The sequence below is a fragment of the Struthio camelus genome, chromosome 3 (genome assembly GCF_040807025.1).
Source record: "Struthio camelus isolate bStrCam1 chromosome 3, bStrCam1.hap1, whole genome shotgun sequence".
NCBI classification, from domain to species: Eukaryota; Metazoa; Chordata; class Aves; order Struthioniformes; family Struthionidae; genus Struthio; species Struthio camelus.
Window position 1 is genome coordinate 124,789,327 of NC_090944.1, and position 246,366 is coordinate 125,035,692.

Consider the following 246,366-nt stretch of genomic DNA (forward strand, 5'->3'; position numbering starts at 1 on the left):
CACTAATGGAAAAGAAAAGGCAACACCACCCTAACAGCTCGCTGGAACGAATCAGGGACCTTCACTCAGCCACAGCCAGCAGTCACAGGTTTGTTCTCTGCCTCCGAGGAGGCGTTTTGTGATTTAGGAACAATCTATGCTGGGAGCACTCTGCATTGCCACGTTATGCTCGCTAGTGTGCCATGTGACCACGGCACAATACTGAATCAAGCTCCTTGTTTACTGCATCTGAGACAAAACTGTATGGGCAGGTACGTGTGCGTGTGACGTACTGAAATGAAGACTAAGCTATTCCTCTCCCACAGCCTGAATTTCAATTGCTGTGCTTGCTTCCTGCATACCGAAACCAAGCCTCAGTAGCCATTAACTGAAAAATCAAACCATAACATGTTTTGACCCAATACATGTTCTGGGGAGTGAGAGGGAACGGTATTGAAGAGGAAACTCTGTGGTGCGTGATGGATCAGATTCCTGGAAGGAAGAATTACCTTCCTCTTCTCCGCTCCCTTTATAACCTCCGACCACAGCACCAGGCATGTTCCTATTAACTGAGGGCTACAGAAAACATTGCGGCATAATACAAGGCAGGCATGAAGATGGGCTTCATGCTGAGTAACTGGACTCTCGGTTGGGGGGGGGGGGGGGAAGAGAGGAAGAGACCGCCTTGCTAGAAGGTGGAACCTGGAAATGGTAGAGCACGGGTATCTCGCCCTTCAGCTTCTTTGGGGCCGCAGGCTGCTGTTTGTTAAGCCTATACTGTGCCTGGTACAATAAGACTTTGATCCCTGACTGGAGCTTCTAGGAGCTATGTAATCCAAATAGTATTAACGAACAATTACTCCACGTCAAAATGATGACAGATTGAAAACATTTTACTGCATTTTAACATCTGGGCGTATAAAAAGCACAGGGTAGTTGCAGAGCAGTGAATCTTTAATTGTTTTTTATTAACCAAACTGGCTTAATAAATCTCTAGGCGTTTCGTTAATGAGCGCAGTTATTATGCGCTGTGGAAAAGCCAAGTGATTATCTTTAAAAAAAGAAAGTATGTTTCGTAAAGATTTCTATGCTTTTGTTTTCCTCGGGATGCTATCATCAGGCCTGCAACACAGGCCACAGAGCTACGATTCAGATAACCAGCAGCTTTTCTACTTCCCCTCCCTGCAAATACACACGCTTTGCCCTTTTTGCCACCACCGGCAGCGGCAGTTTACAGGTGAGGTTAGACCCCGCTATCTCGTCCAGCCTGGGGCAATAAAGGAAGAGTAGAAAGCGGTAGCTGCTTGTCGCTGCTCAGACCGGCCAATGCGCAAGTCCGTGGCCAGGGCTGTCCCCCACCACGCATCCCCTCGGCTCAGCCTTGGCGTTTTCAAGCTGTGGTTTTTATGTCCCTTTGTGTTCGCTTCCCACAAAACTTAAGGGGGAGGGGGGGAATTTTATGGGTGAAACACTCACGGAAAGACAATCTGAAGCAAAATTGCAAAGCATTTAGTTGGAAAATTAATTCCAATTTCCAACTCAGATAGCCACCTCCAGCCAGCCCGGCGGGACCTGCCCTGCCCCACGGCCTGCAGAGCCACACCAGCGCCGCTGACCACATGGAAAATCACTCCGACTCTGAGTCCTGCCCTTGCACACAGCCAGGCGTTGCCCGCCGATTTCCCTATCTTTCCCCCAGTGACGAACAGCGCACGTTGCCAGGAGGTGCCCGGGTTTGCAGCAGTCCCAGAGCACGTTTCCCAATGTCGGTAGCCGGGACCGTGGCCGTGCAGCTTGAACAGGTAGGTCAAAGGGCTGGCATTCAGTGAAAGCCGCTTATGATCCCTGCGACTTTTTTTTTTTTTTTGGTTGAATTACCTTTCCTCTTTTTCAAAGATTTCATTTTTCCCCCAATTCATGCTACTTTTCTATGAATGTATTTTTAAACAATTTTACCTGCAAGAAGAAATTCAGGAACAGTAACGTGAGCAAACCTCTCAGGATAGTCACTGAAAGCAAAACTCTGCGGTGTTTGCATGGGTTTCCACCGTTTTGGTGACGAGACCAAAACCACAGGAATTTCTATATCAACAAATTGTGTTTCATCTAGTGCAATGTCCAGTCTAACTAACCAGACAGAGATAGCTTTGCTGAGAACAGTATTTTTGGAGAAGGCATCTGTACCAAAGCAAATCCTCCCATCTCACTCAATTCTTTTTCTGTGAAAAGGAAAGAAATAACATGCGACAGATGCTGATCACTTTGCATAGGGCACTTCTGCAAGATACTCAGATACAGTGATGAAATGCATGGAATAAAAAGCTTTCCTTGTCAAAAGAAGCTAGAGGAAAGTCCTTTGCTATCATTTGACAGCAAGCAGCCCACAGCGGTTTCTTCCTAACTCTGGATTGTATTCTTAAGGCACAGGCCAACGGCTAAGGATTTTAATGGCTTATTGTTTTTAGTAGTACACAATTTTTAAAGGGCACACTCATTTTAATCAGAAAATAGAAACATATCAAGTATCTTAATGCATTCAGACTGGCTAATCAACACATCGACACAGCTAGGTTTTTGAATATCAAATACTTGACTTTGAGCTGCTCACGGACTGAAAAATTCATAAATCAAATATGCCTAATGATAGTAAACAGCAAATAATTTCAGGCAGCAAATGTATTTGAGAAACCCTCAATCTGTCCATAGGAAGATTGCAAACGATAAGAGACAACTTTGCATCTCCTTCTCTGGGAAATGATTTACCCCTGGGAAACCCCTGTTTGTCTCTGAGCAGTTGAGTAAAGCTCTCAAGAACCTGGGTCTGCTTCAGAGCATTCTCTTATCAGTAGTAGTAGTTGCCCTACAGCAACCTTTAGCAAAAAGTTTGCAGAAGCTATCATATTTGTTTTTAAAAAACCTTTATCACTATCTTCAATGTTGACGCAACCCATCAGGAAAAGAAACATCTGCTCCTGCAGTGGCTGGCTGATCTCTCAGACGAGCCACATGTATAGCAATAATAAAGCATTGCAAGGTTTTAAAATTAAATTTGCTATGAGATTGAAATTGGACAAATTTGAAGCAGTTGCTATAAAGCCATATACACCCAATTAACAGTTAGTCATCAGGCAGTGCAGCACAGTGATTTCAAAGCTTCAGGCCAGTTCCCTGGTTGCAAAAGAGCTGCAGGTGCCTGCCACCAGTCTCGTCCCACTCCCTAGCAGACCAGGACATGCTGCTCCAAGGGCCCGATTCAGGGGCTGCTGCAACAGCTCTCTTGGCTGTAGCGGTACCAGAGCACATGGACTTGTTGGGGGGAACAGCTGGAGGAGAATATCTGGGAGCACAGCTCTGATTAAATGCAAATAAAGTGGAGGCACAATAACACAGTTTTAAATGCCTGAGCTTATCTTCCCACTTCTTTGTGAGGCTTGTAGTCCCAAGGCTAGCCAAGACATGAGTTACAGCTGTCAGCCTCCTGTAATCTGGGGGAGATTTTGCATCCTCTCTGCTGTCTCTGCCTTTTCTACCAGCAGCCCCTTGGCTCCACGGTATGGGCGCCTCAGCCTCAGCCCCAGCCCCAGCCGCAGCCCTTCGGCATCTCAGTGGCCTTTGGCACAGGGCTGACTTACAAACACAGGGGTTATGCAGAGGCTGCTGCTTCTTGATAGGTGCCGTGTGAGTTCCCATCCTTTCCCCGGCTCCTACGCTCCCCCTCCTGCTGCTCTCCCATTTCAACCAACAGGGGAAAAGTCTTTTATCAGCCAAAACGCTGCTCCCCCAAACTTTGCCAGCTCTTTCCACTACTCCACAGAGGGATCGTCTGGGAGGAGGGGAGGCCAGGGCACCTTTTCCATAGGGCAGCTCAGCACCTGGGAATCCTTCTGGTGGCGTCCCCCGTCCATTAAGGACGGAGTTGTTAAAGCCAGTGCAGGCCACCGTGCCCCATATCCCTTTCTAATGGCAGAAAGTGGCTTTTGGTTTATCTGCCAGTGTCGCAGTGCTGCATGTGTTTAAGAGAATTCCCACGAGCTAGAGCACAAGCGACTACACCTTGCATGTGCGGGGACCAAAGATGTCCATATACACACTTACCAGGAAAATTGCATCTTTGCATGACGGTCAGTGCCAAGGGAGACGCATGTGCAAGAACACGTGAGCGCCAACACAAGTGAGCACACGTGGACACAACACACCCACCCGCTGCCAGCTCTGAACACCTTATTCCCTCTCAAAGCAAGCCTGACAGCTCTGTCTCCCAAGTACATGCCAAATCCACTCACTTTTTCCCCCACATAGAGCTAATTAAAATGAAAAGAACCTGTCACTCACTACTAGTGGATCAGCCCATGCCAGCAGAGCAGCTCAATGCCAGGTAAAGGATTTGCTGTCACATAGCATCTGATCAGCAGAGCCCTGTCTTGCTGGTGTTGTTTGTTTGTTTGCTTCGTTCACAGCTTTACCGCGCGAACAGAGTTGTGCTGGGCTCCTGGGCAAGTAACTCACATTGCATCGGTACATGTCACAGACAGAGTGTTTTCACTGGAGTTCAATGTAATTGCTAGCATTTATCACTTTAATAGCCTAATGAAGGTGAGATGTAATTAGAAAGGGTGTCAACTGGAATATGGAGTTTGTTTTACAATTATCTATACAGTGGGTAACTGCTGGTGCAGAACAGTGCCTTTTAAAAATCTGGTAATACGTGGCATAAATGTTCATCATTGAGTGACTCAAAGTGACCCTAAGCCATGTTCTGTAATTGCTTCCTTTCCTCCTAAGCACTTGAAAGCAAACATGAAAAGACTGAACCCCTCCCAAGGCAGCTACTCCAGCCAATAAAGCTAGTTTATATCCATGCAACTAAATCCATATAACTGTCACCCTAACATCGTTCCCTGTGCATTCACTTGCACAGGGATCAGCACTGATTTTGCTTGAGTGATTTTTGTCTGTGTAAGCAAACTCAAATGAATGTAACAATAACAAGAAGAACTCCCAGTAGAGCAACATCTGTGCAAAAGAGTCCCCACAACTACACACACAGCCTCATCATTACACACTTAAAAAAAAAAAAAGTCACTGAGAATTAAAAGCAGTTTGGGAAATTTCTTTTTATTTATTTATTTATTTCTTCCCCCACAGCCCCAAAAAGAACACACAGGAAAAAACTAGTGTTGGTACTCAGGGTAAACCACTTTTTTAAGCAGTCAGCTGGATGGCTGACCCTTATTTAAGGCAGACTATCTAAAGGCATGAAAAACACTTCTGCTGCATAATGATCTCCTGCTGCTAAATAAATGCCAAGGTTTGCTGCTTGACGGATGTTGTGCAGTAAAGTAATGATAACTGAGGGTGTTGTTAGCAGATAGCTTACTGCTGATTGGGAGAGAGGAGACTCAGATGGTGGGTTGCAGCCAGTCAGAAACTTCCTGATCCCAACAACCGTAGTACAAAGCATGACTCTTAGTAAAGAAGGTTGATTCCTAAGTACTAGAGTGTAGTTTTAAATTATGAGATCTCTCAGAGCTTGTCAGATTCCTGGAAGGGTGATTTTCTCTGCAGAAGGGAAGCATGGACTGGTACTTGGGCAGTATCAAGAGTGTACTCTAATTTGGGTAGTTTTCGCCAGCTGTTCTAGCTGTAGGATTAGTAGTCTGTTGTGCTAGCGTCCTTGTGACATCTAAAAAGGGAGTTGAATTTAGTGCAGAATATCGACAAGAGTCAAAAAGAGCGAAGATGTAGTCTGCAGCCATAGCAGTTAGGGCTTCACTCAACTCTGCCGTGAGAAAATGAAAGCAAAGGATCTCGCGTCTGCTTATGAGGTGCCTCCATTCAGTTCACTGTGTTAGACGATCACCTCAGATCTTACAAAGCTGAGGCCAGCACCCATAACCAGGTGTGCACAGAGCCTCCCCACAGCAAATGCAGCCACAAGTCAGAAGAGAGTAAATTTATAACACACCTATTGACAGCACCAGAAGCACAACCAGTTACTCATTGGGTGAACTCCTGTCACTAGCCCACCGTTTAACACCTCCACAAGACAATAGGAAGCATTTTGTTTTCCAGAAGCATCGTCCTAATGGCTATGATCTGATCCACATCCTGTATCATTAAAAATGTAGCTGAGGCTTCAGAAGCGTTAATCAAGTAAGTGTCAGTCTACCTCCTGATACATACTCCCAGCCTGATCTTCACTTCCTGGCCTAAATGACCAGGCTATCAGTTGCTGGTGGGCATTACTGATATTTCAAGAGTGGACATGGTGACATTCAGGTTGATTTCATGAAAAATCCTTAAAATTCAGGTTTGGAGAGCCAATTCCAACTTCCCTGCACTTTGCATAACTACCTGAAACCACATGAAGAGGACATTATCTATGAACACTTTAGAGAGGTGTCGTTTTACGCCCACCTTGTAGGGTGCTAGGTGCCCTCACTAAGAAGGGGTGGAAGCTCAGGCTCTCTTTCGGTTTGGTCAATTGAATACAGTTCTTTGATATCCTCAGAAGAAAAATCTTCCTGCTTATAGTTACATTGCAGTAGAAAGTGGGACTTGTCATTTGGGAATTATGAGTCTATTTTCTAAGTGGACATCTCATATACGATAAAAAGCCTAGATGGCCCCTACCTAGTTGCAGAAGCGGGAGGGTCTGCTAGAACGTGGAGGCCATCCGATGACAGTGATAGCTCAGAGAAAGTGATGGTGCTAATTGCAGCAATTAAACAGTAATGAAATAATTAATGTAAAAATTATGCATGGCTCAAATCCAAGCTATCAGAGTGCAAGAGGTATTCATCACGCCTAGATGAAAATCGTTCCTGTTGAGACGTTATCAGATCTGCTTTTATGACTTGATTGTGGATAATGGTTATGGGGAATTCAGGGAACAGTGGCAGACTATGTTCAGTGGTGGAACTGGCTGATAGAAACTAGAAGAAAACACAGAAGACATTTAATTTGACTGGACAAATAGAGCACTGAAAACTACGGGGACTGAAAAAGTGCAGGCATAGCAAGACCTATGACCTTCAGATCTATGCCCCAGACCAACAGCAGGCCCCACATAGCCAGGTACAGAGACTGGCTCCAACTCTCCAGCTTCCAGCACCTTCAGATCGAGTTCTGGCACGTCACCTTTCAAATCAAGTGTGTGATGGGAAACAGGACCAGAAAAAGTTAACTTTTTCTTTTTTTTTTTTTGTTGGTTGATTTAGATATACAAGGCAAGCTTTAGTGAAGAGCAAGTATGATGATTATCACTCTGCATCATCCACATCCCACATTTCCAATTATTTGGTGTGTTTACAGCAGTAAAAAAAAAAAAAAAAAAAATCTTTGTCACCCTCCCTAATTTGTGAGATGAAGAAAATAGATTGAAAGAAAGTGACTTTATAAAATGTTGAGAAATCTGTACGGTATTGCTTTAACTTAAAAAAATGAGGCATTCCTAGATAGCTGGCAAAAAAAGGGTGAATGTTAAAGGCAGTCTGTCATGTTTACTCCATGCCTGCTCCACCCTCTGCTCATTCTCAAGTTTGGCTTCTCAGTTTTCAATATCTATCTTGTCATATTTCAAGATATCCCTCATCAGGGCACTTTTGAGGACACGTTAAAAATATGGCTGGGAAGACCTCATAAATTGTAAGGAAAAGTAATTTGTTTGTGTTTAAAGCAAGCTGTGACAGCCCATGAGTGATGGTCTCATCAGGCAGCTGCACCCAATAACTCTTTCCCCCTCAGTTACACCAAAATGTTATTCCTATGGTTATCATTTTGAATGAGCAGCAATAGCAGAATATCAGAGCGCTTACGGGTATTTGGCTAGGCTACAGGTAGAAAGGGTCGTATGTTTGTTGGGCCAGCAGTAGCAGTTTGGAACTGCAAAACTAGGCTGGAACTGTGGCCACCCCCAAGTCTTTCCCACAAATCCAGCTTGAAATATTGCTACAGCAGAGTATTCACCTGGAATTCAATTATTTCTGTTTCCACATCAGGACCTTAGTGTGGTAATTGAATAAAAACAAAACGTTTGCCGTGTCCTCCCCTCTGTTTTACCAGTTGGTCTTCCCAGGGACAAGGAAAGTAGTCTCAAGTAAAACAGAAGGGCTCCGATGAATCTCTAAGCTAAAAATACAGGAGGCATATTAGAAAAGATAGAGCGAAGACTGTCTGTGAGTTTCCTCATACGTTTTTCATACCATGGCCCATAGGCGATTGTGCTTAAGCAATCCCTCTATGATGTACCCAGAGTCCTCTGTGGTTTCTCGCAGAGGTACCATGGGACAATGTTACAGCAGGGAGCCTGTGGGTTCAAAATTAACACGTGGCATACAGCTTCGTCCTCCAATAGCTTAAAACTTGCTGGTCTATTTGTCTCTGGCTAAACATAGAAAGCCCTGAGGTCCAGTAAAATGGACCCGCTATTTGTGCTCATGTAAGCATACAATATATTGGCCATTTGACTTTATAAAAGTACCTTGTTTGGCGTCTACAGAGGAGTAATGGTTTTCCATTTAGACTGTGGAGTCTGCTGCTTAATAATAAATACACTCCTGACATTGCTAAATGATAGCCTACTTCTAATAAACCCCATGCTGATCCGCGTGTTGGTTAGAGTGGGTAATTCATCTTCCTGGACTGCTAAAACTTTAGCTGAGATTATAAAGACAACATGAATCAGACACGATCAGCATGTCCCCTGCTGACTTGCTCATTTTCTCCCTGTAACAAAATATTGGCTAGTTTTCTCTCCGTGTTGTGGATCCCATTATTAGTTAATTTCATTATTAATTGCTCCTATAGCTCGGGAAGCCATTTCAAGGCATGTACATAAGGGATCCATGCAGCCAACAGCCAGAGACCCCGATATTTTCGCATACACCATCCTCCCAGGCTACCTAGTACCAGCTTGTAATCCGTTTAGGTTACCGAGTAAAGAGCCTGCAGCCACACTCTGACTCGACCAGAATGAACAGAGTGCTCCAATTTTTGGCTTGATATGCTGTTGAGTGCTGGAGAAAGAAAGAAAAAAAGAATCATATTATCCTCAAATCTAACTATGGCCTTGATAGCTCCCAAGGATTTGGCTTTATGAAGTGGCTCATAAGAGTCTTCCTTGTCATCATGCCCACTAACACCCTTTGGTCTCATGCGCCCGTAAGGGCTTGTTTGAGTCGTTTTAAATTAGGTGATAATATGCTTACAAGTAGGCTGCGGGATGCACAAGACAGGGAACGGCCCTAGAAAGGGCAGCCTCCAAGGACTGGCTCACTTGTGCAGCTGCCTGAAAAAGCCTAGCTTCTCACGCCATTGAGGCCGCAGTGAAGTGAAACAGGCACCCATTGGCCCCACTGAGGTTCATGTCTGTCCCCCAAGAGCAGTTTCTTTCCCCAGCTGTCGCAGGAGCAGGGGATGTTGTACCAAGAAGGGCAAACTCACCGGACTGAAAATAAAGAACATATTTCTACTGCCCCTTCACTGCTAAAACAGACTGAGGCAGCGATGAGTACAGCCAACAGCCATTCTCTCCTTACGGCAGAGTTCCCCTACTTCACAGGGAGCAGACCAGTGCAGACAACACAGAACAGCTCCCCAAGTTGCCACCGCTGTTGGCGGTTTGAGCAGAGAGTCCAAGAGCTGGACAGGATGCAGAGCCCGCAGGGGAAGTGAAGTCTGTGCTATTCATCAGAGCCCAAGAGGCTCCGATGCCAACAGAGAAGTTGAGATCACTGGAATTCTCCTATGATACTTGAACTACGGTCAGAGAAGGAAGTTTTCATGTACAACACACCTTGAAAGCCATGGAGCACATCTCAAAGTCCCTAAGCAAAGAAGTCCACCAACTGAGCGAAAGCTGCCTCACAGCAGGCACAGCACCACCGTCTTTACCCTCCACAAGTCTTTACTGTGGCCCTGAGGTCCCGTGAGCACCCTAGGCATCTGCCCAGGCCCTGGCAGACCACTGGATGGACTAGTACCGCTCTTTGAAACACAAGGCACAACATTTGGGAAACTGAGCTTTTAACTCCCCATTGCCTCATATTAAATGAATTTAGGGGTGACCTTTTAAATCGTAGACTAGATAGAAATGAAAGTTTCATGAGCTCTTCCCCCTCCCTTCACAGTCACCTACCCACCTACTGCTGTGATTATTATTTGCTGCAAAGTTGAAGTAAGCTTAAGGATACTTCCCCCCCCCCCCCCCCTCCAATCCAGCTACTTCTTATTAAATACAATTGAGGTATCATACATTTTTCCTCCCCCTTCTGGAGGCTTACATTTTCAGGCACCTTTTGACAACTACCATTAATTATCATGAAATATGAACGTGGGGCCATTCATTTCCACAGCTGCATATAGGCAAACCAACGCAAGACATGCTCTCTGCCACCAAAGGAAATCAGCTTGACAGCGAATATCACCCTGTCCCCTGAAGGGGGATCAGTGCCTGCCCCAGGCCAGGACAGCTGGGGTGTTTTCCCCAGTTGTCTCAGGGACAGCCTGGGGTAACTATTCAGATGACATCTATTGCCAGAAGTCCCTCTGCTCCTGTTTGAGCATTCATGAGTCAACCACTTCAGCCCAGCCCTGGCACTCTTTGCAAGAGCAAAAAGCATGCAGGATCCCACAAAACATATCTAGTCTTGCCACAGCTAGGGCTGACAGTGCTGTGCAGAGGAAAGAAAGGGAATGACTCCATGCGGGAGTTGCACTGCAAATACACCTATACCTCTGTTATACAAGTAGCATACCAAGCCCTGATACCTCTTAGATATCGTCAAAATTAGATATTGGCAGACTCCAGGAACACCATCTATAGAAGACCAAGAAGGCTGGGAGAGGGGGTGGATGTAGTGGTGCTCTTTGCCATTGCTTTTCTCTTTAAAGCATGCTTTCAGTTCTGTCATTCTCTGTAATTTGGCTGCCAGAGCACCTAAATAGCCAGTCACCTACCTTGATTTAAGGGCCAGACTGGAAGGACAGAATAGGCTTTAAAGATGGAAGTAGGGACTGACTACAGCAGTACAGGAGAAGACAGAAGAAATTGAACTTATTCAGAGAAAAAAAGCAGGTGCACATGTGACCCTCCAGAGCCACCACTTACCATCTAGCAGCCTCAGTGGACCAGCTGGTCTCCCCTGAAGGTAACAGAAACATCCTGGCATCTTACTAGCAAGTCAAGGCCCCAAAAGTAGATTGAGCTGACTTGCTTATCCTGGTACCATGCTCTGGGTTACAACGCCAGGCTTTATGAGTCTCTGTAACGTGATTAGGAAATACGATACACCAGTTCTGAATCAGAGTAAATAGGCTCATCTCATTTCAGAGCCGACTCACGGATGGATAGAGATCAGACCAGCTGTAAGAAATTCTTTTTATTGTGCAACTTGTTATTCACGGTAGGGTGAAAATGGCTTCAAAGGTGATCCCATGCAGTCTGAGGGATATCTTCTTACATCTGATGTACTTTATACAAACCAAATTGGTTTTTCGCTTCAAACATCTCTCCGCAGAGGAAAATCAATTTCAGGTTGCAATGGCTGTGATCTTTCAAGCCAGGATCCATTGCAAATTTATTAAGTGCTTGGCGATGAAAAAGTGCAGAGACAGGACAAGTAATGCACTTGTCCACATACACGTCATATCCAAATCAAGGTTTCACTTCCAATACACTTAATAATCCACTCCCCCCCCCCCCCAACAAGAGTTTCACTCAGAGACACCAAAATGTGTTGTGACCAGATAAGCAAATTTGTTCTAATCCTTACAGCATTCTGGGGCAGCCATTTCTAGCCACTAAATCAGTTATCAGTCAAAATAAATAGCCCTCAAAATGCAGGGTGCTGACCCAACACCTACCCAGGCTCTACCCACACCATGGAGCAGACAGTCCCATACTCAAGTGATTTGTAACACACCCACTTTCTCACCAGCCTCACCTGACCTGCTGTAGCAACTTCTTCACAGCTCCACAGCTTCTTCTACATCTTGTAAACTCACCCTGCTTGCACTCTGCCAGCTCTTGGGTCACTTAAGACTAGCTGCTAGTGCTTCCCACTAATGCTGATCAGCCAGCAAAGCTCCCCTCTGCATCCACTATTGCATAACCCTCCCCAGCTGCACTTTTCAAGGATTAAGAAGGTGGGAGGACAGCCCCAGGGTGAGGTTTCAGAGGGCCTCCTCCCAACGCTGTACAGTCTTTGGCTTTGCATGAAGTGATCATGGCTGTGCATCCTCCACCAGCTGATCAGAGCTGTGCCCTCATCTTCAATGGACAGCTAAAGTCCAATAAAGCTTGTAATAGCTCTCTAATTTGTGCTGGCTTAGCTCAAAAGTCAGAACTAATGTTAGTAATACCCTTAGATCAAGTCATGACTGCACTCAATCTTTGGGTCTGACTCTGCACTTTTAAAAAAAAAAAAAGAAAGAAAACTTCTGCTAGAGGAAATAGGCTGGATGTCCAAAGGCTTGGACAACTTCTACAAAGCTAAGAGGAGGAGGAAGAAGGGCCTTAGACATCTCTCCTGCAGAGATTCACAAACAGACTTGTGGATTGTTATGTGCCTCCATGGCCAGAGCCAGTTTGAAGCATGTAGTGCATGTTCAATATCCAATAAAAGCACAGCAGCTCTGAAAGACCACAGAGGCATTGCAAAGTCGCTTGTTTTTTTCAGTAAGAAAAGCAACGATCAAGAGGACTTTACTCTGGTGCCCAGGAGGGGTAGAGCAGACCTGGGTCACGGGGGTGGATGTGCAGCTCACTCAAACGGAGCATAGCAACTCTAGCCCCAGCCAGGAGGTTACACTGCCTGTTTGCAGAGGGTCCTGCTGCAACATTAGGCTGCCTCTTATGCTCTGAATGTCCGGCTGGAGGAGTCCCTGCCGTAACAGAGAGAAAATTGCTACCTACAGGAAAAGCAACCATCTGCCTTTCACAGAGTGAAACTAGGAAGAGTTTAAAACTAGGAAGCCTTGTCTCACATTGACCTTTAGATGGGAGCTTGCCTCTTCCCACTTCTCTCAGTTCTAGCAGTGGGAACAGGTTAGCCTAGATTTAACCCTGATCGGCAGCAATGTTTTCGCTGGAACCTTCTTTCAGATAAACCACAGGAAACTGAGATACGTCAGTCATTGCCGGAAGGGTGCTTATGCAAAACCCAACCTTGAAACTCAAGTCATGTTTTCTTCTGTACATCACAGACCCAACCAACCTGGATTTCCTTAGCGCTTGAGTAATACAAAAGAAAACAAAGCACCCCCATTCCATAAAACTAGCATTCTTACCTGCACATTTACAAGCTGCTCATAATCAACTCTAAGCTAAGATGCAGCTGAACTCGAACCTTAATTAGACTCAATTACAGAGGAGGGGCAAATAAATGTTGGTAACATGTTTTTTATTCTTACAGGGTTCTTAGGCACTTCCAGTGAGTAACAGAATAGTGGACGTAGGGGAGACATCCTTAAATCTAGAATAACTCCACTGGATTTCATCCCTTGAATCTCAGTGGAAGCTAGACACACATACCAGGCTTCAGCTCTTCAGCCGCGTAAACTAATCAGGTCTTATTAAAACTAGAGCTGAACCAATCATTCAAAAATAATTAATTTAGCCAAAAAAGTAATGAGCTACAGTTTCTTCTGCTGCTTGTGCACTGATCATTAGCAGCTTATGATCTGCTTGATTTTGCTTCCTTTACCACTTCTACAAACAATTCTAGCCCATAGGTTTTCAAAAAAACATTTAAGATCTGAAATTTGAGCAGTGCAGGCCCTATTGCACTGTTGTGATCAGTGTCCGAGCCATGAAGAATACCAGCCTGCTACACTACAGCCCCTGGTTTGTTTAGGGTAGGTAATAAAGATCGATGTCACTGACTCTGGAGACTGCCTGTCCATCTTTTGCTGTATGGACTGCTGGTACTGCATACCAACTAAGTACTAACAAGTACTACTACAGCCAGTACGTAACTAAGTACTGATACTTAGATTTCTCTCTGTTCACAACATTCAGTTATTGCTAATTCAGTCTCATGGCACCTCTGTGATAAAAGTCTAAGATTACTATTGTCATCCTCAGTCTTCATTAAAAGTCTGGGAAACTGAGAGGGGGAAATGAACTAAGCTATCCCAGATCACTCTTACAAGCAGTGGAAGGGATCAGCACTCGCCCCCTCCAGGTGCCTGTCCTGAACCACAGTCCCCAAGTCCTCATCCATCAGCTTCCTTTTTCCTATTGGCTGACTGGATGATCAAAGATCCTTGAATTCACTTTCCTTCTCTTCACTACTAAATTACTACGACAGTATATTATAAGCTGAGGTTCCAAGCATTAATGCTTTTTATTGTGCACAGACAGGAGATGAACACAAAATACCTGGAAATTGGCTGAGCAACAAGATAGGGACTGTAAGATCGCCCCCGGCCCAGCCAAAACCTTCTATATATTTTCTCACTAGAACATGGACCTCCTTCAGGTTTTTTTTTGTTGGGGTGAGGGGTTTTCCATTGTTTTTGCACAGCCCAGATTGAATACTTTCAAAGGCAGTACAGGCTCCTGCCTAGAGTTTCCTGCTCTGGACCTAATTTTGACATGGGTTGTCAGCAAGCCACAAGAAGAAACTTATCTGAAGGTCATAAAGCCCATCACAAAGCTCAACAGCCAGGATTAGAACCGTAGTTGCTACTTTATCTTCTATTCCTTCGAGTCAATGCAAAATGTTACCAAAAGGCTTAACTACCAAATCACGTTAGGGATTCAGATGTATAGACATAGGAGCCCATCTAGATATGCCTATCAAAGGGCACATGGATTAGTTCACAGCGTGATTATAAGTGGTTAGGGAAGTAACAAATATAAAGAAAAAATAGTTCATCTGTATCCAGTGTATTTTAATAAGTGAAATAAATCCAAAGGAGTGACTTGAATTTCAGCAGCAGCCCCCTTTCCACTGACACAATGCAAGGTCTTTTTGCAGGGACATTGAGTGAAGATTCACTAAATGCCATATTGTTGCACGCCTGCTTATATTAAGCTTCCCAGGAGTCACACTCGTACTCTCAGGCTTCTCTGAAAAGCTTGCTGATCCATAGGGCTAATCTCATTTCCTGGACCATGAAGCATGCTGTAGTCTAAGAGTTATGGCTAATGGACGCATGAAACAAACATCAGTTTGCTGAGCGGCTGCTGCTTCCCAGGACTTTCAGGTACTTAGCAGCTTTGGGGCTTGCAAGAGATTTAACTGAGTGACGTAAGCTCCCTTGTAGGGGATGCTGTTCCTGATGTCATGTTCCCCACCTCCTGCGTCCAACTACCCCCAAACAGGTTCACAGTGATCACTTCAGTGTGCATCTTGGGACAGGAAGGGTTGTGTACAGCACTCAGATTCAGTCCTTCGCAAAAGGCAAGAGAGATGAAGAGCTGTTCAAACAACTTATTCCCAGAATACATCTATGCAGGTCCCATACATACAAGTTTCTCAAGCACACATATGTGCAATGAGGTAGCTGTTTCTACTAAGGCAAAGAGCGTTACCTGTTTAGAGAGCTTTGGCTGTTAGCAGAACGGATGTTTTAGGCTCAGGTGGAAAATAGTAAGCTACATGTGTCTGACTTCTGGTTCAGAGCATACCTGGCAGATGCTGGACTTCAAACTGAAGCCAGGTTGTTCAGCTAATGGGTTCAAGGCAGCAGCATTTTCTCTCTTTAAGCACCTCTGCCGTCCCAGGCTGCAAGCACGGCACAGATGTGAACACATTAAGTTGCGAGCTCTTGCAAGCTGCTTTCCCTTGTGAGCACTGAATAGGGAATTACTACAACTTGCCTGTCATCAGGGAGAAAATCAGGTGTGATATTTCCTGGTTCAATTAAATACAACGACCACAAGGTCACAAACCTTCTTTGTGAAATGGGTCCGTTACATTTTGAATATTTCCCTTTGTTTCCTTTGGAAAGTGGTGACATGAAAATAATGCAATCTCCCACCATGAATCTACCAGCCCTTCTGTAATAGAAGTCCTTGAGGTTTGCACTCGGGAGCTTCATTAGATTAGCCATCACTACAGCACACAGGAAAGCATTTATATCCTGTGACCTTTTATAGATAAAGAGAGTTATACTGGTTTTGCCTCTAAAGCCAAGGAGATTTACACATACCGCTTTCTGCCATCACTGAGGGAGGAGAAACTGAGGCAGTAAAATCCTGACAGCCAGCACGTTATTCAAGAAGGGATACCGAGAGAGCTTCAAGCCTCAAAGCTTACGGTATTCTATCTGTAGTTTGAGGACAGGGACCAAAGGATGGGATTTTCATTAGAGCCTAGGGCTTTTAGAGGTACAAACTGTATTTGCTTTCAAGTCACATTTAGAGTCTTATGAAAACTCTCCGCAAGAGTTGTTATTACACAAGAGCTGTACATACAGCTCTTGGTGATTCACTGTCTGTTACCTGTTGCCATAGTGGCATCTGCTCTGAAGGGTAGGTTAGAAAGGGCCCTTCATTTTTCTCTGTAACTTCCTCTTCTGAGTTCTTCTGTCCTTTTCTCCTTTGGCAGGAGAAGTATAACTCCCCAATAGCTTTAGCACCTTGACATGACCTCTGGTTAATGCCATATCTCCAAAGCCTGAGGAAATCGGCCTACACTAAAAGATGTCAGGAGAGAGGTACTTCGTGACCCAGGGTTCAGGGCTCAGAGGTATAACTAGGGCAGTCCCAAACCATTTCTTCATCACTTCACATCTTGGGCTACAAGATACTTGGGAAGCAAAACCAGGCAACTCCTTTACCTATCCCTTTTCCTTTTCAACAGTCTCTAGTTTTAATTACCTCCTTTGTTCCTTTTGTAGTCAGGAAATTAGGAGACACAAATATGACACAATTACCTTCAATTACCAAAAATATTACTTTTATGGAATACTACTGTTATGAAAAATTGACTTATTCCAAATCTGAAGCAGTGAGAGACAAATATTGAGATTACAAGGGAATTTTCAGTGGCTGAGGCTCACCCATGGCCTTCAGAGAGGTGAAATAATCATGTTACTGCTTCTCCTTCCAGTGTCACAGCGGTTTGTATCCTTTAACCTCACACAATGAATCCTCTGTTTGCTTGGCCTTTAGAGATTCAATACCCTCCCACGGGCAGTTTGCACAGAGCAGGACTTCTCCATTACCTGCTGGTTTGATCCTGGCTGCACTCCTAAATGACAGCACTGCCTCTCTGTATACACAACACACACATGGATCACACACAAACTAAAATGTGCAACACAGCTCCACCCACGCTGTCTTCAGAAGACAAACTCAGCCACTGCAACAAAAAGTGCAAAGACTACTCAGTGTTTTCCACCTGACCCCAGGTTATGTTTCTTAGCATCCTTGGCAAGTCCTCTCCTTGTGCAGCATCACTTTAAGACATTTCAAGATTGGTTTCTTGCCATCCCTTCTGTTTGAATGTATGACTGCCAACAAGCCAATAATGGCTACACGTCCTGCAGTCAACATTTGTTGTTCAGCCTGGAGGGCCACGTTCTTATTTTTATTTGAATGATTCTTCTCCTGCCCCACAAGGACCCCCAATGGTTTTGCATTTGAGCTCCATTTGGTTTATCTTGGCTGCTTGTAGCAAAGTCTTGGTGCCTGGCCCAGCGAGGTAAGTCCTCAAGCAGGTCAAGACATCACCATGTCCCAGCGCTGACTCATGGCTGTGCTCTCACAAGGGTTGATGACAAGCTCTTTGGTACTCTCGTTTGTGTCCCCAATGGTCTCAGTGTCCAAACAGAAGCGCGAAGCTATGTGCTCAATATGCGACCCGACCTTACCCCATCGCTGTGGAGAGACATAGACGGGATAAGACACACGGGTAAAAAAAACCTCCTCCTCATCAGGCTTTTAGTATACTCTCCCAGCATCAAAAATACTAAGTTTTCCTGGCTTGATGCTGGCCATCACAGAGCACCCCCCAGCCCATGCTGAGCAGGGCGCACGCTGAGTGCTTCTGCTGTCAGACATACACTAGATTCATCAGAACTCAGCCTCTGCCCAGCTTGCAGCCTTCAGATAGATAATATATCACTAACGGCTTTTCCCCAGGTCAATGGTTCAAATGCCAGCTAGATGATTAACTTCTGAGAAATGCTAGCATCTGCGGGCTGACTGGCAGCCTGTGCAAACTAAATTGCCAGTTTCAGTTTGACTTCTGTGGATAAGTATCCAGATCACCACCCGCACTAACAGACATCCTTATCGACCCACTTATTTGAGAGGCAAAGGGCTGAATAGGCCAGAGTCTGTGCTCCCACACAGACTGTGCTTTCCAGATGAAGTCAGAACACCCAGGCGATCTGCTGTTCAGTAATATCTTGTTGCCCTTGCTGGAAAGAAAGGAAACTTGAAAAAATGATCCAAGGAAAATAGGAGATCAATAAAAGGGCTTACCTGCTTGTTGTCACCTTCCTTGCAAGGTGACAGCAGCACCTGGGAACCTGGGAAGAGGGTGTACACTGACAAGCACAGCTGTTGCTGGCGGACTTGATGGTTGTACGTGTATGTCCATTCCTGCAAAGAGAAAAAATTTCTTTTTTAAGAAAAGAAAGGAGGTTAGGGTTCATTCCTGGCATTTCTCTGACGAATAAGCAAACACTTCGGCTTGGCTCCTGCCTCCCCTGAAACCAAGGCAAACCTCACTGACATCAAAAGGCACAAGGACGAGTCACTAGGATGTTTCAAACCTCCCCAAATCTGCCGCTGTCACTGGAGGACTGTATGAACCACAGGAAAAAGTCTGCAAAAGCTGCTGGGAGAAAAGGGGTCACAACGAAACAATTTAATGACCAGAACTGGACTGTGGTTCAGAAACGGTAGAGGTGTGGAAAGGCAGCAAAAATGAGGCAGAAGCAATACTAACCACACAACGCACCACCCTCTCTTTCTGAGGAAGTGCAGCAGAAATGCTTTATGGCTGGCAGCAGAAGAGAGGAGGTGATCTGCAGCAGATAGCTGCAATTCCCTGGAATTCTGTTCCCACTTCCACAAAACTCAGGGGTAAAGTTCTCCTCAACGTCAAAGGAGCAGGACTCCAAATGCATTCTGTACTGGTTTGGTATGACCACTGCTATTCCTTTTCACCTGTGCTGTCTTGGAGTTTTCTTAGGCTGCTTTTTCTGTGTTTTTTCTTTTTTTTTTTTTTTTTGTTTTTTTTGCTCTTTATCATCTCAGCCCAAGAAATCTGTGGAACAGCACAGACCCTTACCATAAGCTTACCATACATCAGGGTCTCTCCAGGATTATCCTTGGGAGAAAAAGAGGAGCGGCTGACAATTTGACCAAGATTTTCAAATGTGCTGGATAAAGGATCATGTATGTACACGTACACCCCTAAGCCCAGGAATACTTCACAGAGGTTTCCTCCAGTGCTTATTCCAGCTGAACACTTTCCATCATTATCTGTGTACATATTACCCAAGAGCACCTCCTGTGGATCTCAGATTCTCCAGGTAGGGATGCCTCAGCGCTATTTTTCTGTGTATCTAAGTAGGTAAGAGCTTTTTTGGCTTAAGGGAAACTGCAAATCATACTGTTACGTAAACCTGGAGAGTAACTTCTTGAATGGGTTTTTTTTTTTTTTTTTTTTTTTTGCTTATAACTTTGTGCAGGCACTAACTTTGAAATCAGAAAGAAGAAGGGTTTCCAAGGCCCTCTAGCCTGCGTGCAAAGCAGGATCAAATCCTGATGTTAAACCCCTCCAAGATGGATGTAAAGCAAGCAGCAGCGGGAGCAACTGGAAAGTAGCTTGCCAAACCGTGGCAGGAGCGGGTGAGCGGGACTGGAGGCTGAACGGCAGGCTGGCATCACCAGCAAGGGCTGAAATAACCAGGCTGGTGAGAGCAGGCCAGAGAGCCAGGGAAGGAGAGGGTCATTGCAGTGGGCCACAGTTGTCAAGGCAGGTGCCAGGGTACAGGCTGTGAGAAGTGGGAGAACCACTGGGAACGAAGGTGCAGAGGAAAAGCAAAACAACCACAAGCTCAGATACGGAGGAACCAGAGCTGTGAGGTGCCCCCAGTGGGAGTGAAGGGAGCAAGGATATTTGCAAGGGAGGGGAAGGCAGGACTCGACGTCCAGTGCTTCTAGGCTGAGTCTGGGAAAATCAAAGAGTAGAAAACGCTTCCGAGAGACTGCAATATTTTCTTAGTGCCAAAAGGACAAGCAAAGAACGACTGGCCCGATTTCAGAGCTCTAGGACACCTGCGGCTCCCAGTGACTTTGAATTGTGGAGGTTTTGGGTTACATTAGCCTGAGTTATTAGAGCAGGGAAGCATTTCCACCCCTTCGGTATTTGTCACAGTCAGCAGTTCTAACCCCTCTCCCCAACTTCAAAACAGACAGCTATAGGCATTTAGTCCCTGGGAATATAAATTCCACTTCATTCAGGTTCTTAGCCACCTGGAAGGGAAAATACACTTTTGTACAGCAGACCCAGACCCACAGGGACTTCACACTGTGCCTCTCACATCCCCTGACTCTTAGCCCAGTAACTCCCCACCATCTCATGGAAATCAAACCTGGCTGAACAGCCCGCTTACAGGCTCCTCAGCGAGAGCTGCTCAGGATCTCCGCATACAACAAGCATGCATTTTCAGAGCCATAGTCTGCACCCAGATGGCCGTCTGGCAACTATGTCTTCTTTATCAGACGGTGCAGAGTTCACCTGATCCTACAGTGAACAAGTTCCAGACATCCCAACCACGCATGCTGTCAGCTGCTGTGTAAACTACCAGCCTGGGAAATCATGTGCCAAATTAGTCCTGCATCTGTGAAGAATCAAGCCCTAAGGGGCAAGCTCCAACACCTGTTCTTGGCACCAGCACTGCCTACAAGCTGCTTTGAAAACCTCCTTTACGTTTTTAACCAGTTCTTCTTCGTTTTAACTCCAAACAGAGCTTGAGCTGCGCCGATGGCTACAAGGCTCCTAAACAACAAGTTAATTCTGCAGCTAAGTCACAGAGAGTGGGACTTCTTGACCTATATAATCTCTTTGCTTCCCTGAGGCATTTCATGGAGTACTGCTCTTCCCAGAGTTTCCCCATATTTTTTTCCAGGCCAGGCTCTGTTCAAGCCTTCCTGATACTCACATCCTCTCGAGGCAGGATCATCCTCTCATTTAGCAAAGCGCTATGGGACAGAAGGGTTATGGTAACCTTGCCTCCTAAGCTGCTATTCTCGTAAGAAGTGAGGCCTATATGGCTCAGATATATGTGTCAGTTTGATTACCGACATCAGATCTTCCTCCTCTTGCCCCCAGGCTGTCCTGCTACAGTCTTTATCTAAACTGACAGATTTTCACAAGGCTCCTCTATTTTGACAGAATGGCTTTTTCTGGAAGCCAGCCTTGTTGGAAATGTTTTGTCCAGTTCTAATCATGTCTCTTTCCTCTTCAGCCCTAGATGAAACCCAGAGAAAATGATGTAGCAAATGAAGGCTGGGAAAATAAAGTCACTTGAACACTGCCGAATCCATGAAAGGCTTTGAGTTAAAATACAGGCAAACGGCCATGTGAATTTTTAAATTTATCCTAACTCTTCTGTTATTTGTATCAGTCCAGATGAAAATTCCAGCTTCCTTCCCGTGAGAAACTACTTTATCTTCCTTCAACCCCTGGCACACTCAGCCCTCATGTGACCAGCACAGCAGTAACAACAGCAGTGATTTGCGCTGCAGGGTTTGTGGCGAAAAGGGCACAGGGTGCACCTACGCAGAGAGACCTTCAAAGAGCTAACACAACCCAAGGGCTGCAGACTGGCCGGAAGACATGACAACCGGGGCCGAGACCTGACACCTGACATGAAGTGAAAACAAACACACAAGATGGAACAGAGACCAAGGTTTCCTGGCTTTTCAAAGACAAGGCAGCTCCTCGTTAAGCACTGGTGCAGCTACAGAGAGCAAAGAGGAAGGGAGCAGACTGGAAGAGCAGAGGCACCAGCCACGCACAGCAGCTGGCAATCGCCCGTGCACTAGCTGCTCTCCTCTGAAGCCCTGGATAACACTCACTCCCATCTGAGGCTTGAGACTATTTTTTAAGGCTTTAGCATCATTTGAGGAGGCACCTGTCACCGCTACTCAGCATTGCTCTGAACTGAAGAAATTATTTTAAAATGTGACCTTTGGCTTGGCATAGCTTTGCTGGCAGAGGGAAAAAGGAGCCCCTCAGCCTGTCACGCAACAGCCCGACAGGAGCCCAGCGTTACATGGCAGAGCTGTATGAGCTCCGCTACCGAGCTCGAAGAGGTCAGCAGCACCCTAAAGCCAGGATAGCAGCCAGGGAAAAATGCTTACGACGAAGCCTAGGCTAACCTCAGCCCTCATTTATTATCTTCTTACCATCATAAGAAAGAACTTTCCAATACTAACTGTTAGTACTCAATTGCATAGGTTATCTAAGGATAACAAAGTGCTTCACTCATCAAAAGGCCCCGTGATGTAACTGGCACTAAATTACTTCTTGGGAAGAGGAAGCAAAGTGCAGAGGGTGCCCATGTCAGTGCCAGGTGCAGAGCTGATGCAACTCCTGCAGCCTGCTCTCCACTCCCTCTGCACCAAACAGCCTGCTGGTGCCAAAGGGCTTGGCCAGCCACCTCGGAGAGCGCTCTGTGGGATCCTAAACCTTCTCTCTTTTCAGCCACAGCAACAGTCCTGGAAGCATTGTCTTTCATCCCCAGTGGCCCCAGAAGAGAGCAGGTATAAAAATGCCAACAGGCTCACTAAAGCCAGACTAGAGGCAGAATGCCAAAGTCAAGGAGGGAAAACTGTTCCCAATACAATCCCCAGAGAATGAGCTATTTTCTTGCTAGCCCTCTGCCATCCCTTCAGTATTTGTTCTGCCACACAAGCCACCATGGATGGCCACTGGTTTATTAATACGCCCCACCGTTTGGCTGTCCTGCTGGGCCACAAAGAAACCTCTTTTAGGCAACTACTCTGCCACTTACAGGGAAGTAGCCAAGTTGGCCTCCCTGGTCTTCAGGCAAATGTGTTTTCCCAGGGAGCGTATGATGTGATAGCCCCCTTGTTCCTGTGTCAGGTCACACAAAGCAGAACAAAAAAGGGACAAGTTGGGAGACCTGTGACCTCCTAGCAATATATCTGAGCATCCTCACAATTCTTCAACCTAGCTGGCATCCCACTAGCATCTCTGCTCACCATCAAAGGCACAGATCAGAGCCAGCGTCTTTGCTCTTCACAGGGGCATTCAAATACTTGTCTGAGAAAGTCTGTGATGATAGAGCTTCTGAGGCAAAAGTGATTCTGGAGACCAAAAAATGGAAAATGAAAGGATCTTATCAAGGACTGTGGTGAGTGAGGAGGTGGAGAATTGCTGAAGAGATAGGGAGAAGAAGAACAAAGTCTTTGGAGGTGGGAAAGGTCAAAGGAGTGAATTATTATGACTGAGATGTACTGGGAGGGAAAGTCCAGTTAGCTTGGATAGATGCTAGTCACTAACTCTGGAGCAGGTCTCTTGGAGAGCCACCTCACAGGACAGAGTCTGTCCTGGCTACTCCAAGACCTTACAGAGACGGAAGGGCCAGGTTGTAACCTGGTTGAGAGAAGACAGAGCTCTCCTACAGAGGGTCAAAGATGATGGGCCTCCTTGTGCCTCAGTGTCCATTTTTGTAATTCAGGATGGATACCGAACACCATCAGGGAGGGTTCACAAGACCTGCTCAGGGTGTAAATCTGCATAATTTCACTGCAGTCAGAGTATTATTCTCAGTTTGCCCAAACTATAGACCTGGCCAGAGGGCTCACAATATCCTTCCCAAGTACTAGAGACAGAAAAAGTCAAAATAACAAAGAATTGATTGCCATCTGATTGTTCATGTTCCTCTCCCCTCAAAGTACGGTGATGTTTGGCAGCTCAGGTCTCCTCACACACTGACCCAAGACTTCATGCATTTAACGCTGGAAAAGAACTTGGGAACCCCAGCAGGGAAAGCGCTACAGGAGGGGAATCAAGTAATCAAATTAATGCTACTCGCCTTAACAATAAAGGATCTAGACAGTCAGGATTTTTCCACTGTACTGGCTGAATGTCAGGAAAGCACAGTTTTGTTTTAGCTAAACGTATTTTTGCAATAATCAAGCTTAGGGCAAGCCAGATGTGACTTCAATTTTTTAAAAGTGAGGATCACTATTCAATTTTTTTACACCTGTACATGTAACTGAGTAACATTTGAAACTGCTGCGTAATCTATGCTACACAATCTGGTGACTAAAACCCCCACCTCACGGATCAGTTCTGGTGGTCTTGTAGCAGTTGGGTGATTAAAATATACACTTCTATCCACAATGACAATCTAAAAATCTAAAAATCCTAGTTCTATGTGAAGTGTTCTCTGTGGGTTGCAAGTAACAGATCACTACTCAAGAGAGAGAAAGAAGAATAAAAGGGAAAAGATCTTTCTCTCTTCCCGTCTGTTTATTGAATGTAGCCATTCAGTGATTTCTTTGTAGTACATTCTCCTGTTCCCTTACAGAGTTAGTCCTAGACATGCACAAGAAATTGAGTTGCCATCCAGTGGGAAACATTTGACCTACTGCAAACAGCTGCAGAAACAGAATGGGAAGATGAAAAGTTTGTGCCATGAAAAATTCTGAAAATCTCCTCAGAAACGTCAAAACAAAATGTGTTTGATAGGAATGAAACAATCCAACTTGCTGATATGCCATTTCTCATTTTAAAATATCACATCAAATTGATATTTCAGAAAGGCCATTGCATTTTGAAACATTGGCTTGAAGCAACACTTTCCCCTTTGATTTTCACAACTAGATTTTTTTTAAAAACATCCAGCTCATTGAAAGTTGCAATTTTCACTAAAACGCTTCTTTTTCTTCAGAAAAGTTGTTCCTGTAAAACATGACAACCTGCTCGCATTAGCTCACTTCTCTTACTGTTCATGTAAAAAAGTCAATAAAAAAGTAGAAGAAACCAAAAGAATTTTAAAATCCGGAAACCAGTTAAACTATAAAAACTGTAACTGTGCAGTACGTGCAGTTACATTCACTGTATTTTCTGAACTGACTAAAATTCAAGTAGTCGTTGTTAATTTTACTAGACTGTGAAGCAGATATTATTTTACTGACTAAAAGCAGGCATGCAATTGCATGCATAATAGATGCACATAAGGACATGCTTCATTTGCACCAAGAAATTAGGGAAGTTTTCAGCAGCATCCGCACGCTAGGCCTTTTATATGCATAGCTACCTGTTTTGAATGTGTAACCACAAGAGTTAAGGACGTACAGTCAAGTGGAAGCAAGTACACTACTGCCTATTAATTTATTTCATGGCATCCCCAAAGAAACAAGTGACTGTTATCCTCCCTGTTTTATAGATGGGAACACTGAGAGAACTTACCGACGTGCCCAAAATCACAAAGGGAGCCTGAAGCAAAGGCAAGTATCGAACCCACCATGTCTTTAGAGTCCTGCTCCAGTGAATCCGCTGCAAGGTGCACGTGCCTGCTCTTTGCTCTAATATTTCCAGGACTGTGCTTCAGAGAACACACACTCATTGATATAAATTTCTTTCATCTCAGGGAGATTAAAAAAATGAGATCCTCCCCATTAAATTCTCACTAGTTTAATGGGCAGTTTAATATTGAAAGAATGCAGACTATGAAGTTATAAATACCAGTGCAATTCAGTGCATTTTGAAAGAAATAAGGCTGAAAAATGAGAGGAAATTATAGTTCTCTTTGTCTTCCTCTGATCTCTGCACATGAACGACACAGGGCGTTCCAGGCCAGCAACAGGGAGCGCTCAGTGTCGGCTAGCAAGGAGAAAAGTAGTCCATCCTGTTCTGGAGCTGCCTGGCTACTGCACCAATTCCTGCTGCTTGTGAGGGACCCCGCTGAGGCAAGTAGGACTTAACAGGCTTTAATAACATCTCAGTCTGGCAGCAGAGCTTTAGTATACTTAGAAAATCATCTTGAAGCTGCACCAGAGCCTTCTCTTCAGCTTGCATTATGGGGACAGGCAATACACCTTACCTGTGCCGTAGCTGCCGTGCCTTTGCTGCTGATGCAAGGACTTAAGCTCAAGACTGGGAACTCTTGACCTTCGGACTTGTATGATTCCAGGCAGCTCTGCCTTTGCCTGATCATCCCAGACTGGTACAGCGATTCCTCGGGAATCCTGCAGGAACAGCAGAAAATAACATCTCCTCTCCCCAAGACACATGGGCTGTTCAGAAGGAGGCTCTGTGGGGGTAAGGAGGGTGCCATCAGCACCTCAGAGTTCACCTTCAGAAAATGAGAATGACAAAATCTGTCTCAGCGCTGAACCTCTGTGAGCACTACAGGGAGACAGACACTGCAGAAGCAGCATCCATAGCTGAATGGTTGGCTTCTATAAGAGGGGAAAAATAAATAACACTGCACAAGGCAAACAGAGGAGCAAGAAATACACCGTGAGCAGGTGGCAGGTCAGTCTTCAACTTGCAGGGGTGGGAAAACTTTATCAGAAACTGCACACAGCCCTTTCCTTCTCGGTGAACGCTGCTGCAGTGAAAGAGCAAAGCTATAAATCATTTTCACATCCTGATTCTATACCCAGCGAATGCACCAGGAGGTCCCTGAGGGTCCCTCCAAAACTTTTGTGCCGTTCCTAAGGATAGCTCCTGGTAGTGACTGAGGGAATGGATGCAACGGATTCTGGAGTATTTTTGGTGCGAGAAAGGGATCTGTGCAAACGCAACTGAGAAAGTTCATATTAAACAATGAATTAGGCTACGAGTAACACAGTCTCCTGAATAAACGTTATAAACTCTTACAGTGGAGTTGGATAACAGAAAAGTATAACAGAAAAGCACCACAAATTTAAAGGACTGGAGTGTGAGAGGATTGGAAATAAGGTGCTTTTTTTTGTAAACAGAGTCACTACGTACCAAAACAACTCACCAAAGGCGATGGTGGATTTTCCAACCTGTGATACTTCCCTGTAACATCTGTCATGTAGCATAGGCAGGGAGATACCCGTGGAAGCCCTAAGAGCTGTCTTACCCAAACCTGGAGCAGCGCATGCCCTTGGGCACTGCAGGCAGGGCCTGGGCTGCACTCAGCTGTCCTTGTTGCTGCTCTGCTGCCTGTGGTGGGCCGTGAACAACCACCTCCAAACCAGATGGGACCTGCGACCGCTAGACCAGATGGTCTCTGCTAGAGAAAATAACCAGCGTTGTGTACCTCGCCAGCGCTGGAAACCCTGTGGCAAAGAGCCACGGAGGAACGTGGCTATTACTGCTTACTGAAAGCAGGATCACAAATGAACTATGTCACACTGTGAGTGAGCTATGTTTAAAAACAGCAAACAATTCATCGTGCCTTTCTGTGAGGCCTGAGCAAGGGGGTCTTTGTGCCTCTTCCTCCCTCTCAGCTCTCTGGGGCAGGAGAAAGCTGGAGGGAAGGACCATAGGTCTGGGAAGAAGTGAGGAATGAGGGTCCGAGGTTGAACCGGAAGAATAAGAGGTCCACAAACACTGCTGCTGGGAAGCAGTGGGACAGAGATGTAATAGGGAGAAGAGGACCCATTGGTGATGCCATCGGGCACTGAGTGACTTCTGGATGGCCTGACTCTGGGTGGTGCTGAGGTGAAGGGGCTGGGATGCTGAGGGGGCCTGGAGTGACAGTCAGGGGGAGGTGTGGGTGGCTGGAGGAGCAGAGGAAAGATCACTGGGGGTGGGAGGGACTAGCAGTCCCACTGGAGTGCTAGAAACCAGACTGAGATCATTGATCCGTACCTAAGTTCAGGATAAACGTTTTCCAGGTACCACTTAAAGCTGTGGCATTTCAACCTCTTCCGTAGCTCCACTCTGCTCTGGACACTGTGGGGAGAAAATATTGTGGAGATGGAACAGAAATCACGAGGGCTAGACTCAGGCATCAAAAGGGAGGATGAGAGAAAGCAAACAATGCACAGAAAGCAAATATCAGAGCATCAGGGAGATTAGAGATCATGTCACCTGCTGCATGACCTTGGTCAGTCATTTCTTAATCTCTATCTCTATGGGAGTCTCAGTGGGTAAAACAGGGTGATGACATTGCCACTTTACCAAGGAGCTTGGAGTTTGATGGATGAAAAGGCACATAGAAAAGTACAGTCATTTAAAAATGATTAGTAACAAACATACTCTATCTACAGTAAGCATTAATGTAATATAATAATGTACTAGGAAATGAATATATACTATTAGAAGTTACTATTAGTTTATAGGACTACAGACCGCCTTGATTCACAGGAGCACTGAAACACACAGTTAAGTCTTAATGAACTCAGCAGAACTTAAATCACATGGTCAAATCCTTCCTTCTTTCATTAATCAGGGCCACATTTCTGCTGAGGGATCAATCATGTTGTATGGGACATTCTCCGGGCTCCATTCCTCGTTAGGTCAGCCTCTACTCATGGAGCTGTTGTGAGCTGGCACTTACGCAGCAGTAGGAAACCTACAGTACTTTCCTTTTCCATAGTCTGTCTTCTCTACATCCACATTTATTCAGTCAGGCAGAGCTATTACTTCATCCCATGCTAACAGATGGGAAGAGGATGTGAATTCTGTTGAAATAAGTTGTTCTCCAGGATTTTAATATACTTTCCCTGGAAACTGAAAAGTAGCCAGAAGGAATTTGTTTCTGGATTTGGAAACTTTCTAAGGAAATAAAGAGCATGTGAAAATGAGAAATTAATAAAAATATGTAAACTCTTCTTGAAAAGGAGAGGTTTCTGACTAATCCAAAGAAAGAGTGGCAAATATTCTGAAGGTAAAACATTTGCTTCGCAAAGCAAATGCATTGCATTTGTAAAACATTTATTTCCAATAAAGCCTTTCTGCATTCAGAATTTGCCAATTTTCCTGCTGCTCGGCTGCCAGCAAGACCTCTAAACTCTCACCCCAAACTCTCCCCAGTGCCTAGAACCAGTTGAACATAACGTCAAGGACATGAAATGGGTTGAGGGAAGTCTTCCCTCACCAAGGTTTGGTTCACTCATTGAGATGAACTAGCACGGCATATAAACTGGCTGTTTATATGTTTTGTTGCCGTGCTTGTAGCATCTGCCCACCATTAGCACTCAGTTCAGTGTTACTACAGAAACAATGCAGGCGGGTTTCCACAGCAAGGCAACGACACTGCGAACGCCCACTGCAGCAGGCAGATGGGCTGGGTGCAGGCAGGGGCCCGCTTGCCACCAGAGAAAGACACTTACTTTCCATAAGGCCTTCCTTGCGCTGCAGGACGAGCCGCGTAGTAGTACTGTTTGAACTCGTCCATCCACACCTCCGCTGTGCGCTTGGTGTTTCTAAGGGAGGCAATGAAAGACAAGTGAAACTAAGGAAGCCTGAGGTGAGACCCACATTTCCTAAAGGGAGGCCCCTTATAGACTGCCTATTCCACCCCACTCTGCTCCCATCTTTGACTTGGTCTTTGGCTTGACCCAAACTGCGTTTGAGCCAACTCACTCCTCGCTACCAGAGGAGATATTCCTCCTCCCTGTCACTCCAGGCACTAAGCACAAAACAGACCACAGCTCAGGCAAGGAATTCACATCTCGGGCTCAGCTAGATGCTTTGTATCCATCAGACTCACAAGCGCGGCTTCTCTTCCTTAAGCGTCATCTCCCAGGCAGACCTATTTGGGCTTTTCTTTAGCAGCTGCAATGCAGCTCTGAAAAGTAGTGCAAAGTTTGCCAAACACTGAGGCCAAATATTTTGTGTTAATCCTGTATGGACTTTCCTACTCTTTGCACCCTTGGATCTCACTGCGGCACAGAAGAAGTGACAACCTTCACGTGAACCCAGCATGAGGCTGGAGCCTGAGCTGCCTCTCACACAGCTGCACAAGAAGAGGCTGTGTGGAAAAGAAAAAAAATCAATATCTGGCAGAAACACAGAGATATTTTTTGTTACTATCTCTCTTTAAACATAGGTGCCTGAAGGTACACAGAGCATCAGGTTGCCAGACTCTGCTCCTCCTCTCAGTCAGTAGTATATATACTACTCAGTAGTGTATATACTTCCACGTTAAGCTTAAGGCAGATAGATACCATAGGGCGAATCAAAACCCAGCTCCTAATGCCTAAGGACACGTATCTCCAGTTTACTTTCCAATCCCTTGCTGATTCATGGTGCTTTTTTTTCCTCTCTCTCTAACGTCACTGCATTAGTCTAAGCACTCTTTTTGAAGTATCTAAATACAACATCTACATGTGTATCTAACCTTCCTCAAAGTTCAAGGTATTTATGTCTGGCTTCCTGATCTCATTTTGGGTTATAGGAAACGTGGGAACAAATGCCAAGGCTTACATCTAGGTGTTGATTCAAATCTCCCCCAAAGTCCAAAGGTGCCTGGGGTATCAGCCAGAAAGAGCCAGCCCATTAAAGTTCCCCTTACTACTCCTGCAGGCAGCGTAAGGTTAGACACTGTGTCCACACTGGTTTTCAGTGACTTGAAAAGTGGAGCTTTGGCCACCCCCCAGCCTTTAACGCAGGGGTCTTACTTCCTTACCGAAAACAAGAGCCCCCACGGTGTTTTCAAATTTGTGCCCTCCCTCTTCAGGTTAGTGACACCCTTCTCTGCTCACTGCCATCTTTTTGAAGCAAGGTGATACAGAGCCACCTCTGGTTACCCATTTGAAAAGTGCCTTTCCTGCCTCACATGCTGTGGTATAACTGAGATTATTAGGTATATATATTTTATATATATATATATATATATGTATGTATGTATGTATATTAGGTGTATTAGGTATAACTGAGATGTGTAATTTGCATTCATTATCACATGCAAAACCTAGAGAAGATGTAGAGAGAACAAACAGGTTACTGGTGCAGGCAGCTGGGTGTTCACAAACGTTACCAACGCTTTTTATGATACTAGGAAACCCACACAAAAAGGAACCCACGGTGTGTAAACACATACAAACGCAGCTTATCTGAGAAACAATCCTGTATTAAGCATAAGTGCTGCCAGTGTTTTTCTCTGTTACCTACTTAATAGATAACCTTCAGCCTAGAGCTCTGAGAAGAGGAGGAAATCCATTCCCGACTTCACTGGTTGTTCCCATCATCTCTCTCCAACTTCTTTCCACTTCTGGACTGCCTCCTTCCTTGGCCAGCTGTCTCTAGGGACTTGGCCCATCTTAGCTGGCCAGGTTCTGCCTCTGTTCTTGTGTGTGAAAAGCTTCTGCTGGGACTCCCCAGCTGCTCCCTCAGGATCCCAGGGTCTGGGCTCATCCTCCACAGGCCGGGTATCCAGCAGCCAGCGAGCATGCAGCTGATCACTCCCCGTCCCACAGTGCTGAGCAGCTTGGGCTCCGCTCAAGAGGCGGTACCAGCTCAGAGACAAAGCTGCTTCCCTGGCAGCTCAGTCCAACACGCTGCTCTGCTTCTCTTTCCAGAGCTTCTGCTTCCTGAGGGGCATCTGGAATCACATTTTCTCGTTCAGCTGAGCCATGGTCAGCCCTAAGCTAAGGTCTCTCGAGACCGACAGACATTGCTGATAGTCTGATTTCAGGTCATTATTAAGTGACTTCTAATAACCTTAGACCTCTGAGCCATTTGCTGTTCTGATAACTCGGGCTCAGGGAGCTGCTGGGGCTGCCCCGCCATTTCAGTAGTCATGAAAGGTAACGTTAGAGCATCCCATTTCTGTCACGCTCTCGACTCGGTGGAAACGCTAAGGGAGACGGTCACAGTGGCTTTCATTTGCTTTGGCTCAGGAGAGTCCTGCTCATGGATATTTCCAAATGTTTCACCCAAATCTTCTCCCCATTTTCTCTGCTCACCTTCTAACACACAACCCCTTCTCACAAGTCAGCACTTTATTCCATTTCACAAAAGCAAGGCAAGTGCAAAATACCTACTTAATGTATGTATTGGCATTTCCCTCCGGAAAGACGTACGGATGTTTCTTCCGGAAGACATGTCCAACGCGGCTGCAGGGGATAATTTCAAGGCTCCCTCCACACATCCACACACGGAAAGAGATTTCTACAAGAAAAGCAGCTTCAGCATTTTATCTTTCTATCCTAAAGCAGGGTGGATCCTGGTGTTATCTCTCATTTCATCCTCTGCTACATTAAACTGGGGTAAATCAATTACCAGAGGGGCTCTGCTAGGCACAACTCTCTTAAAAGTGCATTTCAAAGCTTCTTACAATCTGTTTGAAGTTAGCGGACTTGAAATCTGCCTATTGCACAGCAGGTGCTATCACAATGGGAAGAGCTAGATGGTAAGTAGGTCCCTTTATATGCAGCACAGCTTACATCTCAGAATCATCTTGCTATTTTGTGCTCCTGTAATTACTTCTGCACTGCATATTTCAGAAGCACTTTCCTCTGAGGGGCTGTCAAGGCCACCAGGAGAGGCCATGAATTCAATTTATTAATGACTACAATGATCATTATCTTTATGAATCCAGGCCTGATTCTGCAAAGTGAAAAGAGCTGTGCATCCATCAGCTGTCCCAAAATAGATAGGAGCTTACCCCGGGCAGGACGTACTCAGGTGAGCTCAGCCTGGGCCCTGACTGCCAGCACTGCACAGGAACAAGACACACACATTTGCACTAGCAAAGGTCGGTGCTGGGTGGGACTATTCCAAAAATCTGGATAACTTGCCACTATAGGACATGTCTCCTTATTGCCCTCAAGCCGTTTCCTGACTGTTCCACTGGGCCCTTCTGGAGGAAGAAGTCTGTGGCACAATTGGCATCATGAGTTATTGGACTCTTGGTAGGTAACTGTCAAGGTAATATGGGTAAGCAGAATAGCTGATCTAATGGGTCCATCTGGTCTTAATGTCTATGAAACTATGAATCTGCAGCTATATTGCCAGACAGTCATGCTTAGACAGAACCAGCACAGTAAAGAAATGAAATAAAAAAAAAATACTTTTGCAGTTGTTCGCATCCTGCTTTATGAGCTGCTGACAGCATGGACCTACATTTAGCATATACCTCCTCCAAAAATCAAAAATTACTTTTCACTTCCCCCCCCCCCATATTTAATTACAGAAGTCAGACAGGAGGATACCCATCCGCTTTGCCAGCTCATGCTCCCTGCAGTCCCTTTACATATGCTAGCACTACGGTGACTCTTCCCCAGGTTGGATCCAATGGCAAGACCAGCCCCAGGCATGGGGAAGGCTTTTCAGGCACTGCTGGCAGGCAGGCTAACTCCTAGTCCTCTGACAGCAGGCAACGTCTACCTGCCAACCACCCTGGCACAAAGCCGCCGGCCCTCAGAAAATGATTCACAGCTTTTAGCACCTCACTTGAGGTGTTTGCCCTGAAACTTGGTGTTTTTAACACCAGCGCCAGGCAAAGGCGCCTGACTCTCACAGGCCTTCTGCTCCTAGCACGCCCTGCTGCTCCTGAAGCGATGCAAACTGGAGGCCGACATGGCCACAGAGCCTTCTCACCTTAATTTTTGGGTCCAAAATTCAAGGCATGAGACCACTGCTAATAGCTGGCACTGGCAGAAGGTGCCAGCAAAGGCTAGGGTGGGAAAGCATTGCAGGGAGGAGAAGGGATTTTCTTCACAGAAATCCCTTCCTCTTCCTTTCAGTGCTGTGTTTACAGACAAGAGCTGCAACGACAGCTGGAGCCTCACAACTTTCCCAAGCACGAGGCATTAACAAGCCAATAAAATATGCCCTTGTGTCATGTCCTAGTGCTATGTTGGGAGCAACCCTAATCACAGCTGCAGGGAAATGAGATTATAGCAGGATTTGGCCACTCTAAGCTGTTGCACGCAGTTCTCCTCACACGTGACTGTTGCTCCTTATTTGCCTGCATGTCACAGTGCTGTCCACACCATAAGTATTTCTGAGCAAATTAGAAGGGGGCACTGATAAAAGAGTACAATTAGCCGAGCAGCTGTGAACTGCTGTGCAGATACTGCATTATGCTTTCTTCTCTTCTGGTCCTTCTGTTCAACCTGTGGCTCTCTAAAGCGCTCCAACATAAAGGCTTACACAGTTCAGTCCTTGCCTGCTCATAATTTAAGGCATAACAAAGATGTGGGCTGAGGTGGTCTCTGTGCACTACGGCTTGGAATGAAAACACAGTGCTTGGGAGGCTGGAGATGGTGAGGAGTCAAAGCTCTCTGCTTCAGAGAGTTTGTACTCTGCAGACCTTGCTCTAATCCCAGCAGAGGCAATTAAAGCACAGTTTTCTGTAAGTAGAAATAACCCACAGACCCATCCCTGGCAACTAACAAACAAGGTTCCCAGAAAACCAAGAGCTAAATGCCTTGGGAGGAGGTAAAACCAAGGCATCAGCAAAGTTACGGCAAGAGGCCAATTCATACAAGTCAGGAGACCAGGAACCAGGAATGCACTTCATCTGACCAGGTCTCTCCGAGACAGCTCTTCTAGGATGTGTTGCGCTCTTGAAATTTTAAATCCAGTTCTCATTGCACTTTCAGTTTTGCCAGTGCCACTGCGAGACTCATCTGTGTCCTGTCAAAGGCCTTTCAGGGAGTTGCTACAAAGCAAGGAGCTCTGCAGCATCTCTCTGTGCTAACTTGGCCAAGCAAGATCTCCTGCCCTGAAAGAGCAGTCCCGGGTGAGGAACCACCTCTGTTCATCCCAATGACGTGCAGCTGCAAGTATCACTAACTTCATCCCGCAGGACACCAAGCTGCACAGTGTGTGAGGTAGGTGAAGAGGGAAGGACAAATGGAGATATCCAGTAGCAACAGCTACCTGGTAGCAATGGTAATAAACCCATGAGACTTCACCCCCATCTGCTTTTCTGACATTGCTGTTAGCCAAAGATTACTCATAGGCTGCCCAAGCGTGAGGTGGTGACTCTTTCTTGAAGATCTACATACGCCACAGCTGGCATCCACAGCAAGGAATATGGTTGGGCTAAAAGATCTAACCCAGCCCTTCACCTGTGCACAGCAGGGTATGCTGGGCTTGGCCTTAGTGTGGCAAAATAGTTTCCACGCTTCTGGCTGACCTGCGAGTCCTTCTACCAGCAGTAATCAATTCCCCTAATGGGGATTAAATAACTTTAAGTAAAACACCTAAAATGTCCTTCTTCTATTTCCAAACACATTTGCTTCTGCTTTGCCTAAAGTCTCTAGCCCTTCCAGCTGTCAAGTTAATAACACTAAACAGAGAAGTGATGCTCCCCTATGGGCCCTATGGCCCCTGCATCCACCCTAAAGGACTAACCTACAGGAGAAATGCATGTTTCACTGCAAATACCCCAAATGAGCAGCTGCTCGGTCAGCTCCTGTTCTGCCACCTGCCCAGAACTGACAGGCTACAGCAGGGTGAGGGTAGGGCCTTCCTCATTTGTGGAGGAGAGCCAGACACTATGGGAGCAGTGTCGTGGACTGTTACATCTGTGGGAGATGCAGCTTTGAGACGGACGTGCTTCTGCTTGCCAGCAGATGGTGAAGAGGGAGCTGAGGGCAGGATCTGATCTCAAGGATATGCTGCCATGCAGGCTAAGACTACTTTGTTCCTGTATTAACCTACCTTGTCTTTTCCCTTTCTCACATGGGAGCTGAGGCCGGTTTGTGAGCAGGTCGGAGCTCCGAGGCAGCGCTACGCTGCGCAGCACAGACGGTGCCTGTTCCATCAGGACCAGTCTCGAGGGGAATAGTGCCGGTAATGAAACAGCATGCTACATAAGATAGGCAATAGCCACGTATGAGGAGTGCAATGCCTCCCAGGGCAGGGCATCAGACAAGGCCTGACAGCTGCCAGGAACGAACTTCCCTGGAGGGTTGGATGTTCTGTAACTGTTCATTTCAGGTCCTTTCCTGGAAGCAGCTCGTGCTGGTTGCTGTCAGAGACAAGCAACAAGGAGAGACGGACAGTGGGTCAGATGCAGTGTGGCAGTCCCTGTTTTTCTGTCTAATTCCCTTCCTGAATGCATTGCTTGGGCCATTGATCCACTGGGGGAGGTGGGAGGACTGCTGTTCTCTGCTAGATTTCCTTAGATCCACACTGTTCAGAAGAGCAGATGCTTCAGGTCAGACCAGTGGCAAGACACCCACCCACAGAGAGAGAGCATGAGGGAGAGAGAGCCTACTGTGCAGTGAGATATAAATAAATAAAATATGTTAGAAGAAAAAGGCATATGAAGAAAACAACAGTGCCAGGCAGTAGATGGGTTACTGCAAGGCAGCAGCATCTGTTCCTCTGAATGACTGACAGTGTTGCTGTACGTGTTAAGACACAAGACTCTTTTCTTCCTTGCTAACCACGCTCCCCAGAGGTGCTAGCTATTAAAGCCAGATTCTGATCTGTCTCCCTGACATCAGGTGCCTCCTTCTTCTTTCATAGATGCAGTCTATTGCTCTGATCCACAGCATCATCACAGCTTCAAAGAGAGAACAGCCCAGCCTGATCCATCTCTGTTTGACATGGGGGAAAAGGGACAGGACTCTCTGATCAGCCCTCTCAAGTTTACAGGGGATTGCTTAAAGCCTACCTGCCCCCATGATAATGGGCAAAGGTGGATTTAGGTGACTTAATTTAGGCAGGATCTTAACCTTTTTCCTCTAGGGAAAATCATGTTGTCATGAAGAGCCTGGCAGCCTTCACCCATCTAGCAGTACAGGAATGGATAGGCAGCCATGTCACCTTGCCACCAGTTTGCAACTTGCCAGTGGAGCTACTGTTTCAGGCACTCTGCAAGTTCAGGGAGGCGCTGATGCCTGAGTTCATAGCTTTGAAATGCTATCTTCAAATATCAGAATAAGGCACATCTGTGTTGTATTAATGAGAAAATAAGACCAGGAAGGAAAGGCAGGCACGTGTGGTGCTCTCTAATATGCTGATATTACTAAAGCTGAAAACTCTGGAGTATTTCCCTATAGAAAATTAAAACAATGTGGAAGGCAGAGAGCACTAAGAACAAGTAATTGCTCACTTCCCATCATTCATGGTCAAGGATCGCTCACTCACCTGAGACTATCTCCTATGAACGTAAGTGAGAGAAGCCACACAGAGCATTAAGAGACTGACCTTGTATCCAAGTCACACGACTCGAAACAGAATCAACACTGCAAGTGTGTACGAGGAAGAAGAGCGGCTCACCAAAGTTCTCTCCGCCCCAGATGTCCATGGCACTGTCATACTTCCCCAGGTGGTTGAACCAGGCTTTGTCAATCACAAACAGCCCCCCGGCAATGATAGGAGTCCTGCAGAATTGGGAAGGAAAGAGGGGACAAGCTCTCACTCAAACACTGCTGCAGCATCAGCATGCACAGAAGCCCTTCCCTTTGCCTCCTGTTCCATCCTCAGGACATTACCTATCTATCTCCCTCTTACCAAACATACTTCAAAAAGCATCAGTGCCTGCCTTTCAGCTGCCTTGGTATTTTGCTGTCAATCATAAATTGCCTGGTACTTAATGACTGGCTAATGCACCCATCAGCACGGCTCCTACAAGCCCAAAGTTCACAGCCCTGATTGTAGGCTTTAGCATCAGAAATGCACTTAGCGCTTGGGGGGTTATTCACATGACATTACTCAGATGGGCTTTTTGCCTGGAGCTAGCCTATTAAAGAGCACCATTCCACTGGGGAGGGGGAAGGCAAAGCCAATTCAGAAGGGCTTTTTAAAAGCCATCACTAACTGCTTGATCTTTATTTCAAAACAGAGTTATTTTTCATTCTTTGGATTAGCTGAGAAAAGCAGCATAGAGAAGGTATGTGGAGGAGGGGAGGGCAGATCCAGAAGACAGCTTTAGGAGAGTCGCCGTTTGCTCCGACAAGTCCTCTTTCCATGAGCCCATCTCATGTATTGCAATTGCAAATAACAAGGATGCCTTAGCATAGTCTCAGGAGGAGCTGGCATGGACTTCCTGCACCCTGATGAGTCTCCACAGTGCTCTACACGGCAGGATGATCAGGAACACGAGATGAGCCTTTGGGAGGTGAACAAGAGCTCTTGTTAACAACAGCATCGTAAGAAGAAACAATGCTTATTCCTCGGCAAAGAGGATCTCCTGCGAGCTTTCCGGCAATCTGAGCTCCCCGCAACACCTCGTCTCTTCTGTGCTGCACACCTCAGCAACCTCACGGCTGGTCAGAAGGATCACTGGGATACCAGTCACTAGCACTGAGCTGACCACGTGGAATGATTTTCAGCAGGAGGCGAAACTCCTTCCATCCCAAGGGATGCAGACTGAGGTTATCTTTCCTTTTCAGTTTTGCTGTCCCTCCTGCACATCCTGACTTTCTGAACAGCCTTCAGCCAGGTCCTGAAGAGCAGTGTTCACCTGCAAAGGCTGGGACTAGACCCAAGTTTTATCAAGTTGGCTGAGAACACTGCCTTATTTTTAAGTGGTAGCTGAGTAGCGAGAAGTAGGAGTAAAAATCATTGTGCTTTTCCCCTAATCATATTCAGCCCCCTTAGCGATACCAAAACACAAGTAACCATAAATATATCCTTTGCATCACAACACTGTAACACCCTCAGGCTTCACTGTCAGGAGGTGAAGCTGTACTGCAAAATCCAAGCTGTTCGGGAATTTGCAATACATACAGAAAGTTCAGAACTGTCCTGGAAGGAGTGTCAGTCTGTTATGCTACAAGGTGACACGTACAAAGTCAAACAAGATGCCTGTCCTACCCCATGTCCCACAGTTCCCTCCCTCCCCCTCGCAACTTACTTAATGGGTTCAGTGGGATCAAGTCGTTTGGCTTTCTGCTCTGGGGAAAGCTGCTCCCATTTAAAATGTAGACTCCAGTCAAAACCTAAAAACAAAGCAGAGAAGAACCATTGGGCACGGATTAGGAAGCCATTCTATCTCTCAGGCTGCAGAAGATGTGTTTCATGAAGTTATATTCTCCACTTTTAAATGACTCAAGCCATAGAGATGCAGCTCTTGGGAGATGAGTCCAATGACTAACTTTTTTCTACTGCATATGAAAGAAAAATAACATATTGCATTACAACTGCAAAGTCAAGCACTCCAAAAGCTGGAAACATCAAAATTAAAGCTGCTGATGAAACCTTACTTTGTCCCCTTGTGCATATAGATACATGCTCTGATGGATATTGCATGCTACAAATAGCACAGGCATACTAATAAGTGCTACAATTGCATCCCTCATTTGCTGCCTAGACATCCCCTATCTCTTCTCTTCAGCAACCTGGCTTTCACTGCTGCAACGGGTTGCTTTGACATGACACTTCTGCCCTGCTTGACTGCCTCATCCACTGTAGCAAACACCACTCCTCATGTCACGTTCACCTATCCCTAAGCTAGCCTGAAAACTGCCGGAGGGGAGCACTGAACAGGGCTAACACACTTTTCGCAAGATACCCACATGCAGTGGTGCAGTCAAAGAGCAGCAAGATCATGCTCGGCAACCCCAGCCTCCTCTGGCTGAGGGCTGCTGCATGCTGTGCGCTGCAGGACGGGCGCCCAGCAGGGCATGAGCGCTGCTCGTGGACTCACCTCCTCTGAGGTCTGAGGAAGCTGCCACATAGGCAAAAGTGTCCAAGTTGATGATGTCAATAACGGGACTGACCACCCTGGTGGGATCCTGAAAAGCAGAGACAAAATAACCCGTGATTTCAGCTCATACCTTGCGACAAAATATGCACAGCAACTAGACAGGGGATGGGCTCTGGCTGCGTTAGGCAGCTGGAAATCTCAGTGACCGATTTCTTGCAGAGAAGTGTCCATCACAGTCTCACCCTTCTCAGCAATCACATCCATTCATCCAAGGAATTAACGGCAGCATCCGCTAAATGGCACTAAATTCCTGGGAGCCCAAGGGGAGGGCACGCCACCAAGGTGCATATGGGAAGGTGCATACTTTCTCTTCCAGGAAAGGAAGACCGCTGAGCTAGCATCTTTCATTAGCTGTCATTTCACCCACAGACTCTCCCCCCACAGGCTGTGCGCCTGTATTCAGCACTGAACTTGGCTGATAAATCCTCAGCTGAATGCAAAGCGCTGCCTTTCTTTTAGAGATTCATCAATGTGTTCCCCTTTCACCTCCCTTAAATTCTTTTTATTGAATTTCAAAAGTCAAGCAACAAACAAGCAATTAAAATGACAAGGGAAAAACACAGCCAGTCAGACCTTTAAACACAGGCATTCTTTTAAACGTGCAATTACAGGAATACAGTTATAGCTTTGCTGAAGGTATGAAGAGGTTAAAAAAAAAAAGACTAAAGTTATTTTAAGCAGTTGGTGGTGATTGAATTAGCATCTTGTTATGGGCAAAGAGATTATACAAACAGTTATGAACAAAAATATCTATAGGAGGAAGAGACTTTGACAGCTTTGACTGGTCTCTTAGCTCCCTTTTTCTTTTCAAAAATCCTAAACGCCAATTATAGCTCAAACTTCAAGCTTTTACCCTAGCCAGATCAAATCGCTTTTCACAGGCATGCAAGGGAAGCATCCTAGCACACACGGGCTTGCTCTCTTGCTCAGAAAAGACTTTGTTTTAGAAATTAGTCCTAACAAAAAAGTATTCTAATGCCATTGTAGGATTGTTGTAAAGCAACTGAATGCCAAAAGCCATGCTGGGGAGTTTGACTAGAGCTCAAGTTTTACAAATGAGCATGGCAAATACCCGGTATTTCCAAAACAACTTCTAGTCAGGGATGTTATAAGGACTATGTGTGAATTAACCTACTGAAATCAGCAAGGTCTGTTACTCCGTGGTACCTCCTGGGAAAGCTCAAGCACAGAGGGGAACCAGCTCGGCTGTGCGGCCACCGGGAGCATGGTGGAGACTGCACCCATGAACCCCAGTCCTGGGCAGCTTCCCCGAGCTTCGCAAATCGCCTGTCCCTCAAACTGCTCTCCATCTGAGGGATGGCTTTTCTATTTTCCTCTCTTCCAAGCACGATGAGCCTTTAAAAAGCATTTTGAAGCCCTCCAAATAGGATTCCATCAACAGATACATGGTCCAAAGGGGGCGTTCACTGCTATGAGATAAGAACGACCTGCCCATCTTGCTGTGTCTAACAACAAGCAACTCAGCAGAAAGCCCATCCGAGCTGCCTTTTAGTGACACAGGAACTGTCACTGCTCGGTATACACAAGCATCCTTTTAGTTGGCTGAGCGCGGCGGAGGAGGGAAGGTTTTAAGCAAAGAGGGCGCTAGGAAAACAGTAACTGCTGTGGGCTGAACACAGTGCAGGGAAAGGATCATATCTGGTCAATTAATAACTGGGCCTGAAGGAGCTCCCTAGTGAGCACTTCTAACAGCCCAAACCCATCCCCAGCCTAGAGTCTACTCCAGTGCATTACACAGCACAACTTCTTACAGGAAAATCCCTTTTACTTGGCTGACTGAAACACAGCAGAGGGGTTAACTTTCAGCCGTACGAGCTTCTTTGTGCCTTAGTTTCCCTGCCGTATAATGAGGGCATTTATATTTACTCAGTTTGCATGAAGATCTGTCTGACCCTCAAGAGAAAAGCACTGCATGTTCAAGAATGTTGCACGTTCTCAAGAACTGCGTGTTCTGTTGCCGTTACTTATGTTGGGTTGAACATCAGGTTTTATTATGAGCAGCTTCACCTTTCTGATTTTCCACACACTGTATAATTTGGGATGCACTCGTGCCTGGGCATGTTTGTCTTTCCTACACCCAAATCTTCAATCATTTTTCACACAAAATTTTCAAAAACCTTAGAATGTATTTCTCCAATATACTTCTCAAACGAACTAGGTTATGAAACTAAATCAAGAGGATAAAACTCTAAAACCAAACAATATGTTTCAGTGGAAAAGGAACCTGACTCCAGCTTGCTACAGGCTCCCAGTCTCTACATCAACTGCCTGTCCACAAAAAACGCAATGGTTGCACCTCTGTCTCCAGGTGATTCAGGCAAGGTGAGAGCAAAGGTTGCCTCTCACCAGCCTCTCCTCACTGAGCAGAGAGCACCAAACTGCTGGGAGCTTGACCTGTAAGTGGAAGGTTACCATCCACTGGTTTGGCATAGTGGCATTAGCCAAAGCCAGTTTGGGGGTGAGCTGATTGATTCATACTGCAAAAACGCCTTGGGCTTGATAATCACATTTTTAGAAACGTTATTCAGTCAAAACGCGCTGTTAATGGCTTTAGATGTATTTGTTCCATAAGTAAAAACAGAAGAGCATGTGCCCACGCATTTACAGTCATACGCTCATAAACATGTTTTTGTAAAACACCCGCAGCTGCTCACGCTCCTGCAGGTGCGTGCACTCCCGGGCACAGACCTCAGCCTCCCGACCCTCCCCAGAGCAAGAGCTCAGCTACGCGCAGCCCCACGCACAAGCACGTCTGTTTCTTCCTCAGATATCCATCACACACTCTCAGTCCCCCTCTCCAGGGCTGATTATCTCAAAAAAAAAAAAAAAAAAAAAAAAAAACATGCCAGGCAAGCGCTGCCCACATGCAAAAGGCAACGCAGCTGTGCGCCTCTCAGAGCGAGGTATAAGCAGCCATCGGGAAAGCTAGACGTGGGGTTGGAGACGCACCCTCTGTGACCGTTTGTCACTCGTGCACCTTCACACACTGGTGTTTGCCAGCCACAGAAACCTGCAGGAATAGCTGCTCTACCCTATAAAAAATGAGAAGTGACACGCAAGGTGGAAGGGCGTTGGGGAGAGCGCCAGGTTTATTGGGAGGCAGTCACTACTCATTTGCTTGAAACTTAAATCACATTAGAACAAAGCAGACTATTCCTGCTAGTAACACAGGAAGAAAATGTTCTTTTTGTAACGCTAATCCTCACTGTAATGGTATGCTGGGGAACCTGTCTTTTTAGCACAGCCTGAAGGTGGCAGCAGTAACATTTCATACAGTTCACTGATCAATATTTTAACCCTGATGGAAAGGATGGGTATAGCTGGCCTCCTAAGAAGGAAACTGCGGGATTTAGGGCAATTACCTCCTGCCCTTATCCTACAGCACCTGCAAACGATGAAAAAACAAGCAAGTGTGATTAAAAGGAAGTAAAGTGTACTTTCAGATACACTCTCTGTGCCGGTCCGCATTCCTGAGCTGGTTCTGCACATAGCTCTCGCATACATCCCTCGGTCTGTCATAAAACTCCTCACTCTTCCCTTTCCGGCAGCTAGATACTTTCCTTCAGAAGCATTTCAAAATCCTGCGAGGCTCTTCCCAGACAGCCCAGTTCCAGCCCTGACCCACAGCCCTCACTGCTCTTCCACCTCCGTTCCCCCGGGACCATCGCGCTCGTTGGCCCAGCTGGCAGTTTAACACGCTGGGAAAACTCCCACGAGGGACCACCATGAACCCCACTACGCTGCCTGTCTCCTAAACCAGCACTTTAAAGCAGAGCCCCACAAATGACCTTACAGGGGGATTAAGCCACTGAGCCTTTCTTTAACTCTTCAAAGATCCATTTTTCAGTGACCTCACTTGGTTTGAAAGACCCGCAACACACTTTCTAATAAGTCTCCCCGGTGCCTTCTAGCTGGGCTGCAAGACACTGGGCATGGTAAAAACAGCAGGAGCAACAGCGCAAGCTAAACATGGAGCTAGCCCTTACTTTCAGCTGGAGAAAAGTTTAACACAGGAGAGCAAACAAAAGGAAGGTCACAGATATGACACTTGATTTTAATGCTACACTCGGACCATGATGCCACTGCTGCTGCCACTATGCAATGAACCTCATATGACTTTGCAGCACATGGGGTCCACATTCATCCACCACACCGGTGCTGTGAGGGAAACCCAGCTTTGCCCACCTCCTCCTTGCACCTGCCACTGTCACCTTTCTCCTGCCATAGCATATCAAAAGCTTTGCCTGGGAAGGAGGCAATTGCTCTTCATATTCCCCATTGAAATGCAGCAGAGAACAAGGAGAGCTTTCAGGAGGAATGCCCAAAAGAAAAGAAAAGAAAAGAACCTCGAAAAAACAATCAATGCTATAAACTTTAGTGGTGGATCCCACCCTCGGGCAGGCCAGCTACAAGACTTGAGTGGAATTTCATAGCACATGTTCTCATATTTCCACAGGAGCTGCAATCAATAATATGAAAAGGCCATTTTCATTATATTACCATTTATCAGCAGCACTGTGGTCCCGCCTGCAAGCCAAGGTTGGGAGCTCTATAGTGCTGGATGTGCTATGAGTGCAAACAGCACTGACTCCCCTCCCCCACCGCTGAAGGACTTAATCTGGTCCTGTCTCCCTCTTCCTGCAACTGCTCTGCACAGGTGAAGGCACAGTCCACCCAGGACAGGCATCACAGTAGTGAGGTGTGGAAAGCAGGATGATTTGGAAAGGGTATTGTGGACACCAGCTAAGCAGTTTCCCCATAACCCAGGACCATACGTACCTTGTTTCACCCCCCCACCTTGCTCCTCAGCTGCCCCTATTTCCACATAATTCAATAATTTTAAAATTGCCGAGTAACAAATATTAACAGTCAATGGCTTTCACCCATCAGCCATAGAAACGAAGATGAAAGAGGTTGTCCCTGCTGGCCCATGGTGACAAGGCGAGGAAAAAAAACAAGAGACAGAGTGGAAAAGTCATCAAAGCATGGATGCCCTTGATAACAGTGAGGGTTTCTACGGCCCCAGCCCTTCTCGATATGACAGCAAAGCTGCACACACAGGCCTCAGCCCTGGACCTCTGTGAGCATTGTTTCACCCCTGCTTTACGGAGGGGGAGTGAGGCACAGTGAGGGAAAGGTTAATGAGTGTAAGCCAGAGCTGAAGGCCTTCTCACCAGGAAAGAGCTCCTTTTGCCTTGAGTGACAAGATGTCAAGTTCCTCTGTGTGCACGTGTGGCGAGAGAGTTGCTTCTAGAGAAAGGGGAATGTCATCGTCTGCTGTGAAATCAGCAGAATTTAAATCCTATTAAATCAATTTATTAACGCTTAATTTGCATGAAATTAAATTCGGCCCCTATTCAAGGAGCCGTCACTCCCCTAAATCGTCAGCACTGAGCATTTTCCATGAGCCTAATTAAAAAGTCTGCTGGAGAAATGCCCACCTATTCCCCTTTCAGCACTCAACCTGTGCTTCCTGGTTATTGCTCGACTGCCCCAGGAGGTACCTACTCTGACCTACTCACGCACACTCTCTCCGTTCGCCCAGGAGAAAACCCTGCCTGCCTCTTGAAAGCCTGGGTGCAGGAAGACCAGAAAAGCCTTCCTGGCACCCCCAACATTTCTCAGTTTTGTATTCAGATGCTTGCCTGTGGTCAGGGTGCTCATGCTTATATAGAGTGGGAAGGAGAAGAAGAGTTGGAGAGAAGACGGGACAGACCTCAGCAACACTTACCCTAAGGGGGCCTTGGTCCTGTAGGAGCACTTACCTCTTTGATTCTCTGCAGTAGAGGGAGCAACCAGTCCTTATTCACCTCACAGTGACTGTCTAGGAAGGTCAGGACTCCTGCTCGCGCTGCATCTGCCCCTCGGATCCGGGATCGGATGAGACCTGTTCAGGGACACACCATGTCAGCTCCCACCCAGACAGCTGGGGAATTTCCCCAGGCAGCATTTCAGGCAACTCCTTCAGCACTGTCTTGTTGCGCTCACACATCCTTCAGTTACTGACCCATCTAAATCACATTTGGGTAAAACATGGTTCTGGTTTATTGCCTCCTTCTCAGCACTGCAAGGCACAGCAACCATTTTTTAAGGTCACCAGAGTAAATAAATAGCTCCATCTAGATTAATGATTGATGGCATTTGTGCCAATTCTTAATTTGTGTAATTATTTCTGCTGTCATCTTCTGGGGCAAAATAGGACTTGAAATACTTCCATAACCCCCTGCAGGTAACATAATCTAATGTAAACACAAGTCAACTGGGAATGGGACAGGAACAGCAGTCACAAATTCTCCAGAAGACAAAAGGGAATCTAAACAAATCTTCTATTACTTTCCTGTCAGCACCACATGTTCTCACACACAGTGAGGCAAATTCCTTAGTAAGCCTATAGTTTTGAGTGCCCCCAAATCTCTGAGTGAAATCCCCGCTGTCAGTAGGAAGCTGATAGTGGGATGCTTAGCGCCAGAATTACCTCTTAGACTACAGACTCTCCACTGATGTGCCCACTTCTGTATCCTAGCAAAATCATCCCTCCACCATGTCTCTCCTACCCCTTGGGCGCTGCTGATCTGCAGGTCAATGGGAACACTTTCTCTGTCAAGGGAAAAGACCAGTTCTCAAGGTGCTAAAAGCCTGCTCAGTTCATCAGCATCCCTGAGAGTGAACTTAAAAGTCCTTAGGAGTCTGCAGGTGCTGGCAATGGATTTCTAGGTGAGTTTGTGAGACAGAAAAATGAACAAGGAGGGAGGTTATAGAAAATACCTGGACACATGGATTTCACACTGGATTCTTTAGCAAGTTTGCTCCCCTTACAGTTTAAAAAGAAAGCCCTTCTTCCAACCAATGCATAGCTCCCTAAATTGCTATACAGGGCAATATTTATTTATATAGGAGTCACCTGGCTTTTCATCACTCATCCCACCCGTGGCCAATTCTCCAGTGAACTTCAATCTACCTAAGGAGACAGGTTCTTAGCTAACAGGAGGAACCATGTGTTGCTGAAGGGGAGCTGAGCTTCTTATGAAGACAAAACAGTGGTAATACAAAGGGAGACAAGGGCAAATAAAGAGAGAGAGAAAAGTGTTTCAAGGAAAGCTGCACTTCTGGGCCATGAAGAAGGAGGTCACTGACTCTGATATTAAAAATCCCCAGAAGAAAGGGGCCAAGGGACAGCAGAAGGGAGAGGGAAAGACGGCACAAAACTTGGAGCTGAGGTAACCTCCTGCAACACAGGTCATCCCTGTGTTTCTCTCTGCATCCTCTACTGCAGCTCCAAGATCTTGTGAGCAGTCAGAGTCTGCTGTATCCATCCCATCCCTTCGCAAGTCCTGGGAGGCCCTGACAGAGATGGATTTAGTGATGTACTAAGTGAGGCAAGCCCTCCAAGCTGGATTCCAAAACCCTGAATGCTTTATACAATATTACTACCTCTAAGTCCCTCCAGTGCTGGGGGACAGCGCATACGCCCATTAGCACGTATCCCAGTTAGACGGGAAAGAAAAGCAGGAAGGAGGTGCAGACCTATGGAGACAGCCCCTACCCTCCTGCCAATCCAGATAACTCCTCTCTGTCAATAGAGTGACTCCATATGGACACCAGACCTGCAAAATTGAAACCCTCCGGAGAAAGAATACACAGAAAATCCTCTCCATTCCTCATAACCCCCCAACCTACGCATGCCCTGATTCTTGCCTTTGATTTTCAGTGTGAAAAAATTTCTTTGTTTTTATTTTCCTAATACTGTGAAGCAGGACTTGAAAATACCCATTCAGACTATGCGGTGGAGTGGGAAAACGTCTCAAGAGGTTGCCAGCAGTAGCCCACTAGGGCATATATTCATCCTCCATACAGATCCTCTTAATCTTTCAAATATAATTAACTACACTTTTTTAAATTCCCACAGAAGCAGCAGGAGCAGATCTCATCTGTTTCATTAGAACAAACATCTTTAAAAAGAAGACCCGGGGCTTTGTTTTGGCTGTTCTAATTTTCTGGCTAATAAGCTACAGCTGAGCCTCATTGGATAGCTTAATAGCCCTATCTTTTTAAAGGGGGCCAAGGGTGGTGATGAAATAGATTCCAGTTCCCAGCCCTTTATCAGGTCTCCTTTTACCTGTGCTCTGCCCCCTTCAGACCCCAAGGGTCCCTGTTTGCAGGAACCTCTCCATCACTCCCACACCTCAAGAATCCATGTTTCCCACCGTTCATCCAGGTCTTGGCCAGCAAAATCTTACCTTCTCGTTGTCCATTACGTAAGCATTTCACCTTGGGTAACTTGCCCAATAAGCGGCAGTCATCAGCTTTGGAAACATAAAGGGAGGCATGTAACTTAGCAGCGTTCAGATTTTAGCTTTCACAGCACAAATGGTCTTCTGAGGGAAATGAGGAGCAGGAAGAGGACCACGTTGTGGTCTGACTGAGTGTTTTTTAGGGTGCTGGCACTTCTAGTACACAATGCTTTTACTTCTCAGTTCACACAGTATAAATCAGGACTGACACAGCAGCAGCCCAGTTATAAAACTAGCGTTAACCTGACAGATTTACATAGACTGACTACAGTTGAATTATGCTATAAAGTCAGTGTGAAAGAAGAGTAGTGGCTGAGGTCAGATTCAGATCTTTTGCACGTTAAATGCAAATGACTATTTCTGGTAGCTGCAGAGCAACATTTAAGCTGTTTGACTCAGGTTTGTGTGGCAGGGCAGGGAAACCATGAGGTGGCCTGTAAGCCTTGGCCAAGGAGAAAGAGACGGTCAAAGTGAGCACCAGGTACCCCGTCTGTGGCAGGGGAGGGCAGACCCTGGAGGCTCCTGCAGCTGGGGCCATTCTCACACCCTGGGCGAGCAGCTCCGTAAGGACACCGTGCCCCCCAGGAGAGAAGCCCCACGGCCACCCGTGGCAGAGGCACAGGGGCCCTGCAGTCCTGTCCGCAGTTGCTGCCACTGCTCTTGCACCTGCTCTGGTGCTGCCTACCGCCCTGGTACCACCTGCTGGCCAGGGAGGACTCCTAGGAAGAGGTGGGGAGGAGGATGGAGCAGGAACTGAATTGGGTCACCACGCAGCTACACTGAGCGTGACTCCCTTTATCCCTGCACACCTACACCACGACCTCTGCAATCCCTTCACACATCCTACCCCTCTGCCTCTGCTTCCTCAGCCCTATAAGTACACATGCTTATGCCCTGTTCCCTCCTTCCACCCCTCTGTGTGTGTATACACCTCCAAACACTTTCATCCTGCTCCAGCAATCTTTGTTTACAGATACATCATTGCACTGGTATCCCCTATAACATATACAGAATTGAGGTTATCTGTATACACAAGAGGAGCAAAAGGGGCTGAAGTTTGCTAGTTATATAAGACTGAAGTTTCCAGCTTCACTGGGAACTTGCGTGCACATGGCTGTATGTTTGTTGTCCACATGCGGGAACAACTGCATCTGAGTGAATAAAGCGTCAATGAACTGACAGAGGTGAGAAATGAGATGTAATTGGGCACAAGATAAAAGCACCAATTGCTTGGAGGGGGTTGTAGAGAAAAACTGACCATGTGTTTATATCATATTACGTAAATACATGTATTTTATGTAAATATATGCAGAATACATGCCAGGAGGCTCAGACTACCACAGGAAAGAAGGGGACAGACGTAAGACATCTGAGAAGCGCTGATTTCGAGTAGCCAAGAGGCTGCTCTAAGTTACGTGGGAAACAGACCGCCCTCTGGTGCTGTGGGAACAAGACGAGTTGAAACCCACCTCTGCTCCTTCTCCCCAGCTCATGCCATCTGGCATGCTGGTACAGGAAAGATGTATTCCTACAAATCTTCCTCTTTCAGGAAGGCAAGTGCTTTGTACATTTAGCCAAATAACTGTCATTTTTTACTCCACCCTTTCAAAAAGCTTGTTCTGCTTGAATTCCAGGGCAACTCAAGCCTTTGCACCTGCTCCTTTTCTCCATATGAGCTGCTCTACTGGTTTGTAGGCTAGTCCAGTCTAGCCTCCAGTGCACCGGAGTCCCTCCAAAGCTCACTGGAATCACTGGAAACCTCTTCACTGGCTTCAGTGACTTCTGAGTAAGACCTCTGTGCTGGAGACAGACAGATGAGAAGCGGGTCTGCTGTGAAATCTGTCCCTAACGTTCTCTGACGCAGTGCCTATTTATAACATCCACGAGCAAAATGTGGATACAATTTTTTCCTTTTTTTTTTAATCCTCTCTGTTTTTGTTTCCCTGATTCCTAGTAAATGGCTACATTTTGCAGCTCCTTGAAATGTAAGTGCCATGGACCACTCAACTTAGCCATATTTTATCATCCCTTTTATGCCTAAGGCAATTTTTTCAGACACTTACTCTCTGCAGCCTGAATCTCCCACTTGCTTTTCTCAGAGGGCAAGGTCTTCAGCTGTGGACAGTCAGGGCAGTTCTCTAGAAGCCTCTGGGGCTTCAGCTACGGACACTTCCTGCAGATATGACCTATGGATTTCACACCGCTAACAAGGTGAAAACAGCAGGAAGACTTGGGCTGTCTGTCACATAGAGCACCATTTCTGATGCATTTCAGAAATAGGCAACTTGTACAAGAAATCCTTTTTCCGTTCCTCTACACACCAGTGAAAGCCAATCAAGAGTTGCTGGCCATTTATGTAACTTTACACAGAGTATACGTCAGGAGGCTCAGATTATCACAGGGAAGAAAAGGGGGCCAGATGCAAGACCTCCTGTGTAGTTACAAGTGGTATAAACCCAGAATTGCTCCTGGCTACAGTTGACAGCCTGACCAAACACACAAGAATTGCAGCAGGATAAACCCGAGTAAGGAATGGAATCATGTCTCCTCGTCAAAGAAATGATTTGTGATGTGCTTTTCTGGTATCTTTTTCATTAGAACAGGTTTATCATTTGGAATTTGAATCTGCCAGGCACGAAAGCAAACCTAGCTTAGCAGGGTTTTCTCTCCACACCTACAGAACTTTATTAAATTTTTTTTTTAACATACAACCATTCTCCCTGCTCTCCATGTTAATCTCAACCTTTCAGAGTCTCTTTTGGTTTGGCCCCTTGCTTTAAATGTACAAAGGATCACTTACGATCATCGCTGAAGTCATCCACTAGTATGATTTCATGGACGAGATGCACCGGGGTGCGGTTCAGCACACTAAAGAATTAAGAGAGAAAAATCCATGACAGGGCTTAACCAACACAACAACCCAGTAAACAGGGAAGAAAGACTAGGAATCAATCCTTGCCAAAGCACAGAAGATTTGTATTTGCGGTAAGAATATACTAGAGAAGACCCAGAACTGCCCCCATAATCTAGAGTTCCCAGGTATCTGCTACCTGTAGTCTGATCTAAGAGCAGAGCACCCAGTATTCCTGGGAAATAGGTGAGATCCACCCTTGTGGAAACAGAGGACCAAAACAGGCAAGGAGAAATGGGCTTCAGGTATATGCTTATTGCACAAAGTAAGTTTCATAAAGAGACTTACGCCACTGCTGCCATCACCTGTCCACCTCTTCTTGAGCTAATGATAACTTACTGATAGCAGGACCAACACAGAGCAAAATTACCCAGCTGAAACCCATCTTTACAAAGCTCACAGCCATGGCAGGACAACTCCCATTTCATTTGTGAGCTGATTGTATTTCAAAGACTGCAGAGAGGATAAGAACAGGGTTTTAGCCTGCCTATTTAATGAAAGAGACTGGAGGAAGTGGTTCAAAGGTCCCTCCAGGAGGGGAGGTATTGTGAAATGAAGCTACAATCTTCCCTTAACTATATCACCAAGTTTTTATCATTATTAAAAAGGCTGGACCTGCTCTTCCCCTTTCTCATACTGCAGAGAAGTCAGTAGAAACACAAGAGTGTAAAATCCTTCCTCAGCAAAGGGTCAAGGCTGACTTCTTGAAGGGAAAACATTTGCTGGTACAAACAAGTACAGCGGAGGCAGAGAGTGCACGGTTATTAGCGTGAAGGTCTTACACTAACGTGTGTGTGTGACCCTCTTCGGAACGTCTCGCCCCCGCGGAGGGTAAAAACCTTTAGTTACCACATTACAACAGAGTTTGCCCTGTCTTAGCTTGCGATTTCTGACATTTGAGACTTTGGCACAGAGACATCACAGGTCCCGTCCCCGCCACGCAGTACTGCTGTGCTTTAACAGTTGGCAGGAGATGGCAGAGTAAATTGCTGTACTGAGTGCCACTGCGGCAGGGTATGACGGAAGAATTTGAACTCTAAGGTTGCAATTATGTAATAGAAAGACAAAATCTCAATGCACTGCAGTTTTGTGACGTACTTGATTTTGACTTATAGAGTCAGTTTGATCCTGTGATTCATTTCAGAACTTAAACTTCTGCACCTTCATCTCAAGTACAATTCCTTTTTCAGGAAGGATTTAAAGGCCCTCTGAATTTCACAGCCACACCTTAGTTTGCCTTTTGGTCTGGGTTAGAAAATTCTCTCAAATCTACCACTGGCATAATGGGACAGATACCCTATCAGCTAACATCCTTGAAGCCACTGACACATCCAGAGCATTGTCAACAGGTTTTCCAGCCTCTCAGGCTCCCAACTCTGCGGCAAAAAAAAACAGAAGCCCTGGAGACTGTATCCCTAACTCAGATCCCAATAAAGAGGGCTCAGAAAGCCAAGATCCTCTGGAGACCTAGGTGCCCAGCAGCTATCAGCCAATCTGAAGGGGTCTCACAAAGTCATCCCAGGATGTCGCAACTCCCCCTGTGTGACTCTGCTCATGGTCTCCAAAGCACAAACTGGAGGCAGTCCACTGAAGCTTGTCGTTGTACCAACTGAGTGGAGAACAGAAGTGTACCTCGTGCATTCGCCCTTGACGAGAACTGCCGTTCCTCACTGCTTCTTCCCTTGCCAAGAACATGCCTCCATTGTTACTTTTCCAACCAACCTTTTCTGCTCTTTTCATGGGATATTTTTTCCATAAACCTTCGTCTCGCTCCTTGCTGGTCCTTCATAGAACATCTCTTACCTGATTACCTGTAAGCCCATCCCATCCGGAAGGGCTTGGAATAACTATGGCTACTGCTAGGTGCCTTGACAATGGCAGTGATGGTGTACCTTTACCCCATTCGGTTCTGGAACTATATCAGTGTAAGAACTGTCCCAGAGAGAAAAAGCATCAAGCTTGAATATTTGGAAGGAGAATAGGCCATCCCAAGACAGATGCTCTCATAGAGACAGGTTCCTTTCCATTTCTTTCAGTGGAAATCCTGACCAAAAAAATAGCTTTACCTCAGAGGAGAGTGGGTAAGGCTAGAAGGTTCTTTGTGGAGAGCCTCAAAATCACTTCCAAGACCTGAATTACTGCCCCTACAGCGACCTCGGAAATACAGAACCAGCTACAGACAAAACATGGGATCGTGAGCATTTTTAGAGGACTGGTGGTCCACCATTAGAGTATTTAGGACACCATCAAGCATGCAGCATGGAAAGCAGACAGGGAACTGTGGAGCGCTCTGTGCTCAAAACACCTTGCAATGGCCCCTGAAAAGCTGAACAGACTCAGTCGTCGTGTGAAATCTTGAGCCCAAGCAGCTGCAGTGATTGCCACAGAATGATACCAGCTGATGACCGAGTCTATCATTTCCGGACATCGGTAAGGTTGCCATCTCCAATTTCAGGATATTGGCAAAAGCCATGATTTTCCCTCACTTCAGATGTTTCACACATTAAGGTTGGTGATGGGGGAAGAAAGGGAGGAAAAAGGCTTTTGCCCCCTAAGCATTACTGCAAGAGTAACTCCGCCAGCAATTGTGACAGCAGGCGTCTTAACAGTGACAAGCTGCTGTGCCCACTAGCCTCTTAATCACAGTCAGGCATAGCCTTACTGTGAGCAGGGCTAGACAACACAGCCTTGGAAATGCCAGCAACCAACACAGAGTATTAGAAAAAGTGGCTGAATGCCCCTCCTCCCGCTGGGGCACGCAGAACAATTTAGATGTGCTGTTCCCACCTGTCAAGTGTTTTTTAATTATTATTATTAATAGGTTTGTTATTTTTAAAAAATCCCCATATGTGAGAGCTGAGTTCAGCAAATTACCGCAGCTGAGAGTCAGTACAGAGAGACAGGAGAGCAATATCATGCTCGGTGGAATATTTAACAAGCACTGATTGCCTGGAAGCCTAACTTGGTGAAACCTGCAGGAAAAAAGCAGACTTGTAAAAAAGCCAGTAAAATAAATAAATAACCCACTGAGAGCAGCGGGGGAGACAGTGGGCAACTTGAATATTCAGAGCCTGCCTCCACCCAGTCTCCTGCATAGATTCAGCTGACAGAAGTGCAATGCAGGTCTTAACTCTATAGGAAAGCACTTGCAGAGGGTCTAATTCTGATCTTGCTTGTACCGGCAGGAATAACTCCACTGAAACCACTGCACTGGGCTGTATTCTCAGATCCGGGTTGTTAGTGGTACTTGCTGCCTCAGAAAATTCCCCTCAGAGCATCTCTTATGGAAGAAAAAGCAAGGGACAGTTTTCAAGGCACTAGCCTAGGGCTAGGGAGATGTGCCAACAAGTCTCTTCAGTTACGGACTCCCACCGTCTCCCACTGACAAGCCATTTGCTACAAACTCTGTGCCTCGGTTTGCCACTCCATAAATCAGGGATAATCTCCCCTGAATGCCTGAAACGGTCATGTACCACTTCTGCATCAGTGATGGCACCACTTCTGCATCAGTGATGGCCACAGCTGTGTCCCCACTGGGCATCTCTGGACCTGGTGCGTGTTAGGGCTCCCTCTTCAAAATGGGGGCTGCACAGCACAGATGATCTTGCATCAGCAACAAAAATTAGTACGACCTGGGTGCAGCTCTGTGCCCAGCAAGACTCAGATGTGGCCCTTGGGATCCTGAAGGGAACTGGAACCAGGGGAGCTACAGTACTTAACATTTGGGCACATCAGAAGGAACTTGCACTGAGACCAGATTTACGTTGCATTGATGTCTACGGAATTTTTAATTTTTTTCCCCCTAGGGAAGAGAGAGAAAACATTTTATGAGAGAAATCAGAAAGAGCCTCCAGGGCCATGGCAGAAACCAGGACGTTGGGACCCAAAGTAGTGATTTTGATAGCCTTTCCGTGCTCCACGTGCCGTACAGTACCTGGGGTCTGCACACGCGCCCTCACCTTGTCCTCACCCCAGCCTCGTTTCAGGCCTGTCCTCTCTGCCTTCAGTTGGCTGTCCTGCCTTGTTCTCCATGCTCACTTGCTGCTCGACGTCCTCTGCCCCTTCCTCACTCCCACTGTTCCCCCCATCCCCAAATCAGTGTGGCATTTGCTACCGAAACATCACCTGCTCTGCGGCATCCCATGCCCACCGTGTTTAGGAGACTGGCAGCTCCCTGGAGCAAGGACCATCTGCTTCCCCATGTCCACCTGGTGCCTTGCACGACACCGCTCTGCTCACAGCTGGTCCCTAACATCACCACCACAAAGGCGATTCATCATCCCACGCACGCATTTCAGGTTTCATATTTAAAAGCCTTGCCTTTGACTGTGACCAGCTTTCTTCTCTTTCTGCAGCATGTAAGAGATGTCATTTCTATGAGGGATGCCAGAGCCATTACAGCGCTCAGAGGTGGGATCCATCCTGTCACCATCTAAAAGTCAAGAGTCTAGCTGAGGCAAGGTTTCCTCTTAGTTGTGGAGTACACCTCCCAACGTGGTTTATTCCAGCTTAAGCTAGTTGAATGAAAGCACCTATTTGCTTTTCCTATCTGCCTAACCCCCAGTGCTTTACTTTTAGATGGCTAGAATGAGTGACATACATCTGCCCCCTGAAGATACTCAGTCAAAGGGAAATGGAGAGAGACAAGAGGTTTGGGTGTCCCCTGATGGGTAACAGGGGAAGGAGAAACCTGCAAGAAGGTCCTTGCTGGTACAGACCGTACCAATCTCCCACAGCTGGTGGGATGGCCTGGTCTTGTCTCCTACTGAAAGATACCGAAAGGAGCGGGGCAAGGGGAGCATAAACCTACTGTCACGTCACCATGGCAGAGCCAGTTTAAGCAGCAAACAAGAAGGGCTCTCTGCGTCCACAAGACATAGAGGGTTGACTAGAGTAACAGTGAAGAACTTGGTACACAAACTGATGGTAGAGGGACCTCTCTGAGCCTTACCCCAGCTCTGCGAATCATCCTTCCATAAAGTTTCTGAAAGATAGTATTTGGAGCAACACGGCATCCCCCAAACTGAAAACAGTCTCACCCAGTACCATTGCAGCCCTCTCTGGTAATTGCACTTCTGGCACTCATCCATAGAGTGACACTCTCCTAAACCCAGAAGGAAAAAAGCCTTGGTGAAAGCAGGCCAAAAGGCTGAGTTTATCAAAGCATTAAGGAGCAGCCTGTTACTGCCGTTATGAAAATCTGCACAGATATCTGCAAATTCAAAAATTGCCCTAAGCTGGCAGTAAGGACCACTCAATACAAGCGTGAAGAGTTCTGCAGGAAAGACTTAAAGTAATATTGCTAGCGTAACTCACTTCCAAATGGATCTGAGAGTAAACGTGCTGGCTCTTCAGCAAGGCCGAATTCACATCTCCAACGCGTTTTTCTACCTGTGCTCTATTAATCGCACGGTAATACACCAAGACTCCTGGAAACACAGCAGATTATATATGCCCAGATTATATATTGCAACATTCTTCAGGAATGACTGGAAACAGACACCGAATCCTTTAGCTTTTTGGCATTATGAGGATTTTTCAGATACTCTATAAAGCATTCTTAACAATTCAAAGCCAGCTTTTCTGTTACTTGGATCTTTGCTCAGCTTTGATTTTTTTTTATTCTTTATTTTTCTTTCTTTCTTTGTGTGCATGTGTGGCTTTTTTCCTTTTGTATTTATAGGGGTAAAAACACAAGACAATTAATATTACAGTGCTTTGAAGTCCTTCTGTTATTTACAGACTTGTTTTTTTCCTGAAATCAAACATACGTAGATATACTGCAGTGATGAACCTATTTTAACAAATCAACACAACTTTTAAGTCTGTTGAGCCAGAGATCACAATACTTTCTGTCTTAAATCATGGAAAGACCTGTTGCCATCAAAATGAAAATTCGTGGGTTCTAGTCCTGAAAGCGCTTAAGTTTATTCAACTGGATATGATCAGATTCTCTGTTGAATTACCTTGAAAAGACAATGGTGAAATGTTGTTTGTTTCAATGGATTTAGCAGTCATTTTGCAGACGTAACCATGCAGAATTTCACGCTACCTTTTCATCATAAGACCAGGTCCTCCTTTTGTCCTGCTCAACATTTGCTCCTCAACATATACCCAGCAGTGTTAGATCCAATAATTCCATCTCCAACTAATTTCCAGTGCAAAATTCATCCTGACATATGTAAAATGTAGAAAATGCTTGCAGAGGGGAGTTCAGGCCTTCTGTTTGTCAGTATTTTTTGGTCATTGCCCAGAATATATGTTTCTTTTTAGAGGTGACTGGACATTGATCCATCTGTCCTTATGAACCCATAATTCTCTCCATGGCAACATACTGTGACTTGCTAGGAAAAAAAGAGAAGTCTTTGGGAGCATAATAAAGTGTTGAAGGGACCAGGGGTCACAATTATCAAAATCAGAACGAGAGCGAGGAGAGAAAATGCCCGCCAAAATGAACTGCTTCAACAACCCAAAATGGCTAATTATGTAGGAAGCGAGACATCACACCAAGAATAACCATAATGAGCTTTGATTACACTGCGGTTTTTGCATTTTATCCTTTCAAATACCCACCAGCTCTTTGAAATTCAAGAGTTCTCTTATGTTAACATCAAAAGGTAAAAGCGCATGTAGGGCTGTATACTTAGTCACTGTGAGAGATGATTAGCAAATTAAAAAAAAGTCCAGGATTTAAGAAAAAAGCGGAAAAAAAAATAGTCAGCACAAAGTGCTAATTATACAGTTTCTGAGCAACACCTGGCTTGTTTTGGCTCCTTTAATCAGACTCACTTCAGTCATGGCACAGACTCCATAAGGTGCCTACATACTGCCTAAGGAACTAGGTACGTGGCTTCATTATTTCTTTTTTTCAGAAGTGTCTGGATACACACAAGGCTGTGTCACATGGGGAAGGTGTGAGTTGCTGGCTGTTTGGGACATCATTTCTTGCACCGGAAAATGAAAGGCATGATATTCTACCCACTAATTAATGATCTAAATATTTGATGCGGTATTCACAGCATTTGCATCAGGACTTTTGCCAAAGGTTGTTTTCTGGTTTGTCAGCAAGAGCTAAATAATTAAGTCTCCTTATTCCTGTTCTGAAGTTCCCAGCTGCAAATTTGAAGAATAAACAAACAAAGACCACTCAGCAGAATAAACTGGATAGTGTCACCACTGACCTGAGGGGTCTGGGTTGAAAAGGCTTCCTGACAGCAGTTCTCAGCGACGTTAACGGCTAACAGGTGACAACTCTTAAATCCCCAGTCTGACTCGGAAAGAGAGGAAAGTATGCTGGAGACTCGGCATTTAAGTTAGAGGGGAACAACAGTATTACGCAGTGTGTGGAGACACGGAGTTAAAAGGCGATCTTAGCTGCCCTCTCTCCAATCCCACTGCCACAGGACTCAAGTGTCTAAAGCCATATTGCAACCAGCTTCCCCAGTACTTATCCACAGACGAGAAAAGAATCAGAAGCTGAATTAGTGTGGGTTTAGCGTAAAAGGGGCAAAAGGATAGACTGCAAGCCTTTCTGTGACAGTAACTCTTGTGCTGTGTGGAAAATCTGCTTTAATGCCTGCCTCCTGCAGCACAGCCTGCTGTAGGGAAAACCCTCACGTGCCTGCTGGACAGTGGGAGGGATGAAAAGCCGGTACCACTAGATTCTGTGGGCAAGCTGCCAGTTGGTCTTCGCAGGTTCACATGGAGCCTCCTCCTATACCGGCACCTTGCACTCAGGGACCCACCACGACCACTGACACAGGACGCATAAGGAGGGGACACGGCCTCAGCGTGGTCCTTCTCCTGAGCATTAACCTAGCTCTGCTGGAAATACATCTTGCCCTCTTTTGGCCCTCATAGCTCTGATGCGAGGCAGTATTCCTCCTCTTTTTTTGTCATGGTGGCCAAAATGGGTGTACTACTGCCATACCTGCACAAGGGCCAGGACCTTGTGCTTTCTACTGCTGCTAGGGCAGGACCCAAAACCATTCCCATGAACAGCAATACTGAGTAAGAACATCTGAAGAAATGACAACTAGGCAAGAGATGCTAAGCATGCTTTCCAATGCTTACTATTGGAAATTAGAAAGGCATGGTCCCATGGGCAACATGGATGAATAACATGCAGCATGTGAGCTGCAGGCAGGGCAGGGCTGAAGGGAACGTGTCCACGTAGCTCATCCAGCAGTGGGAAACATGACCCTGTACAGACTGCCTGCTCTGGGAAGCCTGGGTGGAGGGAGACAGGGAGCTGGCAGGAGTCCCAACACACCATTCCCACCATTCCTAATTTAGGGCTCTGACGCTTATTTGTGACCTTTTGAGCTTTTGGCTTTTTTCCCCCTGCTGCTTACTTGCAATCAGTCTTCCTGGAGCTCCGAGGCCAGTAACCCCCAGGGAGCTCAGGCATATGCTTGGACAACTAAACACCACCACTCCTCTCCCCCAGCAGGCTGTCAGGCACTCCTCTCCTCACACATTCCTCTCCTGTCAAGCCTTTGTAAGTGCTGACTGGCCAGAAAGCTTCAAAAACTGCCCCGACCCTTTGGAGAAAACCGCAACACAAAAGATCTGATGATCTGAGATTACAGCATTAACTCAAGTCTTTTGCAGCTCTGTCACCCTCCAACCCTGCTTCTTGCTTCAAGGGGTTTCTCTTCCCTCCTGGTTCCCTGGGATGGGTGCACACACCAAGGCTTGCTCCCTGCTGACTTCAAGAGGATGCCACACCAGATCAAGCCCTCAAAGCACAATTTCCATGCAGTGGCGGCTGCTTCTCTGCATGCGAGCATGCTGATGCCTGCAGAGGAGGGATGGCAAAAGAAAGGGGACAATATTCTCACAATCAAGTCACGTAGTGTGTGAAGCTACCGTGATCCTCCTCACTACAAACGGTTTCATGCTGGTAAGGCACTATTACTCATCATGTTGAGAACCCTAACACTGTGTCTGACCCTAGACGATAATGAGTCCATCTCCTTCCCTAGCCACACTGTCCTTTCCTCTCCAGTGACTGCTATGCCCACAGGGATGTCCTTCAGCTCCCCCTGTGGAGGAGCCAGGCAGCTAGAGCCGGGGACTGAGATGGATTCCTTTCTTAAATTCAGTCTAGCACAGGACAGAAAGATAGGGAAGAAGAAAATAAAGGTTTCAGAAAAAACAGTTTGTGCGTTCTTTACTCTCTCCCTCGCTCCTGCCTTCTCTCCTTGGGTTTATTTGTATGGTCCTGCCCCCATACTGTTGGAGCATCTTACCATCTTTAATGTACTGGCCTCAGAACACGAAACGCATGGAACTGAACCACCGTGAGATAAGAAACTTGCCCAGGGTCATTCCAAAAGCAGGCAAAAGCAGGTGACATAAACAAGAATCCAATGGCAGTCTCTTAACTGCCACTACAATGAAAATTTTCTCAAAAACCACTTTTCCATTCACCATCTCCTTCTCTCTGGCCTCTGCTTGCCTTCCCTACTTCCCTTTTTTCATGACACCCAGCCTCTACTACCTGGACACTTTTACTTATTCACGTAGTTACACAGAGATTTATAAACGCTGACTACATCATTCACAGAGATTTGGGCATTCAATTAATTTAAGCTTTTTTTTTCTTTTCTTCCAGCTGGCAAATGGTCAGAGAAAAGATCATGGAACTTTTTAATTAATTCATTATTCAACACAGTCCACTAGCTTTTCTCAATAGCTCTGACAACGCAAATTGTTCATAAATGAACTGTTACAAACATTCACAATGTGACTTGTGCAACGGGTGCTGCACAAGCCAACAGCATAGGCCACGTGTTGGCATCTCTACTTTACGGGCCACAGCACTCGCATCCACATCCGGAGCCAAAAGCAACATAACTGAGTCTGCAATACAGCCCAGCCTTAGCATTCAGTGAAAATTAAAGTACTCATGCAAAATCTTGTAAAGCTTTCAAGTGCCTATGGAAAGGTATAGGAATAGTAACGTTTCCTGCTCATCATATACACGGTTCATTCTCCAAGAGGTGATTTGCCCAGTTGGGACAATGTGACATAGACCAGCTTCATTCCTTTCCCTTCTAGAGTGTGCCTTCACCTGCATTTCCCTCTGCCCTCCCTTCATGTTTGCTACACCCACTAATCTATGTGAAGAGTACTTCAAAGGAGGCTCAAGGTTATTGCTACTGTCAGGCAACCTAAGGCTACATCACATCTGCCCTTAGCCAGGGGAAAAGGCCCAGAAACAGTAGTCCATGGAAGGTGGAAGATGAACAGTTGCATGGTGAAGCAGTTGCCATGTGAGAAGTACTCCCTTTGGGGGACTTGTGCCCCCCCAAAGCCCCATGACTTTGGACAAGCCAAGCAACTCCCCCTTTCCCTGTTTTCTGGTTCCTGTAATGGAGATTAACAGACAATCACTTTGCAGTGGGATTGGAAAACTTAATTAAGCTGGAACTCAATAAACTGGGGTTGTAACCTAAAATCTTCTGTGAGTCATGGACAAGTCACTTCACCTCTGTTTCTCAGTCTGTCCATCTGTCATCTGGGTTATACTGAAAATAAGAGCGCACTGCTCTCTGCACGCAGAGAGGTACTGATGAAAATAGGGTAGAGGAGGTGGCCATTTTCATCACTGCTATGTTCCACATGCTTTCCAAAAAGCACAAAGCAGTGTCAGAAAGATAGGGTTTACTTTGGCTGGCACATGGAAAACGATCCATGTTGTTAAAGCTACCATGGGATAGAGATTTCTAGAAGATCTAATTAAACTAAGCATTTGCTGAGCGAGGGAAAGAAAAAAATATAAGGCAGATCAGTTAGATGGCATAGCAAATTAACCTACAAAGGCTGAAGAGGCAGATGGGCCCCGAGCTGAGTCCAAAAAGAGGCAGGGAAACGGCAGTGTGTGAACAATCAGGGCCAGTGAGGGGCAAGGCAGGAACCACGTCATCAGCACTACGTGCCACCAAGGGCTGGTACCCTTAGGATCTAACCCTGAGCCAGACAGTCAGGTCAAAAGCAAAAGCTCTAAGTGCTGCATTCAGAAGGAAGAAAAAGGAGAACCGTGCTGCCAGGAGGCCTTCTCTAAACCACAGGGAACACAAAAAGGAGGGTTATTTCCTGGAAGTTAGTCCAGGAAAGCTTAGGATCTCACCCAAGTGAGAGAGAGGCAGGGGAGACAAGGACTGAAGCTTTCTTTTCAGTCTTGTATCATGTCCTCACTGCCTGGGTTTGCCCAGCTCGGTAGCCCAATCCAAGCCATGCTCTGCAATGTTGCACTGCAGGATGCTCCACAGAGCCTTGGCACCATTCTGAAATCATCCTCTGGAAAACAGGTCTCACGAGGACCCACTGTTGGGGAATACCATCCCACAGACAAAACACAAGAGCTGGAATCAACAAGGGCCTGTGAGAGGGGAGGAGTGGCATGCAGGACAGAAGCTGTGAGTGAAATCACAAGCAACAGGGTAAGAAAGTCAGTAAAGCCACCTAACCCAGTCAAACACAAGGCACAAGAAAGGAAGCCACTTTCCATGTAGAAATCAAGAACTTCAGAGGACAATATCCCAGAGGAAGAGGAAAAAATTCTAGCCATCTATATCTAGATATATAGCTAACTATCTAACTGTGCCATCATCGCAAAGGACAGATCACAGCTCTCTAATGAAGCCAGATACGGGGATCTAGGCAAAATGGGCGTGTCATGGGTCGAACATTTCTCGTGTGGCAACACCACTCGTGACCTTGTCTGCCAGGCCAATCAGGTACTCAGTTATGGGAGAAAGAAGAGATTAAAGCCCATCATTGTACCATACACGTTCTAAATGTTCTACATCTCAGGAGCACTGTGCTTGGCTTTGCCTTCAGCTCTCTGTTACAATAGATTTTGCAGGATGGTAAACTCACCCAAAGTATTGTAAAGATATCAGGATCAAGGAGATGGTAGATAACAAAGTATCAGTGCTATGCACATCTGAAATACACACACACTAAACAGAGAAAGCAGGGACAGATTGTAAAGTAAGAAGTGAAGGAGATCGGACTGGGCGTGAAACCATAAAGCAAAGCAAGAATTCAATTTCAGGACTGTCAAACTCACTTGTAGCAATGAAAAAATTCACCCGAGAGAGGATGCTGTTCTCAGAAAACTGCTCATTGAGGACGCAAAGGGAATACGGCACAGACGAAGTCTTCATCAGCAAAAATAAATCTACCTCCAGGCACCGACCCCAGGCTGATCAGGACTGATGATGGCAAGGGTCCCCTGGAGAAGCCATGGTTTAACTGACTACATTTTCAGCAGGGTGCACCTGGGCTGTAACTGGACCTACATCAACATAGCTGAGGAGTTTCCACTGAGATTGTACTGTTTTCCTCACCTAATCAGACAGCTTGAAGAAAGGTGCCTGCATGTGTTCTGCCTATAGAGGTCTGTACATACCATGCAGCCAAAATCCTACTTTGCAACAAGCACCCAGAACTGCTACAACAAGAAGCGACAGGATCGAGGGCTTCCCTGTCCGTCAGGCAAACAAAGATGGCCCCAGTGTGCTCCTGTGGCTGGACTGATTCTCCATTGCAGCTAGCTCTTTCTCCTCCTGAAGAGCAAACAGGAGCTGGCCATGGTCATATACAGGATCTTGGAGCCTATTGTGTGACTCACTGCTAGCAAAGTCTTAACTACGTGGGGCATGAAACACACCTGCAAAGCACTTAATACGGACACATAATGAAGCGGACCCTAGCTCTCTAAGCGGTATCCCACCAGCCAAGACACAGACCTCTCTGAAAGTGTGGGGATACACCTCATGAAATATGTCCACAGGAGAGCTTTACATTCAAGGCACATATTGGGATTAAATGCCGATTTAAAAAACCTGCAGTGAAAAGGAAGCATTTACTTTATCTACTATGGCAAAACATAGCCAAGAACAAACCAACAAATGAAAGAATGGCCACATGCCCAGAGCTCTCCACAGTGCATCCAGAAGACTATAGACACTGTCCTTGAAAATCTAGTTTGCATGTGCACCATTAGAGCTCTCAATTATCAAGCCTTGCTGGCATTTGTTGGGTCACTGGAGAAGCTCAAATAGCAATACTAGAGCAGACATCTGCAAAATAATAGCTGTCCCTAGACAACTGGGACAGAATACAGCTGAGCTCTGATATGCAGCTGAATTTAAAAATCGTTATCCCAGACTCCGTCTAATCTTATGTCTTTCCCCTGAGAGCATCCAGTACTAGACCCTGCACAGCGAGCACACTTACTCACTGTAAAACTTGCTAGTTTCTTGTAGACTTGTTTTCTTGCTAGTTTCACTTGGTAATCATTAGAGGCCACAGTTGTTAGGCCCAGTCATTTCACTGTGGTGAGTGTATAGAAATTCTATCTTTATTCATGAAAATCTCTAGCCCATTCACCCTTAAAAAACAAAAAAACACTTTTACAAATATATTCCAATAGACTGAGAGCTCTTACCTTCGAATTGTTCTTAACAAGGTAGACCTGGCCTCATTGTGGAAGGTAATGATGACACTGGTTGGCGGGAGATCTGGACGATAGCGCAAAGTCATACAGCTGAGGAGGGAGAAAAATGAAAAGGTCATTCAAGCACTGAAATTAAAAATGGGCTCTCATTTCATTAACAAAAGCGTTAGAAGTAGATGGTCCTCCAGCCTCTATTAAGGGTGAGTTTTTCCTGCACGAATCCTTTCTGATGGAAACCAGAAACCCAAGAATAAGTCACTGAGGAATAAAGCAGAGAAAGAGCTTAACTATCATTATTAGGAAGGGATGAGCATGTAGGTCCCTGGCTTGCAATCCTTTTCTCTAACCACTGCTTCCCAATTAGCACACTGCTGGAGTCATCAGCTTCCCACATCCCCAGAAAGTGAGAAGAGAAAGGCCTTCCTTCATCACCATCACCCACCAACGAATGGGTGTCACCAATACCATGTGGTGACATGACCCCAGCTTACAAATAAGTGGTTCCCTTCCACTCTCAGATGTTGCACACTTAGAGCTAAGGAAACGACAGCTCCTCTTTAGAGAAGCAAATGGGCTTCAATGGGCTGTGATTTTTTTTTTCTGGTCAAAGCGTCAAGAAAGCTGCTCTCTTCTCCTGACTCTGAGGCTGACCCTGGCCTGACCGTGGACAAGTCAGCTCACCTCTCTGTGCCTGCTTCTCCGCTCATGCTGTATTTCATCTGTTCAAACTAAAGTCTCTTCAAAGCAGCATCTCCTGCTCATTAATATTTACATAGCACTCGGCACAATGGGAACACGTTCTCAAAGCACCAGGGATTCTGGGTACTATCATAATATAATGAACAATTTATACCATCACGTTTCCGCTCCTTAACCTCTCAGGGTTTTATGTTAAAAACTGTGTAAAACCAGAAGGCGAGGAATTGTCCTGCCAATTTGTAAAACTGACTGACTGAACAGCCTCCTCAAGTCCACCATAGGGTAACTGCCTTCTCCTCTTCCTCCCCACACTGTGAGGTATTTATTCTGCTAGTGCCCCACAAAGCCTGCAAGAACTTTGTACTCAGATCCCCAAGATTTTGTCCTTCATTACATCAAAGGGTTTCTGGGCAAGCACAGAAAACTAATCTACCTCCTAAGAGAGGAATAATTTTTAAAAGGCTTTTTAGACATGTTACATTGCCCCTAGTGCCTTAGAAAGTAGACAGTCAGTTCTGATGTGCTTTATAACAGTTAGGAAACCATCACCTTCAGAAAAGGTACTCCACATTAACATCAGCATAAGTGAGATGAAATACGGGACCTTCATACAATAGATAATGCATAGGTAGGGTTCTTGCAGCTGTAAATAAGCGGCAAGTCTTACTTTAGGGTATAGCTTAGGGTTAGCGATGAGAGGAAGAGAAAGCATAGAGGAGTTGGTTGGAACAGGTCTCGAAAGGGGCTGCCAAAGGAAGGGGTGCTGCCAAGAGACCTCTCTTGCCAGGACTTTCTCGTCAGGAACAGAAATCAAGGGTCTCAATCCCAGCAGTGGCCTGAACAAATCTTTTCAGCTTAGGGTTAGGGTTGAGAGGAGAAAGCATAGAGGCGCTGTTGGAGTGTGTCTCGAAAGGGGCTGCCAAAGGAAGGGGTGTGCTGCCAAGAGACCTCTCCTGCGAGGACTTTCTCGCAGCTTATAAAGTTTTAGCTGCAAGTCTTATAAAGCCACTAAGATGGCATGAGTGTCATGTAGATTTCTGTACTGTCTGAGCTGAATTGGATTATCATGTGTATTTTTTTTTCTTTCTTAAATTATGCCTGCTTTTCTGTCAATATTTACTCCATGAGGATGAAAGGAATCACTCATAGGTTATTCTCGTATTGAATTTATGCCAATATGGAGTTTTGAAACTACAAATAGAAAAAAAAAAAAGGCCATAGATATCTCAAAGTCTTCCAATTTCCTCCTTTGTAAGACTGAAATTGATTGCAGTTTTGCCTCTTCACTTCCTAGCCATTCCTGAGTACATGTGCTGATGAATCCAATGGAAGAGGTCTCAAACCAGGACAGTTGATGTCCAGGTTGCATTTCCCTATATTTTAGTTTTATGTCAACTTGGAGCTTTGCATTAGGCCCATCTCAGTACAAGGAGAAGCTTTGAGTAACCCAGCACTACTGCTTGTACTAAAGCAGACGACTCTTTTGGTTTATCCGTTCGTGCGTCCTGCTTCCAGCAGTGGCCAACACCCATCGCTTCTGAAGAGAGCCTAAGACACCAGACTGCAGGTTGGCCACTGTAAGGTGTTTTCCTAGACTCCCTAGAAGCAATCAGGCTGTGTCCTGAAGCACAAGACCTGAGCGCTCATATTATCCATGGTTTACTAGCAGATGTAAAAAGAGCTACTCAGTTCCAGCTTTCTGCTCTCTTTCTCTGACTTCCTAAAGCAATGATTTCTATAGGTTGGCCTCAAGGTAAGTGATTCTGAATTGATTGTTTCCTTATTTACTCGGCTTTAATGGCATAGCCTGACTGCAGGGACAGAAGAGAAGAAAGGGATTTAACACTTTTCAGAACATCCTTCAGAAGGTGAAAACAGCAACTGTAACCTCAGCTCCCTACTGCCCTTCTTCCCAGGTTAAAACTTCATGGCTGTTTTTAATTACTTTGACTGTTACCTGACGAAATTCACGGTTTTCAAACGGCAATGCCATCATGTAGCTACTCTGGAAATCTGCATAAACCTCTTACATCTTTGCTGTTCTTTCTAGGTCCCTTTCAGCCCCTGCGATAACTTGAAGATGACACACCAGTGTCAGGAGTACACATAACGAACGCCCAGCCCAATGAGCTCTGTATCACAGCAGCTGCACTCGTTTTTGCCCACATGCCACTCGCACACTCTTCTCCGATTGCCTAAATGCTTCCAATACATTCCTCAAATGAAGAGGGAAATGGAACTGGGCAAGTACTTTTTCAACAAACCGTAAGTCAGTTCCCCCAAACTCTGGACCACAGTACCTGCACGGCTAAGTCAAAAAACCAACAAGAAAACTCAGTTGGAAAGGGAGAGGAGAAAGGAAATAAAAATAGTCAAAAATTGTGGTTTGATATTATCAACAGAGAACGTTGCACTGAGAAATGCCAAAATGTTTGAGTTTTTTTTTTTAGTGAGGTTTTTCAGCTTTTCATTTGGAAATTGCTTTTCTGTTTGTTCACAAAGTGACCTAAGCTAAAGGTAGAAAGAGCATGCAGTGGGTTAAAAAATTCCAGAAATAAGAAAAAGATGACATCTTGGGTGGAAGAGAATATTTGCAAGCTCACACTAAGTTAAATGCTGTTTTCTATCACTGCTTCACTCAAACCCTCTCCCAAATCCTGTCTCTGTTTGACCAAATCAAATTTCCCATTGCCACCCTCATCTTTTAGCATAGTCACCAACACAATAAATCCATTATTCAACCAATTCTAATTCTGGATACATCCTAAAAGGACCGCAAAGGTGTGTGGCCAGTCAGCATGCAGAGGAAAATTTGATGACATTGGCCCATGTGGTAGCACCCTCATTCATCAAAGTTACACTTCAGGGATGCTAAAAGACAGAGAGTTTCTGAATTACCAAACACCACCAGGTTATGCCCTAAGCTACCAGTCTGGGTCACTTTGGCCCCTTGCATCATTCAGTAACGCGCTTAAATTGAACTTTCCCAGTTTGATTGCATGAGAAAAACTACTGCTGTTGAGTGTGGTGTTTGCTGTGCACAGGCTCAGCTCTTGCTTGCTTTGCAAAGCTGCAGTGACGGACTACGATTGCTCTCTCTGTGCTATTTATATACAATTATATCCTAACTGTTCCCAGATGTGTGTCCTTCCACCCACTTTAAGCATGGCATCAAGAGGGATTCTGCGTAGCAAGCAAGGGAAGCTATTTCTGGCAAAAGAATAAAAAAAAGGTGGAAAATACTAAGTCATCAAGACTTCCCTTACGTTATTACAACAGCTAGTAAGTAATGCCACAATGTATGCATGATACATCACCCCCAAGTGGGAGTGTCAGGGATACTGCACACGAGCTGAGTCTGCTGGTGATATGACAAAGACTCCCTGTATTTGACAATAACTTATCTTTAAAAGTCCAGTTGTTGCAGTATCAGATGACTATGCCCTGGATTAGTCTAATTAAACAACGTGCATACAGGACACACTGAAATATCACACACAAAGACCTCCAAAGCTTGGTCACTGGCTCTGCAACTTGCCCCCAACTTCTGGGTAATGAGGCTTCTAACATCTCAAAGGTGGGGTTGATCACTGTGCTGCAGCTACTGAGCAGGGAAGGTGCGCTCGTGCTTGGATCCAACAGCGCTCACAGCCTCACCCTGCCTTTGTGTGCATCATTACACCAGAGGTGGGAATCATCTCTCCAAATCCCAGCTGTCAAAGTAACCCCAACTAAGGCTGAGTCTGCCAGATGGGACCCGCTCTCCAGAGGGGGAGAGGCATGTCCAACGGTGAGCTGCTGCACCTGAAGAGATGCTTCCAAGGCAGCTGAACAAACCATCCTTTGAAAGCACTTATCTTCCTTGAGGTGAGGTTTGTTTCAGGCACTTGGAGTGCAGGATATGTGATGCTTGATATTGCCCTTGCACAGGCTATTACACTTGGGCTGATCCATTAGGAGCCTCCCAAACTACAGCCAAGAGGAGAAGGCTGCCAAGTGCATGAGGAAGTTAGTCAGTCAAAGGAGGAGTGAAAAAACTCTGGTGAGCTTCCTACAGCTGGTTCCTTTTTTTTTTTTTTTTTTTCACCCAGTGTAACCGCAGCTAAACATCCTGGCTTCTGAGAAGGCAGATTTCAGTTTAAGTTGTTGACTACAAGTGTTTTTTTGGCACTTGCTTGGGTAATAAAAACCACAGCTTGGAAAAGCATTAAATTCAGCATGTCCAGAATTATTCTGTGTGACAATTACATCTGGGGTAATTTCAATTTAATACCTCACTGCAAGTGAAAATTGCAGCATGCAGCCCTAAAATTGCTGTAATAATGAAAATAAACCCGCTAAGAGCTGCCTGAGCTACCTCAGGCTGTCACTGGATAAATGCTTTGCGCTGCTTACGGTATTTCATAGGTCACCCAATTGCCAACAAGGAAAAAAAAAAAAAAAAAAAAAAGAAACCCACAACATTTTCAGGAAACCAATAAAAGGTTGAGGATTTTTTTAGATTATTTTTTCAAAAAAAATAAAAGAGTAAGTGCATGGCTTATACTTGCAGTATGTTGAAGCTCAAAGGCTGAAGTCATTTAAAGCGGCATGCTTTGAAATGTTGCAACAGGACTGGGGAGTAATATTGGCACAACAAGTGCTAGTCTGAACACTATGCCAAGGCTGAACTGCCTGGAAACGTGGGCTGCTCAGCCAGCTCTGAGCAGCTGGCCACCCGTGACAAGACAGAGGCTAGACTAGCCTGCCCTAAAAACCTGAGAGATAGTACTCAGACAGAGAGACAATTATTTTTCCCTCCCAGAACTCAAGAAGTCAAAATTGCGTTTAATAGGAAGCTTCACTTTTCTGCTTTAGGTTACCTACCAGTCCAACTCCAAACACTTTTAAAATCAGGAGGCTGTTTACGAAATGGACGTTCTGGCTTGCACTAAGCTAGCACATGAGAAAACCTGTGTGGTACAAACAGAATTTCAGCCTGCAAAGAAAGGCTGGAAGTGATATTTGTGCTCTTCACCCCCACCCACATACAAACTCCCACTCCCCTCACCACTGAGTAGGGGACCCCATGCAAAGCTCCGGTCTTGATATCCAAGAACCCCAGGCAAAAGTCATAGGTAACCATTTCATTCTTTGCAATTAGATCCTACTACAGATATCTGAGACCCACAGCTTGGGAATTCATGGTCCTCAGGAATTAGGGACCCTTGGTTTTCCCTAAGGATTTGGTGGGAGTTCAGCCCTTAACTCCTGTTGCAGACACCTTAGGAATTACCCCTTGAAAATCCCAGCCTGAACTGGCTGTTCACTTTACTGCCTTCAGGGTGGAATGAGCAGCATATCCCATTTCCATATTCTCAATGTGCCATTAATAGCTCAGGAATAAATTATTGTGCACCCATTTGAAGAGACAGGGAGCAGACAATCAGACTCTCGCGCTCATCATAGGATGCAGGGGATCCTCTCTGTCCTGTGCAACGATTGTGTGAGGGCTTACGTGCACATGGTAGGTCTTACAGCACTATAAAGTTCAATAATTCTCTCTCTCCTCCATGTTTTCTCCTGTCTGATGTATGGAGATAGGGCAGAACACCTTTAAATAGTACGTGAGCCTCAGTGTTTTGGAAGCCAACTGAGAACAACAGTAGGTGTACAGATAGGCCTTGAACGTTCTAATACAGACGAGAAACAGAATTATTTGGGATCCAGCCACGTTCAACTACTTTCTTCGTACAAAGAACTGCTACGTCAAGAGCAAGAATCACAAAGGCCTCTTGCAAAGTCCTAAACTTTGGACAGTCCTAGATCTGAGGGCATTCTAGTACCTTTTATACCTCAGAAGTCCTCCACCCTGAAGATATGTTCTTGGTTCATTGTGACCCTCAGGCTACTGGACAGAGACTGGGTAACATCCCCCCCCATAACCTCCTCACACAGCTTCCCCTGCATCCCCAGAGGTTCTTTCGATGGAAGCAACAAACATGGATTACCAGGCCATTTCAATTGGTTCTACATTTAAAATAGCAGATTTTACTCCTAACGCCCCTTAACACACAAAAGCCTATCTTAGAAACACCACTGAACACACAGTGGTAAAGAGACATACTCTGTTCCTCAGCCTCTTCTGGTCCATTTCTGGACTCAGAAACAGCATGTTTTTTCCTTGACGTCTGTTATCCCCATCTCCATTTGCTCGGAAAACTGTGCTGTATTTTCCATGCCTCTGTGCATTTACAGAGAAGCCCTGAAACCTACCTCTCATGCTCGCTCTCTCCCGTGTCTTGTTAACTTTCTTTAAGAGATTATTATCCTCATCCCTCTCCCCAATCCCCCCTTGCCAGGCTTCTGCTCATTATTCTTTCCTGCTTCAACAGCGATCACTTGCCAGCAGCTCTGCTTTGAATTTTTAACGTTTTCCATGAAGTCCAAACTCTCCCTCACACAGCTAGCGACTTGCAAAGCATTCTCTGCATATTTATTTCGAACAGTCAGCCTTGTCAGATGGAGCTACACCTTCTTTCAACTTCCTGCTAGTCCCTCTCTTTTCTCTTTTACTTAGAAACATGCAAGGGAAAACGCTCTAGTCACTGTGCATCTCAGCCAGAATATTTGGGTTTGTCTCCACCCTTCAGCTGCATTTGTCCCTCTCACATCACCCCAGAGGACAGATACCTGCCATCAGAAATAGTGCATGTTCATATCACAACTTTTCCATCACCAGTGGACAAACCGACAAACATTTCAGGGCTGGGCTTCAGATGACTTTCCTCAAGGCCTGGCTAATTCTCCGAGCTTGACAGCTCTCTTGAGCAGAGATGAAACAAGGGTCACACAGCAATGTAAATCCTATGAGCTGCATGTTACAGACTTGGATACTCCACCAGAAGCAGAAAAATACTTGGGGGAGAAAGGGGTAGCACATACAAACTTTTAGCTCAAAGAAAAACTGCACTAAATTACACAAAGCTCCACAGCAACTTCAAAGAAGAGTTAATACTCAAAGCTCTCAACTCACATCCATACTGTAAAAAAAAAAAAAAAAAAAACCTTGCCTGTCTGGTGTATCCCTGAAGGGATTCAGCCAGTCAACAACCACTTCACCAGGGACTTCACCATCAACCAGAGGCCTTCTTGTTCTGCATCCAACATCTAACCAGAAAGAGAGAGCAGCAGCAAAAGCAGAAGAGAAAGACCAGAGACATTGACAAACATGTCAGCACCTTCTTAAATGGATGGGAGCCGGGCTAGTTCTGGAAATCTGGAAATGTGTAGGAATCCAGGAAAGAAAGACAAGAAGAGCTTTCTTCTTTTTTTTTTTTTTTTTTTTTTTTTTAATGTCATGAAAACCAGATCAGCCCTCTCCAGACTAAGTGGCTTCACCTAACCATTGTGCCAGGGCGTCCTTAGTGTGTTCACTGTAATTCTTCTCCCCAGGGCCCTAGGGGAAATAGAAGGAGCGAGTCTTGAAAAACAACTAGGTGTGAAAAATGACTCCCTTAAAGGAAAATTACTGCCCTAGGGAAGGAAAAGGTGACCCATTGTAGCAAGGCAAACAGTCACCTGTGAGAAGCAAGGGATTAGAGCCCCAGCTTCTCTGCCATGCCTGGTACTGAACTTGCCTGACATTTGCATGCCTGCAGGGATGGTAAGACACGCAGGCAGGTTTGTAACACCTCTCGGGACAACCTGTTAGGATTGTGTTAGGATAGCTCTCAGCCAGCGGCAAACCGTTTCCCAGTGTTATGCCCAAACCTTGTCTTCTAGTTCAAGCAAAATTACAAACGACTTCGACAAAACCACTGTAAAAATTCAGAGCCCTCACCACTTTGGGATTTAGATATAGCTAGGAATACGTTTGCCAACCCATATGAAAGGTAATGCATTCCCAGAGTTTGCTGCCAGACAGAACCATGCATTATCTCCTCCGACCTCTGGGTAATGAGGCTCCCTGCCTGTCTTCCAGTGATCCGTGCATCGAGATCAGTGACTTGTGTCCAACTGAAGAGTACCTTCCAAAATATCATCACTTCGTGCCCTCAAGAGATGGCAAATTCAAGAGATGCTTTTCATGTTACAGTCAATATGTCAGATACATTAGACAGTATAAATGTGATACTACAATTCATTATTTGCACACAATACAGGTACAAAGCTTTGCATGTACAAAGCTGTCTGCATAGTCTTCATCATAACACTTTACCCCATCACCATCCTCTGTTCTTGGCTCTCCCCAAGCCTTCCCTCCTGCATGCTATCTGACAATATTTTGTCATCCAGCTTTGAGACCTTCAAAATTCTACTTTATCCTCACAAGATACGCCAGCGTCGTCTTCTCCTTCTATGCGTTCATCATGTGCACTCATCATTCAGGAAGATTAAGAGTAAGACTGCTAACGAGAAGGCTGTTCATGGCCTGACATAAAGCCTCAGAAGAAACCTGGCAATCAACATGGAAAACACAGCACCTATTCTGTGCAGGAGAATAACACTATATGCTCGTTGGATGACCAAATCTCACCCCCCAAAAAAAAAAGTCAAAGCCATGCCAAACTGTAAAATGAATCAACTAGTTTGGATCCAAGGTCTCAAAGCCATAGACAAATTCAAGCAGCTACAACCCTCTGAAATCCCTGTCTGCAGCAGTGTGAAACCGCCAAACAAAGAAGGGAGAGAACAGATACAAGGAGACAAGGGAGAAAAAACAGTGAGATGTTACGTGCAATGTAAGTGCCACGGACTTCTGCATACGTGAAACATGTCCACAGTCGCAGCATGGCCAGGGAGCCTAACTGAGAGCAAAGAGGCAGTGGCAATCATAGTATCTCTTCTCCTCATTCACAGACTGTTTGTCCGGTGTCACTGGGGGGCCAGGCACTGCCTGTCTGGAAATCTCCAGAGTCAACACACGACATATGCACTGTCTGTCATTTTGGGCTGTGCAGCAGGTTGGCTGTTGACAGTGAGCCGGCTGTTGGCAAGCCCTGTGCTCAAGGTCAGGTTTTGGGAGGGCCAGCCTTCAGCAGGCTCATCAGAGCAGGCCTGCGTAACACAAATCTGCAAGCACGTAGCACTGTGTGCCTCAGGTCAATCTCAACTCATTCTCCTCCCTCGGGGGCTATTGGATGAGGATACTAAGATCCATCTAGAAAACTCTGAGCTTTCTGCCATAATGCCAAAAGCTTTAAATGCCGACTGCTCCATCATGATGCACCAGAACGTGAGAGTGACTGTTACAGATCAGAGCACATATGTGAACTTCATGGTATAATAGGAAGAACAGTGGTTGAGGGGGATTGCCACTAGGATACAGAGCCTCTTGCTTCTATACTACTCATCCCAATCCACCTCAGACCAGTCATGACTGAAGGTAAGTTGGTGCCAACTGCCAGGAGTAATACTAGAACGGAGGAAGCTGCACGTTCAAGTGAGGATCACGAAATAGCGAAAGACCTAGAGTGCAGAGGCACTGAAAAACATCAGCTGAAACACAGACGACTTTAGAAAGCAGCCATGCTGGAAGAAAACAAGAATGGATGATGAAGCAGACATCAGCTGGCAATACCGCGTGATTGCAGGAAATGCCAGCAAAATTTTGGCTTGCCCAACTGAGAAACATCCTCGAGAAGGTTGGTAGTATTTCTCAGTGCTGGACTGGCACGCACCACTCTGAGGCTTGCGTTCCCAAAAAATGACTGCAAAATCCAAAGGCTGTCATGCACCAGCATGAGAAACTGCTGGGGCCTCAGAGAAACGGGGATGACTCAAAGAGATAAATCTCGACGGCTGGTTTTGTGGATGACTGTGGGGGTGCTGAGGGCTTGAGCAACGGTGGGAAGGCACATCATAACAAGCAACAAATATTTGAAATTCTTTAACATGTTTTTATGAGGAAAAACTTCTTTACTGCAAGAGTGACTGAGCACTGGAACAGGTTGCCCAGAGAGGCTGCGGAGTCTCCTTCCCTGGAGATATTCAAAACGCGCCTGGACGCGATCCTGAGCAAGGTGCTCTAGAGGACCCTGCTTGAGCAGGGGGGTTGGACTAGACGATCTCCAGAGGTCCCTTCCAACCTCAACCGTTTTGTGAACATCAGAGTGACAACAATTATTTAGCAAGCTTTAGCTAGACATAATTGGACAAAACTAAGAAAGAACGAAAATCGGGAAAACACTGCCAAAGTGCCAAACCGGTTCGGCTCTATAATCCACAGGATACATGTAGAAATCCCCACCCCTCCCCTCCCCAGCACAAGCTGAGATAAAGATACTACAAAATGGACCAAAAAGAACAACCCTCCTAAGGCCAGAAGACAGAGTGGATGATGAAAGAGGTCTTTTCAGTCTCAACAGTTCTCTGAAGTAGGTGTGCTACCATACGTGTACGACAGTGACAGCTAATGCCTGCTTAAAGTCTAGCAGCTGCAGGACTGGCAGGGACCTGAGCTGCCTAGCCAGCCACCCCGTTACCATGCCCAACAGGTCAGGGGCCTGGAAACGGGAACTTTGGGTTTAATTCAACTGTGGATTGACCCAGAAGGAAATTTTTCTACCCAGCTTCTGGAAATTGAAAGAGTGCTATATTTAGCCAGTGCACAATTAGTATTTCATCTAATGCACTGCCCCTTTCAGTCTATCTCTTTCTTTCTTTTTCCCTGCAAGATAGTTATCTAAAAAATTAATCAAACAGCTAAGTTTGAAGAAAGGGAGAAATGCAGGAAGGGAAAAAAATAACCTTCTGTGCACATGATGTGCTGCTGCCTGTGAACCTCAAAACTGACAAGATGATACACTTATAATTTATTAAAAAGCCACTGAATTTTGTGTCTTTGGAAGAGGGGAAGAAAAAAAAGAACCTATTAAAGAGGAAGGAGAGAACAGCATGGCTGCATTTAAAATAAGTTAAACCAGATTGTGTGTTTTGATTTTCAAAGATGATCATTAATAATTCAGACTTCTAGGGCCTTCCACACAGATTCAGGGTCCATCTTGCTTCTTGATCCCCCTACCCTTCTTTTTTTCCAGAATTGAGGCAAAAGAAAAAAGGAATCAACAAAAATGAAAGAAAACAAACAAAAACACCTGCTTTGTTTTCAGTAGAATTTTAAATAGTTTTACCATACAGTTTTACGGTAAGATCAGAACTGACATCTAGGGTTTTCATCTTGTGAAAGTAAAAGCAAAATCTGGCCACTTGTCCCTTTCTGGAAAGCCACCAATCCTTTACTAAGATTTTTAGAAGCTAGGACAACCTCAAACTCCATTTAAATAAGGTTAGAAGCATTTATGTAAAGATTCATTATGGAGAATGATTTCTACCCAGAGCTTTCTGACATCACATGGCAAACAACTAGAGAAAGTCTTCATTCCCACATCACCTCCATAGTCATAATTAAAGTAATACAAACACATCTCCGTTCCATGACAACTCAAAAACACTTACGCTAGCCGTGCTTACAGCAAAGATCTGACCAAAGGGCCCCAAAATCTTGCCTGTGATCATCCTTTTTCTACAGTTTGTTGGAGCACAGGCCCTTGAAGGTGCTTGGCAGCTGAAAAAACAAATAAGAGTTTGATGAAAGAAACTGTCTCATGGCCTTAATTGTCAATAGTAGTGAACCTTGAAGAATTAGTTTCATTGCTTACTAATACTCAAGTTCGATTTCAGTCTAGGCAAATGTATTCTGTCAATAGAAACACCGAGACAAGCACAAAACTTAAACAAACAACCTTATTCTGTCAGAATTACTTGAAGCAAGTTATCAAAGTAATCGATGGCATGTAATAACTATAAGACAAGAAATCAATACATTATAGCAGTCAAAGGCATAGGACAAGTCTCACAAAGAATGATCAGTGGCACCCCAGGAATGCTAACACATTTACTGATAAAGCAATACTCATTCTCTGAAATACCCAGAAGGCCCCAGTACAGTTTAGCTAGGTGCTGTGCTGCACTGCTCACTTGCTCTCAGTGAAGGGCACCCAGACAAACGTTTTCTCTTATCTAAAAAGAGGATCCTCTCTTCCTATTGCAGGAAAGGATGCACTTGGAATTCAAAATAGAGACCTGCTGGTTTTTGTCTCCTGGCTGTCTGGGATGGCTCAAACAGTGAAACATTACATGCTTCAGGGCAACCTCAACAGCAAACATGCTTGCTCTCCCAATGGGCTCATCCTGCTGGGATCCTCATCACAGATTTTGAGAACAGCATTGAGGGAACTACCTGGACTGACAGGTGTTAACATACCTGTCCAGAGGGCCATGGCTGAGACTCAGGTTGTTACCGGTACATCTGTTTCCAGTTGACCATATTAATGAGCAACATGAGCACAATCTGCAATTTAGCAAAGGGTTCAACGGCCCTTCCTTAGAGCCTTAAATAAAAGGCTCTTTTATCTAAATCAGGCCCTTGCCACTACAGATCTCAAATTGCTGTCTCGGGCATCTTCAGAAAACCTCAGTGCCTTTGAAACTTGCTAGCAGACTGCTTGTGCACTTTTGAGGAACCACTGCTGTTGCTCAAGAGCCGAGGCGCTTTCCTTGCACGGGCAACCAGCTTCAGAACAGTACGTTCACCACTGGTGTGGGTGCCTCTTGCTTCTGAAAGATGATCATAGATCTTAATCTCTCTTCACAGCTGTAAGCTCTTCTATTGGGGCAATAATCACTATAGCCAGACTAAATTTTCCCACCAAAACTTTCTGCAGATTCCAGTACTCTGAAACGTGTCACCAAATCACTTCCACTTCACCACATCATTTGTTCCATGAAAGTCCAAGATATATTTTTCATTTGATATTTGAAATTGCTTGCTTTTAAATACCACCTGTCATTTTTAAATGATTGGAAGTGTCAAAACCATCTGAGATCTAAATGAAAGCTTTTTCTTTTCAGGATAAAAAAAAAATGGATCACTTTGATAATTTTTTAGTATTTTTACTTTTCGATTCACTCGACGTTTGCTTTTGGTTTATCCTGAAATTGTTAACTCCTGATTTTTCTTTTTCTTAAACAGCTGAAGAAATGAGAGATAAGATATTCACCCAGCTCTACTGAGCCTGTCCACTGTCTGAATTCAGATTCCACAAGTTTGATACTGACAATATTATTGCAAACCAGGAGTTTGAAAACGCTGACAAAGCCACCCAAAGAGTACCCTCCTCCTGCTCAAAACTGAGGTCTGGTATCCATTCCTCCTTGGGGGCCTCCGAACCCTTCCTAGCTGCTCTCCTCTTTCCTCCCAAATCCCAGGTGCTGGAAGTGCCCCAGTAACTCACAGTCTGAGAGGTGACTCAGATTTGGGGTTTTTTTGGTTGGTTGGTTGGTTTTGTTTTGTTTTTTTTTTGGGGGGGGGAGGGAGATAAGTTCTGTGATTTTTCATGGGAAATCAGCAAAACTCCTGTCCTGCAATTTTGTCCCCATGGTGTGCTGAGTAAGTCTGTGGTCAAATGTGCACCCTTGGCATGGCTGCTGGTTGATAGGCCACAAGCCCGCTCAGTCTCCTTTTCAAGCTTCAGTCCTCTCTAATGAAGGCAGCAGTGACTGTGCCCAGACGCCATCACCTTGCGATGGAGCAGTCCATCCTTAGGGCACAGCAACTGGCGGGTCACTATGTTTTATTAAATTCCTGGCTCTCTTTCCCCCCTCGTGGCAGGGACATGCAGAAAGATCACCGCACCACAAACAGATTTCTGGGAAGGATCTTTTATCTTCAGGTGAATGTGTCACAGAAGGGGAGCTAATTAACTGAGGTTCTGTTTTTAAGAAAGGTTAATATTTTATCACATCTTCTGTCTTGGGGAATAGTTAGCCTTGACAGTATTAGCTCTGTTACTTTGCAAGGAACTGAGTGAGAGATTAGAGTCTAGAGAGATACACGTGGTAATTGATGGAAAGATGGCCAGTACCTGAACTTTGGCCTAACATGTAGATCTAACCAGTGGTTACTTTTCAATACAAACTAACTTGCAGTAGAAAATTAATAGAGGTAAAATCCTGCTCCAAGGGCAGTAAAGCTTATATATTCTGTTCTTATTTTATGCCCTCAATTACAGGGGACACCTTCAATTCAAGCACTGAGATTCAACCAAGAGTTTCCTTGCCGTACGTTCAGCACCTAAGCACCAGTTCGAGTCCCTTCCCTGCAGAAACCGCGGCTGCTGAAGGTAGGATAACCCACACATCTCACTTCCCTATGACGCACAGAGCCATTCAGGGTTGTATTCACTTTGCACCCGCTTCTACAATACCCTGCCTTGGCCCCTCTGGCCAGGACACTCCAGTCTGGCCTATGACCTCAACCTTCTGCAGCACTTCCAAGTATAAAACTCATCCTCCCTCCCAGGAAAAGAGGAGATTTTTTTTTTTTTTCCCTTTTCCCCCATGTTGTCCTTCAGGGATGGATTTGTACCTGACATCTGTGTCACTCAGAGGAATTACCCTGTCTCTCTCAAACTCAGGCCTACCAAGGTCCTGCAAAACCTCCCAGTACCCGGGCTGCTGAGCCACTTTCCACTACACACACGTCTCAGCTAAGCGCACACAGCTCAGGAACAGTTTTTGCTTGCTGCACGGACAGGTGCTATAACTCACACTCCTAGCACAGCTCTTTCCTGCAGTTTCAAATATAACTAGCTTTGCCCTCCAGAAAAACGAGTAATACAGCCGCTTAACTGACACTTTCTCATGCATTCAAAACATCGGTCTATATATTTCCATCAGATTCTCTCATGTTACAGCTCACTCCTAAACTTCTTCGCAAGAGTCACCCTCATCCTCTTCACTGAAGAAAAAGAAAGGAGAGAGAAAGCAGGGGGGAAACGACTCTGCAAATGCACCACAGTAGAATAAAAATCCTCATCTGCCATTTCCCTACACCATTTGTGGTCAAGACACAATCAATCCTGCTTTTGAATCAACACCAGCCACCTTTCCCCCACTGCCCCAGCACCTCTTTCCAGTATATTTTTCCTTCTCTTACTCTCCAGTGATTTAAAGCCCCTTAAGACTGCCTTTCTTTAGACAGTCCCTTAAGATATAAAAAAGCAGCATCTTGCAGTGGTTTAAATTCTGATCCCCCTTTGTGACCATGAACATCCAAAGATAGAGTCTGCTGACTCCAGTGCACAATTTGCAACATGAGATCAATCAGGCCGTGATTCAAAAATCTGAGTGGAGCAATTTCACTGCCAGGGTAAAGAAGACATAGCACCACTGAAACAAATGGAGTGGCAATCTTTTTGTTGTGATGAAGTTAGCCTGGTAATAACACTTACTCTTCATCTTTTCCTAGAAATTGCTTGTTGACTGATCTGACCAGCCAGCCAGCATCTTTAGCTCCAGAGAATAATCAGGCTGCGGCTGGAAGTCAGACTGGCTTCCCAGGCTGCCTCAGGCATCAGAATAAAAGGTGGGTTTTGGTGTGGATCTCAGCACTTCAAAGTCTCTCTCTCTTCCCTATGGAGTTCTGCACTAGTTATGCTGAGCAGTTTACATGTTGGTGGGGCCAGGGCAACACACTTCTTTCCAGGACAAACGCAGGCAGAGTCAGCAAAAACTGAGGCAGAAGCCCCATCACGTTTGAAAAGGGAAGAATGGAGTCTTAGGGACAAACAACACTTTGGGATGATGGTCCGGTCAGTAGTGTCGGCCAGGGACAGCCCCTCAGCCAGTCTCACACAGCTATCTAAGAGGAAACGTGATCTCTCTCAGTGCTCCCATGCAAGGCAAGCCCACCATAATCACAATTCATACAGCCCCTTCTCGTCACATCTTCCTCCCCTCGCCCCAACCCCCAATTAAAACAACAGAACGTTTAAAAACAAGACATCAGGTCTAGCAGGTCTGCTCCTCAAACCTTCCACCTCCCAGCCAGCTGCCCCATGGACCACCATACAACAAACTGGGGCAGCATACATCACATGCTGTCACTTGTCAGGGAGACCACAGCCATTCCCAGGATGGTGGCTCGGATATAGCAGCTGTTTCTCAGGACTGTGTGTTTCCAGTCCAATTTGCAGGCCACAAAAAAGACCTGCCATGCTTACTGCGTGAGCTTTCCAGAAGCAGTATGTGCAACTATTGGAAAGAGGCATTTTACTGACAACCTACTGGCTGTCCTCACATCTGGGGAAGACATCAGTGAAAGCCGAGTCTTTAAACATCAGGCATTTCAAAGCACTTCAGTCAAGGTTTGATCCTGAGTAGTTTTGATTTACTAATGTAAAAGCACATAGATTATTTTCAAGAAACCTGAGAGGCTGAGACCAGGTTTTGATCTCTTTTACACCAGCGTGAAAACAGATAATCCCCCCACGATGCCAGTGAGGCTAGACTAGTTTACAACAATCTAAAACGTGATTAAGCCGTACATGTTATTTAGGGATGCTGCTTAGAGAGTACTATGCTAAATAGTGTCCAAGGTCCGTGATGTCTCTTTGTAACTGCAGGTGGGGCCCGACACATGACAGGGACACCTCGTTCCACATTTAGGCTCAATTCTCAGCCCAGTCATCAGACCTTGCCCTGGTTTTACCTCAGGGTATACGTTTGGTGGAGCACCACCAGGCCAATTTGAATAAAAGCAGAACAACAAGAAATACCCATTCTTTGCAGCACTAAAGCTATCCAATGAAGGTTTTTCTCCAGCTGTGTATTTCATTCCTTGATTGTGTTAAAAATAAACATACATTTTATATATACTGTTTGTGAAGAGACTAGAAGCAATGATAACTCAGCATTGGGACCCTTGTGCATCAAGGAATAAGTTGAACATCTGGCTTGATCTTTAGGCCCACGGATCTCCTAGGAACAGAACCCCTTGGTCAGGTGTTCTGGCCAAGATGAAAGCCTTATGCAAAGCAACCTGCTTCTCAGTAAATCCACTTCCGCATCACTGAGTGGAGACAAGGGATTCGTTTCTGAGTTTCTTCAAGCCTTAGAAGACAGAAAAGTTCAGGAGTTCAATTCAAACTTAAAATGAGGAGTCAAAGTCACTTATTTTTTCCAATTGCTTTTCAACCTTCTTTGAGCAGAGGTCTAGACAGAGCAGAGCAGGATTTAGTCACAGCCTTCCTCTCTTCTATGAGGAAAAGCAAAACAGATGGTCATGATCAGTCTTCCAGGGAATTCAGGCATCCCTAGCAGGAAATACTCTAAATTATAGGTCCTGTTCTCTCAGAGAAATGCACGTAAACCTGGAACCAGTGAAGTGATTTAGGATTCGCAGAAGCATGAAAGAAAAGAATGAGGAGTTCTGTGACAGAATGTTTGGAAATACCAAGGACTCCAAGAAGTGCACAGAAAAAATACGGAGAATTTAGGGCTCCTGCTCACAACCCAGCCATTAAGGCTTTCTCATTTGATGACCCAGACTGCAAAACAGCTGTGGCCAGCTGACAACACGACACTGCATCTTTACTGCTGTCTTGGGTGGATGATGTGCTAAAGCCATCACATCTCACACTGGATGCATTGCAGAGGATGCACAGTGGAAAGGAGGACATGAAACAGCTGCAGAGCCAGAGCAGTATGAAAAGCTTATACTGAAATGTAGTAGGGACTGCATTGGAGGCTAAGCAACCTCACCTCTGGTAAAGCCTTGCCAGACCATGCCCAGTCCAAAAGAGAATCACGAATGCAGTAGTCAGGTGTGTTGCGCTTACATGATGAATCCAAAAGAGAAGAAAGAATAGCTTATAATAAACTTCCCCCTTCCCTGCTGTCCCACCAAGAAATGAACCAAAGCCACCAATCATTTGAACGTTGGCCAGGCAGCAGCATAGACGTTCACTTGTTGATCATATGGACAAAGGCCTCAAGGTGTCCTGGTCACATCTCCAGTTCTTCATTAGTGCTACTGCACAGCACAGAAACACAGATTTGATATTGACATAATGAGCAATTCTTCAGCATGGCTAGAAAAGAGATGACCGACTGCAGATGCACTTACAGAAGAGCTAGATGCAAAGTCCCAGAGGGCATGCTGACTTTCCCATCTTGAATCTCTTCTCTCCTACAGAAGAGTACACAGGAAGCAATAACACTAAGATAATCCTAGTTACATGGTGATGAGACTGAAGGGGATCAAATTCACAACCATCCTGCAGCTCAACCCCCTGCGCTTGTAGTGCCCAGCTACAAAACAATTCTTTCCCCTCTTTTCTTGCCCATCTCCCTTATTTGGATTGCAAGCACAGATAGGTTAGCACTGACTCGCACAGACCGGTTAGCACTGACTTGTTTATTCCCCACCTGCCCAGCACTGAGCACAACAGAGTCCCTTTCTTCAGTGCAGTTGGATTGTTTATTGCATTCCAATAAACACCCAGAAGGGAACACGGTATGCAGTAAGGACCGCAGGCTTTATCAAGCATATTTTACTCTAATGTGTACCTATTCCACCTCTCATTTAAATGTACTTATTACTAGTGAGTGGAGAATTAGGCCCATGGCGTCTACAAGAGGGGAAAGATATCGGTAATGTAAGTGCTGCAGAACAGCTACTCGAGAAACTCCAAAGCTTGTCACGTGAGCGCTGGCAGCTAGGAGAGAAGAATTACAAATTTCATGCACTGCAATCAAGATTTGAAAATTATGTCAATCAGCTCTTACAAAATGCTGGGCCAAGACTGACAGGCAGGACCCCTGCAGGACTCAGTGGTTTCTCCTTCAAGAAAGGAACCTCATCTGATTTCATAGCTGACCCCGTTTTGAGCAGGTGGTTCAACTAGAGAACTCCTGAGGTCCCTTCCAAACTGAATTATTCTGTGATTTTATTAAGTGTTTATTTCTGATTAATACCAAGGAAGGCCTGTCCTGCCTTGCTTGTTTAACTGCTAACGATTGCAAATCTCAGTACTTCTTGTTCTCTGCGCTACACGTAAACAATTCCTCTGGGTTTTGACCAATAACCTGTTCATCCTAAACCTGAACCTCCTTGGTGTTTCAAGTTCAAATTCAACCTGAAGACTACTGCAAAATGAAACATGCAACTATATGTGGACAGCACTCCAGATGAACCCACAAAGTGCAGAACTGAGCTCTTCTGAATGAGAAACTTGGATTTGGGCCCACCTATAGTCATAGGTGGGTCAGCTCTGTCCAAAAGGCAGGCAAGAGGTGATGTTGCCCCAGGAGCAAATGGGAAAAACCAACCGGAGACCCAATAGGATGAAAATGTAAAAAAAAAAAAAAAAAAAAAAAAAAAAAAAAAAAAAAAAAAACCTTGAACCGTCAGAATTGCAAGGTGTTGAAACGGCTCTCCAACAGGAGCTGCGGGGCCCAAGATAAATAAATAGTGGAAATCTAATGCTTGGTAATTTGGAGCATAGAGTGCACCCTCTTGCACAAACTAGCTCTCCCTAAATCTTTGTCAAGATGTGACCTCAGTTTGCACCCTCTAAATTTCGTTTTTGGCTTTATGTTTTAGTTGATTCAAAAGCCTCATCTCTCCAGCAACACATAGGCCTCAACTGTGAGCGACAACAGGTATAAACTATAGTGCAAACCTTTCAGAGAATGGAGCTCCATATCAGGTACTTTGTCAGCAGAGAGCAAATTTTCCCAGCTAGTGAAACTGGATGCATTTTGTAACCAGATTATATTAAAAAGTCTGAATTCCTGGAGGACTGAAAAGCTTTAAAATAGGATACCTATGACGAGAGGAGATAACGATGACAGTTCCTTCTAAAAAAGTAAAATAAATCCAAGCATTACACAATGATCCCATCTTACTTAGATGGTATGCTGGTTCCCAAATGGTTGATCAGTGGTTGGTGATAGTCAGTGGAGAGATAACTGGCTGCCTAAAGCTCTCTCACTGACTTTCAGCTGCTAAACGGTATAAAATAAGCTACAGAATACATTAACATACTTTCCTAACATTACCAGCCTGTGTTGGCAATTTCTACCATTACCAAATGGTCGCCAGGTAGCCATGCACAGGAGAGGGACAAAAAATTCTTTTTTCAGTTGTTACCCAGTCTGTGAAAGTTTAAGAACCCCTAGTTTAAACTTAAACCATAAAAGCCAGTTGATTAACTGCAAAAAGAGAGCCTTGGCCATTTTAGGTGGTTCCAATTTATCTTCAAAAACACACGCTAATTCCTTCTATACAGACTCATCTCTCCGCATTATTCAGCGGGGTATGGCATAAGCACAGATTTTATTGAACTAAGTCACCCAGAGAAGGCACAAGACTCCCCAGAGCCTGGGAACAACTCTTGCACCTGCCTTTTATCACTGCTTAGCTTGACAGATTTTTCTCATGTCTTCATCTCCAGAGATCTCATTCTAAGGAGGTGACAGGAAAATATATTGTTGCGCACTAACCCCTTGGGGTCTGGTGTCCAAGAGACAAAAGCGATCCTATTTCCTAATGGAGATACTTTCATCTCAGACGTGTTTTTCACTGTTCCTTTTCGTAACCGTTCCCCTGCAAGGTAATGCTTTGCTCTTGCCTGTAGTTAGGAATAAGGAGGAGATCAAGTCTGAAGGCAGGAGAAGACCAGCCCTCCTCTCTTATCCAGCTAACTCAGCCTCAGAGTATCCTCCACCAGCAAGAGATCCAGTGACAGCTCTCACACATACAGGGTTTTTCCCAAGCGTGAACAATCTTATTTTGTAATGAAATCACAAATGGCCTGGCTTTGCCCAGAGAATACTATAACAGCTGGAATGACACATCGAGGGACAGAAAAACTCTTCTGGTTATTGCTGGCAGCCATACAGCAGCTGAGAACAAAAGTACGAAAGCAAGAAGGGAGCCAAACCCCTTTGCGTTCAGTCCCCTCCACACTGCGTGACGTGCTGCCAGCTCCACTCTCCCTGGGGCAGCACGTGCTCCCACAAGCAGCTGTCATGGGAAAGCACCCGAGCAGGGACCTCCAGCCCATGCAGGGGGGAGCAGGGCTCAGCAAAGTCAACAGCACACACAGAGCTGTGTGGGGACACTTCCACCTATGCGGGGTCCCAGGTTTTGCCAACGCCAAGTCCAGAGGTGCAGCAGCATTTGAGCGCTACGTTCTTCGCCCACCGCACAGATATAGGCCTACCTTCCCCACCACAGGCCACGCACCCTCACTCAGATATATACCACTCCCTGCCATCTCCACTTTTCTCCCTCCTCTAAACAAATTAATCCAGTAACATGACTCTCAGAGGGAGTGCTACATACATACACTACTTTTTACTCAGATTTACAACAAAGTGAATCCAGAATAAGTCACCAGCAATTCACCAGACACTATGAATAAGCAAATTTTAAAAATAACAGAAACCCTCAGGACTTAGTCTACATTATGCAGGAGGACACAATTAACTCAGCTACAACATAAAAGCCACAGTGAAAAAAATGTATTGAGTCAGCAATGGGAAAGACAATAGTACAACATGAAAACTTTTAAGCTTGGTTCTGCTCTCAACTGTTCGAGCTCCGTCTAGGTAATACCCCAGCAAATCTTCCCTTGAGTCCCAAGGGTATTTTCTACTTCACGCCTCCTCACTGTACAGAGGAAGGAGATGGGCTGATTTCACATCCACCTGACGGGATTCGGACCCATGTTTCCCTCCTGCCAGGACTCACTGCCAGGTGGTGATGCAGGCAGATGATCACACACCGTGTAAAAGCTGAGCTACTCAACCCTGTCAGGACTGAGATGCTCTTTGTCATACCCAGAAACAGAACTGAAGGCACTTCAATGTTAAGAAACAGAATAAAACTCTGAATCACTCTAGGCATTAACTAGGTTTAAAAGGTAGCTGGTTAGCCATTTTAAGGCTCTGAACCATAGATTTAGAGGAGGTAAATCCTGCTTCAGCGACACTTTTCGGTGCCTAAATGCTTTTGCAAATCTAATGCTCAGTTACCAATGAGGATGGCAGAGCAGAATCCCACCTCTGTTCTGCAAAGCCATGTGTCAGGTCTGCAAGGTGGAAAGGCACAACAGAAGCCTTTATTTTGACTCTGAAGCAAGCAAAGGAAGAAACTGTGCATGCACGGCTGTCTTTGGAATGAGATGCGCATTTCCACACACATTATTTTCCAGATATGAAGTTCTTGTGAGCTGGCAGATAGTGTTAGATGGACTCTCAAGAAACCAGGCAAGAAAAATACAAGATAGAAGATTCCTATGGGAATGTACAAAATGCATTTCTAGCAACTGAGACCCAGATCTCACTTTGATTCATCTCAAAGTGTTTTTGGTCTCGCAGGCTTCAGAGAGAAATTAAGTCAGAGGAAGGCAAGGTAATATGAGAAATCCAAGGGGATCATAAAAACTTTAAGTCAAAGGTCAAAATCTACTTTTCTCCAATTTCACTCTTTGCTTCCAAGAAGATATTATAATATTCTCAATGCACTTGACTGCTTGCCAGTCCTACAATGCAATCATCAGCTCAGCCAAAAATCACACCACTTTGAAACATGCATACAATACAACTGCCCTCATGCAATCTGCATACAGACATTTATACACCTACTTTCACATGCTGTGTACCCAAACACATTCACACATGACACAAGCATACGCGGAGAACGTGCAGAGAGAGAGGGGCACGCTCAGCCCACGCATGCCTGTGTACACAGGTACCACACAAGACACAGGTAAGGACACCTGAAGGACAGCAGCATGTTCTTTTCAGTCATCCCCATGCACAGCAAAGTCTTTCAGATATTTTCAAATGTTCCAGCTACAGCTGCTTCAACACAATGCTGAATGTGTAGCCTCTGGATTTTTGGGATGTACCATGCAAGAAACGGGTCAAAAAACTGTTGCAGTGCTTAGTGTTTCTCCTCCAGGCTTGAAAAGGTAAAAATTTTTGACCTTGATAATTCAAGTTACCACCTCTCTGCCCTCTGCGGGCATCCCAGGTTTCATGTCTTCACATCTTCCCATAAATAAGATCCCCATCCCTACAAGCATAGCCACCAGTCCTGGACCACTCTCCCACCTAAGAGAGGCTCTCCTTAGTGCCACCAGCTGGCACTGCATGGGGATTTGAGGAAACAAGGAGAAAGTCACGTGGTGTGCGTTATCCTTGCAGCAAAGGGAATGAGACAGGCTACAAGCAAAGAGCTTTCTAGAGGGCAAAAGTCTACATGAACAAGCCCCAAGTCTGCCAAAATGCTCTCAACTTCAGCAGATGACGGAACACTTGATCTCAAAGTCTGCCAGTTTCCCTACCAGCTTCTCATTTCAATTTCAACTTGATTTTAGAGGCTGCTTTCTCTCTCTCAGGCATGCACACACAAAAACACACTCTCTCAAGAAGCAGTAAAATTCACGCTTAACTGGGTATGTAGGGCCTCTTGTAAAGCACTTGAGACTCAGGGAAGGAGGGAGCTTCAAAAATTCAGAGGATTGTTGCCTTATGGCAAGGTTTGAGGGGGCTCCATCTTCGACCTCCTTGATCTACCAGTTCTCAAGACAGTGCTACTAAACTCCTATCAGAGCTGCAGTGGAAAAAGTAAGATGAATACAGGAAAACAGGCAGCAGGGGATGTCTGAGGCTGGGTGACATCATTTGCACAGTTAGACATACCGCATTGCTAGAGGCTCTTACTCACATCTCCCTCTCATCTGCTATCCTCATCCCCGATCTTACCTATCTGCTTCTCCACAACCAGGAAGCGTAAATTCAAGCTCAGCCTAGCGCTGGCCAAGACTAGCAGTATCAGCCAAGACTGGCAGCCACAACAGCGTGTGTACATCTATTAAAACCAACTGAGCATTTGGGAAATGGAGGTCAGCATAAGCAGCATATGGAGCAATCACCTTACGAACGCTGGACTGTCTGCGCTGCCTGGGAGTTGTCTGCTACAGATGGAAAAAGCCCAGGAGCCATCACGCAGAATTCTTCTGGCTTTGGGCAACATATCCTCCTTGTCAGCTTTCCAACCCAGTGAGCAATACTATAAACCTCAGCTCCTCTCCCCTCACACGTACACGTGATACTGACTCACTCGCTAACCCTCGGTTGCAGTTTCATTCCTGTGTTTGCCAGTGGGAGTTGCTGAAGGTGGGATGCGACAGTGAGGTAATCCCAAATGGCTTGTGACTACAGCAGCTAAGAGGGACTAGCCACCCACTCCAGCCATTTGCCCAGAGGCAAAGAGAGGTGATGGCGGGAGCTGCTCGCTCATGACTTGTGCATGCCACCTTTTAAACAAGAAATTGTTAGTTCTGGGCCCAGCCAGAAAACAACCTTGTGCTGTGGCGAAGGGTTTTTTTTTGTTGTTTTTTTTTAGTGTTGACTCTTGGTGGTGATGGGATATATAATCATGAGGCCATACACAGTCTGCTCCCCAAGAAAGGCATTCCTTCACACGGTCTGAGGGCTTACTCAGTTTTTAACCAGGAATGCAATTAAAGGAAGGAAAACGCGGGCAGGTTACCAGGAAAGATGATCCAACAGTGAGCTCTCCTTACTGGGGAACATAGCATGGGGCCCACAGCAGCAGTGGAATTTCCCCAGTCGAAATCACTGAAAAACAGAGCATGAGCTTACAGTCCAACACTGGCCCGGGGGAGACAAGATAAGCTACTAAGATTTTTCCAACTCCGATTCCTTGGAGCACTGTGATTCCTCTTTGTCTGAAACTATTCACTGGCTACAATTTAAAAACAAAATCAATCCAACAAATATTGCTAAGCAACTGGCTGTCAGTGCCATATTCCACCTCTCCAAAAACGTTTGCCCTCTCTGTGACCTTCTGGCAGGAGTTTGCTGCTGAGACCTTGCCAGATTTTGTATATTAAGCTATTGTTGGCAATTCCAGATGCTTAGCTGGATTGGGGGGGCGGGGGGGGGGAAGGAGAAGGTGGGGAAGAGAAGCCATAAGGAGCAGCACCCCGAAGTCCTAAGCACTAGGATTAGGACTCCAAGGTCCTAGTCTCTAGGCTTGCAGTGACTGCAGGTCTGTGAGTCTTGCTGCTATCACATAACCTGGAGAGGGGCTGAAAGACAGAGAGGAAACGTTCAAAATCTGGTCAGGGACAACGTGGTCAGAGAACCGAGGCTGCTCTCACTGGCCTTGATTCTGCACCCGAGAGCCCTGGCCCAGGCACAGGAGCTGGCCCAGGGAGGAGGGCTGCAGTTGTCACTCCTCCTTCCGTGGGCCGACACGTGCAAGCTCCGTCGGGCAGCAACGCTTAGCTGCGAGGCTGAAGGAGGGCCTGCTCCCCAGCGGGCAAGATGCTGCAGAGGCAGGGGAAACCCTGTCCAAAAGCCTCTAGCCCTTCCTATGAGCTTTCTCCAGAGACGGCCAAGCCTCTCCAAGTCTCACGCTTGGCAGGGGCCTCTCGGCACTGCTCGCTGCACAGCACTGCACCAGGGCAGAACCTGGTCAGGACTTGCCTTCCCACAAGGTCATCCCAAGGGGGATCAAGGTCAGGCTCTCCGACCTGGCAATCTTGCAAGAAAGTAGAGCACTTCCAGCCTGGTTTGCACAAAGTAGCCTAAACAAGATTCTTTCTCTAAAGCAGGTCTCCAAGCACAGCCTCTGGCCGGTCACACAGTATGAGCCTTGGCTGTTTCCCATCTCTCACGCTAGCCCAGGCAGTGGTAGTCTGCTCTCCCCTTTGTCGGAAGGAGCTTTCCTAGCCGAAACTCCCAATGGGCTCTCCTTACACTTTTTCCCTGCAGAGCCATCAGCACCTGCAAAAGCAGGCACTGCTGGTTTGCCCTCATCCACCTAGCCAGGCTGGGCAATTCCCGGTGCCCCCTGCAACGGGCTGTATCCACAAGACCTGCTCCCAAAGTACGCAGCAGAGCCAGAGTCTCGCTGCAGCAGCTCCCCTAACAGCTGCACAGTGACAAAGGATTTATTTCCACAGCGGGCTTTTCAAACCACGTACCTGCCTTTCTTCCTCCGCCACCATCATGCCTGCATCCTTTCTCCCTCCACCATCCCTCCCTCCTTGGCCTTCAGTTCTGCGCCTGCCTCTCTGAGATCTCAAGGCAGCCCCATTTCCTCCGCGCCTCTCTAATGCTTGGCTAATGGTGCATCATCCGCAGCATTGTTCAGACGTATTCAATAAATCAGAATCCAATTACCGGGTTAAGGAAATTGGAAGCAAATGCAATTAGCCCCAGCCCCTCCCACGTGCTATGCCCTCGCTTCCTTCCTTAATGAGAACTTTTCTTTTGCAGCAACGCTCAGTGCTGTGTCTACGCACCCAGGAACAAGGTGGCTGCCACGCCGCATCGGGGGGGGGGGGGGGGGGAATAGAGAGGGGGCAGCTGAGTCGATCTTCCATTTTAATAGGGCAGATGGTTAATATCCCTGGTATTAGTTCTCTCCAGGAATAGCACGCTCACTCTCTGCTCAGCTATAACAGGCGTCTGTCAGGGCTGTCAACTCCTCTCTGGAAAAAGGAGCATCTGGCCCCTACTACAAGAAGCAGCTTTAAAAAAAAAAAAAAATCCACTATCAATAGCTATAGGGCTGGAGAACTGTGCCATTTCAGTATTTCTTCCTAAGCCACACATTTGGATTGGAATGGGGAAAATTCAGAGTTGGCTCAGATACCAGCTGTTGGGTTGTTCTGATATGCAAACTCCAGGTACCAGCTGTGGTCTGGATCCAGCACAAGGGTCCCACCTTTGCCCCCAACTCGAGATACACCCAGATGACCCCATCCAGAGCCACAGGCTGCGCCACGTCCTTGGGAAGCAGAAAGCCACACTGAAACTCAAACTACACGAATTGTGGTGAGAAAAGTAGAATGGGGGAACACACAAGAAAGGAGGAATTACTCTGCTGAGAGAAGAAGATTTCTCCAACCTGTGCAGACAAGCCAGGCTCCCTCCCTAGTGCCTCTGACCAGTTCCTGGCAGATAGCGCTGAACCCATGGAATGCTATCAACCCGAAAAGCGTCTGCTGCTTCCTCAGAGCAGCAGGAAATGGAGGAAAGCTTGCCCCACCTGGGGTTATCCACCTAGCTAGGAGGTGCTGCCTTCTAACCTGTCTCTAACCAGCATGGGCCATGTCCCCTCTGCCCCAGGTCAGGAGCTGGTGCTAACACACATGCAGAGCACGGGCATCCTCATGCCACATGCTGTCCTTCATGACCCTGACTATAGCTCTCAGAGGAGGCCTCAGTTTTAACCTAATTCCCAGCGCTCTTGCCCATTATACTGGTGGGCATCAGCTGCTACATCAAGGACAGCACAGGCTGTCCTTGCACCAGTACAGGCTGGGGGTTGACCTGCTGGAAAGTAGCTCTGCAGAGAAGGACCTGGGAGTGCTGGTGGACAACAAGTTAAGCATGAGCCAGCAGTGTGCCCTTGTGGCCAAGAAGGCCAATGGGATCATGGGGTGCATTAGGCAGAGTGTTGCCAGCAGGTGGAGGGAGGTGATCCTGCCCCTCTCCTCAGCCCTGGTGAGGCCCCACCTGGAGGCCTCACTGTGTCCAGTTCTGGGCTCCCCAGGACAAGAGAGACATGGCGCTACTGGACAGAGTCCAGCGGAGGGCTACAAAGAGGATGAGGGGACTGGAGCATCTCTCCTCTGAAGAAAGGCTGCAAGAGCTGGGCCTGTTCAGTCTGGAGAAGAGAAGATTGAGAGGCGATCTGATCAATGTGTATAAGTATCTGAAGGGGGAGTGTCAAGAGGATGGGGCCAGCCTCTTCTCCGTGGTGCCCAGCAACAGGACAAGAGGCAACGGGCAGAAACTGAACCACAGGAAGTTCCATCTGAACCTGAGAAAAAACTTCTTCACTGTGAGGGTGACAGAGCATTGGAACAGGTTGCCCACAGAGGTAGTGGAGTCTCCTTTGCTGGAGATATTCAAAACCCGTCTGGATGCGATCCTGGGCAATATGCTCTAGAGGACCCTGCTTGAGCAGGGAGGTTGGACTAGATGATCTCCAGAGGTCCCATCCAACCTAAACGATTCTGTGATTCTGTGACAGCCTTCCCTAACCCATACCTGAGGGCCAAGAAGATTTCACCTCCCGACTCTCCAGTCGGAAATAGGAGGATGAGGAGAAACTGCCCACACAGAAGCCTTTGAAGGGCCTCTGGGAGAAGAAGGAGGCAACCCTTCATTGACAGGAGTGGGGAGGGGAAGACCATGCTAGGCCAGCAGCCAGGCACCACTCCTTGGGAAGAGCTCACACAGGCTGCAGACCAGGGGTCTGCGGGTGGCAGTCCAGGATATGCTGTGCTCTTGGGGGACAGGGAAGAAAATGGTGCCAAGGGAACCTTAGGGGCATTTCTTACCACAGCAGAAGGGTACCCAGGCATCGCTGCATCCAGTGGACCGAAAAAGCAAAACTACAGAGCACCAACAAGCTACAGCCACAAAGGGCAGCTCTTCCTTCTACGAGTTCAGACCCTGATGCTGCTGGAGCTGGCAGAGCAGGAACCCAGTGAGTTCTTCCCTTCTTCTTCCCCTCACTGAGCCACAGTCCCTTATTCCCCACACTAACTCTCCTTTCTGCAGCGCCAAATAAATGCTGAACAGTTATTTTATTCCCCTTGCATCATCTTATTGCTTGCTCCACAGAATAAGAGTCTTCAGCACCAGCAAAGACTAGGCCCACTATGGAGATGGGCTCTCTTGCACGCACATACTAACTGCTGCTAATCACACTAATGTCTTCCTACTTTTCGGGGAAAAATGTCTCTTCCTTTTTTTCACTAGAGTCCTGTAATAATCCACACATACAGGAAGTAATGTTTTCAATTGCTAGTATAGGACTACTGCATATGACAATAAACCCACTAAGATGAAACACTCAATCCTAAAAATATAATCCAGGCAGAATCATCCCTGGGCGCATCCACTGGGCGCAGGTAAAGGGATATCCCCAAAAAATGGCCCTGAAGAGGTACACAGCATCTACCTATATAATGAAGTTTTGTGAGGAAGGTCAGGAGAATCAAAAAAGAGGGAACAATACTGCTGTTGCCACCTCGTGATTTGGTGAAATCAAGAGAGATTTTCACCATTTCGTCATGAATCACCATCACTGAATACTCCTCTTAAAGCTGTTTTTTCTGGATGCAAATGAATTGAAAAACAACTCTTTGCCTTCGCTATAAAAACATTATTTTTCATTTGCACAGCCACTGTTGAGGTGACACCAAACAAGACACTATTTGCGACAGCACAAGGACAATCTGGGAGACAAAATGGTCCTGCAGAGCAGGAAATAAAACTCCCTCATCCAATCTTTCTGCCCAAAGGAAATAAAGACAGCAACTAGGAAACAAGCTGTCTGAATTCATTAAAAGTCTAAGGTGGCATTAACAGAGCACGTAAGGAAAGTACATTCAGATCAATAGGCCCTGTATCTCATCAGTGCCCTCTTTGAAAATCGAGGCATGTTCCCAAACTCTGTACACAGCCTGCCACGACTCCGGCCAATTAATTTCCCCTAAATAAAAACCCTACAGTAGAGTTTTAGTTCCCCCAAGGATACCTGTAAGAACAGCCAACTTATGTCCCTTGGTAAGGAGCGCTCTATGGCCATGGGAGGGGATGGGGAGGAGGCAGAACCTGTAATGTCTCGTGTCGCGGACAGCACGGTCACTGGGGATCCTCTCGCTCTCCCGCTGGTTAAAGGCATGGAGCCGGTACGGGTCCTCGCCGCCCTTCCACTTCCGGGCACTCAGGTATCTTCGCTCTTCAAACTGATCCCAAAGGTCATCCCAGTCCACGTCTGAGCCCTGCACGCACAAACAGTTGATCTCATTAGAAAGGTGAGAGAGGGGAGGCTGCAACACGGGCATCCCGCTTCGAGAGCCACGATGTCCCATCAGCACACGCAGCAGCCCTGGGGATTTTTAGGGCAGGCAGGCAGGCAGCTTCTCATCGCGCTGTCGGGGAAGACCTGGTCCACCAGCCTGCCAAAAACCCCACTTCAGAAATCTTTCTGACTCCAGGAGGAGGTGTCAGTCCCATGTCACAAGCAAACATCACAAGAACACTCTCACCAGGAGCCTAATTAGGTCTTCAATATTTTCTACAGTTTTGAAATGACACATTAAAGAGAACCTGCCAATTTGAATTTAAAATGACTAATTTCAAACCCAGTTTAGTCTCTGGTGGATCCCCCTCTGAAACAGCACAGTCTTGAAAAATACAAACACATCAAGATTCGGTTATGCTTTTAATTTCTCTTCCACCAAAAATAAAGGTATTACACACCACATTCCCCTTCTCCCCCATTACCCTTTGCATGGGTCCGTCAGGAAAAGGATATAAAATTAGAGCATCTTCACCTAATACAGTCCCATGACAGGGGGATCACAAGGGGATCAGTGCACAAGAAACATCAAAACATCAGAAATTCAGATGACACAGATCAGGTATTTCTCTTTTAAAAAAATTGCTACTTCTTCCATTAGTCAGAGGATCATCTGCAACAAGACGACAGTCAAACACCATTGTGCAGAAAAGTCACTTGCAAGTCAACGATGGCCCTTTCAAAAGGGCCTTTATTGCTTATATCTTCACAGTTCAGTGATCCCAGGATCGACCACAGCATCGTGGTTAGCCCTAGTTTGGGACAGGGAGTCCCCAGCTAAACTCTTTCCCTCCTCCAGGACAGCAGGCTCTTCACAGCTATACCCTGGTCCCAGGGACTGATCCAGCGAGGGATCCCGGCAGAAGTGGGCTCCCGTACTCTCAGCATGATCTCAGTCCATCTCTAATGCACCAGATTGCCCACTGAGGACTTCAGCTCGACCACGCAGCAGGGGGTTTCCCAGGACAGAGAGGGCTAACACATACGTAATATGCTCTCGGTCCCCTCGTGCAGGCCACAGCACTGAACAAAAGGGACAGAGCCACCTTTTGGGGGTCACTCTATTGCTCAGACAGCTGTCAAGGGGGTTAATCATCTCTCAGTGGCATTGTGCCTGCTCACAGACAGCTAACACAATGCACAGCTGATAAAATCACGTCATTACAGCAGCATAACCTCTTTGATCTCAGCCTACATGTAATACAGAGAGATTCAAACATTTACAGACATCTCAGCCCCAAATAAAATTGTGATCTTATCCAATAATTGATCTTTGGGTTTTTTTTTTTTTTTTTTGTTAACACCATCTCAAAGCCGATTTTGCTTGCTAATAGCACAAAATGAAGCTTTTGAAATTTTTTATTCGAAAAATGGGCGATTTTTAATCCCATAATTGATTTTAATTCACATCTGACAGCACATTTTCTAAATTAATAAGGGGAGGAGGAGCATAGGCTTCTGCAAATGAACCACCTCCGTCCTGTACAGCAGATCCAGCAGCAGGTCCAAGACAGAAATCTCCTGGAGCACCGTGTGCAGCACCTCCCCAGTTCAATGCAGATACTGGTCTCCCCTAAGCATTTAGGGTCAGCTGCGTCCAACGGGGCCTCAAGCACTGTGTTAGACAGGCTGGCAGAGTCTGCAGGTGGGGTGACATATAACGTACGACCAAAAAGGCAGCGAGCTCAGAAGAGGCTTGAGCTGCCTCAGTAACAGAGGGGAGCTGGAGATCCCTCGTAGCTTTGTGCTTTCAGCTACTCACAGCCTTACTGACGTGACTCTCCTCCCTTATGACTTCTCCTAGTATTTCCTGCTATCACTTATCCTGTTGGGCCAAGCTCGGCTCTCACTGTTAATCAAAACTGAACTCCAGCACCTTGCTTGGCACTACTTCTGACCTGCTCTCAGGAAGCGAGGAGCCGGGCCAGGCTGCTGGCTATAGGGGCTCCCAGATACAGGGTCATTTTCATCCTCCACTGGTGTAACTTCATGGCCCTCTCAAGGAGTTACTCCCGACTTCACCGCAGCACAAGAAAGACCAGAACACACCTTTAAGCAATAGCTGTACAAATAATAATACCCTGCTGGCTGTACTTTATCTCCTCCCTGAGGGCCAGACTCATTCCTGTGGTGGGTCCGGTTGCAATCAAGTCCACTGGTGGCATTATACACAGAGCGGATGCGGCCCACGACGCTCATGGGTTCCACCTGCGCGAAGCCCTAACCAGACAAGGCCTTTCCCCTCTCACGTGGGCCAAGCCAGCGCAGCAAGGGGAGAGCGAGACAAATCCTCTCCCAGCTTGGCTCTGGCTGCACGATCTTTATTGAGAGCCATCTTGCAAAAGGCAAGAAGACTATGACTTCATTTCCATCTCCCAGGGTGCAAGTATAGTTGCTGACAGTTAGAAAAATCATTTTTTGACTTACAAAAAGAGTGCATTAGATAGAAAGAAATGAATATGAAGTCCCACTTTGTCATTTTTACAAGCTCTACCCTGCTTACACAAGGGCTCCACTGCCCTCTATGTGGGCTCTGATGCCTCTAATGACAACTGCAAACTAGTTTGTCTTTTTGGAAGTCAGTCCAACTTCCCAGCATGCAAAGGATGAAGAAAGTTATTAAAACTGTAAGGTCACTCCAGTCCATCAGGAGGTTTATGAGCAGAAGGATATACATAACCAGTCTGCAGGCTTTTGAGAGGATTGAAGTATACTGAGTGATAAATACTGTTTACGTTTTTCTAAGGCATCTTGTAAAACATGATTTACCACCACAGTAAAAGATAAGGGAAAAATGAGCCGATTGCATCTCGGAACCAGTGAAGCCCTGACGTTTATAAGATTTCATGACGACTCTGGGGGGCCCGGTTCTGTTAAAACAACTGTCAAGGAGTTTCAATTCCTAAATGTTAATATGGTAAAGAAAAATAAAAGTTGTTTTATCAAGCTTAACAGAAAGAGAAATCATTCTTAAAAGTGGCCATGTAATATTGACGCTTGTTGGATTTTTTTTTTTTTTTAAATGTCATTTAAGCCTCATATTATTGGGCAGGCTGGAAAGGAAACGGACCTACGTTGCAAGTGGAACTTCTGAAACTGCCCAGAGGTAAATTCATTTCTAAATAATAGAGGAAAAGAATGGACCTCTCTATAGTCCAGACTTAAGTCTCCGTTTCCCTGACTAGCACAGAGCCACCTGTACCACTGCAAAGTGGATCTAGGCAGAGTTTCCTGTAAATCCTTGGCACCACAATGCCCCACACTTGCATGCTCTGCACAAGACAGAAAGGCAGCTGTGGCTGTGCAGTGAAGAGGGTGTGCACTGGGCAAACGTCTGGTGGCTAGAACTGGAGGGATGTCAAATATATATGGCATAATGGCCAGGAAAATGCAATCAGCTGGCTGCTCCGAGGTCAGCCACATGTTTCACTCATCTCAGTTAGCACTTCATGTGCTACAAGGGTTCCAGTGGGGAGCTGCAGTGTTAAACCCTGAAGTCTGGCCAGATGAGCAAAACCAGGGGAGCAGCTTTCGGGGGAGTTTTTGGTAGGCTCACGAGACTGAAAAGGACTTCTGCACTTCTAGGTCTGGGACAGCATTCCCCAACATGTAGAAGCAGTGCTGCTAAGCTGGTTAACAGATTATTTCCTGTCACTGTCTACCCCTGCTACTGTCCTCTTGTTACCCACTGTAATTCACAGAATCACACAGTGGCTGAGGTTGGAAGGGACCTCTGGAGATCATCTAGTCCAACTGCCCTGCTCAAGCAGGGTCACCCAGAGCACATTGCCCAGGACCCTGTCCAGATGGCTTTTGAATATCTCCAGGGAAGGAAGCTCCACAACCTCTCCGGGCAACCTATTCCAGTGCTCAGTCACCCTCCCAGTAAAGGAAGTAATTCTTCTATCTCCCTGATTTTTTATGCCCCATAGAATTTAGAGAAAACATCCATAAGCCTTTCAGCCTTTGTTTTTCTATATTCAACAAACCAAACACTTTTCCTAGGGAGGCAGACACACTGTTACTCCTCAAATGTCCTTCTCTGCACCTGCTTCCACATGAGCACGTTTTTCTTAGACGCAGAGGATCACAGGAGTAAATGAACAAATGCACAAATACTAGTGCCTTATATAGTGACATTTTTCTCCTCGTCCTCCACTAGAAATATCTTCTCTGGGGCATCCTGGGGTTGCACTTGACTTTTTACCACGGATTACATTATTGATTCAAATCACAGAGAACAACATACACAAGTATCTTTCCCCGCCTCAAATACTTCAGCCCACTTTGATTAATATTGTCCTCAGCCCAAGTTCCACTTTTTGTGCCAAGGAAAATTATCAGTAGGATGGTTCCTAAAGACTGGGTAACCAACTACATATCTGAGATCAAAAGAAAAGGATTTCAAACAGGGACAAAAGCTTATTCTAAGCAGTATCTGGCCACAGTGCTTCTGCTACAGGACAAGCCCATGGATTGGGCTGAATTAATTTTCACAGCCAAAAGTAAATACCTGGTTTTGATCATCTGCTTTCGTTCCACATCTTCTGCCCAAATTCCTGCTCTGTTACACCAAGGAAATCTCAAGAAGTTTTCTGAGGAGTTGGCATCCTTCAACTGTCAACCCTGAACTTCCTGAATAGTTAACTGAAATTCAAGTGGGATGCCCGGAAACAAACGTGTCCCAACCTCTGCCAAAAAACACCCACCCAAAATAGCAAGAGAAATCAAGACAGTGTCCTTGGCTAAAAAGCTTTCAGCTATTTCAGTGCCAGGAGACAGAAGAATTCCTGACCTGCACACAGATGGCTCATCTGTTTCTCGGTACCTGATCCAGGAAGGGGAAAGCAAGTTAAAATGAAAGGAGAAAATCCCTTCACTCATTCAGGGACAGCACATCAGTTATGGGTTACTGGATAAGGTCTTCATTATAATGTTTCCACCATGTATTATCACCTCTTCCTCACACTAGAATTCTGTCTTGGGAGTTATTCAACTGATGTGCAGAAATCCAAATTTAATTTATTATGATCTAACTCACTTTAGAAGCCAAATTACCCTGCACTAGAAAAGGATCAAGTCAATATTCCACTTGCCTTTCTATTTATCTTCTACAGGGCTCCTCTCTCTAAGCTTCATATTCATTTTCTCTCATGTACCAGTAATAAATTTTAATTTTTTCTTGGAATTAGGTAATTTCTCTTTCAACACTGCAGTTTAATGGTTGGTATTAATTATAGGAAACACAGTCAATGCTTAAGGAGTTTGAGAGATTGAACAAGTCTGCAGGAAAAAGAGAGAGAGAAAAAAAAATCCACTCTGATAAAAGCAGGCAGCCTGCCACTCTAAGGAAACAAGCGCCCACCAGCCCTCTCCCTTCCCTGAACAGTATCAAAGTCTCTGCTAGAAATCCAGACTGCTACCTTTTCTTCTTCACACTTCTCCACGTTTCAGCCGCACGCACTCCAGAGAGTCAGATGCTGACTTCAGCTTAAAGCAGCTGTAGCCAGCAGTGCCCAGACACTCACAAGACTTTCTTCTCCAGGGCTAGTTCCCACGCTCCACCACAGGTAAGGGCAACCCCAGGCCCATGCCAGGCCCTGGACCCCCTGATCCGCATCCCAAGCCCTGGGTTTGCACCCTGCTAGCCACACCGGCCCTCTTGGCTCCCTGTCCCGCTGGGAACGGCTGGTCCTCGCGGCGCCCTGGCAAGGCTCACAGGCTGCACGCTACCCTTGACACGGCAGTAGAAATAGGACACGTTCCCTTTGTTCCTCCTCAGGCCTAAGGAGACGTTTCCAGAGACACGTACAGCCTAATGCAACCCACGCAAAATCTGATTTCAGGAGGAGGGATGGCCAATTTCTCTGTCTGGGAGGAAAACGCAGCAGGGTCCCTGGGGAGTCAATTAGAGAGAGGCCCGTGGATTGTGAGCGCTCCAAACACATCCAGCTGCATCTAACTGTAGCAGAAGCACGGAGTTACAGTAGGGATGTGTTTTGTCCAATAAGCCTAGCCACCCTTTCTCTGAACCTCAGCTGTTCCCTCCAATTAAAACCCTGAACCACCCTACTCCAGAGGATGCTTACAAGAGATTGGAAAACACCTGGACTTACTCTTAACTTTCCTCAGATAGGCTAGAGACAGAACTCAGTTCAACGACGAGCTACCGTACCACACAAGTTGGCAGAGGCTCTCCCAGCTGAGAACACACTTTGCAAAGAGCCTTCTCCTTTGCCAGCCTGCTAAAAATACACCCCCCAAACCACCTGCAGCCATACTAACAAAGGCCAAACAACAAAACCCAAGAGCAAGTACAGAGGCAGCTTTTCACTGTAACAGTGCACTAAAGATTGAAAACCTCTAAGTGCAAAGACACATTTTGTCATCTGCCTCTTAAGTCATGGCTCAGAAACAAAATAAAAACAATTAAAAAAAAAAAAAGGAAGAAAAGGGAGTGGCACTGGGGGAGGAAGCAGGTCATTAGCAGTAAAGACTACAGTTTTCTGGCAACTGTTAATGCCTTGTTTATGTGGATTTCTATGAATATGACATTTTAATGGCATAATAATTGTGTGATTACAGTACAGCAGGGATCACTGGAGCGGGAACAAAGAATGAGCAGCTCCGACTGATGCCGCTGTGGGCCTTCAGCTTCTCCAAGAAAAGCTGCGCCGAGATCCAGCTATGCCCAGCAACTCTGCCTCACCTTTGGGGTGGCCCAGTGGGGGGGGGGGTGGCCCATGCCACGGACCTGCAAACAGCTGCCGCAGCCGCTGCCCCACGAAGCAACCAGCTCCCCTCCTCGCACCACTGAAAAGCCACCAAGCCAACCAACAAGGCATTTACGGGAGCGTGCTACCCAGCACATTAACTTACGTAAGGAAACGAAGGAAACGTGGCTCGTTCGTGGCCCAGATTCTCTAGGGCTGCGGGCTGCACTGGTGTCTGTCCCTGTCCCCACGCCAGCAGCGGTGCCTGCAGCACCCAGCCTCTCTGCAGGACCCTCGCTGCATGGCTGGGTCCAGCCTTGGCAGCACAGGAGAGCGAATCGGGCTACAGGCCAGAGCCCGGGCCCCGGGAGCTGCGGCTGCACCTCGGCAGTGGCAGAGGAGAGAAGAGGCTTTAATTTCACCCATTTCTCTCACACATGGAGACTGGCCCTCGTTTTCCACACCTCTGGAGAGGCTGCCCATCACTGAGGCAGTGGATCAGTACAGGCTAAGCAGCAGGTCCGCAAGGAAAAATCACGTGTGCGGTTGAATACCTGTCCATTGCCACATGCCCTTAAACGCAAGTTATTTTAAGGGGAACAACAGTCTCCCAGATCAGGAGAGGTGGTGGTACCAAGGCTCTCTAGAGGGGCTCAGCCTCTGGACCTTCTTGATCACCAGCCTAAGGAAAGGAGGTAACGCATCAGACGAGCGCACACAAATATTGCGCCCTACTACAAAGAAGGGGCCGAACCTGGAGAGAGCACAGCAAAACAAAGGCATATGTCTCCCTATCCTCAGGCAAACCCAACCCCAGATACTGTCCAAACTCTCAGCCCTCTCCACAGCACGAATCAAGGCAAGCCTCCAGATCCCAGCTGATCCCAGTTCAGCACAGCATCAATTCCCCCTTGCCTACGTTTTCTGGCAGGACCTGCCAAGACAGTGGTGGCAGACCGTCGGGTCCCTGTTTCAGGGAAGGTTTTTAACCCTCTCCAGTCACCAAGATCAGGCTGACATTTTATCATGCATCCTCACCACTTCCCTTCCACTGCCCAAATACAGAATTTTGATCCTTGCCAAGAAGTGCATTCACCCCTTACTGCTTTTATTCCCTGCCCAAAAGAGACGTTGAACACCTTGCACAGAAAAACTGTGACAGCAAAGGTGCTGACAGGGGGCCCCTGGAATGCTTGACAGCAAAAAGACCCTTCTTCTAGCACCCCACTTAAGTGGGGATCGCAGTGCAGACCCCCACTTGCTATCATTTATGTGGCTCAGGAGATGTGCTGCCACATCCCAAATGCCTAGGCTGAGGAGGTGGTCTGAAACAGAAAATTAATGTTTCTGCGAAGCCATGCAGAATTTAAGACATAAAAGGAGCCCCCTCAGTCTGACACAGTCGGTTTTATTCACCAGCCCCAGACAAGCATCGACACACTGCCAATCACTGCGTGAATGCCAGCTGTCTGCCAAAAACAGTGCCTGTCACCTGTAGAGACTGCTGAAATTCAGCTTCTGCTAGGATTTTCCAGGAAAGCAGGCACCTCGTCTTTCTTTTGGAGAGTAAAATAATTAGCAGGTTAAATCACGTGTGTATATATATATATATATATATGGAATTGCATGACTGCCCAAGTTACCAGCAAGCCAGTTCCCTCCCACACACCCTTTCCATCCCCCTGCCTCCTGTCCTACCCTTCCCAAAGCTCGTGCAAGGATTAACTCCACACCCCATGCACTCACAGTGCTGGCAAGAGCGGCCAGGCCAACCACCTTTACTTACCAAGAGGGCTGATACAGCAAAGGTATTGATGGGGTGAGCTATCTCACTAACACTAACCTCTGGCTTTAACATGAGCCAGAGCTACGCCCCAGAGCAAAAGGGCATTTCAGGCAAAAGGCCCTGTTTAAGCACAGCCAATGGCCACAGTGAGCACAGCCGAGGTCGGGCTGTTAAAACGGGACTTAACCATGGAAGACCAAACTGCTATTACCTGGACGTTTTCAGTTACCGCAACAGGGCTGCTAGTTCTCTTTCACTGCCTCCAAGGCTATTTTTTTCCATGTTGCAAAGTTGAGCAGCTGTTTCTTCTCCAGAGCAACTGAGGGCAAATAAGGACTATGCACACTATAACCTGTCATCCTCTTGCACTGCAGTGATTTCAGATCCCCAAAAGCAGTACGTGGGGTACAAGGCAGTTTAGAAGAAGCACTGTCATGACCATGATAGCCCTCTGTATTAGCAGTACACCACATAGTACACCTACTGGAAACTCTCAACAAGTGGGAATTGTACGTCTAGTCAGATCTATGCACAGTGAATTCTTCTCATGATGCGTCACCTAGAGAACGTGGCAGCAATCCTGAATATACTGTAGCCAGCAAGAAAGCCATTCAAATTAGAAAGAATATACTAATTAAAGAAAAGAGCAGGAATTCAAATTCAAAATAAGACCTGTTAGCAATCCCTCCTCTCACAGCTTTATTTGGTCATGAGCAATTTGTTCCTGGATAAAAACAAGAGGAAAAAAACTCAGGAGAGGGAATGGAAAAAAGGACAGAGGGTTTCCTGATCAAAGGCAGCAAAAGAAAACTCCAGCTACCCCCGGGGGACTTTTCTTAGCACAGAAGTGATGAAATTTCTGGTAAAGTAAGTTAGAGTCAGATTCACAGCAACAAAAAGAAGCGGTGTTTCACACAGCAGGGCAGTGATCTACAGTACTCTTTGCCAAAAGGTGCTGTGGATGCAGACAGTCCGGAAGAGTTCACAGGGAAACTGGAGAAGCACCTGGGAAAGACATCCATTAAAGGTTACCAAACAGATTATCTCCTCAGCGGAAAGCTGGATGTTGGAAGAGTACTAGGGAAAACATTACATAGGCTTGTCTGCTCTTGCTCTTTCTTGGCATTCACTTACCCCTTTTTTGGGAACCGGATGCTGGATTAGACAGACTCTTGGTCTGAGTCAGTAGAGTTATTCTGCAATTCTTTGGTTCACAAAGTTCTCCAGACCAGCTGCCTGAGGGACAGCAACGCTACACTGCCCTCCCCACGGCCGAGCCCCAGCTAGCTGAGACACTAAGGGAGAAAATCAGTGGCATAATCTAGAAGTGGATTCCGATTCATTTTCTTCTTTAGCAGCATTGTTTACAATTTTTAAATAAAGAATTTAAGCCTTTGCTAAAATAAAAGTTCCTTTCATTTTAAGACTGTCAAGTGTTTTTCATTAGACACATGTGAATCTGACAGATATAGTGCACATTCTTCCATGAGGCAACAAATCCAAGAAAGGCAGTTTTGAAGACAAATCTTCTGCGGTTTGTCTAGAAACCTCAGAATAGGGTGAGGGGAAGTGGTTTTTCCTACGGAGGTCCCAAATTAGTTTGGGGCTAGTTCTGTTGAACATCAAGGAAAACAGAGAAGCTTCCCCAGCGGGTGTCACTCCTTGCTGTTACGGTCAGGGACACACAAAGGTGAGGAAATCCACAACAGAGCAAAATGCACTCCTTGGCATGTCCTCACAAGAAAAGCAACTGATTTTAATGGGTAGAATCACACCCACCGCCGGCTAGAGAGCCACGGACAAAAGCAATGAGAGCAGCAGAAAGGGCATCATATGAGAGGGGGAGGGATGGAGAGGGAGAGCGCGCTGCCTCAGAGGGAGAAGGACGAGAGAATGGAGAAACTCTGAGGAAACAGGAGTCCAGCCTGCCAGATTTTGCCATCACTTCTTGCCCAGTCATTTTTCCTCAGAACAAAGATGGCATTTGAGCACCGCAGCAACACATCTACTGGGTCATTCCTGCCCAAAGAAGTCATCTCACAGTTTTATCAGTAATAACCATTTAATCCGAAAGGCTGAGGCTCAAGGCTTCTGCAGTGACGCTGGAGGCAGCCCCATCCACGAAGAGCACCATGCCCTGACACTCAACGTGGTACCACCGGGAGCAGACGTCCCCAACAGCCTGTCCCACAACAAACAAGAACCAAGGTCGTGCAGTGGTACGCTGCCCCAGGAGCTATGCCTCCCCTTGGCATTTCATACCCCAGGGTTAAAGGCTGAGCAGCAGCTTCCTGAGGCAGTTTGAGGATGAGCGGGCTTTGGGAAAAAGGTTGCAAGAGAAGACTGCAGGTTCCTGGAAAGGCAATTACATGCCTGTTACCCCTCTCCAGGAACGAAGCTCTCATGACGCACAGCAGTTCCCAGGTGCTGGGCACTTGCTCTTCTCTCAGTGATGTGCTACATCATGTCAGGAGCACTGTCAGAAACCTGATGCCTGGCTCTTAATCATGCCGAGACAGGCCCAAGAGACAGCCATAAAGCTTAGTCAACCAACGCGAGCAGAGAATCTTGTTGCACAGATATTAAAAAACACCAAATCCCCTAAAATACGAAGGAAAAAAGGAAGAGCAACTCAAATACCAGGCCTGAAAGAATGGGCCAGTGACTGCATAGGCCCTGGCACAAGGCGGGCTGGAAGAAGCCAGCTTCTGTTCTGGTCCTTGCTCATATCCAGTGTTTCAATGACTCCAGGCCTTGAGATGGACAGCAAAATGTGCCTCTACCTCCCCTCAACCCTCCTCATACCCAGCTTTCCCTGGAAATGCTCATGTTTACATAATCCCTAACTGAACATTTTACTCTGAGCCTCTGTCCTGTCTTTCCTAGGACTGAGGCATTGGAAAAGGAAGGGAGGGGGGAATACAAAAATACATCAGCCTAGCAAAAGCTCCAAGCGATAATTCTTGGCCATCTGGAACACCATGTCAGATGTCCTGAGGCACTTCATTGCCCAGCCACCTTTACTCACTCTTTTGTCTCCAAATGGTTTGAGATTGTTCGTTTGTTTGCTTGCTTGCTTCAATTCAGGGACACTGGAGGCAGAGGGCAATCTTTCAGCACGAATTGCAACCAGGCATTATACAAATGAGATTTAAACATCTTGCTGAAGTGCAGGGTCCCTGCAAGCAGCAGGCTCAATTATAGAGCTGTTACTGTCCAAGGCGCTAATACCATCTCAAAGGATTATAATACTTCAAACAGAGTAGGGCTCATCCCTCCTCAACCCCTGGTGCCAGCACACGTACCAAAGAGGGAAAGCAGCCGCAGCAAGGGAAAGAAGCAGGCAGCCTGATGTCACCTTGCCTCTCTCCTCTTCCTCGTCTCCAGCAGGTCCCCAAACAGCCCAATGGGCGCTCTCTCCAACACAGAGAGGGTGCTGCAGACAACGTTTGAGCAGAAAGGTCCTGGAGTGTGAGATACTTCAGTCAAGCCTCTATATACTTTTTCCTACGTGGGATCCAGCAGCTTGGCTGACAAGGAGGCCTCTGCACTCTGCACTGCGCAGCCCATCAGCCCCCATCCCAGCGAGTCTGCAAGCCCAAGAGACAAGGGGGAGACAGACAGAGCACTAAGGCAGGTGCTCTGACTTGTCCAAAGAGTAGGGGGCCGTGCCAGAAATGGGCTGTGGATCTCCCGAGACCAGATTTAGTATCTGTACTGCAGCACCACCCTCCGATGCTACAGCTATGGCTCAGAGGCCAGGGTATCCACACAAACCCCTGAAGAGTCACATCCTACACCTCCTTTCACTTATCTTGCCTCCACAAATTATATAGTCCCTAAGCCAATCAAGCACTTAAATACAAAGTTAAACAACTTCAGGCATTTGGAGGAGCCCATGGAAATTATTGTTTAAATACTTAAAATTAAGCACTCACTTAAGTGCTTCATTGGCTCAACACCTTCTTTGCCAGCGTTGTGCTGAAACCAGTCGCGCAACCGAAACAAGTACCTCTGAGAAATTATCGTTCTCCCTTAATTAGTCTTTTGCTCCTCTGGGGATTTTAGCTCCAGTTCCTCTCTCTGAGGGCTGTGAAGCTCCTCCTTCTCCAGCACCATTATCTGGGCACAACACCCAGGTACACCTTAGTGACAGACACTCAAGGATTCAGTGGGGATGAACAGTGGACTGCTGTCTGCCAGGACCCCCCAGCCTGCCCCAAGGAGGACCAGCACCTCCCACTGTTTGGAGGTGACTTATTGTCTCTCAAGGGAGACCTGTAAATCTGAAACTGCTCTGGCCCTACCTGCTGGGTAAAGGGGGGGGGGGGGAACAAATAAAATATTAATACAGATAACTAATTGAAGCAAAGCATTTCTCCGGTAAAGTCTGTCCTGCAGCCAGGATCCCTGGAGAATCTCTGAGCATTCACTATTAAACTGCCATCGACCTTTCCCTGCTTGCACACACACACAGCTCCATTTTCAAAGGATAGAGCATTGCCTCCTTTTCTGCCAGCTCAGCAGGGATCATGGGTCCCTGAGGACCTTCCAGCAAGTCCCATTTTATCACTCTGCCCTGAGGCTAGAGCCAGTAACCATGCTATCGACACCCTCGCTGCCCCTCCTGCCCACTGTCCAGTTTCCTTCACCCTTCTCTCTCCAAAGCACCATCCTACCCTCTCGAGAACTGCTGGCTCCCTGCTGTTCCCACTCCTGCCCTCCTGAAACAGTTAGTCCCAGCAGCGCCTCCCAGCTCTCCACACCTCATTTCTGCTCTCTGTCCCTTCTCCTCCTCCCCCAGGATTATGTTCTGCCTTCACAGTCAAGGAAGGTATATACACTGAGGGCTGAGGATTGCTCCATCTTCCTAGGACGTTACTCTCCGAGGCTTGCCCAGGAGCACCCTGGAATAAAAGCACAGCTCATTCCTGCCACTAGCACTGTAGGAGCGAGGAACAAACACGTCCTGTCTGCTGCACGCTCCATGTCACCTACAATTAGTGTCCTCAGTGGGCTCATGGAGAACATCACTCCCAGACAAACTGTGTCTGACCTCTGCTCTTCTTGTCTCTCCTTCCTACAGTCAGTACACCCAACAGCCCACCCTCTAACAGCATGTTTCCCCATTCTCCTCCTACGAACCTCTGGAGGAGAGAACATTTCTTCCTGAGACATACACCCCAGAACTACCTGCTGCAGCTCTTCTGTCCTCACCGACACACCTGCAAGAGTTGTGTAGCCTCCAGGGCCTCGTCAACTTTAAACTCTGGCTAAAGTACCAGCACAGAGATGCTAGTCACACCAGTGATCAGATTCAGCCACTAGTTTAAGAAAAATCAATGTCTACCAAGTCTCACCCCAGAAATGGCTGTGTCTCAGTAGAGGGAGGTGACCCTCAAAGTGGAAGTAAGCGTGAATGAAAAGGTCTAAACACTGGCAAAAGCCCAAGCCCAAGCCAAGGGCACCATAATCTGGATCCTTGGCAGAACGACAGCATCACAACATAAGCTTCCACCTGGGACTGGCCTGATGCCGTCTGAATGTGTTAGGTTTTAAGGGAACATGTGATCATCCAAAGCTAGCAAGCACCAGTGTATGGGGTGCTAGCAAATAGAAAGCTTTTAAAAATGCATGCACACATTTATGGAATTAAACCTATGGCATCACGCAACATGACTGGCAAAGGCTGGAAACTGACCACTGAAGAAGACTTGAGCCTCAAGAATTATGGCTGTAACCCACTGCCCCAATGGAAACGTCCCCATTCAGGCTTTGGAGTAGGAGCTTGGATACTTTTGACTGCCTGCCTGCCCGTTCAACTAGAAATAGCACAGGCTGTTGGCCAGGCCCCCATCTGTAAGGTGCAAAGAGCCGTTCCAGTGCTGAGGCAGTTGGGCCATCATTAAGTCAATCACAGCTAGAACCAGGTCTTTGCATATCTTCTGTCAGGGAACGCAGTAAACAATATACAAGGTCCAAAGCAACCTCCTAAAGGTTTAAATCTGCTAAGCCCTACATTTGAAATACGAAGGCATGAAAACTCCCATAGGATTACTGATGCTTTTTCCACTAAGGGCACCAGAGCTTTAGTTTTATAATGGATGGTCAGGGCTGCCACCAAAATAGGGAATTTATTTGCAAATCAGGAGAAGGAGACTGAATTGCAAGGAAGTAAGGATGACAGATTCATTTCTTTGATGAAAGGCCAAATTGTTTCCAGAGTTTCCCTAGGGAGAAAGTAAGTCAGCTCAGAGTTCACACCAAGCTTATCTGCAAGCATTCACAGCACTGGCAGCAGTGCCAGGTTAAAAACACGTCCCTTCTGCAGAGCCTCACACATGGATTCCTATCTGTTGGCTGTCAGCCCACCTTCCACACTCCTAGCCAGTATCACTTGCTTCATCCAGACCTCAAGAAACCTCTGTAGTGATCCCCATCATCTCCGACATGCTGAGGAATTTTCTGCCCCGCCTGTGAAGACCGAGAGGAATTCACATGCCCCTTCTCCATCCATCCATCCTTTCTCCACTCCTCTCCCCCGAACCATTTAGCGAGGACAAACATCTAGCCTTGACGGAAGAAAGTCAGTCCTTTTTCTTGACCTATTCTCACCCAATTGTGAAGGGTCTATCTCCTTTACCTCCCCGTTCTCTATTAGCATGAAAGGGCATCTTTACTGGTTCACTGCCCAGAAGGAGAATTGAGCGTCTCTCACTTCTCTCCCCTCAAATAGGAGAAACCCAACAGATCCCTTGACGTCTTGTCCATTACACCCCTGCTGTGCATATGGCAAAGAGTCAAGAAGGTCACAGACGGGATTTCTACTCGCTTTGCCTCTACCGAAAGTGTGCTAGCAGGTCACCCCTTGAACAGTCTTTAGCAGCCTGCTCAGAAGCTGCAAGAACAGCACTTTAACATTTCAGACTGGGAGATTCCCCAGACGACAAGATCTATGCCAGTGGGAGGGAACAAGGCACTGAACTCTAAAAACAACATGCAGCTACAAAGTTTCCACTGTTCCCAGCTCTGAAAGACGTCCTTCCACCACATTCTTCATCTTGGACTCCTAAAATCAGATATGCGCACAGGGCCGCACAGAACCACCTAGCTGTGCAAAGAACACAGACTTTACTTCTTTAAAACAATAAATTAGCCCATAGGATAGCCTGACACATGAAGACAAATCCTGTATAATTAAAAAGGAAAGGAAGCCGATTATATTCTCCTGGAGAATATTGCTGCCTGCTTCTGTTTTATTTATACATTACACTGTATAATGAGCTGAATATTTAGGAGGTCAGCACAAACCAAGCTGCTGACTGGAGAAAAGAATACCCAGCTCTGTCAATGCCGGGAGCCGAGCAGTAAGAGAGAAAGCATTTTTGGTCATTTCTCCCTCCTCCTGCCTGGAGCTCCTTGCAGACACTGCAGGACTCTTCAATTCAGTTACTCATTCTAAACTACCTATGTTTGGGGCATGCAGGTCTTCCAAAGCCTCCATCAGAAAAGGTTTCCCAATATTCCTTTCCCTGAATTTGATTTCTGCTTCCCCATTTTATCCCTTCTCTCTTCCCATGGGGTTTACACCTTCCACGTGCCCGTGGCTGGTGTTGAGCCCACTCAGTCCTGTAATCAAGTTGTCCTGACTGCATTGCATTGCTAAACCGCTCGTAAATGCCAGCTCTGCCAGCCTCCTGCTCATTTGTTATTGCTGTGTGGGATGGAGTACCCTCTTTTTTTTCCTTTCTTTTTTTTTTTTTTTTTTTTGAAACCTCCCTAGCACTAAAACTCCCAGAACTGAGCATTTCTGAGCTACACCACAATATACAGAGAAAGGATGAGCTAGATCAGTGTTCCTCATCCTGGGTTTGTCAGACCTATGAACTCCTACCAAAGGGTGTGCAAAACTAATCTGGACAGCAAACCAAGCATGAGTTTTAAGAGTCTACAAAAGAATCTCTACCTCCACTGAGAAATCTTTAAGATTTAAAAAAAAAAAAAAAATACATAAGGTGAAAACTGCTGATTTGCAGGCCAGACATTAGTCTGCCTCAACAGAGAGCTAGATGCAACTCAACTCTTCCCTACATTCAGTTAATCACCTTCTAAGGTAGACATTCAATTCACAGCTACCAGGTTTAGCCCTTCTACAGCATCCACACAGCAAAGCCTGCAGCTGGGCTTAAATCCAGGCTGACACAGTTTGGGGTAGGGAAAACAATGTAATTTCCCCTGTGGTACGGCTATGTGCTCGTAATGATGGCAGCAGGGTGTAACCACACTGCTTTGCAGGACTTGGCAGAGGACACCTCGCTTAGATACTTCAGCGGTCATCTGGCAAAGCAGTCTGTGATGCTGTGACTAGACTGCCTCTGGTACCAAACGTGACTGCCTGAAAATTGGTTCTGCCTAACACTAGCCTGCAGTTACTTGTCTTGTTGCCCTGTAGACACAGCCTTGGCCTTGAATCCCCCCACTCTGCAGTGAACATTCAGGTTAATGTCAATATTCCTGCAGTGCCCTCACTACAGTTCCCACCAGGGGAAAGGCAGGTTCTTCCACAGCTCAATGAGGAGAGGACATCCCAATATAAATCACTCTGGGATACTGGGCCAGTCTGGAGCTGCTACTGGAAGGGGACATTTGCACCATGGCTAGCCTAATTCTACTCTTAAATCACCTCCATTACTTGTGCAGCACTGGTCTGGCTTTCATCTCTCTGCCACAGGCTCAGAGACACTGTTTCAAATACTGCAAAGCACTTAACACCTCCACTGTTCAAAGTGCTACAGGTAAACCGGCTGTTTTAAACACCACCATAGCAGCCGAGGGATGTATCTGAACGTCTGTGCCTTTCCTTGCCGTGTTGGGGGGGCTGCTGAACCACTGCGATCTTCCCTCTTCCCAGCAGCGCGCAGGAGTATTCATACCCACACTCATGCTGCTGAGGCTCCCTCCCCCGGGAGCATCTCCGGAGGGAGCATGGACCTGATCAGCATCTCTCTGGGTCTGGGAGGGGAAAGGCAGCTGCTGCTAGTGAAGCATTATGCAGAACAACACGCCCCACGCTCTCTGTGCTCAGGCTGGGAAAGGGGGTATGGTGGCAGGGCAACCAGGGGTGCAAACATCGTGAGGAAGCCACTCAGGAATTGAGTTTCGGTCACTAGTCCCGAAATTCACCATACACCCTGTAGGCAAACGAAATGCCCTTGGCACTGCTGAGTTACGCCCTGCAGACGGAGAGGTGACAAAGCTACCGTCTACCTCCCCTCTCGGCAACACCTCCAGCGCAGAAGCTGTGCCAGAAACAGGCAGCGGCAAAGAGGAGTCCTCGCAGGAGTGGGCTGCTCTCTACAAGAGACTGCCCGTATGGGACCACAGGAGTCACGGTCAGTTGCTGAACGGACACTCACAGCTCTCACCCGAACAGCTTCTCTCATCTGCAACAAATTCAGTTTTGGCAAAGAAAATCTGCCCTTTCCTATTCAAGGGCAGGAAACAGTCGTTCCAGGAGATTAGCATGGCACAGCACCCCTGCACCAAATCAGCGCTTTGGAGCAGGGAAGCAGGGCTGTAATATCTCATCCACAAGGAGTTTAGATGAAAGCAACAGAAATTGCCAGGGGAATGAGAGACTAAAAAGAATTATGAGAGCTACATTAGACGCCATATAGCCCCAGGGAGGGAGGGCAAATAGCAAAGAAAGAAAAAAAGATCTAAAATTCCCCAATGGCAAAATTTATCAGGCTCTGGATTAATTTCCCTAGGAAAGGGCGGAACGGAAGCCTGGTAACGTGAAGTTGCTAATATTAACTACACTAAGCTCTGGAAATCCTGAGGAACAATCCCGCAGGTTAGAGGATGCAGGCACTGACCCAATAAGTTTCTCCCAGCTTCAGCTTCTCTGGATGTATCTTTGCCTGTCTTTAAGGGCAGCATAGCATCCAGACACCCTCCCTCATTAGCACAGACAGCAAAAGGAGTTAACTACAGCAGTGTAGGCCAATATTCAGGTTAATTTTCATTGCTGAGAAGAATTTGAGATACTCTCCTCATAGAGTTCGGGGCAATCAGATAGTAGAGACAATGATGCCCAAGGCTGAAAAGGAAACATTGCTAATTACGCCGTGATACCCCTATGTTCTGGTGATGGGTTCAGCAGAAACGCCACCTCCCCCACAGAGCAGACAGCCCCACAGTTCCTCTGATGTCCTCAAATCATTATTAGGGCCCCGGCCTTTTGCCCCGGGCCCTCTTCCGCCCTTGCTGATCCCAACTTCCCTGAGCACCTTTGCCACTCTGCCAGAAGCAAGAGGCGTCTTTGGCATGCACCTCTTCACTGCCCTGGCTCCTCAGGAGCCTGCGGGGGACACCGCAGCCCTGCCTCTGCCCAGCTAGGCTCTCGCAGGCATCAGGAGATGGCAGAGTGCATCTTAGCGGCTATGGCATGCCTCATTAACTTAAGCACCACAGGCAACCCCTCTGCAGCCCCGTTGCAAGTGCTTAATGCCATCTTCAGATGGCTCACTGCACTCCTGCAAGGCACTGGAGCAGCAGGCAGGCGAGCCAGAGAGCTGCTCCCCTGAAGGTCGGCAGCAATTACAAGGCATGGTAATTGCGAACAAAAGGAAGACTGTGCCACCCTCTCAGTGCCAGCCAGGTTCAGCTCTTCCCCAGGATCATCTGAGGGCAAACACATTTGGAAACAGTCCAGACCCAAGGACAGCAAATAGAGTGGGGCCAAAGTGGGCTACTGTGTGGACACACGTTATTTGTTTTCCTTTTGTGTACCTTTTCAGGACATACAGGAGCTGCTTCCCAGCCATGAAGGTCAAACCAGCCTTCCCATGCTTCAGCAAGAATAGAAGATGATTTAGTATTTAGGAGCCCTTAGCTGCATTCAGTCTCCCACTGAGATTTGCTCTTTGCTCTGTGTAAAAGCCAAAGCCTCACAACAAGCAAAAAAGGTTGAACAGCTCAGAGGCTGGAACAGGTTTTACCCCTCACCACGGAGCTGCCTGTCACAGGCGCTGAGCAACAGCAGGGGATGGGCAGCTTTCTGCAGCGCATCCCCCCTCGCTCTCCAGGAGCGGCCACAGCTGGGGAGGGAAAACATCTGTGGGAGGGGAGAGAGTATTTGGGGAGCAAGTAGGGAAAAACGTGAAAAGGGTGCAGGGAGGGCAGAGTAAAGGACCTAAGCAGCAAGTGCCCTGCTCAGAGATGAGCCCTTTAAAAAACCAGGCAGCTAATCAGAAGTGCACTTCTGGAGACCCTGCTCGTGCTCAAGGAAGGGATCTTGTGGTTAATATACTTTGCATCCTCGACCTGATGTGGCCTTTTCACAGCAGCAAAGCCAGTGGTAATCCATCCGGTAATTGCTTCCATGGGGATCTTTACCCAGCTTTAGAAACTAATGCTACTATCTTTCCCTGAGCAGTTGCCCTTCCAAACCAAGCAGAAACAAGAGGCGGTTGATAACAGCAGTGTGTTAATGTGAATGTCACTGCCAGGAAAAGGACAGGTGCTTCCACGAGAGGGAAAGCTCAGCTTCCATTTTAACTTGTTATATTCTAATAGGGGAAAAAAGTGGTGATTAGAAAAAAAGATATACAAGCAAAATAAGATAATTACAAATACCCTGCATTTACAACTGCAGTGTAACAGGGCAATTATGTGAATTGCTTTAGTGGTCTGAAAGAAGTCACTGGCTTGCCTTTCCCTTCTCCTTCTATCAGCTAACAACTTTTGAGGAACACAGCTTTACTAGTTGGGCACAGGCACAACCAGCGCCACGGGCTATTGCTCAACAAGGGATAAGTAATGCTGTCGGTCAAAACTCCACGCTCCTGTGCTCAATTTCCAGCTCTGGAAAAACCCCAAATTCATGCCTCAGTTTCCCTGTTGCTGCAATTAACTCACAAGGTTCCTGCTTGGTGCAAGGCCTCCCAGAGAGCACCACCCGCCCTGAGCAGCTTCCAGCACAAAGCCTTTTTTTTTTTTTCCCCCCCTCATATCTCTCTCTCCCTTTTACAGGGTGGGAAGAGTGGAGGAAAAACATTTGTGACTGACTAGAACATCCTGAACCACTGTGGAGCTCTTTCCCTTGCGGTTGCCCATGGCACAGCCATGCCCTGCAGCGAGCCCAGCTCAGAACAACCATGGGAGCAGCTGAGAACGTCTCAGTCAGAGCACGACTGCTCCAACAGATCTGAAAGCACCACCAGAAAACGCACAGGCTGGCTACCCTGCACCAAGAGAGGGGAACCAGACAGGCAGCCCCAGGGCAGATTTTCAGAATCTGGTCTCTTCTGCTCTAAGGGGCGGTTTAGGTTGTGCAACACCTACCTACACAGCATCCTGTAAAGCCTCACGTGCGCAGCTGGCAAGCAGGGACCGGCCAGCACCAGCCTGTCAGAAGCCATCCCACCTCGTGATGACAACAAACCAACAAAAAGCACCAGGGTTCCAACCAAACCTAATTTTCTCCCCCTCCCTCTTGTGCACAAACACATACATACACATTTCGCAGAGGCAGGTGTTTCTGTGACCCACATCCCGGTACAGCGCTGGTCCTCAACACACAGGCTACAGAAGATGAAGCTCAGGTCACTGCAATGGTGTTACATAGCGCATGTACAGATCAGCCAGCAGCCCATCCTCCCATGAACTTTCCTCAGGGAGGAATTAGATATAAAACATTGTGACAGCAAGAACTGATCTAAACCTTTGATCCTTAGGTTTCAGCTACTGGAGCGTTTACTAGGTCCCAGGTCTGGGAGCAACGTGACTGACAGTACCAGAGATACAGCAGGCTTAATTTACAGAATAAGTGTCAGCCCAGCCTTCTCCTATCTCAGCTCAGTAATAGGAAAAAAAAAAAACGGCTAGTGAGAAATGTATCATAACAAGGTATCGTGACATAGAAAATAAATAGGCTTTTTCAGAAAGGATTGCACAGGCCACTGCTGGCCTCAAGTATATTTGTTGCTACAGTCCCAAGAAAGGCACTCTACCATGGGAAGATGCGGGGTTAGCTGGGACCAGGGACAGGGAGATCAGAGGCAGGGAAACGCTTCCGTAACTGGGCAGATGGGTATTGACACTAGCACCCACCCTCTCCAGGGTCTTTTTTGCTCTAGCTAGCTTCACCTAGCACAACGCTGCTTCTTATACAGGCCCTAGGCAGAGCTATGGCAAGACATTTCAGCACCCAGGGTTTCCACCTCACCCTTCCTCCTCCACTGCCATCCTCAAGCTCCTTCCTACCATGGCTGTAGCCTGTAGCCCCTCCTCCTGGACCGCAGCACCAACTAACAGCGCCACAATTGCATTTGCCAGCTCCTGGGACCCTCCTCGCACTTCTGCTATGGCTCTGCCTGAAGGCTGCACAAGGGAAGCCCCCCACGGGGGATCCCCCGAAGGCCACGGCTGGCCACTGGGGCAGGGACCCAGGACGCACCAGATCCATGCAGCAGGAAGCACCTGAGCAAAAAGATGGAGCTGGTGGTAGCAGCTAAAACCCGCATTGGGGCCCAAGCAATGTTTCGGGGCAAATGGGCCCAAAATGCTGCTGCAGGCTGGCCAAACTATCCAGTAAAAAAATCACTTCTGATGTATCGCAGTTCTAGGGGAAGAAAGGTGAAGATATACGAAGCATTGTTTTAACATTTCATTTGAAACTGTCATTTCACATGTACAAGCTGTCCTAATCTTCCTTAAAGGAGGGGGAAAAGAAAAAAAGGCAACAGAAGGTTAAAATAACCTGAGAGCAAAACGTTTCATGAAAGCATACACGAAGCACTTCACCTAACTCCTTCTTGCTACTGAGCCTCTAAAAAAAAAAAATAAGTAAGCTCAGCTACATGATTTCCAGGTGTGAACATGGCCTTCAGCCTCTCCTCTCCCCTCAAGCTGTACCTTTAGAATTTTTACTGTAGCTTGCTGAAAGGCACGACTGAATGTTGAGGTCTCTGTATTCAACAGACGTACTCTGAACGCTTCCGGACTGGGTTTCTACTACTGATCTCAATCAGCTCGTCTAGTCCATTCCCCTGTTGCTACGTAAAGATTTTTGGGATCCAGATTATCACCCATAAGAGAAGGGGACACAAGATGAGAAAGGCAGAATTTACGCTAGTTGATTAGGATACAGGCTCATTTGCTTTTATAGCCTTTGTTCTTACAGAGGAGGACCCACTGCAAAAAGCACTCCCGTTTTCCCCATTAACTTGCCCTATACATTGGCACTGCAGTCACTTGTTGCACACAGATGCACACAGGCCAATACAGAAGGAAAAGGCACTGTTTGAATAAGCAAGGATCTGGCTTACCAGTATCAGAACTGATTCTGTACAGATGGAGATCAAGTGTATGCTTAGCCATGCCACTGGGTTTTGAGCAGGGAAGCCCAACCCAGCTTTAAACCCACTTTGGGAATCTGAAACACCAGATGCAGCACTACAAGCCCTGCAGCCTGATGCTCAGCTGCTGCAGATCAGCACTACTCCACCTCCACTTGCAGAAGGACGGCAATTTACACTGCAGCGGGGGATCTTCGGGGCTTTGGCCCTGCAGATCCAAGCCTAGACTTCAGCACCTTGCAAGAGACACATCTGCGGTTCCTCCTAGGAACGTGCTCTCCTCCAGGACACCGTCGCCTCCTGCCTTCCTGTGAAGGCAGCTCCTCCTTTGCTTATATCATGCAACTCACTACAGCACCGCGAGGGAACTGACTAAGTAAAAGAATGTCACGGGGTGACCTAAAGACACTTGGCTGCGTTACAGGCTCCTCTACAACCGTAGAATCATCCCTGCAGGGAGGGAAGAGATCATGCTGGGAAAATCACAGCTTCTTCTCAAGCAAAGCCCCCCTTCTATCACCACAAAAGCCACCTGCTCTCCTAGAGGGACAGAATTAAAAAGCATTATCCTTCCTGAAAAGGGAGCCAGGCACACAAACACAAAAACGCACACCCTGCTGTCCCCTCCCACCGTGCTCATGTTAAGGAAGTCACTAACACAGCTCCCTGCATTTCTAGGAAAGTCACAGAAATGAAAAGGAAAATGGGGGTGGCGGGGAGAGCAAAGCTGTAATTGGCCTTGTAGCAAATGACAAAGGCAATCTATTTTGCTGCTCCTCAACAGGCTGATGGTTTTACTGGAGGTGGAGGAGGAGGTCAGGATCCAGCAGTCCACCATCTCTTCTCCAGTGACTCAGTCCATGAGCCCCTCAAACAAATCCCAAGGGAAAACACACACAGAGACAAGGTCCTGCAAACAGTTTTCAATGTTCATGCAGCTCTCTTACACTACCACTTCTTCTCTTCCCTCCCTTGCCTCCATAACACACGTAATGGAAAGGGGAACATACAGATCCAGGGAGAAAAGCAAAGCTCAGGTTTCCTCATCACTGCCGCCATGCCTCAGGTCCTTGGCCTGCTGTGCTTAATAAAAGCCACAGAGGACAAATAGGGACCCTGAGGCTTTCTGGCCACCACTCTGAAAAGATGCACACAAAACCAGGTATCAGTGAAACATACCGCTGTGCCAAGCCACCCTCTTGCAGTCCTTGTCTTGTTCTCCACTTTGCCCCTTCCCCAAAGCCATGCCAATCTGCTTTCTGTTGCTCCAGGTACCTCCTGCTCTGCTTAGCCTGGCCATCAGCATCCATACATCGCCCCATTTCACTGATTCCCCGGCACACACACTAATCCCAAAGTGCCTTTTCTTCCAGTGACTCTGCGTCCTGCTTCCTTTTCCTGGTCTCTCTTAGCCATCCCTGCCTAGAAAACCCAAGGCAAATAACTGTTTGGAGCCAGCTAGCTAGCCTAACCCTCCAACGCAGGACCGTTACTGTAATTTGGAGGACAGCTGTGTTACCACCAAAGGCACGTTACTGGAGGGCCTTTGAGCCTTGGAGGACGCTGGTTTAGAAAGCCCTGCTATGTCCAAAGACACAGGACCATCCTTCCCTTCCTCGACAGACTGGCAATGTCTGAACAAGATCAATATTTCAAGATCAATATGTCCAGAAGCCAAAAAATAAAAAATAAACCGATTCAAAATAAAGATAAAAAATAAACCCATTGCTAAGTCACGTGATCCAGCAAAGTCAGAACATCTCCCGAAAGCATCGGAATCTGGACGAAGACCAGCAACCACAGCTTTTGTTGTTGTTATTATTGAAAATTTTAATTTGGCTATGGTTCTCTCTCTCAAATGCATACAAGTGTCACTAGTGTAATAAGAAAATGAGGATTTTTGTAGTCAGCAACCATGAAAACGCATCCTGGAAACCTTGATGGGCAGTTACTGCTTGGGCATACACAGGAGACCCCTTGGCTGACGCAGAACAAGTTTTCATTAAAGTACCCAAATAGGGCTGTGCTGACAGAGGCAGCATGGTTAAGAGCTCCTGACACGCTCCTGCTCAGTTTCTAGTGTGACTCCACGCACAGCAACTAACATGGAGCTGTTGCTACAAGATCACCTTGAGCCGTCAAGGTAGAAAGCCTTGCCAGATACCGTAATACATTAAACCCCAAAACATCATCCTCTTTTGCGGATTTAATGAAAACAGCAAAGTGTTTCCCACAGAGTGCATTTTTTCAGTAGCATACGATGTAGGGACACATGAGGCATATGGGCAAGTAGAGCAAGTTCGGTAGAAGTCTGCAACAGGGCTCAAATCAAGGCAGAAGTAAATCTGTTGGCTCTTGATGCTTCAGCAGCACTGGCCTTGGAGAAGGCTAATAGCTGCTGCCATAATACTGATTTTGGTTTCTTACAGGACAGTTGAGTGGCACGTTAATGAGCGTCCCCCTCCTGGTCCATAGAAATACCCCCATGTTACCACCCAAGGCTTGCTCACTGTTCTACCTGAAACACATTGACAGGCACTGCTTTGCTCCCTCCAGAAGTGGTACCTGGTGGGGAATAAACAACACCCTTGGGTGCATCTCAGAAACTAGTTCAGAGACTGAATTGCACATGAAGAATCACTTCCTGCAACACAAGAGCCTCCCTTGCTAGGTGGAGTCTCCATGCGGTGAAAATTTTCACAGGCCTGAAACTCGCAACGTGAACTTTTGACATTTTTAATTGTGACTTACTGGATTTTTTTCAAAGACGTGTTGGCCTCCAGCGTGGAAAGGTTAGGATAACTGGCCCTTAGAAGCAGCAGGTAAGAGAACAAAAGGGTCCCCACTGAACACGTTCGCTGATGATATAGATGACTGTACTGTTTACCAGCACAGAGAGACAAGAGCAGCCTTCAAATGAAGCAAAGAATGGATTTTGCATAGCAGGTTTCCTTTGAGTGCCACTACTTACAGCTGACCCAAGAGGCACCGCACACACTAAACAAGGAGATGAAACTGAAAAATTATGCTGATCCTTCTGCAAGCAGTTTCAACGCAAGAAGCTTCAATAAGCAGCTGCGCAGCAGAAGCACAGAGTATCCTGTGACAGCTATGCCTGACCCTGAAGACACTCAGCTGTGGTCTGAAATCCCTGCAGTCACCGAGGTGTCTGTTCCCCATCCCTCTGCACAACAGCCCTGTCAGTCTGCAAGTCATCTGTCCCGCTGGCCCGAAAGGCTGCCTTGTGATCTCTGAAACTGCTTAAGTGGAAAGCCTCCAGGACCTCTAAACTTGAAGAGTCAGCAACAAAAGAGCCTCTTTAATGAACATATTTTCATGCAGGGTAAACACATTGGCTCCATTAGAAGCTGTAAAACATTTACCAAATACTAAGCTCTCTGCTCTGAAAAAGTCATTTTGGGGACAGGGGGAGCATCCAGCATGACACAGGGAGCAGAGAGCAAAGGCTGAACTTTACTTTCAGTCAGTCATGCTGTAAGGTTAGGTCACTGCCCTTTCTGTGCACGTTTGATTCACCTTGCTCTCAGAGGGACACATTCAACTTGCCTGCAGTGCACTGCATTACGGATTAGGTAGGATCAGACACAGGATAACACAAATGAGGTCACATTTGTTGCCGACAGTACCTGCAAAACGATGAACTTGTCTTCACAGTCAGAAGGAAAAAAAAAAATGCTGTTAGTTAAACTCTGGCCAGGCAAGAGAAGAAGAGAGGGGCAGGGAAGAGCATGGCTTAAACTGGTCTAACACAGCTTTTGGGCAGACAGGTTTGAATATACAATTATAGAGCCCAGGCGCTACACAGGGAAGGGTCTCTCCTTCCGGAGCCCCAGGAGAAGAGTCACATCTCCAGCTGGGTTTACAGAGGAAGCGGAAACCAGAAGCAGCAGAGAGGCTCTCCACAGCCGGACAAAGCCTCTTGCACCGAGCCCCTATAGGTTTGCAAAACTGGAGGAAATCAGATGAAACAAAACGTTTCGTTGTATGGATGATCCTGAACCCCCATGGAGGTGATCCCTAAATTGGCTATATTATTTCCCTTAATATTGGCCATCCACTGGTTCATTTCTCCGCTTGGATATTTTTTCTGTCCTCATCTTCTCTCATATCTCTCTTCTGCTCAGCCACAGATATGCCTTTACTGGTCATCGCTCCCCAGAGTCCTTGGCATCAGTCACAGCATGGCTTCAAAGGGAGAGGAGGGGATGGCAATACAAAGGACTCCAGGGTACACTCTGGCTTTGATACACCCACAAGAGCAAGCAAAAAGCAAAACAGCTTATGCAAGCAAGGGTTCGGAGCAGAAACTCTGTGGATGGAGAAGACCTACTGAAGAGCAGATGGGCTACTCCATGAACCCTTCTTGAAAACATAGTGCCCAGTGCAGAATTCCTACCCAGTCTGCAGGGCAGGCAGGCTTGGGCACCTAAATCAAAACTGGTCCTGATGTCTCCAAAAAACTGATTACTTTTGTATTCGATTTATTGCTTGTAAAGGCACCTTAAGGGCACAAGCTCCAGCTGAACATTTTCATATTACTTCTGCCCAAGGTGAGCCCAAACGAGAAGAAATTCTTATGAGAAATGAAGAGTTCTGGATACATTGCCAGTCTCCCAAGTCTCAGCTGTTCCCCTGAAGCTAGATTGCCTGCCACCAGCTTATGTGCTGCCTTGGGAAAAATGGGTGCACAGAGCCCTATCTGAAAAGCCCTTCACAGGCAGAGCAAGTTGTGCGCGCAGATGGTTATGGGACTGGTCCCTCTGCAGTCTGTAGCATATGTTACTGCCCACATGAACACAGATGTCTGGAGACATACACCAGAAATAACTGGTTACACAAGCCAAGACTCTCTCCGACAGAAGCAAAAAGAGTTTTATTCCAAAACTACAGGCTACAGCTGAGCATTTGAACGCATCCCTCTTTTTACAATAGGAGGAAAAAAATCTCAGCAGAAGAGAAATGGACCTAAAAAATGCTGAGATAAAGACAACCAGCAGGAGGTCTTGTGATGGTTAGGCTGAAAGCTGGTAAATCTTGATTTCAGGGGGTTGCTTTCCTTGGTCTGCTGGCAACCTTTCTATGCCTGTTCTTAAATAGGGACAATACTGCTTACTTAAGAGAGTCATGGGGAATTAATCTTTGTAAAGTGCTCTAAGATTCAGCAATGAAAGATACGAAGCAAGTGCTACGTATGGTCATAGTTGGGAACAAAACTTGGTAAGACTGATGCTCTGTGCTGTAGTACAGAGTCCAGTATACTGTCTCTAATATCACTTAATGCTTCAAAGGAGGATGCAGGTCAGGCAGCTGCATGGGCAAATCCCCTCCCGGTCACTCCCAATGGCAGGTCTAGGCCACTGTCCGCAACGGGGATCTTGGCCCTGTCCTTTTCACCCCAGGGACTGTAGAGCTCCCATACTAGATGCTGGTAACATTTGCTGAGCTTCCTGTGCTGGCAGGAGGATCTCGTTCCAGGCATGCACACACACGCACACACCCCCACTCCTGTTTTACCAGGTTAACCACCTAGCTCTACAACGCTCAGCTAGGAACATGCTGTTCAGAGGAGGAACGCCGGAGGGGGCAAAAAATCACGTAGACAAACAACAGAAAGAAAAAAAAAAATCACTACGATGCTAAAGGAAGCAGGTTATTTTACAAGGTTCCCTCCTCTCCATTAACTTCTGATCTCCTCCCTTGCTCTCCACCTGGCCGGGAACATTACTCAGCATCAGCTCTGAGCAAGGCTGTTGGGTACATACAGCAGTTGCTGGCCGCGGACTGGTATTTCCGCAGAGACCTGGAGTGACATGACGCAACCAGCCGGCAAAGGGGATCAGAGCAGAAAGGGGAGGGCAGAGGAGTTCAGGTCCCATCCAGCCCCATGGCAGACTCTTCTCCTACCGCACCCCAAACAGAAAGCATCTAAGTGCCAGCATATGTAGCACCATCTCTACTGCTAACTGCTCATTTCCAGAGCTGTCACTTTTCAGCTTTTCACAGGCTTCACTCCCTACTCACACACCCTCCCACAAAGCATCTCTGTAGGGAACGCGTTTGCTTGATGTCCTGAGTTTTCCAAAAGGATGTGGTAATTTAAATATATTGGTATATATACATGCAATGTTTTTCCTGTTCATTTACAGCTGGATCAAACCCCTGAGAAAACTGACTTGTAGCCCTCAGAGTGAGAACCACCCCTTTGTCACATACCATGGCACTGAAGAGACCATACCGGGCTGTGATTGACAGTACTGCATTAGCTCAGAGAGGGTTTAACAAAGACGAGAACCACATTCTGCTCAGCAGTGGACAGACCCAGGCAGCTCGCCCACCCCTGCAAACAACCTCCAACCTAAACAGCTAAAGCCACCTTTGAACAGGAATGTGTTAAGGGCACGGAGCCAGCCAGCTGCACAGCTGGGGTCACAGCTTGGGTGCCCACGCTGGTAACCTCGCCCCAGGGCCACAATGCCTCTGTAGAGCAGAGTTACCAGCTAAGCAAAGAAGAGCTGCTCATAAACACAGCAATGTTGGGTGAGAACATCTATTTAAATACCTGGCTCCGATGGGAGCCGAAGGCAATGGCCTAGGGAAGAGTAACTGGGTAAGTATAGCAACATGTCTTCTGAATACCCTACCTGCTTCCACCACACTAACATCTTTGTGTTTAACAGCTGTACAGACCTTTCTTTCACGAAATCTGTCCAGTCACTCACGTAAGCTTTCAGCATCCAGGACACACTGTGGCAAGGGGCTCCACAAACACATTGGGTTTCTCTGCTTTCAACCTGCTAGTTTCATTTCACAACCTCAGCTTTCGTCTGGGAAGAGACAGCAAATATTTCCTCTTCAACCTCTCTCTATGATTTAACAGATCTCTAACATACCCCCCTTTCTCTCTCCTTCTCTTTTCCAGGTTAAGGAATTCAAATCCTATTTCTTTCTTAGAAGCCACCGCAAAGCCTTGACCAGCTCGTGTCCCCTCTCTCCTCTGTTTCCAGCTTTACAGCACACTTTCTGAGATGGCAGGCACGCAGCATTCACCATGTATTTATACATGGCACTATGCTTGCCTCTCCGCTGGACTATTCATGCCTCACACAGTGAGCCCACGCAGTAACTGATCAGCTCAACCTGCTGCAACCCTAAACTCTTGCTATGGAGTCCCTAGCAGGAGCTGTGCAAAACACATACTTTGCAAAGCAGCTGCTGACAGCAGCACGAGGGTCACGGGTAGCCCATGGTAAAGACCAAGCGTGATGTGTTGCCTCTACCTTGCCACCACAGCAAAGTGCCACAACCACCACTGGCGCTCGAGGGTCCCCTCCCCAGGCACGTGCCTTTGCCTTGCTGCACTGCTAAAAACTCCAGCTACACCTCAGAGCATTGTAGGCTGGAAACAGGACGGGTTTGGATGGCTGACATCACAGCAAGCTAGCAACATCAGCCCTGTAAGCAGCGGGCCAGGCATTTAGAAACTGAGAGTCCTTGGGGACTTCAGGTCCAAAATAGCACTGCTTGCCTGAAGGAAATCAACCTTCCAGCCAGTCGTGGGGCCACGCTACAGCGTTCCTGGAGGCAGGCGAGGAGTGGAAAATAATACCAGTGGAGACACTGGCCTACCCAGTACTCCAAGCACTCCCCAGGCAGCGCTTGCATGCAGCCTGGATGAGTCACAGAGCTTTTCCATCAGCAGCATGGTAAAGTTTGAGCGCAAGTCACCTGAGAAAGGCCTTTCAGGAATCCTACCCTCTTAACTACTTAATTGACTACAAAAAAAGTAGAAGGATTGTTGAGCAAAAGCCTCATTATTCTACAACGTGAGTTCAGGCCTCTAAAACGTACTAGAGTTGCTGCAACAAGATACAGTAGAACAAGATGTTCTTCCAAGCCGAGAGGGAAAGCAAAACCACAAGGTGTTTGGCAAGGAATGTATTGCTTCCAGTATGACACCTGAGTTCAAGCAGACTTGGTTTGATTTACCCCTCAGCTCCTGCTGGAACCCCCTGGCTTGCCACTGACAACACAGTGATCTCTCAGTACATGACTTTTCCAGGCTTTAGATTTTACTGCTGTGGAAAAGGTAGAAAATTAGTAAGCAGGGCACCATACCTGCTCCAAAAATGTAACTTTGCATCCTCCAGCTGCGACTTAATACAGCACAACTCTCCTGCCCAGCACCACCACTGAAAATGGATATGAGCAGCCACAGCAAGCGCTGCTCCAGCTCCCCCAGACAGCCTCTGGCTCCTACCTCCTCAGTGCAACCCCCCTGCACCTCCCTTCTTCAGCCAAACACAGCACATGCTCCTCTGCTGCACTCCCGCTGGCACAGCCCCATCTCCAAAAGCAGGCAGCTTCCCTCCCACCTCCTCCCCAGCACCTGCAGAGCTCTTCAGTGTTTCATCATGCAAAAGGAACAGACAGCTGAGGGTGGGCAGGGCACACATTTCTCTGCCTCCTCCACCTGCAAATGTCCTGTTTAGAGCTTCGCTTCCTGCTTTCTCCCGCACCCCACCTGGGAGCGTGTGACGAGAGGCCCAGGTTAGGCTCTGCTAACAAGAACTCCTGCAGCACACAAGGGTAGCCACCAATCAAAAGATTAATTCCACTGGCTTTTCGCTTTTCAGAGATAAAAGTGGCTACAGTGAATACAGGGAACAAAAATCTTTTTAGTGTTTCAATTTAACATTTTAAAAAGCAACCTGTATCAGAAGTAGCAATGAAAGCAGGTGGGAAATCTGAAGTGAGTAACCACTCCGGCTCAATAGCAGAAGCAGCCTGAAGAAGCACTAGGATGTCTAGGGAGATATCTACAAGGCTCATTTTAAAAATGTTCCCTCTGCCTGCACGAACAAATATTTGAGCAAAAAAATATTACAGGAAAATTCAGTTGACTCATGAAGAGCAAGCACGTTAAATATAGAAAGTAAATTAAACAGTTAAAGGGCAAAATAAAGGATTTTGGTTGTGCTTTAAGTGTAATTCTCACTGCAATCTTACACAGGGAGCCATCAAGCTACTTCTAACCCCTGGAGCAAATGAAACAGAGGCAGCAAAGCGTGCGTTTCTCCTGCTCCCCAGCCGTCTTTCTCCCACTTATGAGGAAGCACGGACGAGGCTCATGCAGCTCGGTGCCCTGGCTGCCCTTGGGCCGCTGCGGTGCCAGGACACCACGGCCTCACCCTGGGCTCCTTCTCCATCTGCAGCAGGGACACATCTTCCAACCTGCTTCTCCAGAGCAAGCAGCCTCCATATGGGACTGCCCTGACAACACCACATGCTGAGCAAGGCTCTGGTTCGAGTCCTTGTACAGGCCCTCTTTATGTAATGACGGAGCAAATGGGGAAAAAAAGGGGGGGGGGGAGTAAAAAAAAAAAAGGAAAAAAGGCACAAGCACAGCATGACTTTTTTCACATGTTGCTTGCTAGCCTGGTAAACAAATCACAAAGCCATAAATTTCCCTGCATGTTTGCTTCGGTTGTTTGTTTGAACTATTCCCTTATCTCTCCGTGAAACAGCTTTTTTTTTCTTTCTAGATTATCAGGGATCGAGGAGTGGGAAGACTAATGCTCACACCTGAACATTATCTAAACAGCCCTATTGCAAAGCACCTTGGAGCCTTCTGGGAAGGAAGACGTTCAGCACCTCTGAGACAGGAGAAAACGTAGGCGCTCCACGTACTGATGGCGAAGTTGAAGCACAGAGACATTAACTAATTTGCCCACAGTCGCCCAGAAACTTTCTGTGGGACATAAACCCACATGTAACATGTTATAAGCTGTTAGCCTAACCACTGAGCTCTCCCAAAGTTGCATATACATGTGGCTTACTACAGCTCTTCAGGTACAGCTGAGCAGCCCAGTTCAAGCTAAAATAAAACCAGGTTAAATTCCTGCCTCCAAATATACTCAAAAATTATAGGACATGCTCAAATTTAGGCTACAAATGTAGCTACAGCCAGATCCTATTACTGTCATGAGCCAAACCCTGCAATTTAAAGGTGCCCAAACATTAACCCACTCCCGATCTGGAGGAGAGCTTTGCAGTCAGAGCTCGCTGCCAGCTCTTGTGCTCTTCCTCTATTCATAAATTACGCACAGCAAAAAGAGCAAGCTTGAAGCATCTGCACCACTTCTGAGAGATCAGCACACTGCTCTGGCTTAGGAAGGCTTTTACCGGTCCCCCAACAGACGAGGTTAGCAGCTAGTGACAGTCCATTGTGCTGGATGAAATGAGGCAGCTCTTTGGTCTTATGGTTACTACGTAGGGAGGTTATCAGTAGAGCTAAGCTAACATTTTTCAATGAAGCTAACATTTTCCCGTGAAACTTCAATGGAAGAAGGTAGGATTGTTCCAATACAACTTTCCTTTTTCTCCATTAAAGGCTCTGCTTTGCTTCAAACGCTCAATGTGATGAAGGAAAATGAAATATATACATATCTATAGTCTTTCAAAAAACAAAGAGCTGGAAAATTCCAGAATTTGCTGAATGTATTTTGACCAGCTCCACGTAGTAGCCTACATGGGGACAGTCAAGATTAGCTAGGCCTCATATGGCAGCTTCAGACTGGTAGCAGTAGCGAGTGCTGTCACGTGTGGGACAGGAGCCGCAAAAGAAAGAAGAAAAGAAGCCTTGATTAAAAACTGGGGTTACAGAGGAGCCCTCTTTTATCTGTGTCCTACAAGAGAGTCCATGTGCCAAAACTAAGTGGTCCTGACGTGGTCTCCCCCCGCGAACAGCACGCTCCGGACGGGCTGCACTGCTCTTCTATCTTCAGAGGTCGTCCCTCCTGGGAGAGGATTGGGTCCCACAGTGAGGGGCATTTGCCACCCGGTCTTTCTCCTGCGTGTGGTCACAGCAATTTCAGATTCATCATCTAATGACTGAGCTTTTTCTTAGTAATGGGAGGAAGAACCAATACAGAAAGCATACGATTCGTTTGCCAAAAGTAAGACAGAAAATGACGGCACAGCCTCGGTGAGGCAGAAAGCTGTGCTGACAAGCCAGTCACACTGGACAACGTCTCACAAAACAAGCCGGGGACTGATCCCCACCCACACTGGTAAGTCTAGCAGAGAAGCCCAAGACCACCTGGGAATAAGAGAGAAACATGTTCCTCAGCCCCTAGAAATTATTTCTCAGTATGAGGCAGCCATCGCAAAAAACACGGCAAGGTTGCGCTGCTGGGTCCCTGCTGCACGTTAGCACAACAGCAGCGCTGTCAGTCAGGTGTCACCTTCCACCAGGACAACACTCTCCTCTCAAAGTCTGCAAGACGCAGCAGATGAAAAAGGCAAGTAGTAATATAAAAGCCCTGAAAACGCAAAACTCAGACCCCGGCTAGTTCAGTAATGTAATTCCGCTTTCTTCTGTTCAAAACAGAAAAAAGAAGAAAACAGAAAAAGAACTTCTCTCTTTCTCTCTCTCTTACACGCATACAAATCTACCACATCTGAATGAAAAGAACAGCATGAAAGGACCAGAATCTAAGGGCACATGCACCCGTTCAAACCAGGAGATCTGCGGATCTATGCCTCTGCAAAAGTGAACTACCAAGCGAGTGACGTTCCCAGCTGCAACAAGCTCAGCGCAGGGTGTAACCTAGGTGGCCTACAGAAGTGAAAAAGAAAAAATGAATATCTCCTTCGCTGGAGATATTCAAAACCCGCCTGGTTGTGATCCTGGGCAATGTGCTCTAGATGACCCTGCTTGAGCAGGGGAGTTGGACTACATGATCTCCAGAGGTCCCTTCCAACCTTGGCCATTCTGTGATTCTGTGATTCTGTGAATTTAAGATACATTGCTGGTTCTCTGATCTGGAGGCTGAAAAACAGCAGAATCAGCTTGCTAAATAACAAACAGCATCTAAAATTACACCATTGTTCTCGGTGACAACCCTCTCCCTCCCCCAGCTACAGAAAACCTATATGTAAGCCAAGTTGCTCGATGGAAGGGGACTAGAGAGAGGCCTTACACACCCGAGTCCTGGCCCAGCACACATTTTCAGCCAAGTCCCAGTTGCTTTGCCGCCTCTGCCTTGTGCCACTACAGCAGCCCCATGGCATTTATAGAAAGCACAGCATCAAAGCAAGCATCTTCCCTAGTACCACACCGAATCATACACTGATTTATACAATATAAAAAGACCTTAACCAACCAGCTAAAGATGCAGACAGACACATACAGCATCTTTAACCTCTTTGGGTGAATAACGAGCCACTTTTGGACTCTCAGGATCAACTTTGTAATACCCTGCTGCAGCAACAAGTATCACAAGCGATGGAAAGACCCTGCCCTGGAGCTGTGCTGAGGATGGAAATTCCTATCAGCGTGGCTTTTGAGTCTGCTGCATTTATCACCCTTTCAAATAAAATGGAACTGCCTGAAAATTAGAATTCTCCACAGAGGGAAATTCCTGAAAAGAAGTAGCATGTTTCTAGAGATCAAGACATTTTATATTATTCGGCCTTTTCTAAAAAGTCTAGTAAAACATCATGGGTTCAGGTTTCCCAAGCAGAAGGCCAACACGCTTACTCCTAAGCATTATTTCCGTCTCACTCTGCCGCACCCCTCTCTTTTTTGAGCTTTATCTCAAAGAATAGAGCCCCCAGGCTCCTCCTGCTCTCTACCAGTGCTCCTGGAAGTGGTGGAGCGAAAGATAAATTGCTATGAAAATTAACTGAAACTGATCAGAAATATTCTTAATCTCCGGCATGCCATCCTCTTGCTATTTGTCCCTGCATCAGCGTTAAGGGGATGAATGCAGAATTACACGTTTGGGGCTGACAACCCATAAAAGGTGCAGCCAAAGCAGCAGGTACGAATTTCAGCTGCCGCCATTAACAATAGCTAATAGCAGGCATGGGGTTACTGGTAAGCAAACATGTTATGAACCAGCTACATCTTCCTCGGTGGCGAGCGATCCTATTTGCTCAGGACAGACTCCTGAACCCCTGCTAAAGTCCCAAGCGCGTGGTCTCTCCCCTGTCGTTACTGATGTCCTCTTACATACGTCTGTAACACATTGTGCGTGCCCCAGGACCCCGGGCGCTCACCCTCTGAAGAGCGTGATGCCACAGCGGTGGTGATGCCTTGCGCCATGGGATGCACGAAGCACCAGGACGTCTGAGGAAACACAGCCCTTCTTGGGGCCGAGCCCCGCTCGAGCATACGCTCCCAGGGCGCAACCCTCTCCCGCGGGACAGCCGTCCCCCTCGCCGCAGGCACAGACCCCCGGGCAGAGCACACCTCGCCCCACGCGGGAGCCAACAGCACAAGCCTTCGGACGCTGAACAAGGCAAAAAATCAGTGTGAATGGGAAGCTGCCAGGAAGGTCTAAGTCAGGCAATAATTCCCCTCCACATCCCACACGGGGTCCCCGGGAAGCCCCGGCAGCTCTCTACCGCTCTCCGTATCATCCCCTCAGCTCCCTCCCAGGCGAGTTGCGCTCAGTCTGGAGAGCCACGTTTGCACGCTCTTCCCCTGGCTGTAGAACGACCCTCAGAAAACCTGACGCTACCGGAAACGTTCGGCTGTTGCTTTTCTTGCTTTGTTTCAACAAACACAGCTTTGTTTTGTTTGCAAAATCCTCACGTTCTGCAGCCCAAAGGTAACAACACCTCACACAGCTGCAACTGGAATTGAAAAGTAAAAATGCCTATCAATAAAAATCGCTCCAGTTTCACTGCCCCCCCCAAAAAAAAGAGAAATGCAAAAAGCAGGAGGCTTAAATAGAGAGGGGAAAAAAGGAAATTAGATTAATAGTATACTTTCATTCATAATAATCTGAGCGAGAGCGGTAATGACACTGGAAGGTGAGCTACCCTCTGTCCAAGGAGACTTGGCTATTTATGAAACCATCTGGCTGTCAGCTGTTCAAACCCTGTACGGAGGTAAAGAGTAAAAGGCTGCTGAATCACATTACCATGTCAACTGCGGTCAGGTTAGAAAAGAGCTTGGAGTAACACTCTGGGCTGGGAGAACAAACTCCATCCTAGACCTTGTGAGGGAGGAAGGCAAAAAAAAAAACCAACTAGAATTTGTCAGTATTATTGGGAAAAATAAGTCTGCAGTTTATAGGGGCTTTTTTTTTTTAACTCCATGCAATTTTTTTATTTAATATTTTTTGCTTGTAAGAAAACACTGTGCAGAAATGATCAGATCTATTTAATGGCCTGTTAAAACATTATAATGCAAGCCTCTTATGCTATCCTAATGATTTTATTAACCAAATAGCTGGAAGGAGATACACTCAGCCTTTTTGTTCTGTGTGGTTATATTCTGCTCAGACACAAGTAGGAACTATATCTGAATATCAATAAGTAAGATATTTAATGCCCACTCTTTATCTTGACATTGGCTATTTTGAAGAGTCCTGGTGTCATTTAGCATCACTACAACTAATAGGATTCTACAAAAATCAATCCATAAATGCACAGACATCAAAACGAGTGGTTTCCTTTCTACCGAAAGGCAATTTTGAGGAACCCCTCTGATGCTGTGCCGAAGCGGATGAGGAGCGCTCCCGCTATCGGCTCGCGCAGCAGAGTCTCTGCCCAGTGCCCCTGCCTGAGACTGAACCAGGCAGAAACACAGCAGGAGGATTTGCAGAAGGGACATTCAAAAGGGGCAGCTGCAGAAAGAGACATCAGTGCTGGAGGTGGCATTTCACCTGGAAGAGGTGGGATAATTGGGGCGGAGGGTCCTGTTCCCCCATAGCACAAGGCTTTGGTTAAAGAGATCGTATCCAATTAACCAAGCATTTTTTTTCCCAAGCCAGGAGCAAAGAGCACTCAGCGTGGTGGACGGTGTTTACTCCCCAAATCTGCATTTTGATTATATCATCACCTTCAAAATGCACGGACTCAGAGATGCCAGGCAAATCCCCGCATAGCTCATTCTGCATAGAGTGCAGACTCTGGGGTCAGAATAAATCCCAGATTTGGGGTGTCCCCCTGACTCCAGGTAGTAATACTGTTACACAGCTTCTCCTGGCATCTTTCTCGTGCCAGGACACCTAAATACGGTTTCATTTGTACCACTCAGCTGCAATGACTCTGCCGACTCCAAGGGCTCAGAATAGTTTGGCAGGTTAGAGCCAGATCAGGTGTGCTCCGTGCGGAGAGATGCTAACCTGCCCTCTGTGCCTCCGCAGGGTCGGCACATCTATTACTGCCGTCCTGTACTCAGGGTTTGATTTGGTTTGGTTTTGGAGCTGAATGTGAAGGACTATTGCATCTGGCAGGCAGGAAGAACACAATTACTTAGGAACAAGGCTAGGCCACTTATTTCTGCAACAGCTCTGCGTGCTCCCAGATCAGCAACGAGCGGGAGTGCTTGGGCTTTGGGTTTTAAGCATTAGACAAAACTTTTCTTATTCTTTCCCTGCCACAGTAAAGAAATAGAAATGCAAATGTTATACTGATACCTCCCTGATGCAATGGCAGTACACCAAACAAGGTCTCCAGTCCCTCCTAATCCACAAGGGACACCCGCTCACCTCTTTTCCTCAACAGATGATAAGGAGACTTTGACCACAACGGACCTGCTTCATCACCGCATGTAAGTAATGCCAGTCCTGGCTAAATTGACACACTGTTGAGACTGACTCTGGCAAAATATGAAAGACAGAAAGTCACTAACATATAGTCAGATCGGCTCCCAGGAATAATTTTCCCTGGGGCTTACAACCATCTACAAAATAAATTAGGACAAATGGAAAGATGTGCATCGTGCCCTTTGTACATCTGCAGTCATCTGTCTTGTCTCTGGCAGCTTCAAGGCTCCAGGAAGCTGTAGCTCTGCTGTAGCAGAAAGCTGTAGCTCTGCTGTAGGAAAGATTGTTCCGAAGTGCTCGTGGTCACAAAGGATCCCAAGGCACACCGCAAAAGTTCATGGGCGTTCACCACAGCGTTCTGGCCAAAGGCCAGATTTGCAGAATTGAATTTCATCTCATTCTTTTTCACCTCCTCCTTCAGCTACAGAGGCTTTTCTTCATTTCTCCTTCCTGCAACAGACTTCACTTCCAAGGGCACAGGACTACAGTGACACTGTTTTTCTCGGCTGCTAATTTCAGCCAACAAATCATTTAGAAACTTGCAGGCCAGACAGCTCATTCAGTATCTTGTCTCTAACAGCAGCCAGTAGTAGCCGCTTCAGAAGACTCAGATATCCCCAGACTGGTCAACTATATGAAAATTTCTTACAAGTGATGTTTCTTCCCAACTGTCGTCAACAAGAGACTTAAGTTCTTAAGTATGAGGTCTTATGCCATGTTTTTCTTCTCTTATAAAAACTGTGCCTTTGAAGGGCTATGCAAATTTCAAATCTTTTCATTATCAATAATCAAGTGCTTGATCTCACAGGTGTCTGGCGGCAGCGAGTTCCTAGAGTTAATTCTTGGCTTTAAGGTCTCCTTCTGGAGATAACCTTCCATTTCCAGTATCTAGTTAATACCATCCTCGTTAGATGCCAAAAACACAACAGCATATTCAAGGTAGGGGCATGGTCTTGAATTACTGAATGGTTTTACAATTTTATCAACATTATTTACTAAATTTTTGCTTTCCCCTCTGATTTCTGTTTTTCTTTTTCCCATCAAGAATGACAATTCTCAAGCAATTTCAGCTAACTTTAGCTAATTTTTAGTTAATTTAGCTAAGATTTAGCTAAGTTTACAAAGCAGTCCCCATTAAATCTGTAAGTGGAGAATCATTATCACTGGTTTGTCTCCAGATGACAGGGGCTTTAAATCACTGCCATCTGACATCTGTTTTGCAGCCTATGGGGAGCTGCCAGTCTCTCTTCAGCTCCGAGTGGATAATCACCCACCCAGCAGAGATGCCACTGACTCAGCTCCAAAAACCCTTCTCGGTCCCCAAAGCGTGTGCCAGGTCTTAGGGACATTGTCTGGGCAGCACAGGGAAGCAGAAATTGTCACTGCCTCTTGCAGAAATCAATAGAAGACTTAAGTCTTGAGGGCTATCAGACGTTCACCAGCATGAATTTAAAGAAAAAAAAAATTTAAATCGAGCTAAGCCAGGCAGCAAATGGAGAGGTTACAACCTTAAGAGCTACAGAGACATTCAAACAATAGTATCTCAGATCAAACCTTTCCAGCAGCTGTAGGCAGCAAGACTATAAATTGGCCTACGATTTAGCTCCATTTAGTGCCCTCTATTCAATCCCTCATTTTGTCACACAGTGTGGATACAGACTTTTATCCTCACCTTTTACTAAGAGCATTAGCTTCTGCCTGGACATGGATGGTGACGGCAGCGTGCCAGCACGGTCCTGCACGTGGCTTGACCAGACGCACGCTGGCAGAGCCCCTGTGAGGGGCCACGTTCCAGCACCCACGGACACGTGCTCCGCGTGCACACGCGTGCACCGGGGCACCCCAAGGGTATGCGCGCTCCGGCACATATTAAAGTACACCTCTCCCCGGAGGGGTTGCAATTGCAGTGCTTCTCGCATTCATCAGACTCGCTCTGCTCTGCAGAGGAGCCTCGATCGAGAGAGATATTTCATTTCATAGCCCATCCATTGTTTGGTACACTATTTCTTTCTATTTTTTTTTTTTTATCTGATCCCCCTCAGTTCACATTACAGCTGTCGTTTGTCTCCACGGTGCCAGCAAGTTGATTTACAGCCTGGATCAGTGCAGCTTCAGCATGAGCTGTGTGAAAGGGGAACACGTCAAGCCCGCCACGAAACGGGGCCCTGGGCACATGAGAGCGTCAGGCTGAGGGGGAGGGAAAGGGCAAGAAACAATCCCACAAACCAAAAGCAGAAGCAGGGCAATTTTCTTTGCGCTCCTTCTCCTTCTACCCTCTCCTTTAAAAAACAAGGACTCAGAGGAACGGCTTCAAGCCAAAAAAAAGGGAAGGTAGAAGCCCATCAGTAGGCACCAGGCCTGAATGCTATGGGCAAAAAGCAGCAGCATTTGAGAGGGGATTACTTTATAGCAAGGGATTTTCTCTCTCTCTCTCATACATTGAATTAAGGCCCTACGGATGCAAGGCATCTTATTCACAGGGACAGCCTGTCAGAAGGCAACAGCAGCCAGAGGTTTTCTTCTTCGTTTGCTCGTTAGTTTTGTTTTCAGGTTTTGGTTGTTGTTCTCATTTTAGTTTTTTGGGGAAACAAAGAAGGGCGGGGGGGAAAAAAAGCAGTCTCAGCTTTTGTGCGCAGAACGCACTAAAATAAAAAGAAGCAGGCCTCTTTGAAGTGACAGCAGTAATGCCAGGACAGAAGGACAGACAACTTGTCAGGCAGTCCCCGGGAGTTGGGAGATTTCTCCTTTGCATTTGGTCAGGCTGGCCAAAATCTGTTTAAATGAGAACGGTTGAGAGGGGCACCCCCTCCCCAGCTGCTGACAGGTGTGCATATATAGTTTGCAAAAGTTATTTTTAATCCTGCGTTCCACTGATGGCCACCGGGATGAAAACACAGAGCCCTTTATACAGCACTTTCTTTCCCTAGATCCCAAACACCATACAGAAGTTGTAGATATATGTTGGACACATTTGGCACAAAGCAGGGTGACTTGTCCATGTCCCATAGCGAGCTGGTAGCACGGAGCCCGTCTCTTGCTTCTTCCGGTCTCTGCTGGTCTCCTGGGCCAGGTTGCCTCTGTCCTGAAGAAAACCTGCCTTCCCATCTGTACCGGTTGGGGCTGGGCCAAAACAAGGAGCTCTCAGTCAAACCTTTGCATTTCTGGGAGGCGTACTCAGCAGGTTTTCTGGACCCAAACTTCTTCCTTGTTTGGCTTTTTCAAAACCAGTGCCTGCAATGCAGGCAGGAGAAAACAGCTACATGAAACCTAGCAGAGACGTAGCTATGCACTCCTACTATAATCTGACCACCCCTAAAGCTAGCCAGACCTACCAGCATCCCTCTGCCAGTGTGAGCCTCCTGCGGTACTTAGGAGAAAATTGTATCCCAGCTGCACAGTTTCCTGCAATGGCTACAAGACAGTCTGGAGAAGGACATATATCAAATTCATCCCAAAGGTAATCTCTTCCACCAATCCTGTTCCCCTTCAGGTTCCATCTCTAGTCCATACCACTGGGTTCATTTGGACCCCAGTCTGCAATCTCACAAAGTATGCTTTATGTATGGCTCTCCACCACCAATAGCACCTGAACTGCCCAAAGCCAGGAGTTACTCCCAAAAATTACAACTTCAACTCTGCCAACCTGCTTGTCCCTGACAGACCTACTCTCTTCAGGCCATGCTGGTCCCACCTCTCCTGCTACCCCTGAGCATAGCTCTCTGGAACAGAGACAATGCTCTCCAGTGCTGCTAGTTTTTAGGTGTCTGACAGTCCTCTTATCCCCTCCTTTAGCCCTTTCTGAGGAGTCCCTACCAGGAGAGGTGAGTATTCATCTCTAAGAGAAGGGAGGATTGGGTGAGATGATTTTTTTTCCCCTCATCAGGCAGCAGAGAAATCAGTTCTCTTCAGATCTGCTTGGAACGTTTCTTCTCAGCACCTAATTCACACTCCCTCCCCTAATGAATAGCATGACTGTACGACTAGCTCAAGATCAATTGAAATTCGCTGAACCTTGAGCAAGGCCTTTTGCCAGCGTCTAACCAGGCTTCCCCACTGCTCCCACCGCACTGCTCCCTCTAACCGAAACCGACAGGGGAGTGATTAAATGACAGCTTTGTTAATGTTCACCTCATCAGGACTCTTCTCATCAAGATCTCTTAAAAGAAAGCCACATAAACAAGTAATTCACGGAGGTGTAAGCCTTCCATCCCAGCAGTAATCGCTAAGAAAAAAGATGCTAGGTAGAAATTGTGCAGTGTCCACAGCGGCCGCCTCCAGCCTCGCTCCTGTGGTGTCTCAGGGAATCAATCTCAAGAAAGTATCTGAACATTTTTCCCCAGGGACAAGGATTTATCACTCGGCATTTCCAGAGCCAGGAGCTCAGCACCCCCTTGTCCGACATCCAGACTCTACTGAGTGCTGGTAATACCCGCACATGCCTTTCAAAACCCCAGGCTCAGCTGTCATGCTTCAGGCCACAAGAGCTAAATTAAAGCTTTTCTTGCTGGACTGGGAAGCTGCACATTTTTGGACAGGACAACAGAAGCATCAGGGCACCTCTGCGATAAGCCACCAGCTTGCAACACCTGCAATTGCCAGAGACCACGGCAGCATGAAGGGAAGAGAGCAAATTGGCTCAGGTGGGCTGAGAGGGATGGGAAGAGGCCAAACAAGTGAAGCAGAGTACTAAGAAACTCTTTTTGCCTGTTTTCTCTAAAATATCGGGCAGGCTGAAGTCACCTCTACAAAAGCTGAGGTTGCGCATGAGGGAGGAGCTCCCCACGGTGAAGCCGGCAAGGTGGGAGCACAGCCCTGGCAGGGCCGCCGCTGCTCTGGGGTACGAGTCAGGGACCCCAGGGCAGCTACAACAACGGCGCGGGCATGGTGGGGAGCAGCTGCTCCGGCAGGACTTTCCCAAACCCTGATGCAGACCAACCTGCAGAGAAAAAAAACAAACAGGGAACAGCTTCTCTCCCAGTATCCAGACAGCCTGGGATGGATCAGGGTCCTTCTACAATAAGCAGATGCTGTCTTCAGCTCAAAAAGCTGCATCAAACCATCCCTGTAGTACCCTGTAGCACTCCCCCATTTGCAGCACTACTGTGTGTGTATAGTCCCCATCTTAGTCATAAGAGTATAACCCCACCTGACTTAGCACACTACTCTTCTCGTTCATGTCCCCTAGCTTCAGGGACAAGGCGCAACATTTACGACTTCAGTAGTTTTTTGTCCCAATGTTGTCAATTCTAGTGGAAATTTCTGCTTTAGAGAAAAACAGTGACGCCGTATGACCCATCAGAATTACCACCTCCTTCAGCAGTGGGAGTGCTAACTCCAGGTCCCCTCCTGAATATACCACACAACGGGCTGAAGTAGGGTCACCTAGCCTCTGGACATGAGCAGCAGATGCAATTCAGACCTGACCAAAAGCATCTGAATTAGTAAGGGGTTACTCAGCTTCCTTTTTCAACTTTCTTCTCTTTGGCATGTCCTCAGAGTCACCCCAAACTGTCGCTGCTGCAACTTATATCCATGACTTCTCATCCTGTCCCTGCTGACTAAAGAGAATAAAAGGAGAAGCTGCATGTACAGTAACATTGTGTTATACGTTTGTATAGAAGCCCTCCGGCTTCTTTCCTTTAGAGTGAACATGCCATGTTCTCTCAACCTCTCTGCAAGGGACTTATTGCCCTTCTCATCTCATGGCTCTGAACATTTCCCTACGTATTTTGTTTGCCTAAAAAATGCCCTCACTTAAGAGACCTAGAAAAAAGGAGATGGGCAAACAGGAGAGATTTAACTCTGCCTTTGAATCTCCTAGCTAGAGGGGCTTCACATGCTATTCAGCGTAGCATTTGTGATTTAATCATCAATATAATGCTATTGCAAACAGCAGCAGACAGCAGAGCCTGCAGGAGTAAATAGTCTCTCTAACAGCATGAATATTAAGGGCACTTAACAGCCCTTGTAATCACACTGTGGCTCCTATGCAAGAGCATAGCCAGGCAACACTGTTGAAGGCACAAAACCAAGCTGCCAGATTGTAACACTTTGCAGTACTCCTTAATATGGCATCTGAAATTAGCCCCATTTACAGAAAAGTGAACTTTGAGTTCTCAGAGCTTTCTTCTCACCCTGCCACACAGTTCAGAAAAGTTCTTAAGCAAGTAGCTGGCTTTGAGCACATGCATAAACCTCAGTCTATAAGGCAAAAGCCCTTAAGCACGCGCTTACATCTCACAGCAGCTCTGCACTGCCTGAGTTTTTAAGGGTCTTTTGGTCAATGAAGCTTAAGCTTCAATGCCTTGGCGAACTGGGTGTCTTTAAAGCCTGCTTCAGTCAAAATTGGCCCTATATGGAATCTGAGTACTGTAACACTGAGGAAACATTAAAACCTTCAACATATTCATCTCCACATCCCTATACCTTTGTCCCTATACCTTTGTATGATACACTGAAAAGGGATTACTTGGGGAAAAAAAAGAATTCCTAAGCAGCATATGAATTTAGTTGCTCCTCAGAAATAGGGAAATACCATACTTCTCAGATGAAATGCTAGCTTGTTCTCAAAGAAAAAAAGTATCCCTAACTTCTACCCTTTAAAGATTTTATTTTTTTTACTGGACAAATATTATTCTGAAAAATTTCCCACTATTTTGATACAGAAATGGCCAGTTATCTATCACAGCCTGCTGTAATAAAATGGTTGTGAAATACCATTCAAGTTTGTGAATGCCACTCAAAGCCCAGAGACTTGAAATATTGTTTCTGGAAATTAGGAAAAAAAGTGGAAATTCACATGCTTTATCGTTCTGGTAGAGTAAAGGCTGCTAGTTCTACCTGAAGATGGGGAAAACATCTTTAGACCTAATCTTGTATTCAGGAAGAGAGATATTGGCTTGCCCAAGGCCATACAGACAGCCGGCGTCAGGGACCAAACTGGTGCTAATACCAGGAGATCCGGACTCCTGGGTACATCAAAGATTAGTTTAGCCCAATTCATATTAACGTAGAGAAATTCAGGAGAACGGTTCAGCTGTGAGATTATGTACACACATTTCCACTGGACTAACATCCGCCTCGCTAGGTGCTCTGATAGTGCCCTGTTCTGATCTCAACAATTATCTCAACACAGCCCCTGCATAAGATGGAATGGAAATAACTAGCTGGCATTTCATTCATACCTTTAATTATTTAGCATATATTGATATAAAATTCATTGAAGCAGAATAATCTTTTATTCCAAATAAGGGTATCCATAAGCAGGCATCGCCGAGATACAAAGGTGCAAATTACAGTTTAATTAGTTCATTTCCAGCTAACGCGTAGACAGACCTTTGTGGGAAACCTCTATGTGCTACTACATCTAAGGTAAGCGCATTTACACAAGCTTCTGCCTCATTTTAACAAATTCAGTCTAAGTTTTGGTTAAATAACAGATGTTCCTCAGTTCTGGGCTGCGTTTCATTTACAGCATCAGGATTTGGCCACTACATTGTAAGCAGGATGGCAGACCTGTATATGAAGGGTGCAATAAAGCACTCAATGTGGAGAAATCCTGTTTCACAGAACACGAGTTGTGGCTGCTCGGGAACGTTGACCATATTTCATCTCTCAGAAGTCAGCGCCCTTGAGTGCTAATACATTTTCCTTCTGCTTTTTACAGACTAGTAGAGCTTCTGGTTGCAAAGGCCAAATTGGAACTGACTTCCTTTCTCTGAAGCTTCCACAAGAAGGAAAGAATTTCTCACCTTTCTAAGCCCCAACCTGCCCCAGGTAAAAAACATTACAGCTAGTCTGAATGACCTTCCTTGGCACTCAGATGCCTGCCAGAACTCACTTTGTCCTTACAAAGCAGAAAGAGTGCTTTTATATTTATGTTTAATTTTGGAAACATAGTATTTCTTGAGTACACTGGATGCGTCCAAGTGATCCTTGCTGAGGAAACATTCCATATCTGCGCTCATTAATACAGGCCAAGTCAATAGCAGCAGCTGGGATTGCCAGTGTCTGACTTTTCTCATTATCAGCTTCTCTTTTATGCCACTTCTAAGTTTAATTTCAAATTTCAGATATTTCATTTGAAAGTTTCCTGGCTGGTTTTCTACTGCAGGGGGATTAAGGGCTGGGCAGAGAGAACCAGCCTCTTGTTTCAAATAACAAAACTACGGAAATAAGCTGTTTTGCTCCTATTACAAAATCCTGGTGACCTTCTTTTTGAAATGTCCTTTTTTTTTCTCCAAGCTTTGGGGTAGGGACTTAAAACTCGGGGCAGCTTCTCTATTGGGCTTAGATATTTTACTTTTCCTCTGAAAAAACGTTGCCAAACTCTGCAAAGTTAGATTCCTTTAGAAAGCCTAATTTTGCATGAATGCACAAAGCTTCCTAAGAACAAAGCAGCTAAAATCTCGGCAGATTTCAAGCTGCTCATAGGCTTGATCTTCTCACAGCTTCTAGTGCTGACCAAACCCTTCATGCATCATCCCCACAGATGTTCCATCCTCAGGTTTACATGGGGATGGAACAGCTGTACATTCTCTGGGTGTCCGAGTTGAAATTTTGGGGACTAACTTGCTGGAGAGCTGACTGCCCCCAGCCACCTGCTAAACTCAGCTCTCAAACCTGTAAAAAACACCAAGTTCCAATATTCAGCTCTAGTCCTCACACTTCAAGGGACTCCAAAGTAGCAGGCATCTCAGCTTAGGCAACTTCAATTCATTCCCTCAGTTTCTCACCGCCGCAACGGGGACATACGTCCTTATTTACGCAGAAGGCTGTGCAAATACATTCATTCCTGCTTGTAAAGCACTTGGCCTTCGGAGAACTGAACATCGCAAGAAAGTTGCACGGAAGTGAATAGTGCTCTCCTCCGTGTGCAGTTAACGGGTTCCAGGGTCAGCAGACGGCAGTAAGGAATAAAACAGAATGGCTCCTTGAGAAAGGAGCAGAGGCCATCCAGCACACCGCGTGGACACTCTTGTACATGACTGCACGGGCAAAGATTCACACTACACCTGCTTAAAGGGATTAAATTAAAGCTGCGACAGATATGCTAGCCTCTCCTAGCTTTAGCATGCTTCGCTCAGAAACCTTAGTCCTACTCTTTAAACACACAGTACAGTATTTTTGTATGTGCTATTACATAATTAAATGGAAAAAATGTCAAGGTCTAAACTTAAGATAGAAAGCCAAATTGATTTTCCTTCTGAAGGCTACAGAATTTCAGCATGGATCTGCTACTGACGGCTTCCCACGACTCACACCACCTGTTTCCCACAGAAAGCCGACATCTCTTGCTCCACGCCACCCCGAGCGGGACAAGCCGCCCCCGCAAAGCACTTGGCCCAGCTGAAGCCAACTCCACCAGCACCGTGGCTACCCGGTACCACGGCAGGCTGGCGCTCGCTGCGGCCCCAGCCCCAGCTCTTAACGTTTGTAAGAGATTTAAACCAGATGATCTTCCTACAGGATCGGATGGTGCTTTACAAAGCATTTCATAATACCGCAAGGAACGGGCCATATGTAGCCTACATGCTGTACATGGTTTAACTTTTACGGTTATATGGATAGTCATTCATTTTGATTTTAGTCACAGGACCAGATGGCTAGTTAATGCATGTTTGAATCTCTCTCTCCAAACTTCCCCGTATTATGGATCCAGAAAAGGCAAAGGGCATTAAAAATGCAACGGCTCTATCCCATACCTCCCCCACTCCCCTCCCCGGTCCAACTCCACTCCTGCAGAAAAAAAGAATCACGTGCAACGTCAGCTTCCCTTTTAGCTTAGTCTCAGACTTTGGTGCCAAACCCCAATTTCAGTGGCCCTCTTGTGTCTTCATGTTGCCCGCTCCGCTGGAAAAACAGCCAGGTTTCCTTAGCCAGCAGGTGCCAGCAGGGAGCTCTCCAAAGCCCTACTCAAGAGTTTCAAATTACAGCTGGGCAAGGTCAAAGCACAAAGGGGCTACAGTGCCCTGCAGCCACCATAAATATCACCCAAGACAGTTGAAATGGCAGATCTAAACCCAAATTCTTTGCAGTTCCCTCCCTTGCCAAAAGTCTAAGTAGCATACAAATGAAGTGCGAATGGCAAATTTTTCCAAGTTTCAAAACCTGGAAGTGCTGAGGGTGATAATTCTGCGAACACACTCAGGAAGAAGCAGGCCTGGTTTTCCATCTGGGTTGTAATGTCTGCTGCTTCCTCCGAAGGGAAGGACAAGTTTGCAGCCTCGGTGCTCGCTGCTCAGGGAGCCTGCAAACAGATTGGAAGTCGCTCCAGAAAGTGAGACCAGTGGGTGGGCGGGTGGGCAGGCGAGCGGGAAAAGCTTTCTTCACTTTTTCCATAGGAAAAACTAAACTACTTTGTCTGGTACGTCATAGACCATATGAGTAGATGGTACTTTCCATCCTAAAGGACCCAGAACCTATAAGGGATACAGATTACCCCGACTCAGTGAAAAAAACGCTTCAAAAATAAATGCTTTAATTAAAAATCTATCTATCGATCTATATGTGTGTGTGTATATATATATATATATATATGTATATGTATATGTATATTTGGAAGCCATCCTTGTATGCTTAAAGGGATCCTGTGCTGGGCAGCCCTGGCCAGATTATTTAAAAGAGAATAATTAATTTTTTTAAAAAAACCCCATACATACATAGCTAGAAGGAAAGGGGCAGGAGAAAACAGTTGTGCTCAGGACAAAGAGCCCAGATCTTTTCTCACTGTCATCTGTGCAAAGCTGGAATAACTTAAATGAAGTCAGAAGACTCCCACCAGATTTGCCCTGGGGAGGGGAACTGACCCAAGCCACTGAAAATGAGCCTGCTATCACCTGCCACTCTCTTATTTCCTCTGTCACACCTAACTACAATTAACTAAAAATTGAATGCATGAAAAAGAAAAAAAAGGTAGCAGGAAGGGGCTGCAAACAACGTCTGGGCCACTGAACATACTTTTATCTTATTTGTGAGCTGTGTGCCTCCATAATGTGTTATGAGGTGTGCTTGTAATTGTCTGATGCCAACAGTGGTCCTTGAAAAGGAAATGGTGTGTGTCTAAATGCAGGCAAAGCTATTTAGAAAGCCAGGACAAAGCAGCCTTCGTCTCCCTGCTTGGGCCAAATTACATCCTTTGGACTTATTCCTTCAGTGGCTTTAAAAAATAATAATAATAATAATCCGTCTCAATTTTCTTGGCTCTGCAAACAATATTTAGAAAATAGAAGGTGATTTCAGAGCTCATTTGTTTCTGCAGTGCACAAGCCCTGTTCTCCTCCTATCACTTTCCAATCAGTTTCATTGTTGGCATTTCCAAGTAGAAAACTGAGGAGAGAAGAGTAAAACCCTCAGTTGCACTTGAAATAGAGAAGGGGGGGGGGGAAAAAAAAAATCTTTCCCTTATCGTTCAGCCTGATCTGAAAGTGAACCTATTTTGTTTCTGAATCAATTGTCTCCTGGCACTGCACTTCCCGCTATTGCTGAGGTCCTTTTTGAGATGAGAGGCAATGATCAGCTGACTCGCTCCTCCAAACAATACGACAAAGCTGGAGCTCGAGCTGGTTTGTGGTAAATCGCTACTGATTTCTGCCTCTGTGCAGCAAGGTGCAATTCGGGGCTTAGCGCGAGGGGGGCCCCAGCAGCAGGGAAGCGCCTTCATCAGGCCTCTGCCCCCAACCCAGGTCCCACCCCAGTGTGCACTCGATCCCACCCTGGTCCGCACAGAGCAGCCAGCATTAACATGTCCGTTCCCAAAGCGCTTCTCCATGAAATGCAAAGGACTGTGCGGCTCTCTTATTCTGCAAAGGCAGCTGCAAGGGTTAATTAAGGGTTATAAGGAGCTTTGAAATAGCTGGATGAAATCAAACTATTAGTATTACTAATGTAGCCTTGATAAATAAAGCAGTGAACTCCTGATGAACCTGTCACCACTGATCATTTTCTGAACGCATACGTTAACGATGATAAATTCCTCCTTCCAGCACACGTGCTCCATGGGAAGGGACACAAGAGCTTGGACGCGGAGAGCCCGGCACGCCAGCGCACCGAGCTGGTGCAGCAGCCGCACTCGTAGAGCCCACGGCCAGCTCTCTCTCTTTTTCCAGCTGCTTCCTTCCCACGCGCATGGGCTGCAGGAGCGGCAGCCGCCGGTAGTTGCTTTTGCCGCCTCACCTTGTTTGAGAGGAGCTCGGGGCTGGTCGGCCAAGCCGTGTCCCTGCCCATGCCCTGGGGGCACCTCGCGAACCCTCACGCTGGTGCACCGCCAGCCGGTGGTTCGTGACGGCTGGCCATTGCCGGGCTGGCAGCTTTTCCGGGAACGCTGTACGGCTCATCGGGACAGACCCAAGGGACCCTGGATTTCCCTACCAGACCAGCAGCGCTCCCCAGAGCACTTAACCGGGGCAGCAGAGCTGCCGGCATCAGGATTGTGGTGGGGCGACCGGGAAAGAAACGCCTATGACAGCATTGGCATCTCCTGCACAAGAGAGTTCATACACATGATTCGGTTTTGAGCTGAGTTTACCCCCAACACATATGAATATACATACAAATGATGGAGCAGTACTGATTTAGACCTGCAAAGGATTGGGCTCAAGATCTCCTTCTTAGCTAACTCTTCCCTCTAACACTGACTCCTGCTGAGATTTTGGAACCGAAAGGGGAAGGAGGGTGGGAAATCAATTTAATTGCAGCTTAGTAAGCAACTGTGCTAAGCGTTGCTGGCAAAATGTGAACATTTCACTGCGAGAGAAAGGGGTGGGGGGAATGGCTTTTTCATTGCTCCGGAAAGTGCATTAAGAGCAAATTCCCCCAACTATCATCTGTTTTTCACCCCTTCCTTCTTTAAATGGGAAGAAGCCAGCAAGAAACACACAGCTAAATGCCAGCCATCTCCTGCTCGTGCTACTCCAATTAATAGTCAACCCACTGCACCCTTTGTTGTTACACTGCACGTAATTACCATTTCACGCAAAGCGTCTTTCTTAAACAGATCCTACTTTTGCTTTCTCCACGGATACGTCCCTGTAATTGGTTTTATTGCACCAAATGCGGGGCTGTCCTAGTGGAAGGGAAATGGTTATGTTTCTCTTTCACAGCTGCAGTACCTTGCTTTTGCATTTCTATGGCTTCTCCCATACTCTTTTTCCCACTGGCAAAGAGACCTGACCTAACACGCACAGAAGTACCAAATTGGCATCCTGTGGGTTGTGGTTGCTGCCAGCTCTAATATCATCCACAGCTCTTGTACATGTAGTTGCACACGTGTTCGCAGGAAAGGGTGGGACGTTTTAGAAAAAAAAAATAGAGGAAAAAAAACAGACAAGCTCAGCCAGTCACGTGCTAAACGCACAATGAACGCACACGTAACCTGTAGCACTGCACCGACATCCTGACACCACATCAAGCACCAACTCCTCTGGACGCACAAGGCAAACGGTAACAGTCCCGAGCGAGCTGTGGGCGAGCTGTGACCCCATATTATGGAGAGGCTGCACATTTCGGAGGCTGTCCCTCAGGACTGTGCTGAAGTGGGTTTTGAGTTCAGGATCTGAAATTCAACACCCACCACAGCTGGCACCTTCTGCAAATTGCTGCAAACCCTCCGTCACATGATGTGCCCCCGCAGCTCTTTCCAAGCAGCTCTCCTATATCTGGAAAGGTGTCATTCTCTTATTTATACCCTCAGTAAACAACACGCACGCCCATTTATCGAAGTAAAACACTGGACTCAAAACTCTACTCAAAACCTGGATCTTGCTACCTGTGGCTTTGTCAGCTGAGGACAATAATGCCTTGCCTGCACTTACATAGGCATATAAGCCTATGTGTGTTTTGTGCAATTCCGATGCTTCAAGTACTGTCCTTCAAGTCTCCATGCTTGTCTGTCTTAGGTCTCCCTTTCCATGGGTGTGTGCCTGCAAAACCACAAATAGATCAACAGACCTGACCGTATGCTCTCCGCCTAGGGCTTCATTCCTACGACAAACTACTGAGCTGGAGGAGGAGAAGAAAAACTTTAGCTAAGTCCCAATACTGTAAATGCTCCACAGACCTGCCTTCCCCAGCCACGTAATCCTTATTCTGTAGGCATCCGATGTGCAAAATTCCCTGTGACTGAGGGGAGGTGCAGATCACACTGCAGAACCCAAATCAAGAAAAAGCAAGATGAAACAAACCCAGCCAAAATGTTCCCTGGGCCCTGATTACCTCAAAATATATCAGGAAGACAGTCTCTTATGGAAGAGGGAGGAGGAGAAAATAGCCTGTTCTTTGAGTAAATAGCCCACCTTTGTACATAGATGAAACAGTGAAAGGACAAATAGGAAAAAATCTCTTCCCAGATAAACAGCATCTTTCTTAAGTGTCAAGTCACTTCACAACATACATGCCATATCTAAGATACTGAATGAAGAAGCAAAACCCCAAAAGCAAACAGTCTCGTATGGACACAGACCTCGTGTCGGAGGCCCTCCAGCCCTAAAGCAATGTGAGCCCAGACTTCTCAGAGACCTCAGCTCCCATTCAGAGTCCTGCATATGTGGACAGTTTCCTAGAAGAGATTAACAGACAAGCTTTTTTGGACTTTTTTTTGCCAAGCTTGTCACCAAGAGCTCAGTGTCACCCTGCTCAGGCCCAAGAGATGAGTCCTCCTAAAAACCCTGCTGCAGCAGCAAGGACTCAGACCTCATGGACAGACCTGCTTTTAGACCGACGGACAAGGAGAGCACCCCTTCTCCTGGTCACCTAAAGAGGAGATGTCACTATGAGACGTAAGCCAGAGAGGGGAGGCTGCAGCTGAAAACAGTTCCTGCTGGCAGCGCGCAGGGCTCTCTGTTGGTATTTTACCAGGAGAAGTGGATTATAAAAGACATCATGACCCTCCTGTATCATCGGTTGCTACAGCTCACCCCAGGATCGCCACCACCCTCAGTATGCCTTCAGCAGCCAGCTCCATGGTAGTCAAACTATTTTTTCTGGAGGCTCTAAATTGCTGCCCTAAACATTAACCACTAGGAGAGAAACCTGTATTTAGGTGAGCGCCTATCCCCCAAGTTAAATCCTGAGATTTTAAACAGGAACGAGCCTCATCGCCCTGAGGAGAAGATAGTGAAAGGGCAGCACAGCACAGGGGATCACTTCCCAGGTATCCTCAGTGGCCTTGGACTTGTTGAATAACATTTGGGCTTGGGATGAACGCTCCCAACGCAGGCACCTCTCCCACTCGCTTTCTCCTCCCACTGTACCCACGAGCACAGGAGGTCTCCACATACCGAACCGCGAGGTGACAGACTGGCAAGCCGATTTTTACTTAGGAGGTGGGTGAAGACAGGGTACACATAAAAAGCAAGTCAGGACAAAAAACAAAACTGTCATACCAGTCCACCTTGGTGCTGGTGGACTCAAGTCCACCAACAAAAGTCAGCTGCCATATTCCTAATGCCAAAGTGGCCCTGACGTGCCACTTCCTTCCACAACCTCTCACCTTTGAGTAACTCTACAGCTTTGGGACTTTTCAAGCTCCTTCTGTCCTTTCAGAGCAGAAGAAAAAGCATTTTTCCCCCTTCTGATTCTCAAAATCTTTTGTCAACATGATGCACATTACCTGCACTGAAATTTATTTAGCTTCTAACTAGCAAAAAAAGCAGTTTTTGCACCTTCTCCCTCCACCCCCTTACTTTTTTTTTTAAAGCACTAAGCCATGAAAAGTACCCAGGCATCCCGATGCTCATCATTTTGTAAAGCAAACAGGTCTTGTTCAATCAATATTTATGCCCCTATCACTCACAGATGCAACACGGAGCTCTAACAGAATGTAATGGGGTGAAATTCATTCATTGTAATTACCAGTCAAAAATTAACAGGGTTCTCATTTACTGCCTATTGTTTCACAGATATCTCAGAGAGCGCGTTGATGCACAGTCAGTGGATTAATTAAACAACATGTATAATACAGGCTGCTCACCATTTGTCCGTGCCTGGTTTATTAGTTGAGGTGGCTGGGTTTTGCCTGGCTAACTTTGGGGCGACTTCTTGTCTTGCTCATATCGTACAAGGACACAGTCGCTCATAAAAAGAGGAGGCTCTGCTCAGAAAACAGCCCACCAGAAGGTTAGTGCCTGAGAAATGGCACCCGTTTGGTCACCAGCCCCACTCCGTGCCTCTGACTGACCCCCTAGACGCAAGGACAGCTTGGGCAAGCTTTTATCTATCTGTTAGGTTTTCACATCCCTCGCTAAGAACGCAGCTAGGAGAGAGCCAATGGACTCTGACCATCTCCTGCACTATTAATTTGCCAAAGCGATGGACATCCTGGAAAGCCTGTTTTTACTCCTACAAATTTTAGGCGAGGGCTTCACTGGCAAACTACGACAGAAAAGTTTCATCTTCTTTCCCACCCTAGACCTATCCAAGCCTCCAGTGAGCCTGAGCTAAAACTTGTCTGCTATTAATGGCCTGACTGTCTCTTTGTTCATGATAGATTTGGCAATTCAATCCTTTAATTGTTAAGATCTGAATTTTTGCAGGATACACAGTTATTTTAATCTGTTAAGTGGCTCCGCTGCTGTAAAGCTGACAGGAATTTAGTAAGTGGAGATTGTCAGCTGAGCTCCAGGTGCTGAAGCATTATGGATGGTGATGATGCAGAAGGAAATGTAGGCTGGCGCGAGGAATACAAGTGCAAAGCTGGCAAGCACCTTTTTGCATAGAGGTCCAATCCTGCAGGGTGCTGAGCACCTCTGACCACTTTGCGCAGGAAGGGAGGGTGCTCAGCATCACCACAGGCAGCTCTCGTCTCCTCCCCAAGATGCATCCCCCAGCTGCATCTGAACGCACTCGGAAAGGAGCTGTTGCATCTCTAATGCTCGTACGAGTCAAGTGCATCTTGTCAGGTCACTTTCTTAATAAAAGCAAGTTCTCTGGAGCCTTTCTCCTGCAATGCAGCTCATAAAGGATCCACTTTCCCTCCAGAGTCTGTCAGCTGTGCTTCAGCCATTCATCGGCGAGAGGAAGGAATAAAACAAAACAGAAAAATTTTTTAAAAAAAACAAACAACAGGAGGGGCTTCTTGCCCCTTTTGCACTCGCGACCGGCCCCAGGCCCCTGACCTCGGACCCCTCACAAACCCCTCACCGCGCTGCAGCTCCGCTACGCAACCGGCTCCCTTCGCAGACGCGCCGGCGTCAGTCAGACCCAGATGCACCACGCAAAGGGGTGCAGACGACTACGGGGGTTGAACCTACCCCTCTCCGGCTTCCTCATGAGCACCACCCGGGGCGGCCCGGCACGCGCTGCTGCCGGCGCCGCTCCAGCCGCGTTCGGAGGCGCCGGCGCCAGCGCCGGCCCGGGGAGCTGGCTCGTCGGCTAAGCAGCGCTGCAGAGCCAACTGCACGTCCTCCTCGCCAATCGGTTTGGGAATTGACTTGTAATTAATCCCGCATATCAGTTCCCCTCATTATTTCTTAATGTAATTAAGCTATTAGTTTCTACGTCTTCTTTCTCCTCCTTCCAAGCAAAAGGAAAGGAAAAGGCCTGGGTGGCAGGGAGGCAGGGGTGAGCAGAGCCCGCGCCGGGCCCTGACGCTGCCTCGCCGCGCCATTTCGGGGGAAAGTCGCCCACAGCCCGACTTTTCAAGGCGGCCGAGCAGCTCCCGTTCCTCCCCCAGCCCACGAGAGCCGGCAGGATACAAAGGCCAACCCACCTCTCCCCGCTCTCAGTTCACCCACCGGGAAAACCGCAGGGGCGGGGAGACAGCTCGGGACTACGAAGGAGGGCGCAGCCCGGCGGGCGCAGCTCACGCACGCGTCCCAGGCCGGCTCCGCGGGCCCGCACCCTCATGGCTCGCTCGCTCGCGCGCTCGGCCCTCCTTCCGCTCCGCGCCCTGGCTCTTCGCCCGCCTCCCCCACGCGTCCATGCGTAGGCGATGGACGCATCGTGGCAGCTCTCGCCGTCCCGGCGAACCTGCAGGACTCTAAAAAGGGCGAGGAAAAGGGCAAGAGAGAGTTTTGCTTTGCTGCGTGCAGTTCCTCAGGCTGGATCTGGCCTTTGGGGAAAAAAAAAAAAAAAAAAAAAAAACCCGCAAGAGTTAACACCCTGACAGCAAGGGGCAGCAGCACTGGAGAGTTTTTGTCCCGCAAACAGCTGCCCTTCACGGTCCTAAACGGCGCACCTCATTTTCTGCCGCACCCTATGCGCCCTGCTTCAAACGCGCGCCCGGCCGGGCATCCCACAGCCCGCCGAGCCAGCCTCGGCCTGCTGCGGCAGCTCCCGCGCGCGCTCTCGGCAGACCTTGTAGTCACCCCCCGCCCCGCAGCTCCCGGCTACTCAGGGCAGCAGGTCCTCCTCCGAGCGGCGGCTCTGCCACCTGCACCCGGCAAACCACCAGCTGCCTGCGGCTGGCAGCGAGCTCGGGCACCCGCGCCGTCGGGTGCCAGCAGTCGGACACGCGCCACGAGCCCTGCCAACGGGCTAAGCAAGATCGTCCTTCGGCCGGCTCGGGCACTAGGAGACACCACCAGCTGGAGCCTAACTCGAAGAGTCCAAAGGTTAAATCCACATGCGGCATGATGTATGGTGTGCATATGGCCACAGAAATAAAGCTGGACCGAGAGAGAAGATAGAAGTGGGGTGGGGAGGGGAGCAGAAAACGTTGCCAGGAAAGTTGATGTGGATCTGCTCCAAGTCTCCACCGTAATTTGCTAAGTTTGCACTGCTGTTAGCAATCTGCCCCTTCCACTTCCGTCTCTTGGAAGTTGGGAGGGCAATGGTAACTGCTTGTGCTTTCAGGGTAGGTAGCCCGTCCTCCTGGCTCAGGCCACAGGACACGCTGTCAGGCCTGTCCGTTGGCTACAGCTTCCCTGGCTCCAGGACCAAAGTCAGCTTTGAATCCTTTGAGAGGGGTTAACTGAAGCGACATCGTGTCCCCTGCTCTCACAATGAGGTTATAATTCATACTGCTCAAAAGTAGTTTCCAAAGCCAAAAATGTAATGCATTTAAAAAAATGAATCTCTACTCTACGAATCTCAAGGGGATGCAACTGTTTTGATGAAAAATTCAGAGGAAATGAAGGAGAGGCAATTTTAGCAGTCAAATTGCCGGAGTTACAGCAACTTGGCTGTCGCGACTTCAAAACTTGAGGCCTGACCGTGCGTGCATCCCAGAAGAAGTTCCCTTTGCCTGCAACAGGAGCCCAGTCAGGCCCATGACAGCAGGAGCAATCTGACAGCATGGGGAGACCGTTAAATCTGAGCAGCACCTATGGCTAGTCAAAAGGGGCTGCAAAAGGAAAAACCAATTCAGCTGCAAGTGTTGCTGAAAAAAAAAAAGAAAGGTTCGTTTGAAGGCGAATACAGTAGATCATGTCAAACACAGGAGTTTTTATATCGCCATTTTTAAGAATGCAGTTCCAATAGAAACCTATTTACACAAAAGCATAGTTATGGTTAACAAAGCACTTCATTATGCTTTCAGTGACTTATTCTCCCCCCCCCAAATAAATAAATAAATAAATATGTAGATATTTATTTATCTTTTGGCCTGAAATTGCATAGATTCATTCCCCTCTCCCAGAATTGAGATTTTTGAAAGCTTGAAAAACCTATTCAATCATTCTTATTTAAAAAACATGGAAAACCAATAATTCCTCTGCATGAAAAAATCAAAGCAAGCTTTACGAATTCAGATGTTTTTCTCCCGAAAAGGTCTTGGATTCTTTTTCAGAGGTGATATATATACATATGATAATCTGTGAAGACCTGGCTAATAGTCATATGTCATGCCATAAGTCTTGGGCCAAATGTTTAATTTTGTTTCACTGGTACAAAACCAGGCTAGTAGGGTTCGTACCCCTCCTCTCCTGCGATAACTGTTAATATCAGCAGACTTCAGTTCAGGACCTGGGCCCTCGATCAAGGGCCTAACCTTGATTCAGTTATTCAAGATTAGCAGCAGCATAATTAGGACCAGAATCTGATCTGTGTACTTTTAAAAGTTAACCCGCTGGTAGGCTCAGACAAACTATCAGCTGTTAGAGAAGAAATAACGTGGGAACTTGTTTGAATGTAAGCTGCCTGTAACTTTCCTGCTTTTCACATCATTTGGACAGCGAAACTCATTTGTTTCACTTCGTGCTCCCAGTCAGATGCTCTTTGCATTTCTCCCATGCTTTCACTCTGGTGCACGCTGGGGGTCTCGAAGATGACACAAACGTGCAATTCTACATGCAACCTTCTTCCGCCCAGGCAAACACATCTAGGAAAACACTTCTGCTCGCACTAAGCCCCTGTCTTCAAACACGAAGCAAGACGACAATAAGAACGAAAAGCCCTGTGAAGTGGCAGCTACTTAACCTAGCCTACGTGTCTGCAGCTCTGCCAGCTATTTCACTGCCACCTGGACCACCTAAACACTGCCTGCTCCTGGGTCGCTTCAAATGGGGATCGTCCTGCCCACCAGCGGTGGATGGGATGGTACCCTTGGAGATGCTCACTGGGGAGCGCGGTGGCTGCACGATGCCCCTCTGCCCAGCCCAGCGGGAAAGGAGCCAGCCACCACCCTGGGTGAGGGCACCAGCCTGCCAGCCTGAGAGCGTGGCGAGGGGGACAACGCGCTCCGTCAGACCCTCCGCTCCCTCGGCACATAAGGCCTGCAGCCGAGAAAGCTCTCGCGCGCCTCCGCCACCAGCAAAGTTTGTCAGCATGGGCTTGAACTCATCCCTCCTGCTGCACCTCAGCGGGCCGCAGGGTGTCAGCTGGGATGACTGACGGGGTCGCAGCGGCGCACAGCTCTTGCCCCTTTGGTCGTGCACCAGGCAGAAAGTTAGCCGGGGCGCTCCGCTTCCTCCCGGGGCAGCGGGGCTGCCGCCTCGGCCGCAGGAGCCCCCGAGCACCCCTGGCCGGGAAACCCCGACGGTCCCAGCGGGAGTTTTGTCCTGCTGCAGGAGCTGCCCAGAGCCGGGAAGGAAGCTGCCGCCGGGAAAGGGGTAGCAAAGGATGCGGCCAGGCACGGGGAGAAACTTTTAAGAGGTGCGCGGCGGAGAGGACGTGGGGGGGGGTCCCAAAAATCACCGGGAACTCGTCCCGGCGGCGGTGCGAGGGGGGCTGCGCCTCGGGACGGCCCCGGCCCCCGCCGCGCGCCCCCTCGGGGTCCGGCCGCCCCCTCGCCCCCGCCGTGCGCCCCCTCGGGGTCCCGCCGCCCCCTCACCTCCGCCGTGCGCCCCTCGGGTCCAGCCGCCTCCAACTTCCTGCGCGCCCCGAAGAAGAGCAGCAGGGCGGCGATCCAGAGCACCCCCAGCAGCGACAGCGCCAGCCGCCGCGTCGGCCGCCTCATCGTCGGGGGTGGAAAAAGTCCAACTGGGGAGGCGGGAGGGGGGGGTGGGAAGGGGGGAAGCGGAGGGGACCGGTACCCCTCGGCCGGGAGGCTCCTTCGCCGAGGCTGCGCGGGGACGAGGGGGCTGCTCCGCCCGCCGCGGAGCCGGAGGAGGCGGCGATGCGAGTCCCGGGCTGTGCATGCTCTGCAGGGGAGGAGGAGGAGGAGGAGGAGGAGGCACCGCCGAGGGCGGGGGGGGGGGGGGGGGGAGGGAAGGAGGGGAGGCTGGAGCTGCTGGCTAAGGGCAGCGCAGAAGGTGCAGTGCACGGACCCCCCCCCCCCCGACAGACAGACACCCCCCAGACCGACAGACACTCCCCGCCGGCTGTGGCGGAGCAGCGCCCTGCCCCGGACCGGCCCCGGCCCCGGCCGCTCTCCCGGGCCGGGCCGGGCGCGAGGGGCCACCGCAAAGTTTGCCCGTCGCCCCCCAGCCCGCTCCGGGGCGGGGGGCCACTGTTTAACAGCGCACACAGGAGGCTCAGACATGACGGGAAGATTAATTTATCCAATTGAAACAGCAGGGGGAATTCAGGTAGGTGGAATTTAATTACTGGATTTGGGAGAGAAGACGTACATCTCCAGAGCTGTCAAGAGCACTTAAAAAATAAAATCATAATCATCAACACGGCGCAGGGCTGCTGTTGGTATGCTGGCAGTAGCTCGGGACACAGCAGAAGCCACAGCTCTGGCAGCAGTCCGGCAGCGACAGCCCTCAGCTAGCATTGCAGTCCCAAAAAGGTGCTTTTCTTATCCCCCCCCCCCAGCAGCCCCATAGAATACACAGTGGGTAGGAAGGCCTGTTCACATAGGGTGGCATGACATGGGGATTGTAGATGGTGCTGGGGGGAAGGAAAAAAAAAAAGAGGCAGCAGTGTAGGACTCTAGAAAACAGCTGCATCTCCTGGCTGTCCCTGCTCACCTGCCTGACTTGCCACTCTTCCAGTCCTACCACTAGCAAGTATTGCACAGGCTGAGCTCTCCCTTGCAGAAGACATTAGAGAGTAAATTACATATTGGAGCAGATGTGAGTCATTCATGTTAGTACAAAAACTATAGCACAACACCCCATAAAAACAGGAACCCATGCATAAAGTAACATATGGAATGAATTGGAGATAAGATGTCGAAAGCTGGGAAGTCCAAGGCACATGTTGTAAACAATCTCTCCCATGCCTTTCCCACACACTCCTCCTGGTTTTATTATTTCCTGCAGTTGTTTTGTGTCACTTGTTAATTTATCATTTGTGATCTTCATCTTCTGTCCTCCTCTGATTTATTTCCAGGGCTCAGTAAGTCCTTTTCCCCTAATATAATCCATGTCTCTCAGGCCCCAACATTCACAGAAAGATGCCCAGATAAAAATTTCATTAGCATCCACAAAAAGGGACATTTCTCTCTCTTTGTTTTAGGGCAAACTGACTTTGAAATGTCTGTAACTGAATGATGAAATCCAGGTCCAACGGGCAGGCTTCGGTCGAACTTTCTTTAAAACAACACCAGCGACACTCGGTGCTGCGAGGCAGAAGGGCCCTTGCAGCTAAGCAGGAGCCAAGCTAACTCCGTGGGAAGAAATTGGAAAGCCCTCGCCCTGCGGGAAGAGGCCGCTTCCCAGGCTGCTGAGTCGGGGCTGAGCCACAATCTCAACCACCAGGAAGGAGGCCTGCATGAGCCTGAAAATGCCACCTCTTCCCAGAGCCACCACAGACAGCCTCACTTGTCGCAGCAATTAATGTGCTGCCACATGTCTTTTCTCAGACCTAGAGACCTGCAGGTGGAGGCAGGCCCCATCAAAATGTTGCTCTACTGCTTCTCCTGAAAGCTCACCTGTGCCACATGCCTACCAGACACCTGAGAAAGTTTCAGCAGCTGATGCACTTTGGTGGTGGCTTTTCATATGCCTCAGCTTTCTTCATATCTTGTGCTCACCCCAGCTGTTGCTGGGATGGGCTGGTTGCTACTTTTCAGTTACTTCATTCCAGCCCCTTTGGGACAGGAATCACCTTCCAACTGAGAAAGTCATCTTGCATCAAGTAGAAAGTATCCCCTGGTGTTTTCCTAGCTAGGACTAAGTGACCTTGGCTGCTATAATGCAGCATTCCCACTGACATGTTTATAGAGGGTGGTAAGCTTTTCCTAGCAGATCTTGCTCCACACCAAGAGGCAAGAAAGCTTTTACAGATAAAAGCACCTGGATGTTATCATTCAGAGCTGGATTAAAAACCTTGTCTTTTTTCATGGTTCAGATTGTTACTGGAAGTTATTACAAAATATAGGGAGAAATATAGAAAATATAAAGGAAATACATTACAAAATAGATTACAGGAAAGGTAATAAATAGGACATACCTGACAAAAATGCAATCTGATAATGCTATCTTATTACATTGAGAAACAACTCCCTCTACTGAGGGAAAGCATTATTGACAGGGGCTCAGCCACTGTGATAAACAGCCAGCTGTGTGAAGGAGAGATAACTAGCAAAGGCCTTATTCCTCCCTGCCTTGCACCAGCTGGCACTGCTACACCAGCAGAAATTGGGTGCCACCATACCACAGTGAGAATATACAAATCCCCATTTCATAGAGCTTTATGGCTCCTTTGTGCAAATGCTCCGTGATGAGACAGGAGATTAGAGGAGCTCTGGCAATGCATTTGATTTCAAAGAAAGTATACTCCTCCTGACCGCTGCCACTGGAGGCAGAGTGTGTATGCATGCATGCTGGGACAGATAAAAGTACTGAGCAACTAACAGTAATAGCTGCATAAACAAGAATGAGGCAAGAGTACAAATCTTTAGGTTAGGAATTATTTAAAGTCATAGACTTTCAAGTACTGTTGCATAAAGCTTTTGCTGTAATTCCATTTAAAAAATAGCAATAGTCTGTTGCATTATTGATATCCATATCTTTCCCTATTTTTTTTCATTGCCGATCTCAAAGTCTTTACAAGTGAGGTCAATAACATTAAGCAAATTTTGCTCTGAAATGGGTATGAGGGCAGCAGTAGAAACAGGGATAGCTTTAAAAAAAAAAAAAAAAGTCAGGGAAACCTCTATTGGTAACTAAGCAGGTACAGAATTAAGCAGCATGTGGGGAAGAAAGGCAGGGCTCCTGTGTTCAACAGTGGGTAGTGATAATCTGACAGGTTTTTGGCAAGGCTCCTTTTTTGATTTCAGCACTGCAAAGTTGATGGAAGGTAGTCCTCTTGTGAGAGCAAAAAATGGGACACCATTTCCAAAATGCAGCCCCAGGCAACAGCCCTTCACAGTCCTGCCTTTAAGGAAAAGGAATGGGGGAGAATAACTCCCTGCACTGTTTCAAGCAGAAAGGCTATCCCTAAAGGATGGCAAGAACATTTTCATCAGGTCTGCCAAAGAGCTCCGGATCATTTCAACGCTATTTCCAGAAGGAACACTCTTGAGGTTTCAGTTTTGAGACCCCTCCACTCCAAAAGGATTATAAGGAGTTTGACATTTTGTTTCTGGAAGGTTGAAGGTGGAGGGGGGTGAGAGCAGGTACATTTAAGAAGTGTCAAAGAAAAAAAAAAAAATCCACCACTGACAGAGAAGCCAGGGAATCCCATCCGAATACCACAGCTTATTGCAACATGGAACAACCTCATCAATGTCTGGCTGAAGAAGAGCCTTCAGGACATGGAGCCCAGCCAGCAGAGGAGGAGCTGGGGCACAGCCAGTAGTTTAAGGCAGGCCACGTCTCACTGGTGTTTATGGCAGTACATCTCTTCCATAAGAGGTGCTGCTTGAAGCAGCAATGATACCAGAAAGAATTTCTTCATTTTTGCAAAAATAAGAGATCTGCCTTTAAGAGGGTCAGCATGGTGATACAACTGCACAGGAAGACTAGATTTCATTCAGTGGACCACAGAGCCGTTACGGTCCCTGCCTCAGGCTTGGGAAAGAAGGCAAGTGTAGATTTCTCTCCCTTCTCATGGAAAAGGTATGTCACATTTTCTGAATTTAACCATGCCGAGAACAGGGTCAGGAGGAGAGGGAGAGCACATCTCAAGTGGTTCTCAAAGAGCTGCTTTGACACATACTCAGCATCGGCACGCTTCAGCTCTCCTGTGTCACCCAGGGGCCAAAGTGCCAGCCAGGGCCTCCAGAGAGCAGACAGGCACATGCTGCTGGCCCCAACCAGAGGAGCCTGTTCACAGGGCATCTGGAAAGACAGTTTCAGTGAAGGCCCCCGTCTAAGACATTGAAGACTGTCCTTTGTTTTTGTGGAAGGTAAGTTCAGCCTTTTGCTTCTGTGCTGCAACAGCAGCTTTTTTCCTTCGTTCCTGGCACTCATCCTTCTGGTCCCACCAAAAAACTAGTGCTTATGCTTTGTACAGTACTCTCCCTGTGTGCCCCATGGAGGAGATTGCAACCGCTAGACGTGTCTTCTGAGCTAATACCAAGAGAATTTCAAACTTAAAAAATAGTTCTTAAAAAATCCTTTTAACTTGGCCATCTCCTTCCCCTCACCGAGGGGACAGAATCATAGCTGGTCCTACATCTGCAGCCTAAACAGGAGAGTCAAATGTGAGGCTGTAAAGCATTCGCCTTCTCCGCTAGGGCAATCATATCACTTTCGCATATCCTCTCCCACTGTTAGAATCAGAAAGGCAAATGGAGGAATTGCTGAGGGCTTTTTACCACTGCTATTGGCTTTGCAAGCAGATCTTTTCCCCTTAACTTTAAAGGGCCTTTTTTCTCTTTTAATTAAAACACGAGCGTTCTTCTCTAGCAAACTTTCCACCATCATCTCCAGTTAATTAAAGGTTTAAGCTGTCAGGAGGTGCTACACATAAAAAAAAATAAAATAAAAAGGAGAACTGCTTTAATAGCATTTGTTAATTGAAGTTCTCATCAAGTCAGCTGCAGGAACACGAGCTGTTCCCCAGCTAGATGGGGACAAGCACACATCCAGGCCTTCATCTGCAGTTCCTACAAGCCAGACTCCCGCTTTCAGTCTAGCTTGTGTGGCATTAAAGAGGTAGTGCTGAGCTCTCACTGTGGGGATAAATGCAAGGACTTCACCATAATAAGATATATGTACATGTGTGGGGAAGACGGGTTCTCACCTACCACATCTTTGCAACACATAACTTGCACATCTTTAGCAACTGCAATCAAATGGCCACTACTTACACTGTGTCCGTTCACTGAAGGACAAGTTTTTCTGTTTAAGATACAGCCTTTCTGCTAGCTCCCTGCATTTCCAGGTATGGGGACAGTACCAATACAAGCAGGTGTGGGAGCAAGTGCCAGAGCATGGGGAGGTTCAAAGGGAGACACCTTTACTTCAGCATGTGGCCAGCAGATGTATTAAGGAGCACAGATCCAGTAGGCAGTGCATTTTGGCTGTGACCACCTTCAGGACTGTTCACCAGTTGCTTCCTTTGACCAGCCCTGCTTTTGTAGTTTATTGCCACAACGCAGCTAAGGGTCCTGCTGTCCTTTGAGAAGGCAGTTTCTCCCTAAAAAAACAGTTGGGAGAGGCGAAACAGCACAGGTGCCATTCTCCTGCTGGTACACACCTTTCAGATATCAGGGATGGCAAACTAGAGCAGTGCTGCTGGGCCTGAGCAAGGAGCTCCCCCAGCCACCCCGGCCACGGTGGGACGTGGTTGGCAAGGGACTCTAGTCTGACTTGGACACATAGGGAGGACGCTGAACCTGTCCCCACATCTCCAGTGATGGATAGTCTCTTTTGAAGCACAACCACTTTCTGGAGAGAGCCCATGGAGAGGTGATGGCCACTGACTCCCTAGATAGCTTGTCTCCTTACCAAACACTAAAAAAAGCAGTCTAGCCCTAGGCCAAGGTAACAGCCACCAGTGATGGCCATGGCAAATCTCCAGGAAAACAGCAGCATTTGAGAGGAAGAAGGAAGTTACAGCAAGTGTTCGACAGGCAAACCAGCATAGCCTAGCCAAGGGCAGGTGAAACTTTGCTGCTGGCAGCAAGCCTGTAAGGTGCTGGGCACCCTGCAGGCCTCAGCACAGCTCTGGGTGCTGCAGGGGAGGTTCCCACGCTCCTGTGGCACTATAGCACATGGGGGAAGAGTAGGGCTCAGCTGCCTCCCAAGGAGTCGGGCTCCTAGAGAGTGGTCCTCACCAGTGGTCCTGCACACTGACACTGCTGACCGCTACAGCAAAGCTGAGAGCCTGGCCAGAACTCGGATCAAACCTGTTACACTGAATATGTTAAATGAGTCCTTTTATCCAGCTGCAAGACTGTGTCCCCGAGACATTCGGGACAGCAATTGCAGTTTCAACAGGTGACGTTCACACCAGAATAAAGACCAAGTTGGGTGATCAGTTAGAGAAAACATTAGCCAAAATAACACATTGTCCCTAAATCACCTTTAATGCTTCTGTCCTTTTGCGTGCAGGTGTTAAGCAGACTTCAGAGGCAAATCTCTACTTCTGTAATATACAAGTGTGGCCCAATGCCAAGCAGAGTCTAGGCATCCATTAACACAGCTGGCAATAAGCAATGTTGCACCAGGCTTTTTGTGGGAAGGAGTGTTTTCACAGTTGGATGCCAAGTTTTACCCTCATCTTCCTCCTAGGAAATTTCACATAGAAAAATTCTTGACTATTCATCCCTCCCATCTCTCAGGGGATCCAGAACTGAAGAGAATGAGCCACAAACCATCTGACTTCTCTAAATAATATGACTAAAATCTTAAGAAGTGTCTAGAAATAGACATTTATTCCATATGCAATCAAAAGCCACAAGTACTGAGTGATTTATATTCCATCAGACCATCTCCTATTTTCAAAGGACGTGCTCCAAGGTGCTGACAACTAACTCCTTATCTGCCGGGAAAAAGTAGTTAAAAGCAAGCAGTTACTCTGTTCAGGAAATATAACCCCAAGGTCTAGGCTTGCTCCATGCAGATCTTTATACAATAGTCATGGTGTTCTCCAGCAGGAAAGCATATACTGTGCTACAGATCTGCCCATGACATGTTCAGGAGAATTAACATGTCATTTTCTATCACAAAACCATTGTATTGGTTAGAAAAGAGCAGCAGCTTGATTTTCCACCGGCAGGAAAAAAAAAAGTCAGGACTGCTGTTTAGAAAACAAAGTTATATTCAATTCCACACATTTATTTCTGCTGATATTGAGCAAGAACATGCTCGGAGCACAACAGCATTATTTTTTTACCTCCCCACATATCACTTCAATAATGTATTCAAAACTATTGGCATCTGTTAGTCCCGGACGCTCTCATTGAGCCGGAACAATCAATAGATGCAAACAAAGCAGGTAAAGAGGTGATCGGGGTTCTAGAAAGCTGAAATACTTTCTATTAGGACACCATAATAACTTCCACTGGATAAACATTTCAACATATGGTGCTATGAGCAAGGGAGGAGTCCGGGTAGATCAACCATGGCAGGCCATGTGAAGAACAAAATGCATCTTCCTTTCAGTGCAGAGCCAAGTTTGCTCAGGACGGCAGGACACGTTCCAAACAGATTGGGCTACCCCACCTAGGAGGGAGTATTGCACAGGAAACACTGTGTACGAGAGATAATTGGAGAAAGCGGTCCCAGTGTTTTGGGTTCAGATCTCCTCGCAGTAATGAGCACACAAGCAGATGATGCATATGCATGAGAACATAATTAAGAGTGGTAAAACCTGGAAGATTTTCAAACTCCATGGCAATTACCAACTTAAACACACAAAAAATTAGGGTAGCCTTACACCCAAAGGAAAGTTATTATTCCGAGTGTCTTCCCTCATTACAGTTAGCTCAGGCTCAAACAGCAGTCTGATAGTGGGGGGAGAGCTGCCTTCCATTAGCAGCAGGTGCTCTCCCCGGGACCAAGACAGGATGCTGACATCCTTCTGCTCTCACCAAGGCATCTCAAATGGTCCCGAAAACACTTTATCAGAACAAAAATAGAAAGTAGAAAGTGCACATGAGTGACAGCTTGGGCTCCCCTGTTGCTCTTTGGGCCTCTCTGGTGAGGAGCATTCACAGACAGAGAGCTACCCTGTGTAAATATATTCACTAAATAAATGTGGTAATTATACTGAATATTATTCTCAGTAGAAACAGCAGTAGGGAAATGATTTGCATAAGAAGTGTGGATTATTCATGTAAATGAATGTGTATTTGTTTATAAAAAAAGATTAAGTCTTGTCTAAAGACCTAGAACTAAGCTATATGTAGAAGTAAACACTTAGTCAGGGTCTTACACATTGAGTATGCTCAGCCCACCTTTATCAAATTATCTTCATTGGCACACGTGGCTATGTGTTTTGCACCAGCCTGTTTTGCTGGAGCTCACAGACTCCCCCCAGGCCAGGGAACAGTGAAGTTTCCCTTGGATGCCTGGCTTTGGCTGCCACTAAAACACCTCTAGAGAGAGAGTAGCATTTAATCTTTCCAGTTCAGCAAACCCAGGAGAAACAGAGGAACTGTTTCTGGTTTTAGAGGGATACATGTAAAGCCTAGCTCAGGAGGAGGGATCCCTTTCCTTCTTTTCCCCCTGGGCACAAGGACAGGGTCAGGTCCCTGCATGTCTCTGCACTGCCCCCACACAGCCTGGCACCACCCAGTCTCAGCCCAGCAGTAGCAACAACCCCCAGCCTGGAGTTATCAGGTCAGGGAGAAACAGGGACAGACACAGGGGACAAAGCTCACCCTGTGCAACCTCACCTCCTGCAGAGGAACCATCTCAGCTCCTGCAAAGGGAAGCACACACTCAGCATAGCCACCAAGAAAGCAGCCCTGCTGGAAGAAGGAAACTCTCATCTCTCACAGGGTTTAGAGAGGGAACTCTTCTTATGGGCCAAGTCATCAAGGGCAACATCCTCAGCTGATTCTCACTTTCATAAGCAATGATATGGTCCAGCTGAGGAGCTGTTGCTTCTAGCCGCTTTAAAGAGCAGCAAATAATTTGAGAAAGGATATATATCTGCTTTACAGTGTAACAGGCTTGATTTATTGCTGCAGTAGTACCTCCAGAGACAAGTTTGCAGTGCAAATTTTTGCTTTATTCAACAAGGCAACATGGGAGCTGTGGAGTCCTTCAGCTCACTTCAGCTGCTGCAGGTGGTTGGAGCGAATAGAAATTCTTTGATACTCTTCAAATGCTTTGCCACCTTTTTACATAATGTAAAAGGTAGTGTTGAGGAATGGCACCCCCACATGGCCTTTCCACTGAATTTCTCCTGTGATTTTATATTCCCAAATAACTGGTGCACCACTAAAAATCAAAGGATGGAGAAGAAATAGGGGTCCCTTCTGCTCCTCTCAGCAATTTATTCTTGCAGCATATGAATTACTTTCTTTGTTAATTCAGTCCCCAAATTCTTTACATGCCTTAGTTTGATATAGCATCCTTTTTCTTTTTGTATTTGATATAATTAAAGCCCTGCAAAACTCAGCAATTAAATTCGTTGGAAACCTCTGCAAACTGGAAAACACTGATCCAGGTGATGGAGACTGTGAAGTGCCCAAGCCTTGCATTCACATCCTGCCCTGCACAGGGAGCAGAAGAGCAATCTGTAGAGGACATATTAATTTTTCAGGAATGCCAGCCTAAGTTCAAACCAAGCTACTTTTAAGATGCTCAGGGTTATTTCTACTGCCTGAATTTTCCTCCTGACCTTTGGGAGGTTGGGCTCACAGTTTCCTGCAATCCTGGAGGATGAGCTGGGGCTCTACGAAAAGGCAATTATCATAATGCTGGTAGAAGTTAGCCAGAGCAGACATGCTCCACACGGGCATCATGTCGTCTTCAAAAGAAGGACTCTGACAGGCATGGTTGCAGGTTAAAATGAAACCCCCCAAACTTCTGCCCCACTGCTCTCATGGATGTGGTCAGACCCTGCTGCTGTGGTCAGACGCATGGTCCGACGTGAATCAGTTCCTACGTGACTTCAGGTGTCAGCCTGGAAAGCTGGAGTTAGTAAACCCTTTTGGACTGACAGGGGGTGGTAACAGCCCAGCCCTACAACTTTAATCTGTTGACACTGTGCATCAGTGTCCTAAGAGTAGGTGTTTTTAAAAATAGAGTTATGGCTCCTCTGAGATGTGTGCAAGATTAAGGAGCAGGTAGGAAGACTGTGTGATGTCAAGTTTGTTTTATTTTTCCTTCTAAAAGAAAGCACAATACGGCTACATTGCTCTGGATGCGAGATTTCGTGTTGCCTCTTCTCTGTAACTTGAGCAACTTAATCGTTGTCATATATTGTGTTTTCATATACGTGTCCAGAATGGTCCGGAGGGCCTGAATAAAAGATCTGGCCCTAACTCAGGCGTGGCCAGTGTTGCCATTCAGGTTTCCATGGCCCACGCCGCAAACCCCTTTGCTGGCTCTGGCTGTGGTCTGCTCACTGCGTGCTCAAAAGCGCTGCGGCCAGCAGGGCCTGAATTGCTAGCGCGGTATTCCTAACTAATGCTTTGGTTTTGAATGGTCAGAGGGAAGGAAGAGACTATCCCAGGCATAACTCCAGCTTTCCCCTCGAAAGCCAGCCTTTAGCATCCGCAGCAGAGGGTCCTGCTGCTGCCACCCAGAGAAAACGCAGGATCAGAGCTGCCACCAAAAAAGGACGCAAGTCGGGATTGCTTAAGACCCAATTTCTCATGCCTGGGTTTCAACTCTTCAACAACGCAGAGCTTCTTTCAAGCAATAAGTGGTTTATGTCTAGCTGCAGCAAATTTATAAGAAAGAAAGAAATCCTGCTTTTAGCTGAGGAAAAAAAAAAAAACCTACTTTAGAGCAACTACTCCTTTCATTTCGTCTCATTTAATGAGCATGAGCTATAGATATTGTTCTCTTAGTCATATTCGTAGGAAACTGAGGATCTCCACACCTGTTTCTGCAGAGTGCTCACCTCTTAACAAGAGCTGCATACCTGGCTTGTTAGAAAAAGATAGGATCCTTTTAAAATATGACTCTTCATATCAATCTACATTCTGGGCCCTTTGAATATGAGAATGTAAATCCCATATTCATATATGGTTAGCTGTACATTTTCCATTACAATGAGTTTCACTAAAAAAAAATCAATTTTTAACTGCATGCTTTCTTAATGCAGAGTCCTTGTGTTTGATGACAGCTGCACAATTTCCTAGAAAAAACTTCTTCCCCTCAACAGCAGCAACAAAGTCAGAGACAGTTCAACTGTCTCACAGATCAGTTGAAAATGTGTACAAAAAACTTTATTTTCAACCTGACTCTTACTATGAATTTGGGCTCCAAGGACCCAGCTGACTGTCCAGCTGTAATGTTGTTAATGATAAAGAGGAACTGTAATTCACCCAACAGTCTTTTTTTTAATGACACTTTTCACTACTTATTCAACGAAAAAGTAGGACAGAAACCCAACAAAGGAACATTGTTTCTCCCTGGTATCTGCAGTCACCGTAATGCCAAGTGGGTGCTTTGCAAGTGGCATCAATCTCTGGCACTGCCAGACTGGATTTTAGTCAGGATTTTGTAGGGTTTTGTCCTTTACCTGTGGAACGCCTGCTTCTGACACTGCATAGATGATCTGAGCAAAACAAAGATCTGCTTGGATTGGAGGGGAGAGCAATGGAGACATTCATTTCCCCAGAACAGGTAGTGTAACAAATCAGTCCTGACCGCACTGATAAATTGAACTTCAAGCTTGGTGATACTGCTTTTCAGGTCTAATCCAGTGTAAGAAACAGCAGGAAGGAAAGGCGAAGGCAATTGTTAACATTTAATTTTGTGAGGAGCTGCTCACGGAGCAGGGAGAGGAGAAAAGTCTTCTTTTTCCCCTCCTTTTGTAGCGCAATATTTCAACAGTTTCTGAAGAAGGAGGCATGGGGTGCGTGTGTTAGGTGGGGTGCGTACACACACACACACACAATGAGGTACAGGAAAACTCCCCAGTGGTCACTGCTCCTTGCCAACCCACATGCCTTAGGATAGGACCATAACTTGTGTTACTGTATGCCAGTGTGAAAGAAGCACTGCTTATGGGCTGGGCTTTAGGAGACTGAGGTTCAAACCAGGCCTTGACTGCAGAATCCCAGGCGAATCGCAGAGACAAATCATGCTCTTTGAACAGTGCAAAAGTACTTCTTCCTGCTTTTCTAAGTAGATGGCTCTCCAGGTCGCACAGCAGCCAGCACTGTGGGGATGTGGTCTCCATCCCCTCAGCGCTGTGGCAAAGTACAGAATAACAGAGGGGATTTTTTTCCTTAACTCTTCTGAGTCTGGATGTGAATGTCACACCTGTGGGAAATTCCTGCCTGTCACCTCTCTTCCACAAAGGAGCGTGGGATTGCACTCAGGGAGAGTTCACAGGAACCGATGCCTGGAGAAGAGTCTCCTAGCCCCTCCTTCTTTGGGCTGAAAAGCCCACAGCCTATGGAGGAAATAAAAAGGATCCAACACTTACAATTTTTGAAATCATTTGAATCCTGTCGTATGACAGAGAAGCAGGAGAGCAGAGGGTGGTGAGCAGGAACTGGTGAACACTTGGATTTGGAAGTGGGTTTGAGTCCGTGTTCCCACTTTACCTCTTCATTCACCTCAGTGGCCTTTACAAAGCAGCGTGCTGCTGAAAGACCTTGCACCTGCTCTGCTCAGGGGCCAAGAGCTGCCTCCCCCTAGGAAACAGGCTTTTCCTCCAAAGAGCCTCAAACTCCTCACTCACGTGGCTTGACTGCAATAGCAGCTTGCTATTTAGTGATTCCTTTTGTGGGTTAGGATTAAAACTACTGCTCAGTAATCAAAGCCAGAAAAAAAGTTATTTGTTCTACCCAGAGCATCTCATGATATAGTCAGGCTGTTGGCACAGCTTGGCCAGCTATGATGGTCGCTTGTGTGGTAGTTACTTGGATGAATACCATACCTCCCAGTAAAGGATCTTAACATGCATCTAAACGCTTCACCTAAGTAAAGCGGAAGCATTATTAGCCCCACTGTAAAAATGGTGAAAATGAGAGATGAGACCTCAGATGGAAAGCCACAGTGCAGCGTGTGAATGCTGCTTAGAGCTTCAAATCGTAGCTGATTGCCCAGAGACAGAAATAGAGGGACGTCAAACCTGAACCGGTCTCTCTTCAAGGGTCGTTGATGCTAGCTGTCCTAGGGTAGGAACCCAGTCATCTTGCTGTAACTTGCCATGGGGTAATTTGTCCCCAGAGGACAACTCTTCCCCTTTTGCCTGAAGCCAGCTGTCTAGGTATCAGTGAAGAGCTGTGGGAGAAACATGTTTCATGTGACAGCCCCAGACACGAGTCATTCATCTAAGTGTTAGCCCCTTTTTGAATACGGTTAGGCTTGAGAGTAGAGCCTAGCCTGTTCCAGTCCGGACAGAAGTACTGCACCAGGCAAAATATCTGTGGTGAGGCTGACGGGCTACTCTACCCTGTATGCGTGCACCAGGCACCTCCAAGGGACCTCAAATTCACACAGGATATGTAGCTAGAGCTCGCTACCACAAGATGCACATTATGTTTGCAAAGGGTCAATTAGTCCCTTTCAATTTCAGCTCAGTCTTACTCTTCGAGAATATCCGATCATCCAGCCGGTCTTATGCATTCCAGCCATTATTTGCTATTCATGTTATTCGCACCAGTCTTTTCCTGAAAGGGCCTTTATTAGCAGTTCTAAGCCTAAGCCATAGCCTCGCTTCTCTTTGATTTCTGCTAGAGCAATAGCACCCGCTGCAAAGCTCAGCATCTCTATAACTGCTGTGGTTACATATGAATGCATCTTTTGGCAGTCTTTTAGATCATTTTTCTACAATGCATATTGTAAATGAGGCGTAATATATCTTTAGAATTGCCCAGAAAATGTTACTCTGTTAGCAATATAAAAGCATTACAGTGTCCGAGTAGGGGCCCTTGCCAAAACATTTTATTGTGAACCAGCTAATTCAGCTTGAATTGTACATGGGTTGGTATAATCATTCCAGTAAAGCATTCTTTACAATTCTGTAACAGCAAGTCACATGGCTCAATAAAGTTTACTGCTACACATGTTTAGTGATTCATGACATAGATGAATTCTGTTCCTTTCCTGAATCGAATAATCAATAGCAAAATAATCTCCTCGCAATTACATTACTCTGCATTAAATAGGTATGAAGTAAATAAGTACAAAATCTGATATAAAAAAATATGTACAACATTAAAATGAACTGCCATTTGAAAATGGGTGTCCTGCACCATGATTTCCCATACAGCCTATGGCAGAGGCTATTTAAATTATGACCAGCATCCAGCAGTCCAGCATACTGTCAGCCTTCAATAATTCTTGCTCACCTGATGACACAAACTGTGTAACCAACCCTGGTGGGAATGACAGTTTGTCCATCCCATCATGCCCAGCCCAGCTGGGAACTCTCTACAACTACACAGACACCTCAGCCACCCAGGGCAATACATGTAGATGCCAGGGACCATCTGCTCAGAGTGCACTGAAAGAGCAAGACCTGCGCTCCCCTTTAACAGCCCTTTCAGTTCTTCCAGTGTGGTTCTTGCACACAGTAAACCAAGGTTTGTAACATCCCCCGCTGAACTGAGTGCAAATTAAATCAGGCTAATTTAGTTTGCACCATCACGTTCAGCTGCAAGTCACAAACGGAAGCGGAGGCATGACAGTTGGGAGAGGGCACGTGCTTTATGACAGGAATTGCTAACAGAGCCTCCTTAGGAGCTTTGCAAGACAGCCGTGCTGCAGTATCTGTACTCAAGGGCCCTGGCAGTCCCTGCTGCCCCTAACCTGCCCTGCCTCACAGACCTGAGCCCCTGTGGCCCCAGTGACACCGCAGCAGGCCACTCATGATAGACATATCATCTGCTATAATCAGAACAAGTACAAACATATCTATCTGGTTCTAACAAAAGCACTTCTCATAAAACCAGTATGAACATAATGCTGTTTAGAAACAGACTGTGCTAGGGAATAAAGAGCAGACTGTCATTTTAATTGTTTAAATGACTGGGAATGATTATACGAGGATGGGCTCTCTCTCCAAATATGCTCCTATTGTTGTACAAACTTCAATGCAGTGGAGAGCCCATATCTGAACTCAGGCTTTTACTGGTGTTTACCTATAATCCACACTCTTCCTCCTCAGTCCTCACACACACCCCAAAAGGACATTTATGAGATTAAACACTAAAATTTTTTTTAAAAAGCCACAGGGAAGGCTGCCTATGCAAACTTAATATTAATTCCTTCCTACAGAAGTGTTAGGGTATGGTCCTTTGTTACATGATTGGTCTCACAGGAGCCCTGTTTCATTCAGTGTCGACTAGACCATGCACTGGATAAGAGACAAGCGTCCTGCTCACAGGAACCCGGAAAAGTCAAAATCGCAATCTGCAGCAGGCATTTAGCGTGGAAATTTCCAGCCCAAATAGCTAAATGGTAAGAAAGTGAAAAAAGGTCCTACAGGTAGATATACCAAGCAACTCTCTAACAAGGTGTTTCATGCAAGTAGTCCCACTTCTAACGTTCTTTAACACTGTCCATAATTACGCACCCAGTTTCCACTATTTATTCAGATAGTCTCTACCCTTTCTTCCCCACAAGGGCACAGACCCTTGGCCAATATCATGGGCCTAGCAGCTGCAGAACTGGGATTTGCTCCTTTAGATAAGCCACTTAGGGCAGGGACTGTTTCTCTCCCCAAGCTCAAGAGATGTTTAACACAGTAAGGCGCCATCATCAAGTACAGCCTCTGGACGCTACCACAACGTACACCATACTATAAGAATAATGATGTAGTATGAGCATTAAGTGGTGATCCTAATGACTCAGCTGCCACACTCCATGGTGTGCTACTGTGCACCCATAGTAGTAGGCAGCCAGCAGTCTGTTCTCAGAAGGGATGTCTAACATGAAATAACACTTAAAAAAAAATAAATACACGATTAACAAAACTTCATTTCACCGAGTCCATGGTCATTAGGTCAACTCTGCTTCAGGTGCAACTTTCATATGAGGAAGGATTGCAGGGCTGAGCCCAGGAAGTCCGATACACATAAAAAGTTGATGTGACACAGCCTTCCTTATTCTGGTGCAGGTCTGATCGTCCTCTCCTCTACAGCATTGCTTCAGGAGTACAGGGTCATCATCATCCACTGCAAAACAACAGGGAAAGGGGGGTTGAACTCATCCACTGCTATGAGAGCTCTGAGATATTCACTGCTGAATTGGAATGTGGGCATTGGAGATTTCCTTTTTCCAGCCAGAGCAGAAGCCATAGCAAGGCAAAGCTCCTCGCTGTTTCAAACCTACTCTTTAAGCGATCAGGTAAAGATGCCTTCCCCCCCCCCCCCCCAAGGCTACAGAACAAAGCACATGGTGCCACTTGTAATGGAAGGAACTTGCATTTGTTACTCAGAGAATGGGCTTTACCTCAGATTCCCGGAGATATATCCCTTTGCCATCTTGCGTTAAATTGCGAAAGGCCTCTGTGTAAGAAATAAATAAGAAACATTAACTTGATAGCTAAGAGATCAACACCAACTGAGATCCACTCTCCAAGGAAAAACCTCAAAGGCAGAGTTTTAGTCTATTCACAGGTGTGGGGGTGTACACACTTGTCTTTTCTGACACTGGAAGATCCCTGAGGTTGGGAAAAAGATATGACTGAATGAACTCAGGCACGTTACTCTGGCCATCCAGCAGCCTCTTCAGATAGAGCTGTCAAATCTTCAAATGCAGGAGGCCTCAGCCTCACCCACTACAGTCTGAGACACTTAGGTGGTGTCTACAGTATGTGTGCTCACAGATTGGAGCATAAACTCTCTCATCCTCATGCCTGCAGTCCCCACCAAAGGTATATTTCAATACCCTCTGCTTCCTGGAAGACAAGCAGCCTCCATCTGTAATTTGCTCACCAATTCTACAGGGGCCAGTGCAGATCTACTCCCTGCAGGGAGCAAAGTCATTCCAATTTGCAGAAAGTGACTGGCAGAAAGTTAAAGAGCGAGAGCTTGATTTCCTCTGTATGTGTCCCTTGCTTTGAATTGATTACTCCTGATTTATTCTTGTCCACCTGAGAAGAAACCCAGACTTTCTATTTTGACCTTGGCACTGCCAGCTGGAATAGCTCTGGAAGGGCTGGGGATTTGTTGGACAGGCCAGAGGTATAGCACCAGCCTCACCTCCCATGATCTCCACTCGAAGCATGAAACAGACAAAGCTTTCAAAGCTGATCTGCAAGTCAGGGTTGCCGTATCTGATTGCCATCAGGTTACAGACTTCATTGCTGAGTGAGATGCCTTCAGGAAAAAAAAAAAAAAAAAAGGCAGAATGAGAGGGTAACTCCCAGCTGGCATAAGATCTCTGTGCAGCTGCCTGGTCTTCGCCCTTTCTCCAAAGCCTCTTTCTCTGACTTCCCCTACAATTAGCTAATAGGGACCAGCGCAAACCAGACCACCCAGTGGAGATAGATCTGGAAGAGAGGATTTCTTCTATTCACTGCCCCCGCCCCAGGACATGGAATAAAACATATATAGGCATCCTTTGCTTATGCATGAATGAGGGTAGTGACAGCAGCTGTATTTAACAGCAACAGTGGCCAAGAGTGCAGGAGAGGAAATGAAAAGGAAAATCCATAGGAAGGTGATAGACCAAGCATCAGTCCCAGTGTCAAGCAGCACTGGCAAGGCATGGAAGTACTTCGTACTCGTGGCCTGGGGTTTTAGTTTGTTTTAGCAGAGGTCCCCTGGCTTTCACTGTGCTTTCACTAACTCAGATGAACTGGGTGAACCAATCACCAAGAAAACGAGTGATAATTTAAGCTCAAAGCTTGCAAAAGGAGCTAGATGACTGAGCATCAACTCCCATTCAAAGCCCAGTGGCAGCACTAGAGCATGACCCAGGTATTTGGTCCATGTGTACAGTCTTAGTTTCTAGACCAGCTTGTATTAGTCATGTCTGGTACTGGTATTGCTTCTGTAGAAGTCCCAGACTTCCAGGTTCAGTGCCTGAGCTGGTATCTTTGGCAGAGCTAGCCATTCATACAAACCGGAACTGACCTCCCACATGCATCCACGCAACCCTACACAGCCTTTTAAAGTGAAATTAGTAACAAACAGGAAGGAATTTAAAAACTGGGCCTAAAACAAACAGATGCTTTTGTCCCTGATTACTATCGGTATGAGGCCACAATGGGACAAAGATAATGTAGCATATCACACAGCAAAATAATTTTCAGAATTTTTTTTACCCTGCTAAGAGAGAACCAAAGATAGCTAAGACCATGCAGTCTGTGATGTTTTCCACTCTTTCTGGCCTCTGCTACAATCCTCAGGATGTTTCCCAGCTCTGGGCTTTTCTGCAAATGAGAGTCCTAAGTTTAGACGTGCTGTGGGCTCACCTGTCTCCTGTACAGCTGCACGCAGTTCCACCAAGTCAAGCCTTCCAGATCTGTTAGCGTCTCTTTTCTGGAAGACTTCCTGGTGGAAGAAAAAGGAACTTTTAAGAAAAAATAAAAAAAAAAAGGAAAACAAAACCCCAAAACAAACCAAAAAACAGAATATGCTGATGAGAAACATTGTAAGGGGAAACAAATGATTCCTGTACCAAGTAGAAAAGTAGCCTCTTCCACAGGACTCTGAACTCCTGAATACTCAGCGTGCCAGAGGCATTCAGCTTCACGGGAGAATTAAGGTCGGAACATCTCAATTAAAGGTCAGAGAGAGCCCATTATATAAAACACATACAAACATAAAACTCATAGCCAGTCTAACATTCACACAATGATAACATGAGGATAGTGATTTCTTAGCCCACAGGCCCATCCAAATGCTTGATCCTGCTCCCACTAAAATCAGTGGGAGCCTGCTGCTGACATCAAAAGCAGCAGGAATTAACCCTTTTCCAAGCCAATTCTATCTCAACTGAACTGTTATTATGGAGGGCGAGTTCAATAAGCAGGGACATATCCTCATGGTAAAGAAATCAGTGACCCTCCATTTGCCCCAAGAAATAACGCTCAGATAAAGTATTAAACGAGTCAGAAGTATCACTCATGCCAAGAAGGATACATCCAGGAGTGCCAAGATACCCTGGCAGGCATCTAGACTGAACCTCAGGCGAAAGCTCTGGAAATCTGGAGAAAAAGAAGAAAGATTGTTTGGAGGAATCACTCGACATCACTCAAAAATGGAGGCTGACAAAATTCCCCCTCACTTGAGGGCTCAGGCCCCAAAGCTTCAGTGAAACTTTTAACCCACTTGAGAAAAATGCGTTATATACGATGATAAAAATATGAGGCAACAGGACGGATTCTACTGGTCTCAGAAAAGCCAGTATGAGCTCCCTGCAGGCACACAATATGTAGTGAAATACGGTGCACTATCTCCAGCTATTAGAGAAATTGAAGGAAAAGGGCATCCAAAGCTGTAATCCCAAACAGAATTTACTGCATGACCTTGAGAAAAGTCACTTGACCTGAAGAGCTCTGGGGAACAGCACTGCAGATTAACTGAAACTCTTGTGCTTAGCATCTCTGTCACAAAGTCACTGCCAGCCCTGTTAAAATAATTAAAAGTGTACAGGCAGGCATCACTGAAAATACGATGCTGTATCAAAGCTAAGCATTCCTGGTTCATATATAAGTTACATGAGGAGTAACAGAAATAGGCTCTAATCTCACTGCAAATTATGATTACAGATGGTCTGTAGACTTCCTCAGAGTAGAGGACAAAACCATAACTCACAATCGCTTCTCTGCGGAAAGTAAAGATGTTTTAATCTTGTAATAGCCCTGTTTATTAAATATGAATCAAGTACTGTGAAGTTTTTAAGGTTATGTCTTAAAATTGATTACTTAGTCTTCTCACAGATAAGACAACACCTGGTGGGTCACTTTGAAAAGACAGAATGGCTATAGTTCACCGTTACAGAAAGAGAGAGCAACAACAGACGCTCTCAGCTGAAGTGGAAAGCCGATCACATCAAGTGTTTATTCACCTTCTTTGCTGCCTGTAACTGTTGGACAGTGCATTTGTGTTGCACATAGCTTGTTACCCCTGAAGAAACCGGGAAGGAAAACTGTGCCCATCTTTAGCTCCTTAACTTCACTGTTGTTGTTCAGGGGAAACAGCTGCTGCAATACCTCACAGCTGTTTAAGAAGAGTTACTAATGTCTAGGGACCAAATAACAGGCTCATGGAGTGCTCTGGGCTGCCACTGGCATGGAGTGGATTTCACAGTCCTCACACGAGAAACATCCCCAGGGCTCACCTGGCTCTCACAAGCATGAGTTACACAGGTGCTGCAGGCTCCCTGCTTTGCCGCCTTATCTCCCAAACACAAAGAGAGCAAGAAACATTGCTATGCAGTGCATAGCAGGGAAGAGTCAGGAGAAATAGCATGAATTAGGCACATCAAGATAAAGACACGATCCCTTGCTTTGCGTAAGTCCTGCAGAGCAGGCTAACTTTTTACACCTTCTAGCAGTGGGACTGCTGAGACTGCTTGTAGTGGCAGGGGGTGAAAAGAGGTACCGTTTGAGAACTGAGGCTGCAGTCAAGCCAGGTTTGAGGTCAGATTCAGAGTCCGCCTGTACACAGCAATAGCTGCACCTGCTCTTTCCCCCACATTCTTTCAGTAGTTGAAATTCAAATCAGATCAGCTTCACTTGTAAAATTTCTACCATCTTGTTTCACAGCCTGAGCAAATCCTTTCTCTTCAGAAATCTAACAAGGCATCAGAACAGCCAGTCTGGTCAGACTGAAACCGGTTTCTCTTTTCCCAGAATTCAAGAAACAGGTGCAGAAGCTGAGGCTTTTCTCTATTAGAGTGTGTGGTTCCCCCCCCCCCCCCCCAAAACAGTAACATTTCTTAGTACTTACTTCTCCAAGATATATTATTCAGGATCCTCTGGAGCTGAACAGCATTTATTTCAGGATTCTGTGACATGGAAGAGAATTAAAATATACACACATACACACACACACATTTAGTATTAAGTCAGTTTTCTCCCTCTTTTGTTTTCCCAGCATGTCCTGTCTTCATTCTCTGCTTTTCTGGCCCCACTCCAGCCACCATGGAGATCAATGGAATGAGTCCCCTTGAATATGACAAGACACTCAGCCTGCAGGAGCTGTAGTCTGCTCTGGTGTAGGTTCTCAGGGCTCCACAGAAATCAGTGCAGTAGAACAGATTTACGCTGAGTGAGGATCCAGACCATTAACCTTTAAGTCCTGGGGGCATCTGTCCCATCAAGCACACTGTTCAGAGAGCTGCTTCAAGTATTTCCCTTTTATCATTTACAAGCAGAAGTGGAAACTTTGGAATGCTTCTTTTCCAAATTTTTCAAAGCAGAGGTTTCCCCGCCTTGTTAAACAAATGTCACAGTTCTTAGAAACTGGAAACTTGAGTATGTTTGGCAGACTTATTTAAATATCACTCCCCCTCCCTCCCACCAAAAAGCCTATTTTCAGATCATTGAGATATGTCAGGGTAATACCTTGAGAAATGACAGTACTTCCTTCCCATGCCTGTGCACATTTGTGCCTCCTGACAGCAAAGGACCAACACCTTGCAGCAGGTGACAGCCTCTACTACATCTGAAAGCCACATCATTTCCAAAATCAAAATTTAAAAAAAGTGGCAAAAAAGTACATCTGCTTGTTTATAGCAATATTTTGATGGAAGCTGTTGCTATCAAAAGTGCCAATGTGTTTTTGTGAAATTTTCCATTTGCCACATTTGCCAAATACAGGGTACTTCGCTAAATAAATGCAACCTTTTCCAAAAAAGAAAATATTTGCGTCTCTCAGAGCAGCTAATGGGATGCCGGAAGGTCAGTTCCTTCCCAAACCTGGGCCATAGAGATCACTGATAAGAATCTTTCACCCAGGCAATTTATCTTTCACTAGGAGAATTACTGAGCAAAGGAGGTGATGGGATACTTTATACCTCCTTTGCCTCACAAAGCAAGCTAGCAGCCATCAATCTGTGATGAAGGAACGTGAGACAAGCGCCAATATTTCAAAGGGTGTTCTCCTCTAATAAGCGACTTTCCTCAGTGAATGTAAGGATATCCTTCAGAGTAGGATAGGTTCTTGTAGCCCAGCAGTCTGTCCCCAAGTCTAGCAGTAGGAATTAATATTTAGTGAGAGCACGCAAGCCTGCGATTAGGGATGTTAGAGGGTACCTCCCTGTCTGGACCTTTAGTATTTGTTTGGACTTGCTGTCCATCAGTTTGTCTAACCCCTTTTGAATCTGCTCATTCTGTCACATCAGCAATGACTTGCAGCAGCATGTTCCATGAGTTCACTCCCTGCTGTGCAGAGGAGTTCTCCTTTCACCATTGCTAACCTATTCCTAAGCCTTGTTGGTGCTTCGTAGTCAAATCTGCTCCATGGAATCAGTACTGTACACTTACCCCAAACCCCCCGTGGCTCCTCTCTCTTCCCCACATTCCACCTCCAGACTCCTTCGTGTGTCCATGCGCTTTTACTTTGGTAGAGCTACATAACAGCCTTTGCAGCTCATGCATGCACTTACCTGTTCAAAGTGCTTTGTGAAGAAGTCTTCCCAAATTTTGCCTTCATACCTATCAACAATTTCCTTTAGGATATAAGAAAAATTATTAATTCAGTGAAGAGAAGTGTGATCCAAGATATAGTCACTGAAGTTGCTCTCTCAGAGCTGTACTTCCTTCCCCTATCCTGCCACCTTCTCCCCACCGTTGCAATCCGTGCTGTTGGCACTAACGCAGCTCACTGCTTGGATAGCTCCCACCCCATAGAAATGCTACTGATTGGAAAGTAATACTCAAATCACCCACAGCAGGGAGAAAAATCTCCCCTCCAAAGCAGCCCGAGAAGGAAAAAAGGATAGGGTTCACTCCATGCCAAGAAGGAAGAGCAAGGTCTCTATCCTGCTTTATACGGGAGAGTAAAATACATGAAGAGAAGGAAGGGCCTTGTTTATGCCAGGGAAATGGACTACGTTATAATCCCCCACCCCTTTGCACTAGTTGCAGACGTGTCTGCAGAGGCAGACCACACGGCCATTGAGCTCGGTTATTCTGAAAACAACCTACGGACCACTTCATGAGAACAGTACTGCTCAGGTCCCATAATGTCTTCAAAACCTTCAGGGCATAAAAGGAGCGGGGAGGAGTACCAGGGAACGGACAAGGAGTCTCCTAAAGGCCACAGATAGGAAATATTGCCAAGTAAGATGATCGTATTAAGAGAAATTTGCATAAAAGGCAACTAATGAACAAAGATATCAAATAATCCCCACCTCGCTCCTGGCATTTGATTACTGTTATTGATATAGCCAAAGACACTGTGGCTGTAAACCTAGTTGCCCTTTTGAAAGGGCCACAACACAAGCACTCACATTCTCACTCAGCCTCTCCATAGGCCAGAGCAACAGGAAAAATCTGAAGTCCAGGGCTGAAGACAGAACCCCAGACCTCCCACTTCCCCTATACCAACTCACCTTGGAGAGGGTGAAACTGGGGCTCCCTCCCATCTCCCTGGAAATGGGGAAGAGCAGGCATGTTAAGGAGATACCCCACACTTACATGTTTGTCTCATCACAGGGAGCATCTCCTATCCCCAGGTAAGGGCCCCACCCTGCTCTTGCACCATATGATTTTTCCCCAGTGCTACAGCTGCATTAGGGGAAGCGACCATACCTATAAGGCTCCCAAGTGCTGGTGGCATTTAAAATCTCCAAGGCACCTTTTCTGTAAAACCAACCACTTCACCACTACCAGCAGAGTCCCATAGCAAACAGGGTTTTCCCTCTCCAGTCTCAAACATGAGGGTGCTGCAAGAATACCTTGCGTGTGCCTAGCTCAACTCTTCTTGAAAGGAGAGGGCCAAAAGCAGCACCTCAACCACCGAGCATCCAAAGCTAATAGACACCTACAGCCAGCCCCTGCAGAAGACAAAGTGCTCTGTCTTTTGCATAGAAAAATCCTTACACCGCCCTCCCCGTAAGACTAGAAAGACCTGCCATCCCACCATCCCAGAGCATTAGCTGCCAGCAGAGGAGCAGCAGCATCTCACCGAAGAACATGCTTCCGGGAGAAGACCCGTAGGATGAATTCAGACTCCTGATGGGGCTCCAGGGTGGATGGGACAATCACATAGACACCAGGCTCCAGGTGGAAGTCCTGAGTCACTTCCCGCTCGTCCACAAAGACCTGGTGTTTGTTCACAGGCTGGTGCCTAGTGAAAAACGCTGGGGGCAGCTTTTTGTTGCTTTCTTGGTACTGTTAAGGGAAGAAGCGCAAAATAAATGTGTTCCACCCTGGCTGAACAAATGGACAAAAGGCATACGGAGAAGTCGTAGGCAAGACAGAGACAGCCTGCCTTTATACCTTGGACTTCCCTGCAGCACAAGCACAGGAACCCTGAAGGGCTCTGCCTCCTGCCAGGACACGCTCGAACTCACCACACACCATCCCTGTCCAAATGTTAGGAATTTAAAAGAATGGGGCTTCCTGTAACCTTATCTACAGCTTAATAGACTTTGCAAGGAACAGTGTTGACTGGGAGGAAAAGTAATTTCTGCCATCCTAAGCTACTACAAAAGTCATTTCCACATTTGCAGAAGTGGTTGCAGGCAAGAGCTGCGCTAGAAACTGCTCTTCCCTAGTTAGGGCACTCCTCTTATCCTGTAAGCACTGAGCACTTTGTCTCCAACCAGTCCTTTGCACTAGGGATCTAGAAGTGGATGACTTTTTGGAGTACCCATGTTCTGAACATACTGCAGAAGCAAACTAATCCCTAGCCCTAACTCTGTGCATGAGTCCCTGATCTGCCTGGCGCTCTTAACTCTCACAGACATTTTGCTCTGCAGGCCCCCTTTTTACAATGGGAAGACTGATCAAATGTTGATCTCCAGGCAACACTGAACTGATTTTTAATGCCACTGAGTGCCCAGAACATAAGCCAAATAAATAAACCCACCAGCTAAGACCCCTGTCATCTCCTGATCTTGGCTGTTCCTCCAGACATTCAGTCATTTCATTCCCCAGCCTAGTGGCAGAGATGCTATTCCTTTTCCTTTGCCAGTATTTTTCAAACTAATAGAGCAATCTTTCTTCTGAGGGGTACAGAGTTGCTCTTCTCCATGCCCTGTATGTTAAATTCAAAGTTCTTATACTTCAGTCAACACCATGTTGCTGTAATTCTAATTCCTTAGAGGCTCTCGGTTCACCCTCTCTCAGTATTGATCTTGGCAACTGATACAGGCCTGAAATTTAACTCCGGGCTGTCACCGGCCTCCCTCCTACTCCTATTATCAGGGGTGCTGCACAGCAGTGTGCTACGGCCACACTCAGCTAGGAATTTTAATTCACTTTTAACCTTGATAGTGCCAAAAAAAAAAATTTCATTCAGGAAGGACCGGCCTCTTCCCACATGGTAACCATGCTAGAAGTACAGTACCTAGGAACATAATTATGCTGTCCGTACCATACACCCAAACTAGTTCTTTACCTACCCAAATTCATGGCGACTCTGATTTTAGAGGTGTTCTGAGTGGTGACGGAGGGGAAGATATGTCATTTCAAGGTAGAAGGAGCTAAATCTTACCCTGTTTTACATAGCCCTCTGAAGTTGGGGCAAAAATTGGGACATATGTGGGAGTTTAACTTCCAGAGCCCTTTCTCAGGTCCCAAAGGCTCCTGGCTAAAGAAAATGCTGGAAAGACAGCTGGGCTGAGGAAGGAGAAAAAAACACCTGCAGCATCTGCTCCAGAGCGTCCCTGACCAGGAATGAACCTGCAGAAAGGACAACGTGTTGATCTGGTAAACACAGACACCACTTCTAATGCCTAAGAGGGTCCAGTTTAGAAGCTGAACAAATAACGCCATTGTTCAAGACATTTGGGCCTTCTTGATATGGCTGTTCTTCAAAAGAGTCAGTTGATAACTCTGCATCAACAGGGACTTACTGTGATGCCTTACTGAGCTCAAATGCACTGCGATCAGTTGCTGGCCAAGGGACATAGGCAAACCCAATCCATCGACACCACCATAACAGCTGCATCAGCCCAGGTGCCCCAGCGAAGAGCCAACACCAGTGACAAGGGACTCACCTGTAGGCCCATCTGCAGGGAGAAGAGAAACAGAGCATGTCAACCAGGGAGCCTTCTGGGTCCCAAACAACACAGCCATACCATTGCACTGGGGAGCAGCTGTGTAGGTCCCACTGGGTTCTTTACCTTCTGAAACCTCAGCCCCTCCATTAGAAGACCTTTCCCCACAGCCATCTCTGTGTAACTGTGCAACCTTATGGCAGTAACAAGAGCTGTGGCCCTGTTTAAAGTGAGGAGAGCGGCTCTACAAGGCTCTCAAATAAACAGAGAATTTGTGGGGGAAGCTTCAGTTCCTCCTAGGAACCTCTGGCACCCTCTCCAAGCCCTTGCACACACTCTGAGAGGGCAAAATCCCAGCACGCTCTGGAACGAAAGGCATTTCTCCACTGCTCTGTATCTGACACCCAGCTTGCTAGAGAGGCAACAAGCTGGGCTCCCTCAGGCTCTGTGCCCAGCCCTTCTGTCCAAGGAGACTGGTCATAGGCAAGGAGAAAAGAGCACAGATCACCCTGTGCACTACAAGGTCTTTAAAATTCTCCCATATGCAAGGGCTAGGAAGTTTCCCCAGCTGGGCAGAGAAACCCAGCAAGAATGACAAAGCATTCTTTTGCACCTTGTAGAGGGAAAAGCCAATGAAAAGGTGATGAGCTCGGTTTCGGTGTTTGCTGCTGTGTTTCTGGATCAGGGATACAAGCACATTGCAGGAACCCAGGCTTTTTTTACTGTCTTCTGCTGGCAAAACTTCGAGCCAGTACTGAGGGTTCATCCAAGATGTGTCTAAGAAGCAAAAGGAAAAAAAAAAAATATGCCTTGACCTTGTTTTCTATCACAAAAATCGCTTGCCATCTTCCTACACAACGCCTGGTCTCAGATTGAATGAGTCACAGGACATCTGGATCTATGGATCCCATAGGGATCTAATCTTAGGGAGCAGTTTACAAGTTTATCAGTAAACCCCCTGTGTAAGATAGAGGGAAAGCCCAGGGACAAGGAACTACATTTCTGCTGACCTGCAGCCAAGAGTTTATTTCACTTATAAACGTATTATTATTCCTCCGTCACTTCTCGTGCTTGGGCTATCTGACTTCAGGCCCTACCTACTCTGTTTCCAGAGGGGCTGAGCCCCTGCATTTTCTGTTCACTTCACTTAAAATTCTACATCCTCAGCACCTCCAAGGAGCAAGTTTTAATGGACAAGTCTAAAGTCTCGAGGTAGTTCACTGCTGACAACTGATCCTAGGACTCCTGCAGCTTGCTTCATACCACAACCAGCCCCTTTCCCTTTGTTTGCAAGTAACACGGTCTCTATGGTGGCAGATGCTAGTCAGAGTCCTTTAGCTGCGTCTTTCCAATGTTTGTGCAGAGGCTCAAGGAGGAGCACTTTCTGTTGTCAATTTTGTGTTAAGAGGTATAACATGCTGGTACCTGAGCCAGCAGAGAAGCGTCACCACAGAGGCCCCCAGAAGAGCCCTAAGCACCACTCACCTGTGCGGAACCCCCAGCTCCCTCCTGCTGTGCTTCCTTTAACCCATCTCCCACTCTTCAGTGAGTACATCCACTTCTTCCCATCTTCCTGGCTCACCAAGTCCGGAGTTAATTTACAGATCATCAGATCTACAAAATGAATCTTAAAATCTTGCAGAGACATCCTGGGAAAAGAGTGCCAAGAGACATCTTGTCAGCAGTCTAGTTTAGTCCATATGGCTTATGAAAGGGAAAGGCAGCGGGCAACTTCGAAGCCACACCATTCTGTGTTACATATGGTAATACTCATACTACATGAGGTGGGGAAGAAGCAAGTGTCTGCTTCAACAGCAGCATCTAGCAGTAGCAAAGGCACGAATGAAGTTTCAGCAAAGGACAGCAGCACTGAGATTGAAATATCGCCACCAAAGAGACCACAGTGAAGTGACACAGGCAGCAACATTGCCACCTCGTGGCACAAGCAGTAGCAAAGCCATGAGAAGACAAATCGATACAAGTAAGAGCTTCCCAAAGCTATCTTGAAAATAGAAGGCAGGACAAAAGCCCTTGAAAGTTGCCCAGGTCTCGGGCAGCCCTGGGAGACCTGGGCAGTGCCCGGCTTCTCCCTCCCTCCTGACATTTAAGACCAATGCACCTCTTCCATGTCAGCACACCTACTGCTGCTCACATCATCGAACAGAGAAGGATGGCAAGTGAGCAAGAGAGGGCTGTTATAAAGCAGGTCACACATGCCTCGACCTAATTGGCAACAGGAGAAAGCAAGGTGCTACTTCAGCTCCAACCACGGCCCCAGAGCTACCAGAGAGAGGAGAGACAAGACTGTGCCATTACCAGAATTCTCCATCCTCCTTCTTTTTCCTCAGCAAGATCTTCTCCTTTGGGCTCAGCAATTCCCACTTATAAGAGCTGAGAGCAAAAACATGAGTGACTAACCAAATCCAGCTTCATTCATATTAAAGGCAGAGGACACAGCTTTTCCTCCATAAAAGCAGGCCAAATCCCTGTCCCCACATTTCTCCATGTTTATCCCTCACTAAACGCAGGCTCCCTGTGCTTTCAGCCCTAGGAGATTCTCCACAAGCACTCCAGATCCCATGAGGTGCAAGTAAAATGCTTCAGCCTCTCCAGCAGAGGCCAAAAGCGCTCCATTTCCATCAGTCAGTCCTTTCACTTACACATGCAGCTTCCAAGTGCTTGAAATATAAAATTCTAGCTCTGTTTTGTTGGTTAATTTTCTGTCAAAGGAGACATAATAAGCATTCGGCATAACGAATGAATGACTAGGACAGCACAAGAGGCAGCTGGGAGTCATTTAAAAGGCAGGGCTACAGTATGTTCCTCATTATGCTCCTCAACAGCAGCAGCTGGTACATTGTCACCAAGCGACAGACACACATTGGAGCAAAGTTACCACTCCGCAGACAAGGTGAAAGTCACTCACACCCCCAACACCTCCCTGGGCTCTTCCCTCCTCCCTGCCCCCCCCACCCCCCACCTCAGCACACAGGGTCTGTGCAGGTGAAGCAACTGAAGCTTGGAAGGAAGGAACATCCTTTGCTTCAGAAAGGGACAGGGCTACAATTACCTGCAGTCTGGAATACAACCCACTGTCCTTCACGGGTCCCAACCAAAACATCCAGCAAATACAAATATAGGGCCCATTTCCCTTATGAGCTGCTTCTTCTGATCTATACCCAGTCCTACTCCCCCAAAAAGCCAGGATGGAGGCCTTCTTCACAGCCACCACTCCAACACTGTGCAGTATGTGGAGGTTTTTGCATGGCCCCTCCCGTGACAAAGGGCTGCATGCCCTGAAACAGACTCTTTGTTTAAAGCCTCCTGAATAGCTAACCTATCCCTGTGACTTCACAAGCCATCAGATCACAGCAACATGGTCAGCATCCGATGTTCATATTATGTTTCCTCTGACATTCAAAGAGTGAAAAAAACAGAATCCAGTTCATTGAAGCAGCCCGTATGAAGTGAGCCCAATTGCATGAGCACTCACTGCTGGAGAAATATAACTCCATTGAGTGACTGCTTGGAAATCAGAGGGTCTGTGCAAGCAACTGTCACTTATCTTAACGCTGCTCTCAGCACTAATTCACGCCTGAAGATGGCAGCATCTTTCCTACAAAGAAACTTTCCCTCCTGCTCAGCATGAGACCGCTTTAAACTCACCTGTCACTCCAGTCTCCTTTCCATTCAATTTTTCCCCACGGATTTCTCAGTCTCACTAAGTTTTCTGGTCCATAGCGACAGGTCACCTGCAGAATACAGTAGCGCTGTGCTCACTAAGGTCTCAGCAGTTCTCATCTGATTTACAGCCCGATATTAATACAGCAAAGGCTTTGCTCTCACACATGCCAGCAAATATGATCAAAAAAAAAGCTATGAACATGCAACTCTGAATGCAGATACCAAAAGATTAAAAGGCTTTACCCTACTTTTTATAACCAGAGCCAGAGACTTCATGGATTCCTAATTTGGACGCTTAACAGCAAGTTCTTCCTCCTTTCCAATACCTATTCGCTCTGTGCTTATGTCAAGGCAGGAACGTACTACCATGAAAGATAAGTCCCATCCCAGTGCAACGGCACAGCACAATGCAGCTAGTGGGGTGACCACATAGACTAGCGCCTCACGAACTGGGATGCCACAATCAAAGAAGAGGCAGGCTGACTAGGAGCTTTCTTGACAGCAAACAGCAGAATAGCTGACTTCGCATGGGCTCCACGTGCTCAGTCCATCCCTTACTCCTGCCCGGCCCTTTACCCTATCAGAGGGGCTAGCCAGACTGACAGGCATGTAGGTGATAAAGTTCTTATCTAATACCCTCCTGCTGTGTGTGGGACACACAGGCACGTGCCAGGCAGCTCACGGTACCTCTCCCAGCCTCTCTAGTAGCTCTTGCTGAGGTACTGAATGTGCTTTCCCTCACATCTCTACCCTATGCCCAAAGCCTCACAAAATCCTTTGCCATCCTTGTCAACGTCCTTCTGGAGCTGGAGAAGATGGTCAGCCATCAATCCAGGAGACAAAGGCTGGAGCTGGGCTCTTTGGGAACTATTATTTTACTGTCCCATGCCACTGGACTAGATATCTCCAAAGGTACCCCCATAACTCATCTGCAGACCAGTAGGGTCTGCTTGGTATTCCCTGCACAGAAGCCCAGTCTGGCTCCTTTGTTTTTAGCCTTGACTCTCATTTCCATATGGCCCTTACATTCAATTGTCTTTACTGCTGTTACCCCTCTGACTTCAGCAGAAAACGTTTTACTCGAAGCGGGCTTCATCTCAGCCTCCCAGCATACCTGAAGGCCAGTCCCTTCCTCCTTAACAGCTAAGGTGCATCTGTCAGTATGCAGAGGCTGTGAGTAGAGTCCTGTGAATCATACCCACCCTTAGAGATATGCTGAGCTCTGACCATTAACTATCCTTTACATCAAGCTCATGATATTAAAATGGACACGCTTTAAAGGGAACCTTTAAAAGTTCCCTTTTAGACTTAGACTGGGGGAGGAGGAGATTTGGAATGGCATTGAAGGAGAACATATATACCACAGTTGCCCCGGTTAAGGGCTGAACCCATGACTGCAACAAAACTTGCTGACATCCAGACAAGTCTGGACACAGGATATTAGGGCTGTTCTTACCTTTCTAATACCAGTCACTGTGTAGGCATGGCCAGCAACAAGCCCATTCCTCAGGACCTTTGTTGTCTGCGTACAAGGAAGAGAAAGAGGAGGAAAGTAAACCTTCTGTTCTACCTCTAATTACACAGCAGACTCATATCAACACCAAAGAGACCTGCACCAGCATAAGCAATCACCCTCAAATGAAGACTGGTTTGAACTGAAAAAGAGATAGGTCTGAGCACCTAACAGCCACATTTTGCAGCATGGTTGGAATTGGGAAGGTCCCTTCGTAAACTGGGGATCTCTGGCTAGAGATCACCTCTTTTTTTCCAAAGTCCAGGAGGTTAGGCTTAGATTTGTAGAACAGTAGGGTTTCGCAACAGCTGAAAGGTTAGCTTAAGGCTTGGAAGCCAAGATTTGAAGTCATGTGCTGACCTCTTCGATCTTAGCTATAAGCTTACTTCATGACTCTCTGCCTCAGTGCTCCATCTATAAAAATGAAACATTTATTTAACAAAAATGGGAAAATGCAGCAGGTCCTTATTTAAGGGAGGTTCTTTGATAGATAAGCCACCTCCTAAACATAACAGGAAGCTGAGGGCAGCAGAGAATCCCTGTGCAAACCTTAACAAGAGCGTGATTTTTACAGAAGCTCACATGTAGCAGCTTTGAATCTTTAGAAGAGTCACAATGACTAGCTCAGCAGAGGGAAACAGGTCTTCAAAGGCTTTTAGCTGTGAGGCCCTTTGATGCCACAGCAAGTCTCACCCCTAAATGTGTATGACAGCCCATGAGAGATCTGCTGTAGGTTGCTCTTGTCATGATATCCCATAGATCAGGAGGAGCTGCTGCCAGCTTGATCGTTATATTAACACCACCTGTGAAATCCACCAAGGCTTCTGAAACTTGCCCAATCTGCAGATCCTCATAGGAGCCGTAGAGTCTAGCAAAAGAGACACTAATATATTATCTGGGGTAGTGGCAGATGGTAGCTTGAGATCAGCGTGACAAGGAAAGCCAATAACAATAAAGGTTTGCAAAAGCAAAAGGGAAGCTGTAACCCATGTTCCGTTTTAGGGCATCTTTGGCATTTAAGAGGGGAATCTAGCAAACTGACTCCAATTGGCCATAGTCTGAAAGGGACTCCTTATTTCACTCAGTTCCATCCCACATCTCTTCCCTGAGAAGTTGTGATGGGCATGTTCTCACTTCTCTGATAACTCAGCCTTAGCAAACGTTGACTGAACATCTCACCAATGACTGTGCTATATTTACTGTGCCTTGAGAGCTCAGTCTCCAATCTGATTTTCTTCACCATTGCCAAGCAACTTGCTCCTCTCTTTTTGCCTAACACTACCACCAAATGAAAAATAGTTTTCATGCGGTCTCTCTCTCTCAATGTTAACTAGGATTCTCCCCACTCTGCAGAGAGTATTTCAGCCCAAGAACAAAGTCCATCTGCTATGCCTTGCTTTTTCCTTCTTAGCCTTTGTAAACCACTCCAGACTGAAAAGCAAGAGAGAGAGAGAGAGAGAGAGAAAGAGCGCGCACAAGAGAGCCCAGTATTCTTGGTGTGCTAGAGAAAGGAGCAGGAAATCTCTACCAGGACCAAAGGGCAATTTCCTCAGCAGAGCCCCAAAATGAAGCCCCTTGAGGGTTCCTCAAACTGGTAACACAGCAAAGGAGGCATTAGAAATGACAAGTCGCCTTGGAAAAGATCTGTATTTGTGGCCTCCGGCTCCCCTGCAGCGTTTGCGAGAAAGACGTCATCTCAGTCATCCCACCCCAAACAACACTAGAACTCAGAGGACAGCCACCCAGGATAGATCTGTTTTCATGCCTACTTCTGAACCCTTGGATTCTGTACAAGGGCTTGAATAGATAACAGCTTCCACAGTAGCAGCTTTTACTGTTTAATAATAGAAAGATGAGAACCATTTACTACACTCCAAGTGAGGCAAAAACCTAGGAGATACATTTATAAGTGAGAACAAACTGTGTAGGCACCACACAACATATTTCAGAGAGATTATTTGCATAACTTGGAATGAGTCACTTACTTGGCATATGCCTTCTCCAAAAGGGCTCCCCAGAACACATTCTTATAAACTGAGGAAACAAAGACCAGCTCCCCTGCTTCATTCACCGGCAGGCGATCATCAACCACCACATCAACCCATTCACCAAAGTGCCAGAACTGTCAGGGGAAAAGAATGAGCAGCTGTTTCCCTTGGAAGGAACCTCCCTTTAGAACAACAGAAAAGGCACTGGGGCTGAGCTGCAGGCACAAACTGAGCTGCCTAGTGGGGAGGACTGCATTGGGTCAGCAAGATTTGCTGGCTCACCCATGCAGCCAGTCCCACCCAGGCAGAGGAAAAAACAAACTGCATCAAGTATAAAATGGGGATTAAGGGAAATCTGATACAGCTGGGCTTTTGTTGGGGGGGGGGAGGGCGGTGAAAGGGCGGAGGGGTTCCTAATTGCAGGGTGCCAGAGCTGCAGTAAGAGCTAGGCAAAGTGGGATGGGTAGAAGATTGGTGTAAATGTGCTTGAGGCCTGCTGACTGCTGCCACCACGTAAGATGGGGGGTGGGGAGAGCTGAGGACCTGTGACAGCTTGAGGGAAAGGATGGAGCAGCAGGAAAAGAGGAGAAAGCAGCAGCAACAGCAGCTAGAGAAAGCCTGAGGAGCTTAGCAGGAACCAGATAGCTGGGTGTAGGAAGAAGAAAAGGGATCCACAAGTGTCTCACTACAGCTCTGGGGAGCCAGGGAGACTTTGGTTGGATTAAAATCAGCATGGGGTACAGCTGGAGAGATGGGCCAGGCTGAGACACATCCTCAGAGTGGCTTGTAGTTGATTCCCTGCCTGCATTGCCTGGAGGGAGGGGTGATGGGTTACCCTGCTGGCTACTTCCCCCTGGCCAGCACAAACCGAATACATATTATCTAAAGGTGTGATATTTGGCACCACCAAACATGACACAGGATTTCTGAGGACCTCCTATATTGCTGGGGAGGAGATGTACCCGGAAGTGGAAAATGCCAGCGTATTTCCTGTCAAAGCTCTGGTTTTGTGGCACAACTGCAGCCAAGATGTCCTGGTGGAACGTCAGCGCTTCCAATGCAGCGAGGAACCAGCAGTTCTCTGCGCCAAAACAAATGGACAAACACGGTTGACTGAAAAGTCAGTCATCAGCCAAGTTGAGAAATACCATTAAGATCCTAGCGGAAGACCTATTGTGTTCATTTCTTTAAAATTATAAAGACACACACAAAATGAGATGATCTGGATGTGTGCTTTATTAAACCAGACCCTGTTTGTTTTATGGTTGTTCTCTTGTGATCTTTTCATTTGGATAGTGTGCGGTCAAATAGGAAATCTAACAAGAAATAGCTGTCAATGGAAACATTCTATTTTTTTATTGACGTTACAGGGTTTTTTTTTCTGTTCTCCGGAGAATATACTATTAAAAAAACCTTTCTCTTTTTCTTTGAAAAATTAACTTCTCACAAGAGAAAAATCATTTCTCTTGTGAGAAATGATACAGGATAAGTACAGGCAAGACTGTACTTATCAGACTTTGTGTCTACAGGATTAATTAATTCAGTCCTGATCCTACCCATTTAGCAGATACCAATATATCCTTTTACCTTGGGTAACACAGGCATAAAATTGATTTTCTCAGCTCCAAAGCTGGGAAGAGAATGTACCCACACTATCTAAGTCTTAGGTACACAGATAGCATGAGTCTCAGATTTTCCTGCTTCTGTGGTATCTGTTCAGTTGTCAAGCAGCAACATCACAGACCACGAGGTGCACATGGTCTCTTCAAATTCCAGCACTAGCGTAGACAGAAGCAACAAAGTGCCACTTTCAGTTTGTGGAGACACCTCTCACCCATCAAATCCCACCTTAAAGCTTGCCAGGCTTTTTACTGAGCCTGTCCCATCTTAATTGATTCATTCACATTATGCCAACTGAAAGAATTAGGATATGTGCACCCTCTAGTTGTACACTAAGTTTTATATAGTCAAAATTCTTCTCAAATGTTCTCTTTACATAAGTACATAGATATTTACACAAAGGAGCTTCCTTACCCACTAATCCTTGGCAGAGATCAAGTTGCTTTCTGTTTGCAGCATAAAATACTGGAGCGCTGTGTAAATCCTGGGAAGCACAAGCCCGAAAAGAAAAGAAGGAGAAAGTCAAGTCACTCACAAGGGAACTGTTTTAGCTTGAAGTCAAGGATTCTCTGACTGCAGAGCTGTGATTTCATGAAATGAGAGATTCAGTGGGTTCCCAGACCAGGATGTAAAAACCTCATGGCTAAGTGGCACAAAACATTCTGCCTGTTCACAATACTTAGACACGGTAGCTTTGCCGCAGCAGACACTATTCTGGGTCAGGTGTAACTCTTTTGTTATCACATGCTCTGACTAACTTGACACAAGCCTGGGCATGCACTTATGGTTTGTCCACGCTGAATTTGGTTTCTGAAATAAGCCAGTAGTGCACAGATACAGCAACAACAGACATTGGCTCCCAGTCTGGCTGCTTCTCGGGAGTCCTTAGGCTGAGCATAGGGATCCTAACTGCACAGGGAGATTATAGGGGTATGAGATAAGGGTGTCTATTAAGGTACTACATGTATTCCACTTAGCATCCCATGTGGGCATTTATTTAAGAATGACAGTCAGTGCAGCTTAGTCACTTTAGGAAGGCCATTCTCCAAGCATACGCATACACAAAAAGTTAGGCTTAAACCCTAACGAAACTGGCAAAACTGTTTGTATGAGGCGTTATAGCGACATCGGCTTACCTTCAACTAGTAAAAGTGGGCTGGGAGGTGTGGTCGCCCACTGTCTCCTGGTGTGGTGGGGCCAGCTGTATGCATCACTGACACCAGCCCATCACCATGGGGGTCCACAAACACCTTACTGAGGAGATCGACCCTTCAGATCTGCCAGCCCAGCCCCTCTGTAACTGCTCTTCAACAAGTTTCAGCCAAACCAGGCTACAATGGCAGAGCTCAACCTTTGCAGCCCTCAGCTAACCTGGCTGACATCTCCGCACAGCTCTTGATCTCCTCCATCAGCCCTGGGGCTCCGTGCACGAACACAGGGACTCCAGGGCTGTGATTCTCCACAGCAGCTGTGTCCTCTTACCTCTCCAACTGGTTTGACTGGCAATCGAGCTCCAAACTAACTGATAGCTGCTAAGGAAATTTCTCTTGCTGTGACAAGACTGGGTCTATGAATAATTATTCAGTAAGAAAACACGTTATTCTTTTCCTCTCACAAATGCCTCTGGGGTCAAATTAATAACCTAAGTGTCAAATTTTTGTTTTACTGTTATGACCCACAAACTGCTCAAGCTAATTTTCACACTGTTGGCTTCCTCTTCAGGCAGTAGCAGAGAAATGGGAAACCCTCAAAAGGCATTTATAGTAATCAGACATCAAACCCTACCCCTGATGAACTTGGGTGTTCACTTTGTAGGCTATCAATCACGGATGCAGCAAGCTACAAGCCTCCAGGCTGAATGGCACAATCTGAGAATTTTCTCTACAGCACAGGGACTGAAGGAGGCACAGCATCCTTCCTCGGAGAGTCTTTGCTGGGCTAAGTACTGCATCAGAGCAAATGGCAGCTTTCTTCAGAAGGAAATTTTAGAGCAGCAGACCTGGGAGGGAGAGGAGGTTTCAAGTCCGTTCCAATTTTTCTGGGATAGGGGGACAAAATTACGGGTCTGAGGGGCTCTGCAGAGGCTGGGATACAGGTTGGCCTTCCCTTCCAACTCCCTCTACCCTGATACAGTTACCTCCGCCTCCGTGCCGGGCAGAACCCAGCTCTGGCCCCGGAGGACTACCCTCTAGCTCTGCCTGCAGATCCTGCCTCAGCACAAACCATAGGTGAGGCTAACTTACATATAAAACCTTGAGAAGCAAGGCTGACATTTCCAAGCTCTCCCGCTTGTTTTGCAAAGGTGCCTCTACTTCCTTGCTGAGTCTTGTGAGTTTTGCAGGAACTCGGCCTTTCTAAAAAATTCATTAAACCTGACAGCTAGAGCATAACTTACGGAGGAGATGCCTTCCACTGTTACCCAGGAGAATTGCCTTACAGGCCCAGGAACGTAAAGAGTCAGCGGTCCTGAAATTCTCAGATATGTCTATACACTGCTTTCAGGAAGATCTGACTATCAGTGAGCTGCTCAGCAGCCCAGTAAGAACAGGATTGCCTATGCTAGTAATAGGCCAGAGGTTTTAAACTAGCAGGCCTTATGCTAACCGTGCCAGGCCCCAGCCCTGGCCTGTTAGACCTGTTATCAATTTGTTTTGAGAACTTGCTGCGTGACCAGAGCTTGGTACCAGGTGTCTCTTGTTGTGACGTACTGTTTAAGCGTGGGATAACAGCAAAGGCCTTGGCAATATGGGCACAAGTTGACAACAGAGGCCCCAGAACTAAAAACAGCTCACTGATGGCCATTTACTGGTCACGGCAGAAACTCAGCCTTGAGAGCTGGGCAAAAAATGCTTCAAGTACAATAAAGAAAAGACTAAACAGTTAATCAAGAAAAAAACAGCCCCGTAAGAGGATAAGGCACCTGCCACTGCCTGTGAAAGTAAAACACCCCCAGCATCACATAGTATGTGGTCCATGGGACAAGGGCCAAAGGCTAAGAACTGTCTAGAAACTCAGAAATCTTCTAAAAGGTCAAGACCTTGAATTTGGGGGGAGGAATCATCATCAAGAGAACTGTCACCAAGGAATCACAGTGGAATCATCGGAGCTGCAAGTGTGCCGCTTGCCCCAAGAACACCGGCTCCCCTGCTCTCCCCTCAACTGCTTTCCCTCCCTGCTGTAAGCATTACTGGATATAAACTTAACATGGCTGCTTCTGATTTTTGGCAACAAATGCTTCAAAGGCAACCGTGAAATGATACGTACCCCACCTTCCAAGTAACAGTTGATAAAACAAGTGTATCCTCTGAAGGCTTTAAGGCACACCTAAATTAAAGTCTAAGAGTAGGTCGCTCAGCCCTAACACTAAGTATTTGCTGGCTATCAGCTCTAATCATCCTCTTGCACGAGAGTATTTACTGAAAATCACTTACATGTGGCCTCTTCCACTGTAGCTTCGGGGGGAGTTTCTTTAGTAGTGCCCCCGTTCCAATAGAGCTGATGTGAGCAGGGAAATTCTCATCTGTGAACAGGTACTTATTCTTCAAGCACGTCTCTAGCAACGCCTGGTAGTTCTGCTGGACGGGTGGGTTGTGTTTTTGAAAGACGCTCCTGCCTAAAGGCACAGGTGATTTCTTTTTTTTTAAGCAAGGCATCAAAGGCATGGTGATGTCCACAGCAAAGCCAGGATAAATTTTCCACAGAGGATTCTGCGGGGATCTTGCCCCTGCACAGTCCTGGTGAAAACTCCTTGTTTCTTGGGATGAGGAGTATTCTCCAGAAGAATCCTGATTGTTAAAATAAGCCTAAAAAGTAAAATTAATTCTTTTTAAATTTTCACTTTAGCCAGTAGAGGGGGATGACACTCATGGAAGAAGTGGGAGACCTAACAGTTTCTAAGCTATCGCCTTCCACTGTGCTTTCAAGGTTTCAAATTCTCTGTAGATCTGAGTGGAATGAAGTCAAAATGAGAGGCCCCACCAGTTTTTACCAGGGCTTTGAAACCATACACATAGTCCATTTTTTCTCTCTTTCTAGACTATACTAGACTCTCCAGGATGTTTTCAGATCATGCTGCAACATGAACGACAGTCTTTATTCAATCACATTCCTGTCATATGGACATTTCCAAAAAAAAAAGGGAAGGGAAAGGAAAAAAGAGGTATAAGTTTTAAAACAAACCAAAGGAAAACACAAGAGGAACATATTAGGTGCTACAAAACCATTACTCATAACCCTTCAATGGTTATTTTGACCTCTTTACCTCATTTTGAAGAATGATACAACCTCCCCCCAAGAGATCACATTCCATCTTGCCGATTACCACAACTACACACATGAAATGGCATGCAGAGATTTTTCTTCTTGGAACATTCAAGATAGCTGTTTCTCATCCCCCAGCTAAGAATGATTTCATAAGCCTTTTTTCCTGCCACGTCCATATATGCTAATATTGGTAGCTACACTAAACATTAGCACCCATCATCTTTTGCTGCAAGTGGTAGGCTCCTATTGCACAGAGTATTAAAAATCTGAATTAAAAACTCAGCAGATAAATCACACCCAGCAGTGGTAGTAAGGTGACCATAGCCCCCTTACTACAGTGTTGACTGAAAAAAATGAATCAGGCTAGAAAGTGCAATAAATGGCTTGCGTGCCGTAATGACATAGTATTTGGAACGCTCCCCTGCAGAGGAAGCTCTGTGAAACTCAAAATAGCTGCCCCAGGCAGCCTGGGAAACTGGTCTCAGTTAGGAACCGGTTGATTGTAATTCCCATCCAAGTGCCAGGTCACTGGATTTCCCCATCAGAAAGCAAACCAATCACAGATTGCACCATCCTCCCACACAGAGCTCCCATTTGCTAAAAAAAAAACACTCTGTAACCGATCCACCAGGCTTGATCCTCAAGACCAACCAACAGAAAATCTTCAGAAGACAACCTTGGAAACAAAAAAACAAATTTCTATTGGACATGACAAATTTCACACCTGAAAAAGGACTTAAGTGCCTAAAAACAGGTCTCCTTTTCTCCAGATAAAAAATATTGTCTCTCTCCCTCAAAATCTTGCCTTTTTTGCACCCTCTGTCATTCACGGCTACAACAACATGCGCAACAGATAGAGAGAAGGATGTAAGGCAAAAATAAGAGGAAGAAACGGCCTGGAGACTGCACTCTATATGCATAGACAGACAAAAGCGTCTAAAGAACTAATTCTCAGTTTGATGCTCCCCAGGACAGAAGTGGCCAGCAATTGACGTACTTTGAGCTATTCTGAAGAGCAAATACGTGAGCTCTGATTTTCACATGAGCAGAGCATCCACTGTGCCAGATAAAATCATTGTAACTAGTTCCTACCCCAGTCCAGTATTTATCTGAAAAACATCTAGGCCTTATAGATAGGCTTTGAAACCCAGAGGTGGTGTAAAAGACCAGTACTTTCAAAAATGGATGTTTGAATCACCTGAAAATGTAGCCTCATTTTCCAGCTGAGCCAGCAGCCCCTGACTGTGGCGGTGTGTGCTGAGAGTCAATAATGCAACTACTTCACGAGTTTTGAACACCTCCTACCTGAACCCGGCTGTAGGTCTGTTGTTTTAAACTCTTTCCCATATGAGCTGGAATCTTTGCGCATTAGATGCAATGAAGCATTTTGTGTCATGAGCAGTCACTACCTACACAGCTACAATACGTTCCACCTAGCGTTTTAACGCTCTGCCTGCTGTCTGGCTTTAGAGCCATGTGTAACAGCAGGAACCAGAAACAGCAGTATACGACTAGCCAAAATACAGCTGGAAATCACCTGCATTCAACTCGGCATGTTACTGAGCTAGACGGCCAGCACTCAGCGTGCTCCACCATGTCCTCTGGCATGGGTGGAGTAGAGTGCGTGCGTGTCTCTTCCAGCAATTATAATTTCTAAGGGAAAGCAGCCAAGTGTAGTACATAGAGGTTAAAAGCTTTAGATGGAAACTGTGAATGAGTAGGCTGGGTGGATCTGATCCTGTATGCTTTGCACATTCCTCTAGTATGTTTGCTATCTGATGTAACTCCTTCCACCAAATTAACATCCTGTGATCTCCCCTGACCTTTCTCATCGTCTTAGATGCCATGAGGTAGCCTGGTCCCTAAATCCTAAAATAAGAATCTGAAGAATCCACAGCAAATCTTTTACTTTTAGTAAAAGTAACTGGATGATGAAATGATTCCCTGAGAAAATCTTTCTCTCTCGATGAGAGGATTTATCTTGAAGCAGATTGCACTCAAGGGCTCTAAACCTGGAGCTAACACAGCTCAGCCCAGCTCCACTGATTTAATGGTTACAATCTGTATTTGGGCTGAAAATCCACTCCTGATTGCTCAGAAAACAGCAAATGTTTCTAAGTGAAATAATAAATTTTAGAGTGAGCAAAGCAAGTGATATGGGGCCATCTTTTACCTCAGTCTCAAAATACAGTAGAGCATTAACTACAAAAATTAACACCCGTTATTCAAAAATGGAAATGTGACTATTGTAAGCTTTGTTAATTTTTATTAGTCTCTTTTAACAGCTTTTACAGGTACAGCCTTAAGTTTTTGATTAAACACAGCAGTATATTACAGAAACAAAAACCCGGAGCTGACTCCCACTCTTTCTGCGGGCATTTTAGCAAATACAAATACCCTGAAAAGAAGCATTGAACCATGTTTTCTCACAAAATGAATGAACACACTGAAAGGTGGAGGACCCTGCCCTGAATTCCCTGTGCTTATATTATTAGCCCAAAAGGTGACGAACACCTTCTTCTGGTGCTGAGATTGTCAAGGCAGCGGCAGGGAACCTGCCGCAGAGTCTTCCACCGGTATTAATAAGTCCATAGCTGAAAAGCCTGTGTGGTTTTCAGAACCATAATCAATATCTCTCCGGGCAAAGACTCACTCTTAAAGACTTTGGCCAAGAATTTAAAATTCATATTCTTCGCTGGGCAAATTGAAATCAGTGGAAATATGAAATTTCCATTTACGATCTGCCAGGCCTGTCCTTTAGCGATTAAGGTTACAACATTCTATTTATAAACACTCTATTATCAGAGATCCTGACTAGCCATAACTCCAGCTTACATCAGAATAAATTTTTGATCTCTGCAGAATACTTTGTGGTCAAATATCGGCTAAATTGTCCCTAAACAGCAAAGCTGAGAGAAGAAAGGTGCAAGAAATCCAGGTTAGCTAAAACACGAGCCTGTGTTCACAGCCATTTGGCCCGCAGAAGCTTTGGAGCTGTGACATGCAGAGCAGCTGTCATGGTTCATCTAGTTTCTTTAAATCACATCCATTCTTCTCATGTTTGTTGATATGAACTTCTGCCTTTCCCTTCATCGCTTTCAGAGAAAAGTATAGCAGCAGCTGCTCCGTTCAGTACAGCCAGCAGCAGCGCGTAAATAACACACGCTTCTGATCCTAGAGGACAGCTTCATCTAAGTACCATGCATCCAAGAAGCGGTCACAGTTATACTCCTTTCAACCCCTTGGAAAATGCTGACCCTGTGGTGACCACAGACAGCTGCTGAATGCCAGCACCAAATCACTCTAAATAGTACTTCAGAGTTTGATGTCTTACCTTCTCCAGGTGTTTCCTTACAGCACAGGATAACTATTCCCCTGGTGGTAACGCCTACTGCTTATAAGCAGTATATATGTTACCTCAACCTATGTGTGTTTTGTGCGTGTCAGTGCCTATGTGTGTATATATATCTCGTCTACGTAACCCTGAGAGCTCGTCCTCACCTATCAAAAAACGTGATAGAAGCAGGAGGTGGGGAAAAAATTGATGTTGAGCAATGGTAAAACATTTCTGGAAAGCCCAATGCAAAATGTTCCACAGAAGGCATGAAATAACAGGTCAGCCCATCACACAGACTAGAATTTGACTCACCCCTGAATTTAGTGGAAGGCAGCTTCCTTGTTTTGTTAGCCATTAGAATACTCAAAGCACAAAAACTGCAGACTCTCTGTATGTCACTGACAAGGTAGAACAGGTGGATGCATTTGACTGTGTCTCAATGCATTTTAACCAAATTTCTGCCTTCAGGTAAGAAAAGAAACTACAAAGGAAATACCCTCAACCACCTCCCCAAAGGCCACATACATTCAGAGCATATGGGACCACAGTCTCTCCACTGTGTCCATCACTAAATCATTACAATTTCTAAAAATATAAATATATGTAAGCTTCATGGAAGTACATTACCTATCGCTGTGACAGTCAAAATCATCCAAGAGTTACAGGAGAAACCTCCAAGCTTCTACACTGTAAGGATGGCTAAGGTCTCTGCTCATTTTTCTTTCTGGCACCGTTACAGACATCACATCGGATCATACGGGTCCAGTCCTGTATGTGCAAAACAGCATGCATTCTCTACGTTACAAATTTAAGATGTGAACTCTTTGGATGCAAGGAAGCTTCCCACTCACTGTCTATACATTACCCACCCAACATTCTCCATTCCTGGTGGCACTTCTGGGTACCAGCACCTTGTTCTACTGCAAGCAATGAGAGAGAGGACACGAGCAATACAGAGCAGCAGGGACAGGGACAGTGTATGAGTACCAAGTCATCTGAGAACAATGCTAAGAGAAACATATTGGGAAATATTTCAGAGGAATACAAAGGAGCAATGAGGGCAGGACAAGAAGGTAGCAGCTTTCTGAGTTGTAAAGGCAAAGCAACGAGTGACGAAACGGATAGACTATCCTGGAGACGATTTTCTTCCTAGGCCACATGGCAGCGGAGGACGGTTGAGAAGTCTGATCTAAATGGACCACATAAAACTCTCCTTTCCTTATCTATCAAATTATTATGTTTGGTTTAATTCTGGGGGCCTGCTGCACCTTCCTCTCTCCCTGTAGCAGTCACACAACCCCTGCTATTCCATTTTGGACCCATCACTACCTGAACTTTTGACACTTGTGCCCACTTGGGTTTCTTTGTAATGAACAAGCAGTGACAATAATTGTACTGGCAGGAAACAAATTTTACTAAACTACACTGTTCCCCCAAGCTTCTTGAAACTGTCAAACTTTTGCGGTACTGACTGAGTCACCACCTCTTTTCAAAACTCAGTGATTTGCTCATGTCCCTATTCTCTAAAGAGCTTGTAGGAAGTAAACCTGTCCAGTCTAAGGCAAGGAGATAAGCAAACACACGTCACAACAATTTGATTTCACACGAAACTAGTTTCAGTTATACAATGTTGTGTTTCACCCCTAAACGTTAGGTTTCAATTTGAACACAAATACTACGTGACTTGAATCCGGCCTCATTCGCTTCCGGTAGAATCTTCTCTAACAAAATCTCTCTCTCAGTCAAGGACAGCACCCAGCGAAGTGAACGTCTGCAACAACCTTACCAACAGCAGGGACCGGGCTGAGAAACTCCTGAGCTAAAAGTTTAATTTGTCACAGCTTGATCGAAAAAGACAAGTTCTAGAAAAGACAAGTTCTAGAATAGAGGACTATAGCAGACCTGTCCCCTCTCAGTACCAGAAACATGTATGTTATGATCACTGCAATACACTAGTTTCTAGGTAGGGCATTGAAGAAAGAGCTTTTCTGTGTGAACTGCTCAGGAACTTTCAACAAATATAGCCCTTTTCCAGCACTGAATTTTAATGAAAAATCATTATTTGGAAAATGTTTAATTGCTTTAATTCTTTTCCTGCTTTCAAAACAGGCCACTTTCAGAAATTTTTTAAATTTAATTTTTTTTTTTGGACCATTTGGCCATCCTGGAGACTGCACTGTGGGACCAATCCGGCCACTGGAACACTATCTATCAAAATGTCCTTGATGAAGAAATAAAAAGGAATAAATAATAAAAACAGATTCAAATTTTCAATTCAAATTTTGGCCAAAAAAAAAAAAAAATCCTCTGAACTTCTTTTCCTAATTTTACTGTCCTTTGTTTTTGGGCAGGCTGTATATTTCGAAGGTAAGGAGAGTCCCTGAGGAAGTCAGCCTTCTGGAGAAAAATGATTAACAAACAGATTGAAAAAGATATAAAGGTGTGTAATGCTTGGAAGTCAGCTAAAGAAAATCCATAAAAATTGTGAGTATTAGTTGCAATCTGCCATGGAAATAAAGAATTCAAAAGAGAGGGAGGGACTCTCTCCAGAAATTGTGAGGGTTCTTTTCCTTTTTTTTGGCCGTTTGGCCATCAGGTATAAATATTTATGATTAGCACAACTTAATGGTTAATATGTATCATTGTCTTGTCAATGCAGAACAACTATGCCTCTGCTATACCTGTAGCAGTTAGTTCCCATAACCTGCACAGCAGAAATCTTAATCGATCTTCTCTCCCATTCATTGTGTTCAGGAAGAGCATCAAGGTGTTCTAGGGAGATTTACAATCAAAGACTTCCTGGCCTGACCTTTACTCAGCTCTGAGAACAAGAATATCACAGGAAAACACTGAGGAGCAATAGAGTCCATATATAGTTGTAGAAATACCAGAATAGCATCTGAGGAACACAATCCTTAAAGGGCAGAACTATCTAGAATGTGAAAGTGAATTTTTCTTACAAAATGAGGAGTTCTTGTGAACTTTGCTGATTGCTACAGGGTCTATCCTTTTCAGAAATTTTCACTGGAAGCAATTCATCAAATTCTTCAAGCCAAAATCTCAGTCTATTTAAAGAGATTTTAAAACATTAATTCCACTTTCAAACTAGTTTTAAGTATTGGCAGCAAAGCAGAGAAGCGTGACTTTCAGAAAATATCATCAACTTACTATTTTCTTCCAGAAAAAGAAAACTGGTCCCTGGAGCCATCACTGTCACCTCATGGGTCAGGCTGCACAGAAGAGCCGGCTGTGCAAATGAATCAGACCACAGAATGAGAACGACCAGGAAAACGCATCTACAATCAAATGCATAGAAAGAGACCCTGAAAGCATACACAAATTTTTTAGCGTTCCTAGGTCTGTCCTTGGACTAGACAGAGCTAGGCAAGGGAAATACACTTACTGGAAACAGTCTTATCACCCGTGATTTGATCATTCCAACGTCAGGATTAGTGCCTGCTTGTGTGCCCTATTCCAGACGCATAGGGCCAAACGCATCGTGCTGTTCCCCTGTCAAAATCAACAAATTTGCATGTTTGTGCCAGGCCTGAATTATTCCCACCCTGAAATAGAGCTGTACACAAACGGCTGGGAAAGGGCAAAAGCCTATGACACAGCAGGACCTTTCCCAAAACTGCCTTTTGCCACATTTCTTGGACTCGATGAAGAAACTCAAGTTAAAAAAAAAGCTATGCAGAGATATTTCAGGAAAGCTCCCCGCTCAAAGTGCTTTGTCCCAACAGCTCAGCTGTCATTAGGACCGCCTGGCAGCGCTGCGTTAGAGCTGATGGACAACCCTGAAGACATACTGAGCCACGGACTAGCGCTGGGAAACTTGTGCAACTGGAGCAGGCTTCGGCCCAAGTGTCGTAGCATTCGCTCTTCAGCTCTCCGGTCACCCTAATTGCTGCAGGAATAAAAGAGTGGAGACAACTACTAATTTGTCTGTCTTGTCTGACCAAATGGTGAATTCTTCTGGGCGCAGATATCCTCTTTTGTATCATTTCTGCGAGCCCAGTACAACCCTAAGAGAAGCAACGAACAGCAAGGGTAACGCACCAGTTACTTGGGGGCGTTCAACATCGTTGTAACAGAAGCAGATCTCCCAGGCCCGCTTAGATAAATACGAAACGTGACTCGCAAGCGAGCGTCCTGCGGCAGTTTTGTTTCCCGGGTATGAAACCCCAGAGCGGCGGGAGCCGGGGCAGCGCTTCGGCCCTCGGCAAAGCCGTCGCCGCAGCGGCTTCCCGCTGGCTTCGGCTGTAGGTTTACGCCGGCTTAAGCACAGGCAGAAGGGGACTCCCGACACCTTTCGGGGTTTGACCCTTCGTGTAAGGGCGCCTCTGCCCTTACACGACCGTGCCGTCGAACACCCTTGCGGAAGAGCAACCACCCAGGGTGTTTCTCTTCTCCGGAAGTGACAAGCGCGGCCATCTCAGCCCCCCCACAGGGAGGAACCGAGGACAAACCCACAGAAACACCACGACGCGCTGGCCGAGGCGCAAAATGACCCACGCTTAAAGAGCACCGGGATTTATTTAAAAACCAGGTGAAAATGTAGCGGGGGGGGGGGAGGGAAGGGAAATGGCGGCCGGCCGGCCCTCAGGCCGCGCGCAGCTCGGCGGGGCGCAGCGCCCCCTTACGGGCGCTGAGCGCCGCGCCCTGCCTCAACATGGCGCCGCCCGGCGCGGCTTCACCCGCCGGGGAGAACGGGCGGCGCCTGCCAGGAGCCGCCGACTTCCGCCGCCGGCCCCATTTCCTGGAGGGGCCGCCCTTAAACGCCGCCCGCCCCTCCTTCCTTTCCTCCCTCCGTGCGCGGTATGCCCACGCCGGGAGCCGGCGGCGCGAAGGGAGGCGGCGGCGGCGTCCACCGGCGCCTTTCCGCCGAGCTCTGCGGGCGAGCGCGTGAGGCGCGGCCGCCGGTGCTGCCGCTGGGCCCGCGGTGCGCTGCGGTGGTGTCTGACTGAAAGCGGCGGCTTCGCTCAACGGCAGCCCGCCGCCGGGGCGGTGGGGAGCCGCCGCCCTTGCCGCCGCCGGCTGCCTCCTCGCGCCGGGCGCGGGAGCATGCGGGGGTAGCCCGCGGCCAGGCAACCGCCGCCGCCGCCCAGCGCCCAGCCACCATGTTCAGCTGGCTGGGGACCGACGACCGCCGGCGCAAGGACCCCGAGGTGTTCCAGACGGTGAGCGAGGGCCTGAAGAAGCTCTACAAAACCAAGCTGCTGCCGCTGGAGGAGCACTACAAGTTCCACGAGTTCCACTCGCCCGCCCTGGAGGATGCCGACTTCGACAACAAGCCCATGGTGCTCCTCGTGGGGCAGTACTCCACGGGGAAGACCACCTTCATCAGGTAGAGCCCGGGCGGGGGGGGGGTCCTCGCTGGCTGTGTCCGTGTCGCTTCCACGGAGGAGCCCGTTTTGGCTGAAGAGGGGCTTCCTCGCAAGGGTGGGTGGGGGGTGGGTGAGATGTTGCACTGCTGGGAAGCACCGACGTGGCAAGAAGGAGCCATGGACAGGGCTCGGCTGTGGCCGAGTGGAGTCACTCGGGGCCCTGCTGCGCGTCCCTGCCGTGGCTGCCCAGGGCCTTCGGGCAAGGCTCGGGTGAGCAGTGGTCTCTGCCTAACACTCTGTCTTCTTTTCCTTCTCTCTGTTGAGATAACGCTCCGCGTAGCCTGAGAAGTTTGTGCACGAGGAGAGACCTGCCCATCTTCAGGACTTGAAAAACCACGTCCTGTCTCAATGGTGCGCTGCCCTGCTGAGATGCAGGGAGCAGCAGATTGGCTCCTCCTTGTAAAGCGAGGGCTGCTGCCAGCTGCAGCTTTGAGATGAAACTGTCCAAGAGAGGGTTAAGCTCTTCCAGCTGGAGGCAGTTGCAGGGATCTCTGTTCAGGCACACCGCTAGTTCAACTTGCGGCAGCCTTTCTCTGGGGATCATAGCTGAAGCTGCGCTGTCTGCATTTCCTATGTGATTCATAAGCTTGGTGTTAAGCGCCAGCCTAACTCTGGTGCGGCTGTGTTGAAATCTGCAGAATTACTCCCGTGTAAATCCGGATACAGGCCACAAGCAGCCAGTCCTTTGTTCTGCTGGGTGTTTCTTGGTGGAGGAGGGGGCTGGGAGAGTAGGAAGAGGCGAGTCAAACTGGCTGGCTGTGCCTTTTCAGGAGTGACCTTGAAGAATGCAGGTATTTTTGTGCTGTAATATTCATGCTATTTAATGCACTGACCAGGAGCTGAGAACAGAATGCATTTCTGCTACCTTGGCAGTCACAAGTCTGGCCAAGTTTAATGCTGAAAAGATTTTTTTCCCCCCCCTGACCCCCATGAGCAGGTCAGGTAGATGATGAAGGGGCCTGGATGACCCTCAGAGGCTGCTTTTTAAAGAAGCATTTGGCATAATTGTTTGTTGCAAGAGGGGGAGATGGGGCTACTCTTCTGAAAATGAAAGGCTGATTTGGGTAGCTTAGCTCACTGTTTCCACCTCAAATCTTTGTTCTGTGTCTTGGTACCAAACCTGTTTGAAAGGCTTTCACCCCTCTGGGATACCAGCATCTCAGAGCGCAACCGATTCTGAACGCCTCCTTGAGGCTGGTTACTCTATAACTAGAGCATCTCCTCTAAATGTTCCCCTCTGGACTGCCAACATCGGCTTTTCTCTGCAGTTTCACCTGTGTGCTGCTGTTGGCCAAGTCTTCCTGCCTTTGCCCCTGTCTGTTCAGTGAAGTCCTTTTCTGTCGGCCTGAGCTGCTCTTGCAAGAAGTCTGGCTGTCTAAAGCATGTTCCAGGCAAAAGGAGAAGATGAGCCTTCCCTTCTGTGGGAAGGCAGCAGCCGCATAACTCCTCTGTCAGTGGGCTGATCTGAGGTTCTCTTCAACCAGCAGGCTTCAGGCCTGTGACCTCTTCTCCTGGCCTGCTCAGTGTGCAGGGCTGGGATGAGTCAATCCAGGGATTAGGGTCGAGCAGAAAAGGCCAGGAGCTGCTGCCTCACAGGAGCACCAAATGGACATGAGAAGGTGCTCCAGCAAGGCAGAGGTTTCTCTGCACAAAACAGTGAATAAGAAGGTGAAAGTCAAGGGCTGTTGAAGTGCCTGTGGGCCTTCCCCAATGGGAGAAATATAAGGGCTATATAGGACTCCAGTGTAATCCTGAGCAGGGAGGCAGGAGGTACCAGAAAGTGTTGCTTGTGGTAGGCATCCAGCTTGAGTTGCAGGTGCTGGTCATTTGGGAGCTGGGATAAGCACCAGATTAGCATCCAGAGTTATTGTGGGAAGGCAAGTGGGAGCTGAAACCAATAGCAGAGAGCAGTTAAAGGGGGAGGGGGGAAATGGGAGGGGAAACAACCATTATGTCTAGGCATTGGAATGAAACAAGAAAAGGCATCCGGACATCTCTTCCATAATCCTGTCAGGATGGAGGACAACTAATGTTATTCCCCAAATATCCATCCCACTTCATATTGAGTTCTGCTTGTAATGAGATGCAATTTGGGGATCTGACAGTTCCACTAAACGCTCAGGTGGCATGAACTCGGTGCCTGATCACCCTTGGATCCCGGGGCACTGACTGAAAGAAAATGATCTTAGTTACCTACCCTAGAGCTGGGTCTGTCTCCCAAGGCTCTTCCCTTGCTCCTGGGGAGTCTGAAGTGAAATGAAGAAATGCAAGGCTTTGGGGAAATAAATTGCTAGAGCCTCTGTGGAGAGCGCATGTAAGCTGCAGCCTCTTGCAGTGAGGCTGCAGTGATTGGAGAAGCAAGGCAGTCAAGGTCAGCTGTGAGAAACCTGCCTAAAGGCTGGAGGAGGAGGAGGAGGGAGGTGAGCTGTGCAGGTTGGAGCAAGACTAAAGCACAGGTTTGTTTTCTGTGGAATTGGGCTGTACTCCCCCCTACTTTTAGGGACCAGTGGGCTGAGCCATATTTTGCTTTATGAAAGATGTAGAGTCATGAACTGCGGCTTCCCCCTTTCTGCTGCATCTGCTCTCCTCGTTCACTCCTGTTTCTCTCCCCAGTATCAACCTGGCACAGGCCCTAGGCCTGCATAAAGGCCTGGATGGGGAGGGGGTAAGCCAACACCTTTACCTGGGAAGTTAACCGCTGTGGCTGTTAGATACTCCCTAGGACAGCAGGATGCCACTGGAGCCTACCTTCTATAACGTTATTGCTTTTTATGCTTGCTGTAAAAGGATGGCAAGGCAGGACAGAAGACTACTCGCCTAATTCATTTACATTCTGTGGTCTTTTCTAAAAATAATCTTGGCTTCTGTCCAGCCATCCTGTTAATAAAGTAAACAAGCCAGCCAGAGCCCTACAAACTGTCAACACGGCTTGCTTTTTTCATGCAGACACCCTTTCCTCCTGCAGCTAATCATTTACACGTCCTGGCCTCTCTGGACTCTTTGTCACTCTCTACCGCAGGCAGTTCTGGTCTGACCTCCCCCCGGGTGGCCCTGAACCTTTCATCTCTGCCTACATCAGGCTGATCTGGCTGCTTCCTCTTGCTCCTCCCTGCTGCCCTCCTTCCCTTTTCCTGTCCTCTCCACCCCGCTGCATCACCTCTCCTGCACACAGCATCCTGCACAGCTCCTGCATGACTCATCGCTAACAGAAGCTGGCTCCCTCCCCCACATCCTGCGGCATTCCTGCCTGGAGAGCCTGGAATCTCCTCCTGGCAGGGGTGAGGCAGCAGTAGGCTGGACTCTGCTCCCTGCTTGGACTCTGCTCCTAGGCTAGGCTAAACCCGCTTGGAAAAGGATGCCCTAAGCCAGGCCAGCCCCAGTACTGCTTCCCCACTTCTTCCTGCAAAGTGGAACAGCTCTGAAGGGGGCAAACAGCATGATGTTCCCAGCCAGGTGCCTACTCCAGGCACCTCTGCAATGAACAGACTGGCTGTAAATAAACGTTTGTCTCTCTCCTGGCACCCTTTGCAGGGTGTCCCAACCTGGCTGGAGGTGCCAGGGACTGCTTGGGGACAGTCATTCCTCAGTCTCTTGCAGGTGTCTGGCAGCTCAGAATAAGGTGTGCTGCACTAGTGGGGGAAACTGCCCTAGAGCTGCTGGTCGCTGTCGCTAAGCATCTTCCACAAGCCGTTCAATTTGCAATTTCCTCCCAGAAATCACTCAGAATTGTAACAGTTGCATGTTTTTTAGTGCTCTTCTGTTAGCAGAGGCAGCCTGCATCAGTGCCCAGCATAAGTGCCTTCCTCCCATCAGACAAGTGTCAATAGATTCCCCCTTGTGTTTGTCCTGTGTACAATGGCATCCTTGTGCTGCAGACACCCCACTGTACAATGCACCCAAATCTACCAGAGAAGTTTTACTTGAAGACTTATCCTGTCTAGTAGTGTAGCATCTATTATATTTACATTCTGTAATGTTCTTTCATACCACTTGTTGCTGGTTTTTTAATTATTTTTTAAGTCTTATATAAGAAATAAACACAAACACTTTGAAACAGTAGAGGAGGGGGGCTGTGATAAAATTCTTTCAAGCAGCCCAGCTGGAGGAGGAGTGGTGTTACATGGAGAGCTTTTGCTTAGGTTTTCTCAGAAGCCTTGTCTATAACTGACAAACAAAACCCACAATCTCTTTTTCTCTCACGCAAGAGCTATCGTGTTGCTTGTGCGTGAAACAAGTAGGTTATTGTTATGGTGCGGCTGTGACCTAGCATGGGGAGTAAGGACTGTTTCTCAGAAGCACCTCGCTTGCCTGTTACATTTGGTAATGATTATCACTACCTATTTCTTTTCTCTATAACGTTTGCAAGAGGGGAGACTCTGAAAGATTTAGCTGCAGGGATTCAGTGAATGCCCATCTTTGGGTAGCTCAGGATATATTGTGTCAGACCAAAAGAAAAGCACAAATTGAGAGCAGAGGAAAGGCTAATTTCAGGTGATTCCAGAGATGTCCGTCTGGGGCCTAACATCTTGTATCACCATCCAGGAGGCTTAAGCTTAGTTTCCAGAGTCTGTCCAAGTGGCTTGTAACCCAGAAAATGGTTGTTTCAGTGTAGAGAGCTTTCCAGGGAATGGAGCCAATAGTGTTTGCATGATGGTCTACAGATTCCTCAGTGGGAGAAAAGTAGCTCCTCCTTGTCTCAGCTGCTTCAGGCTACATAGGGGTTACGGTAGCTGCCAGGAAGGTGTTTTGTGATCACCAGCCAGGCAGGTGGCACACACAAACATTAGCATCAGTCTGATTCTAGTAAGCAGTGACCCACATCTGCAGGAAGATTTGAGCAATCTTCTGCATAGCCTTTAGGGGGATAGGACATATCCACCTTAGTACAGAAGATGAGAGGGCTGTTTCCTTTCTTTCTTGGATTATCCATTTCAGGTTATTGGGAACAGTTAAACAGCTTCCATTTCATCCCCAAGTGGTTCCCATTAAGAGAAGTCATTCTACACAGGACTTGGAAAGCGCTTTGGATGAAAGTTATATGAAAACACATTAGATATCCATGATGGGGCTAGGGGAAAACACCTCCTCAGGCATTCCTGGAAGTCCTTTCTGGAGTTGTTCTTGCTGCAGTATGCTCTTCATTAACAAGTACCAAGCCAGATGAGTAGTTGGCATGTGCTGTATATCCTGGCCGTGTAGCTGTTCATTTTGCCTTTAGATCCAGTTGTTACTTTGACCTTTCCCACTGGGAACTGAAGATGCATTTACAGACGTGGTGTCAGTAGACAATCCAACTGGATGAGCACAAGTTTTTTGTCGTTCCTAAGACTGGATTGAAGTTACCTCTGTTAAAATGGTGAAGGTGGAAACCCCAAATAAATGAGCACAAGCTTTCATGCAAACGGTCTTATAGTCCCATACGCAGGGACTTATCTTTCCCAATAAGACTCGCCTGAGTGAGCCAGTACTTATTGCTAAGCACCCTGATCTCAAAATCATGAAAATCCTTTGCCATTCCTTCCTCTCCTTTTTCCCTATCCACTGAATGTACTTGTAGTATCACTGTAGTTCTGTATTCATCTTCCTACTTTATTTCAAAGATCAGGTCAAAGCAAGGAAAGTACCAGCTATCTACTATCAATAAGCAACATTGCCATATCAAACTAACCTCTCCATAGCCTGGCAGTCCCCGTGAAACAATCCAGAGCTCGTCACTAGCCTAGGTAGTCCAACACCATCCCGCACCGGGGCTGGACCACTTCTAGTTCCCTTTCACAAGCCACAGGGATACAGCAGTCTTGGTTCTCAGCACAGGACCAGCAGGAGGAGTCTTTTCTGCAACCCCAGTGATGGCATTTAGCCTCTTCGTAGGCCAAATAGAACTGTTGCAAGGAGGCCGCTGGCCCACCCTGAATTTGGCAGGATTAAGCCAGGATATGCTGCTAGCGTCATGTTCAAAGACCCACAGCCCCGTGGGTGACTCTTTCCCTGAAATTTACTGCACTGTACTTTCAGAGGGGCTGCTAGAGGCTTAGGAAATAATAAGGAATTTTGTGCTTACTGTGCCATTTAGCTGATAACAAGTGTTGGGATATACTCTGCCACCCACATGCTTAATTCTCAATATGCTTGAGCGCTTTGTATTGCAAACCTGTATCTGCGTTGCAGAAGCACCAGGAAGGGAGACTTGAGACTTCGAGAAGCTGGCATTTGAGAGGCTGATTTGGACCGGGGACTAAGCATATTAGTTGGATGAGTCTGCTGAAATGAGCAGCAGTGAAGCAATTAATATTGGCACCAAAGGCCAGTAAGGTTTCAGGATTAACTCCTTGATTGCAGTAAACTGCTGTTTTTACTTTGCTATGCAAAGTCTGTTCGAAAGGTCTTAGGGATTAAAATACACAAAATGATCAAACATGATGAGAATCTTTTCCTAGCAGTTGTAATCTTCTCAGTTTCTTAATCCACCTAAATGAGACAGCTCTAAATGTTGAAATACCAAGTAGAAAAACTACCACAATATTTATCAAATGATTCAGTGACAGCGCTAAAAATACTCTTGCAAGGAGCTGTACTCTTGAGCTTCTTGATTACACCTGGATCTTTAATACAACCTATTTAGGACTTGGGCAGCTCACATCTCATGTCCACCCCCCCCTTTTTTTTTTTTTTTCCCTGTAGGTACCTGCTAGAGCAGGATTTTCCAGGGATGAGGATTGGACCGGAGCCTACAACTGACTCCTTCATTGCAGTTATGCAAGGAGATGTGGAAGGAATCGTTCCTGGAAACGCGTTGGTTGTGGATCCCAAAAAACCGTTCAGGAAACTCAACGCCTTTGGCAATGCCTTTTTGAACAGGTCAGTACTCAAGAACTTAGTTGCTTTGGAATGTAAAGCTAGAACCTAAAGAGCAGTATAGCTAATAATTTAAACAAACAAGGCATTATGCTCTTCCCCTCCCCCGCATACACATGGCTGAAGCCATTCCAGTCCTGCTGGGTGCACATCTGTCAGGGCAGACTAACAAAGTGGGCCAACACATAACTTTACTTGAGCATACAAAACAAAGACAAAGCGCAGCCTGTTAGCCTCATCCTGTAGGCATCTAGGGTTGAAACATCTTCATGACACTTTACTCTTGCTTGCTTTTACATTCCTAGCTCCTCCTGTTCTGCAGTCAATTCAGTTCCTTGAACTGAAATAGTCTACTCGGGTGAAGCTACTGAAATCTGTAAAGAACTGGCCCGATTTGCACCTCTCTGTTTTCTTGCATTTTAGTATTGCTTGGACGCCCCTTTCAGCAAGCCCAGCCTCTCTCCATTTTGATGCTTTATACAAATAACCTCAGATACAAACTGATTACAGCTCTAACATGTTTCCTGTAAGAAGCTGTATAGCAGGGGATTCGGACAGCAGCCCTGTGACATCAAGAGTGTAACCTCTTCATTCCCTAGACCTAGTCCAGCCATACTGAGTTTTGGATCTAGGTCTTTCAGGAAGCCAGCAGCACACACCCATATCCTAGATGAGCACAAACTGCTACAACAGGCAGATGGGAACAAGCTGTCTGACTATGCCTGCTGGTGCTTTCCCTGCTAATGCAGTGTGTGGGAGACATTGCAAACATGGCAGCTGCTCAACTAAACAGCCAGGAAAGCTGGGCTTTGACTCGCTTTCTAACTTCTAGGCTTTCAGAGTGTCTGTCCAGAAAGTGCAGCATCTCTTACCAGCACTGACCAGAGGAGCGCTGGTGTGGGCTGTGGTGAGACAGGCAAAGGAAGGGGCATGCAGAGAGGCACAGGGAGAAGCTTGTTGGGATGACAAGGAGTTAGCTGGAGTCATTACTCTGGAAAGAGGCTCACAATGCCTTAGGGTGATCCTGGAAGCAACAGCTGGTCACAGTGGAGGCTCCTCGTTCAAATACACCAAAGGTAGTCCTACACCACAAAAACTGAGATGTTTTCAACATCTTGCAGGGCCCAGAACATTTACGTCTGGCCAGCAGTCAGGTTGGATCACAGACCACTCCCTACTCCAGGGGAAGGAGGTAATTTGCATTCTGAAAATAACAGGCCTCCTGGCTGGAGCAGAGAGATGGTAAATCAAGAAAACATCATTCAGAGCCGCTCTGCTGATAGCCGAGGACAGCCGCAGCTGGCAGATACTTCGGCGCAGGGGAGAAGCAACTTGAAGAATAACAAAGCAAGATACAGAGGGCAAAAAGCAAACACATCTGAGTTGGACTGACTGATAGATGCTGAATGCAGTCTTTCCCCTAGTACAGCCAGGAATCTCTGTGCTCTTACTAGGTGTCCATTAACCTAGTTCACCATATAATGCTGTGCCGTTACTTCCTTCTCCTGCTCTTCCTTCTTCTGTGAGGAAGGAGCTAGACATGTGCCTGTGAGAGCAGCAGGACAGAGAGGCACACAGTGATTCAGCAGCAGGAGAAGTGCAGCCCTGCTGGCAATGCAGGGAGGGAGTAGCCAGGACAGCTAATTAACCCCGTTTTCTGCTGACAAATAAAGAAGGGGTAATGCTTTCTGAACTGGCAGAGGAAGACGTTCTGAGGTCAGCAGCACAAGCATCACAGTGCTGAAGATGCCGATAGTAATACCCAGCTGACTAGGAAATTAAGCACATGCAAGAATTGACTCACAGAGAGCCAGAAATTTAGCAGATGTAAGTCAGGGTACACCCGCTCAACTGGATCAAGCCACCCCTGCTTACTCCTGTTTATGGGCCTGACTTCTTGGCAAGAAAGAGTCTGGAGGTGTTGCCGTCTTGCATCCAACTAGCCCGTTGTTGCTGTGTGTGTGCTAAGGCAATGACCTCAGCTAGGAGGCTATGAGCAAGTAAGTCAGAGCGGGGAGATGATCTACAGGAGCCACCCCTGTGAGCTAAGATGAGAGCGCGAGCAGGTCTGCGAGCAGGTCTGCTTTAGCCTTCAGTGGTTAAAGGTGAGGCTTGCCTGTGGGCACCAGCAGAAAGGAACAGAGCAGCACAAAGCAGCATTCATAAAGGGCACACTGGTCTCAGCTGAGAGGTGGCGGTCAACAGCGCTGTATCCAGCGGGACACAGAGCCTGTTGCCCTGGGCGAGCTGAGTGGAGGAGGAGCAGTAGCGAGGATTCGGCCTCAACTGGTACTGCCTTCCCAGCAGAGATTAAGATCTGCTGCCTTCCAGGAAGCAAGGGAAGAGTGGTGCAGTCAGGCTTTGGCTGGGAGACAACAGCTAATAGTGCTGCTTAGATCCTGTCTCCTCCCTCCCTACTTTCCCAGGAGACAGCCCCTGCCCATACCCAGCTAGCTAAGGCCAGAGATGGGGCTGACAAATAGTCTTGGACTGAAAGGGGGGGATTGCGGCTCTGCAGTACCATGCTCTGGCTCTGTCTCTTGTCCTTCTCTCCTTGCCCCAGGTACTTCCTGGGTACTGGGAGAAGGGCTTTTCTTCACTCAAATCTGCTGGCACTGCCCCAGCTCTGGAGAGATCCCAGCAGAGACATTACAGGTTGTACCTTGTATCAGAAGGACTCGTTTGCCTCAAAGGCCTGTAGCAAAGTCAGGAATTTCAGCCATTACTTTTGTTATCACGTTGGCTTAGTTGATGGTTGCAAGATTCCTCCTGCCTCCACAGTCTTCCTGTCTTCGAAGCTAGCGTAGAGTCTCTTCAGCTTTTGTGTTGTCAATAGCAGGAGAGACTGTGGATAACAGATTCCTCCATCACCCCCCTGCTCTGCTGGTAGCAGCAGAGAAAGTCTGATTTGGCACCTTACACTTCCCTTCGCATGGTCCAGAACAGAACTGGGTCATGCTCCCTGAGGTACTGCAGTCCTGCTGGGACAGCAGGAAGACAGCAGCCTTAAAGACCTTGCCGATAGAGCCAGAATGCGTTTATTACTCACGCTGACCTTGTATCTGAAATCTTCTATGGAATCTCTTCCCTAGAGAAAGGGATGGAAAATCCCCTTGCCCAAGCCATTTAGTATTAGACCATAAGGAATACTCGGGAATATAACAACGGAGAGCTAACCCAGACTGGCAGGAGAGGGAATAACGTGACCTACTGAGCCTTTTGTTCTCTGCTGATAGGCCTGGTATGCAACAGGGAAACCCAGCCAACTGCTGTCTTCTACATGAGGTGTTATGCATTCAGAAGTGCTCCCTATTGCCACCTGCCAAGCTGTGGCTAGGGGAGGGAGAGGAAGTAAGATTTGGACTGAAATAGCTGCTAGCTTAGGAGAGAAGACACTCATCTAATCCATGAGGATTCATTCCTGTCAAAATCATCTTGGAGTCATACAGGTAGAAGAGTTGGCATGAGGCTGTAGCATAGCCTGGAGGAGTTCATAGCTCCAGGGACTTCATCAGCACCAACTGTAGCACTGCAGGACTCCGTCTGCCTTGACTGCATCTAGCAGCCCTTGTGCCAAGCCTGGGCCTTTATGTGTTTCTGCTGCCTCCCACAGGAACATATGCTTTTAAGCCTGGATATCACACCGCATGATTCAAATCTCTCTCTGTGTATATATCTATATATATGTGTGTGTGTGTATATATACATATACATATATATATATATCTCTCTCTCTCTGCCTGGAATACCATCACAGAAAGGGTATCCATGAAATGCTACCAGGAGCCATGTAACCAGATATGCTTCTGCTGTCCTTTGGGTGTTACCAGCAACTGAAATAGATGAGCTGCAGCTCACTGAGAGCAAATGCAGGGTACTGTTCTTCTGCAGCAAATTGTGCAAGTACAAGTTGGAGAACAACTAGCTAAGAAGCAATTACACAGAAATGGAGCTGCAGAGCGGGGAGGAGTGAGTTACAAACAATGCAAGTCAACAGTGTCATACTGCGGTGAAAAAAGCAAACATCTTACTGAGATAAATAAACAGGACTGATGCATGTAAGAGATAATGAGGAATCCACCCACTCTGTTCACCACCGACAAGGTCACAGCTGGAGTACTACATCAGGCTGGGGCATCACGCCTGAAGAAATATATGGAGCAGTTTGAGAGCATCCAAAAGAAAGCTGCAGAAGTCTTCAGGGATTTAGGAAACATGAACTACAAAGGGAGGCTGAGAGAAGTGAAAGATGGAAAAAAGTTGTTTTCTTTAGAGGAAAGAGACTGAGGGGAGTCACTATGACAATCCTGAAATAGGTATCCATTGCTACAAAAGGAGAAAAAAATGAAACTGGTTTCCATGTCTGCTGTGTTCAAGACTAAAAAGAGTTGTTATAGGGAAATGTAGATTAGACATTAAGAGAAAGATTTTCTATTAGTTAAGTGATAAGACTAGACTCCTGGCAAAGGTTGCCAGATTTTCATCATTCGAGGTTTGAAGAATACTTTAGACAAACAGCTATTTGGTCCTGCCTTAAGGCACAGGAATGCATTAGAAAGCCTCTTCAGATCTCATGCTGCCCAGGCTTTAGGATTTCCATGGTGTGAGCATAGCCCAATTTGTCTATTTAAAACCGGGGGGGGGGGGGCGGGGGGGGAGGAAACCCTACAACATGACTTTTTTTTTCTTTTTCTTTTTTTTTTGTAAGACAAATTATTTTGGTTCACTTACGTTCAGGATCCTGCAGAGGAACACTTAAATGAAAAACAAAAGCACCACTTCTTGCTAAAATCTAACAATCCAAATGTTTTCATTTGCTGTTTCCACATTGTTTCTCATTAATAATTCCCAATTTGCGGCCAGTGTTGAAGACCTGTCAAAGGTCATGACTAAGATCAGTGTTCCAGAAGAAGCAAAGGAGAGAAAATGCTCAGTCCTGCCTTTTTTCTTCTTTTTAATCAAGAGTAGCTCCAAGCTTCAGCTGGAGACCTGGTTTTGCAAGTGAGATCAGACCCTGGACTGTCCCATACTGCCTGTGATGTTCAGCACGTCAAAAATACTTTTTGCTTTTATTTTAAACGTATTTATTTTTGTGCAGGTTCGTTTGTGCCCAGCTACCTAATCCTGTACTAGAGAGCATCAGTGTCATTGATACACCAGGAATCCTTTCAGGAGAAAAGCAAAGAATTAGCAGAGGTAAGTAAGTCCCAAATTCGGTTCTCTTTCCAAAGACAGGAGTGGAAACCAAATGGACTGTATGCGAGTTTTCCCTCAAGCTGTACGTGTTCGAGACAGAAGCACTAGTAGGGGCCTCTCAGAAGTACAGCACGATGTTACCAGTGTCCCTTTGGACTTGCTTTGCAGTGTGCTATGGAGGACTTCAAACGCTCTCAGGGAAGGCTGTTAACAGGAACAGCAGTGCCTGTACTAGAATAGGTCCAATATTCCCCAGTCAAACAGATTTTAATCAGAAAATGTCAATTAATCAAAACCTACATGCTTTGCAGAAACACTTGCATTTAGCAGCCTACTGATGAAGCACAGGCAAAGCTCTTGTCGCAATCAGCCTGATCCAGAGAGTTTTCTCACACTGTCCAGGCTTCCTAAATTTGCTGCAGGATTGAGTTGGGTCTGAGAACCACTGGCACCCAGGTTCCTTGTTGCAGTTGGGAATCTAGAAATCCTGGGGACACCAGAAGGATCTCACAAATAGCACAGAGTCTCTCAACTGAATATGCATTTGGATTCAAAAGAGCGAGGAGAGAGCAGAGGAAGGTAATGAGCATGCCTACGGTTTTGGAGCCCTTTATGCTAATCCCATCTCCACTCACCTTCTGCCTGCAGTATAAATTTGAGGAAAAATCTTACAGAACAATAACTTCAAAAGTGGCTATTTCTCCGTGGTATATCCCTCAAGTAATATGAGGGCACCAACTCAAAGCCTTTGAGTGTCTCAGGCTGGACCCGCCAAAGCGGGCAACAGTCTTGATGTTTTACCCTAAGATCTCTAGTCATTTTGTTCCTCTGTAAGGTGGCGGCTGCAGAGCTCACCTTTCTTGCAGGTTCCAGTGATAAAGCTGGTAGCTGTGCATCATTTCATTGAAAGAAAGTTATGTTCAGGTGCCAAGAGCTGTTATCATATGATAATGACAGACACAGACTCATGTTTGAGAAGATCAAGTCTCATTCACACCACCTATTTGTGATGCAAAACTGACTCATTTCAAACCTGAAAGAAGTTTTCCTGTCCCTGCTCCAAAATCTCTGCCCAGTTCAAGTCCTGACAAACATTGCAAGAGAGAAGAATCAATTCTCCAGATATCTTCATCACTGAACATATCCTCTTGCAAAATGTACTGTCACCTCCTTCTCTTCCTTTTGCAAAATTTCTCCATCAGCCTCCCAGAGGGCCTTGGTGCCCCCTTCCTACAGCTACACTAGTAAGTGCCAGCAATGCCAGAGCATGCTCATACATAGTTGTACACTGTTATGTAAGTCGGTGGTGCACTTTGGCCCAAGCGAGCTAACACCTCCCCAAACATCTGAGCATAGCTGAAGGAATGGCACAGGCTGGGGAATGTTCCTTGTAAATGGAGAAGGCCAAAGAGGAGCCCCGTTTCTCTAAACCTTTGCATGCTGTACCTATCTGTAGGACTGGAGGCCTGTCTTAGCACGTGAGGCCAATTCTTCCCATACAGCTCCGCTGCCTTGAGTGCAATTAAGTAGATGTGCATTGGCCCTGTGACTACAGGGCCCTGTTGGGTCACTCCACCCTTAGTGCTTTTGCCAGAAGATGAGAAACGTAGATGGAGATAACTGCCTCCTGCTCAGCCTGCAGTCCAGGAGCTTTCTCTGTTACACTTCGAGCCAGTCAAGGGGTCATTGCATTGTCAACTGGCACAGTTAGAATTACAGTATAGGTGAGACCTCACTGCATCACCATGTATATTCAGGACGGCCTGAAGCTGGTCACATGGGCCAGGTCAAATGGATTTTTGAAAGTAACAGGACCAGCTCCTCATCTGGTTTAGATCAACGTAGCTTTGTTGAAGCTGGCAGAGCTCCAGTGATTTTTATCTGCAGGGGATCTAGCTCATGGAGCAAAGAGAGTCAGAAGAGTGCCACGGTGCTTGTGTTTAGGAAGGGCTGCTGCCAGGCATTGGCTTGAGCTTATCTCAAGGAAGCTGATGTTTGAAAGGGAGAGCTCACCTCCCAGCTTCCACAGAGGAGGAATAGGAAAAAGCAGTGGGGCTGGCTCTTTTTCCCAACAAGCCTGCAAGTCAGCTGCCCTCATTAACAAGTTGGTTTTGGAGACAGATAGAGCAGTGATGTGGTTTCTAGGCAGAGAACAAGGCAATGCCAAGAACTGCTGACACAACAAAACACTCCTCCCGTTCCATACCTTTTCAGCCTGCTCAGATTTCACTTGGGAATGAAGCAAGACCTGAGGGAGTCTTACAGAGATTTCCCAGGAGACACTTTTAAGTCTCTTAACAGCTAGGAATAGGGGAGGAATGGGGATTTTTCCCCATTCGATCAGCTCTTCTTATCCCAACTATTTGTTAGTAACAGGTTTTAACACCCTCCGGCTGGAGTACCTGCGGTACAAGGTCAGGGAAGGGAGCGAACAGCAGAGCAGCTTCTTTTTGTCATGAATTTGAAGGGGAAAGTAAAGATGAAGGTGTGACAGGCTTTCCTTGTCTGCCTATCCCATGCGAACCAACAGCATTTCTAAAAAAAAAAAAGGAAATTCCTTTCGATGGCAACATCGGAAGTCTAGTAGGTTCCTTTCCCATCAAGGCAGCAAGAGCATTCGCTAATCTATATGGTGCCAGCTCAGCGGGATATCATGGTGTCAAAGCTGAGTAGTCCCTCAGAGCTCACTCTGAATCGCAAGGCAATAGTTGTTTCTGGTATCGCATCCATGGAGCGAGAAAACTGGCTTCCCTGAAATAGATCAAGGACCAAGATCAGGTTTTCTCACCTGTCTGAACTCACCTCTGACTTAACGTTCACTGCCTTGTAGCTGTTGGCCAGGCTAACGTGGCAGAGAACACAATCTCCTCCCTGCTGGGCAGGCAATGCGCAGAAGCGCCAGCATTCCTGTGCTAGCACTGGTGGCAAGCAGCCTAGTACAGCCAGCAGCAGAGCTGCGAGTCCAAGCATTCCTGCAAGGAATGCCCTCTATTCCCTGACAGACAGAGAGCTCTGCACTGGCCATTTTCCAGGGCACCGCTACGTGATCCTGACAGCCACCTTCCCCGTATAGAGCAGCCCACGGAGTTTCTCCAGTAGCAGACATGCAGGTTTAGGCTTGTGAGCAGTCGAAGTCTGTCAGAGCTATCGTCCACATCCCCTAGGCATGCAGTGAGATCACTGGCATGGACACAGCTGCTGCTGCACTCAGAAACTGGTAAAGGCAAAGAGCCTAGCCAAGGAGCTGCCTGTAGCAATCTGTCCTACTGAGCTTCCATGGCACCCATGGTGTCACAGCTGCTGTGCTTCAGGAGTGGAAGCTAGAGCCCTAGGACATCAGGAAGGACATCAGGGCACAAAGCATCCTGCCCTTCACTGCTTCTGTACTCTCCTAGCATGGAGAACGGCTATTTCTCCTCTGGTCTTTTTCACATGCTGGGGTGGGGATCTATGTCCACATGTAAAGAACTAGTCATTGCATTGCTTCGTCCCTCGCACCAGCTCCTTCTCCTTTCTTTTATTGTGCGCAGCTGAGTGTAAGGTAACAGCAGGCTGCAGAGATGTCTGTAGCAGGGGAGGTATTTGTGTCAAAGCAGCACAGTTTGGGCTGCTTTGACCATTTGGTAACAATACAGATGCTATCCATTTGCAAAGCACTGTTCTGGTGTCACATAACGAGCCCTCACCATCCTGCTAGGAGGAAAGACAAGAAAGAGAGGTCTGCACTGGAATAAATGAGGACAAAGTGGGGAACCTCAGGTCAGGTCATGCAGCACAGCAGAGCCAGAACAGGAGCTAGGGCTGGGTCTTAATTCATCAATCATCTTGTGCACTCTGCCAAGCTAATTGAGCCAGCTTTGTAGCAGCAGCTCGTGGAGGGCTGATCCTTACACACTCTGCTAACTATCAGTCTCCAGCTTCTCGCTGGGCTCAACCTACCCACACGTGCCCTGGGCTAAGCAGATGTGATTCTGCCAAGCTCAGCAATGCCATGGCCAAGCTGTATTTGATCCCTGTTTTAGGGTAGTACTTGAATACATCCTGACCACTTTATCTTCATCCTGTATATATTGTCACTCCCTCTCTTTCCCCTATTAGCAATAAGCACAAGGTCCTAGCCGGGAGGTGAGGACTGGTAACAGTGTTCGTTAGCTTTCTTTCCAGTAAACACCGTTACATCCTTCTTCCGTCCTTCCACCCATTTCCATTCTGCTTGCTGCAGTGCAGCCCAAGCTTCCCATAGCCAAGGAAAAATACATGCTAGCTGTGCTCTGTCTCCTAGAAAGGAAGAATTCAGTGACCAACAGCTTCAGCCCCGGGGATATTTAGTCACTAGCCAGCCTGCCAGTGAAAGCAACAAATGCTAACAGATAACAATCTTGGGCAATTACAGAGCTCTCAGAGTGGAGTTTTGTCACGTGTGCTAGCAACAGCATAATATACAACTGGAAGCATCTGAGTGGCAGACATTTCAAATATTTGCTATAATATTACCCAGTGATAGCACTTGTTTATATTTTGTATTTCACTGTCTGGGAGGATGAAAGTGCACTGGTTAGTTTTGGCTTCCCAGTTCACCCCCGTTACTGCAATGCAATAAAGACTCTGCCAGCTTGCCTGGTTTTATCACAGTCTCACAAACGTGTAATGTCCCTGCAGGCAAGAGTCAGTTCCTCCAGCCACGCACTTCTGTGCTTCCTTCAAGAGCAAAGTGAAAACGAGCAGGAAACCTGCACAATTCTTGCCCTTTTTATTCCTAGAAATGTTTGAAGACGTCAGCCTGACTGTAGCCCTCCTGACTTGAACAGCACAATGCAAACAAAATCTCAAAGATTATATTTTACTGTCTCATGATTTTTTAGGCCGATCTCATGATTATTTTGGAATGCCAAGCTGTAGTTTTGTTTGGGTTGTAGGGAAGAAGGGGCTGTCCCCATGATTTTGGCTAGAAATACTGCTTTCAGCAGTTTCACTTTTTCAGACCTGGAAGAGAAAACACTCATACAAAATAAGATTAAATAGATAGCTGCACTGATAGAAAGGGCTGTGCATTTATTTTTAATCTTGTTAGCATATAAGCAAGCCCTTGATTTTTGTTACCAAACAAGTCCGATTTTTATAACTGCTAGTTTTGTTCATTTTGTTGTCCACTGTGCGCTCCAGAAATGTCCTAGGTTTATCCTTCATCAAGGACAGAGAGTCATGTTCATCAGTATCTAAGCAATGTGCATTATTTATGCACATCATATTTTTTCAGTGTCCTGCGTAACAACAGAGGAGGACTATGTTTTCTAGTTATTCGTAGCAGTGATCAGTTACTGAAGACTCTTACTCCAGATGGCCGTTTCAGGTCAGGTTTTCAAACGTGATCTCTCTCCAGATTCCAAGTATATTTACTGGAAGAACATGGTGCTGCCCTGCACTAACCTCTCTGGAAAACTTGGCCTCTGAGGTCTCAAAAATCTGACTGTGAACTGTCTTGAGGATTGGCCGAAATACCAAAAAATGCTCAGGCTATTTGTCACAAACGATAAAGATGTAAAGGTAAAGGGAGGAGGGGACGAGCTCTGCCATGTGCACACAGAAGCTAAACAGGCTATTGTAAGGAAGCTTGACTGTTTACAGCTCTCATCAGTTTAATGCCATCAGATTCCAACACGTTTAGTGAGGTTTCTCTTGATTACCACTGACATAAAGCAAGAACCCTGTCAGGCCCCCAGTCTCTTCCCAATCCTGCAACCATTACAGTAAACAACTTGAAAGCAAGAGACCTTGGTGTACCACTCCTGCTACTAGTTAATGTAAATGTTAGCATGAGAAAACTGAGACCAGCTCATCTTTCCTATCTGAGGACATTAGGCAGATTTGTTGTGTAGTGCTGAAGTGATCCACAAGCTGAGACCTGCTCTAGAAATTAAGGCATGTAACATTCATACAAGTCCTTTCATCCTGAATTATTTCTGCCTACTTCCCAATATACCTACAGATGCATATTACAAGAATCTCTCTCTAGCTCCTTGGAAAGCTGCCACTTCCGGAAAGGAGTACAGCAGCTTTTTATAAAAATGGTTTAGGATGAGCTGCAATGAGGTATACCCAATATTTATCTGCACTTTTCATCTTCCCTTCTGCCCTCTTCTTGTTACTCCCACCAGCTCCTCACCTTGAGAGAAACTTGCCCAAATCGCTGTCCCTCCTCTAGCTGTTTCATCTCTCATGCTCTTCAACCACTCCTCTGCACCTTCCTTCTCCCATCTCCACTCGCCAGGCCTTGCCCCTAGTCTATTACTTGGGAAGATACCCTTTCCACCTCACCACTACCCACCTCTGTACCATCCTTCCCTGGGCCTCACAAGAGCCACCTTCAGCCACAGTCTTACTTCTTTTTGTATAGCCATCTGTCATACTCAAGTGATACCTACACCTCCTGGCGCTTTCTCCTCCAGCATGGACTGCCTGCTTGTTTTGCCTGGACAGAGTCTTCTTCCCTGAACTTTGAAGTGCTTTCATACAGGACATCACTGTGACCAGCTAGACTCAGCCTCCAACCCCTATTATTCAATTTAAAAACTCAGATTAAGTCATTAACTCCCTGGAATAGGCACTCATTTCGTCTCCAGGAGCTGCTCCCTCTCTAGGCACTCACTGTTCACTATTCCAACCATCTCGTTTTTCTCCTAATGCTGTCCTCAGGAACCTAACACTGACACACACAGCAGCCTTGAGTAACTTACTGAAATCCTCAGTTACTGGATATGCACAGAAAGGCACAGAACAATAAGACTCTGCCCTCCTGAGGGCTATGGTCTGGTGGCTTTTCAGTCCCTGGATAACACCAGCTTTAAAAGGGTGGAGAGAAGGGAGACTCCAGTCACTAAAATTCATCTGGAGGGAGACGAATTGCTAAAAGAAACAGCACCGTTTAAAGCAGTAGTGACAGCAAAGCTATGAGATATCTGGTGCAAAGCAGCAGCTTTGGGTTTTTCGGCACTTCTTGTCATTACTGTTCCTGTTCCATCCCACCTGAACTCCATCACAGGGTTTATAGCTGTGGTTCCACAAGCCAGTGAATCCAGCTAGAGCATGCTTACTGTGGGGGGGGGGGAGGGGGGGAGGAAGCAGTTTAACTACATGGTGAGAAATGCTGAACCAATACATACATGCACACACACATTGCTGGTTTAAATTGGCAAAGTGTTACAGCCTGGTGGAGTTTATGCGCTGGGTCAGGTATCATCTCTCTTCCCACAGTCAGCGTAAAAACTGTATCGCACCTGGGCTGAGTTGACAGAAATGTAATTGCATAATCCTGTCTCATCTGCATTAAATGCAAGCTGCCAGGTATTCTGATTGTGCACAGGCAAGTATTCATTAAGCTATGGCCTGCCTTACAGAGTCTGGGTGGCAAGGTATCTGCAAGAAGATCATTTTCTCTATAGACTGTATCTATTGATAATCCCACTGACTTGTCAGCTGTGTGTTAAATCTGTTAAATCTTTTCGTGCTGTCAGAAGGAAATCTTTCCCATTAAAAAAAAACTGATAGAAGAAAGTAGTTAGTGCGTTCATGTTGTCTGGTTTTTGTACTGATGTACAGTTGAGACTCATTTTCTAATCACGTTCTTCTGTCTGGAGGTTGTGAAGAAGCTGCATCAGTGATATTAGAGTATGCCTAAACATGTATTTTATTGTTGGACAGAGATGTGAGTGCAACCACAAACAGCCAGGGATTATTGAACAGAGAATTCTCCACTTCACATTTCTGTCTAAACATCGCTGTAGTAATGGTTCTGTATTTATGCAGTTTTGGCATACAGATGACTTCCTGAGTGCCCTGTTATTTCATGATAAAGTGTGCTATGCTACGTAGATAATTTCGTCCATCACCGAAACGCTGCCAAATCAAAGATAGCAATTGGCTGCTTTTGTGAGAGGCCTTAGTAACGCTCTACAACACTTTAAAGTAGGGTGTAAAGAAACATAGCACATTTGCGTTGGAATGAGCAAGGGAAAGCTCCGGACAGAAAATTCTTAATTTGGCCATAGGTCAAGATCAGTTTTTTGTTCTAATCTCTCACTAAAATAAATTGACAGAAGAAAGTAAAGTTAGGCCCTAAGCATCTGTCAAACAATACAAAAATAAAAATAACATGAGGATGTAATGCTTGGTTTTAGTTACAAAATGAGCCTTCTGTGTTTTTAGGTGTTGAGCACCTCCAGCTCTGGCTGAAGTCAAACACAGTGTCTCAAGTCTTTATTAACAGTTTGCCCTTAGAGTTTCATACCCTGTCTGTCACCCTACTGTCCAAATGCCTGAGTAGCTGAGTAACAATCTACATTTTTATGTGGTAAAGGCAAAACTAAGAAGTTGACCCTATTAATCGCCTGGGCAGTAATTCTCTAGGCACTTGGCTGTTTGGGGAAGCAGCATCACAGGGACCCGTCAGTGACACCAAGCGGATTGTTGTAAACATAGGTCTGTCCCACCTGCCCTGTCCTTTCTGCACTTCACGGTATATGTTAAGGAAAAGTATAACACTTAGCATAATTTTCCTCTTTTCTCTTCCTCTCAAGTATTCTGTCAGTTAAAAACAAAATACGTATGCATATACCTCAGTTTTCCTGACAAGTACCTCCATACAGAAGAATGCAGGAATGATCAGCACTTAATAGCTGTTGGTGCTTAGCTACATGAGATGTCTCACGTATTCCCTTAAGCGCCAAGCCAGTGGGACATACAAGAGGAGCGTATGGGTTGGGCTTTTATCCCTGCAACGGATGCAAGTCAGTCCTTCGTCCCATGCTGTTGTGACTGCTCTGAAACATTACTGAGTGTGAATCTCCAGGGCTTTGTTCTCTTTTTAGTGGAGATACGAAGGACAGCTGTCAGGAGAGTATCTCTGAACAAGCAAAGAAGCTAGGAAAGAAAGACAGGCTGCTAATCAATCTAGACATCTAATGAAGTCCACAGGGACGTTCATGACTGTGTATGTTTCCATAGCAGCTGGGAACATACATAAGACTGAGCAGATACTAATTTCCTTTTCCTGTTGAGTAAGGCAACGTTTTTGTCCATGAATAGGAAAGAGAGGCTAAGAGGGCAGATCTCCTCAAAGTGCTGCTGCGGATCTAGACCTAAAACACATTGAAATCAGAGCTAAGCACCTAGATCCTTTTGGACAAACCTTGAGACCCCGGCAGATCAAAGAGCTGACCTTAGCCTCCCAAGTCCTCAGGTAGCACTAAAACCTTCTTTTATTTATTTACTTTTTTCAATAATCCTCACTTTTACTGAATTGCTGAAAGGTGTATGGCAGGTCAGATGCAGCCCATATTAACACAGCAAGTAGCCCAGCAGTGACTGCTACTTCTGTCACCAGAGTACAACTATCCACATGATCTATGACAGGCCGTCACTGTAGCATTACAAGGTGCCCTAGAGAGTATGACTTCAGTTTCCCCCCCTTGACCCTCCCAAGGGGAAAGGCTGGGAGAAGTAATCGTAATGTAATTCAAATACATGCCAGCTTGATGAGAATGCATCCTAGTCGATGAAACTTGACAGGATTAAATGCACAAACATCTCCAAACAGAGTCGCCCTGACTCATTGCTTCCATAGTGAGAAAACAGGCTGTGTGCCGGAAGAGTAAACTATCGCACCAGACTAGATGACTCCCAGTACACCCCAGGCAGAACTGAACATTAGGTGAGGGCACGCATGCAGTGTTTAGCAAAGTTAGGGTTTTTTTCCCCACCTTTGCAAATTCACAGAACCACTGACAAAGGGGCAACTTAGAGCCTGAGCCCCGTCTTTTAAGTGAAATGAGGTCTTGGGGTTGATACTGTCCTGCCACCAGTGACTCCTATGGGAAGGAGTCCACATCCACAGCTTTGAAGCGGATATGCAATCGGAGCCACGCAGGTGAGCTCTCTACAGCGCAAATGTCTAAGGTTAAAAAAACTGTTAATGTCTGAAAGCAAGCAGGACAAATGTATTTCAGTTTGTAGGAGGGACTAACTCCTGAAAGTTAGCAAGAGCAGATACGTGGACTGAACTGGGCAAAGTATAGATACCGATAGTTTACTGAATGCTCACTGGGTCTCTGTTAATGCCAGTGTTAATTCTGAATTCTGCAGAGTTCTCACTGTCAAATGTACCTGAGTGAAGAGCCAGGGCCCAGCATCACTTGCAGCAGCCGGAGGAGGCACTGCTGTTTTAAGTAAGCACGAGGCTCCTGATGGGAGAAACATCCATCACCCCTACCTATTCCTAGAGATCCTCTGGAAAAAAAAAACAGGGCAAGCTGTCCACATGCCAGAGTACTTTCTCATACAAAGCCTGCTGCTCATGGCTCTACAGTCTTAATACTGTTGCTCTTTTTTGTTCTTAAGGAGCAAACTATAATTGACCTCGGTGAAATACTCTGCCCAGTAATAATATTCTGTGGTTGTACAAGAATTCTCAGTGGCAAACAGTTAGTACCAATTTATCCAGCTGAAAAGAAAGGTTTGTACAGGAATTGTTCCCAACTTCAGAGCCAGGATTTCACCCTGATTTGGTTAAAGTCATAGAGGAGAAAAGGCCAATGGCAAAAAATCAAAATCGGAGCTCAGCAGTCCTCCCTTCTGTGGCTCTGATCTATAGACTGGGATGCATCGCTTGCTCTCTAGGTAGTGCATAAAACAAAAAAAGCCAAAAAAACTCCAAACACCACTGAAGTAGTTCTCTTAAATTTATTCATGAAACCTGAGATTAAGGAGAAAAAAAAAAAAAAAAAAAAAAAGCATGTTAAAGGATTTGAATCCAAATAGCGTATGCTGTCTGATCTCTCTTGCCCAGCAGGAAATTATGCTGCAAAGGAGTGCCAGTAAAGGCCTTTTTATCAGAACACTTTTCCTAACAGAGTGCAGCGCTCTGGTAACAGAGATAACCCCAAACACTGCACAGCGTAAGAGAGGACATCAGGGCAGCAGGGGAGCATCAGTCTCTTAGTGAGGCTTTAAACAAGGTGAAGAAATACCACAGAGCTAGGAGAGAAAGTCATTTTGTTGTTGTTATTGCTGTCTTTAAAACATCAGTGCACACACACACGCAATTTATTATGCCCTGTATTTCCTAGAGATTATCCTAAGTCACTGGGAATCCATTACCCTTAATTCTGAGGGATGTGAAATTTGAACCCAATGTTTTTAACTTGAGTCCACCTCTGGTATTCACAGCAGTGCTGCCTTCTAAGCAGCAAGTACTTCACAAGGTAAACAAATGATTTTGCTTTGTGCACATGCAGCAGGTATGGCAGGATGATTACTCAGGCAAGGCAGGTTATTTGCATCCTAGGTTTTGAGCAGAGTGGAATTCTACTGTAATTATCCAGTTCTCCACAGCCTTTGTTGGCTATGCTGATGGCCAGTATTTCAGAAGCTCCGCTTGCCCGTCTTGTGGCCACATGCAAGGCTACAGTGGTGGCTGTCTGAACACAGCAGTTTCTCCATGGCGTGCATTTGAATGAAGCATCTGTGGCATGAGTGCAATACTTCTTTGGGTGATCTCTTAATCCAGAGATAACGAGAACCATTCTTAACTGTGCAGGTCTTAGGCATTTCACTGTGAAGAACATTGCCTCATCCCCACCCAGTGTGGGGCCAGGAATCGCGTTTCCTGTTTTCTTTATCAAGCTCCCTGACTTACCAGGGAAAGTTTCCTCTTTGCAAGCTCACCCTGGGATGGTATGGTTCAGGCATGGCAAACAGCCTTCTCTCCTCCCATGTGTGTGCATCTCTGCTCTTCCTCCACTCCTTGCAGGCTACGACTTCGCTGCTGTGCTGGAGTGGTTTGCAGAGCGGGTTGACCGCATCATTCTCCTTTTTGATGCGCACAAGCTGGACATCTCGGATGAATTCTCCGAGGTCATCAAGGCCCTGAAGAACCACGAGGACAAGATGAGAGTTGTCCTCAATAAAGCCGACCAGATAGAGACTCAGCAGCTCATGCGAGTGTACGGTGCCCTCATGTGGTCCCTGGGAAAGATTGTCAACACTCCTGAGGTCATCAGGGTCTACATCGGCTCCTTCTGGTCCCATCCGCTGCTTATCCCAGACAACCGCAAGCTGTTCGAGGCAGAGGAACAGGACCTGTTCAGGGATATTCAGAGCCTACCCCGCAACGCAGCCCTGAGGAAGCTGAACGATCTCATCAAACGAGCGCGGCTGGCCAAGGTGGGTGTTGGCGTAGAAGGGCCCAAGCATTCCATCAGGACTGTCTGCAGCACGCAGGGTACAGAGAAGTAATCTCGGCAAGTCCAGCTCACGGAGCTGGTAGACCTTATGTGTTTCCCATCCCATTTTGCCCCAAGGTCCTGTGTATTTGTCCCAAGCATTTTGAGGAACCCCTTTGCATGGTGTCAGTCATCGCAGGCCTGATTGAGTTAGATACCCACAGATCAAAGTGGGTAACACTGAAGGGGACACGGAAAACAGTTGCACTGTGAGAGCAATGAGAATTCAGACCAATTCAAATTGCCAAAACCATATGCCGAGGGAACTTGGAAGCTGGTCTTTTGTTTTAAACTATCTTAGCAAAGAGAGAAACCTGACTTAGATGGATGCAGAGGAGATGGGGACTCACAAGAATGGCAAATAGGCCTGCAATGAGAATGAGAAAATAACTCCCAAGGGCAGTGCCAGAAATTCCGTCTCCATGAATGTTTAAAATGAGCTGAGCGTAGCTCTTCAAAATACAGAGAACAGCCCCATATCAGTTGGGAACAGGGATCAAAGTCAATTGAGAAGAAGGATCAAAGGATCCCTAAAAGCTTTCTGAGCAGAGGTCTGCATCTCCAAGAAAGAGAGTTTGGTCCACCATTCAAAAAGAAATACAATAAAAACCAAATTGCTTAAAATTTAAATCCACCGCTGTAGATCACTGTTGCTGGGAATAGTAAAATAGATTCTGCTTTCAGAATCACTAGCGTGAACAGGAAGAGCCCAAACTTAACTTGATGAAAATGGTTATTCCAGGTCTTCACAGTTCTCATGTACAGAGTACTCAATAATTAACAGCATCGTGTGACTCGAAAACTCATTCATATTAAAACATTAAACAAAGTGTAGAGAGCTCCAAAAAGCGTCTCTGTGCTAACCATTGTGGCATGGCTGGCTGGCAGGGGACTTCCCAGTAAAGCTGTGCCAAGTGTGTGTGAGGGAGGAATTCCCCCCAGGAACTAACTACAAGTAGGACTCTCTACATGCCCAGGGCTTATACACCATGCTCACCTTGCCTCAGCCCAGCTAGAGAACACAACCGAGCAGCGCTTAGCACTGAAGTGACAATCAGCAGATGTGGGCAGACTGAAGAGCCAAGCCTGCTCTTCAGAGTGAGACAAGATGGGGTTGACTCCTAAGCACAGGTGGTACTCTTTGCTAGGAAGAACATACTGACATGCTCTTTAAATCTTGTTGTTTTCCTTTCATGTCATTTAATGCCTTTCAGGTCCATGCCTACATCATCAGTTCCCTAAAGAAGGAAATGCCTTCAGTATTTGGGAAAGACAATAAAAAGAAAGAGCTTGTTAACAACTTGGGAGAGATTTATGCCCGAATTGAACGGGAGCATCAGATCTCCCCAGGAGACTTCCCTAATCTGAGAAAGATGCAGGTAAGTGGCAGCATCTCATCCAGAGCACCAAACATCCAAAGAAAGACCGTTAGAGTAACTGCAGGGAATACAGCAGATGCTGCATAGAGCTTGATTATTGTTGCCCCTGAGAAAGTCCTGTTGCAATATTGAAATAGCTGTAATATTGAAGCGAGCCTTGAACTATGTGAAGACTATAGTTGGGCTTAAATATTTTTGGACGTGCAAAGCTCCAGCTGCCTTTATTTCTCAAGCCTTTGCCTAGATAGCACTTCACAGCAAGTTATTTTCTCCTTTTCCTTTATTTTTAATTCCAGATTCTAGTATCTGATTTTTTGGGCCTAATACTGCTAATCTATATTAAAAGGAAGGGTCTGTTTCCTGAAAAGCTTACACACACACAGCTCTCCTCATGGACTATATCTTTTTGTCCTCTACTACACTATTTGTTTCTAGAAAGACTCAGAGGGAACTGAATACTAAGAGCCCCGTATCTCTTTTAAGGAGAGAAGCAGGTTTTATTTGCTGCAGAGCTAAGGCCTGACCCAATGTTCATGTAAGTCAGAGACTCCAAAGGACCTTGGATCAGGGCCTTGTATTGTACATGTGAACAATGCTGGATGTGGCTACATTGCTCTGTGGCTTCACTCCAAGTAGAAACCTGTTCCCAGTTACTGAGCTGTTAAAGTCATTACTAACCCCCTATGAAAAATACACTTGTTTCTGAAAAGAGGCGATGCTGTATTTTCCTTAAGTTCTTGAGAATGGATCTACAGAGCACGCCTAATAGAAGATCATATTCAGCAGTTGTTAAAACATGTGTTTAAGCGTTAAGAAAAATTATACCACTGTAGTAGGAGTGAATAGATTGGATTTAATGAATCGAGGATGAAGGCTAGAGCCGTAGGACAGTTGCAGTTCTCAGAAAATAATTCACCTGCAGACCCTGCTCAAAACACTTGTACGTAGTGTGAGAATTAGAGCCATACTGTAAAGTCCTGCTGCTGTTATTGCATCTGACAGATGCACTGCATGATGGCAGAGGTTTTACTGCTAAACTAGCCTTTTGCTAGAGTGATGTCTGCTTCCTCAGAGTACTGAGGAGGAAACGCAGAGCAGTGGCTGGAGGACATAGCAAAAGCTACAGTGACCACAGAGATGCACAAACAGTTTGCCTTGAACAATGCGGCCCTTGAGGAGAATGTTTCTTACGCACGACTCTCAAAGGAAGGTTCTTCTCTTTGCTTACAGCCATCATTTGGGCCTTTGAGTAAACCTCTTCTCCTCTGTACCTTGTCAGCCCCTGGGGGGCAGGGAGGGGGCAGGAAGGTGGCACAGAGAAGAAATGATTCTCCATAATGATTAAAGATTTATCATCTTTAAAATGATAAGCCAGGGAGATCCCATCACATGCCATGAGGCAGGTCTCTCAGAGGAAGGAATAGTGTGTTCCCCCCTCCTCTGCTGTAACAGTTTTTTGAACTGACCAGCAGACAGGGAGCCACCCTGCGCTGTTACTGCACTACGCACAGCCATGTTGCTCACTCCTTGCTCTGCTGTCCCACTCTAAGGATCAGTTGCAGGCCCAGGATTTTAGCAAGTTCCAGCCCCTGAAGAGCAAGCTGCTGGAGACAGTGGAGGACATGCTGGCCAACGACATCGCCCAGCTCATGGTGCTTGTGCGCCAGGAGGAGTCGCAGCGGCCTACCCAGATGGTGAAGGGAGGAGCCTTCGAGGGCACCCTGCACGGCCCATTTGGCCATGGCTACGGTGAAGGTGCTGGTGAAGGGATCGATGACGCTGAGTGGGTGGTGGCCAGGGACAAGCCCATGTATGACGAGATTTTCTACACACTCTCACCTGTTGATGGTAAAATAACTGGTGCCAATGCAAAGAAGGAGATGGTAAGGTCTAAGCTGCCCAACACTGTGCTGGGCAAGATATGGAAACTGGCTGACATCGACAAAGATGGCATGCTGGATGATGAGGAGTTTGCCTTGGCGAATCATCTCATTAAAGTCAAGTTGGAGGGTCACGAGCTACCGAATGAGCTCCCTTCCCATCTCCTCCCTCCATCCAAGAGGAAAATAACAGAGTGAAGGAAAGGTTGCAGGGGAGAGGGAGGGGAGAAAGAAGAGATCTGGAGAAACATGTTTACTTAAATTATACCTTTAGATGTGAGATCACCTTTGGATTTATACCTATTTTGCTGTATGAAAAAAGGCAAAACAAAGAAAAGTCCAATCCTTCTGATAATATGCAATTAACTCTTCCAGTGTAATTTCCCTGCTTTCCAATGTTTAGTCTATAAATAGAAAGGATGTGGAGACTAGGAGAAGCTGACAAGTGGAAGTAGAAGACAGACTCTAGTGGGCTGCATCTTTTGAGAGTGGAAATAGGCACCTGCTAACTGCCAGTGTTACTCCTGAGCTTTGGCTGCACCTTCTGCTGTTTAATTGGTCTTACAAACCCCAGGAGACATCCGAGATCCTCGCTAGTGAAGGGGAAACCACAAGAAGGTCGCCAAGCTGTTAGCCAAACTAAAGAGCATCTCCTAATTCACAATGAGCCTATACCAGATACTACACCCCTGAGTTAAGGGGAAATACAGAAATATGGATTTAAAGGTAAATCCAAGTTTTAGAAGTGGTTCCCTGTCCTTAAAAACAAAAGAAATCTGAAATGGCTCAGCTCTGAATAAGGCAGCTGGAATTCCTCATTAACCACAAAGGGACAGACCCTAAGAGGTCCCAAGCACTTCTACCTCCCCTTCGTTCCCCAGGGGAAATTTGCTCTCAGAGCACGGCCAAGAGAACAACCACCCCAAGGGAAACAACAGCAGGAGGAGAAGGCGCTAGAGGCAGAGATCAGGTGGGTTGGAAGGGAGGAGCACCCAGGATTCACCAGTCCCAGGCTCACTGAACATTTCACAAGTGGATAGTGTTTTCTCCTCCCTCCAAAAGCCTTTGAACAATGGTGGTGTTTATCATTCCTGTGAAGTGATATGTTTACTCTCATTGTGTGCAGTGAAAGCTACTAGGTCCCATTCTTACTGTAAAGATAAAAACCCCCTCATTGTCAGCTAGATTGTCTGTCATAACAGGCAGAGAACACAAAGGGGCAACAGGCAGAGCTTGCTATACTGCCTGTGACTCCCCAAATATAGCCTGGGTGTTGACAGCCTTCATCAACCCCCATCCTTCCCCACACAGTAACACTTGATCCCCTCCAGAGCCTCCACCCAGAGCCAAGACATTGGCATGTTCAGGCATTCTGCTCTCTCTGTCATGCTCTATGAAACTTCTGTTTTCTTAGGACTTGATTTTGGTAGAAATCCCTAGATTTCCTGTTTTGTTCCCCCCCCCCCCCCCCCCACACACACACACACTTGCACACACTCTTCTGGTTTTTTGCTGTTGCTTTAGAGCAGCGTGTTGTTCCAATTCCTGTTGTCACTTTATATAAGCTGAGCTCCTACTGTGATAAAAAACAAGACAAGTATAACTTATTTTATACCTGTGTTCATATTATATAGAGAAATATATTCTGTGTATGTAGGATGTGCTTATTGCAGTACATTTATCACTTGTCTTAAAAATTAATGCATTAACCTTTTTTGTACCCTGATCCTAAAACATTATTAAAAAAGAAAGGCCAGAGCTGTCTATTTCTTTACATAGTGAAATGAAAAATGGCTGAATTCCAAAAAGAAAAAAAATGCAGAAAAAGTTTTTCTACGTGTGATAGAATTTAAGCAAGTCATCCTCAGTACATTCCTAAATGTGCACGTGCAGATCAACCCTGCTAGAATCGTGTGCTAAATGACATATACAGCAATGTCTACTTTCTCTTCTGGGAAGCTAATTGCAGCTGCACGCCCTACTCACTGAAGCTAGCAGAATTACACCCAAGATTAGTCTTATTCGATATAGGGGAAAGGTAACCTCCAAATAAATACTTCAATAGGAAAAGGAATATATTGCATGAAGTTCCTTCCTGCCAGTCACAGATGAGAGTGCTACAGGTCCATCAGTATCTGGAACAGACAAAAGAAACATTTAGTCTTAAACCTCACTAGCTTTAATTTTGTCTTCACTATCGTTTCTTTACATGTTTCTTTATTACGGTGACCATTATCCCCAGAATAAGATAGTGATATGCACCAAATAAGACAGAGCCAGTGGAATAATACTGGGAAAGCACTTTGAAAGACCGTGTGAGCAGGAACAGCTGGCAGTTCCCATTCAGTATTTGCATGGGGTGAGAGAGAGGAAGTTGTTGGGTAGAAAGTAAGAAGCAGTAAGTGCCAATTTACAGAGAGAAGTGAGACTCCCTTGTCACTCCAATTTGGCTAGCCGGTAGTCCCCAGCTTAACTCACATTAGCGTGCACATCTGCTAACACTGGTCCAGGTCTTTCTGCGGAATTTACATCCACCTAACTCCAGATTGAGGGAGAAGGTTGAAACTGAAGGCAGCATCCTGCAATAGCCCCTAATGTCTTTTCTACATGCATGCAAAGCTTGGATTGCTGGTGGCTGCTTATAAAGCATGTTGCTTGTGCCGATTGTCTCACACTGAAGCCTAACACTTTTCTTAAGGAGCTGAAGACTGCAGGCTCTTTAGAGGGGATGCCAGAAGATGAGGTTTATTACTCTTTTTCCACTATACACAGTCAAGGTGTTCAGGTAGGTCAAAAATTCATCAAGTGGCTCTCAAAGCACAAAGCCTTTCAGTGTTTATTGCAGCATACCAGTTTATGAACCAAACCACTAGCCTCCGTTGTTAAAACACTTAAGCCCATGGTCACAATCAGCACAATGAAAAGCAGTCTATGTGCTGAGAGCCTTAGCAATCTCAAACACACCTGTCATTAAACAGCAATGAGATTTTTCTGTGTCACCTAGAGCAGCAGTCACCCCCACACCACAACTAAGTCATATTAGCACTGCAGCACATGCCACAGGTGCCATCTGCTCTGTGCATCATGGGGAGACTCCTGTTCTTTTGTGTCTCCATGACAGCCGCTCTGGGATATTTCAGCAGCATTCACTTAAAAGTGCCAACAGCATGGCTGCACAAAGAGCTCTAGCAGCAGAGGTCAAGTGCACAAAACAATACCACAGTACTGTAGTGTGCGGTTTTCTTTCAACACTTACTGCAAAGCCACTTTGCTCTGTCAGAGTACAACTTCCCTGGTCTCATTGGGGGAGAAAACAGACAAGCATTTTAGCAACAAAAGTAGTTACTTAATATGATTGCGTTATGATTCAGCAACAAGGCAGAGGAGGCAATGCACTCCTCTCGCGGAGAGGAAGCACGATAATAACCCCGAGAGGTTATGTTTCCCAAAGAGTCATCCATATTCAGATAAGTTTATTGGCACATTTCACTCTTACTCATTAAGCTCTCTAGGAAATAAAGAGAATTCAAGCACCCTGAGTTTCTCTCAGCAAAGGACATGCAATCCCCTCTGTCAAGTACAGCCAACCCTTTCCTACAAACAGGAGATCAGCCTTATTGTTATTTGGGTAATCTTAGCCACCTTCATTGTTTCCCACATCTGTTACAAGGATATGACTTGCTAAATCCACTAGTACTTCAGGCTATTCACACAACACTTTTGCCTGTGCACGTTCTCCTTGTTGGTTCATCGAGCCGCACTCCCAAAAGCGATTATCTGCATCTGACGTGTCTTGCTCTTTCCCAGAGACATTCTCAGTTACTGAACAACGTTTCCCCAGGAAATTATCCTGAGGAACCTATTCATTTGCCACAGGGGGAAGAGGTTATTCATAATCACATGACTATACTATCTCTCTCACTCCTGATCCTGCCATGCCCCTCTGTACCTATCTTCAAATAGACAGGGTCAGAAGAACAAAAACTTCCTTTCTGTGAATGGCAGTCACTGCCTTTGGTCTTCTCTATTTCGGTTCCTTTCCGGGAAAGATTTAAAGAAAAAAAGCAACTGAGACTACACGCTACATGGGCTGCAAGCCAAAAATGAAGTTCCCTACTGAAGAGTGTGACAGGCAGTCTGGATCAACAGTGCCATACAACCATTTATTTGAGGGGAAGGATAGTAATTACACTGAATTAATCCCCCAAATAAAATTTCAGGAGGGATATAACTTAGAAGTGACTGCCTTTGCTATGAGCTGGAATTCAGCCAGCATGCTAGAGGTCAGAGGGATTTTTAATCAAACAGAAGATACTAGAATCAGTTTTTCCACCATCGTAAGTTCTGACTTAAACTACATACAACAATGAAGTTGAGATTTAGAGCTGGAAAACTGCCTCTTTCATTTACTCTCCTTATTACTCCTTAAGGCTTTGCTCATATGATAACATCCTTTGGTTGGGGGAACAGATTTATGGGTGATTTAATTTTGCATACAGTGACAGTGTTCCTACAGGAGAACTGGGGACAAGCTTCTCCACAATTCATCTAAGAACGTGCTATGCCTCTTGCATCATTTAGAGCTTTCTCCTCTGCTTTTGTTCCTCTTAGTATAGGGGTAGCTGTGAGAAGAGGCAGGCACTGGGTGACTCCACATTGAGGCACTGGCAAATCAAGGGACATGATACACTATATTTAAACTCTTACCTAGGCTCAGAAGCCCTCAAGTCCTTCAAAGCGTGCCGAGACATGTTTGGAAACACTCATTAAATTATTGAATTGAATTATTCAAGCAAAGTAGCTTGTCTGCAACATCCAAGTTATTTTTGTGGAGTTCTCAGCATCTGTTATTTTCTGGTCTTTCCCTTTCTTTCCTTTTGCTTTTGAGCCTCTCTCCTGTCTTCCTGGTCCGTGCAAGGGGGAGTGAAAACAAGACTTAATTTGCAAACTCAGCCAACTGAGAAGTTCCAAGGCTAGTGCAGGCAAATCAGTCACCTGCTGCTTTCTAACTCCTTCAGGCAGTGCAGATAAAATAACACATCCTGTATTTAATGCATGATGAACATACTTTGAAACAGTTGGTCTCCACCCACAAGGGAAGAAATCACCTGTGATTAAGTCCCACTCACATACACCAGGGTTTGTCAACTCCACCAGATCCTTGGCTGGTCAGGAGCACGTCAAACACTGCACAAGTTGTTAGGGGGTTAGATCACCTCTTTCCCAACTTGTTACATGTCACGTAAACAAGCGTCAGCAAGGGCTCCATTAAGGTCTTCTAAAGACATGAACGTAGGAGATATTTATAGGCCTTAGATTATGTTGTCTTCCCTTTGCTGTTGTGCAGTGGAATGAAGGGCCTATGTGCAGAATTCCTCTCCTCACACTTCACAAGATTATTGCGAATAAATGCTAACTGAAAGCTTTCTCTAAACAGTTTCTAGCCCACTGCTCAATCTACTAAGCTATGTAGTTATCAGTAAAATGAGAATCTCATAGATTCCTTTTAAGGAAGTTCTAGCTCACACAAGAGAGGGAAGTGCAGCTCACATGAGAAGCTGTCTGGCCAGTTTTCTTACCACCTTCAACTGTTACTTCTCAGGCAGAGCATCAGCCATTTTATTTCCAAAAAGAGTGGAAAGGAATCAAAACAGAAGCTAACTACCTGACTGCCTACCACACATTTAAGCCACTCACAAAGAGGACACAGGGAAATTATTAGGATCTCACCATCTTTGAGGTTTCCGTGTCACGTAGCACTACTGTCTTTAATTTATATCATAACTGGATTCAAATGGCAGATAACAGGTATTTTAAGTTCTCAAGAGCATAGTTGCCTCCCCCCGAATTAGGATGAAAGGATTCAGCCCCTCAGTAAAGTGTTCCTTCCCATGCCATTAAAAGGTTTTGTTCCTTTTGTACCAAGAAAGGTTATAAGTAGCTTAAATATCTACAAAATAATTAGCATCCATTATTCCAGTTCTACCATAGAGCAACCTTTTGACAGACTAGTGAACTTGCACCATTTGCCACAAAGAACATTAGTTCTCTAACCAATATTATGACTTATGACCACTCACCCTGCCAAGGGGATAAAAGGAGACTGATGACCATTCTTTCTGCCAAGAAATCGTAACTTGTGAATTAAACCATAAAAAGAAACGGTCTCATGTTTCCAAGGGCACCTATCAGCAGTCACCAACATCTCTCGGCAGAGCACACTTAATAATCCCTCCTTCCAAGCCAGAATATACTATTTCTTCTTTCTGAACCTTGCAAGATCTGACCCTTCCTTCCAAAATTTAGCAGTCTTGAAAGAGGGAAGGAAGAAAGAGGATGATCTAGTGACTGTTGTGCAGTGCCAGTGTCTGGCTGTGGAGGTTTGTAGGCTGCTTGCAAGTGAGGAATTAACCAGTGACTGGAGGAGACACTGAGAAAGCAGTTGTGCATCCCAGATCTCTATCATGCACACAGGACTGAAGTATTTATAGAACCAGATTTATGCAACCAATGATGTCAACAACAGTTCTCACAGGAAGGCAAAAAAATAACAACAACTAAAAAAATGCATTGGTCAAATACTGATAATACATTGGGAGTCACTTTTTCCTCTGGCTCAGACCTGCTTCAGCCCAAGGCCTGTGACAGGTTGATACCTGCTATAACCGGTAATTAGTGCTTGAGAGTTATGCTTGTACTTCACCTTGCCCGCTGTAGCCATCAAATATAGCAGTGCGATCCAACAGAAGTAGTTGAATGTCTTATAAACATCCAGGCCCTTAGTAACAAAACCATAGTCCATGGACCGCTGATGGTCTCCAAGGCCAATATACATGGTCTACAGCTGTCTAGGCAACCATGCAACTTTTTTTTTTTTTAAATAAATACCTTGCAGGAGTGGTGACTGATGAGACATAAGGTTTTTTTTAAAGCTCTGCTGACTCAATTGCTGTAGTCCTTTGCCTGCAACATTTTCCTAACCTTGCAAAAAGTGCTCAGCATGTCTATGAGAAGAAAGAACATTTCGGGGGGGAGGGGGGGGGGTTGCTCAGGCTGCAGGCAATGCATGCATAACAGGAGAGCCACCATGTGCTGCTTAGGAAGTGGTAAAGTGTAGGTCTGAACATCATCTTTCTTCTTCCCCTACATCCTCTAAACAGCTCAGTCAAACCACAAAAGCGCCAGTTGTCAGTCTCTGTAGCATTTCAGTACAGACCCACAGTTAGAGTTTCTCATCTCTTGAGTGCCTCAGAGGAGAAGTTATGGGTTTCATTTGCATTTTTTTTTCCATGTTGATCCCTCTTTTCAATTCATTCTGTCCTTCTATATTTCCTCGTACCCCTAATGGGGAGGGAAGATCTCCACCCGCCCTGCGTAGCGGGAGGAAAAAGATGCTCATCCTGGCACCCCAAAGACCATCTGAGACAGGCAAGAGCGATGGCCCTTGTCCTGTAGTCCCTCCTACAGGAAGTAAGACAAAACTGGTCCCTGGCAAGACCCATAGAAACCACCTTGGCTGTGTTCTTTTTTGACCCAGCCTGCAAGGGAAACACCAAAGGCAAGAAAGGAGCTGAAGAAGCCCAGAGGAGGGACTGGGGGAGGGTGGCTGTGGAGAGTAGGCCAAGGTGCCATTTTGTTTGCATTCAGGCTGTCCCAGAGCAACGACTTCCTGGCCAGCAGGAAACCCGAAGACCTCCTTAGAGGAGAAGGACAAACCACGTAGAACAGGAGATGATAAACAGCTAATGTGACAGTGAGCACGCGCTTCCCTTTCCGTCTGTCTCTATTCTAATTCCGCAGATTATGTAAGGTCACAGACATTTCTAATGATCTGCTTCTGATAGCTTGCCTCACTCATTTCACAGAATGAAAGAGGGACCGGTGGCTTTTCACTGTTCCCTTGAAGGGAGACAGTTACGAGCAAAAGCTAACGAATTCTTCTTTGTCAAGCTTGGGTCTCTGCAGGCGAGAGCAGAAAGTCGCTGCTTGCGGTCTCAAAGACGTACGCTAGCTGTAATAATCTTTCCTCTTTCAGAAGTTTATTTATCCATCCAGCTCCTCCCTGCAGACATGAACGTCAGAGCTCCAATATATATGAGAAGGCTGCCAAAGCCAAGGCAACATAGGGCCTGCAGGCTTAGCTGAGCTATTTAGAGACTAGCCGAGGCAGGAGGACCTTCAGAGCTGGCCCCTTCTTTCTAGGGCCGGTCAAACTTGTTCACAGCCCATTTTTCCTTAAGCCAAGAGAAGGCCTTTCGGGAAGCTCCCCACCCCACCTAGAGGCTTGCAATTAAACAGACACAGTTAGACCTGTCATTTAACATTGAGCACTGCTGATCATTTGGGATGACTCAAATATAATCAGACGCAGTCTCATCATCTGTCCCAAAGTCCTTAGCCACAGGGGTGGGAGAGATGGGCATCTCCTGACAGCACAGCAAGGAGAGTGCTCCTGGGACAGGGAGACAAGTCCAAGGCACATGAGTTAGCCTGCCTCCCTGTCCCCAAGCCTGCTCTGGCCCGCTGGAGCCAGCGGCGGCCAAGAGGCCATTTTGAAGGAGACACAGGCTACTGCTATTTTGCACAGTCATTTCTGGTGAGCTGATATGCGGCATTAAACCCTCCAGATCATTTGTATTCAATTGTGTTCCAAAAAAAAATAAAAATAAAAAAAACCCAAACTTAAAAAAAAAAGCTCTTGACAACATACAAGGAGAGGAAGAGTGACTTTTACAGCCCCAGCAAAAAACTGTTTGCTTCCTAAATAAGCCTAAGTAGCAGCACTACATGTATCGGAAGGAGAAGAGGCCACTAACTGTTTACTGCGATTCAGACACATTTCTTCAAATGCCCTATCAGAAAGATAAAGGCATATTAAAAGGAAAGAAGTGGACTGCACACAAAAGTGGAGTTATTATGCTGTATCTCTTTTTGTATGAGCACTATAACTGTACTTGAGCAAAGACCTTGAACGATAGTAACTAAATGACCCCATTTTCCAAGAGTGCTGCACACAGGTACACTCACTTCTTTGCACAGAGCACTCTGGATTTAAGGCTGTCATTTCAAAGCAGTCTGCAAAGAAGTCTTGATATTTATACTTGAGCTCCTCTGTTAGAGGGGGATTCAAACCAGAAACCCGTAAGCACAGCTAAATTTCAAAATGCAGAGTTTGCATTGAAAGAGCACACTTGCATTATCTGTTACAACATTGGAGCATGGAGATCTTTAACTTCTCTAGCATTCATTCCACAGAGACTCCTTCAACCCAAAGAGGGCCAAGCAACGCAGCCAAAAGCAGGATCTCCACTCTCCCCAAGTCCACAGCTCTCAAGTCCCAGGGTAAGGCTTACGCACACTGCTGCCTATGTCTAAACCCAAGGCCAGAGCACAGGGGCCTGCAGAGGCACTCTGGGCATCACTGGTGACGCTCCCTGAGCTGGCTGGTGCCTCGTCCCAACTCCTCCATGCAGCCCCGCTTCACTTAAGCTGATCATACAGTAAACGTCTCAGCAGTGGCTGTCAAAGCATGTCAATAGTAAGGACATTTAGTGACTGGGGAGAAGAGAGGCAGTGTGGAACAGGTAAATTTCAGAGTTATGGCCCCAAGACCAGAAACACAGACAACTAAACCTAGATTATTCTCTACCCCCCCCCCTCCCCCCAGAAATCTGAGCTGCAGGACAGCAAATGAAAATTTTAATTCTTAATCAAAATGGATTTGGCAGCACAAAAATAAGAGATAAACAAGCAATGAACAAGCACTTTAGTCAGCTATCAACACCCATGGACATGATAACCTTGCAAGAGCATTCCTCTTCCTTCTGCATGTTATGCATGCCCCATACAGTCTGCAGGACACCAAACATCTCTGTTATAAAGATAGCTGTAGTGTTGCACAACTACAGGGATGACAACAATCCACAAAGCATTCAGACACATACACCCCAAAAAAGTAGCAGATACCGGGCAGAGAGCCAGTGGTGTTCAACACAAATACATGACAGATTTGAATTGCAAGTTCCAAGTCTAAATACGTAAAGTATAAACATATCTGGAAACTCAGTGTGCAACTACATCACCAAACACAGTTTTTTAATATCCAGAGCTACTTTACAGGAAACCTTCCTCTCCCCCTCCAAAGAAGGGCCATCTGCACATGAACAAGCTCTCTGTCAAAAATGAGCATGACAAAACTGAGGCATCAAAAAGAATCAACCAAACCTCTTTGATAGGTTTTTACATATAGTTTTTATATTATGTATGTGACTATTGTTTTTTTTTACACACAGAGACACATGCATGCATTTGGAATATGAGCACACAATACTTCACAGGGGAAGAATTTAGAAGTTACCCTTCCAACAGATTACATATCATTCTGAGTCCCTTGATTACTTCTGCTGAATAATGAAGTCAGGGAAGATTAAGCCTGTGCATTTTTTTTGAAGACATAGGTTTGTTGTTTCCTGATCCAAATACAGAACAAAAACAGGATCATAATTTACCATAGAAGACAATGAAAATCTTATCACTGTAAATATATGTAGTAAGATAATACAAACCCTGTTCCCTGGTATTTCCCCTCCACCCTCCACTCCTACCACTGCCTGTCCCAGCTTTAAGGCCTCTACCCTGGTTGCATGGAAGATTTCACGCCCATCTTAAACCCATAAATTACTCGCAAACAGCTACTGAAAGTAGCAATGACCGCACAGTAACACTTCCACAAAGCAATAGAGCTTCCTGTCAAGCTGATAAGAGTTTCCTGTTTTGCGTTTGGGGTTTTTTTTTTTTTTTTTTTTTTTAAATAATTCACTCTCTCAAACATCTCAAAAGAGGAAGTACCGTCAGATTTTTTTTTTCTTCCTCCAAATATTTTGTGTTACAAAATATTCTGCTCTGTTTTGCTGAACCTGAAGCAAGGACCAAGTCCAAAAAAACAGAGAGCATCAGCTCGGTTCAGGAAGCAAGTGAGAATACACTGGAGTCCATTGCTGCTTCATGACGCTGGATTAGCTTCTGCATGCACCTTTTGAACTTATCTTGATCCCTCATCTCACACGCCATATTTTTTACGCTGTCTCTAGCAACACTCATTAGTTGATTCTAGCACAGGTAAAGAGCTGGAAGCTCTAGGGACATCATCTATGTATATAGGGGGCAGCATGATCTCCACTACATCTGGGAACATGTATAGGCTCAAGGAGAGCCACCAGATGGTTGACTATTTTTAGTGACTACTGACCTGGCCTATATTCAAACAAGTGACCTCAGACGCATGTTTCGGTTGGAAATCCCAGTCACCAGGGACTTCTGCTGTACAGATTGCCTTGGGTTTCTCCACAGTCCAGGGATCCCAGCTGTCTGTAGCAAGAGCCATTTCCTTTCCAATACCACATGAATCACCTGGACCATCCAGCCTCGCTGAATGTGGACAGATAGCAGATCCTGTACCAAGCCCAAGGCAATCAGACTGCATCTGAGAGAGGATTAAGACTCAATTTCCACCTCCCCTATGAGTGCCTTCCTCACAGTAGCCTTCTCCTCCTTTCTCAGCTAGCGCCACCACTGTGGCCAGTCTCACTGCTCTACACAAACATCCCACAGCCCTCTCGAGCAAGAGGTGCAGCTAGATGCGTGGGGACGGAGGGGAAGAGCAACAGTTTGGACAACCTTGAAAGTGCCTTCAAACAGACAAAACAGCAAGGGAGTATGGAGAACACAAGAGCTGTCAGTACATTCCACTTTCATGCAGGAACAGAATAATTTCAAAGTACAAAGAAGACTGGAAGAAGTAGTATTGCAAGAACATTCCTCCTCCTTAGGGTGTAAAATCCAGTGTTCTGCACCACCTTCCCTTTAAACCAAGTTTCACCTCTTCATCTTATGGAGGATGACAAAAGCAAAGAAATATTTACACAACATAGCAGAGAACTCAAACTTTCATTTTGTGGCCTTTCAGACCTTCATTTTTCACTATGTGTGAGTCACACACAGCTACTCATACATGGGCTTGCCTCAAACAATTTAAATCCTTGCCCGTATTAGCAAGAAAGGCTGACAGTGAGTTCTCCCACCACACACCTACTGCAGCATGCACAAAGGTAGGTGAAGTGAACAGTACTACAGCATTAAATCACCAAACATGCAGCTGAAAGGGCCAGGCACAACTAGGAACAACTGTGGAGAGTACAATTACACCATCTTCCAAAAACCAAAGAATCACCTAAAAACAACTGCACAACAAACATACCTGCTACAGTCAAGGACCAAACCAACAGCTCAGGCTGCCCCTTTCAGCCCTGTGCTTTCAAGCATATCCAAACATAACACTGAATACTTTCTCATCATTCAGTACCAACCCCCAGCTCCCCTTTGCCAGTCTCCCTACCTGTTCCTCCAGCACCTCACTGCTCCTGCAACTCATCTCCAAGCACTCACAGGTCCTGCCAGCAGCCACTCTACAGCAAAGGGAAAAAGCCCCACACTGCTGCTTTCTCCCCTACCTGTTTATAATCACATTAATAACAAGGGAGAGACGAGCTCAGGGAACCAACATTCTACTCTCCACCTATAATTCGCCTTGCGATGATGAACCCTGAACACTTGCAGACCATTAACGGAGAGCTGACAACAGCAGAGGCTGAACACCTGCAGAGGTTTGGCTAACTCATACCACCCCGCTCCATTTTACCCCTGATTGGTGCTTCCCCTTCCTGGTTCGGGCTGCAAGCACTCACAGGTGATCCTTCCAAGGGAAGGAGACGTGCTTTCAGGGCATGTTTCACAGCCAAAGCCTTAAACGCAAGGCTTCGCTGAGGTAGAACAGAAAGCCTCTTGGTCACCGCACTCAGCCTAGCTTTGCTATTTTCAGCTTAGAATTAGCAAAGAAAAGGAGTTATTTTGTAAAGCGTTTGTAAGGCCAGCTGGGGCGGAGCTGGTGACAGCACCCTCGAGCCCTCCTGGGCACGGCAAGGCTGAGCCCTCCCAAGGCTCGGTGCATTTGCTCCGTCGCTCCTGCCCAGCTTCAAAACACCCAGGTGCTTGCAGTTTATCATCTCTGAATTCCTTGTAAATTCCTCTCTCCGCCTTTTGGAGACTCAGGGCTTTTCTGGACTGTGTCTAAGTAACACGCTGCGTTCCTGCACCGCTCGTACTCTGAGCCTGAAAGCCCTGGTTGTGTCCAGGCAAAGCAAGCCGTGTGTGTTAGCGCCTTGGAGGAAACGGCCCTTTGCCCCTCGCTGCACCCCAGCAGCTGGTTATAGCTGACCGCGGGCTGAGGCGTCCCTCACACAGCTGAAAAGCCTCTCTTTGTGCAGCAAGCCCCCACGCGACTCTGAAAAGCCGTCCTGCTTTCCATATTCATTTGAAAGGGACTTTGTCTGAGTGGGAGGTAGAGTATAAATATATATATGTATACACACACACACACAAACAGAAATAGCTATGTAGTCATTCAGTAGATGTGTACCTTGCGTGCTCGTTCTACTGGGTGACTTCTCTGGATATGTTTTAACTGCTTTTCGCTTGCCCAAGCCTTGTGGGACCCTTAAAGATAAGCCTGAAATGAGCTGTTTTCTGCCTAGTCAACAGACTCACGGACAGGTGCTGCCACGCCGGCCGGACCCGGCACCGCTGAGCCTTGGGGGAAGGCCCAGGGCCCAGCTTCGGCTGGCCGAGCCACCAGCTGCTACAGGACAAAAGCACGGCTGTAAACGGGTTGCATTTGGTGCACAGACCACAGCGGCAACAGATGTACACCGCCGCCGTGCTGTTTCAGCAGCTGCTTTTCAGTTTTGGACGGCAGAAAAGGAACAGATTGGGGGGCCGTGGCCAAGGGCTTAAATCCTAACTATGGCTCCTGCAGAACTTAGTCAGGCGACACTCAAAATCCAGACCCTCACCCAGATCAGGATGTGCCCACCTCGCCCCCAAAGGGGAGCAGACCAGGAGCTGGCAACAGTGGAGCGTCCGGCTAGAGCCACCCATCACACCCATAAAAGGCTGAGGGGGACTGTGCGGATGGAGGAAAGAAGAGGCTGCTTGGGGAGATATATTTCATCCCTCGTACTAGAGAAAGGCAGGAGGGTCCCCTGCAACTCCCTCCCGTTCTGACCCCAAGCAGAGATCTGGATTATTACCAGCGTTTGATACGAAGGTCAATAGTCACTTGGGCAGGACAGACCCTAAAGAGGCATCGTTTCTGAATGAACATCTTTGACAAGGAAATGTCAGACTGCCTGAACGCTTGCCCACGTGGGTGCTTGGTCACAGGAAGGCTTGGGCTGGGGACAGGACAGGGCTGCTCGTGGCACACTCAGAAACTGAATCACTCGTGAAGCACCCTGTGAGAAGACACCGAGGAGAAAAGCACTGGAGCAAGGCAAAACCCACCGAGAGCAGCCAGTGATGGCAGGATCCCTCTTGGAGCTCATCGCTGCTTTCTCCACCAGGAGAGTGCCGGGAGCCAGGCATCAGGGGAGAAGCTAAGGTTTAATTTTAGCCCAGAACTCCTGTGTGTATCTTTCCCTTTTATTTTTAATCTGAACTTCGTGTAAAAATAGAATTTCCTGTCACCCGATAAGGGATTCCTGTTTTTGCGACAGGTCCGCCTTCTTGGGAAGCTGATGGCTACGGGGTTATTGATGGGCTCTTCAAAGAACAGGAGCTCAGAGGAGGAGATGGGATGAATAGCTCTGTATGTACATTGTTCCTGCTTAGGGGAAAAAAATAAAGCAGTTGTGCCCCCCCAAATAAACCACTACCAAATTTAGAATTTCCGGAACTCTGTTTTGGAAAATCTCTCTGTTTGGCTGAATATTTTTAGTAGTGGAGTTTGGGTTTGCATCCTTCCCAGGTAGGTGTTTGTGTAAAACGGAGACCTTCTCAGGCTCCAAGGAGGTGTATCCTGCCTTTTGAGTTCAGTCACTAATAAGGAGATAAACATAAGCGCACAAGAACAGTCGTTCTCCCCACCTTTTCCGCTCCCCCGCGACGCTGCTCCCACACTCCTTAACGAACCCGTATGTCATTAGCGCAGCCGCAGCCTGAGGGCAGCTCCCTCTCTGCCCGCCAGCACTTCCCATGCCTTCGCTTGACCCAGGCTGCCTTCAGCACCCCAATTTTGGGGCAGGAACGGACCCCCGCCCGGGGGCAGAGCTCCCAGGGGGGCTGCTGGAGCCCGAGGCAAGGTTTGCAGCCTGTAGCCTGCATGCAAAGCCTGAGTTTGGACTATTAACACTAAGCCTCTCTCCTATAAATGCTACAGAGCTGCTAACAAAACGCAGGTCCCCCCACAAACTGCAGTACCCCAAACCAAAGCCTTTGCAGGACCAGCTTTCCCGCGTCGGGGGCCTGAGCTTGCATACAGAGTTGACACCGTAATTTGGACCCAAGGATGAATCCCGCAAACAGGCACTTGACTTCCAAGCCATATTTGAAATGTGATCTAGTATTCAGCCCCTGAAAGGCACTGCTGAAATCGAACCCTGCCACGCTCGCGGCCTGCCTAGGCTTTTGGCCGGAGGGAACTTCCCCTCCCCTGTATTTTAAAAATCCCTTCAGTAATTCTGTTTAGCATCCAGTGATTTATACAGCTGATCTCATAACTTCTGCCTGCCTGTAGTATTAAACATGAGGCTTTATCTCCCATTTTCTGCATTCTCTCCTTGAGCTGATTATCGGCGTGCCGCCTCCGCCCCACAGTTTCGTCTCTCTCCCGTACAGCCCTGCTGGTTGTGAGCCCCATCCAGCATGGTCCATACGTCTGTTTATTTTAGCTTGCTGTTAATGCTGGTGAGTCTGAGAGCCCCGCACAAATCCGAGGGACCTATAAATCAATGTGAGTTACAAGCTGGAGAAGAGAGCGCCTTCCCCGGCCGCGTCTGCAGCAGCCTTCCCAGCTCAGCTGGCCTGAGAAATATTTGCATTTTAAGCTCTGCCAGAGCTATACATTTTCAGACACAGCCAGGGATACCTGCTTTGATTCTCTGCGTCTCCAGTAAAGAACAACTGGTGGTAGATGGCTAATTACGCAAATAAAGCCCAGAGAAGGCCCTGCTACAGGACAGATCGCTTACTACTGCTTTGAGAGACATCCTGGAAAAAATCAAAGCCTTGGCTAAGTATGCCGAAAACCTCAGGTTGTAGTCTGACACAATGTCATATTTTAAGATGTTCCTAGAGGTACCTGGAAGCACAGTAAAAATGGGACTGTTCTGGGGGTTTGGTCTCCCCCGCAAATTAACACAAAAACAGATCACACCTTGCTGCCTCGCACCCTGCTACCACTATTTCCAGAAGAAACTATGAAAAGATTCGTTTTGTTTTTATATTTTCCTTTAGCTGAAAGCGCACCTTCTGGAGGGAAAACATTTGGCTCCCCTTCATAAGAAGATGCATACAAGAAAGCCTGGGGCCAAGGATGAGAATG

At 46.5% G+C, this 246,366-nt stretch overlaps 3 protein-coding genes and 1 long non-coding RNA gene across 9 annotated transcripts; 2 read left to right on the forward strand and 2 right to left on the reverse strand.

Moving 5' to 3' along the window:
- Window positions 1–16,867: 16,867 nt before the first annotated feature.
- On the reverse strand, window positions 16,868–154,626 carry GALNT14 (polypeptide N-acetylgalactosaminyltransferase 14). 6 transcript variants are annotated; one of them, XM_068940113.1, is made up of 15 exons: window positions 154,337–154,626; window positions 94,436–94,605; window positions 64,220–64,318; window positions 50,644–50,711; window positions 47,790–47,855; window positions 45,318–45,439; window positions 39,472–39,559; window positions 38,680–38,764; window positions 37,101–37,204; window positions 31,901–32,027; window positions 29,246–29,338; window positions 27,780–27,863; window positions 26,035–26,179; window positions 18,422–18,541; window positions 16,868–17,812 (listed from the first exon to the last, which is right to left on the reverse strand). In XM_068940113.1, the coding sequence occupies exons 1-15, from the start codon at window positions 154,460–154,462 to the stop codon at window positions 17,654–17,656; spliced, it is 1,656 nt and encodes a 551-aa protein (XP_068796214.1). In that variant the 5' UTR covers window positions 154,463–154,626; the 3' UTR covers window positions 16,868–17,653. The 6 variants fall into 6 exon arrangements, with proteins under 6 accessions (XP_068796214.1, XP_068796212.1, XP_009684475.1 ...); XM_068940111.1 differs by lacking the exon at window positions 154,337–154,626 and adding an exon at window positions 120,299–120,567; XM_009686180.2 differs by lacking the exon at window positions 154,337–154,626 and adding an exon at window positions 115,706–115,835.
- A 228-nt stretch (window positions 154,627–154,854) lies between these two features.
- On the forward strand, window positions 154,855–188,718 carry LOC138066872 (uncharacterized). The gene is made up of 3 exons (XR_011140482.1): window positions 154,855–155,033; window positions 155,911–158,746; window positions 188,661–188,718. It is a non-coding gene; the product is annotated as an uncharacterized lncRNA (long non-coding RNA).
- On the reverse strand, window positions 165,465–201,489 carry LOC104151395 (calpain-14). The gene is made up of 23 exons (XM_068940114.1): window positions 200,363–201,489; window positions 200,128–200,206; window positions 197,587–197,727; window positions 192,791–193,162; window positions 189,774–189,843; window positions 188,702–188,820; window positions 187,737–187,873; window positions 186,445–186,619; window positions 185,695–185,760; window positions 184,221–184,306; window positions 182,871–182,945; window positions 182,040–182,203; window positions 181,156–181,331; window positions 178,517–178,722; window positions 177,942–177,978; window positions 176,994–177,056; window positions 175,334–175,391; window positions 173,522–173,586; window positions 173,058–173,126; window positions 172,852–172,930; window positions 171,635–171,751; window positions 170,883–170,938; window positions 165,465–170,605 (listed from the first exon to the last, which is right to left on the reverse strand). The coding sequence occupies exons 4-23, from the start codon at window positions 193,019–193,021 to the stop codon at window positions 170,579–170,581; spliced, it is 2,076 nt and encodes a 691-aa protein (XP_068796215.1). The 5' UTR covers window positions 193,022–193,162; window positions 197,587–197,727; window positions 200,128–200,206; window positions 200,363–201,489; the 3' UTR covers window positions 165,465–170,578.
- A 250-nt stretch (window positions 201,490–201,739) lies between these two features.
- On the forward strand, window positions 201,740–231,689 carry EHD3 (EH domain containing 3). The gene is made up of 6 exons (XM_068940116.1): window positions 201,740–202,306; window positions 209,028–209,204; window positions 214,300–214,397; window positions 226,201–226,613; window positions 227,887–228,051; window positions 229,602–231,689. The coding sequence occupies exons 1-6, from the start codon at window positions 202,080–202,082 to the stop codon at window positions 230,127–230,129; spliced, it is 1,608 nt and encodes a 535-aa protein (XP_068796217.1). The 5' UTR covers window positions 201,740–202,079; the 3' UTR covers window positions 230,130–231,689.
- Window positions 231,690–246,366: the final 14,677 nt, after the last annotated feature.

Coding starts and splice junctions, on each gene's coding strand:
- GALNT14 (XM_068940113.1), bottom strand. CDS start 154,462: ATGAGGCGGCCGACGCGGCGGCTGGCGCTGTCGCTGCTGGGGGTGCTC. Junction 45,440..47,789: donor ACGTAATGGACAACGAGAAG/GTAAGATTTTGC, acceptor GTCCCTGAACAG/GTCTCATCCGATCCCGGATC. Junction 37,205..38,679: donor GATCCCACTGAACCCATTAA/GTAAGTTGCGAG, acceptor CCAATTCTGCAG/GACTCCTATCATTGCCGGGG.
- LOC104151395 (XM_068940114.1), bottom strand. CDS start 193,021: ATGCCTTTGATGCCTTGCTTAAAAAAAAAGAAATCACCTGTGCCTTTA. Junction 187,874..188,701: donor CTGGCATTTTCCACTTCCGG/GTACATCTCCTC, acceptor TTCCCCTGACAG/TTCTGGCACTTTGGTGAATG. Junction 175,392..176,993: donor TCACAAAGCACTTTGAACAG/GTAAGTGCATGC, acceptor TCCATGTCACAG/AATCCTGAAATAAATGCTGT.
- EHD3 (XM_068940116.1), top strand. CDS start 202,080: ATGTTCAGCTGGCTGGGGACCGACGACCGCCGGCGCAAGGACCCCGAG. Junction 202,307..209,027: donor GGGAAGACCACCTTCATCAG/GTAGAGCCCGGG, acceptor TTTTCCCTGTAG/GTACCTGCTAGAGCAGGATT. Junction 228,052..229,601: donor CTAATCTGAGAAAGATGCAG/GTAAGTGGCAGC, acceptor TCCCACTCTAAG/GATCAGTTGCAGGCCCAGGA.